The following is a 272,004-nucleotide window of genomic DNA, read 5'->3' as shown; positions in this document are numbered from 1 at the left end:
AACCACCTCGCTCGCTGGGCTCCTCTCCTTCTTGTTCCTACCGGATTCGATGCGAACACCATCTTTGCAGGGCTGCTGTCCGGCAATCTTGCAACATGCCCTGCCCATCGCACTCGTCCAGCCTTGGCGACTTTCTGAATGCTGGGTTCGCCGTAGAGTTGCGCCAGTTCGTGGTTCATTCTCCTTCTCCATACTCCGCTTTCCTGTACACCACCGTATATTGTTCTGACCACTCGGCGTTCGAAAACTCCAAGCGCTTGTGAGTCCTCTTCAAGCATCGTCCATGCTTCGTGCCCATAGAGAACAACCGGTCGAATTAGGGATTTGTACATGGGGTCGGAGTTTGTTGGACCTCAAGGATTTGCGGAGCCCATAGTAGGCACGACATCCATTGACAATGCGTCTTCGAATTTCATGGCTGTTGTTGTTGTCAGTTGTTATCAACGAGCCAAGGTAGACAAATTCCTCTACTACCTCGAGCTCGTCGCCGTCGATCACAACACTACTACCAAGAAGAACTCTTTTGCGATCAGTCCCTCCAGCTAGCATGTATTTAGTCTTAGACGCATTGATCCCAAGCCCAATCAGCCCTGCTTCGTGTTTCAGTCGGGTATACAAGTCGGCTACCGTCGCATGTGTTCTTCCGATTATGTCCACGTCGTCGGCGAAGCAGATAAACTGACTAGACTTGTTGAAAATCGTGCCCCGCATGTTGAAGCCCGCTCTCCGCATAACACCTTCCAGCGCCACGTTGAAGAGCAGACAGGAGATTCCATCGCCTTGTCGAAGTCCCGTGTGAGTCTCAAATGATTCCGACAGCTCACCTGAGATCCGCACACCGTTCATCGTTGCCTGAATCAGTCTTGTCAGCTTTGGGGGAAAGCCGTGTTCGTCCATGATCCTCCATAGCTGTCGTAGGTCGATTGTATCATATGCGGCCTTGAAGTCGACGAAGATGTGGTGTGTAGGGACCTGATACTCGCGGCACTTTTGGAGGATCTGCCGCAGTGTAAAAATCTGGTCCGTCGTCAAGCAACCGGGCATGAATCCGGTCTGATAACTTCCCACAAATCTACTTACTATTGGCGATAGGCGGCGGAAGAGGATCTGAGACAAAATTTTGTAGGCACCATTCAGGATTGTGATGGCACGATAGTTCCCACAATCCAACTTGTCGCCTTTTTTATAGATGGGGCAGATTACCCCGTCCTTTCACTCCTCCGGTAGCTGTTCTGTGTCCCAAATCCTGACTATCAACCGGTGCACACACTCTACAAGTTTTCTCGGACCTCCCTTGAAGAGCTCCGCTACGAGGTCATCCTTACCGGCTGCTTTGTGGTTCTTGAGCTGATTAATGGTCTCCTTAACTTCACCCATCGTTGGGGGTGGTACGTCGTCGTTGTTCATTGCACCGGTGTAGTCCTCCTCAACGCCGTCTAGGTCTCCTGTCTGCGCGCTGTTCAGGTGTTCATCGTAGTGCTGCCTCCACCTTTCGATCACCTCGCGTTCGTTCGTCAAGATGCCTCCTTCCTTGTTTCTGCACATTTCGGCCCGCGGCGCAAAGCTTTGTGCGAGGCGTTTAGTATCTTGAAGAACTTCCGCGATTCTCGAGATCGATAAAGCAGCTCCATCTCCTCACACTCTTTCTCTTCCAGGCGGCGCTTTTTTTTTGATGATATCCGAGAAGTGCCGACCGTCGATCAAAACGTGGTCAATTTGTGTTTCTGTTTGCTGTGGTGATCTCCAGGTGTAACGGTATTAGAGGCTGTGCTGGAAGAAGGAGCTACGTATGGCCATGTTCTTGGAGGCAGCGAATTCGATAAGTCTTAGGCCGTTTTCGTTGGTTCGCTGATGGGCGCTGAACCTACCAATTACCGGTCTGAATTCCTCCTTCTGGCCGACCTGAGCGTTCAAATCACCGATGACGATTTTGATATCGTGTTTTGGGCAGCGATCGTATTCACGCTCTACCTGCGCGTAGAATTCTTCTTTATCGTCATCGGTGCTAGCTAGATGGGGGCTGTGGATGTTGATAATGCTGATATTGAAGAAGTGGCCTCTCATCCTCAATCTGCACATTCTCTCATTGATCGGCCACCAACCAATCACCCGTTTTTGCCTCTCCCCCATCACGATGAAAGCTGTACCCAGCTCGTGTGTGTTGCCGCAGCTCTGATAGATGGTATATCCACCATGGAACGATCGCACCATCGAACCTTTCCAGCACACCTCCTGCAGCGCTACGATGTTGAAATTGCGGGCTCTCAATATTTCCGAAAGAATTCGGGTATTCGCAAAAAAATTGAGAGACTTGCAGTTCCATGTTCCGAGTTTCCAATCTCTAGTCCGTGTTCTTTGCGTGGGTCTAGTCCGATTGTCCTGTCTCGAATTTCTTTGTGAATTTTCCTGTGCGTTTTATTTTTACGGATGGCTTGCAGGGCCTGCACCAATCCCCTGTCTCGCTGGAGGACCGTCGTGCACAGCTCTTTTTAGAGTCCCCGCTGGCACGAAGACAGTGATCAGACGCCCCTAACATGGGGATCAGACGCTGTTTTGAGCCGCACCTCCATGGTGAACAGACGCTCGGATAGACCCCCTTCCCTGTCAGCATACGACCAAGATCCCACCGGGGTTGGTTACCCGATCTTCATTATGGTTACTCGTACCCCAGCCGGCACCACTGGGAGGTAGGGATAGGAGTTACTGGACAGGAAGCTAAGGACCACGAATGGGGTCTATTTTATGCCTGCAGGTACGCGAAGTACCGATGGTACGCTTAGTCCAGTCATTTACCAACCATTTACCAATGTACCGGTTCATACATAAACGGGTCCACTGGCTTCGGCATCTTCAATGAAAATTCCAGTGCCTCTTTCAAACTCAAAGATCCTTGATCCGTGCATATCGCTGAACTGGGTGCGATATACTATGCTCTAGGGATCATTGAAAAACTGCCCATCGACCATTATTTTTTTTTTTCAGACAGTCTCAGCTCAATAGAGGCAATCCGCTCAATTAAAGTTGATAAACGCTCATCTTATTTCCTAACAAGAATAAGACATCTATTGAGTATTTTGGTCGAAAAATTATTCAAGATTACCTTAGCATGGGATCCCTCTCATTGCGCGATTCCGGGGAATGCGGACTCGCTAGCTAAGGTGGGCGCTTTAGAAGGCACACTTTTTGAAAGGCAAATTGCTTATAATGAATTTTTCCACATTCCTCGTCAGCACACGCTCGTAAGTTGGCAGCGCATGTGGAGTGAAGATGAGTTCGGTCATTGGTTACACACGATCATCCCTAAGGTCTCGACGAGTGCATTCAAGGGATTGAATGTAGGTCGTGATTTCATTCGCGTGATATCTCGGCTTATGTCCAATCACTACAACCTAAACGCGCATCTTTATCGCATTGGGCTCGCAACAAGCAATCTGTGTGATTGTGGCGATGGCTACCACGACATCGAGCATGTTGTCTGGTCGTGTATCCGGTTCCATGCTGCCCGCTCTCAGCTCTCCAGAGCATTGAGGGCACAAGGCAGACAATCGGATATCCCCGTCCGGGATATCTTAGGTAGCCGTGATCCTGATCTTCTGCTCCATCTATACCTGTTCCTCAGAAACGCCGATGTCAACGTTTAATGATGTTTCCTTCGTTGTGTCCCCGTTTCGTATCCCTCCTATCCGATCGATAAACTTTTACTTAGTCGCGGCAATACATACACAAACTCTTTACAGATACACGGGCCGAAGGTTGTGCAGTCCACTGATGATTCAACAAGAGCCAAAGGTTGTACCGCTCATGACAACTCTACACGAGCTGATGATTGCGCCGGCTAGTGATCATTCTATCCTGGATTCCTCGAGTCGAGAAAGACGCACCACGCTAGATATGGGATGCAGACTAGGGGGGCGTTGCTGATTAACGGTCAGCTGCATCCCAATAGGAAGTATCCCATGTCGGGCACACGTACAGAGCACTGAAGACTGCAACATCCCAATTATGAGAACACTTGTAATACTAACCTCGAGCAAACCGCGAGTAATCGGTTACATATTACTAACATAGTTGTAAGCAAACATTGTCAAAATATTGAACTCCTGGCCCCGTTAGGCTGACGCCATATGAGCCTTAATAAAAATATATATTTTGGATTAAAAAAAAATATATAATTTAATTTTATATTCATAGTCCTGTTTCACAATTTTTCGCCATCTTTCACACAGCTTAAATATTCTATCCTCCCAGAACACGTATTTTTCCTCGTCGAAAACTGCTGCGAGCCATACATGTGATAAACAGGTAGTAACTCGTTATACGGAATCCATTCCAAATCTCACCAGAAACAGAGTATATCTCCCTTCGGGAGAAGACCGGATAAGTAAAACAATTAATAAGCATGGAATAAATCCTCGCATAAGCGGAAATGTTAGTATTTCGCCTGACTTTTTGATCGTTTATATTTTTTCCGAAAAACCTATAGCATCACTACAGTCAATGCAGAGAAATCAATATTCAAATTTTCACTGAATTCATCACCCATGCTTTGGAATGAATCTTTAATCAACAAATATGGAAAGCATATCAACAGTGGAAGACTTGTTGAATTTTTCCTTATTTTTATTAAATTTAGTACGGTTATAGATATATTTACCATAGTCCCATCATTATTCAAAAAATTTCTCTTGAGTAATTTTACACTCTGAAACGTATTCCTACATTAATAACTCTGGGATACATCTACATACAAATTATCCTCAATAAAGCAATGTTGCTCCTCAAACTTAATCTCGTTGTAAATTCATAAATTCGTCAGACAATTTGGTTTCATAAAATTTTCTAGCACTGTTATGGAAACAATTGAGGGTAGAGGTAAAAAAAGCTGTGTCTAGATAATTTAACCTCATGTAGGATACATACAAGTGTGAACCGGAGAACTATCATGACAGAAAACTTTGGCATGAAAACCAGTATATTTATAACGGATAATGTAAAGAGTACAAAAATCAGGAAAAATCAGGATCATTTCTGAAATTGAAGTGTTCGTCAGGATATCAGGGAGCGTTTAAAAAAGTCTGGGAAATCCTGAAAAATCAGGAAGGTTGGCATCTCTGGTCACGAGTTCAATTCTCACTCCAAAAATGGAAGTAAAGGTGACGAACCAGCCAAAATGTGTTGAAAGTCACCATAATAGAGAAAAAAAAACCATTTCGTTTGTTTACGTATGCATTCGTCCAGAAATGAGCTTCATCACTGAGCATAATTAAATGGTATTTGCGTTCACGAACATATTTATCAAAGAGCTCGACTTTCGGTAATAAAGTGCTCGGATGTGAGTCTTTCTATGATGAAATGGTAGTTCAAACTGAGTTTCTCTTTCTTGTGGCATGTTGCAAATAAAGCGTGACTGTCAGGAATAAAGGTTTGAACTTCTAAAAAGATTACCCTGTCATATACAATTACAAAATGCATTTGTTTCCCAAGTAGAATATTAATCTAATTTGATATATGATTAGCATCACACCTATTCTGAGCACAAATGAAAAATGATAGTGCCCAACACGATTAAATGAGGAATTACAAATCTCCCGTGAACGTCACGGGTGAGATTTTCGCCTCCAACAAGTCACGATTGACCATGAGATTCTCGACGTCGACTATAATCAAGCAATTATCCTATGATTGTCAATTAGTAGTTGCACTTAACAACTACGCCAATGATTAAACGCTGATCATCGATTAGCACCTATGCACATGAGCGACTGAACAGAATATCACTTTTCATTCAGAGATTGTTCCGCGTAACGTAACGCTTTCCATCGAATTCTCAGACAAACACGAAAGCTACTCATTATCGATTTGTGGCAGATACAACAACATTGTTGCGTACGCGTCAGTAATCACAAATTCTAATGCATCATCAATACGACTGACCGTACGGAACGGACGTTCGAACAGGTTCGTTCATCGTAGAATCCCCACCAAAGGTAGAAGTGGAAAAATTCCAGCATTTGATTATGGTGGCAATTAAATCCATAGGTAACAATTGTTTCAGGTTCGCAAGTTTGGTGCGGAAAATCTGAGAACAATATCGAACCTCGTTAGGCGCATGGTTGCTCGCAAAAAAACCCAACTGACACTCACAGAATGATCATCTCGTTCGGATGCTTCAACTGATAACGTCCTTTGTGTGCATTAATTGCCGGCTGTCAGGAAAACAAACGGGTAATTTTCACTCATGGTTACTAAAAGCTTTTGGGTCAATATTCTCGCTAAATCATTCTGACTTAATCGCGGCGAAATCCGCATCTTCGTTACCTAATATGCCGCTCTTTGTTTGTTTACTGTCAGCGTCTTTATTCTTCGCGTGTCATGCGCGACTCGGGTAAACTCAATGACAGCATCCGAAAGAAAGATAATTTGGTTGTGATCGTGATTTTTCTAGCATAGAGAAAAACACAAACCGTAGAATAACGGAATCTTTGTAGACGCAAAATGCGGAAGAGATGTCGAGAACGTGATTGTGATGTTTATGATTTTTTTTTCCGATTCGCGCGCGCTCCGCGCACTCATTTTCCACACATCCGGATGAGGGATGAGTCAATGGGAATTCGCTACGCGTTGCACTTTGAACCTTTTTTTATTATTTTCCTTCCAAACGTTGTCATATTTATACACCAGTTATGAATTTGAAGTCAAATCAACACAAGCTAAGTGGGTGTTATTTACCGCTTGGAATCGATGAAAATCATAACAATGTACGGGAGCTGAAGCAACTTATGATCGTATCACACAGTCCTTAGCTTGGCACTTGTTTTGCGCTGATTTATTTGTTCAACGCAGCAAAATAATTACTATCAGTGTTACGGCCAGTGGTTGCAAAACGATTCAGTTCATACGTCATTCCGGTTGTACATCAGGATGACAGCGTGAACATTTCAAATGTCATCGGATGCACATGGCGATAACTGCAAACTGATTGACGTGTTCTTCACTGTTGATTGGTTCTATTGTTTCGCCAACGCTTCATCCTTTCCTCTGTGAGGTCATTGGAAAAAAAGTGTTTTTGCCCTTCGCACGACATGTTTTGTAAACTATGATGGGAATTTTCTCTCCGCTTTTGCATCGATTATAATTAGTGGCATACTGGTGAAGTCTTTATTTGTGGAATTATCAGCTTCCAGCAGACGGATGTGAACCGCTAACACGTGAATTCGGTTATCTCTTGCGTTGTTTTGTTTACAGTTTAGGTGCAATTGTAGTACGCATCTGTTTTGAGCACGGGCTCGATGTTGATCTCGTTTTTTTAAAGCTCGTAAAATAAACATTGAATTTATTGTCTATTTTTTTTTACAGATGATAACGTCCCACGAATTTTGTAATATTTCACCACCCAGTTTCTTGGCTTACTAGAACAGTTGTGACCATGGATTTCAAAAAATCACGGCAGAATACAACAGGAAAATAAGGTGAAAATAAACTGGGCTTGCACCTTCTTGAATGCATGTCCCCTTCACTTACAATTCAAAATCAGCTTGTTTTGAGAGTGTTTCTCTTTAAGCGGGCAAAATTTCATCACGATACGTTTTGTTCTTCAAAAGTTACACATGATGTTGTAAAATCGAGAGAAGAACATTCAAAACTCTGGGCCCTCATTAACCATCTTTGTGTTGTTACAGAATAACTACGTCCACGCAACAATCATCATATCAACTGTTTCAATGATCATATCAACTGATCATATCAATTGTTTCCGCTGTCCGCTGGTCTATCTGGATAATGGAAGAACAGAAGGAATACTCTTACGCCTAAATGGCTTCTGTGTAAATATACCATTTGTAATGGTATTGAAGGGAATACTCTTACGTCGAAAAATGGCAACTGTATAATGTGCTAATTATAGATATGATAAATATGTGACATGTACACGATTAAAATTCGGCTAAAATGCTAATGATCCTAAAATAAACAAATAAGATAAAAAAAGGAAAAAAAAATAAATTTTGTTGCGCTCATACACTAATAGCCTCCGCAGACTGAAAACTTTTCATCGGCCGATAGGCTAGTGCAAACACCGAACGAACTGAATCGATGCATTGTGCGCGTATGCATACCTCTCTGTATTGATCAACAGGCCGATCAAACTATTGGACGATAAAAAGTCTGCAGACTGCGGAAACTTCAAGGCTACTGTTCCGCGTATATCATATCAAGTATATCATCAGAAACAACCATTAATATTTTAGTAGAAAGTAAATTTTAATTTGTATTAATAACTAGCTGACTCGACAAACGTTTTTCTTACATAAAAATTATTTGAAGTGAATATGTTGATTGTTAAATGGTAAATAACTAATGCATTGTAAGTGTGTTTAAATGTTTTAACGATCTACACATACGTGAAATGTTCGTGACTCTTGTGTTTGACATACCGAGGAATAAAGTGATTATTACTGATAAAAGTTTAAAAAAAAACAAACCATTCCTTTCGTTAATTTGATGTCCCAAACTTCCTTCATAATTTATGTTTTAAAAGCGTGTTTATTTCACTCGAAAATTCATAACCATTTAAGCTTCACAGAAATGAAACACGAAGCTCAATGACGTCTATATGGCATTGCGTTTCAAGTGGAAGTCGAACGGATGACAGAATTTGCAATCGATTCGGGTAATTTTGACACTCGATCGGATTTCAGAATACGGGTGAATAGTTGATCAATGGACGTATCTGAAATTTTTGAAGAAAATACACTATCGATTTCCTCAGGGCGTATTTTGTCGACTACCCAAAATAAAAATGTGCATATGAGGTAATCCTCGCTTTTGCCATCCAATCGAATACACCCAGCAAGGTCTGGTACCGAATACGTCTAATGTTGCAATGAAGTTAATTCTTCATTTCATTCATTTTTTGTGTATTTACTCACGTGCTGTAATATCATGGCAATGCATGCGTTAAGGCCTGGCAATAGAAAAGGCTGTGTCGGCGTTGTTCATGATAGCGTCTCGCAAATGAATGTATTTTTCCTCACACCACTTCTGATTGTTTAGAATCGCAGTCGTTTGCTCTTTACCTTTTTATCGTTCGCATATAATTCTACGTTGAAATGGTGAACGTTAGGAACATTAGGAACGATAGTACCATTGAAGAAGAAGATGGAGAGAGCGGTCTGAACGGTTTATATCAATAATGAACTCCAGATTATTGTTTCTTCTGTTTCTCCTTCGGATCATAGTTTCTCGCGTCGCTGTGCATTCGCCTACCATGACTCCAGCCATGTTTTCAACAACATAAGCATTGAATGTATACATGTGTTCTCCAGTCGGTGTTTCATTAATGATAATAACGTGGTTGTCACCTTGCAATCCGAGCACGTATGATATGTAGAACTTCAATAATTCATTATGTTTATTCATAAAGTCTTCTAGTTCGCCGGGAACACGCATAGCTTTCGCTGAATTAAGGTTATTGGCGCATGTGTGCTTGAAAGTTCGATGAAGTGCCATCTGTCATTTAACAACGTAAATAAATTCGTGCTCTTCGAAAAACTAATGACGGATTGATTATTTGTATATTATTTATGCCAAAATTCTAAAATATAAAATTCAAAAACGCGAATCGCATATCAGTGTGAAAAGCATCGTATATCCTTTTATACGGCTCTATATGCGTATAGAATACATATAACCAGTGGCGTCGAGTGCTTTCGTACCCGGGGCGGAAGTGATTGCTACACCCTCTCCTTCGCTATCTGTATATGGTGTGTGCCGAATGGTGAGATATTTGTTAATGTAGGGGTGTTCCTGCACCGCAAAAATCGTGTACCCGGGGGCGGTCCGCACCCCCTGCATACCCCAGTCGACACTACCGTATATAACAGATATCGTCTCCACGTTTGCGTATATGTGCCAGTAATTTGCATTACCATCATTCCGACCCATCATTCAATTATCACGAGTTCGTGTATTCTTTCCGGATTAAAAGTGGCTTAAACCACAACACATTGCAAACCGGATAGGAAGAAGAAATTGTCCAATAGTTTTGATCTGTGTTCATCGCTTGAAAACCGAAGGTGAGAATCCGTTCCACTGCGAATGCTATAGTGCCCTGAACGGATTTTCTGTTGCCGTTCTGCGAAAGGTGCGCTCTGTTTTTGGGGATGTTGGAGATGTAACTTTGCAAAGAGATACAGAAAAACTACTTAGATATTCGATATTTTATTCCAATTGACAGCCCTTAGTGTAGTCCTACGCCTCTACGGTTATGTTCCCGTCATCAAATATACGTCGACCCATTATTCGGTAAAGTGCTATGCTGCAAGTGTATATCCCATTGAAGCAATAATCTGGCGGGATCAGATCTGGAGAATACGGTGGATACGTTTGCGTTTGCCATAACGTTTCAATTGTTTTTATTGGGTCTCTCATGGCTTGGGCGGTGTTCTGGCCCATTCAGGTCATCTTGTAGCGGACCGGGTTTTCAGAGGAACCTTCGGCCAGCTCGAAGAAGGCTAAAGGTTTAGCCTCCCCACCCGTCCTTTCTCGAGCGATTTGCTTAAGCGCCACCTCTTTCGTGGACCAATTGCCGTGTTCGATTGCCCAGCTAGAGGCCTGACACGCAGACCTAAATTGTGTCCTTTTATAAGGATCGGAGAACGGTCGAGCTGTATAAATTCCAGTCAGCGAATGCTGACAGAAGACGCCCGCAGGAAGCTCCAAAAATATCACCAAACACTTGAGAATCACCCTAAGATCGACGGAAAACCTCTACAGGGTTTTCTCATGACAGGCAACGTAACTCATTCCTTTTCCTGAGAAAATGTCACCCTTTTAATCTCGAGTCCACCACGAGTAATCGGTTTCCCACATTACTAACCATAGATTTAAGAAAATTGTTCATATATATAGTTTTAAAAATATATTTAAGATTTCGGCTCCTTTAAACTTATGTAACTGAGCCTGTAAAAATAAACGAATTTATAAAAAAAAAGTAACTCTAACAAATTACCAGACTGGCACGGCCCTCTGGGAAACATAGGCGAAACACAAAAAACTCCGAACATCAACTACGAATCATAGATAACGTGAAACCTTAATAAAAAATAAATTGAATGTTTGAAGGATCACATGTACGACTTTTACTCCTAGACAGTACAGTACAGTTATCGGCATTCTCGTTTCAACTGGTCTGGCATGTTAAACGTCAAATAAAATCGAGGGGAACTTCAATGAATTGTTTGATTCGCGTTGATCATGAAATTAGATAAACAAATGGATTCCAAAGGAAGTTTCGCATTGAGAAAATATAATTTGAGGAAATTATTTTTCTGTAATTTAATCAATGTTTTTGTCATGCGAAAATAATGTCAATTTTCATAACATTTCAAATTACATTCGAATGTCCCTCACAGCAAATCTTCCATTTGAATATGGCGTCGATTGTTTACGAAATTCTGCTTTTTAACTGGTCCAAGGACCAGTTAACGTTCGCCCAGTTAAAAAGCAGACCAGTTAAACCAGTTGGCGAACGATTACTGTACTACATTTCGGCATATGGGTAGACTACGGTTTACATTTATACAATTTATTTGTACATTTACTTTTCTTAAACTAAGGGGACATCACATGTGCACATGGACAATTAACTACACACTACATGGTACCTGGGGAGAGCGGTGAGGACACAAATTTCCACACCGACTCCTTCTGCTTCTTCTCAGCGGATTCTCCGCCGGTTGGTAGCTTCCAGCGAGTCCGTTGAAGGCGCAATGGTAACGGTGCAGCCTTTTCGCCGTGTTCGATTGCCTCAGACGCGTTTTGGTTAGCAGGGTTTCGCCAAGAGGAATTTCCCAATTTTTGCAATTTTTTAACATTTAGAAAAATGTCCCTGAATCATACAATATTCGTACCTGTAGTAGTCGCTTAGTTGCTCGTTATTGACGTAGGACTACGTCTTTCATTTCTATACCGGGGTGTAAAATCAATGTTTCGAAAACGAAAGCGTTACGCCGGAGACCGAGATTTTGAGCGTTAATAGCTCTTAAACAACTGAACGAAATGGTATGATAAATACTTCATTCGAAAGATAAAATGTCTACGCGTTATATACTTGTTACTTTTTCATCCAAAAACTTGTTTCAATAGCCTTAAAATTGCTTTCAAAACAGGCTATTGAAGTCACTAATCGGTATATAAACGAGCGCCGCTCGTAAACCTACTCAGTTATAATTGAACAGCGATTGGAGCATGTTGTGGCTGTTGTGATGAAGCTAACTTCGTTTATCATGAAAGCGCTGATGAACGGTGTACCAAGAGCCTGTTTGTGCACCTTAGGACAGAAGGGAATCCATCAGGAGGAGAGTGATGCCACGGTTCCGCTTAAAACATCGGAGCAGCCGCCACACACACATACACGCTTTCTATCCATACAACACTGCAACCAAATACATTTGGTTTTGTGATTTTTCAATCAATCTCAATTAACAGGAAAGCTTCTGAATATTATTTCTCCCCATTAGTAGAAAATTGTCATATCCAATATTGGATGCATAACATGAAAAACGGAAAACGTTTTCACATCGCGAAAATCATGTAATTTTCGAGCGATTATTTGCTTCCTACTCATATAATGATGCGACCGAATACATTTCGTTTTGGATTTTTCAATCAAGTGCGATCAACGTAAGACCAAGTCTTCCGGCAATTTATTAGAGGTGCAATGAATCTTTAGGAATTCCCGCTCTACGCGCACTGGCAAACATCGTTTACTCAACAATTTCTCAAACGAGAAATGGGTGTTGTGAGAAAGGATTAGCGAACGCAAAATCGACAAACGGGAGAAAAAGATGTTTGGAGGTTGAAGGAAATTGGCAGAAAACATCTTCATTTCATCTTTCGAATAATGTGATTCATACCACTTCGTTTTGCCAGAAAAAGATTATTAATGCTCAAAGGAGGAATCGATTCCTCCGAGGAAATTACCCAGCACAAATTAGAGTCGACTATCGATTGCGGCATTCGTACACAAATAATTTTATAATGTAGTTTCATCAAAGTGATTTCTTCGATATGGGGAAATATTCACTACATCATGTCATGTATTTCATATTCTTCACTATCAAATCCATATTCATGGCACCTATCAGTATCGAATTATCATCGACACCACGATTTTCGCTAAATGCTCCTTTCAGTTCGGCCTGTAAAAAACGTTTCTGAACTCTAATCCATCAAATTTGGAGCCCTGAAAAGGGCCGTTGATTATATGCTAAGCTAATATAGCACGCTCTCCTCGGATACGATGGGCCAGCTGAATGTCCTTGGGCATGATGTGACGCGTTTTGCGTGGATAGCACACAATTTGGGATCTTCGAATAGGCCTCCTGCAGCGTCATAACCACGGAACTTTGGAAGCTCAAGTCGGTTTTGAATTCATGAGCAATTCCACGAACCAAATGCTGCAAAGGTAGCTTGCGGATCAGCAATTCGGTCGATTTCTGATAGCGAGGAATTTCACGCAAAGTTCCCGGTAGATAGCGATGTGGCTTCTTCACACTTCCTGCAGCTGGTGCGAAGGAGAAGAGAAGGTGATCAAGAGAGTATCAGCATCGAAAAACGGTTCCCCGGGAAGACATCGAAGCTGCCGCCACACACACACACACACACACGCGCGCGCGCGCAGCTCTTTTCATTTGCTGGTTATCGAGAAGAAACCTGGAAAGAAGTGATCGTTGCTGAAAAATAATCTGCCAGTGCCCCTTGGAATTGAAAATTACATTCAAGCGAGTTTATTTTAATGTTTTCTATCCATATAATACTGTGACCACATACATTTGGTTTTGTGATTTGTCAATCAAGTGCAGTTAGCAGGAAAGCTTCTGAAGATTATTCTTCAGAACAAGGTTTTTTGTATCCAATATTGGATGCATAAAACCTTGAGTCTCCAACGTAACGTTCTCGTTTTCGAAGAATGGATTTAGATTCAACTTTGAACAAATAATCTCTAAATCAACGATAGTCCTACGTCACCCTTGCGTTTATACTATAGATATAACCCACTTCCTGTTTTTTTACTGTGCGTTTCTTTGCTTACTAGGAACAATGATCACACTGAAACAATTCGAATTTAGTATCGTAAAGACTCCACGTTATACAAAAAAATTTTTTTTTATAATTAACGATCGCGAACAAAACGCACAATGGTTCCGCGATGTTGGACAGTTCTGAGTAAAATGGTCGAAGAACATTGTAGTCCTCAGATAACACGCAGGGTATCTCGCGATTCAGAACTCAAGCTCAGCCGAAGACAATTTCCCCAAAGCATCCCCTTGTATGCATCTTGCTTCGACCGACCATCCTTAACACGTTTGTCGCCCAAAGCGACTTTTCTGACCCCAACTTGGGTAGAAATTATTTAATGAAAATCAAACTTAGTTTGTAGACTACTTTTACATGATCTAGCAATACTTTATTTATTTTGAAGATGAATTGACAACAATAACACATGCCAAAGTCATATTATATGGGTTTCGCAAAAAGCTGCACTACAAACCATCCGCTCTATAAATTAATAAAAAGTATAGTATAAACATTTTACCGATATGGTTTTTTTTTATTTAAACTCAAAGCCACGAAAGTAAGTGCTGCGCGAACAGACACTCATTGGCCGAACAATTTTGGCGATTGAGCTTTCGCCCTGCTCCAGGGAGGTGGGATTTCTTCGCGCTTTGGTCTCTCGAAATAGCATAATGCCAAGCAGATGATACCGAGCGCTTGAATGAAAAAAAAATATAAATAGCGCAAATGCTTTTTATTTGGAATAAAACTCGACATTTTTGTACGCTTAACAACGCTTAACGTTTTATTTCAGAATATTTCATTGTCCCTCTAGACAGCGAGCCATCAACAGTACATATTAATGCAGAGAGCCAGAGGTTATTTCGAAATTTTATTGCCTCGCTGCTTTGAGAACGGTGAGCGCCGCAGGTTGAGACGGCGATGTTCCTTTAAGAACGTTAGTGCCATTTAAGAAATACAAAGCAAAACAAGTCCATTGAAGTTCAGGAGGTATTAAATTTCGATAGGAAATCGCAATCAGTTTAAAAATTCATTCTACTCCATAAGTGAAGAAATGTTAATCTGTTTCGGCGATGCGCACTTTTGTCCATTTCGAAACAATCTTGTACTCTTGCACCATCAAGCGAGATGAGACGAATTAAAAAACCATCACCGCCACCATTATCATCGTGAGAATGTCCGTACTGAGGATTCTCTTCCTAGAGTCGAAAAAGCTCACTCGCTACACTCGTACTTTGGAACTGTTTACTTTTTGTGCGAATCCCAAAACATGACCCACTTGGTCGTTGAAGTCTGTGCAGAGTCCGCAGCCAGTGGTGCAAAAATTCTTCGAATGATTAATCGGCAGCGTAAAGCAGCCCTCCCTGTGGAGTGACCGTTTATCGCTCCCCAGCACTTGACCAGTACCCACGACCACGATTGAAACAATGCTCGAATCGAGTTGAAGCAGTGCTGTTCCCATTAAAATAAAAACACTCATCAAAACGCAGTTTGAAATGACACGCTCGGCTTGCCAATGATAAGAGCCCCCCTTCTTTCGCCACAGTCGAAGTCGAAGTGGGTAGTCATCAACGTTCGGACGGAATCGGGTGAAACAATAAACAAACAAGAGTTCAGTGCGGTCAAAGTACACCCACAGGCAGCGCTGACGTAAATCAGAACGCGATTAAAACCGCGCTCCGCACGATGATAACAGCCCGAAAGGTGGCAGAACACGCGCGCGCTCGGGAATAATCAGGTTGGCCCTCGCTGCACACGTGAATGCGAAGGGCTCCAATGCCCGTGGCGGTTGGTTTTAAAATTTGAAATCTATGTGTGCAAGGATTATTTCCCAATTTGCTAACGGATTATCGGTTGAACAGAAGCGCTGTTAATCGTTACCCCAAAGTCATACGCGATAAGATATTCGATTTGCCCATGAGGGAGGACTGATTTCCAGTGATAACGTCCACAAATTGACATGCAGAGCGCGAATCCACACGATATCAATGGAAAATACAAACTGGAAACTAACGCTGTACTTTGAACCTGACTTGTTGTTCTGTGGCTTAGTGTTTTCCTTTGCGGAAGAACAACAAACTGGAGGTAATACAAATCTGTAAATAAATCAAAAGTAGAAAATAGAAAATAAATCGGTGGTTTGTTTATTAAATAGCCACATGTCGCTGTTCTTCTGAGTTTTGTGTCCTGGTGCAAGGTCCATCAGTTATTTCGCCATCATTGTAGGCGATTTGACCATAAGCAAACGTCGCATAATTTTCAGATAATCCCCTTTATTCCGCGCGGCGAATGACGTGAGATGACTCAAGTTACGGTGTCCCCGAGGGCGAATGACGTGACTATAGTTTGACACTAGGTGAGATTTGAAGTCGAGTTCTCATATGTTACCGACTCGGGTATCAAAAAAGAGTCGAAACGTAAGGTGGCTTCCAGAATAAAGTGAAATACTCTGCTATCTAACGTAATTCGGAAATACTAAATACGGAGAAGGCACTAGCGGTTCATGAATGAATTGGAACCAAATAAAAAGTAGACAACTCTGTGCCTAGAGACACGGACACGGACGGGAACTTGACGTAGGGCTTTGAAACAATTGCTTTTGAAATAAATTTTGTAACTGTACAGAAATCCGTAAATTTAACTCATTCAAAACTCCAAACTTCAAACGGGCTTGAAGAGTTGTAGTGATAGCAAAAATCTGAAACAATTCATTTATTTATTTATTTATTTTATTTATTTATTTTATTTTATTTAATCCATCTGACATCAAATTTTCCTAATGGACCTAATCAAGTCTGTATCAAATACAAGCATTGCGAGTGTCAACTTATTCTAAAATAATCATTTAATCTAATCCGAAGCGCATTGCTAGCGAGATTAAAGTCGAAGATGTGAAAAATCCTATTGAACGTAGCAGACATAAACTCCAACGGATCATGCCATACAAACTATTCCGGAAATCGAGCCTAAGGAAATCACGATGACGTAGGGTACGTTCTGGAACATAAATATTTAGATTAGCTAGCAAGAAAGGGGAGTCAATCTCGTTCCTCAGCAGCTTCGCAACAAACATGGCTTGTGCTGCAGATCGCCTGTTTTCCAGAGTATCAATTCGCAGCAGGTTACAGCGTTCCTCGTAAGGAGGCAATTCCCTTGGGTTCAGCCATGGAAGATTCCTCAAAGCACGACGTACGAACTGTCTTTGTACAGATTCAATGCGCGCTTTCCAAATGCTGGGGAGCACCATACAACAGAAGCAAATTCCAGGATAGAACGAACCAGCGCACAGTATAGAGATTTCAAGCTAAGCGGGTCCTTAAATCCATTGGTGACCTTCAAAACAAAACCGAGCTGCTTGTTTGCCCTTGAGATGATGTCGTTGTAGTGGCAGATGAAAGTGAACTCCTTGACAAGCATTACACCCAAGTCGCGAACTCGTTGAACCCGCTCGATGGCTTTGCCGGATAACATGTAGGAGAAATTGATGGGATTCCGCTTTCTGGTGAACGATATAACTTGGCATTTCTCGACGCTCAACGTCATACAATTTCGTACACACCACGTCTCAAAAATGTTCAGCAAGCCTTGAAGATGATGACAATCATTTATGTCTTCGACAATAACGTAGACCTTAGAATCATCAGCATAGAAGAGTCTCGTTCCACGTGGCAGGATAAATGGCACGTCGTTCATAAACAATTCGAAAAGTAAGGGACCTAAATTGCTCCCCTGAGGCACTCCAGATATGTTTGTGAACGACTCGTACTCATGTGACCCTATTCTCACACACAAAGCTCGATTCTTCAGGTATGACTCGAACCACTCGACAAAACAACCCAAAACGCCACATTTCGCTAGTTTTTCGAGAAGGATTTGATGATCAACCCGGTCAAAAGCTGCCTTCAAGTCCAAGTAGACAGCATCCACTTGGTTACCAGCATCCATGGTGCGAATACAACGCGATGAGAACTCAACTAGATTGGTGCCCACGGATCTTTGTGGGTAGAAACCATGCTGATTCGTTGAGATGTACTGCTTGCAACTGGCAAAAAGCGATTCATTTATAATGATCTCAAACAGTTTCGAGCAGGCGCAAAGAGAAGTAATGCCGCGATAATTTTTAGCATCTCGTGTATCTCCTTTCTTGTGGATGGGGTATAGGTACGATTTTTTCCAGCTCGAGGGAAACACACGTTGCTGCAGTGATCGATTAAAAAGTTTGGTCAACGGAGAGGCCAGTACAGAACTGCATTTTTTCAACACTGCAGGTGATATTCCATCCGGGCCTGGAGCATACGAGAATTTAAGCCTTTGAATTGCTTTGACTACATTCTGTTCAGATATTTCGAACATTTCAACGCTATATACATCCCGAGGAGCATTCTGGACAGCTAATCTCACCTGTTCAGGTTGAGCTGTAGAACCGTTGAAAGCGCGTTTGAGCTGTCGTGCAAATAGTTTGCATTTTCCACTGATCGAGTCAGCAGAAAGTTCCGTAGACCGGAGACCGGAGACCGTTTTCATTTAGCTTCGAGTTGACGAACGACGAACGAAAAAATGCTTCCAATTTTCAATTGTAAATCCACGGAGAAAACATCAAACATATATTCCAGCATTAGGGTAAAGTCGGGAAAGACAGGGTGGGGAAGATGGACACCTATGTATGATTGATAAATTACATTTTTATTTAAAATTTTAATGATGTACAAACCTGCAATACAGTGCAATACAATACCTTTGACATTTACTGTGTACACCTAGCTGGCCTTCTGTTAAAGTTGTAAATAAAAACAGAAAAGCAATCTACAGAGAGCTACTTGATGCAAATTTTCGTCTACAGAAAATAAGGTTCTCATTATCGTTGTCGAGTAATTTTTTGGGGTATTTTTCACTACGTGACATCTCTTCTCTTTCAGTTTGTCGAATCAGCGGTGAAATTTTCTCATTTTTACTCCAAAACTATTGACGAAAAAAAAATATACTAATCATGTCAGGTATACTGAGAGGAAAATTTAGTATATATGACCAATGTTTTGGTAAATATTACCAATTCGCTAGTCATTTTCTACCCTACTAATAATTGATACATCCTACGAAAAAAAAAATTGGTAGACACAAATGTCAAACAAAACTGTGGTTTGTAAGTCCAGTGTTGGCACAATTTCGCTTTTAGTAATGGCTGATTGATTGGCCCTCCATTGGTTCAATATAATTTTTATTTCAAATATTTTATTCTTATTAATATTCTTATTCTATTTTTATTTTTATAAAATATTGAAAAGCTCTTCGCGCAGGCTTTTAGCGAGCGAGTTGGGTATCACAGTACTCAAAAGTGTGCTTTTTCGGACACTTGCGAAATTTTGCTGGATCGCAAATTGCATTAATTCGTTCTCGCCTTCGAAGATGATTTGACGCCGGAAATCAGCACCACGTCGTACGTATTCGAACGGGACATCTAAACAATGACCCTCGATAATGCATCTCGTACGCTCTTCGATTTCTTTGATGTGGCTCACACTGGTCACGGGTGTCTCTTATTCGAATACGTTACCAAGTATGATAACCGCGTTCAACACATGGAACAGCGTTATTTCTACAAATTAGAACGAATTGCGTAACACAGTGCCAAATATTTTGAGAATGATGGAGCATTTACCTATTTTTTCTGGAATTCCCTTTGGCACATTGCACATTGGATGTGATTATTTTCGATTTTCCAATAAATCTCCCTCAGAGTTCGATATCGGAAAAATACTTCTTCGCGGTGGAATGTGTCACGGAAAATGCCTTCGACGAGATCGCAGTCTTCTGCAGTGGGCTGTTGTTTTCCAACCTATGTTGATGTTGTTGTCCGAGGGGAACATGCCAGTAGGGGCAATTGACTCGATTTGGCGCTAGGCTTTAGACGATTTTTTTCTGCCGTGTCGACGATGGATTTGCATCTCTGTGTCGAAGTTGTTACTCCCGTACGCCAAGCCGGAAGTCAGCAGCACCTGCTCGTCGTTTTGATCTTGTGACAGCGGAACATCAAATCTGCCGGAAGAAAACCCTTGTTATTAATAATATTCCGAACATCTTTCACATATCTAACTACGAAATTTATCTAAAATAGCCAAGATTCGTAGCGCTGTCGACCGGTTTCAAAACCGGCACCAAATCGTCTTCATTATTGCCACTATTGACCGCCTTCACCAATGGATCTTTACCTTTGTCTACTTCTTTCCTTTGGCGGATTGCTTGATTGCCGATCGAATGCTCCAGTCGCGCTTCTAATGATTGCCTCCGCGCTGACAATACGACCAGAATTAAAGATGTTACTGCTTGATGTGACGCTCCAAATCCCGGCGGAGGCAACATGTACCGATCCACCAACGAAGCGCCTTGAAGCAAATTTACCACGCAAACTGACTCTACCCATCATCCTCAGACGCGGATTTTCTGTTGTTGAGCTCCGTGAAGTCGTGATTTGTGGAGGAAATTGTGTCGTCAATAGAACACATATCGTTTTCCCTCCGATCCTTCGATGGAAGGATTAGTGGGCTGCTGTCGCTGGTAGTGATGGTGATGGTTTTCGCTGGGTTGTTGTTTCTTTGTTTTTAAGAGGCTTTAAACTTTGCAGTTCATTCGCCTCCACTCGCTGGGTGCCGTCGCCAAGTACTGCTGTCGAACTTATGTTGTCGTGACGATGTGTTTGAAATTGTTAAACTTTCGCCGTAGCATATCGTTCATCAGTTAGTGGAGTTTTTGCTGCAGACTGCTACTGCTACTGCTAGTTATGTTACTTGTCATCCGAGTCGATGTTGTCCGAATCGGTGCTGGTAGTCTTTTTAGCTGTTGATTGCTCAGTGTGAAACGGTTGTTGTTGGTTTCCTCGCTGCTGACGGTACGATTGGCTCAACTAATATCCATCGTTTCCTGGAAAAACGAATCGATCAAGAGGCGGTCCATTGCTGCTGTGGTTGCGATCTGCGGATAATAGAATAAGGGGAACAATCAAACAATAATCGGATCATCAATCAATTGTGCACGGCGACATTCGCCGTTGTTGGCCTCTGATGTTTAGTTTATCTAAACGCTTACGGCTGCATGAAACCTTTGCTATGGATTTCTACGATTTAAAAAAACCGAATGTTTACCCCCGAATCGCTTCGCTTCCATTAGAGAAATGGCTGTTGCACACACACAGTTGCTAGAAATCAAAATACTCAAGGTTACGCATGCTATGATGTAAAATGTACGAATCATTGGTAGGGATCATTGCATCTGACATCAGTTTAACCAAGTATTGGTAATATTTACAAAAAACAGGAAGTGGGTTATATCTATGGTATAACCGCAAGGGTGACGTAGGACTATCGTTCATTTAGAGATCATTTGTTTGAAGTTGAATCTAAATCCATTCTGAATGAATGAATAAATTAATATTTGGGGGACTTCGAAAACGAGAATGTTACGTTGGAGACACAAGGTTTTATGCATCCAATATAGGATACGAAAAAACCTTGATCTGAAGAATAATCTTCAGAAGCTATCCTGCTAACTGCATTTGATTGACAAATCACAAACCCAAATGTATTATATGGATATTTTATGGATAGAAAATATTAAATTAAACTCTTTCGCTTGAATGTAATTTTCAATTCCAAGGGGAACTGGCAGATTATTTTCCAGCAACGATTAGATATTTCCACATTTTCCTCGATACTGGAAGCCCACCAGTGGTTAATACTAACTCGATAACCACCTGTTAATAGCACTTGATTGAAAAATAGTTGGTCACAGTGTTACATGGATCGAAAATATTAAAATAAACACTTTCACATGGATGTATTTTTAAATTCCCAGAGGAACTGGTAGATTATTTTCAGTAACGATTGGATATTTCCACATTTTCCTCGATACTGAAAGCCAACCAGTGGTTAATGCTAACTCGATAACCATCTGTTAATAGCACTTGATTGAAACATATTTGGTCACAGTGTTACATGGATAGAAAACATTCAAATAAACTCTTTCACATGAATGTATTTTTAAATTCCCAGAGGAACTGGCCGATTATTTTCCGGATCTTTCTCGATGCTGAATGGCATCCAAACGGAAAGAATTCCGTGCATGTATGTGTGTGTGTAGCGGCTGCTTCGATGGTCACCTTCTCTTCTCCTGAAGGATCGGCTTGTCTGTGCTCCCTCACAGTTTCAAACAAACTGCTTGCGTTTCAGGGCAGATCTCGATCCTTCCAGCACCCTCAGCAACAATGTTGTCTTGTCGATGTCCTCACGGAAAATGAATGCGTCTCAACACCAGAATATCGCTTAAGTATGTTTATTGTGCGTGATTGAATCGAGAGAAGGCGTGGTTTACGATGGCAATTTGGAAGGCAAACTAGAGAGGAATGAACTCTCTGAGCTCGGAACTTTCGGCGACTGAGCAATAATCTATTGCGGGCGCATACTACATTTGATACGGAAATATCCTACTGATGGGGAAGAATAATCTTCAGAACCTATCCTGTTAATTGCGATTGATTGAAAAATCACAAAACCAAATGTATTTGGTCACAGTGTTACATGGATAGAAAACATTCAAATAAACTCTTTCACATGAATGTATTTTTGGATTCCCAGAGGAACTGGCGGATTATTTTCAGTAACGATTATATATTTCCACATTTTCCTCGATACTGGAAGCCCACCAGTGGTTAATGCTAATTCGATAACCACCTGTTAATAGCACTTGATTGAAAAATATTTGGTCACAGTGTTACATGGATACAAAACATTCAAATAAACTCTTTCACATGAATGTATTTTTAAATTCCCAGAGGAACGGGCAGATAATTTTCCGGATCTTTCTCGATGCTGAATGGCATCCAAACGGAAAGAATTCCGCGCATGTATGTGTGTGTGTGTGTGTGTAGCGGCTGCTTCGAGATCTTCCCGGGGAACCGTTTGTGGCATCACTCTCCTCCTGATGGATTCCCTTCTGGCCTAAGGTGCACAAACAGGCTCTTGCTGACACCGTTCATCCGCGCTTTCATGATAAACAAAGAGCTTCACCACAACAGCGACAACATGCTCCAATCACTGTTCAATTAGAACTCAGTGGATTTCCGAGCGGCGCTCGCTTATATACCGATTGGTGATTTCAATAGCTTGTTTTGAAAGCAATTTTAAGACTATTGAAACAAGTTTTTGGATCAAAAAGTAACAAGTATAGAACGCGTAGACATTTTATCTTTCGAATGAAGTGTTTATCATACCATTTCGTTCAGTTGTTTAGGAGCTATCAACGCTCAAAATCTCGGTCTCCGGCGTAACGCTTTCGTTTTCGAAACTTTGATTTTACACCCCGGTATAGAAATGAAAGACGTAGTCCTACGTCAAAATGTGTACATTTTACAAATGTTACGACTACTAAAGATTTGGTAGCTGCATTTACTAAAGTTTTTCTCCAGTGTAGGATGGAAGGGAAAAGAATTTTGTTTTGAAAACAATTTGATTTTCTTCTCCTTCTTTTTCTAACCTATGTCCACTTACTATGTTCGCAAGTGCAACCAGATAGCATGGGTGAATAAGCAGGGCGGTTTTTAAAACGTAATCCGAATTTGTCATTCCGAATGCCGGAAGCTATTTAAGACATGAAAAAATGAGAAAAATTACAAGCTTATCTAGGTGAAGACTTCCAAAACTTATAGAGTATATTAAGTAGAATTTTCAGTTAGTGTCCATCTTACCCACCCCAGTTGTCCATCTTTCCCGCCAAGTGTCTGTCTTTCCCGGCTCAATCTTATTTTTTCAAAGATACCGAACACATTCATATTGCAATATTTCAGCCTCAAAGAGACATTTTATTATAAAAAGAGACCTAGAATATCAATTTGTAGCGAGATAGCTATATTTTTTTTGTGAAATTCACGAAAAAATCAACGCCTACTTAAGGTGTTCGCCTCTACCACCATTCCCCTTATACGAACAACTCGACATCCTCTGGTTTTCTTCTATCGGTGTTCTTAAAAATCCTTATTGATAAACCGTCTCCACAGAAAGATTGATCGATCGATCGCCTTTGTTCCTTTCCTTTACTAAATTTAGCTAAACATCGTAATTCAAAATCCAGTTGTCTCATAGAAATATGGTTTTCAGAAGATTGTTGGAAAGCCAATTACCTCTCTAGCAAAAATAACATAATAACATAACAAAACCATTAAAATACTTGCTCGAAAAAATAAACTAATATTAATTGAGGGGCTCAAAATGACCCACAATCCAATCGACGAAAAAACATCGATCTAACGTGGACCAAAACGCTGTGACATCACCGTCATTGGTCGAAAATGCGGAATAATTAAAAAACCAATTGGCATCACTGGTAATTCTTTTTTTTTCTTCATCGCTAAACTGTCATCTCAAACAAAAACAAATGTATCATACAATTGGTGAGTAAAGAAACTATTATAATTTTTATTCATTAATTATTTTATTTTGTTTTAAGGGCTGTCCACATAACACGTGGACAGAGAAATCATGTTTTGAACACCCACCGTGGACAAACGTGGACTTTTCCTATACCCCTCCCCCTTTTGTCCACGTGGACATAACACCAATTATTTCTAAAAAGATAAAAATAAAATTGAACTCCGCTTAAATTTCATTTTGGAATTGCTTCTATTTTCTAGTTTTATAGTTTTATGGATAAAAATGTTAGCTTAATTAATAATAACGGTTCGTTTAAAATTCATTTATTTGTGTTCCAACATTCCCCGGAAAGTTTTTTGTATCGCTATTTAGTTTCTTCCCAATTCTACTTATGTTGTCAGATTGTTTTCACCGCTAAAATCCACATACAAAATTTACTTGTGAATCTATTCTCGAGAATTCTTTATTTCAATACTCCATTAATACCCGCCGTAAGTTAATTGAGCTGTATATGTTTTCAAAAAAATTCAGACAAAGAAATCTAGGGCTTTATTACAAAATGGTTATTGGAATCACGGAACAAAGTAGCATTGATATAGAAAAAATCGGTATCGGTCATGCTATTCAAGTTATAAGAATGTCGCGTTAAATTATGTAGATGTTTAACACACAAATGGCAGCTCAAATAAACAATGAACCCACATCTTGATCGCTGGCTTCATGTACCAATAATCTCTCTGTTCAACCTCGTATGTCTTGGAAAGTTCTAGGTTGTTTTTCAATACAAAAACAACTAAAAACATTGAAAAATTTGGTGGCATTCTGCCCGTCTAGCGGTAAACACTTGATGGTAAAAATGTTTTTCTCATATTTGAATTTTTGATGTTAGTTTCAACAAAAAAACTAATCTGATCATGAAGACTCAGTAGGTCCTTCTTCTTCTTCTTCTTCTTCAATGGCACTAAGGTTCCTAGAGGAACTTCGCCGTCTCAACGTAGTATTACTTGCGTCATTTTTATTAGTACTTAGTTGAGATTTCTATGCCAAATAACACGCCTTGAATGCATTCTGAGTGTCAAGCTCTGCAGTTTCTCGTCGGCATTATCCTGGATGGCTATCATGTCGGCTTCTACTACTGAAGAGAGTTCACCACGCGTTAGCCACAGATTAGATGCGGCCTTGTCGACGTGTGGCCGGTCCAGTTGATGGGGGTGGGCACCATGCACTGCCTTCTGCTTCCAAGCTGCAATCTTCTCCTCCACTGTCTGCAGATTGCAGTTGAGTTGGTACTCCGCTTGTGCCAAGTGCAGAGCACTGTATCCTCTGTCGGCGGCGCAGACAGCCCGGTACAGCGCGTTTTGGTTGGCGCGTTCTGCGAAGTACTCGCGCAGTTGTCGTACCTGAGCAACACACAGTGCAGATATGTCGACTATTCCAAGTCCCCCTTCTTTGCGTGGCAGTGAAACTCTCTCCAGTGCCGATTGAGGATGGTGCATTCCGGCCTCTTTAAATGCTTTCCTCATCCTCCTCTCAAGGTCCTCTAGGTCAGTTTTGCTCCATTTGACTACACCAAAACTGAAGGTCAGCAGGGGAACCGCGAATGTGTTGATCGCGCGAACCTTGTTCCCCGCGTTGAGGAAAGTCCTCAGGACACAGTTCACTCGACTCAAGAACTTGTCTCGCAGCTCCGTCTTGATGTCGGAGTGGCGAATCCCGGTGAGCTGTCGGAATCCAAGATATTTATAGGATTCGCCACGAACCATGTCTCTTATAAACTCGCCGTCATAGACCTCGTAACCTCCGGATTCGGTAAGCTGCCCTTTCAGCAGATGGACACAGCGGCACTTGTCGAGGCCGAACTCCATGCAGATGTCCCTGCTTATGTCTTCGACAACCCGGATAGCTACACCTAGACGCTGACGTGAATCAGCGTAGACCTTGAGATCATCCATGTAGAAGGTATGGGTCACTTCTTCGTGGGCGCCGTCGCCATACCTTATTTTATAGCCATGACCGTTTCTATTGAGCGTCCTACTGAGGGGGTTCAGTGCCAGACAAAACCAAAGCGGGCTGAAAGAGTCGCCTTGGAATATCCCCCTCTTTATCTGCAGCGTTCTAGACTGCAACACATTTTCCCCATCACTGAGGTGCAGAGACGTACTCCACTGCCTCATCGCATGCTGCAGGAACCCAACGACGACGGGATCAATTTTGTAGAGCTCCAATACCCGGACGAGAAACGAGTGAGGTATGGAGTCATAAGCCTTCCTGTAATCGATGTAGGCCATACTTAGGTTCCGCTGGTTATATACCGCCTGGCCGACTATGGCTGCGTCGATGATGGCCTGGTCTTTGCAGCCATACGTATTATTCCTGCATCCTTTCTGCTCTTCTGCGATGATGTGATGCTGTTCGCAGTGAGCAGAAACTTTGGCGGTAATTATGCTGCTCAGTATTTTGTACAGACTCGATAGGCACGTTATCGGTCTGTACTTTGATGGGTTCAATGTGTTGCTGTCTTTCGGGAGGAGGAAGGTGACGCCACGGGTGGCGAATTCAGGAAGGTTGTGTGGGTCACGTAGCACCATGTTGAAGCACTCAGCTATCTTTGGATGTGCGACGGTCAGCTTCTTGTGCCAAAAGTTCTGGACACCATCGGGGCCCGGTGCTGCCCAGTTCCTCAGGTACCGCGAGGCTTCGCGGACATCGTTCTCTCCGACGATGATAGCTGGCATCTCTCCAATTTCACCACAACTCTCCTCCTCCCGTCTTAACCACATTTGCCCGTCGCGATATTCTACTGGGGTCTCCCAAATACCAGCCCAGAAGTTCGTCACATCGCTAATATCTGGCAAACCTTCGCGGTAGTCGGGCTTCTCGTCGCTAATGTGGTCGTAGAACGCTTTCTCGTTATCTCTGAACATCCGATTTTGTTCCTGGCGCTTTGCAGAGTCAGAGTAACGTTTCAGCCGTTTTGTAAGGACGCTCAATTGCTGTACCAGTGTGTCGAGTTTTTCCGTCAGCTGGTGAGCTCCCAGCTGGCGAAGTTCAGTAGGCCGCACGATCACAGCAACTTGGCGACATAATTTCACCGATCTGCTGCCTCTTTTGTGCGCCATCAGTCTTCCAATTGCGGCGCGCTTGTTTAGGATCCGTTGCTCCAATCTCCTTCGCCATGGAGGCTCACGCATTTCACGGAGATGTTGGAGCAGTCCGCCTCTTGGCCTAATACGGTATCCTAAACTTTTGGCGGTCGCCACAGCAGCACAGTAAACTTTCAGTTGCAGCTCCTCCATGTTCTCAGCATCAACCAAGTGCAGCGGAAGAACGTGCTCGTTCATGAGCTTTACTGCACTTTTTTTTATTTTTTTTTTAACTGTATTATAGTGACTTTCAACTCATTTGGCTGGTTCGTCACTTTAACTTCCATTTATGGAAGAATGTCGGGAGTGAGAATTGAACTCGTGACCTTTAGCGTGAGAGGCATGGATGTTACCACTACGCCAGATCGCCTCATTCATTTTTTTTTTCTCAAAATATATTTTTTATTAAGGCACATGTGGCGTTAGCCTGACGGGGCCGGGAGTCCAATATTTTGACAATTTTTGTCTTACAACTATGTTAGTAATATGTAACCGATTACTCGCGGTTGGCTCGAGGTTAGTATTACAAGTGTTCTCATAATTGGTATGTTGCAGTCTTCGATGCTCTGTACGTGTGCCTGATACGGGATACTTCCTATTGGGATGCAGCTGACCATTAATCAGCAACGCCCCCCTAGTCTGTACCCCATATCTAGCGTGGTGCGTCTTTCTCGACTCGAGGAATCCAAGATAGAATAGTCACTAGCCGGCGCAATCATCATCTCGTGTAGAGTTGTCATGAGCGGTACAACCTTTGGCTCTTGTTGAATGATCAGTGGACTGCACAACCTTCGGCCCGTGCATCTGTAAAGAGTGTGTGTATGTGTTGCCGCGACTAAGTAAAAATTTATCGATCGGATAGGAGGGATATGAAACGTGGACACAACGAAGGAAACATCATTAAACGTTGACATCGGCGTTTCTGAGGAACAGGTATAGATGAAGTAGAAGATCAGGATCCCGGCTACCTAAGATATCCCGGACGGGGATATCCGATTGTCTACCTTGTGCTCTCAGTGCTCTAGAGAGCTGAGAGCGAGCAGCATGGAACCGGATACACGACCAGACAACATGCTCGATGTCGTGGTAGCCATCGCCACAATCACAAAGATTGTTTGCTGCGAGCCCAATGCGATAGAGATGCGCGTTTAGGTTGTAGTGATTGGACATAAGCCGAGATATCACGCGAATGAAATCACGACCTACATTGAATCCCTTGAACCATGCACTCGTCGAGACCTTAGGGATAATCGTGTGTAACCAACGACCGAACTCATCTTCACTCCACATGCCAACTAACGAGTGTGTCCTGACGAGGAATGTGAAAAAATTCATTATAGGCAATTTGCCTTTCAAAAAGTGTGCCTTCTGAAGCGCCCACCTTAGCTAGCGAGTCCGCTTTCTCATTCCCCGGAATCGAGCAATGAGAGGGAACCCATGCTAAGGTAATCTTGAATAATTTTTCGACCAAAACACTCAATGGCGAATTATTCTTGTTAGGAAATAAGATGAGCGTTTATCAACTTTCATTGAGCGGATTGCCTCTATTGAGCTGAGACTGTCTGAAAAAATAAAATAATGGTCGATGGGCAGTGTTTCAATGATCCCTAGAGCATAGTATATCGCACCCATTTCTGCAACATACACGGAACAAGGATCTTTGAGTTTAAAAGAGGCACTGGAATTTTCATTGAAGATGCCGAAGCCAGTGGACCCGTTTATGAATGAACCGTCAGTAAAGAACATTTTATCAGATCCAACTTTCCCATATTCTGCCGAAAATATCGGCGGAATAGAATCGGAGCGTAGGTAATCTGGTAATCCATGGATTTTTTGTCGCATGGACAGATCAAAAGTGACAGAGGAATTGCAGAAGTATGGGAAGCAAACTTGGTTGGAGATGCCTGGTGAAGGGTGCACGTCGTGGGTAAGGTACTCATGGTATAAAGACATAAAACTTGACTGAGGAGTCAGTTGGAGTAGATTTTCGAAGTTATCAATCACCAATGGATTCATGATCTTGCAACGGATGAGAAATCTGTAGGATAATTCTGTGAACCGAAGAGTAAGCGGGGGTACTCCTGCCAAAACTTCGAGACTCATCGTATGTGTCAAATGCAAACACCCCATGGCTATACGTAAGCAACGATATTGTATTCTCTCCAGCTTGAGAATATGAATCCTGGCAGCTGATCGGAAGCAAAAACTGCCATATTCTAACACTGATAATATCGTTGTTTTGTACAACTAAATGAGGTCTCCTGGATGGGCACCCCACCATGTTCCGGTTATTGTTTGGAGAAAATTGATTCTTTGCTGGCATTTCTGTTTCAAATACGCAATGTGTCTTCCCCAGGTCATTCATTTTTGATTATATTGTATTTTCAGAAATATTCATTTTATATGTCCACGTGGACATTATCTAAACCTCCTCCTCCCTCCATTGGCAGGCAAAACTGAATGTGGGGAACATCATCATTTCATCATCGATTTCTCTACATCGACTCTCTCTTTTGGACATAATTCAACTGCAAACACATTCCCAGCTGTATTTGACAATGTGAAAGATAGGTCAAAGCCACATCTATCGGATTCTATAGCAAACTCAAATTGGAACGTCTTTGCAGTTGAGTTATTAACTAAAGAGAAAGTTGATGAAGAGAAATCGATCAAATCACGTACACCCCTTTCATTCTGAGCCCCTCAATTATCAATATAACATTCCTCAATACAATTCCAATACTGTTTTCAATTGATTTCACGTTTTTGTTAATTTTATAAACATCGATTTAATAAAACATGAGAATGTCTTGTTTCTCGAATTCATGTTGGAATTAAAATAGACAGCTTTATGCAAATGATTCGATATTCATTTTAACACTTTTCATTCTTTGTTTTTGAGAGGCTTTAAATTTTACAGTTCATTCGCCTCTAGAATTCTAACACTTCAACGTTTACAACTGTTATGAAGAATACGAACAAGCAGTATTTGTAGAATTACTTCGTTCCTTGTTTGTATAAGAGAGACTTTAAACTTTGCAGTTCATTCGCCTCTTTTGTAAAATTCGATTTACGGATTTCCAAACAACGGAATGGACAAAATTCAAAACCAGTCGTAAAAGAACGAGCTTTCGCTAACCGTCAATTTGAACTATCATGAATTGCGTTTACTGCACTCACCCCTCAACGCAAAATTATGTGTGCTCCTCCAACCGTCACTCAATCGTCACGCTCTTTCGCTCGGGGAAATGTTGACAGCCTATTTCTGTTCCAATTGGAACTGCCAGTGGGAACTGTCAAGCACTGTGCGTGCATCGGTCAAATAATTCGCACTGCTGCTCCGTTTTGTGTGTTGTCATTCTCTGTGTGTGCAATTTTCGGACAAGGAAGAAAAGAAGGGAAATTGATGTTTTCTGCGTGATTATTTCGTGTGACGGTGAAACCAGCAAAGACTGAGTTTGTGCTACTTGTAATCTATCGATCGTCTGGCCGCTGTGTTGTGATCTCGGAACTCGATAAACTGTGAAAAGTTTGATTGTTATTTGTGAAAAAAGTGTTCCGTTTGTGTGTTATATTGTGAAACAGTTTTGTAGACAGTCTGTGTGTCAGTGTGGAACTAGGAACTACGGCAGAATTCTGGTAAGCTTTAGTGATTTTCCTCCCTTCCGGTAGAGGGATGGGATTTTTCATGTCTTCGGATCGAAGAACCCCAATGAGGAAGCAATGGCGTCGTCGTCGCTTCCTTTGATGTGGACGAGGTTCCGCATTGATAACAATGACCGACGGGGACTATCGCGTAGCTTTGATAACGCGCACTGGCAAAGAGTGTTACCTCCTCATTTGCTTCCTTTAGCGAATTTTCCCATATCGATTTTCTGTCAATATATCACTCACCCACTTTTTCTAGTTGGACATGATAAACAAGTCTCCAGTTGGAATCACTTCCTCTGAAATTGCAAGCACTCTTATCAGTACACCTTGTCTGCTCGCAGCTGGTCAGAATGTAGCCGCGTCTTCGGCTAATCGATAGCGCAGTGGGCTTAAAATAGAATTTGTCGCAAAAATGTACGGCACGGAATTTTGTCTACTAGTGGGACACTTTGGGACTGCGGCTGTTATGTATGTTGCTTTTATCGATTTAAGGTTATGTCAACGCCATCTTTATTCCTGCGGACAACCCTCAGTGAAAGTCCGAGCCGCATGAAAACAAAACGAACATTTTGGTCAGTTTTGTAATCAGTGCAGCAAATTTGTGTATTTTTATTTATGTTTTTTGACTTTCTGCATTGCTTTTGAACCGCGTTGATGTTAATACTTTTTTTTTGTTCTCAATGTGGAATCATGGAATCCAGCGGAATATGTTCGTGTTCGGTGATCCAATTTAATCAGACGGTGTGTTGTTTTTTTTCGTTACCTTTTTTTTTGCTCATTTCGCTGTTTTCTGACGTCCGGATGAGACGTTTGCGAAAAGAACAGGGCGAGAACGAGCGGAGGAGACGACGAAATAATCGCTGCTGGTGGTTGTTTTATTTTGACGTTTTGTCTCACTCTCTGTCTCGCGCGGTTCGACCTTAGCACCAGATATAAATATGGCACGTAGACGACGGCGCAGCGGAAATTCCGGACATTCCAGATCGAGAGGTTCTCGATCTTTTGGAGCGTCGTTCTTTGTATGTTGCAATGCGTATTTTGAACTCCTATTTGTACGATTTCGTACAGAGAACGCGATTCTATGATAGAAAGGTAGGGCGGAACTAGTTGGTCATAGGAGTAAGTTGGTCAGTGACGATATCTTGAAATCTGTAAGTAGGCTAAAAAACACGAATATGGTGTCGATTTTGCCAAAATCATTCACTGTTTGCGCATTATAATAAAATTTGTCCTAAAATAAAAGACGGGTGGGTAATGTCGGGGACATAACCGGAGTGACGTAGGACTATACAAAGGAGACAGCTTTTGTTAAATATATATTTTAAATATATTGTTTTATTTTCTTCTCCTACCTGAAAAATGGATTAGTTTACTGTTTACTCTTTATGAAAACGTTGCGGGTTCTGAAAAGAACCTTTGGTGTTGTGTTTTTGTTATCACTCGATATTCCCATCTTGTTCGGCTAAACCTTCCTGTTTAGCTATTGCGTTTGCCACTCGCCACAGCTTTCACAGTTGGAAAATTTCTTCCCATTCAGCTTGTGACATGTTGTTCAGTAAATTACATTTAATGCGACGTGCCGGAGAAACACTTTGCCACTCACTGAAACTAATTGTTGCCTTGATGAGCGCCGAACCGAAGCTGCTCTGTTCTTGATGCGGGTTTTCTGATTGTCGTGAGCAGCTTTGCAAGCCAACTCGAGCACTCCGACGGCCGAAACTTTATAATCGCTGTTAGGTATACTGGTGCTCCGGCACCAATCCGTTCGGCCTAGTTACCCTTGCGGAGCAATCAGTGAATGCGACCAACAGGGAACTGGAGACCTGCACGGTTCGAGTGAGACATCCTTTCCCTTAACTTGTCCTCCTTTGTTACGTCCACGATGCCGATGCCGTACAACCACACGGGTTTACGGTTTGAATGAAAATAAGATATTTATTTGGGGTCCGCGTGTTTTATACTCTAGCGGTACACACTAACAGGATAGAGACAAATCGGCAGACTCAGCCAGAGGGGCGAGTCCAACGAGACGAACGAATGAGCGTTAAAAGGGAGCGATGGCAAAAAAATACATTCATTACGATTTGTTCGCTCGTTGGATTCACATGCAGGCTAAAAAGGGTCCTTTTCAGGATCACAAAATTATCTTCAATCCAAAGAGTTTATTGTTTTGTTATCACTCGATATCCCCATTTTGTTCGGCTAAACCTTCCTGTTTAGCGATTTGTTGCCACTCGCCACAGCTTTCACAGTTGGAAAATTTCTTCCTATCCAGCTTTGTGACATGTTGTACAGTAAATTACATTCAATGCGACGTGCCGAAGCGCCACTCAGTGCCGCATTGGAGGCGATTTTAACCTGTAATTGAACATTTGCGATGACAGTGGTACAGTGTCGACTTTCAATGTGGGGTCATAATTTGGACCCCGAACTCTATGTTTACAAAAATGTCCAACTAAATATGTCGCATTACATGTCCGTCCAATTAGCTAAATGTCGAGATAAGTGTAAATTACTGTACTTTCAATCTGGAAACAATTTAAGAATTGATGAAAATTGTATAATCAGGAAAGTCCCCAACTATCAATAAGCTCAGAACAACTGCCAAATTCACATACTCATCATATCCTGGCAAACAAATTATGAAAAAATCAATTTGTGTTTTATTATTATTTTGGATAATGTTTTAGAAAGCATTGAACTGTATTTCCTAAACTCTTTCTTGGAAGGTTTAATGGCCCTGAAAAGCGCCTTGCTTTATGGAATGGTTCCAATTTAGAAAACTTAGTACTCGTGGTTTTGAAAAAAGCCATTTCGAACGCCCTCGATGCCGCCTTGTTCTGGATTTGCCACCAAAGCAGTTTGTATAAAGATCAAACTTTTTTCTTCTGCTACCAGCTGCCGTTTTGCGATTGCGTTTGCCACTCGCCACTCGTTGCAACTGCCTGTTGTTGTCATGATGTCCACCGAACCGAATGTGTTCTGTTCCGAATGCGTTTTCTTATCGTCGCGAGCAGCTTTGCCAGCTAACTCGATCACTTCGGCGGCCGAAACTATATAACCCCGGCTAGGTGGACTGGTGCACTGGTACTAACGCGCTCGTCCTAGCTACCCTTGCGGGGAACTCCAGATCAACATGGTTCGAGCGGGATTTTGCCTTTCCCTTTACTTTTCCTCCTTTACCATGTCCAGACATGGCTGCTTGGGTTGGTTTGTTGATGTGTTGTGATGCGAACCGATGTGGTGTACGGTTTGAATGAGAATGATCGTTACGGCAGCGGAGCGGGGATTTTTAAGCTAACTGGCTGGCTCGAGAATTACGCATGTGTGAGACTGCGACCAATGTTTCGTTCATTTTTTTCTTTTTCCTTTCCAATCGTGCTTCATTCTATTTCGCTGCTGCTCTGGTTGCCCGTTTTGGTCGGTACGATTTGAGGAGCACAAAATGGACTAATCAAAAATGGGCACATAGTGCATTTTGACAATGCTTGATATTTCACAATTATTCAATTATTTATCTCATGAAAAATGAAATGTTATTCGTTATGATAGATACGTAGATATATTTCCTATCAATTGATGCAAAAACCTTTGCGATCTATCGAGAAATGCTAGAGTTATAAGCGTTCCAAATCTTGCATTTTTTCCTACTTGTTCAGTGCCTAGATTTCCATTTCACCCCCTATATCTTCCGGTTAGACGTAGTCCTACGTCAAAATGTTAATGATCATGAAAAAATCGGCTCGAACGTAAAACAAAGGTTTATTGCATGTATTAGTTTTAAATGCTAAGGATTTTTTTTTTATCTGTATTTTAGTGATTTTCAACTCATTTGGCTGGTTCGTCACTTTTTACTTCCATTTTTGGAAGAATGTCGGGAGTGAGAATTGAACTCGTGACCTTTAGCGTGAGAGGCATGGATGTTACCACTACGCCAGATCGCCTCCACTGCTAATGGAAATCGATTTTAAAATTATTTTTATTGAATTTTCACGAATATTCTTTTTCATATATAGAGGCGCTAGTTGCTCACACAACAGCGGGATTAATTGACGATTTTACGTTGGATTTACAACCAGATGGCACAGAGAGTAAAATGAGGATATTTTGACGTGGGACTACGTCTAACCGGAATATATGGAGGGTAAAATGAAAACCTAAACACGGAACATGCAGGAAAAAATGAAAGATTTCGAATGCTTATAGCTCGAACATTTCGTACTGGATAGGAGAGATGTTTGCATCACTTGATAGGGAATATTTCTACGCATCTATCGCAACTAACAAAATGTTGTTTTTCATTAGATAAACAATTGAATAACTGTAAAATATTAGGCGTTATCTAAACGCCCTAACTGCATCGTTTTGATTGGCCCGATTTACGGTTTCCCTAACACAGCCATCAAAACCAAGCAGCCTTGGGGAAATCGGCATTGCAAATTCATACAAATCGGGGGTATTTTTGTTCCGATTGAAATGTGTTTCCCTAACACTGACTTCAAAACCGAGGTTTCTGGGGAAATCGGCTCTGCAAATAAATGCAAACTGCGAGTACTTTTGTCCTCGCTTGCCTTTATGCAGAGTGGAATATGTCTGTCCTAACATGATCTTCTAACCTTAGGAACCTGGGAAAATCGTGCAGCCACTAGAAGCGAATGAACTTCCCAGTTTCAAGCAAATTCGAGATTCGAGAAGTATGTACACTTTTGGGATGTAAACTTCAGAGGGAAATGTAAAATAAAATAATCGTTTGATAATTTTTTTTGTCTTTATTGGAAAGATTTTCAGCCTTAGGCTGGTTCATCAAACGTTTGATAATTCTTCCGTACATATATTTTGTTCTAGTCATCATACCAAACGTAAAAGGTCCGTCATTAAATTTACTTGTAACGAAGAACAATCAATCACAATAAATGAATTGACTTTACACGGCATTTGTTAATTTTTTTCACTCACAGAGCAAATATATTGAACTCAATTGAATTTGGAAACTGTTTCATTCAATCAAGAATTTAATCAATACAAACGAATGATTGCTAAGCTAAGGTAGTTCCACGTGAACCTTGCGGTTATATCATAGATATAACCCACTCATTTTTTTATTGAATTTTCACGAATATTCTTTTTCATATATAGAGGCGCTAGTTGCTCACACAACAGCGGGGTTAATTGACGATTTTACGTTGGATTTACAACCAGATGGCGCAGAGAGTAAAATGAGGATATTTTGTTTTTTTTTTGGTATGAAATTCGTTCAAATTTTCTAGAAAAATCAGAATATATCTTCAAATTACCCGGTTTCATGTATTCTTTCCACGCTGAAAAGGTTAGAAAATCATCATTTTACAATGTGTTATGTACATTACGAGGAATGGCTTGTTATAAGTATTGTAACTTTAATTTTTTTCAACTAAGTGAACGATGAATAGGGTGTTTTGCGCTAAAAATACTACAAATCCTTCTCGTATCGGCCCCTACATAATCAATGATATAAGCCAATTTGATATGATATCGATTTCATCGCTATTATCCATAATATCAATAATCGGTATGCATTATCAAACTTAAAATTTTCGAAGATTATCTATGACTTTGCTCAAATCGCGTGTTTAAACCATCGTAAATATACAAAACTCCAACTTTCTTACCATATACTGACGACATTCAATGGCTGAAATTAATCTAAATTGAAAAAATAAAAAAATTATAGGAGGTTGTGTCCAAGACACGACCGCATTGTTCACGTAGATCTACGCTGTAGTTTAATTCAAGTCGCTTGTTTATAACTGCGAATATTATTTTATAATGTTACGAAATTTTAGAAATAACCATTCTACCAGTTTGGTCGCACTGAAATATTTTTGACGTAGGACTACGTCTTTCATTTCTATACCGGGGTGTAAAATCAAAGTTTCGAAAACGAAAGCGTTACGCCGGAGACCGAGATTTTGAGCGTTAATAGCTCCTAAACAACTGAACGAAATGGTATGATAAACAATTCATTCGAAAGATGAAATGTAAATGGCGTTATATACTTGTTACTTTTTGATCCAAAAACTTGTTTCAATAGCCTTGAAATTGCTTTCAAAACAGGCTATTGAAATCATCAATCGGTATATAAGCGAGCGCCGCTCGGAAATCCACTCAGTTATAATTGAACAGTGATTGGAGCATGTTGTCGCTGTTGTGGTGAAGCTCTTCATTTATCATGAAGGCGCGGATGAACGCTGTCACAAAGAGCCTGTTTGTGCACCTTAGGCCAGAAGGGAATCCATCAGGAGGAGAGTGATGCCACAAACGGTTCCCCGGGAAGACATCGGAGCAGCCGCCACACACACACACATACACGCGCGGAACTCTTCGTTTGGATGCCATTCATCGATGCATCGGATGCATCGAGAAAATTCCGGAAAGATCTAATCGTTGCTGAAAAATAATCTGCCAGTTCCCCTGGGAATTGGAAAATACATTCATGCGAAAGAGTTTATTTTAATGTTTTCTATCCATGTAACACTGTGACTAAATATTTTTCAATCAAGTGCTATTAACAGATAGTTATCGAGTTAGCATTAACCACTGGTGGGCTTCGAGTATCGAGGAAAATCTTGAAAAAATTAATCGTTGCTGAAAAATAATCTGCCAGTTCCCCTGGGAATTGAAAAATACATTCATGTGAAAGAGTTTATTTTAATGTTCTCTAACCATATAACACATCGACCAAATACATTTGGTTTTGTAATTTTTCAATCAAGTGTAATTAGCAGGAAAGCTTCTTAAGATTATTCTTCCCCTTCAGTAGGATATTTTCGTATCCAATATTATATGCGCGCGCAACGGAAAATTATATGATTTTCAATCGATTATTGCTCAGTCGCCGAAAGTTTCAAACTCAGAGAGTTCATTCCCCTCTAATTTGCCTTCCAAATTGCTATCGTAAACCACACCTTCTCTCGATTCAATCACGGACAAAAAGCATACTTAAGTGATATTCTGGTGGTAAAACTCATTCATTATTCGTGAGGACATCGACAAGACAACATCGTTACTGAACGAGCTGAACGTGCTGGACCAGCTGGACGACGAGGGATCGAGGGATTCATTACCTGACCTGACCTGACCTGAAACGCAATCAGTTTGTTTTAACTGTGAGGGAGCACAGGAAAGACAATCGATCAGAAGGAGAAGAGAAGGTGACCAAGAGAGTATCAGCATCGAAAAACCAAAACCACGAAAAACCGCCACACACACATACGCGCGCAACTCTTTTCGTTTGCTGGTTATCGAGAAGAAACCTGGAAAGAAGTGTTCGTTGCTGCAACATAATCTGCCAGTTCCCCTTGGAATTGAAAATTACATTCAAGCGAAAGAGTTTATTTTAATGTTTTCTATCCATGTAATACTGCGACCACATACATTTGGTTTGGTGATTTATCAATCAAGTGCAGTTAGCAGGAAAGCTTCTGAAGATTATTCTTCAGAACAAGGTTTTTTGTATCCAATATTGGATGCATAAAATCTTGTGCCTCCAACGTAACGCTCTCGTTCTCGAAGTCCCCCAAATATTCATTTATTCATTCATTCAGATTGGATTTAGATTCATCTTCAAACAAATGATCCCTAAATCAACGATAGTCCTACGTCACCCTTGCGGTTATACCATAGATATAACCCACTTCCTGTTTTTCTTGTAGAATCATTTGACGATTATTGTTTGATGATTCATTTTTGTCCTCGCAGAACAATACATGCACGAGATAAGCGCAGTTATAATCCTTAGTGGAGAAAGTTTTGCTACTGGCAAGCGAAACCAAATCACATACAAAATTCCAGAACGACATTTACTTTCTTGATGAGTAAATAAACGGAATAAACTCTTTCTGTTAATCTCAGCAACCTCGAAAAGAGTAGCACTGCTTCATTATGATCAAGATTAGCGGAAATTCAATCCTAGTTGAAGGGAACCCAAATAAATTAATAACTTATTATAACTCATTGGATAACTTGGTATTCCCAAATAATTTTTTGGTGCACAACCTTAACACATGCTTCATTATAGCGTCAGTTCAATGCATTGATGCAATGTCAAAGGTACCAACGAAGCCTTTATGATGACAAAAAACAAACAATATCAACTACTTGGAAAAAGGCTGAAAATTTGCCTCAGCAGAAATTCATTACTAATACCCTAGTGCAAATATTTCCCTCCCGCTATCTCCCCTCCTTGTCGCCACGTTCGGATCGAACGTGGATGTTCACCCGCAACAGCGCAATACATTGAAACGCACGCACGTACACACTCAAATATCCATATACCGATGCCTTGAAGCAATTAAAAATGCACACACTTATCTCCGTTTTGCGTTCTTCTCAACAGAAGCCCTTTTTGTTAATATTGCCAGTCTTGATCACCTTAGCTGTCTTCCTTTGTGGAGAGAGTTTTGCTACCGTTATACGAAACCAAATCACAGACAAAATTCCAGAACATTTATTTTCTTGGTGAGCCGACGTCAAGCTAGGCTGATGATTCCCCACACAATTGTGTAGCTCAGAATCCTAATGCAATGGCGTCAGTTTGATGAAATTATTGCAATGCTAGAGTAATCAGCAAGTGAGTAATTTGGTCGCGTGCACAGCTCAATCCGATACTAAGGCATGTGAGACTTTAAACTTATTTAGTTCGTTCGTCTCTAACCTCCAAAAAGGCTCTTGGAAAACTTTACTTTTTCTTCGTATTACTTCTCCACTTCTCACCGTCCAGCTCGCCCAGCAACGATGTTGTTCAGTCGGTGTCCTCGCGAAGAATGAAAGTTTGCCTCAGCGAGATTCACTGTTTATACTCTAGGGGGTGCTCCCTTGGCCGAGTGGTTAGCGTCATAACTAACATGCCGGATGTTCGGGTTCGATTCCCGTTCTGGTCGGGGGAATTTTTCGTCAAAGAAATTTCCTCCGACTTGCACTGTGATCACGCGTATTCTAGAGCTTGCCACTCAGAATGCATTCAAGGCGTGTTATTTGGCATAGAAATCTCAACTAAGTACTAATAATAATGACGCAAGTAATACTACGTTGAGACGGCGAAGTTCCTCTAGGAACGTTTGTGCCATTGAAGAAGAAGAAGAAGACTCTAGGCAAATATACCCCTTTGTTCTTCTTCTTTTCCTTTGTTCACGGAGACTTTAGGTCTTACGATTTACCCTTCGTTGCTCGTTATTGACAGCTCTGTTCGGGAAAGCACACAAATGGACAAAACAAATGTATGGGAAAATGAAAACGCTTATAGTTTTCATGAATTTTAATCATTTACACACCATGGGATTGTAATGTAAAGCATATCAAACAAATCTTAGGGAATTTCCGATTCGTTTGGTATGTAAGTCGCCAAAATCCGTTCGCGGCAAAAATAGTTATTAACGTTAACTTTATTTCATAAAAACATGACCTGTTTTCTGATTTGGCACCCTTAATGAAAGACGTAGTTCTACTTCAAAAAAAAAAAATGAAAAATCACAACCGAATCTTGCTTTTTAGTGCGTAAAATAAACAAACACCCTCACTTTTGTGGTTCTGAGCTCTAATGTAGATGTCGCATGAGCTGATTCAGCTTTGCGTAAATTCGTCAATTGACGAATTTACGTTGGATTTACTACCAGATGGCGCAGCGAGTGAAATGAGGATATTTTGTTTTTCTGGTATGAAAGAAAAATCAGAATTTATCTTCCAATTTCCCGGTTTCACGTATTCTTTCTACGCTAAAAAGGTTTGAAAATCGCCATTTTACAATGTGGTGTGTGTATTTTGAAGAATTACTTGGTATAAATGTTGTAACTTTTATTTTTTCTCAACTAGATAAACGATGAGTAGCATGTGTTGCGCTAAAAATACTGCAAATCCTTCTCGTATCGACCCTTACATTATCAATGATATCATCTAACTTAATTTGATATCGATTTCATCACCATTATCCACAATACGCATGACCTGTATGCGTTATACAACTCGAAATTTTCGAAGATTATCAATGACACTGGTTCAATGGATTATCAAATTCAAATTCCATAAAATACATAAAATGTTATTATCATAAAAGATTATTTGATCGCGATGAGTTTAGAAGAAATTGATTTCTGCGTAATTTTATATATAACATGTTATTTTCTAACTTATTTCAGTAGTGAAAACTGTATAAATGTTAACAATGGTTGAATAATAAAGGAAATTCGACAGCACAGTCAAAAACAAGTTGAAAAAATGCATGGTTCCTACCTTGGAAAGTCCAGAAGTAAAATATACGTGATTTGTTTTTGAGTTTTAGGTTACATTAGTTCAAAAACTAAATCCAGATGTCTCACCGATCGTTTACGTTTTGCGTTAGATCGCCAATAGCACCGTTGCAGAAATTGCTCGTTTGAGAGCATCTATCTATATATATAAAAATGGAGTGATGTCTGTCTGTCTGTCTGATTCTTATAGACTCGGAAACTACTGAACCGATCGACATGAAAATTGGTATGTAGGGGATTTTGGGGCCGGGGAAGGTTTTCGTGATATTTTGAGACCCCTCCCCCCTCTCTAAGGGGGGGGCTGCCATACAAATGAAACACAAATTTCTGCATTACTCGGAAATTAACCAAGCAAACGAAACCAAAGTTGGCATGTGAAAGTTTTAGGGTGCAATAAATGTTTCTATGATGGTTAGACAGTCCTTCCCCCACTCAAAGGGGGGGGGGGCTGCCATACAAATGAAACACAAATTTCCGCATTACTTGAAAATTAATCAAGCAAATGAAACCAAATTTGGCATGTGGAGGTTTTAGGATGCAATAAATGTTTCTATGGTGTTAAGATACTCCTTCCCCCTCTCTTAGAGGGGGCTGCCGTACAAATGAAACACAAATTTTTGCATTACCCGAGAATTAATCAAGCAAATTAAACCAAATTAGGCATATGGAAACTTTAGGGTGCAATGAATGTTTCTATGGTGGTTAGATACCCCTCCCCCCTCTCTTAGGGGTGGCTGCCATACAAATAAAACACAAATTTCTGCATTACTCGAGAATTAATCAAGTAAATGGGCGGGACGAAGTTTGCCGGGTTAGCTAGTTGCATATAAAATTCTCAGGTATGCCGCGTTTCATTAGGCAAGCAATAAACAAATATAGATAGCATAGGTTTTACTGGTAAACCCTGTGTATTTGAAACGAGCCAACCTGATACTAACCACCGCATAGACCACTTGCAATAAAATTTCCATATTTGTATTTTGTGTTGTAAAATTTTCATTAAATATAATAAACGCTAACATTGAATACCACAACTCACAATAGTGCATCGAGAAATGTAGCATACCTGGAGGTTATTTCAATATACTTTGGGGTGAACGAAACAAATGTCAAAATAAATACAAACAAGAAAGGGGCTGTCCACATACCACGTGGACAACTTTAGGGGGGTAGGGGTTACGAAAATGTCCACGCTTGTCCACGGTGAGGGGGAGTGGGGGTTCAGATAATGTCCACGTGGACACGTTAAGTATTTTTTAAAGTAAATCATTCAAGTTAATGGTCAAAATTGAATGAGATCTATTTTGTATTTACACGATTGTTTGAACTTCACGCCCGGCCTGAGTACTCAGTATTCGTCAATAAAAATACTGAACTGCCTGAGAGGGCTGCTCGGTGAAACATCCATATTTTTTCATATGACTGAACCTCTTTCCTGAAATGTATATTCTGAAGGTAACGCAAATGAACTAGGATCCATCAATTTATTTCAATCGGTAATAGAAGGCCGTTAAATCCGTCAGGATAAAGACTCCCAATAACACAAAAAATGTTTGAATTTTTTTTTGTAGTTCTGAAAATCACGACTTAAGTGCGGGTTGAATTCAGCTTTTGCTCTTGATGACAAAACTGTTTGTTTTTTTTCGAGAACTCTCAAGGATTTCTGAACATTGAAACGGAATACAAATTCTTCCAAGAGTGTACGGGCCGTATCTCTGGAGATCCATTTCTTGCAATGATGTTGTTCTTCATTGATGTTAGGTAATTTTTGTAATACGCTTCTTTTGGGTTGTCTGGAAAGTTCATGCTGCTACTGCTGATTAATTAAAAGATAAGATTAATCCTTGATGCACATGAATTAGCAGATTCGCTACAGATGTCGAAAATCATCGTTCATGAGAAACGAAACATCACGAAAAATATGCATGCAACATGCAACAATGTATGGACTACATATTAACCCATATTACGGAACCCGGAAATCAACTTTTGCATTCTGCATTTCAAGGTTGCAACATTTACACAATCCGATAGGATTCGACACGATCCGATTCAGGGAGATAGAAACACGAATTTCGGACGTTTCATCGAAAAAGTAAAGCATTTGACTCGATCAGATTCAGGAGGATAGAGGCATGAATTTCGGACGTTTCTCCGAAAAAGTAAAACAAAGAATATTTTTACCATCCATTATACCACTATTTGTTTATCTATTTTTCAACAATAAAACAAAAATTGAATGGAAAAGAATATATACACAATAAGAAGCTGATCAAGTGAGGGGATTAAAAAAAAGTTGTACCATGGCGTACACGATTCCAGTTCTTCTGGTTATTTGAAACAAACAAATCGAACAGATTCTGAATCAGTAAAGATGTCACTATCACATGAATTTCGGACAAGTCAAAAACGCGTTTTTTGACAAAATGGCGGAAATTTGAAGAAAAGACGGGTGGGTAATGTCGGGGACATAACCGGAGTGACGTAGGACTATACAAAGGAGACAGCTTTTGTTAAATATATATTTTAAATATATTGTTTTATTTTCTTCTCCTACGTGAATACCTACCTATCTACCTGAAAAATGGATTAGTTTACTGTTTACTCTTTATGAACATGTTGATGGTTCTGAAAAGAACCTTTGGTGTTGTGTTTTTGTTATCACTCGATATTCCCAACTTATTCGGTTAAACCTTCCTGTTTAGCTATTGCGTTTGCCACTCGCCACAGCTTTCACAGTTGGAAAATTTCTTCCTATCCAGCTTGTACATGTTGTTCAGTAAATTACATTTAATGCGACGTGCCGGAGAAACACTTTGCCACTCACTGAAACTAATTGTTGCCTTGATGAGCGCCGAACCGAAGCTGCTCTGTTCTTGATACGGGTTTTCTGATTGTCGTGAGCAGCTTTGCAAGCCAACTTGAGCACTCCGACGGCCGAAGCTCTATAATCGCTGTTAGGTATACTGGTGTTCCGGCACCAATCCGTTCGGCCTAGTTACCCTTGCGGAGCAATCAGTGAATGCGACCAACAGGGAACTGGAGACTTGCACGGTTCGAGTGAGACTTTGCCTTTCCCTTAACTTGTCCTCCTTTGTTACGTCCACGATGCTGATGCCGTACAACCACACGGGTTTACGGTTTGAAAGAAAATAAGATATTTTTTGGGGTCCGCGTGTTTTATACTCTAGCGGTACATACTCACAGGATAGAACCAAAACGGCAGACTCAGCCAGAGGGCCGAGTCCAACGAGACGAACGAATGAGCGTTAAAAGGGAGCGATGGCAAAAAAAAATACATTCATTACGATTTGTTCGCTCGTTGGATTCACATGCAGGCTAAAAAGGGTCCTTTTCAGGATCACAAAATTATCTTCAATCTAAAGAGTTTATTGTTTTGTTATCACTCGATATCCCCATCTTGTTCGGCTAAACCTTTCTGTTTAGCGATTGCATTTGCCACTCGCCACAGCTTTCACAGTTGGAAAATTTCTTCCCATCCAGCTTGTGACATATTTTACAGTAAATTACATTCAATGGCACGTCGCATTACCACCACTCAGTGTCGGATTGGAGGTAATTTTAACCTGTAATTGAACATTTGTGATGACAGTGGTACAGTGTCGACTTTCAATGTGGGGTCATAAGTTGGACCCCGAACTCTATGTTTACAAAAATGTCCAACTAAATATGTCGCATTACAGGTCCGTCCAATTAGCTAAATGTCGAGATAAGTGTAAATTACTGTACTTTCAATCTAGAAGCAATTCAAGAATTGGTGAAAATTAATAAGCTCAGAACAACTGCCAAATTCACATACTCATCATATCCTGGCAAACAAATTATGAAAAAATCAATTTGTGTTTTATTATTATTTTGGATATTGTTTTAGAAAGCATTGAACTGTATTTCCTAAACTTTTTTTTGGAAGGTTTAATGGCCCTGAAGAGCGCCTTGTTTTATGGAATAGTTCCAATTTAGAAAACTTAGTACTCGTGGTTTTGAAAAAAACCATTTCGAACGCCCTCGATGCCGCCTTGTTCTGGATTTAAGCAGCAGCTTTGCCAGCTAACTCGATCATTTCGGCGGCCGAAACTATATAACCCCGGCTAGGTGGACTGGTGCACTGGTACTAACGCGCTCGGCCTAGCTACTCTTGCGGGGAACTTCAGATCAACACGGTTCGAGCGGGATTTTGCCTTTCCCTTCACTTTTCCTCCTTTACCATGTCCAGACATGACTGCTTGGGTTGGTTTGTTGATGTGTTGTGATGCGAACCGATGTGGTGTACGGTTTGAATGAGAATGATCGTTACGGCAGCGGAGCGGGGATTTTTAAGCTGACTGGCTGGCTCGAGAATTACGCATGTGTGAGACTGCGACCAATGTTTCATTCATTTTTTTTCTTTTTCCTTTCCAATCGTGCTTCATTCTATTTCGCTGCTGCTCTGGTTGCCCTTTTTGGTCGGTACGATTTGAGGAGCACAAAAAGAATGATCGTTACGGAAGGAAGGAAGGAAGGTATTGTATTATAGAGACTTTAAACTTTTGCAGTTCATTCGTCTCTAGCCTTGAGAAAGGCCCTTTGAAAACTCTACTCTACTTTACTCCAGCGTTACCACCTCCGCCCTCTTGCCTTGAGAAAGGCACTCGATCCCTCGCCGTCCAGCCCGTCCAGCAACGATGTTGTCCAGTCGGTGTCCACACAAATAATGAAGTGAGTGATCGTTACGGTAGCGGAGCGGGGATTTTTAAGCTGACTGGCTGGCTCGAGAATTACGCATGTGTGAGACTGCGACCAATGTTTCGTTCATTTTTTTCTTTTTCCTTTCCAATCGTGCTTCATTCTATTTCGCTGCTGCTCTGGTTGCCCTTTTTGGTCGGTACGATTTGAGGAGCACAAAAAGAATGATCGTTACGGAAGGAAGGAAGGAAGGTATTGTATTATAGAGACTTTAAACTTTTGCAGTTCATTCGTCTCTAGCCTTGAGAAAGGCCCTTTGAAAACTCTACTCTACTTTACTCCAGCGTTACCACCTCCGCCCTCTTGCCTTGAGAAAGGCACTCGATCCCTCGCCGTCCAGCCCGTCCAGCAACGATGTTGTCCAGTCGGTGTCCACACAAATAATGAAGTGAGTGATCGTTACGGTAGCGGAGCGGGGATTTTTAAGCTGACTGGCTGGCTCGAGAATTACGCATGTGTGAGACTGCGACCAATGTTTCATTCATTTTTTTTCTTTTTCCTTTCCAATCGTGCTTCATTCTATTTCGTTGCTGCTCTGGTTGCCCGTTTTGGTCGGTACAATTTGAGGAGCACAAAATGGACCAATCAAAAATGGACACATAGTGCATTTTGACAATGCTTGATATTTCACAATTATTCAATTATTTATCTCAAGAAAAATGAAATGTTATTCGTTATGATAGATGCGTAGATATATTTCTTATCAATTGATGCAAAAACCTTTGCGATCTATTGAGAAATGCTTGAGTTATAAGCGTTCCAAATCTTGCATTTTTTCCTACTTGTTCAGTGTCTAGATTTCCATTTCACCCCCTATATCTTCCGGTTAGACGTAGTCCTACGTCAAAAAAAACATTTTTTTTAGTTTCTTGATTTTTTTTAAATAGTAAAGTTACCAAATTAGGTTCTAGGTTCATGCGATAGAGAAATACATACAGATTGTATTGATGTAAACATAGATCGGATAAGTAGAACTTGAAATATCGTGTAATCCAGTTTGAAAAAACATGTTTCGAGAAAAACGCGTTTGAAGTTAAATGTTATGGCCGTACTAGATAAGATATCGCATCACTAAAATAGCTATATTTTGGTAAATAATGAGATTTTCGAAAAGTCTCTTCTATGGTAAATTCTTAAATGTCTGAATTAGAGAAATATGAAGAAAAATTCCAGAATAAGACCGAATTCCGGAATAAGGGTTTATTTGACCGAAGAACACTTGAAGGGACTTATCTCAATCTGTGATTCATTTCATAAACGCGTCGAAAATACATATTTGTAGCGAATTGTAAAGGGCAAATCATTCACAAGAATGTTGAGTTAAAAAAAGTCTTAGCAAGTGAACCCCGAAGCAGGTTTTCGCTTGAAGAAAGTTTTGGCTAGGTCTGGTAGGACTGGAAGAGAATCTGTATCATGAGCTTCTACCAAGCAACTAGTTTCGATGAATTCCAGCAAGTACTGCTAGCAGCTGAATGAACATCAACGATCCAGAACGCTTCTAGGGCACTTTTAAAAATCCACCCGCCTTACACACCAGATATTGCACCTTCAAATTATTAACTGTTAAGATTCTTGTAAGAACTTCAACCTACTGCATAGCATGAGTTCTGAGAGGATGGAATTCTCAAGTTGCATGAAGGATGCTGAAATATTCAAGAAAAAATGGTGCATCTATGATTGAAAAGATGTATGTTTACAAAAATATTCGCGACAGCGAGTTCCATAGAAAATCTATAGGCCTTCCCGGAACTTGTCAGTGAATGATAGGCTCATGCATTTTGTTTTGGTCATGGGTTTCACATTATCTGACCACTGCTGTATACGATCTTGTAGATGGATAGTTTAATGATCCCTGTATTGATAAAACATAGTTTTCATGCTGACATGTGTGTTTTTCGTGTTTGGGAGTCATTTTCAGTCCTTTATTGTTTTATCCGCGTTTTTCGTTATTCGCGGTGAGCTAGCCAGACTATTCCTCGGATAATCGGGGTTCTACTGTATTTCTATAGACCTACCCAAAATTTGGATATTTACTATTAATTCGTGTTATTGGAATCAAATCCATCAATTAATTGAGGAGGTATTAACGTTCAAATACTGAACACTTTTTCACATCGAAATATTTAAATGGGCCTCTATATTGAAAGGTTAGACGTAGTCCTACATCAAAATTTAGACATCTCTATGTGTAAGTAAAGAACTTGAACAGAAAGCCTTAGTTTAAATGGCTGTGTTAGGGAACACATTTCGATGGAAACAACAGTTCCCCCAACTTCCATGTATTTGCAATGCTAATTTCTAGAGGGACCTTGGTTTGATGGCTGTGTTAGGGAACAAATTTCGATGAGAATAAAAGTTTCTCCATTTGCATGTATCTGCAATACCAATTTCCCCAGGCACCTGGCTTTTGAAGTCTGCGTTGGGAAAACCGTAAATCGGGCCAATCAAAACTTGGCAGTTAGGGAGTTTAGATAGCGCATGACATTTTATAGTTATTCAATTGCTTATCTCAAGAAAAACAACATTTTATTAATTGTGATAAATGCGTAGAAATATTTCCTATCAATTGATGCAAACATCTTCCCGATTTATTAAGAAATGTTCGAGTCATAAGGCTTCGAAATCTTCAAATTTTCCCGCGTGTTCTGTGTTTAGATTTTTATTTTACCTCCCATATATTCCGGTTAGACGTAGTCCCACATCAGAAATGTGTAGGTTATATCTACGATATGACCGCAAGGTTGACGTAAGACTTTAGCTTAGTTTCATTTGTTTGTGTTGATTAAATTATTGATTGAATTAAACCATTTTCGAGTTCAATTGAATTCAACATATTTGCTTTGTAAGTAAAGAGTTCGAACAGATGCCATATAAGATCAATTCATGCATTGTAATAGATTATGTTTTTACATTGGGTATGATGCCATGGTGATGAAGTCTGTTAGGGAAACACATTTCAATGGGAACAAAAATACATGCAAGTATTTGCCATGCCGATTCCTCCAGGCTCCTTGGTTTTGAAATCTGTGTTGGGGAAACCGTAAATCTGGTCAATCAAAATGTGACAGTTAGAGCGTTTAGTTATTGCTTGAGATTTCACAATTTTTCAATTGTTTATCTCACGAAAAATTACATTTTATTCATTGTGATAGATGCGTAGAAATATTTCCTATCCTAATTGATGCAAACCTTCTCCCGGTTTACTATAAAAAGTTCAAGTCATTTGCATCCGAAATCTCTCATTTTTTCCTGCATGTTCTGTGTTTCGAAAATCATTTAGCCCTCCATTAGGGTGCCAATGAAAATGGTCATCTCGAATTTCAAAAATTTAACCCATAAAAAATGTGTACCACCTCGAAAAACCAACCTATGCAACATATCAGCTTAATCGAACTTAAGGAAGAATGGCACAATGTGGTCAAAGTTTGTGTTTTTCGGGATTTTCAAAAAAAAATTTTTTGGTGCCAAAAGTCTTTAAATTGCATGAAACGTCGAGATCTACTGTCACATCGAAAAAAAATTTCGTCAAAAATTCACTCTGAGACTATATGCTTAATGAGTTTTTCAAAAACCGAAAAATCATCAGAAATCAAAGCTTTCAAAAAAAAAATGCCAAAAGTCTCAAAATTGCAAGAAAAGTCGAGATCTACTGTCTTCCAGAAAAAAAATTGCCAAAAGCTCACACTCTGGGACTTAGTTTTTTTTCGGAATGCAAGGTATGGTTTTGGGTGCCAATATTAATAGTTATCTCATTTTTTCATTCGGAACTAAAATTTGAGTTTTTGACGTGGGACTACGTCTAACTGGAATATATGGGGGGTAAAATGAAAACCTAAACACAGAACATGCAGGAAAAAATGAAAGATTTCAAATGCTCATAACTCGAACATTTCTTACTGGATCGTAAATATGTTTGCATCAATTGATAAGAAATGTTTCTACGCATCTATCGCAATTAATAAAACGTTATTTTTCATTAGATAAACAATTGAATAAATGTAAAATGTTAAGCGTTATCTAAACGCCCTAACCGCCTCGTTTTGATTGGTCCGATTTCCGTTTTCTTCAACACAGCCATCAAAACCAATCAGCCTTGGGGAAATTGGCATTGCAAACACGTGAAAGTAAGGGGACTTTTGTTCTCACCGAAATGTGTTCCCTAACACAGACTTCAAAACCATGCAGCGTTGAAGAAATCAGCATTGCAAATACATGCAAGTCGGTAGCATTTTTGTCTTCAGTTTAAATCCATGAAGCGTGGGGAAATTGGCAAATTAAGTATTTTTTGTTCCGACTGAAATGTGTTCCCCCAAAACAGACTTCAAAACCAAGGTGTCTGGGGAAATTGGCATTATAAATTCATGCAAATCGGGGGTATTTTTGTTCCGACTGAAATGTGTTTCCCTAACACAGATTTTAAATCCAAGAAGCGGGAATCGACTTTGCAAATAAATCCAAACTTTTTTTTTGTATTCGCTTGCTGTTGTGCGGATAGGAATATGTTTCCCTAACACGGTCTTCTAAACATAGGAACCTGGGGAAAAAGTGCAGACACTAGAGGCAAATGAACCTTCAAGTTTAAAGCCTCTATAGTATGAAAAGTAGAAGTTGAAGTTGTTGATTCATGCAAGCCGAGGGTACTTCAGCACACGCATGTTTTTCTTGCACTCCGAAAAGTGTTTTACAAAAGCGGGTACGAACACAACGCTTTGGTTTGGTTCGGTCATTCAAGATTGCATTGAAGGATATGCCCTCATATCTTTTGCTCACGCCTAGTGATTGATATGCGTTCGACATACATGGCAAAATCGAAACTGAGTGCCTGAAGTTCATCAAATCAAGCAAATCTGCGGTTCGAGAAGTACGTACACTTGAGAGATGCAAACTTCAGAGGGAAAGGTAAAATAAAATAATCGTTTGATCATTCTTCCGTTCACGTATTTTGCCCTAGGCATCATACCAAACATAAAAGGACTGCTATTAAATTTACTTGTTACGAAGAAAATAATCTATTACAATGCATGAATTGACCTTACATGGCATTTGTGCAATTTTTTTACTCACAAAGCAAATATATTTACTTCAATTGAATTCGAGAGCTGTTTCATTCAATCAAAAATTTAATCAATACAAACAAATACAAACCCCATTTTTTTTTTCGAGGTAGGGCTACGTTTTTCAGGAAGGGTGCCAAATCAGAAAACAGGTCACTTTTTTATGGAATAAAGTTAACGTTAATAACTTTTTTCACGTGTGAACGAATCCTCATGATTTGCATACCAGTCGAATCGGAAACTCTCTAAGATTTGTTTGATATGCTATACATTACAATCCGCTAATTCCTAAACGGTTTAATTTCATGAAAACTGGAAGAACTTCTTTTTTGCTTATGCATTTGTTCTGCCGCTTTGTGTGCTAACCCTACCCGTATTTCGAATGCTTATAACTCGAACATTTATTATCAGATCGGAAAGATGTTTGCATCAATTGATAGGAAATTTTTCTGCGCATCTATCACAATTAATCAAATGTAATTTTTCATGAGATGAACAATTGAATAACTATAAAATGTCAAGCGTTATCTAAACGCCCTAACTGCAAAGTTTTGATTGACCCGATTTACGATTCCCCTAACACAGACTTCAAAATCGATGTACCTATGGAAATCCGCATCGCAAATCTACATGCAAGTCGGGGATATTTTTCCCACTGAGCTGTGTTTCCCTAACACGGACTTCAAAATCAATGTGCCTGGGGGAATCCGCTTTGTTAAAACATGCAAGTCGGTGGTATTTTTTCCCACTGAGCTGTGTTTCCCTAACACGGACTTCATAACTAATGTGCCTGGGGGAATCCGCTTTGCAAATACATGCAAGTCAGGGGTAGTTTTTGGTGTTGAGTACTTTTGTACTCGCTTTGTACTGAGAAGCCTGGGAAAGTCGTCATTTCAGATACCAGAGGTGAATGAACTTTCGCGGTTCGAGAACCACGTAAACATGAGATATGCAATAATTTCGGAGGGAAATGTAAAATACAATGATCGTTTCCCAATTTTTCCGTTCAAATATTTTGGTCCTAGGCATCATATCAAACGTAAAAGGACGTTCATCAAATTTATTTGTGACGAAGAACATAACTTATTACAAAAATTTCGATGCATTCTGAAATAATATTCGAAGTGGATTCCATAATATAATTTCGTAGTTCTACCTCGAAAATATGCGGTCGTGTCCTAGATACAACCCCTTACAATTTTTTTCAAAACCAAAAAATCACCGGAAATCAGGGTTTTTATAAAAAAAATTTGCGCTCGGTCGTTTTTCCATCTGAGAAGTCGACAAAAAATTTGTTTTTTGTAAATCTGTAAATCTCGACATATTGTGTAATTTTAAGACATCTGGCATCAATTTTGACGTAGGACTACGTCTTTCATTTCTATACCGGGGTGTAAAATCAAAGTTTCGAAAACGAAAGCGTTACGCCGGAGACCGAGATTTTGAGCGTTAATAGCTCCTAAACAACTGAACGAAATGGTAGGATAAACACTTCATTCGAAAGATAAAATGTCTACGCGTTCTATACTTGTTACTTTCTGATCCAAAAACTTGTTTCAATAGTCTTAAATTTGCTTTCAAAACAGGCTATTGAAATCAATCAATTCAAATTGAACAGCGATTGGAGCATGTTGTCGCTGTTGTGGTGAATCTCTTCGCTTATCATGAAAGCGCGAATGAACGGTGTCACCAAGAGCCTCTTTGTGCACCTTAGGCCAGAAGGGAATCCATCAGGAAATGTGGAAATATCTAATCGTTACTGAAAATAATCTGCCAGTTCCTCTGGGAATTTAAAAATACATTCATGTGAAAGAGTTTATTTGAATGTTTTTTATTCATGTAACACTGTGACCAAATACATTTGGTTTTGTGATTTTTCAATCAATCGCAATTAACAGGATAGCTTCTGAAGATTATTCTTCCCCATCAGTAGGATATTTCCGTATCCAATATTGGATGCATAAAACCTTGTGCCTCCAACGTAACGCTCTCGTTTTCGAAGTCCCCTAAATATTCATTCATTCAGAATTAATTCAGATTCAACTTCAAACAAATGATCTCTAAATCAACGATAGTCCTACGTCACCCTTGCGGTTATACCATAGATATAACCCACTTCCTGTTTTGACGTAGGACTACGTCTTTCATTTCTATACCGGGGTGTAAAATCAAAGTTTCGAAAACGAAAGCGTTACGCCGGAGACCGAGATTTTGAGGGTTAATAGCCCCTAAACAACTGAACGAAATTGTATGATAGACACTTCATTCGAAAGATTAAATGTCTACGCGTTCTATAGTTGTTACTTTTTGATCCAAAAACTTGTTTCAATAGTCTTAAAATTGCTTTCAAAACAGGCTATTGAAATCACCAATCGGTATATAAGCGAGCGGCGCTCGGAAATCCACTCAGTTCTAATTGAACAGCGATTGGAGCATGTTGTCGCTGTTGTGGTGAAGCTCTTCGTTTATCATGAAAGCGCGGATGAACGGTGTCACCAAGAGCCTGTTCGTGCACCTTAGGCCAGAAGAGAATCCATCAGGAGGAGAGTGATGCCACAAACGGTTCCCCGGGAAGATCTCGAAGCAGCCGCTACACACACACACACACACACACACATACACGCGCGGAATTCTTTCCGTTTGGATGCCATTCAGCATCGAGAAAGATCCGGAAAATAATCGGCCAGTTCCTCTGGGAATTTAAAAATACATTCATGTGAAAGAGTTTATTTGAATGTTTTCTATCCATGTAACACTGTGACCAAATATGTTTCAATCAAGTGATATTAACAGGTGGTTATCGAGTTAGCATAAACCACTGGTGGGCTTCCAGTATCGAGGAAAATGTGGAAATATCTAATCGTTGCTGGAAAATGATCTGCCAGTTCCCCTTGGAATTGAAAATTACATTCAAGCGAAAGAGTTTATTTTAATGTTTTCTGTCCATAAAATATCCATATAATACATTTGGGTTTGTGATTTGTCAATCAAGTGCAGTTTAGCAGGAAAGTTTCTGAAGATTATTCTTCAGAACAAGGTTTTTCGTATCCTATATTGGATGCATAAAACGTTGTGCCTCCAACGTAACGCTCTCGTTTTCGAAGTCCCCCAAATATTCATTTATTCATTCATTCAGAATGGATTTAGATTCAACTTCAAACAAATGATCTCTAAATCAACGATAGTCCTACGACACCCTTGCGGTTGTACCTTAGATATAACCCACTTCCTGTTTTTTTTTTTTTGAAAACCCTGATTTCCGGTGATTTTTCGGTTTTTAAAAAACTCAAATTTTAACGCCTGCGAAACTAGTAAATGAAGTCCGTATTGAGCTACTGCATTGGGTATATATTCCCATAGTGAATTTTTGACGAAATTTTTTTTCGATATGACGACTCATGCAATTTTAAGACCTTCGATTTCACTTCCGAGATAACTCACCATCCGAAAACGTATTTGATCGAGCAGCTATTTTTTCTTCAGCAATATAACTTCTCTTTATGCACAACACGTTTCCCTTTTTCTGTATCTCAAAAACAAGAACACTGACTACTCAAATACAGAAAAACATACAAACAGGTCGAGGTAAATAAAACCTTTGAAAATAAAAACAAAAGTACATTTAGGACCTTTTTTCCTGGAAAACACGTTTTACGTCATCTACTTTTCTTGAGCAAAATTATGCGGCTTTCAGTACATACTGGAATAATGAAGTGTGAGCAGAACAGAACCAAAAGCGTGAGAAAATCCTTTGATAACTGCTGGAAGGCTGATTTAGCATGGCAAATGAAAAATGATCAACTTTGATATAAGCGCCTAACAAGAATTAATCATAAAGTTATTTTTATTGGGTTGTATGGAGGAATTTTGAATTATTTTCTCATACCATAAAATAATTTTGACGTAATACCCTTTTACCTCTTTAAATTTGGACGTTAATACCTCTTTTCCGACTGAACGGAGTGGTATGATAAGCACTTCATTCGAAAGACAAAATGTCTAAGAGTTATATGAAATCGCACAAATACATGATGCATAACAGTAAAGTGAATACGTGTTATGATACATATCAGTGACAGTAAACACCGTAGCTGTTGTAATATGGAGCAACAATGTTACGGATAAACTGCATTGCAACACAATTCGTGTGAAGCAACTTAAAGTGTCAAACTACCCACCAATCTGCAATCTGGTCCCATCATGAATTTCACCCAATTCCAACCACGTTCTGCAGATGAATTGCGAAAACCAACTTCCATTTCGTGCCATCAATAATAACCAGATTCCGACAACTGTTGGAAGGCAAAAACACGACACGGCAACCGCATAGGACATCAATCATTCATCTCCAAACATACGCGGAGCGTGTCGAAACCCACCTGGGACCACTTTCCCAGCATCCTTCATCTGGATGGTAATGAACCAGATGGCCCGATTACAGATTGACGCGAATCAGTGAGCAAACAACACAATCATTCTTCTTTTGTGGGTTACATCGCAGAGATCTTCTCACAACCGTCCGAAGAAGATAAATGTATATTTCCTTAAAATTACGACCCACATCCAGTGGGGACCAGCTGGGACGGGTGAGTTCCAACAAACTTCGCGACAAAAGGAATGGTAGGCGCCAGGGAGTCACACAATCATATTGTTACAAACACTGCACACACAGTGACATCAAAAAACGATCGCCGCGAAAAATAACTCCTGCGGGGGGCGGCGGCATTGTGGTTGTTGTAAGGCCGGCATTCTGGAAAGAAAATGTGGCTCCTAAATCATGTGTTGAAACGTGACGTCAACGAGCGGAGCGAATGCCGGAGAAAAGAAAACTGCTGATTTTATGTTATGTCTTATTTCCCATTTCGTCGGCATCGTCGTCGTCATCCACAACATGCCGCTGCTGAGAATGTGTTTGTTTGTATGTGCGCTGTGCGGAAAAAGGGGGAAATCGATTTTCCGAGAACATAAAAAAAGCTCTCTAGGACGACGAGGAGTTTGGCCATTGTCGAGCGCTACGCCGCGCGATTTGTTCTTCGGCGGAATCGAGATTACGTTAGGAAATGTATGTAAGGATTGGAGGATTCGACAGGGAATGGGATTTTCGGGTGTTTTTTGAACGTCATTAGCGAACCGGAGGAGGAGAGCACAGATGCATTTGGGTTAGAATTGGGTATGTCAGATTGACAGTGTTAGAAGAACATGAAATTAGTTTAAACTAAGAAATGCATAAAATTTAGAAAATACATAATGTACAGAAGTATACAGAAACATCCTAGACTTATAATGTTTCTTTTCAATGTAATGATGCAATCATGAATATGTGTCTCTTTTTCTAATTTGTCATGTCGTTCAGAATATGAAATGTTTGATATGGGGTAATTCCACGCCGATACTTTCATCCGTAGCCCTGCTCCATACGATTATGTTACAATTTTCTGTTTATCTTGAGAACTATCCTGAACGGCATTCTTCATAATCCCATAACCAATTTGTGTTAAAACAAATTTTGTTTGTGCGTAGTCCAAATCAAAAATCTTTCGTTATAGAACTAAAAAAAGCTGATAATATCTATCTCGAGTTTTCTCCTGTTGATTTTAATAAAGACCTATTTTTCCGTTGCTTTTCCAATTCATGTATATACCATTTGTCAGACACTGTTCTATGAAGGAATCAATATACAGTGACTCAAGCTCAAATTCATACACCACCATGCAGATGTCTTTTCCCTTCTTCTAAAAGTCGAAAACAAGCTTTCGAAACATTATCTTTAGATAATGCGATGTACATTGCTTTCAGAGGCGACGCGTTACCAAGCAAGCTACCTGTTCAATCAACAATGGTTTGTGTGTTTTCTATCCATTTCGTTCAGCAGAAAACTTTCAACCTCAAATGTCATTTTTACGCAACAGGGCTCATTAGTAGTAGTGATTGCTTTATACATAGCTAGCTGCGTTTGCTCTGTCACGCTTTGAAGATGCAAAAAAGTGGTTGAATGACGGATGAAATGGTGTCAACCCGGTAGTCAATACTGCTTATTTCGTAGTGTTGCGTTGTGTTGCGTGTGGGATGTGTGGCGTAATCAAATGTAACCATTAGATTATATTCTTCACGGTGGAGAAGTTTCACCCAAACAGATAAGAAAACTAAAATATTCGTGATAATATACAAATCTATCTATCTATCTATCTATATATATATATATATATATATATATATATATATATATATATATATATATATATATATATATATATATATATATATATATATATATATATATATATATATATATATATATATATATATATATATATATATATATATATATATATATATATATATATATATATATATATATATATCGATGGTAGAATTCTCAATTGCCCTTCTCTCATGTAACAATTCAGCTCCGGGGTCGGACAAGATTAAATTCAACTTGTTGAAGAATCTTCCCGACTTGGCAAAACAGCGTTTGCTGAACTTGTTCAACAAGTTTCTGGAGCTGAATATTGTCCCGCATGACTGGAGACAAGTGAGAGTGATAGCCATACGGAAACCCAACAAGCCGGCTAGCGATCACAACTCGTATAGGCCGATTTCAATGTTATCCTGTATTCGTAAATTGTTAGAGAAAATGATTCTACTTCGTTTGGACAAGTGGGTCGAAACAAACAATTTGCTGTCAAATACGCAGTTTGGCTTCCGCCGAGGTAGAGGGACAAATGATTGTCTCGCTCTGCTATCTTCTGAAATCCAAATCGCATTTGCTCGCAAAGAACAAATGGCTTCCGTTTTTCTCGATATCAAAGGGGCATTTGATTCAGTTTCCATGGAAATTCTCTCAGAGAAGCTTCATAATCGTGGACTTTCACCAATTCTTAACAATTTCCTGTACAATTTACTGTCAGAAAAGCACATGATTTTCTCTCATGGCAGCTCGAAATCTTCTCGTTACAGTTTTATGGGCCTACCACAAGGCTCCTGCCTAAGCCCCCTCTTGTACAGTTTTTACGTCAATGATATGGATGATTGTCTAACTAGAGACTGCACGCTGAGACAACTTGCAGACGATGGAGTTATTTCCATCACGGGTACTAATCCCGTCGTTCTGCAAAAGTCGTTGCAAGATACCCTGAACAATCTGTTCACGTGGGCCCTCAAGCTGGGTATCGAATTCTCTACGGAGAAAACTGAAATGGTCGTTTTTTCTAGGAAGCACGAACCCGCCCAATTCCAGCTTCACCTATCCGGCAAAACGATCCAACACTCTATGTTTTTCAAATACCTGGGTGTATATTTTGATTCTAAGTGTACCTGGGGGAGACACATTGCGTATTTGAAACAGAAATGCCAGCAAAGAATCAATTTTCTCCAAACAATTACCGGAACATGGTGGGGTGCCCATCCAGGAGACCTCATTCAGTTGTACAAAACAACGATATTATCAGTGTTAGAATATGGCAGTTTTTGCTTCCGATCAGCTGCCAGGATTCATATTCTCAAGCTGGAGAGAATACAATATCGTTGCTTGCGTATAGCCATGGGGTGTTTGCATTCGACACATACGACGAGTCTCGAAGTTTTGGCAGGAGTGCCCCCGCTTACTCTTCGGTTCACAGAATTATCCTACAGATTTCTCATCCGTTGCAAGATCATGAATCCATTGGTGATTGATAACTTCGAAAATCTACTCCAACTGACTCCTCAGTCAAGTTTTATGTCTATATACCATGAGTACCTTACCCACGACGTGCACCCTTCACCAGGCATCTCCAACCAAGTTTGCTTCCCATACTTCTGCAATTCCTCTGTCATTTTTGATCTGTCCATGCGACAAAAAATCCATGGAATACCAGATCACCTATGCTCCAATGTTATTCCGTCGATATTTTCGGAAAAATATGGGAAAGTTGGATCTGATAAAATGTTCTTTACTGACGGTTCATTCATAAACGAGTCCACTGGCTTCGGCATCTTCAATGAAAATTCCAGTGCCTCTTTCAAACTCAAAGATCCTTGTTCCGTGTATGTCGCTGAACTGGGTGCGATATATTATGCATTAGGGATCATTGAAACATTGCCCATCGACCACTATTTTATTTTTTCAGACAGTCTCAGCTCAATAGAGGCAATCCGCTCGATGAAGGTTGATAAACGCTCATCTTATTTCCTAACTAGAATAAGACAACTATTGAGTGTTTTGGTCGAAAAATTATTCAAGATTACCTTAGTATGGGTTCCCTCTCATTGCTCGATTCCGGGGAATGAGAAAGCGGACTCGCTAGCTAAGGTGGGCGCTTCAGAAGGCACACTTTTTGAAAGGCAAATTGCTTATAATGAATTTTTCCACATTCCTCGTCAGTATACGCTCGTAAGTTGGCAGCGCATGTGGAGTGGTGATGAGTTCGGTCGTTGGTTACACACGATTATCCCTAAGGTCTCGACGAGTGCATGGTTCAAGGGATTGAATGTAGGTCGTGATTTCATTCGCGTGATATCTCGGCTTATGTCCAATCACTACAACCTAAACGCGCATCTCTATCGCATTGGGCTCGCAGCAAACAATCTTTGTGATTGTGGCGATGGCTACCACGACATCGAGCATGTTGTCTGGTCGTGTATCCGGTTCCATGCTGCTCGCTCTCAGCTCTCTAGAGCACTGAGAGCACAAGGCAGACAATCGGATATCCCCGTCCGGGATATCTTAGGTAGCCGGGATCCTGATCTTCTGCTTCATCTATACCTGTTCCTCAGAAACGCCGATGTCAACGTTTAATGATGTTTCCTTCGTTGTGTCCCCGTTTCATATCCCTCCTATCCGATCGATAAACTTTTACTTAGTCGCGGCAATACATACACACACTCTTTACAGATGCACGGGCCGAAGGTTGTGCAGTCCACTGATTATTCAACAAGAGCCAAAGATTGTACCGCTCATGACAACTCTACACGAGCTGATGATTGCGCCGCCATTCTATCCTGGATTCCTTGAGTCGAGAAAGACGCACCACGCTAGATATGGGGTACAGACTAGGGGGGCGTTGCTGATTAATGGTCAGCTGCATCCCAATAGGAAGTATCCCGTGTCGGGCACACGTACAGAGCATCGAAGACTGCGACATACCAATTATGAGAACACTTGTAATACTAACCTCGAGTCAACCGCGAGTAATCGGTTACATATTACTAACATAGTCTAAGCAAACATTGTCAAAATATTGAACTCCCGGCCCCGTTAGGCTGACGCCATATGAGCCTTAATAAAATATATATTTTGGATAAAAAAATATATATATATATATATATATATATATATATATATATATATATGAATGGATTTCTGTCTGTCTGTCTGATTCTTATGGACTCGGAAACTACTGAACCGATCGACATGAAAATTGGTATGTAGGGGTTTTTGGGGTCGGGGAAGGTTCTTATATTATTTCAAGACCCCTCCCTCCCTCTCTAGGTGGGGGGGGGGTCTGTCATACAAATGAAACACAAATTTCTTCATTACTCGAGAGTTAAACAAGCAAACGAAACCAAATTTGACGTATGGAGGTTTTAGGGTGCAATAAATGTTTTTACGGTGGTTAGACACTCCACCCCTCTCTCTAAGGGGGAGCTTCCATACAAATGAAAGACAATTTCTGCATAATTTGAAAACTAATCAAGCAAATGGAGTCATGCGAATGTTCTAGGGGACACAAAACGTTTCCATGGTGAATAGACACTCCTCCCCTCTCTCTGAGGGGGGATTGCCATACAAATGAAGCATACATTGCTGAATAATTCAAGAACTAATCAAGCAAACTGAACCAAATTTATCGTGTGGAGGTTTTAGGGGACAAGAAACATTTCTAAAGTGGTTCAACACTCCTCCCACCTTTCTGAGGGGAAAAAAATGTCCGATTTAGGGCTGTCTTTATTCTATCATATTTTCTGTATCAATCATTTATTCCATGTAACGGAGAAACATGTTATTTTTAAGTGGTTGAAAAATCTTGAACGAGAATAGTGTCTGTAAATAATTTGATATTATAATGATGAGTTTTGTTAGAAATACTAGTAACTTTATAGCAAAAGGTAAATTCAACGGGGTCGATTACAAAATCAATCAATGAACATTCTTGCGATTGGACCCATAAACTTGCTCATAGTAAGAAAACGTGAATGTTAACAAGGTATTGATAACAAAAAACAAATTTTGGGCGGGACGAAGTTTGCCGGGTCAGCTAGGTTTAAATAAATTATATGCGATAATTCCTCATCCAAGCTTTGAAGTTTTTTTTGAATTTCTGAGATTGTTTACCTGTCCTATGAACAGTTTGAACAGGCAGACGAGACGCCACTGATCGCTTTAAAGCTAAAGCCTCCAGCTTTTGGACTATCTTTCGAACATATTTTTGTTTCGATGTGTGTAGATGTAGTGGATGTGGTATTGGTAGTGGTACCGCAAATTGAATGGCAGCTTTGAAAACTCCAATTAATTCTGTACAAGGCTGAACTGTTTCTTTTATGAAAGCCTGGTCACCTGGTCTTTTTTGAAAAAAATATTATACCTACAGAAAATTCGAATGCTGCCCTTGTTATTATTGATTGTATTCGTTTTTTATTGTTTTCATAGTCTCGGGACCAAAGACGCTATATCTTTTTATATTTTTTCTGGAAAGCTGAGAATTTTTCACATAACATATCTCGAAACCAGGGAGGTGTTTTTTTTTCGTTTTTGAGTTATGGGGTTTCAAAGTTAACCGATGGTCCGAAAAATCATTTTTTTCCCAACGTTTTGCAAACGTAGCATACCAAGAATGACTAGCTAATTAACTTTAATTTGATGTGTCGACCATCTAAATTGGTTAAGTAGTTCACAAGTTATTAATTTTTGAAAAATGTCATTTTTGGATAAAAGGATCATCTTAACATGAAAATTGACACCCTAACAAAACAAATAAAAAATACGGGTCTAATAGTTTGCGAACTAAACTATCACTTTTCACGAGAATCTGAGAGCTACTATATTGGTTTGACATGGAATGGCTGTCTATGCAACTAGAATCCAGTTTTTACGCAGGTGTGGTGAAGAAGACCAACTCATTGGCTTCAAATTGATATATTGATCATCTGAATCGGCCCAGTAATTCAATGATTATGAATTTTTGAAAAAAGTCATTTTTGAAAAAAATATTTTTTATTTAAATTTTATTTTAATATTGATTTTTTGGGCCATCGGTTTATTTTGAAAAATCATAACTCAAGAACAAAAAATAACGCCTGCCTGATTTTTGGATATGTTATGTAAAAATTCGCAGCTTTCAAGAACAAATATGAAAAAACATAGTGTCCTTGGTCCCGAGACCATGTAAACCATAAAAAACAAATACAATTAATAATTATGAAAACAAAAGCAAGTGTAATATTTTTTCAAATAAGACTGGTTCATTGCCTTTAATTAAATAAGTTTATCATTGGAATCGGTCCAGTACTTCAAAAATTCAAATTTTTGAAAAAAATCATTTTTGTAAAAAAGGGGAAAAAGTGATTTTTCGGACCACCCTAAAATGGAAATGATCACTCTAATGAAAAAATAGAAAAATGAGGGTCTAATGTTTTGCGTCAAAGAACATTTATATAACTTTGCACAGAAATCCGAGAACCACTATGTCGGATTGGCATGGATTGGCTGTATATATATTAGTGATGAAACGGATAGTGGTTTGGCCGGATACCGGATACCGAATATCCGGCCAGCTCCGAGGCCGGATATTCGGCTCTATATTCGCAGATGCAAAACTAAGAGATACGGCATGTGACATGATGAAAATGAAGCGTTGATTATGAGAAAGAAATAAACACATTTCAAAATAAAATTTTTGGACGATTTTTAAATTTTTCGTCTATAATAAATATCCTAGGCTTTACCTGTCCACGTTGTATTTCGGACACTGAAATCCTCCTCTTTATTTCGACGTCCAACATGTTTACATTCTTCTTCAGTTTGGTAAAATGGTTTGCGTAAACGGCAGCAAAATCCAACACTGTCGGAACGCGATCTCGCCAAAAAGTTAGAACTGCCGAAGAGTACCGTGTTTAGTGTGTGTAAATCGTTTGACCAGAGCTTAACTGTGGATCGGAAGGTTGGAAGGGGAACAAACAAACTCAGCGCTGCTTGAGTTTAATTTTCATCATCGCGCGCTCAAAGAAAACTTTTATTCTATCTTGGTGCGGAGAGCACGAAATTCATAAGCACGACAGCGCAAAATGTACCCGGCGCAGAACTCAGTTACTAAACATTTCTTCACACTTGTGTGATTCTATACACACACACACATACACATAAATTTTTCTAAGCAAAGCATAAAAACAACAGCGCGTCCCCATACGCACCGCCTCAACAGAGAAAACAATGCAGACAAACAAGTTTCGTTTTTATCTATCTATTATTCGGTGGGTCAATTATGCCCGCTCTTGCCAATCCCGCTTTTATCTTGCTATCATGTTGAACGGATGTGCATAACTTCTCACGTCAGATTGCATACACCAAAAATACTATGCTTGCACCTACTTGGAATTCAGATTTCATGCCAAATCATCGTATAAAAATGGAAGGCACCAACTAAAATTGCAGTGAAACTTTTGAGGTGTAAAAACATTGACCATTTAAGCCTCTTTTCTAAACAGAAAATACACTCGACAAAAAAATTAGAGGAACAGAATGCGAAGTCGGAAATTTCAAGTGATTTTTGACATGCTGTAACTTCGGGAAAAATAAACGCATACCGATGGGAGATGCATCATTTTGAAGCTACAAGTTTCAGTTATTAGAATATTTCTCGTACATATTTTTATCTTGGTGTGTGTAGGAGTAGTGGGTAACAATATCGGGAAGAAATGAAAAATCGATTTTTCTTAATTTTTTTCAGGAATATTCGGGACTAACACAATTTTTTGCCAACCAACTCAACAGCAAATCCAATTAACCTCATCCACCAGATTTTTTTTGGTTTCAAGAACGTTCCTGTAGGACCTTCCCACACAGAGATATTTCAGTTTGAATGAAAAATCACCCCTTCGTCTTTGATGATGAATAATTCAATAAGCAATCAGAATCGGAAGGCAGTTTTAAATAATTCTGTACAAGGATAATTTATTACTTTGACGAAAAAAAAATATTTAAATTTTTTGCATCAATTTCAAAAAAAAAAAAAAGCAAAAACTAGAATTTTATAGTGCTTTACAAAATTCACTGTAGTTGTGCAAATATCGTAGTAAGTTCTATTGTTTGCAGGCAAATTTTTAGCCTAGTGTATTCCCTAAACATCTGTGAACGTTTCATATTGATACGTTCAGCCGATTCTTCAAAGTTTGGAATAAATTAGGGGAGCATTTAATCGCAATTCGTACCAGAAGTATAAAATCCTACGCGACTCTCAGAATGAATGAATTTTTCACGAAGATACAGTATGTCAAATATCACTTGAAATTTACGACTTCGCACTCTGTTCCTCTAATTTTTTTTGTCGAGTGTAATTTGCAGAAAAAGTAAATCGCAAGAATTTACATACAAAAATATTACGAATAAAACATTAGTAGTAATTTGAAAAAAATGTTTTTGAATTTTTTTTTTTCCTGTGGCAGTGTCATTTTCACGATGCATGAATGACTTGTTGGTTGTTGGTTGTTGTATTGTACAAAGTAGTTTTTGAGAAAAAATAATATTAATTCTTAAAATAATTTCGCTCAGCGTAATTTTTTTCAAAATTTGTTTAGTATTTTAATGAAAATTTAAGTAATTATCAACATTCGACTCCTTAACCAGAATTTTAAATGATTAGTTTTGAAAGGTTAGTTTTTATTTTATTTTTATAAATTAAAAAAAAAAACTCTCGTGAAATGAAATTTTGGGAATTGACTAAATTTTCATTAAAAAAGACGGGTGGGTAATGTCGGGGACATAACCGGAGTGACGTAGGACTATACAAAGGGGACAGCTTTTGTTAAATATATATTTTAAATATATTGTGTTATTTTCTTCTACTACGTGAATACCTACCTATCTATCTGAAAAATGGATTAGTTTACTGTTTACTCTTTATGAATATGTTGATGGTTCTGAAAAGAACCTTGGGTGTTGTATTTTTGTTATCACTCGATATTCCCATCTTGTTCGGTTAAACCTTCCTGTTTAGCTATTGCGTTTGCCACTCGCCACAGCTTTCACAGTTGGAAAATTTCTTCCCATCCAGCTTGTGACATGTTGTTCAGTAAATTACATTTAATGCGACGTGCCGGAGAAACACTTTGCCACTCACTGAAACTAATTGTTGCCTTGATGAGCGCCGAACCGAAGCTGCTCTGTTCTTGATGCGGGTTTTCTGATTGTCGTGAGCAGCTTTGCAAGCCAACTCGAGCACTCCGACGGCCGAAACTCTATAATCGCTGTTAGGTATACTGGTGCTCCGGCACCAATCCGTTCGGCCTAGTTACCCTTGCGGAGCAATCAGTGAATGCGACCAACAGGGAACTGGAGACCTGCACGGTTCGAGTGAGACATCCTTTCCCTTAACTTGTCCTCCTTTGTTACGTCCACGATGCCGATGCCGTACAACCACACGGGTTTACGGTTTGAAAGAAAATAAGATATTTTTTTTGGGGTCCGCGTGTTTTATACTCTAGCGGTACATACTCACCGGATAGAGACAAATCGGCAGACTCAGCCAGAGGGGCGAGTCCAACGAGACGAACGAATGAGCGTTAAAAGGGAGCGATGGCAAAAAAATACATTCATTACGATTTGTTCGCTCGTTGGATTCACATGCAGGCTAAAAAGGGTTCTTTTCAGGATCACAAAATTATCTTCAATCTAAAGAGTTTATTGTTTTGTTATCACTCGATATCCCCATCTTGTTCGGCTAAACCTTCCTGTTTAGCGATTTGTTGCCACTCGCCTCAGCTTTCACAGTTGGAAAATTTCTTCCCATCCAGCTTTGTGACATGTTGTACAGTAAATTACATTCAATGCGACGTGCCGAAGCGCCACTCAGTGCCGCATTGGAGGCGATTTTAACCTGTAATTGAACATTTGCGATGACAGTTTTACAGTGTCGACATTCAATGTGGGGTCATAATTTGTATCTCTATGTTTACAAAAATGTCCAACTAAATAAGTCGCATTACAGGTCCGTCCAATTAGCTAAATGTCGAACTAATTGTAAATTACTGTACTTTCAATCTGGAAACAATTTAAGAATTGGTGAAAATTGAATAATCAGGAAAGTCCCCAACTATCAATATACTCAGAACAACTGCCAAATTCACATACTCATCAGATCCTGGCAAACAAATTATGAAAAAATCAATTTGTGTTTTATTATTATTTTGGATAATGTTTAAGAAAGCATTGAACTGTATTTCCTAAACTCTTTTTTGGAAGGTTTAATGGCCCTGAAAAGCGCCTTGTTTTATGGAATGGTTCCAATTTAGAAAACTTAGTACTCGTGGTTTTGAAAAAAACTATTTCGAACGCCCTCGATGCCGCCTTGTTCTGGATTTGCCACTAAAGCAGTTTGTATAATGAACAAACTTTTTTGTTCTGCTACCTGATGCCGTTTTGCGATTGCGTTTGCCACTCGCCACTCGCTGCAACTGCCTGTTGTCTTGATGTCCCGAACCGAACCGAATGTGTTCTGTTCCGAATGCGGGTTTTCTTATCGTCGCGAGCAGCTTTGCCAGCTAACTCGATCACTTCGGCGGCCGAAACTATATAACGCCGGCTAGGTGGACTGGTGCACTGGTACTAACGCGCTCGGCCTAGCTACCCTTGCGGGGAACTCCAGATCAACACGGTTCGAGCGGGATTTTGCCTTTCCCTTCACTTTTCCTCCTTTACCATGTCCAGCCCATGACATGGCTGCTTGGGTTGGTTTGTTGATGTGTTGTGATGCGAACCGATGTGGTGTACGGTTTGAATGAGAATGATCGTTACGGCAGCGGAGCGGGGATTTTTAAGCTGACTGGCTGGCTCGAGAATTGCGCATGTGTGAGACTGCGACCAATGTTTCGTTCATTTTTTTTTCTTTTTCCTTTCCAATCGTGCTTCATTCTATTTCGCTGCTGCTCTGGTTGCCCGTTTTGGTCGGTACGATTTGAGGAGCACAAAATGGACCAATAAAAAATGGGCACATAGTGCATTTTGACAATGCTTGATATTTCACAATTATTCAATTATATAACTCATGAAAAATGAAATGTTATTCGTTATGATAGATGCGTAGATATATTTCCTATCAATTGATGCAAAAACCTTTGCGATCTATTGAGAAATGCTCGAGTTATAAGCGTTCCAAATCTTGCATTTTTTCCTACTTGTTCAGTGCCTAGATTTCCATTTCACCCCCTATATCTTCTGGTTAGACGTAGTCCTACGTCAAAAAAATCAAATCTATATCTATAAAAATGGAGGGATGTCTGTCTGTCTTTCTGTATGTCTGATTCTTATGGACTCGAAAACTACTGAACCGATCGACATGAAAATTGGTATGTACGGGTTTTTGGGACCGGGGAAGGTTTTCATGACAGTTTGAGACCCCTCCCCCCCTCTCTAAAGGGGGGCTGCCATACAAATGAAACACAAATTTCTAAATTTCTCGAGAATTAATCATGCAAATGCATCCAAATTAAGCATCTGGAGGTTTTAGGGCGCAATAAATGATTCTATGGTGGTTAGATACCCCTTTCCCCTCTCTTAGGGGGGCTGCCATACAAATGAAACACAAATTGTTGCATTACTCGAGAATTAATCAAGCAAATTAAACCAAATTAGGCATATGGAAACTTAAGGGTGCAATAAATGATTCTATGGTGGTTAGATACCCCTCCTCCCTCTCTTAGGGGGGGGGGGGGGGTATCTGAAACATGTTATTTGCAAGTGGTTTAAAAATCTTGAACGAAAATTGTGTCTGAAAATAATATGATATTATAATGTCGAAAGGACCGAAAAAAAATATTTCAAGTCATTTTTCTTAAAAACATATTTCTTTCAAATTGAAAAAAAATATATATGATTAGTCCAAACAACATTCAAAAAGTCATTTAAACATCGTAAGAAGGGTAATTCTACAGCGAAAGCGTTTTTCTTAAACAGGCAATTTCTGAAGCTTTTCCATGTCTTTTTTTTTGTAAAATTACTACAAACCATGTAAAATTCAACGATCAGAAGGAATTATTTTTCAGATGACCATGCCATGCGTTGGAAATGCGCTTCCTTTATATAATAATATTCATTCCCTGTTTACCAAAATCTACCCATCTGATAAAGGATGGGCGAAATTACTCCGCATTTATTACCTCATTTCTGGCAACTGTCTCGAAACTCCCGGCGGATGTGTGATGTGTTGTGTCTCTCGGTACACATCCACAAGAACACTTACACCCAGCCTGAAGAGGCGATAATAACCGTAAAACCGTGCCGCAAAAAAAGGACATCGCTTTTTTTTCTCCAACACACGTGTGCAAACCAGGAGCAGTGCACATACACACGTGGGCCGGGGCATGTCTTGCGTTCCCGCCGGCGAATGCAAAATGGAACAAAACCACACAATTAAAATTTAGTAGCACCCATTATCGTAAAGTTTTATAACTTCTTCCCGGCATGCATTCGCCGAGTGTGATGCGGGACAGACGGCGGCATTCGTTGAACACAATCTACCCCTCATGGTTGCTGGTTTGCCACTGACGGGCTGACGTCGTCTCCGCCGGGGCGTCACTCCCAAACATGGGGTCTCTCTGTTCTGGTCTTTGTAATAGCCTTCTCGTCGTGTTTGTGAGAGTCTAGTCGAATGTGCGTGTGTATGTGTGTGTTCGCGCGAATGGGGTGGTGAAGCCGCCTCGGAAAACAACAAGATCCCTGTAGATCATCGATGAGGACGACTAACCACGCCTGTGCTTACAAAGATGGGTAAACAGGGCCACAACTTTTCCGGTGGATTTTTTGGATTGGAATGTCGATTTAATTGAGAGATTGGCGCTAACCACATTTACATGTGTGCGCCTAAAAGTGGACGAGGGAAGACGCCCAAAGTAATTAATAGTTTTGTCGTCCCCTTCCATAGCTCTGACCTCAGAATGATGAATGTTCGTTTAAATCGGAAAGAAGCCGACCGCCGTGATTGAAAGAAGTTAATGAACTGGTAGGGGGATTTAGGTTGGCTTGCTACATCCGCCTCTGTTCCGAAGGCCGGGTAGAATAATGTGGGTTTATCGTACAATAGAGAGGGCTTGACCTAGTTGCTGAGGAGTGATGGCTAGCGGAAACTCAACGTGGAAAAATAATGATATTCTTCACTTCGGTTGGTCAGATTGGCTCGGGGAAAAAAGGTCTATGTTTAGCACCATTCTAATTGGATGAATCGTCATTGCTTTTGAACACAATAATTACTGTTTTCTCATTTTGGCTTTTTTGCAGAAAAAACACCACCGGGAAAGGAAGCAAAAAATCTCAAATAGGTAAGCAAAAAATAGCGGATCCTGTTTAATTATTGCAACTTTCCTGTCGCACATCAGTGCGGAGTGCTTTTTCCGCAGTTCAACTGTGGCCTACGGCATAAAACATCCGCTCGAGAGCCGAAACGGGGCCGTCCCTTAAGGAAAACAAACAGCCACGAATCGGAACGGCGCCGTCGAAAGCAGTTGAAGAATAGAACCCTTTTTCCCTAGCGGAAAGGAATCGACAAATGGAAACACTTGACTCGCTCTCTCACTCGCAATCGTTCCTCCGCTCATTTGTTTTTCGAGAACAGTTATATCTCTTCGAAATGGTGTTTACACGGTTTCAGAAATGCACGTCAGCCTAATTATGTAAGGAGGCGATTGCTTGGGGGGAACCATGAAAAAGTTGTTTCATTCACCCCATTGCTTTCTGAGGACGAAGGGGGAAGGGGCGATGTGCCTACATTAATGCGGGACACACACACAGCATTATGCCCGTTATATTGTTTATGACTTTATCCTCCGAGCTCTCGCCGCGTGTTAATCGACACCCCAAACGTCCCACTTTTTCGCGGAGGAGATGTGGAATAAAGGTACTTTTTCGCCTCAAAAACGGCACACAGACCATTAGTGGCTGTAACTTGACTGTAATGTGTGGATTCAAGGGGGATGCGTTTTTGACAAATGTAATAAATTTTTTTTGTTGGGTAAAAAAGTGTTGCCAAAAAATTATTCGGAATGTAATTAGGTTTTTTTTGTTCGTGAAAACGAAAAGTGATTTGCATATAGAACAATTCCGCGCCTTGCCCAAATATGCATGGTTGACGTAATCACTCAGTGATGGAAAACGCGTTTTTTGTAGTGTAATTTTTTGTGGTTTTCATTCAATAGAGTATTCACATCGATATTCTGAATTTAAAGTACAGATATATTTCATCCATATTCACGGACATGCAAATGTATTTAATATTATACATCGAATTGCAGAACTCAACATTAATATGAACATTGAGTGTTTTGCTCAGCTGAAGCGAATATGGTACTACCCAACGATTGCCAGATTCAATGTCTGCATTGTTGATTTCTGTAGATATCTTGTCAGTATTCTGTGATTGTCAGTATTTTTTCGTTGATATATTGAACATCAGTATACGCTTGTGATCGTGTCGTTGGAGCAATCTTTAGGTAAACGCCTTGTACTTATTACATCCGCCATGCAAAGCGTTAAAAGTTTCAGATCCACGCATAAACCATGTTCGTGGTAATAATATCAAATAGTCACCCATACCCCAGAATCCGATTGGTTTGAAACTCGACTTCACGATTCGATCGAAATCATATTTTGCATTCTCAAATCCGTTTCTCTCAAATGCAAACGTCCTATATAAATGTGCCAAGCTTGCCTTGTCGCAAAACAAACGTCAAAATGATTTATCCTTATTTGTGGAGCATTTTCAAGCTATCAGATCCGGAAACAAATTCAAATTGATTTTAACTATGATTGATTGAAAATGATTACTCGATGTCGTTTGAATACATAGAAGACACAGTTCTAACCCTCACTCAGCTTTTTTTTTTCTATGAATTTCCTTGCATTTCCACCAAAACTTTATCTATAACACAAAGTCATCACCAGACACGATTTTCGTTCAAGATTTTGTCCGTCCTGTCCTGATCATATAGAATCAGCTTATGATATAATTCAAAATGAGAAATGATGTTCATAATGAATGAATTACCTTTAGCTGGGTCTCGTTGTTTAATGTTTATGCAATATCCGTCTTGTCTCTTCAGAACCTACTCTAGAAGGTCGAAAAACAACGGATTTTCGTGATTTTCATTTCCGAATGTAGAAATTAAGCTGACTGGTTGAGGTACATTTGAAGATGTATTTTTTATGCCAGCGCATATTATCCTGACTGGTGGTACGCTTTTCTCAGAATCTAACGGACCAATCTGGCTGATTTATTTTCAATATGTAAAAATGAATTATCTTAATTGTGCCTCAATCGTATAAGAGTAAAAAGAACCTCGCATCCGCTAGCGAACAGCCAACAATCTTTTTCAATGCTTGTATTACACACAATGGTTTTACTCGATTCAATGGAATATATCGCACACTGTGCAGTTTCTGAAGAGAAGCGAAAAATTGCATCGCAAGTCTCACCCAGTCCCATCAGTTCTCTTCAAAACTATTTTTTCCAAAGGACTTCCGCAGTGGATTTGTTCGGTAGAGCCATTGCGACGATTTCCATGCGCTTTGGTGGAGAGTGTTTCTGTATGTTTGGAATAATGGTGCCGGTGGAACAAAATTATCGTCTCATTTACGAGTCTTTGATTTTTTTTTCAACTGACATTGATTTTTATTCATTCATGCATTCTCAGAATATGCAAAAAACCAAGAATGGTGCAAAGCTAGAACTGACGCGTAGAAGTAGAACAAAAGATAATTATTGTAAACTGCATTTGCAAAAAAAAATGGTTTGTGTTGCAATTCTGATTTTTTTGAATTTTGATACTTAAATGCCACCATTCAAGACTCGATGAAAACATACTTCGTGACGGCTCTCAAGAGAACAAGAATGAATCATACATCAATCATCTTCAGCTGCTTTCGTAGCACACGCAAACTATCGAACAGAAATCGAACCTGAACCCCCGGCATGATAAATGTGACGGTCACCACTCGGCCTCGAAAGCACCAACCCATTTCAGAGCCATCAAAACTTTCACGAAAGAGTTATTTCAAGAAGTTCGATGCGTTTAAAACAATATCCGGGATAATAAAAAGGAACATTGATTCTCATGTTTTCTTGCTGAGAGAGAGCTTGTGTGAATTTAGGATTGTTTTTAGGTTTATGGAAGACATTCCGATCGATCATTTCACGAATTCGTGCGTTGTTTCCGGGTTAAAGGGTGGCACCAAGGTATTCTTCGTGGTTGATCTGAGCCAGCGAAATTCCACAAAAATATGAATGTTACACTGAATGGCGCTCGGCAATTCAGCAATTCTTTCTATGTGTTCCGGTGATTCGAGCCTTTATTAATCAATATGGACACCGGTCTGGTTCTTATGGTCTCCAGAGAGAAGAGACGGAAGGTTAGTATGATACATAGTTTATGCGCAATGAATTATAGCATATATCGTCGGTATGATTAATAATAGAGAAGATATTTCGGTTGCCCTTTCATAACATCCGCTGCCACGTTATAAAAATATACAATAGATAAACAAATTAGAGTATATTTGAATACACGGCGACAGAGAGTAACTCCTCGGTAAAACTCCTCTATAATAAGTCCAACTGGCGATATCATGAAGCCATCGCGCGTAATACTATGGTATTTTTAGAAACGCGGCGGCGGAGATTATTAAGCGTAAACCTGAGAAGCCAATTGAAAGGATTTGCGAAGACGAACAACAACCAATGTTGATCAGTGGCGCATTCTATTTTATGGTCCATTACGTTTTAATGGTTTGCCATCTGAAATCCGAATGATCACATTTTCTGATCATTTTGAAAATAAATAAAAACTATATCTCAAATCAATGATAAATATTTTCATGATATAGAAACCGATCAACCATTTCTGTGTTTGGATGCTGTTTTTATATGATTTCAGTACTCTCATAATTTTGTGATCTCAATCTCTCGTTTTCTTGAAGAAAAAATATCAACATTCCAAACTCTAGTTGACTGCAAGTAATCGGTTTCCTACCTTATTAACACGTTTATTAACAGTGACTGACACCGAGTTTTCGCACATTCTGCATCAGTCACCGATGACTAACAGTATAACATATGACAATAAAGTAACTGATATAAGCATATAGGCTTATAAGCATTCCCTTTCGACCGAAAATACCTTCCACTACTATAAGAAACGATGGTCCTAATTCATCTAAAAATGTCCATAGAGTCGCTATAAAAGCATGGCACTCAACTTGTTAATTATAAAATTAAGGAAACACGTTCATGTATACTATTAAATATATATAGCTGAGCGTTTGGCTCCTTAAAATCTACGTAACTGAGCCTATAAAAATGAACAAAGTATTAAAAAAATCGAATAACTCCAGTGGACCAGTGATATAGTTCATGATTTATCGCGCACTATCTCTGTTGTTTACTTATAGAAATCATCAAATGGCAACCTTAAAACGGAACCGAAAGAACTTTTCTACAATAAACTGAATTCATCAAAGATCCCAACATTGAATAGGAACACTGAAATTTGGGAAACAATTTTTCAAATCTTATTTTACTGTCTGAATCATTTTCAACACTGAACGTACCTGGAGCTGAATATACTTTCTAAGACTTAAATAACAAATCTAAATCTATAAGCAAATAGAGTCTAATCACAAAATTATACGATGGAGTGAGAAGAAGATAAGTAAATGTCCTAATTATCCTGCTGCTGATATTGTTGTGTCGTCTTCAATCACGATGATAATATCACTCTGTGTGCTTCAGCTGTTCCTGTTTGGCACAAAACTTGACTTGTTCACCATTATCGAGAAAAGTTGTTTACACTTTAGCGAAATTACATATTCTGAATTTTAAGCGGTAAATTCATACGCTCCGCGTATTACAATGAGGTGCACCCGTGGCCGAGTGGTTAGCGTCTCACATTATCATGCCGGGCGTTCGGGTTCGATCCCCGTTCTGGCCGGGGGATTTTTTCGTCAATGAAATTTCCTTCGACTTGCACTGTGATCACGCGTATTCTAGAGCTTGCCCCTCGGAATACATTCAAGGCGTGTTGTTATACCCAAATTTTCGGACCTCTTTTAGCCAAACTCCTTTTTTCTAGGATTTGCTCAAAGCTGTAAATTTTATTTAATTAGTTTCAAATTATAATTTTCTTCTGTCTTTTACTTACAAATTTTAGTCCTTTACTTTTATAACAATTAAATTTTTTTATCTTTTCAAGCACAACGATTTTCTTAGAATCCTTTCTTTCCTACTAACCAATTCATCTTTTTTTATTCTTCTTCGTATATCGAGGAAATCGCCGTACAGGCGAAATTACAACCACAAATTCCTCCACCAGTGGCGAAAACACGCCCTAGAACGCCGCCACAAATGCCGCAGCCAGAATTCAGTGTTGCTGCTGATGATGCGAACATTCCCCGACCCGTATAGCTGGGAATCTGTCCTAAGCTGTACTAGAACCTTCGACAACCAGCAAAGCCAACTTAACAACCGGCCTCTGGTACACTCCTGTCGAAGTCTGCAGTTCTACCTTCCGAACTCTTCCATCTTTACCTGGGAATACCTTCAAGACCCGTCCTCTCACCCATTTATTTCTTACTTGATCATCCACTACTACTACCAAGTCTCCCACCTTAATTGACCTAGTATCAGAAAACCACTTAGTTCTTCGTGAAATTATTGGCAAATACTCTTTAACCCAACGATTCCAAAAACGATCCAAAACATTCTGAATAAGGTTCCAGCTACTCCTCAGTACAATACCATCTTGTACTGGTGTCTTCATCGGCTGACAAGTTCCCTTCGAATTAAGCAGAAGGAAATGATTCGGGGTTAGCGATTCTTCCTCTGAATTTTTCAATGGTATGTAGGTCAATGGCCTGGAATTGATCATCGATTCCGCTTCAGTCAACAGCGTATGAAATGACTCTTCGTCCAACTTTCTGGCTTCTGGAACACAATTTATAGCTGCTTTAACTGCACGAACCATTCGCTCCCAGCAACCTCCCATGTGTGGCGATGCTGGAGGGTTGAAATGCCACTGCGTATAAGTATCTGTGAACGTGCTCGCCAATCCATTATTCAATGCCTCCACTTCGGCCCTCAATTCTCTGCTCGCTCCGATGAAATTTGTCCCCTGATCACTAAAAATCTCTTGTGGTGCACCCCGACGCGCGATGAATCTCCGTATCGCCTTCTTACATGAATCTGTCGTTAAACCCGTTACAGGCTCCAAATGTACTGCTCTTATGGTGAGGCAGGTGAATAGTACCACCCACCTTTTCACGCAACTTCTTCCTATTTTAATAAGATAGGGACCAAAATAGTCGATTCCGGTGCATGTGAACGGTCGAATGAATGGCATGAGCCTGGCGGGAGGAAGAGCAGCCATTCGTGGTGCATTTGGCACCGCCTTGAAGACTCGGCACCATTGACAGCGTTTAGCTGCCTTCCGCACTTCAATTCTCAATCGTGCAATGGAAAATCTCTGGCGTATTTCGTTGACGATTATTTCTCCGTTCTCGTGTCTATACTTACGATGATACCAATCTAATAAAAGATTTGTTGCGTGATGTCCCTTCGGGAGGATTATCGGGAACCTGGCATCGTACTGAATGAAGTTGGCAGATTCCAAACGACTCTCGCTGCGCATCACCCCAAACTCGTCAAGACAGGGTGATACGTTAATTATTCGACTGCATTTAGGCAGCTGCAGATGCTGCTCTCTACTCACTAGTTCCAGGTTACGTTTGAGGATCACCATTTCATCGTGAAATTCTTCGCTTTGTACCTGCTTCCACACAATTCTCTCTGCTCTTGTTGATATATTCTCGCTATCGACCCTTTTAGATCTCCAGAGGAAACGATACACGTATCTCAATGCTCCTAAAAGCCTTTTCCATCTGGAGAAACGACTAAAGTCAACTAATGGTTCAGTAATTAGATGTTTGTGAACATGAACAACTCGTAAATCTTCTGTTGTTTCTGACAGGTGTTGATTTTGTTGCGGCCAGAATGCTTCTTCCTTGTAAAGGAACTCCGATCCTTTAAACCAGCGACCATGCTGTGAAAGATCTGGAATCTTGGTCCACTTAGTGCCTTCATCGGCCACATTTAATCGGGTAGGAACCCAGTGCCATTCTTTTTCATCTGACTCTGTTAAGATTTCGTTAATTCTGAACGCTACAAACGGACGATATCGTCTTTGATCGGATCCAATCCACGAAAGTACCGTACTGGAGTCACTTCAAAATATACGACGTTGTACCGGTATGCTGTGATGTTCCACTACCGTTTTGGCCAGTCTGACACCCAGTACGGCTGCCTGAAGTTCAAGTCGGGTTATCGATAGAGCTTGGAGTGGGGCAACCTTAGATTTCGCTGCGACTAGAGCAACACGGACAATCCCACGGTCAATTATACGAAAATAGCTGAGTGCTGTATAAGCTAATTCGCTAGCATCTACGAAGACGTGCATCTCAAGGCTATCGTAACTGCATGGATCATAACCTGGGAAGTAGCACCGTGACACGTTGATTTCTTGAAGACCTTTGAGCGATTCTATCCATCGCTTCCACTTGCCCCATATATTTTCCGGAATACAATCGTCCCAGCCTATTTTTTGTCGCCACAACTCCTGAACTAGTATCATTCCGTGAATAGTTACAGACGCGATCAATCCAAGTGGATCAAAAATGCTCATCACTGCTCTCAACACTTGCCGTTTAGTAGGAACATCATCACTCTCTACGATGTCTTGTACGTCTGAACGGAAAACTATGGTGAAGCGAAACATATCGTCACGGGGAATCCACACAATCCCGAGAACACGTTCCATTCCTTCTTCTTTGCCAACCACAAAGTTCTTCGATAAAGTCGGGATGGAATCCCCGACCCGTCTCAAGACGTCTTTCGAATTCGACAACCAATTTCTTATTTCGAAACCAGCTCTTTGGTGAACCTTTTTCACTTGTAGCAGTGGCCGAATCACTTCTTCTGGAGTGTCTTGACTATCTAGGTAGTCATCCACGTAATGGTTTTTGATTATAGCATCTGCTGCGTTCGGGTACTCCTCTCTATGTTCTTCAGCATTTCGGTTTTTGATGTATTGTGCAGAACACGGTGAACAAGTAGACCCAAATGTTGCGACATCCATCACATACGTTTCGATAGGTTTTGTCGGCTCATCTCTCCACAAGAACAACTGGGATTGCCGATCTTGTTGACGAATGTACAGCTGGTGGAACATTTCCTTTATGTCGCCTGTTATCGCCACTTGCCTTTGACGAAATAGAAACAAAACTGCCGTGAATGAAGCTGTTAGATTCGAACCTTTCATCAACTTCGAATTTAGAGACACTCCGTTGACTTTTGCCGCTGCATCCCAGACCACTCGCACTTTCTCTGGCTTCCTTGGATTCAGAGCCACACCAAGCGGAAGAAACCACGTGCGCCGAGGATCAAACCGCTTCAATTCGTCTATCGTTGCTCTATGCGCGTATCCCTTGATTTCATACTGACAAATTTGCTCACGAACCTTTTCGTACAAATTAATATTTTTACTCAACTTATGTTCGAGGCAAACTAATCTTTTAACTGCTGCTGGTCGACTATCCGGAAACTCCACGTAGTCATGCCGCCATAACAATCCGGTTTCAAACTTCCCAGATCTAGTACGCACTGTCGTGTCTTCCAAAATGATTCGAGCACGTCTATCTTCACTCCCCTCAGCTACTGGAACTACGGCCACACCAAAGCTCTCAACAGAAAAATATTGCTTCACGAGCTCATTCAGCTCTTCATCTGGTGATTTTGTAGAGATATGCAACGTTCGATGCATGTACTGCGCTGAACGTGAGCTATTTGAACCATATACAGTCCAACCAAGTCTAGTGCTTGCTTGCGACTGGTTCTCCTTGGCGACTCTCGCGTGTTTTTAACGATGTAAGTAATTTAACATTGCTCAGTCCGATCAGGACCCTTGGAGTCGCTTGCCGATAACTTCCTACAGGTATGCCTTGGAGATGTGGATGTTTCTTTGCCATATCCTCATGACAAAATGATTGAACAGGCAAATCCAGATTGTCAACGGTGTAAACGTCATTCAATGTGTATTGCTTTTGCACATCGCGTCCAGAAATCTTTAACGTCATCACCTGCGCATCATTAATCCTTTTTGTAACACCACCAGTCCATTGCAAACACAGCTGATTTGGTTTTCCTCGTTCGGCTAGTTGATCAGCTAGCTCTTGCTCCATCATCGTAATCGATGATCCATCGTCAAGGAACGCGAACGTCTCCACTGAACGACTCTTCCCATACAACGTGATTGGAATCACACGAAACAGTGTTGATTCGTGCGACAGATGATGCAATGACACTGTATTACTGCTAACTGTCGACCTCTCTGAAGGGTTCTGCTTCGGCGAGTGAAGCAGACGATGGTGATTCTCCGAACATCGCTCCACTCCGCATACATCCGCTTTACATGGCCAACGCCCATGAGAGCCGAGGCAGCGACGGCAGAGCTGATGCTGCCGTACGGCCTTCCAACGATCTTCTACACACATGTTCTTGAATCTAAAACACTCCCGTATATTATGACCAGCTTTTTCACACACTATGCACTGTTTGCCTGCCCCCTTCTTCATGAAACTTGTTTGATGAATCTGCTCATCGTTTTTCGCTGGGGATGAATGCGTTTGTACGTATACCTTATCCTTCGGTTTGCCTTCCTCCTTCCAACGGTACTTTTTATCACACGCCGTCGTCGATGTGACACTGCTTGCTGCTGCTACAATGGTAGCCATGAAATTCCCAAACACGTGTTATTTGGCTTAGAAAATCTCAACTAAGTATTAATAAATGACGCTAGTTAATGCATACGTTGAGACGGCAAAAGTTCCACAGGGAACGTTAACGCCATTCAAGAAGTATTACAATGAGACCCGGGGCGGGTCACTAGGGTGTCACCCCTCCAAGCTTAAAATAAATCTTATCAAATAAATATCTTTGGGAGCTGAGACAGACACTGATATTGTACAAGTGCTTCCCGTTAAGTGCGGTTTCACTCTCTTGTTACGAGCTCAATAAATGCGTAGCAATAACGATACGGGGCTCAACATGTTAAACATATCTGCCCCATCGTTGACAGCAAATTTTTAATTATCCAATGCAATCTCATTGATGACATCGTTAGAGTTAACTGCAGCGGTTCTGGTTCTGGTATTTCTAACAAAAGCTGCTTTTCCGAAACTTTGTAGTTGTCAGTTTGTCAAATCTCGCGTAACTTTTGAAAAGGTCCAATGTAACATTTTCGTCAACTCGAGAAAAATGAAGTTGAAGACCCGAACATTATTCCGCGAATTGTCTTAAAAGGTATCGATCTTTATCACTACTGTTACCACTAGCAGTCAATAATAACTCTGAAAAACCAATCGTAACAGTTGTTCCGTGATTTGAGCTTAAATTTGAAGCCTCGGAGCGAAAAATGTTACATTGGACGTTTGGACTGCCCCTGTTTGCACATTGGACATATTGCGTTTCACGATAAGAATATGAATCTAACTACTGAAGAACAATCGAAACATCAGCATTTCGTTCTAAAGACAGATTATTATTGTTATCACTCGTTGAATTGCACTGACATAGATAACAACACCTGAAAGAAACAAAAACTCAAAACGATCGAAGTACGACTTCGTGTTGTTTAGATTGCTTTGTTACTTCGGACGTTTCGAGCGTCGGAGGAAAGAGGCGTCTGAAGTAACAGCCGAGTGCTTAAAATCTGAATCTGTACATTGGATATTTTTTGCATCGGCGATTAAAAAATGAAGAAGATATATATACAAGAACGATTGTTTTTGTAATGCATTCAATGATTGAAAACTAATAGACGGACCACTTCTAGTTTTATACGAAATCCTCAGTATTTTGCAAATATACTACGCAAGAAGCATTAATAGCATATTTTTGTCATTTCGAAACACCTTGCAACACTTGAGCGCACGAAATATGAAAATTGTGAACAAAACAAAGTTTTCGTCCATTGCGGTTGCAAGCGATTTAATTTTCAAGGTAACCAACATAAAGATTTCTCCAGTAAAAACTGTATATTCCGTTGGTTGCCACTATCCCAGTCCATCAGTAGATTGTTACGGTTCTGCCTGCGTGAAAAGGTATGTAGAATCTATCTATATATATAAAAATGGAGTGATGTCTGTCTGTCTGTCTGATTCTTATAGACTCGGAAACTACTGAACCGATCGACATGAAAATTGGTATGTAGGGGTTTTTGGGGCCGGGGAAGGTTTTCGTGATAATTTGAGACCCCTCCCCCCTCTCTAAGGGGGGGCTGCCATACAAATGAAACACAATTTTTTGCATTACTCGGAAATTAATCAATCAAACGAAACCAAAGTTGGCATGTGAAAGTTTTAGGGTGCAATAAATGTTTCTATGATGGTTAGACAGTCCTTCCCCCTCTCAAAGGGGGGGGGGGCTGCCATACAAATAAAACACAAATTTCTGCATTACTCGAGAATTAATCAAGTAAATGGGCGGGACGAAGTTTGCCGGGTTAGCTAGTATAATATAAAATGCGTGTAAAGTACAAAATAATGCAAAAGGTGCTCTGGGGACCATTTTCGACGGTGTAAAAGCGCCACAAGTTGTGATATTGAATGGTTTTCATATCAAATAAAATATAATCTTTTTTGCTCGTCTCTTCACACACAATTGCCTCGAAAGTACATAAAGAGGTCGTCGCGGACGAAATAGACGTTGGATAAGCTGAAAATGGCTAAAGCGGCAGTGGATAACGGCATGTCCATCAGGACAGCATCAGTTAGTTTTGGAATTCCTAGAACCACCAGCAAATCAAAGGCAATAAATCACCGACGATGAGACTCGAATTCATTGATCCAGTTTTTACCACTACTCAGGAACAAGAACTGGTGGAGCATTTGTTGTAGCTGGAGAATCGATTCTACGCCATCACAATGTGAGATGTCAAAAACTCGAGCTGGCTGAACGAAACAACATATCGAATCGCAACTAGAAATACCTAGTTCGGAGTCATTCAGACTTCACGTGAACATATTTTGAGAGATTTTAGGCCCACTATCTATCGTCATTACAGATTCCGAAAATTTGGTAAGTTTTTCACGAATACTTTTAAAACTCTGCAAGTGGAATATGGATGGCCTTTTCAGAAGCTTGTGTGTAGTTTATGAACTAAACATGTAGCACCTTAGACAACACTGTTCCTGTTATTTCTACTAGGCTAAACTGTTTGAAAATAGCATCGCTCCGTCTTACCCCGTCATGGTTCGTATTACCTCGCGGGTAGTATTTTTTTATCATTTCAAAAATTAATTAAAGTTATACAATCAACAGTTATACATTTTTTAGTAGTAGATTATTATATACTCAATGATATGCAGCACAACAAATAGTGCTGATTCTAAAGGACGTTTAAATGAAAATTGGTTTTCTTAGGGTGTGTCGAACTGGAATTACTTCAAAAATGTCGGCTTCTTCTTTAGGCGATTTTGACCATTCTTGAAATCCCGATAAAAATGACCAATGTACTCCAAGATTCCCTCTTCCATCGTTGGACCGGGTCCGAAAGATCCTCCGCCTGGTTTGCTCATTTTATCTTATCTAGCTATCAAGAAGTATCTTAGGAATTCTACTTTCAGTAGCAAATTTTTAATCAACGGATTTAATAAAGCTTTTTTAATGACCATTTCGATTAGACTGTTCCTTTCAACAGCGAGAAAAATTACCAGTGCATTGAGTCACAACGTTACTCAGAGATGGTCCTTTGGTTTGAAATTATTCTGCGCTTGATCTACTTCATGCGGTACAACGCATCAGAAGTGCAGATAACACAGAAATATTAAATCATAAACTTCTGATAGTCCCTCCTATGTGATCCAACTTGATCCAACTGATCCAACTTGATCCAGTGTTTGAGTCGCACAATACTCTAGTGGTTGTGATCAGCCCAAAAATCACAGCAGTATAAAGAGCACTCCATCGAGTTTGCGACAATCTTTTAACAAACGCCTGTGTGGCTCAGAAACATTTCTCATCGATCAGTTGAAGCTGCGAAGAACGAGTAAACAGATTAAACAGCTCTAATAATGTCACACTGTAGATTCTTAGCGATTATGTTGTCCTCATAAGCCCAAAGAGTTGTCTACAAACCCTATGGACACGGCTTTTTTGTTTTGCTTTCTCAACAAAAAACTGAACTCCTTGATTTGATCCTGATATGGTTGTGCTCCCGTGGCCGAGTGGTTAGCGTCATAACTAACATGCCGGGTGTTCGGGTTCGATTCCCGTTCTGGTCGGGGGAATTTTTCGTCAAAGAAATTTCCTCCGACTTGCACTGTGATCACGCGTATTCTAGAGCTTACCATTCAGAATGCATTCAAGGCGTGTTATTTGGCATAGAAATCTCAACTAAGTACTAATAAAAAATGACGCAAGTAATACTACGCTGAGACGGCGAAGTTCCTCTAGGAACGTTAGTGCCATTGAAGAAGAAAGAAGATGGTTGGTGCGGTCGATAGCCTGCGAACGGGACTTCATGAAAACTTAACCCTGACCTTTCAGTTGTTGAAGGAGGCTGTTTTCTCACCCAAAACTTAAAAAAAATAGAAGTGGGTTATAACTGTGATATAACCGCAAGGTTAACTTGGGACTACCATTGGCATACTAATGATTCGTTTGAAGTTGCATCAAAATTCTCTATAAATGGATAAATGGATATTTTGTTTCCCTTTGGAATTGTCTTGCGTTCTGTTCAAATATGTGCGAAATAATATTCTTTCGTTTCAGGTCTCTTTTTGATGTTCGACACTCAAATAATCAAGACAAGCTTATTCAATCCTCTGTACATTCGAAATATCTTTTCCCATATCACGGAAAAATCATCACGAGAACACCTAGTTAACTGTCCAAATGTGTGCGAAATCATATTCTACACCTTGGGTGCATTAACAAGCAAACGATTTTGCATGTCCGTTTATCACGGCAGCAAAAGAAAACGAACAGAGGTAGGCCAGCCGACGCATCATGTATCATGCATCAACCGCACACCAATCGAGACTGAAATGAAATTTCAAGAAGCTATCGCTATTGAAAATGATTTAAATAGCTTGCATTCGAAGCAGTTTTGACCTATTGAAACAAATTTTATTTGGGCAATAAGTATGAACAACGAAGACAACGGAACGAATGGTTCAACGACGAGTGCCGAGCGCTTCTGAATGAGAAGGATGCAGCACGCGCAGCCATGTTGCAACGAGCGACTCGACAAAACGTGGAACGATACAAACTGAAGCGAAGGCAGCAAAGACATCTCTTTCGGGAAAAAAGCGCCACCTGGAAGAGAAAGAGTGTGAAAAAATGGAGCTGCTTTATCGTTCTCGAGAATCGCGGAAGTTCTTCAAGAAACTAAACGCCTCGCATAAAGGCTTTATGCCGCGGGTCGAAATGTGCAGAAACAAGGAAGGAGGCATCTTGACGAACGAACGCGAGGTGATCGAAAGGTGGAGGCAGCACTACGATGAACACCTGAACAGCGCGCAGACAGGAGACCAAGACGGCGTTGAGGCGTTTATTGCTACACCGGTGCAATAAACAACGACGACGTACCACCCCCGACGATGGGTGAAGTTAAGGAGGCCATTAATCAGCTCAAGAACCACAAAGTGAATAAGTAAGAATGGCCTCGTAGCGGAGCTCTTCAAGAGAGGTCCGAGAAAACTTGTAGAGTGTATGCACCGGTTGATAGTCAGGATCTGGGACACAGAACAGCCAGCGGAAGAGTGGAAAACGGAATAATCTGCCCCATCTATGAAAAAGACGACAAGTTGGATTGTGGGAACTATAGTGCCATCACATAGTGCCGTCTATCGCCAATAGTAAGTAGATTTGTGGGAAGTTATCAGGTCGGATTCATGCCCGGTTGCTCGACGACGGACCAGATTTTTACACTGCAGCAGATCCTCTAAAAATGCCGCGAGTATCAGGTCCCTACACACCACATTTTCGTCGCCTTCAAGGCCGAATATGATACAATCGACCGACGACAGCTTTGGAGGATCATGGACGAACACGGCTTTCCCGGAAAACTGACAAGACTGATTCAGGCAACGATGAACGGTGTGCGGATCTCAGATGAGCTGTCGGAATCATTTGAGACTCACAGGGGACTTCGACAAGGCGATGAACTCTCCGGTCTGCTCTTCAACGTGGCGCTGGAAGGTGTTATGCGGAGAGCGGGCTTCAACATGTGGAACACGATTTTCAACAAGTCTAGTCAGTATATCTGCTTTGCCGACGACGTGGACATAATCGGAAGAACACATGCGACGGTAGCCGACTTGTATACCCGACTGAAACACGAAGCAGGGTTGATTGGGCTTGGGATCAATGCGTCTAAGACTAAATACATGCTAGCTGGAGGGACTGATCGCAACAGAGTTCTTCTTGGTAGTAGTGTTGTGATTGACGGCAACGAGCTCGAGGTGGTGGAGAAATTTGTCTACCAGGTTGAGCAGGACTTGGCAAGAATCGGTGCAGCCGAAAGTTGGAGAACTGCAGCCATGGACCGGGTTTATTGGAGAAGACTAGTGAATCAGATCTAATCTCAATGGGATGTAGAGTCGTAGTAAATAAATAAAAAGTGAAAAAACATCTCTCGTGGATCTTTTTTCTTTCGAATAATATTATTTTCATACCACTTCGTAAATCCGGTAGAGAGATATTGACGTTCAAAACATTGTGTTCCGAACGTAACCCCCTCGTTCTCGAGACTTTGAATTTACATCCCAGAACAGAAATGAAAGATGTAGTATGACGAAATAATGAACATAAAAAACCTAAGAAAGATTCTACAACATGGACTTTTCCGTAGTGACTTGTTTTGTTAGATAAAACCAAAAGTAATAACCGGTTACCTTCATTCAAAACCATGATTTTTTTTAATTAAAATAATATACTTGTCATGGTCATGGGTGTCACCCCTCTGAGGGGGTTTGCAAAAACTTTATTAAAGTTTGAAAGGATACAGTCAATGAACTTCTTAACCTGTTCGTCTCATCCCCAGTTCTAGCATAAATTATCATAAAAAAGGTTGGAATGATTAAACGTCTGCAATAATATTTTTGGAAGTATAAACAATTCATTTATACAAAAAAGAACAGTTTTTGGAAATAGTGAACTGATAACACTGCATCTGATTACACACAAAATTCAAATCATTCGCGCACCCATACACCGTCGCGATTTTGCGTGCCTCATCGGACCGCTTCGTAGCTTTTTTGTTGTCATACGATACGGCGTCATCGTCGTCGTTGTCCCTTCGCACGGTGCGATATTCCTTCTTGGCGTCCAATGTGTTGGAGTTAGCAGCAGTACAGTTGAGCCGGTACGCATGCGCCACCTTTTTTATCCTATCCATCTGTCTGTATCCTTTCACCGTTCCCGTTATCGTTGTGCCACCAACCACCAACCTCCCCCATACCGTGTCCTTATCTCCACGCGCGGAACTGCCTTCCGAGTGTGTGTGTGTGTGTGTGTTAATGTGCCATTCGGTGGAACAGTTTCTTTTTTATCTGGAGGGGGGGATGGGGAGGAAACACGATCCACTCGCCGAGTTTGCACGACACCCGAGCTCCCGAGCTCAATGGAAGGAGCCGGACCGTGTGGTGCGGAGTGACGACTTCGGTGGCCTCAGTCGAGGAGAAGATTTGGTCCATTTTGGGTTGTGTTCGCTGGTGAAAATTTTCTTCAGACGTTTGGAAAAACAGCAGGCAAAAAACAGGAGTTTCGGAATTTTCAAACGCAAGTCTTTCGTGGAGTTTTGGGGTTTATATCCCCCGGGGTGATTTATGGGACTTTTTCACGAGTCTGGTCGTTAGTGGAATGAGCACACAAGGTCCGCAGGAGCCGGTCTCCATTAGCACCACGTCCAACGCATTTGGTGGAAATTGAAGTTAGTGAGCGAAGTTTGTCCGTCAGGAGGATTAGCATTCCATCAACGTGTGCTCGACACGAAGGAGAGAACCCCGTAAGAGTTAGTGTTATGTATGTGCTGTTGGGCGAGTTTTCGGGTGGAAAAGTTCTGAAGTGATGTAACTCTTGACACTCGTATGCTATATTTTCTTTCCTCTCGTCCGCGAGTGGTCTGTGTTCGAGCTTTTTTTTTCCGTTTCTTCCTGCTTGATCTCAAGTGGCAATCAGTGAGTTTTATGTAATCGTTACCAATAGCGAAGTGGAGTGGTGGCATAGGAAGATAGGGAAACAAACTCAGGAAGAGCTATCCCGAGGCTCAGTGCACGACCGCAAGTGATGAACCACTGAAAGGATCAACGCATTTCTGCTCTTTCATATTCGCTCTTCATAAGACGAATCCGGAATCCGTGTCATTTGCTTCATTTCCACTTAATCTCCAAACACACACACAAAAAATCAATTCTTCGTGTATAACTCGTGAACCCCTAGTGTGCCTCGAACAGAGGAAAAACGTGCCTAACAATCGGTGTTGTATTAGCTGGTAATCGCTTCAATACGTGGCTGATCCTACATTCGTCGGTGGTGAGCAGGTGGTGGATGAGCTGTGTAAACTTTTCGGTGTGAAATCGTACCAAAGCGGAAAGTGTTTTTAAAGGAACGTGAAAATTCCCGAATTGTGCCAATATTTGCATGCTATTAACGATTCCTACGAATGGGAAAGTTGAGTTAAGAAAACAATAGCTTTTCCCGCAGCCACAGATTCGAACCCGAAAGAAAGGAGCAAGTGCAGGAGAAGTTCCGGATCAAAGTGAGTGGAACCAAAAGTTTGTTGTTCCCGGGCTGTGTGTTTATCTGGTGAGTTTGAGTTGTTCAGCGACCGAGAATGGCTGGTGGTAGTAATTGAAGGATGAAGGTTTTTTTTGTTCGGAAAAATGTAATTACTATTACATCAAATTGGATCAGTCTGGTTCAACTGTTGTCGGTTGGTGTATGAATATTTAGTATAGAATCTATTATCGTCCAAAACCGGACGAAACCAAACATAAACCACTAATTAGATTTTAATGGTATTTCACGAGGTGGTACAGACGAACTTTGTCGTGTTAAAGTAGTATTACGTGCGTCATATTTACTAGCACTTAGTTGAGATTTATGTATCCGCTCTAAGTTGTATTTAAAATGGCATGTTACGTGTGGACTAGTGCATGTCCTAAGAAATTTTGTATGACGAAAAATACCCCGGCTTCAGCGGGAAATGGTTCCCATCTCCTAGCATTTATACCCAAACTTTCATTTACTTCACAATATTATTTATTTCGGACAATGTGTGTTATTCGTAAAAATGTGGGTTTTTCTTGATTGATGCGAATTCCACAGACCCATCGCTAATAGTTTTGATTGAAACGCGTTCTTCTGTAACTCATTCTTGCAGCAAGTTATATTTAAAATTCAATTCTAAAACGCTATTATTGATACTCACTAATGCTACCACAAACATGGAATCACAAAATATCCGATGATATCGACTGTGGGAAAATCTTGCTACTGGTGATCTCCGTAGTTAAGTGGTTATTGACGTGATTAGCTAATCGAGGTGAACACCTAATGTTCAATTCAAATTCAGATCAGATGAAAAAGAACGTTTTCACGATGTTCAACTTCTGAAATGCTAACAATACCGGATAATAAAAATATTTGGAAAAAATCACACATCGAAAAACACGTACGAATCCATTTAAATAAAATATAGAGCGAGGTCTCAGAATTCTAAATTCGAGAAAAGAAATAATTTTTGGTATACAAAAGAATTTGAATATTTTGAAAAAATGCAACACTCAATGCTCTTAAGAGAGTATTCTAGTCTAGAAATTTGAAAAAAATCAAATTTTTCTTCATATTTCTGTAGTTTAGGCATTCAAGAATATACCCTAGAAAGGACTTATTGAAAATCCCATTATTTACCGAGTTAGAGCCATTTTAGTGATGCGGTCTCTAACCTGGAACAGCCTTAACAATGAGCTTCAAACGCGTTTTTCTCGAACCTAGTTTTTTCAAACCGACGTGAACAATATCTCAAGTTCTACTGAACCGATTAATGTCGAAATTGTATGGATACAACCTGCAGGCATCTCTCTATCGCATGAACCTCTATAAAGTAATATTTTTTATTTTTCACTATTTTTAAAAAATTGGGAAACGTAAGAAAAAACATTTTAAACCGCCATTTTGCCGAAAAAAAAACATGTTTTAAACTTGTCCAAGGTTCATGCGATAGCGACATCTTTACTGATTCAGAATCTGTTCGATTTTTTTGTTCCAGATAACCAGAAGGGCTGGAATCGTGTACGCCATGGTACAACTTCTTTTGAACCCTCTCACTTCATCAGCTCTTGACTATTCTAGTTATGAATATTTTTCCTCCGTTCAATTTTTGTTTTATTGTCTAAAGATAGATGAACAAATAATGATATAATGTATAGTAAAAATATTCTTTGTTGTATTTTTACGGAGCTCAAAAAAACGTCCGAAATTCGTGTTTCTACACTGGAATACCCCCTTAAAATTCGGAAATAAAAATCTCAAATATTAAAAAACCACGTAGGGGAAGTGGGAGTACAACGGATATTTTAAGAAGAGCTTCAATTATATCTTTGGAAACTCATATTTCCCAAAACTTTAATGCAGTTTCTTACAATTCAATATACTGTTTATTCAAACCAAAAAAAATAAAATACCAATAAATTTTTGGATGGAAATTTTTGAACGGCATTTCACGATACACCAAGATGTAACTTTGTGAGTGTAAAAACATTGGTCACTTGAGCAACTTTGCTTGTCTAAAAAAAAACTGGAAGATTTTTCGAAAAGCGCCTTAGCCTTTTTTATTCTTATTTTTTTACAAAAAAATTAAATCACAACTACAAAGTTATCGTCAAAAAATGAAATGTAACTATATCTTTCTGTAAGGGTGCCAAATCATAAAACAGGTCACGGTTTTATGAAATAAAATTGACATTAGGAGGGGAAATGCAAGTACAATGAACAGGGGTAGTAAAATGAACCAGTGCTTAAATTTCAATAATTTAATTAGAAACCAATTGATACTTCTTGACCACCCTATTCGTAGAACATATGAAACTCTTCCGGGCACCCTGTTATGCAGAATTGGTCAAGTGTTGAAAATAATAAATAAAAAAGTAGAAGAGTCGAAGCTTAGGGGCACGGACGGAAGTTTAACGTAGGACTGTGATTGTTCGGAACAGTTGTTTTTTAAGTGTAATTTTGTTCATTGTTCAGAAATCTGTTATTTTAACTTTTTAATAAATGGTGACCCTGAAAAGGGTCTTCTGTTATATGTACTCATAACCGACGAACGGTAGAAAACGAAATTAGATTCTGGTAGGAGGTTGAACTGTCTGTCGGAAAATGATTAATGAATATCAGTGTAACACATAATAGGGTGGAATGGTAGACGAAATATATGTGAACATATAGAAATATAGGGCGGACTCGATTATATACAGTCTCCGATTTCTTTTCACTGTACAGGCAAACCTTTTTTTGTACGTGGGACAGGGACCGTGTTCGGTGCACATTTTGAAAAAAACTTTTTTTGTGCGGTAGATAGGGACCGCATAAAAAAAGTTTCCCCCAAGAAAATAACTAAAATCCACGCCGTTCACTGTTCAATTTCCTTTTGTTTCCCTGCGTTGCGATGGGACACTTTGCCTTTTCGGTTGCACGTGGCTGTTTTGTGCTTTTAGTTGCATGTCGAAACGTGTTGCTGTTAGAAATCATGTCATGCAAAAACTTAGAAAAATTTAGAGGGGAATGATTTCAGAAGTGGATCATTGAAACGCAAATATGCTTTTTTCGCACTGAAATGCATATAAACCATCGAAAAAAAATTAATGGATGATAACTTCGTCAAATATGCTTTTTTTATATATCGCACAAGAACAGAAAATCGCACAAAATAAACGCACAAAAACAGGTTTTACTGTATATAACCGAATAAAAAATTCTTTATTAGTTGTTTATATATATATTTTTCGTTTTTTTTAAATATAAAATAAAAATTAAATTTTTGATTCATCCCCTTAAAGTCAGAAAACATCTTTCTCACATGAAAAATCCGAATTTCAACAAAGACAGAGTTATAGAACTTTTTCTCTGTTTCGAGCTTTGTTTGTCTTAATCTGGCTTCATAAATAACGCTACGTAGGACAATTCTGTTGCTTCCATTTGAAAAATGTTGAATTTTCTCATCCGGATACTGTTGTGAAACTTCCAAATTTGTGGATTTCATTGATATTTTAGAAGTAAAAACCTTCAAAATTTCAACGTGTTATTCAACTGCTCTGCTCTGCAAGAAACATCGGACTGTTCTATTAATAACACATCAATGATCATATCCACTGTCTGCGCTGTCCGGTGGTCTAACTAAACAATGGAAGGTACAAAAAGAATACTCTTACGCCTAAATGGCTACTGTGTAATGTACCATATGCAATGGTATAGAAGAAATACTCTTACGCCTAAAATGGCAACTGTGTGACCTGGTATTTATAGATACGACAAAAAAAATGTGTACACGATTAAAATCCGGCTCTGTTATAGCTAATTTAAATGCTAATGAGCCTAAATAAATAAACAAATGGGATGAAAAAGGTGTTATTTTCAATTTTATACAAAAAATGCATAATAAACTTGAATGTTTCCATCAATCAAATTAAAGCTCTCTAATCGCTCTACAATACGCTCGTTCTTTGACACCCAATTCCTACCTTTTTTAAATTTCGCTGCGATATCATTTTAAACAGTTCCTAGTGAATCGTCAACTAGAATCTAACAAAATCATGTATTTTACTCATTAACTTTAACGTTAAAATATTAGGCTGTCAAAAAAGTCCTGCGGTATTTTTTTTAAATTTTCATTTGTTCATAAAATTAGTTACAATCATCTGTTTTAAGTCAAATATGCGCCGTTTTGTTCGATTACTTGTTCTCAACGAGATGCCAACTTCATAATACCCCTGTTATAGAAGCTCGCTTCCTTATTGGCAAAAAACTCGGATAGCCAATTTTCACAGGCCTCTTTTGTGGCTAACTTCTGACTACCTAGCTCGTTCGCCATGGACAAAAACAGGTGGTAGTCACTTGGTGCAAGGTCCGGACTATACGGCGGATGCAAAAGAACCTCCCATCCGAGCTTCCGGAGCTTCTGGTGCGTCACCAAAGAAGTGTGTGGCCTGGCGTTGTCCTGATGGAAGACAATGCGGCCTCTGTTTATCAAAGATGGCCTCTTCTTCATGAGTGCTACCTTCAAGCGGTCCAGTTGTTTGCAGTACAGGTCCGAATTAAGCGTTTGGTCATAGGGAAGCAGCTCATAATAGATTATTCCTTGACAATCCCACCAAACACACAGCAGAACCTTTCTGGCCGTTAATGAGGGCTTGGCCACCGTCTGAGCCGCTTCAGCGGGATTCGACCACGACCGTTTGTGCTTCACGTTGTTGTAAGTGACCCACTTTTCATCGCCAGTCACCATCCGCTTCAGAAACGGGTCGATTTTGTTGCGATTCAGCAGCGATTCACATGCGTCGATACGGTCAAAGATGTTTTTTTGCGTCAACGTGTGTGGCACCCATACATCGAGCTTCTTTGTGAATCCAAGCTACTTCAAATGGTCAATAACGGTTTGATGACTTATCCCCAGCTCTTGGCCGATGCTACGGCTGATACTATGCCGGTCTTTCGGCTAATTCAGCGATTTTGTCGCAATTTTCGACGACAGGCCTTCCGGAGCGTGGCGCATCTTCGACGATCTCTACACCAGAACGAAAACGTTGAAACCATCGTTGTGCGGTGGAAATGGAAACTGTATCGGGTCCATAAACTGCACAAATTTTATTGGCAGCTTGAGATGCATTTTTGCTTTTGTCATAGTAGTACTGTAAAATATGTCGGATTTTATCTTTATTTTGCTCCATATTTGCGACACTATAACTCACGAACGACTTAACCAAACAAAACACTGTCAAGGACTATATTATAGCGCGCAAAAATACCTTTCCAACAAGCTATAGTATGACTCGATACAATGAATACAACTAGAACTACGCGCTTACAACGACACCTCGCGGAAATACCGCAGGACTTTTTTGACAGCCTAATATTTCATTTTAGCTTGAATTAAGTCATATTTGAATAATATAAAAAAATATTTTTTTCGGACTGTATATAATCAAGTCTAAAATTGTATATAATTTGATCAGTACAAAATCGAGTCCGACCTGTATATATGGTGAACAAAAAAATATTTGTCGTCATTTTTTTTATCCCATTTATTTATTTTAGGTTCATTAGCATTTTAGCTGTAACAGGGCCGAATTTTATTCGTGTACATGTCACATGGTTATCATATCTATAATCAGCACATTACACAGTTGCCATTTGCCAACATTCCTTCTATACCATTGCATATGGTACATTTACACAGTAGCCATTTAGGCGTAAGAGTATTCTTTCTGTTCTTCCATTATCCAGTTAGACCACCGGACAGCGGGGACAGTTGATTGATCATTGTTGAGTTATTTATAGAACAGCAGCCCGATGTGTCTTGCAGAGCAGAGCAGTTGCATGGATGAATCGATCTTACTTCGACCGTGGATCGATCTCCATCGCTGATGATTGTTGCGTGGACGTAGTTATTCTGTAACAACACAAAGGTGGTCAATGAGAGCCCTGAGTTTTGAACTCACGATCGATTACTTACTAAGCGAACGCGCAACCAATGTCCCCCATTTGTCGTCATTGAATGCATTGAATATGAGGTTTATGGGGAAGAAAGAAAGAAACGTTGAAAATACTTACGATTTCGTGACATTTTGAAGCATAAGTCATGAATATTTTTTATAGCTAGCTACGGTATTGTGATTTCTTTCCATTGTATTATTCTTATTATTAATCTTATTCTAAGTCATCGAGAGTTGTAGCTTTTTCGGTGAAAGAATGTTCGTTTGCAGACTATATTTTACGCCACACGCACTGACACTGTGGGCCATGACAATATCGTTGAAATGATTTTCTATGGAATTACACCCAGTACTACCAATGCTACCGTTGGTTAAGCAATCAATAAGTAACAAGCATATAGCTCTTGGACATTTCATTTTTCGAATAAAGTGCTTATCATACTGAATCTGAATATCGACCCCTATTAAATAACACAAGTTCTTATTTGAAATATTTAAGATGCTTCAGCAGTGCTCCCTTGGCCGAGTGGTTAGCGTCATAACTAACATGCCGGGTGTTCGGGTTCGATTCCCGTTCTGGTCGGGGGAATTTTTCGTCAAAGAAATTTCCTCCGACTTGCACTGTGATCACGCGTATTCTAGAGCTTGCCACTCAGAATGCATTCACGGCGTGTTATTTGGCATAGAAATCTCAACTAATTACTAATAAAAAATGACGCAAGTAATACTACGTTAAGACGGCGAAGTTCCTCTAGGAACGTTAGTGCCATTGAAGAAGAAGATGCTTCATAAGTTGTGTTACGTGAACCACCCTGTTATAAGAATGACCACGGTGGTCTTCGTAGCCACTTGGTTACGCGTTCGCTTACCAAGCGATCGATCGTTAGTTCAAACTCAGGGCCCTCAATTGACCATCTTTGTGTTGTTACAGAATAACTACGTCCACGTAACCATCATCAGCGATGGAAATCGATCCACGGTCGAAATAAGATCGATTCATCCATACAACTGCTCTGCTCTGCAAGAAACATCGGGCTGCTGTTCTATAAATAACCCAACAATGATCAATATTAACTGTCTCCGCTGTCCGGTCTGCTGAACAATGGATGAACAGAAAGAATACCGTTACGCCTAAATGGCTACTACTGTGTAATTTACCATAATGTAATGGAACAGAAAAAAACTTAACGCCTATATGGCTACTAATAACGACTGTGTAATTTACAATTTATAGAAACATAAACATATGTACATGTACACGATTAAAATCCGGCTCTGTTACAGCTAAAATGCTAATGAGCCTAATAAATAAATAAATGAGATAAAAAAAAAAGAATGACCAGGGTTGCCACATTTGATCCTGTAAAATTTTCTGAAAAAAATCTGTATATCTGTATTTTTAGCAAAAAAATCTGTATCAAAAAACAAACGGAAAAAATAGAAAGAAAGAGATTAATTTTCAATTTATTGTTCTTATTTATATTTTGCTTAAGTCGTATCAATACAACAAAATAAATCACAAAAAAAGTTTTCTCATAATTTGATTGATGTCTATACATCGTTTTGTTGATCTTTGCTTTTTTATTTTAAATTTTCCGTCAATTTTATCCTTGACGCTCCTCCTCGAGCCGACACATAGTTCCTTGCATTCAAAATAGAGTCCATCATTGTGGAAGCCAACCGATTTCAAAACTTTGTTTTGTTGGCATTGTGAAGCAAGAATATTCACTAAACACACGCTGATGAATGTGGAATTATCAAAAAGTGTCCCAAAAACATCCATAGTAGGAATGGGGAAGTGAGGTGACACAAAAAAAACAAATTTTATTAATAATAGTTTATAGTTTATTAGTTTATTAGAAAAAATAAAGTGTAATTAATTTAACATTTAAATTTGAATTTGAAAAAATATCTTTAAATTCTGTATCTTTGCATAAAATCTGTAATTCTGTATATACAGATTCTGTATCTGAAATTTGGCGAAAAATCGGCAAAATACAGAATATTCTGTGTATGTGGCAACCCTGAGAATGACTAATATTTTAGTAGAAAATATTATTGCTGTATATTTTGAAAACTCAACAAGACTATGAGTGTGCACAAGATGAAAATAAAAAAGTACAAAAAATACAAGATGAAAAATTCGCCAAGTAAAAAAACAAGAACAGGATAATGTGTTTGAGCGTACGATTTGCGATTAAATACTCCTCTAATTTACTTCAAACTTTGTAAAATCCACTAGAAAAAACGGCTGAACGTATCAATATGAAACGTTCACAGATATTTAGGGAATACACTAGGCTAAAATTTTGCCTGCACTCTAAAAACCCTGTTTTTGACATTTTTTTGAAATCGATGCAAAAATTTTTTTTTGTCAAAGTAACAAATTATTCTTGTGCAGAATTTATTGGAGTTTTCAAAACTGCCTTTCGGTTTGCGGTGCGATGATCGTTTATTGAATAATTCATCATCAAAGACGAGCGGGTAATTTTTCATTCGAACTGAAATATCGCTGTTTGGAAAGGTCCTACAGGAACGCTCTAGGAACCAAATAAAAGCTGGTTGATAAGATTAATTGGTTAGCAAAAAATTGTGTTAGCCCAGACAATCTTTGAAAAAACAGAGAAAAATCGATTTTTCATTTTTTTTCCGATATTGCTCACTACGCCTATACACACCAAGATAAAAATATGTACGTAAAACAACTAATACCTTGTTGTAGCCTCAAAATGGTGTACATACAATCGATATACCTTGATTTTTCACGAAGTTACAGCTTGTCAAAAATCACTTAAAATTTCCGACTTCGCACGCTGCTCCTCTATTTTTTTGTCGAGTGTTGACCAACAGATTTTATCTCCAGCTGGACGAGTCTACATTACCAAGCAATGAAGCTCTGTTGTTAGGATATGTTCGATATTTTAAAGATGAAAATATGTGCCAAGAAATGATTTTTGCTACATATGTAAAGACTGAAGAATCGTCGGTTTTTTTTACCGAAAAAGTTATTCCATGGAAGAACATTGAGACTGATGGTTCACCATCAATGGTTGGTCGTCATCGTGGTTTTACAGCTCACTCAAAGTTACAACTGTGTAAGGTACTGGCCATTCATTGCGTGATTCACAGACAGCATTTAGTAGCAAAAATTTTTAGGCTGTGAGTAATTTGTATTACGAGGGTCACTATTTATATTTCGGGAATTGGCAACACTGATGTCATGTGAGTCCATCTGACGGTTCCATCGTAAAGTTTGACATTTTTAACGATATACGTACTCAGAACATTTTGTCATACGGACGCTATTTGTTTATTTTATATTTAGCTGAAAGTTTGGTCTCGGCAAAAAAATGGAACTGAATCGTGAACATTTTCGTGCGATGATTTCTTACGACTTTCGACGTGGATTATCACAACAGGAGTGCGTCAATCAACTTAATTTGACTTTTGGCGATGAAGCTTCATCAAAAGCCACTGTGTATCGCTGGTATAGTGAATTCAATCGTGGTCGTAGTTCGCTGTCCGACGAGTTTCGTGAAGGTCGTCCAAAATCGACTGTAGTGCCAGAAAACATCGATGCTGTGCACGAAATGATTAAGCAAGATCGTCATGTAACCTATTGTGAGATTGAGGCATCCCTAAGCATTAGTTCCACCAGCATATATGCGATTTTACATGAACACTTAGGTGTGCGAAAATTATGTTCACGTTGGATCCCACATAATTTGACAATCGCTCAAAAAAAAGCTCGTGTCGATTGGAATAAATGCTTTGAAAATTGGTTTAAGCGCATGCAAAAGTGTATCGATCATCGTGGCGAGTACTTTGAAAAACAATAAAAATATATTCGCAGCTTAACTATTTGTTTTTGTTCCTATTCCCGAAATATAAATAGTGACCCTCGTAATAATTATTTATTACACTTGATATTTACTAAATTTTAACTCTAGTTGAATATGATGAGAAAATATGTTTTCTTCTGTATTATAGCGACTTTCAATACTTTTGGCTGGTTTTTCACATTACTTCCATTTTTTAGAAGAATATTGGGAGTGTGATTTGAACTCGTGACCTTTTGCGTGAGAGGTGCGGATGTTACCACTACGCCAGATCGTCTCCATGCCAAGTTTATTCAATTAACCAACTGCAATGTTTTCAAATTGATAATTATTCAGAAAGAAAAAAAAACTAAAGATAGGGTTTTCAAAGAAATTTGGTTATGGGGGTCTAAGGTATGACCTAATTCTGGAAAAGGGGTCTCAACCCGAATAATACCCCCTCTTCAACCCCCTCTTATCAAAAAAATGCAGCTCCGTTCAGTTCGGCGGCAGAAAATAAATGGGATTGGGAGAGAAGAGCATAATGCTTGACGAGCTAACAAGACCATTCTCATGTCACTTGGCAATCACAACTAAATAGATTTCTCCCTTTTTTTCTTCTTCTTGTTGAGACTTTAAACGTTTGCAGTTCATTCGTCTCTAACCCTATGAAGGGCTCTTGGGAACAACTCAATCCAAACTTCTTCTCCACCTGCCTTGACAAAGACACTTCATTGTCATTAGAAGTTTCTCAACAAACTGTGTCCGTTTCAGTAAACATCAAACGACTTTCCCGCAATTCCAAGCGGGTACCTATTCATATACAGATTTGTGATTTCATTAGCCTGTTTTCAAAGCATTTTTTAATTTATTGAAAAAAGTTTTCTGGTCAATAATTGAGGGGCTAAGAATGCAAGGGGTGTATGTTCCATGATGTATTAACGTGGTGCCAAAGCGTCCAAAGTTTGTGTCACTTAAAGGGTGTGTCACATCAAATTGCATCACGGAAAAAACGCTGTAGAAATTTAATTTTTAGGAATTATATCTTCGTCTTTCGCTTATAATCAGATAAGAGTGTATAGATCACGTTGGGCATGCTTCACTGTCAATTTTTCGTAAATTTGGAAAAATGTCGTCGAACGAAAAAGAGCGTCGTGAATTAATCCTGTGCACTCATTTCGAGAATCCGGAGTTGTCACATCGGGACATCGGTAAGATGCTGGGAATCGTCCAATCCACGGTCAGCAGAGTACTAAAACGATACTTCGAGAACCTAACCATCGACCGGAATGTGAAGAACGACAAAAATCGATGCTCCGTCAGTGAAAAAGGTCACAAGCGCGTAGTTAAGCAGTTTAGACGTGATCCGAGAAGTTCGGTCCGGGATGTTGGCCATAAGCTGAATTTGTCAAGTTCATTCGTCCAGCGGACCAAGCAGCGGGAGGGCCTGCGTACATACAAGGTTCAGAAGGTTTCTAACCGCGACGAAAGGCAAAACATGGTGGGGAAGACGCGAGCCCGGAAGCTGTATACCGAAATGCTGACGAAGCCGCATTGCCTGGTAATGGACGACGAAACCTACGTCAAAGCGGACTTTCGTCAGCTGCCGGGCCTCTTGTTCTTCTCCGCAGAGGACAAATTCAGCGTTCCGGAGGAGATTCGCAAGCAGAAACTATCCAAGTTTGCCAAAAAGTACATGGTGTGGCAAGCGATCTGCTCTAGCGGAAAGCGGAGCGCCCCCTTCGTGATGACCGGCACGGTAAACGGGCAGGTTTACCTTAAGGAGTGCCTACAGAAGCGCTTACTACCACTATTGAAGCAGTACGAGGGCCCGACCATCTTCTGGCCGGATCTCGCTTCGTGCCACTATTCAAAGGACGTGTTGGAGTGGTACGAAGCCAACGGGGTCACTTTCGTGCCAAAGGAAATGAACCCGCCCAACGCGCCGGAGCTTCACCTAATAGAGAAATATTGGGCGATTATGAAGCAGGCCCTCCGGAAGAACCCAAAAGTTGTCAAATCGGAGGCGGACTTCAAGAGAAAATGGATTTCTGTTCAAAAACAGGAAGTGGGTTATATCTATGGTATAACCGCAAGGGTGACGTAGGACTATCGTTGATTTAGAGATCATTTGTTTGAAGTTGAATCTAAATCCATCCTGAATGAATGAATAAATAAATATTTGGGTGACATCAAACGAGAGTGTTACGTTGGAGCATCAAGGTTTTATGCATCCAATATTGGATACAAAAAACCTTGTTCTGAAGAATAATCTTCAGAAGCTTTCCTGCTAACTGCACTTGATTGACAAATCACAAAACCAAATGTATGTGGTGGCAGTATTATATGGATCTTCTTCTTGAATGGCGTTAACGTTCCCTGTGGAACTTTTGCCGTCTCAACGGCAAAACAACGCCTTGAATGTACTCTAAAGTGGCAAGCTCTAGAATACGCGTGACCACAGTGCAAGCCGGAAGAATTTTCTTTGACGAAAAATCCCCCAACCAGAACGGGAATCGAACCCGAACACCCGGCATGATAGTGTGGGACGCTAACCACTCGTCCACGGCTGCACATATTATATGGATAGAAAACATTAAAATAAACTCGCTTGAATGTAATTTTCAATTCCAAGGGGAACTGGCAGATTATTTTTCAGCACCGATCATTTCTTTCCAGGTTTCCTCTCGATAACCAGCAAACGAAAAGAGTTGCGCGCGTGTATGTGTGTGTGGCGGCTGCTTCTATGTCTTCCCGAGGAACCGTATTTCGATGCTGATACTCTCTTGGTCACGAGAGTATCAGCATCGGCTTTTCTGCGCTCCCTCACAGTTAAAACAAACTGATTGCATTTCAGGTCAGTTCAGGCCAGGTAATGAATCCCTCGATCCCTCGCCGTTCAGCTCGTTCAGTAACGATGTTGTCTTGTCGATGTCCTCAGGCATCGTGCACAAATTACGTAACGCTAAAAATCCGAATTCTGAACCACCTCTCCCCCCCCCTTTCGTAACGCAATTTCCTATCTCTAATAAGCAGAAAGTAACGCAACATCTACCCCCTCCCCCCTTATCGCGTTACGTAATTTGTGCACGACGCCTCACGAAAAATGAATCGGTTTCACCACCACAATATCATTTCAGTATGCTTTTCGTGCGTGATTGAATCGAGAGAAGGTGTGGTTTACGATGGCAATTTGGAAGGCAAACTAGAGGAGAATGAACTCTCTGAGTATGAAAATTTCGGCGACTGAGCAATAATCGATTGAAAATTATATAATTTTCGCGATACGAAACATTTTCCGTTTTTCATGTTATGCATCCAATATTGGATACGAAAATATCCTACTGATGGGAAAGAATAATCTTCAGAAGCTTTCCAGCTAATTACACTTGATTGAAAAATTACGAAATCAAATGTATTTGGTCGCTGTGTTCTCCATATAATTAGAAAACATTAAAATAAACTCTTTCGCATGGATGTATTCTTCAATTCCCAGGGAACTGGCAGATTATTTTTCAGCAACGATTAGATCTTTCCGGAATTTTCTCGATGCTGTGTGGCACCACACGAAAATTCTCGTTTCAGTTTGGCCTGTAAAAACTTTTCTAAACTCTAATCCATCAAATTTGGAGCCCTGAAAAGGGCCGTTGATTATATGCTAAGCTAATATAGCACTCCTCCTTGGATTCGATGGGCCAGCTGAATGTCCTTGGGCATGATGTGACGCGTTTTGCGTGGATAGCACACAAATTGGTATCTTCGAATAAGCCTCCTGCAGCGTCATAACAGCGGAACTTTGGAAGCGCAAGTCGGTTTTGAAGTCCTGAGCAATTCCACGATCCAAAAGCTGCAAAGGTAGCTTGCGGATTAGCAATTCGGTCGACTTCCGATAGCGATGAATTTCACGCAAAGTTCCCGGTCGATAGCGATGTGGCTTCTTCACCTATCCTGCGGCTGGTGCGCTTATCCGAGCTGCTTTCATGTGCCTTACCACTGAAAGACTAACTAGCTATCTGCTTGGTCCCAAACAAACGAGTCGTTACGGTGCGAGAGTAGAGTAAGAAATGAACGAAAGCAAAGGAAGCGTCATTTTATAAACCATAAAAGTATAGAATCTAAACCCCACCCTTATTATATTCGTTGCTTACCCTGAGAGAGAAACGAATAACATCGAAGTAAGTATACAGTAATGTATTTGAATCCGGACACTTTGCGTTACATTTAATACCATACCGCAGCCACAACATTTTCTGCATGTTGAATTAATGCGATTGATTAGTAACTATCAAGAAACTATCAGTAACTATATTAGCAACTATTAATCGCATAAATTCAACATGAAAAAAATGTTATGGCTGTGGTATGATATTGAATGTAATGCAAAGTGTCCGGATTCAAAAGCATTACTGTAAAAAAGAGTTAACTCGACTGAAATTTTTTCGGTTCGGCCTGCAAAAACGAAATTAAGAGCCCCCGCCGACTGCAAACTGACTTGTCGACCGATAGTTCGGTCGGCTTCTTAATCAGTACGGAGAAAAAAAGTCTGTAGTGTACAGCATAATGCATAGACGTAAGTATGAGCTTCCCCATCTCACATTCCAATAAGATTAATGGGTTTCCAAGTGGGCGCGCTACATACGGATACGAATGATTTCAATAACCTGTTTTCGAAGCTATCATTAAGCTATTGAAACAATTTTTCGACTCAATAAATAGCAATCATATAACTCTTGGACATTTTATCTTTTGTATGAAATGATTATCATACTGTTCCGTTGATCCGAGGCAGAATGAATCACGCTTAAAGAAGGAATGGATTTTTTTCTTGGAATTTAGTCAGCAGAAATAATGCCCTTTCCCAACAATTAAAAACGACAAACGGTAAACAGTTTCATCAAAGTGATTTCTTCGATATGGGGATATATTCACTACAACATGTCATATATTTCATATTCTTCATTATCAAATCCATATCCATGGCACCTATCGGTATCGAATTATCATCGACACCACGATTTTCGCTAAATGCTCCTTTCAGTTCGGCCTGTAAAAAACTTTTCTGTACTCTAATCCATCAAATTTGGAGCCCTGAAAAGGGCCGTTGATTATATGCTAAGCTAATATAGCACGCTCTCCTCGGATACGATGGGCCAGTTGGATGTACTTGGGCATGATGTGACGTGTTTTGCATGGATAGCACACAAATTGGTATCTTCAAATAAGCCTCCTGCAGCGTCATAACCGCGGAACTTTGGAAGCGCAAGTCGGTTTTGAAGTCCTGAGCAATTCCACGAACCAAATGCTGCAAAGGTAGCTTGCGGATCAGCCATTCGGTCGACTTCTGATAGCGACGAATTTCATGCGAAGTTCCCGGTCGATAGCGATGTGGCTTCTTCACGCTTCCTGCGGCTGATGCGCTTATCCAAGCTGCTTTCGTGGTGCCTTGCCACCGAAAGACTAACGAGCTGTCTGCTTAGTCCCGATGAAACGAGTCCTCACGGTGCGAGAGTAGAGTAAGAAATGAACGAAAGCAAGGGAAGTGTCATTTTATAAAACATAAAAGAATCGAATGTAAACCCCACCCTCTTTATTGTATAAGCTTACTGTATACTCACGAATATAATAAGGGTGGGATTTAGATTCTATACTTTTATGGTTTATAAAATGACGCTTCCTTTGCTTTCGTTCATTTCTTACTCTACTCTCGCACCGTGAGGACTCGATCTCGTTAGTCATTCGGTGGTAAGGCACACGAAGTCAGCTCGGATAAGCGCACCAGTAGCAGGATAGGTGGAGAAGCCACATCGCTATCGACCGGGAACTTTGCGTGAAATTCATCGCTATCGGAAGTCGACCGAATTGCTGATCCGCAAGCTACCTTTGCAGCATTTGGTTCGTGGAATTGCTCAGGACTTCAAAACCGACTTGCGCTTCCAAAGTTCCGCGGCTATGACGCTGAAGGAGGCTTATTCGAAGATACCAATTTGTGTGCTATCCATGCAAAACACGTCACATCATGCCCAAGGACATCCAGCTGGCCCATTGTATCCGAGGAGAGCGTGCTATATTAGCTTAGCATATAATCAACGGCCCTTTTCAGGGCTCCAAATTTGATGGATTAGAGTACAGAAAAGTTTTTTACAGGCCGAACTGAAAGGAGCATTTATCGAAAATCGTGGTTTCGATAATAATTCGTTACCGGTAGGTGCCATGGATATGGATTTCTTAATGAAGAATATGAAATACATGACATGATGTAGTGAATATATCCGAAGAAATAACTTTGGTGAAAATGCATTATAAAATTATTTGTGTACGAATGCTGCAATCGATAGTCGACTCTAATTTGCGCTGGGTAATTTCCTCGGAGGACTCGATTCCTCCTTTGAGCATTAATAATCTCTTTCTGGCAAAACGATGTGGTATTAATCACATTATTTGAATGATAGAATGAAGAAGTTTTCTGCCAATTTCCTTCAACCTCCAAACGTATCTTTCTCCCGTTTGTCGTTTTCGCGTTCGCTAATCCTTTCTCACAACACCCATTTCTAGTTTGAGAAATTGTTGAGTAAACTTTGTTTGTCAGTGCGCGTAGAGCGGGAATTCCTAAAGATTCATTGCACCTCTAATAAATTTCCGAAAGACGTGGTCTTACGTTGATCGCACTTGATTGAAAAAATCCAAAACGAAATGTATTTGGTCGCAGCATTATATGAGTAGAAAGCAAATAATCGCTCGAAAATGACTTGATTTTCGCGATGTGAAACATTTTCCGTTTTTCATGTTATGCAATATTGGATATGAAAATTTCCACTGATGGGGAAAAAAATATTCAGAAGCTTTCCTGTTAATTGCGATTGATTGAAAAATAACAAAACCAAATGTATTTGGTTGCAGTGTTATATGGATAGAAAACATTAAAATAAACTATTTCGCATGAATGTATTTTTCAATTCCCAGGGGAACTGGCAGATTATTTTTCAGCAACGAGAATTCCGCGCGTGTATGTGTGTGTGTGTGTGGCGGCTGCTCCGATGTTTCAAGCGGAACCGTGGCATCACTCTCCTCCTAATGGATTCCCTTTTGGCCTTAGGTGCACAAACAGGCTCTTGGTGACACCGTTCATCAGCGCTTTCATGATAAACGAAATTAGCTTCACAACAACAGCGACAACATGCTCCAATCGCTGTTCAATCATAACTGAGTGGGTTTACGAGCGGCGCTTGCTTATATACCGATTGGTGATTTCAATAGCCTGTTTTGAAAGCAATTTTAAGACTATTGAAACAAGTTTTTGGATGAAAAAGTAACAAGTATATGACGCGTAGACATTTTATCTTTCAAATGAAGTGTTTATCATACCATTTCGTTCAGTTGTTTAAGAGCTATTAACGCTCAAAATCTCGGTCTCCGGCGTAACGCTTTCGTTCTCTAAAGTTTGGTTTTACACCCCGGTATAGAAATGAAAGACGTAGTCCTACGTCAAAAAAACTACAACCTGACGTTGTACAGAACCTTATGGACGGGGTAAAGAGGAAGGTGCGAGCATACGGGCTTGGGCTCGAAGTATGAATAAAAATAAAATGCCAAAAGTTGTTTTATAGTTTTTATTTTACTGTCTAAAATTTTCAAAAGGATCGGTCTACTGGGCGAATTTCTACAGCGTTTTTTCCGTGATGCAATTTGATGTGACACACCCTTTATTTCAGCCTTCAGACAAATTCAGCTTGCCAGGACATCATTCAATCGCCGTCAGAATGTCCACCGTGTGCAGCATCTTATCGCCAACAATTTCGGCAATGCAGTTTAGAGGGAAACTTTTACGACCCGCATCCGATCTCACACTACTGTATTCAGCCCCATCTCCGCACTCAACCGTTACCGACTGACCTTTTCCGCTGGACCGGCACTGAATGCCAATACCGAGAGGCCCGAAACTGATTGCGAATTTGCCAAAGCTAAAGAAAAGCTGAAAATGAAAATCAAGCCAATGAAAACACAGTTTCCCACAAGAATAAAAGAACCGAAAAGGTCGACCGCTCGTGGCGATTCGTCCTGTGTGTCTATTCATCCATCCATCCATCCATCCCTTCCATCGTCGCTCTCTTCCTGTGTCTTTCCCTCTCGGTTGATTTTGTGGATTTTTTTCCCTCTCATCGAAGGCAGCACACGCCATTCATTGGTTTCAAATGAAGCATACAAAATGATGAGAGAGAGAGAGAGAGAGTAGAAAAAAAGCTGAACCAATGAAAATCAGTATCTGCAGTATTTTACATCAGTTGGCGAGTCTTGCTTTGTGTCATCACACATTTGCCGTTAGCAATCAGTTGATGGCAACATCCGCAGCATCAGTCGACTACCTTGGCACTGGAAAAAGGATGAAAGGGAGGTTGTGGTCACGGCGTGGTGCACTCTACGGTATTCGGGAAGGACATTTGAGTGCTAAAAATAGAACCAAAGGTCGTAGAGCTAGCAGAGAAATGCATGACACTTCATGAAGCAGTAATGAAAACAACGCCTACAATGAAACATAAAAAAGCACGATTCAATGCTAAAGGCATTCATTTTCGTGTGGGCAATTTCCCGTCCAAGACATGGAGAGCATTCGAAAAAAAAATCTAAGCACAAAGATGGAGCAGCATCCGGCAAGGACTAAGAATAGTGTACGAAACGTACGAATGTTGAAGTGATTAAGCTTGTAAAGTAGTCCTTTCTGATGCTCGATCCCAGCTGTAAACGAACGCTGCTATCCATTACAATAACATCGGCAATGGGGAATGGCAATATCGTCTCGCAGCAGAGCACACATTCCTAGAGTGAAAGGAAGAAAGCGAATGCGTGCTCTTCCCTCGAGGCACTGCTTGATGTTGTTTTGTTGTGCGAATTAATCGAATGTCCTGCGCATGCTTTCTCCCATGATGTTGTGAGTGCTGTCAGAAACGGCGATAGTGTTGTAGGGTTTTGAAAATGTACCACTGTTTCTTCTCGTGAAATAATTACGATGTAAATCGATACCCAAAATATCCTTTGTGTGTATAGCACGACTCGAAATTCATTCCCCGATTAATGGCCGTATGGAGACACTCACCAGTAATTGACATTTGGCAACGGATGTTAGGCCAATTATGTTCTCTCCCATCCACTGGAATTCCACTCCCACCGCCTAACGTTTCGAACGCCGAAAGGAAATTAAAGCATATTTAATACTACTCCTCTCCGAAAAAACGAAGTTGATATAATTTAGCGCCGTGGGATGAGAAGCCTGCCGGTCTCGGTGCCGAAGGCGTTTCTTATGTTAAAAGCAAACAGCAAAATAACTAAGACTAACAAACATAAAGTAATCACGAGAGGGGGAGCGGGACATTTATAATTTATTTCTTGGTATTTTGCGTAAGATATTAGCAAGTCTGTCTGCAATAGGGAGCGCGGTGTGGATTTGATAGCAAAACTGTCAAAGCCAAAAAATATGTGGCACCACAATGGCCTATGGGACGTATAGCGAGGGGAAGCCGTTATAATTGGGCACACCAGTCGGAATAGTATCGCTTAATTACATTGTACATGGAAGATTATGGGTCCGGGAATTGAGCTGTGGATGAATTTTTAAATCTTCCGGAGATGTTTCTACGAGACTTGTAGACTACCACTTTTCAATTGCGAGGAGTAGCAAGCAGTTGACAATTATGTTGTCATGAAATATTGGATATGACAGCAAAAATAGAACATTAATTTGTATTTTTTCGTGGACTCCTTAATTAACCTTCGAGTTTAACAATGATACAATACAGGGTGGAACGGAATTCAGTTGTTACTCTGTTGCCATGCGGATCAATCGCGTCCAATTCGCTCAGAAATGCATGTTCATAACAATTAACAGTATGGCTGAAAAGATCATAAGGTTGACGTCTAGATGGCGCCTCTTGCAAAAATGTACTTGACTATCACAAAGCACCATCTTTCAATAGATACGTGTCAAAATTTGACAGCAATCGGTCTATTGGTTCGTGAGTTACAGCATTGAGAGTGAAGCAACTTTTGTTATTATTAAAAAAATGGAAAAATCCGAATATCGTGTGTAATTGCATGAATTTGGCTCCGAATTGCTTCCGCATTCACCGTATTCTTCAGATACTTTGGAAACGTTTGTTAGTGAAGCTTCGCTTTTGCACAAAAGTTGCACCGGGCGGGGGTATAAGAGGGGTTCTATGTGAGATTCTAGTTTCGTTTTAGGCAGCAAGCAGACAATGGCCTTTCTTGAAGACGCTCAAATTGCCTTCTGAACGGCTACGTGGGTGTTGGTTTTGATTTTCTAATTGTGCCAGTGTAGTTCTTTTAGAGCTAAAAGTTCTCCTTAATTACAAATGGCATTTTTCAAGGCCTCAAATAATATTGAGAGAGATAATTCAATTGGCATTCCACAACAAGTGAGAATGAGTGAATGTTTGATTATAGAGACTTTATACTTTAGCAGTTCATTCGTCTCAATTTCTTTAAATTATCAAATTTCAACAAAAGAATTAACATTTAAGTTTGAATCCTATGTAACGCATGAGAAAAGCAGAATTTACATACCAATCGTGTGTCATTATATTCAAGTGAAAAAAGAATACACCGGAGAACTACAGGGTAACTCCGATACAACGTACATTTTACTTTCAAAATTGTACGTTGTATCGAATTGTACGTTATATCGAAGCATAATAAAGAACTCTGAAACGTAGCTTATATTACCTTATTGTGTTGCTGTTTGAGTAAGGTTGATGAATAAATTAAATTAGAGGACGAAAACAACTTTTCTCATGATGTTTTCCTTCGTTCTGTTGACTGAAGTTTGATTCATTTAGAATCCGAAATCACAAAACAGTCGTATCTCGGGATTGGTTGAAGGTACAACACAATCTTTAGTATCAAAATCCATATAATTCATTGTTTTATCAGGAAAAAAATATTCAAAAAATTATTCCTTTGGACTTTGATAATGTGTACGTTATATCGAGTGATGTTATATCGAGGGTACGTTATATCGAAGTTTCCCTGTATGCGTTTCTCGTCATTATGTTGATATATTTGTTGATATATAGTTGATTTTGGTTTACAATAAAGAGTAAGGGGGTTTTAAAAAATATGCACTAAACAGTAAATTATCAGATTCTTAATTAATCTAAAATAATATCGGAAGTAATAAACAAGCGAATTAGATGAATGTTTTTAGTGGTCCTACGTCAACAATGTGGTCGTGTCTTGGACACAATCCCCTATATATTTTTTTCCTTTCTTGTCTCATCGTCACCTACCCTTTTTTAAAGAGGTCCGTGGTCCGAGAGTGCTCAATTCAGTTCTTCTTTTCTTTTTATTTGTATACTACAGGAAACGGAATCTGAAGAAATCTCGTGGGTCTAATTCAAACAAAATCAAAAATGAATAAAAGTAAATTATTCAGAAAAATAGGAATAATCAATGCAAGACGATATACAAGTACGAATCGAATACAAAAATGAAAACGACAAAGAGCGGCAGAAAAGACAAACGAAAAATGGAAGAGAAAATCAACAAATTAATGTTCAGATAAGGGTACGAACGAAAAATAAAAGAAATAAATATCTGAAAAAGGATTTTTAACCCCCTTCGCCAAAACGATCCATATTCTTACTTCGTTTGAAATTTTCATATTTTCGTTTGTTGTATAGCACTTCAATAATAATATCCTTGCTAATTTTCGTTCTGATTCCTTTTCTATTCTTATTCATGTTTTCCTTTTTTTACGTTCCCTTTTTTCTTTTCTAGTTGCATTCTCATCTAAATGTTTTGTCTTCATTCCTATTAACTGTTTGTTTTCTGTTGCTTTCATTTACAATTTTTCGACATTCTCGTTTCTATTTTCTTCTTTTATATATATTTTTTGTTTTTTTTTGTATTTTTCTCTTATTTTATTTATCCAACATCTTTGTAAAAGGATAGCTATCTTGTTACCCCTTCCATTTATTTTAATTTTTTTTCATTTTACATTTATTTCTTTAGGTCACAATTCTTCATTTCCTCCTGCGATTGATTTTTTGCATCCCAACTTTGATATCCTTCTTCTTCTCGAGTAACTCCTGTAAGGCCATATCTGCATATTTACGACAAAACGAATATGAAAATAAAAACTTAAATATAATTTACATTGGTATCAAGAAAAAGTGGGGGCAAAACTGCAAGAAATAGTAATTCCTTTGCCGAAAAACGTGTAAAGGAAATGAGAGGAAAAAAAGGGAGGAAATAAACATAAAATAAATGAAACCAAAAGATATAGATTGAAAATGGAAATGTAAACAAAAACAAATAGAATGTGGGAGTCAAAATGAAAAAAGGAACATTAAAACGAAAGAAAGGAGAATATAATCAGAAAAATAAATGAAAAAAGAAAAGAGAGAACCTAACAATGAAGGACATCAAAATTGAGGTCCCAAAAATTAAATTCAAATGGTAGAACGAATAGCAATGTTTTTTTGCAAAAAAATATGAATTTTATTAGAGGAAAAACAAACAAAAACAAAACAATAAAATAAAAAGATGAAAAAAATTTAAATGTGAATATCAGGAATGAAATTATATACGCGCTGAATACATGAATGAAACGAAAAGAACAGAAAGAATGGGAGTAATAAATTGTAAAAAGCGGAGGCGATCTGGCCTAGTGGTAACATCCATACCTCTCACGCAGAGATCGCGAGTTCAATTCTCACTCCCGATATTCTTCCAAAAATGGAAGTAAAAGTGACGAACCAGCCGAAATGTGTTGAAAGTCACTATAAAAGAGAAAAAAATATTGTAAAAAGTAAAAGAAAATCTATAGTGAAAAAATAAGATACAAAAAAGAAAATCTTAAAACCGGAAAGAAATTAGAAAATGGCAACGTGGGAAATAAAATGGAAATGGGAAAAAAGAAAAAACGAAACGAGAGACAAGAAATAAAAAAAACAAATACGGAACTTAAAAGTAGAGGAAATTGAAATGTATAAAAAAAGAAATGTATAAACAAATAGAAATGCAAGAAATAAAAGGAAAATGGAAATGAAAACAGAAAAAAATAAAATGAATAAATAGAAATTAAAATTATAGAATGAAAACAAGAGAGAAGAAATAAAATAAGAACAAAACAAGAAAATTAAAATAAAACATGTATTTGTGGAACGAAAACAGCAGAAAAATAACAGTTATAATTTATAGAAGATATGAGGTGTTTAATAGTAAAAAATAAGGTACAAAAAATGAAAATCGTAAAAGAGAGAAAAGATTTAGCTAACGTAAGAAATAAAATGAAAACGAAAAAAGCGAAAATTAGAGAAAACTAGCTGCGATATAGCAAAAAATTATTTGGGAAAATAAAAATTCAAAGGTAGAGAAAATGGGAGTGAAAATGTAGAAAAAAAGAAAATGAAGGAAATAAGTGAAAAATAGAAATGAAAATAAAAAACTAAAATGAAATTAAAAAAATAAAAATAATTAAATGAATGAATTAAATGAACGACGAAGAACTATATTAAAATCAAGATAAGAAAATTCGACTAATGCAATCGAGCATTTAAACTATTTGAAAAAAGTAATAAAGGAAAAAGGTAGTTGAAATACATGAGGAAAGCAAAATTGAATACAGAGAATGATAATAGTAAAATCTTCTACAATTTATGTTGTTTAGTGACAAATCAAAGCTAAAATGTATGACAATTCGTTTTGTAACAATTAGAAAATATATAATGAAATTTACGATTATAGGTTCGTTCTATAGACCCCGTGAAGATGACCTAATAGCAATGAATTATTTCTCAAACCTAATTTTAGTTCTATTTTAATGTGATTATAATAGTACAATCTCTCACCTTAAGCGTCATAATATTCGACTTGAATATTTGATTCTGCTGGTATCCTGACTTGTTCACCGTAATTTAAGTTTGATTCTCATAAAAATTTCAGAATGATTATTTATTACTTTTAGAAATAATCATTACGTACAGTGTCGGACAATAAAATAGGACCACAGCTCAATCCAAAACAAAAAGTGACAAAACTTTGAGAAAAAAATTTCCATTTAAGTGCATCAAACCATTTACAAAATGGTAAATTCCATTTTAGGGGCATCTCCCACTCGGCGTGTGGCAGCATTACTTCCCGAAGTATCTGGACGTAGAGATGCTGGTCCGGTCGATCCAGTACAAGGGACCCACCCCGTACCAAGAAAAGCACCCCCACACCATGATGTTACCTCCTCCATGTTTGAATGTTTTATTTGTATACTGGGGCATATACGCACAGCCGAGTGGGCGATGGACCCGGAAAAGGAGAAACTATGGAGAAATGTGCTGTGGTCGGATGAGACCAAAGTGAACCTCATCGGCTGGAGTTGGGTCCATCGCCCACTCTAAAGAATAAAAAACAAAAAGCACATAAAAAATACAAAATAGACAAAAGTCATCAAAATTTGCTTGAATATCAAAATATTTGCCAAGAATTAAATTTTGCAATTAAAAGTTCACACGAAGAGTACAGTAGAAAGGTCGAAACTGAAGTCAAATCATGCCCGAAAAAATTCTTTAATTACGTAAAGTCTAAGCTCAAAAGCAATAACTTCCCATCGCAGATGCATCTCGATGAGGATGTGAGGAATTCTTCGAACGAAATTTGTAATCTCTTTGCAAATTTCTTTCAGGAAGTATATACCACATTTTCCGAAGAAAATCGCGATCGGAACTACTTTTCATTTTTACCGGATTATCCAAATGACATATCGGTGAACTATCTTTCACAACAGGAAATATGCCATGCACTAAAAAAATTAGACGGAACAAAAGGACCAGGACCTGACGAAATAGCACCTATATTCCTAAAGAACCTGGCTGAGGAACTCACCCTTCCCTTACATTGCATTTTCAATATGTCACTGCAAACTGGAATATTCCCAGAAAAATGGAAACAATCTTTTTTGGTACCTATCTTTAAATCAGGCGCTAAATCTGACGTACGTTATTATCGTGGAATTGCCATTATCTCTTACATTCCTACACTATTCGAAGCAATAGTCAACGAAAAGGTCTTCCAACAAGTAAAGAATAGAATTACGTGTATGAAACATGGCTTCTTCAAAGGCCGTTCAACTGCAACTAATCTATTGGCTTTTGTGACTTTTATTTTGAATGCAATGGAAAATGGCAAACACGTAGAAACTCTTTACACTGACTTCAGTAAAGCATTTGACCGCATCGACATTCCATTACTACTCTTCAAATTGCAGAAAATAGGAATGAAACAAAGACTCTTAAACTGGCTCAATTCTTATCTAACAAACCGTGAACAAATTGTTCATTTTCAAAATTCTCTTTCAAATCCAGTAAAAGTCACTTCGGGAGTCCCACAAGGCTCTCATCTTGGTCCTCTTCTTTTCATTCTGTACGTTAATGACATCTCCTTCGTTCTCAAGCGTATCAATGTACTTGTGTATGCCGACGACATGAAGCTTTTCGCGGAAATTGGAAATGAAAACGACATCGAAGCATTTCGAAACGAAATACATGTATTCCATACTTGGTGTGATAAAAATCTACTAACACTGAATGTGAATAAGTGCAACTCTATAACATTTAGCAGAAAAAAACATGTACCAAATATTGTAATATGTCTTGGAAATCAAAATGTAGAAAAATGTGAAATAGTTAGAGATCTAGGCGTCGTCCTGGACTGTAAACTCACATTCATAGAACACTACAACTCTGTAATAAATAAGGCGAATAGTGTGTTAAGTTTTGTCAAACGCTTCTCACATAACTTCCAGGACCCATACACAATAAAGCTTTTATATATTACATATGTGAGGCCTATTCTGGAATACTGTAACATCGTTTGGAACCCGTATATGGTCGTACATGAAGAACGCATTGAGTCAGTCCAGAAACAGTTTCTTCTATTTGCACTTCGTAAACTCAACTGGACCTCATTTCCACTTCCTTCATATGAAGCACGTTGCATGCTCATAAACATCCAAACACTAAAAGAACGCCGTGAATTTGCAATGCTTTCTTTTGTTAATGACCTAATTTCGCAACGAGTACAGTCAGCTGAATTACTAGAAAAACTAAATTTCTATGTACCTGGGCGTCAACTAAGAACGCGAAATTTGTTTCTAACCAAAACATCCAGAACAAATTATGCAAATAACGCCCCTATCAATCGCATGATGCGAATATACAATCAGCACTGCGAAATAATTGACACAACAATGAATAAAAAACAGCTAAAAAGAAACATGTACCGCAAAAATAATATTTAACCTAAGAAAACATTGTAACATTAGTGTATAAGTTTGTAGTCTACATTTGTTTGACGAAATGAATAAATAAAATAAAATAAAATGGAAATTTTTTTCTCAAAGTTTTGTCACTTTCTGTTTTGGATTGAGCTGTGGTCCTATTCTATTGTCCGACACTGTATGTTTATTACGTTATTTTGACTGAAATCACAACTAAACCTTCGATTTCGTTTAAAAGATCTTATCACTTTGATTTTCAAGTGGAAAGGGGAATATATGGAAATGAAAGAAACAAAAATGATAATGAAAATAAAAACCCAAAAATATGAAAATGAAATCGAAAAGAGCAATGTTTTTTTCAGAAAGTGTCACAAATAAAATTAAAGTCAGATAGAGATTCAAGGAGGGAATTGAAAAAAATGAAAATGACAGAAAATGGCATTCATTCAATCACCGAGATAAGATAATAAAAATATTGTAAAGTGTGAAAAAATGGCATTCATTCAATCACCGAAATAAGATAATAAAAATATTGTAAAGTGTGAGAACAAGAATATTGAAGAACAAATCAGAAAAATGGACAGCTTGGCTCCATCCAGGGATATTTTGAATCTATCCAGTTTTAGACGATTATAGAAAACATATATTTAATTCGAATAATCTGATACGTATATTTATTTAATTTGCTCACTCAAGCATCATCAATGACCTTCTTTTTCTTCTCTTCTTCCAGGTAAATATCCCAAGACGTTGAGCAATAACTTCCACAACAACATCTTGACAGATAATGAAATCACTCCATTCGATCGAATGATTGATTTCCCTAATTAATGTTGGCTCATCTGTCTCCTCCGGTAAGCAGTTTGCCATCGATAAAAATATAAACAGAATTCTCGCGTAACTTTTGAAAAAGTCCTATGTAACAAATGTAAACAAATCGAGTTAATGGATGCACGCTATTAGTTTTCAATCATTGAATGTATTACAAAAATAATCGTTCATGTATCTATCTTCTTCATCTTTTTATCGCCGATACAAAAAATATCCAATGTACAGATTCGGATTTCATGCGCCCGGCTGTTACTTCGGACGCCTCTTTTCTCCAACGCCCGAAACGTCCGAAGTAACAAAGCAGTCAAAACAATACGAAGTCGTACTTCGGTCGTTTTGAGTTTTTGTTTCTTACATGTGTTGTTACCGATTTTAGTGCAATTCGACGAGTGATAACAATAATAATCTGCCTTTAGAATGAAAAGCTGTTATTTGGATTGTTGTTTAGTAATTAGTTTCAAATTCTTATCGTGCAACGTAATATGTCCAATGTGCAAATGCGGGCAGTCAAAAGGTCCAATGTAACATTTTTCGCTCCTAGTCTTCAACTTTAATCTCAAATCACGGAACAACAGATACGATTGGTTTTTCAGAGTTATTCTTGACTGCTAGTGGTGAAAGTAGCGATAAAGATCGAAAGCTTTTAAGACAATTCGCGTGATAATGTATAGGTATTCAACTTCGTTTTTCTCGAGTTGACGAAAATGTTACATTGGACCTTTTCAAAAGTTACGCGAGAATTCCTGTGCATAACAACAGTCTTTTGCTGCACCTGGGTGAAAAATAAAAAATCGACTCGACTTGGGAGTAGAAATAATGGAAAACGGGCGGTGAAACTTTTATTGTAAGTAAGTAAAAGCGTTGCACAGAAATTGGTTGCGATTGGAGGGGGTGGTGGTAAGTTTTGCAATTCGAATTATTGCAAACCGGTAGGGTGGAACCAGGGAAATGAAACATTGCGGTGATAAACTTTCTAATTAGTTTTCCGAAAGTTTCCATGTCTAGATTGGCTGCTTTGAGATTCCAGCCACTTAAAAGCCGTGCACACGGGAAAAGATTATTTTTAAAATGAGTTAACATATTGTACCTTTTCCTGGGCGAAAAGATAGTGTGCTCATTTTATATCTCGTTTTTCTGTAAACGAGGGAGAAAAGTTGTTAAATTTCCACATCCCGAGGCAAAACGTTTGGAATCCTGGGAAATCTCGAGTCGAGAAACGAACCATCAGACAACTGCGTATATACCCGTCTGCCGTCTGCGTCACGTCCTCGTGCGAGTGCGAGGGATTGGGAAGGGCTTACAAATGCATTAGCATTAAAATTCTACTCGCTAAGAGTGCTTCCATTTCAGGTTCGAACAAAGGCACCTTGCGCCATGTTCGAGCCCCCCTCCTTCTATGGGCAATAACGCTTCTCGAAATCTGCATCCAACACAGAACCGCTCGGAGGGTTTTTTTTTTGCATGCGAGAACAATAAAAGCACAAAAGTTATGTTAATCGACTCGAAACGGCCCAATCCGGTGTTAGAAAGAGGGTCCCTCCAACGCAGCGGCAGATATATTGGATAACTTTGGATTATGAGTTGGGAAAACAATCATTTTTGTTTCCACATGCTGAGAGAAGAACACGTACGAGTCGAGGCTGGCTGAATTAATTTTTCAGTGTCTATGTGTGAGGGAACATATAGACTTCGGATTGCTCAATATCGTTTAGGTGAGATCTGAATGATTCATTTTAATCTGAGTCGTTCCTGTCAAAACACTGAGATCATCCTATATTAAACCTTCCGTTATCTGAACTTCTCGATATCCTTCATCATATCATACTCTACGATGTGAGTGAGAGCAAGATTGTATATACAAACAAACCATCTTTCCATCCATCGGGTCGTAAGGGCAAATACCCGCAGCTTAACGCTTCGTTGATTCGAACTTTACGCAAACAGGATTTATAACAATCTGTTATTCAATTCGTCAACAAGTAGTGCTAATTTACGCCTTCGACCTCAGCTCGAGGGGAAACGTTCCATTAACCATTCGGGCGTTCGTTCCAAACCTACTTCCGGTCCCGATTTCGGACGACGGAAATTGGAAATTGAATTTGCTAATTTATTCATAAATTCAATCGCACGCACACGACGTCCAACGTGTCCACCAATGTCTAGGACAGCTGTGTACGGAGACTTGTTTACGCCTCGCGAAGCCAAACGATGGAAACATATTTGCATCCGGTGAATTCTCCCTCCCGCTGTCAGGTTGGATCAGCGATTGTGAAAATTGGTTCCCTCCTCCACCACCAATTATTATGCAAAAGCACATATGTCCCGTACCATTGAAATCCTATCATCGTTTTACATCCCACAATCACTAACCATCGCATCACGAAATGTCAGTCAGCTATTTTCGCTTGTGTGTTTCCGTTATTTCCCTGACCGGAAGAACGCGCCCCAAAAAGGGTTGCTGCACCAACGTAAGCGATCGGCAGTCGAGCAAAGGATGGACGGACACGCAAGGACCGTTTCGGGGTTACACATCGTCGCGTTTATCGCATGCCAAGGCGGTCAAAACACGACGAACACCGCTATATGCTGAGAGCAGCAGCAATCCAATGCGGGCAAAAATTGGTCATCCGCTGGCTGAATACCTAACCGATGGCCTGCTCGCAACATTCCAAAATGAATGAAAGGATGAATTTCGCTCATAGCATCGACCGAAACAAACAAAAACACAGGCGAATTGATGTGTGATATCTAAACGTGGTGATCATTCGCATGTGGTGGTCATCATAAATTAGTTGTTTCTAAGCAATGTGAGCAATTCCAAGCCAATTCAACGAGGAATTGAAATAAAAAATGATAACACGAGATATAAAATGAAAATTATGAAAGGGGAATAAAGTTAATAAGAACATTGTAGAACGATTATTTCTGAAAAACAGTAAAGGGAATAAAATAAGAAATAGAGAAAAAGTAAATTCAAAAGTGAAGGAAATGTAAATAAAATTGTGGAATATATGAAAACGAAAGAAATAAATACGAAATTAAAAATAAAACTAAAAATGCGGACATCAAACTGAAAAATTCAACAACTGAACAATGAAAAAAGATATTAAAATTGAGATGAGAAAATGAGGCCAATGCAATCAAGCAAATAAACTAATTGAAAAAAGGTAGAAACATATTTCTGAATGTTAAAATACGAATGGAAAAGAATTTTTTCATGAACATGATACAATCTTCTAAAACAATAAAATAATAAATGAACATTTCAAAAGAAGAAAACAACTGAAATATGTTTACGTGGTAATACAAATAAAAAAAGGAAAACGATGAAAATGATAGATTTGTTGAACAAAAAATTGGACGAGGAGCGCTATGCATTTCCAAAAAGTAAGAAAGAAATTGAAAGAAAACAAATGAAATGAAGAAAATAAACATTGAAAAAAAGGAAAGAATATATAAAAATACATAGCTACACAAAAATGGAAATGGAAAAATAATGTCTGAATCAAAATGAAAATAGGAAAAACATGAAAAAGAAAAGCTACAAAAAATCTAAAGCCGAACGATACGTTTTGTGATATTTTTTTTTTCAAGCTTACAATAATCGCTCCTCGGATGTACCTCATTGGTTACGATATCTCCACTGCACAAAGCTTAGAGATTCATTAGCATTGTGTTACAATGCATACGTTGAGACGGCAAAAGTTTCACAGGGACGATGAACTTTCTGGAAAAATAGATATTGAATACAATTTCAAAATAAACGTGCACAAATATTTAATTTGATATTGAAGATTTCATAAATTGAAATATCTCGAGAGCGGATAAAATGCATTGTATAATTTTTCATGTAGATTCGTGTCTTTACATTTCTTTTTTTTTATCCTATTTATTTATTTATTAGGCTCATTAGCATTTTAGCTGTAACAGAGCCGGGTTTAATCGTGTACATGTACATATATTTACGTTTCTATAAATTGTAAATTACACAGTAGTTAGTAGTAGCCATTTAGGTGTTAAGTTTTCTGTTCCATTACATTATGGTAAATTACACAGTAGTAGCCATTTGGGCGAAAGGGTATTCTTTCTGTTCTTCCATTGTTCAGCAGACCGGACAGCGGAGACAGCTGATATTGATCATTGTTGGGTTATTTATAGAACAGCAGCCCGATGTTTCTTGCAGAGCAGAGCAGTTGTATGGATGAATCGATCTTTGTTCCACCGTGGATCGATTTCCATCGCTGATGATGGTTGCGTGGACGTAGTTATTCTATAACAACACAAAGATGGTCAATTGAGGGCCCTGAGTTTGAACTCACGATCGATCGCTTGGTAAGCGAACGCGTAACCAAGTGGCTACGAAGACCCCCTCTTTACATTTCTTAGAAAGTAACGATTTTACTAAATGTTGAAATTCAATTAGCGAGTCCGACATGACTCTACTAAATTGGAACAGTTGGATTCTAATGAGGGCTGTTTTGAGATTTAAAAAACAGGAAGTGGGTTATATCTATGGTATAACCGCAAGGGTGACGTAGGACTATCGTTGATTTAGAGATCATTTGTTTGAAGTTGAATCTAAATCCATCCTGAATGAATGAATAAATAAATATTTGGGTGACTTCAAAAACGAGAGTGTTACGTTGGAGACTCAAGGTTTTATGCATCCAATATTGGATACAAAAAACCTTGTTCTGAAGAATAATCTTCAGAAGCTTTCCTGCTAACTGCACTTGATTGACAAATCACAAAACCAAATGTGTGTGGTCGCAGTATTATATGGATAGAAAACATTAAAATAAACTCGCTTGAATGTAATTTTCAATTCCAAGGGGAACTGGCAGATTATTTTTCAGCAACGATCATTTCTTTCCAGGTTTCCTCTCGATAACCAGCAAACGAAAAGAGTTGCGCGCGTGTATGTGTGTGTGTGGCGGCTGATTCTATGTCTTCCCGAGGAACCGTATTTCGATGCTGATACTCTCTTGGTCACGAGAGTATCAGCATCGGCTTTTCTGCGCTCCCTCACAGTTAAAACAAACTGATTGCATTTCAGGTCAGGTCAGGCCAGGTAATGAATCCCTCGATCCCTCGCCGTTCAGCTTGTTCAGTAACGATGTTGTCTTGTCGATGTCCTCAGGCGTCGTGCACAAATTACGTAACGCTAAAAATCCGAATTTTGAACCACCTCTCCCCCCCCCCTTTCGTAACGCAATTTCCTATCTCTAATAAACAGAAAGTAACGCAACATCTACCCCCTTATCGCGTTACGTAATTTGTGCACGACGCCTCACGAAAAATGAGTCGGTTTCACCACCAGAATATCATTTCAGTATGCTTTTCGTGCGTGATTGAATCGAGAGAAGGTGTGGTTTACGATGGCAATTTGGAAGGCAAACTAGAGAAGAATGAACTCTCTGAGTATGAAAATTTCGGCGACTGAGCAATAATCGATTGAAAATTATATAATGTTCGCGATACGAAACATTTTCCGTTTTTCATATTATGCATCCAATATTGGATACGAAAATATCCTACTGATGGGAAAGAATAATCTTCAGAAGCTTTCCAGCTAATTACACTTGATTGAAAAATTACGAAATCAAATGTATTTGGTCGCTGTGTTCGCCATATAATTAGAAAACATTAAAATAAACTCTTTCGCATGGATGTATTCTTCAATTCCCAGGGAACTGGCAGATTATTTTTCAGCAACGATTAGATCTTTCCGGAATTTTCTCGATGCTGTATGGCATCCAAACGAAAATTCTCGTTTCAGTTTGACCTGCAAAAAACTTTTCTAAACTCTAATCCATCAAATTTGGAGCCCTGAAAAGGGCCCATGATTATATGCTAAGCTAATATAGCACCCTCTCCTTGGATTCGATGGGCCAGCCTAATGTCCTTGGGCATGATGTGACGCGTTTTGCGTGGATAGCACACAAATTTGTATCTTCGAATAAGCCTCCTGCAGCGTCATAACCGCGGAACATTGGAAGCGCAAGTCGGTTTTGAAGTCCTGAGCAATTCCACATTCCAAAAGCTGCAAAGGTAGCTTGCGGATCAGCAATTCGGTCGACTTCCGATAGCGATGAATTTCACGCAAAGTTCCCGGTCGATAGCGATGTGGCTTCTTCACCTATCCTGCGGCTGGTGCGCTTATCCGAGCTGCTTTCGTGTGCCTTACCACTGAAAGACTAACTATCTATCTGCTTGGTCCCAAACAAACGAGTCGTCACGGTGCGAGAGTAGAGTAAGAAATGAACGAAAGCAAAGGAAGCGTCATTTTATAAACCATAAAAGTGTAGAATCTAAACCCCACCCTTATTATATTCGTTGCTTACCCTGAGAGAGAAACGAATAACATCGAAGTAAGTATACAGTAATGTATTTGAATCCGGACACTTTGCGTTACATTTAATACCATACCGCAGCCACAACATTTTCTGCATGTTGAATTAATGCGATTGATTAGTAACTATCAAGAAACTATCAGTAACTATATTAGTAGCTATTATTCGCATAAATTCAACATGAAAAAAATGTTATGGCTGTGGTATGATATTGAATGTAATGCAAAGTGTCCGGATTCAAAAGCATTACTGTAAAAAAGAGTTAACTCGACTGAAATTTTTTCGGTTCGGCCTGCAAAAACGAAATTAAGAGCCCCCGCCGACTGCAGACTGACTTGTCGACCGATAGTTCGGTCGGCTTCTTAATCAGTACGGAAAAAAAAGTCTGTAGTGTACAGCATAATGCATAGACGTAAGTATGAGCTTCCCCATCTCACATTCCAATAAGAATTATGGGTTTCCAAGTGGGCGCGCTACATACGGATACGAATGATTTCAATAACCTGTTTTCGAAGCTATCATTAAGCTATTGAAACAATTTTTCGACTCAATAAATAGCAATCATATAACTCTTGGACATTTTATCTTTTGTATGAAATGATTATCATACTGTTCCGTTGATCCGAAGCAGAATGAATCACGCTTAAAGAGGGAATGGATTTTTTCTTGGAATTTAGTCAGCAGAAATAATGCCCTTTCCCAACAATTGAAAACGACAAACGGTAAACAGTTTCATCAAAGTGATTTCTTCGATATGGGGATATATTCACTACATCATGTCATATATTTCATATTTTTCATTATGAAATCCATATCCATGGCACCTATCGGTATCGAATTATCATCGACACCACGATTTTCGCTAAATGCTCCTTTCAGTTCGGCCTGTAAAAAACTTTTCTGAACTCTAATCCATCAAATTGGGAGCCCTGAAAAGGGCCGTTGATTATATGCTAAGCTAATATAACACGCTCTCCTCGGATACGATGGGCCAGCTGGATGTCCTTGGGCATGATGTGACGCGTTTTGCATGGATAGCACACAAATTGGTATCTTCGAATAAGCCTCCTGCAGCGTCATAACCGCGGAACATTGGAAGCGCAAGTCGGTTTTGAGGTCCTGAGCAATTCCACGAACCAAATGCTGCAAAGGTAGCTTGCGGATCAGCAATTCGGTCGACTTCTGATAGCGACGAATTTCATGCGAAGTTCCCGGTCGATAGCGATGTGGCTTCTTCACGCTTCCTGCGGCTGATGCGCTTATCCGAGCTGCTTTCGTGGTGCCTTACCACCGAAAGACTAACGAGCTGTCTGCTTAGTCCCGATGGAACGAGTCCTCACGGTGCGAGAGTAGAGTAAGAAATGAACGAAAGCAAGGGAAGTGTCATTTTATAAAACATAAAAGAATCGAATGTAAACCCCACCCTCTTTATTGTATAAGCTTACTGTATACTCACGAATATAATAAGGGTGGGATTTAGATTCTATACTTTTATGGTTTATAAAATGACGCTTCCTTTGCTTTCGTTCATTTCTTACTCTACTCTCGCACCGTGAGGACTCGAGCTCGTTAGTCTTTCGCAGACAGCTCGTTAGTCATTCGGTGGTAAGGCACACGAAGTCAGCTCGGATAAGCGCACCAGTAGCAGGATAGGTGGAGAAGCCACATCGCTATCGACCGGGAACTTTGCGTGAAATTCGTCGCTATCAGAAGTCGACCGAATTGGTGATCCGCAGCTACCTTTGCAGCATTTGGTTCGTGGAATTGCTCAGGACTTCACAACCGACTTGCGCTTCCAAAGTTCCGCGGTTATGACGCTGCAGGAGGCTTATTCGAAGATACCAATTTGTGTGCTATCCATGCAAAACGCGTCACATCATGCCCAAGGACATCCAGCTGGCCCATCGTATCCGAGGAGAGCGTGTTATATTAGCTTAGCATATAATCTACGGCCCTTTTCAGGGCTCCAAGTTTGATGGATTAGAGTACAGAAAAGTTTTTTACAGGCCGAACTGAAAGGAGCATTTAGCGAAAATCGTGGTTTCGATAATAATTCGTTACCGATAGGTGCCATGGATATGGATTTCCTTATGAAGAATATGAAATACATGACATGATGTAGTGAATATATCCGAAGAAATTACTTTGGTGAAACTGCATTATAAAATTATTTGTGTACGAATGCCGCAATCGATAGTCGACTCTAATTTGCGCTGGGTAATTTCCTCGGAGGACTCGATTCCTCCTTTGAGCATTAATAATCTCTTTCTGGCAAAACGATGTGCTATGAATCACATTATTTGAATGATAGAATGAAGAAGTTTTCTGCCAATTTCCTTCAACCTCCAAACGTATCTTTCTCCCGTTTGTCGTTTTCGCGTTCGCTAATCTTTTCTCACAACACCCATTTCTAGTTTGAGAAATTGTTGAGTAAACATTGTTTGCCAGTGCGCGTAGAGGGGGAATTCCTAAAGATTCATTGCACCTCTAATAAATTGCCGAAAGACGTGGTCTTACGTTGATCGCACTTGATTGAAAAAATCCAAAACGAAATGTATTTGGTCGAAGCATTATATGAGTAGAAAGCAAATAATCGCTCGAAAATGACTTGATTTTCGCGATGTGAAACATTTTCCGTTTTTCATGTTATGCATCCAATATTGGATACGAAAATTTCCACTGATGGGGAAAAAAATATTCAGAAGCTTTCCTGTTAATTGCGATTGATTGAAAAATAACAAAACCAAATGTATTTGGTTGCAGTGTTATATGGATAGAAAACATTAAAATAAACTATTTCGCATGAATGTATTTTACAATTCCCAGGGGAACTGGCAGATTATTTTTCAGCAACGATGATAGCAACGAGAATTCCGCGCGTGTATGTGTGTGTGTGTATGTGTGGCGGCTGCTCCGATGTTTCAAGCGGAACCGTGGCATCACTCTCCTCCTGATGGATTCCCTTTTGGCCTTAGGTGCACAAACAGACTCTTGGTTACACCGTTCATCAGCGCATTCATGATAAACGAAATTAGCTTCACAACAACAGCGACAACATGCTCCAATCGCTGTTCAATCATAACTGAGTGGGTTTACGAGCGGCGCTCGCTTATATACCGATTTTTGATTTCAATAGCCTGTTTTGAAAGCAATTTTAAGACTATTGAAACAAGTTTTTGGATGAAAAAGTAACAAGTATATGACGCGTAGACATTTTATCTTTCAAATGAAGTGTTTATCATACCATTTCGTTCAGTTGTTTAAGAGCTATTAACGCTCAAAATCTCGGTCTCCAGCGTAACGCTTTCGTTCTCGAAACTTTGGTTTTACACCCCGGTATAGAAATGAAAGACGTAGTCCTACGTCAAAAAGACGGCTGGGTAATGTCGGGGACATAACCGGAGAGACGTAGGACTACACCAAGGGGTGTCCTTTATTCGAATATCATGGAGCACAGATCTTAGAATGATCAACTTTTCGAGTACAAAATTAATCCGCCATTTTGTAGTGGCGACCATTTTGGATTTGCATTTTTCATAAATAACTGTGATCTACTAGTCAGTCCCTTTCATTTGATACCCATATTGATGCCATTTTGTAGCGGTCGCCATCTTGGATTTTCAATATCATGAAATATGCAGTTTTATAATGACTGCAGAGATAAAGGTGTGTTCTAAATTTCAGATCAACCGGTCAACAGGAAAGGGGTCAAATTTCAATTAATGTGGTAAAGCGCCATAGACAAACATGTTAAATACAAACATACAAATATGTCACAGCTAAATAAAACCGTTTAAAAACTCCAGCATTCTATCAAATCGAGCGCGATTAGCCACTCATTCACCTGGCGCGACACTTCCTTCGCTTTTAACACACTTCGATTGCTCTCCTGCTCCACATTCCATTGAAACTCCTGTCTCTCACTCTTGCGGTATCGCACCGCATACATCCCCGGCAAATGCAGCAATCTCTCATGCTGAAAATCAATTTCAAGATAGTGTCTTTCCTGCTTGGCGTCCGATGATAGAATGTGGCCGAGCCCCACCATCGCTCACTCATTCATTCATTGAGGAGGTATTAGCGTTCAAAAACTGAACACTTTTTCACACCGAAATATTGAAATGGGACCCTATATTGAAAGGTTAGACGTAGTCCTACGTCAAAAGACCTAGTTTAGCAACAACGCATTCATTATGCAAACTAATTTTTCAACAACGTTGACGAACACCATATTTCAATCGAGCTACCTAGATTTTGAGCAAGGATTTTTCGAAAAAAGGTGAATGATTTTTAATACACCATTCAATATATTCTAAGAAAATTCATCGCAATTAAAATTGGTCATTTGATAATAAAATTACAATTTTGATCAGTTGTACAAAATTTCAAAACAGTAGGAAAGCGTCGGGCCAAAATCAGCTGTTTTAATTTTGTTAATTTTGCATGAAATTCTTCATATCCGATTGATCCACATTAAGGTGCCAATGAATGTATGTGAAAAAATCGATCCTAAAATTTCAAAAAGTTGTCCTATACAAAATGTTCAAATTTCTCCTCCTTTTCGTCCTCCGCGAGCTATCGGTTCCCTTCCTACACTACATTGATTTTTAGCTCATGTTTTGTCATCCTGATTTATTACATTTGTTTGATTTTTTGACTAACACTACGCGGTGAAACTGGGGTTTGAAACGGTTACTTTTGAACCTTTTATTGCTCGCCTGTTAATTTACAAGACTAACACGGTTGATGCGATCTATTAGGATTTGTATTTTCGACCAACTCGATCTGGTTCTGACTGTGGTATATATATATATATATATGGGTCTACCAACAATACAGAGAGCGTGTAGATTATGCGAAGATAACGAATCAATAGGTCTTTTTGGTTCCTCTGGTGTACCTACTCTGATAACCGAGATAAACTATTTTACGAGACAATTTTATTCTCGCGATACGATCGCAATAGGGTTCAATATGAATCTAAATCCTTAACAACATTAAATGAGACATAACATAACATTAAATGTCAATACTGGTAAGCATTTGTATAACATACATGGTACAGCAATATAAGATTGATACGAGCGCGCGAAACAAAAGACAAATTAGCTTTCCGCATATTTTGCCACATGCACGGCCAAGACCGAGATAGATTATTGCTCTCCTTCATGCGCTCCTTTTTTACTCTTAGAAAACACTTTCCAACTTCATTTTATAATCAGGTGCAATATTATCACGCATTTGCTTAACAGCATCATTAGTTATGTGGATAGCGTGGTCGTGTAAAAATGCCTTGCGTTCTAGCCGGCCTTGGTTCGATCCCCGTTGTCGTCGTTTGGACTTTTTTTTTTGGTGCAATCCCAAACAAGATGAAAAAGAAGAAATAAAGAGATGTCTGCTTCCATACATATAAACATTTTAAAGCGTTGGGGGACAGATGACACTATTTGCCTATTTGACGCTCCAAGGCACGAAATGGCTTGTTTTCTGTCGAAACTGAAAGGCTTTCTGACAACGATAGTTTGAGTGCACTAACATTAGGAAAAGTTAAATTGTAAATACATATTAAATGTAAGGATAGTTTCAAGAATTGAGTGTGAAGTGTGAGTGTGAATAATAATGAGAATGTGAGTGTGAGTGTGAAGATTGTTACAATCTCCTTACATCCCATCCTTTTCCTAATGAACATGTGTCACCCTCCTAACTCGAGTCGACCGCGAGTAACCGATTTCCTACTTTATAAACCATATAACTGAGGAAGCATGTTAATATATTCTAGTGAAAATATAGTTAAGAGTTTGGCTCCTTTAAAAGTATGTAACTGAGCCTGTAAAATAAACGAATCAATAAAAAAAAAGTTCAGCACCTCGAAAACACCTTATGCTAAATTTTAACTTAAGAGTGGCGCAAAGCGCTCAAAATTTGAGTTTTTTGAAAATCGAAAAATCACCCAAAATCGGGATTTGAAAAAAAGAACTTTTGCCATGCCAAGTGTCTTAAAATTGCATTAAACATCTCTACTGTAACCTGGAGAAAAAAATTTTCTGTCAAAAATCGACACTTTGAGACTTAGTTTTTTTTCGGAATACGAGGCAAGACGTATGGTTTTGGGTGTCAATAAAAATAGTTATTTCGATTCGGAATTTGCTGCAAAATGTTGATTTTGCACGATAAAATACCCTCTGCAAAATATTAGCTCAATCGGACTTCATTTACTAGTGTCGCAGTTGTAAAATTTTAGGTTTTTCAAAAACCGAAAAATCACCGAAAATCAAAGAAAAAATTGTACGGGGTTGTATCTAGGACACGACCGCATATTTTCGACGTAGAACTGCGCAATTATATTAATCAATCAACTTTTGTTTACCACTTCGAATATTATTTTAGAATGCATCGAATTTTTTGTAAAAAATTATGTTCTTCGTTACAAATAAACTTGATGAACATCCTTTTATGTTTGATATGATGCCTAGGACTACAAAATTATGTGAACGGAAGGATTTCAAACGATCATTGTATTTTACATTTCCCTCTGAAATTATTACACATCTCATGTTTACGTAGTTCTCAAACCGCAAAAGTTCATTCACCTCTAGTATCTAAAATGACGATTTTCCCAGGCTTCTCAGTTTAAAAGTACGTTTTAGGGAAACATATTCCCGGTCTGCACAACGACGAGCGAGTACAAATGTACTGAACACCACAAAATACCCCCGACTTGCATGTATTTGCAAAGCGGATTCCCCCAGGCACATTGATTTTGAAGTCCGTGTTAGGGAAACACTGCTCGGTGGGAACAAAAATACCCCCGACTCGCATGTATATTTGCAAAGCGTAAAGCATGTATATTTCCACAGGTACATCGATTTAGAAGTCTGTATTGGGGAAATCGTAAATCGGGCCTATCAAAACTTGGCTGTCATGGCATTTACATAACGCTTGACATTTTACAGTTCTTCCAGTTTTCATTAATTTAAACCATTTAGAGATAAGCGAATTGTAATGTATATCACATCAAGCAAATCAAAACTTAATGTTAAATGTCTTAAAATTGCATAACATGTCGAGATTTACAGTTATTAAAAAAAAAGTTTTGTCAAAAATCTACTTTTCAAATGGGAACGTTCGGCGCAAAAAATTTTTTTTTCGAGATAACAGTAAATATCGACGTTTCGTACAATTATAAGACATTTGACATAACAAAAAAAAGTCCGATTTCCGGTGATTTTCCGGTTTTCAAAAAACTAAAATTTGAACGTTTTTTTTGAAATTTTAAGACATTTGGCACCCTAATCCACATCCATGTAGCATTTCAAACTTACTTAGCTCAATGCCACGCATACTAAATGCACCAAAATAAATTTCACTAAAATATCTTTTCCGTTTTTTATTCACAAATATTTAGTACCAGTTGTTCTTCGTTCGAATAGCTGCAATCTGGCTCCATCATCGCGTGTTGAGTTAAATGAAAATTCTGCACACGATTTCTAACGAAACATAATGTCGGTGCTATTTATTGTAGATTTATTTTACTTGAGAAAATAAAATGTTATTCATTGTGATACACCCAGGCTAGCGTTGTCAGAAAGCATTTCATTTTCGGCAGAAACCATGCCATTTCGTGCCTTGAAGCGCCAATGGGCAAATAAAATCATCTGTCCCCCAACCCTTTAAAATGTTTGTATGTATGGAAACAGACATCTCTTTCTTTCTTTTCTTTTCATTCTTTTTGAGGATTGCACCCAAAAAAAAGGTCCAAACAACGTCAACGGGAATCGAACCAAGACCGGCTGGAATGCAAGGCTGTTTTACACGATCACGCTATCCACATAGCTAATGATGCTGTTGAGTAAATGCGTGATAATATTGCACCTGAATATAAAATGAAGTTGGCAAGTGTTTTCTAAGAGTAAAAAGCAGAGCATGAAAGAGAGCAATATCTATCTCGGTCTGGGCCGTGTATGTGGCAAGGTAGCTCGCTCGTATTAATCTTATATTGCTGTACCGTATATATTATACAAATGCTTACCAGTATTTGAGGGTCATGACATTTTCTGTTACATTTACGCTCATTGAATGTAATAAATCGGGATGACAAAACATGAGCTAAAATCAATTTTGAGTGTAGATGCTTAGAAATATTTCATATAAATTGATATAAAGATCTTAGCGATCTATTAGGAAATACTCGAGTTATAAGTGTTCGAAATATTTCATTTTTTCTCACATGTTCGGTGCCTAGATTTTCATTTTAACCCCTTTATCTTCCGGTTATACGTAGTCCTACACCAAAAAAAATAGAAGGGTGGTGTCCAAACACGACCGCATTATTAGCTACGAAATTATTACCGGCGACAGTAACTAGTTTAGAAATTTTCCGAAGAAATAACCCACATATTGTGTTATGCAATAATTTTTGCAGAACAGCAACAGAAATTCGAACCGAATCAGTTCTATGACGACGACAGCAACCTCCATTTTTCCATTGAAGAACACAGCTCTCAACATTGGAAAATACCTTCATCACGCCTGGCTTGTTATGCGCTAAACTTTGACGTCACTTTTAACCCGAAAAAAAACTCGCATTCACGACAATTAAATGTTACGAATAAGACTGAACACACTCTTAAATTCATATAAGCTCTCTTTCAGCAATAAATATTAAGATCAATTCGCTCTTCATTACTTCGGATATTACTATAAAATACATCGAAATTTTTAAAGAAATTTAAAAACTTCAACACCCCTGAGGACCGTTCTATGGAAGCTGTTGAAGATGGTGAATTCGTTCTTGTTCTCACTAAAACAATAAACAAACTGTCGTACAATAAACAATAAACGAGGGGGTCTCCGTAGCCACATTGGTTGCGCGTTCGCTTAGTAAGCGATCGATCGTGAGTTCAAAACTCAGGGCGCTCATTGACCATCTTTGTGTTGTTACAGAATAGCTACGTCCACGCAACAATCATCAGCGATGGAGATCGATCCACGGTCGAAACAAGATCGATTCATCCATACAACTGCTCTGCTCTGCAAGACACATCGGGCTGCTGTTCTATAAATAACTCAACAATGATCAATCAACTGTCTCCGCTGTCCGGTGGTCCAACTAGATAATGGAAGAACAGAAAGAATACTCTTACGCCTGAATGGCTACTGTGTGAATGTACCATATGTAATGGTATAGAAGGAATACTGGCGAATGACAACTGTGTAATGTGCTAATTATAGATATGATAACCATGTGACATGTACACGATTAAAATTCGGCTCTGTTACATCTAAAATAAAATGCTAATGAGCCTTAAATAAATAAATGGGATAAAAAAAAACAATAAACAAATTCGCGTCCCCATGTCAATGTACTCATTGCATCGATTATATATCGCGAAATCTGTCGCGGTGGTCTCGAAATCTATCGCGATAGTCTTTTTCGTTCACAGGGAAGTATATTTCATTCCATGAGCACCATTGTTTACATTTCTTCACCTCCTCAATATACCTTTGGCGACTCATCAAACAAGAATATGTACGTGCGATGCAAATATATAGAACACTCTTCACCAGACGACATGAAAACCAACGTGGTGCTTCCAGCGAACAAAATTGCGCTGCTTTGACGTAGGACCGAGCCCAAAAAATTGTTTCAACAGCTCAAAAACTGCTTTGAAGGCAAACTATGTAAATCACAAAAATCTAAAAATATGAGAAACTGTTTGTATTTTCATTCCAGTCGTAATTGGGTTGATTCTAGTCTAGTCGATTGGCAGCGAAGTTTATACAGACGTCGTAAAATGTTCACATTTGAAGATTCGGAAAACTGTTCAATAGAGGTTACTGATAACTGCATTTCAATGGAGAACCTTATGAAAGTTGTCGATGAAAATGAAGATTTTTTCTCTTTCTATAAAGGGTTCAAGCTACATAGTTAAGTTGTCTATGTACGTTGTAGTCGCTCAGTACGTTCCATTTCGACTTCGATTGGCGAAATTTTAACATAATTCCATAATTCTATCGTCATCCGACAAAAGCGGTCAACGATTACTATAGATTACGATCTATAGAAAGCGAGTTCGGTTAATTTGAATACGGTGGATATCGAAAGTCTGGGAAAAAAACTAATTTTAAACTTCTTCATCGGAACGTGGTCAATTGCCCTTCTTGTTTGAAAAGCAATCCTGAGCCATCGATCGACTCGTATACGTCGCAAATCCTCTATTCAGCTGTATATGTTCGCTGCAGCATGTGCCCAGCGATTTTTTTTCTTCACTTTCACGCTTGACATCGCTACCCCCATAACTTTTCGAGTCCTTCAGTGTGGTAAAAAGCCAGCATTGCTACCAAATCCCTTAAAGCACGAAGCACAAAGTCATAAGCTGTAAGGTCGAAAAACTTGTAAATGTCCAACACGGAGCTCTGTTTGCATTGCCCTTAAAAATGTGGATGGATGGATGGAGGGAAAAAGCACCGAACCGCGGCGTGAAAAAATCCGCAGTAGCGTCTCATTTGTTTGAACAGCAAGAAGGCGAGAGGGTGGCACACAAACACACATACACACACCTTCACAGCAAGTCAGTGAGAGAAACGGTTTGTTTGCAGGTTTGCAATGGTATCGTCGTCAAACTTTGCCCTGCGGGACACATTGATGCCGGCTTCCGTTGGCGGAGGGATATTATCAGCGCTTCACGCGCGAAAACGGTGAAGCAGGGAGAACGAAATGGAAGGGTGGGGGGAGGCGTGAGTCTGTGTAAAAAGTCACGGAAACTGGCGGTTTCTTCCTGATATCCTGAGACAACCGGAGGGATATCGAGTGTCGTAATTTTCTGCATATTTAAACAAATTGGAATTACGCGATCGCGAATGGTGCGCTGCTGCTGCTGCTACGGTATTTATGTGAAGTTGGTATCTGCTGTCAGTGGCGTCCTGAGCTTGGATGGGAAAAAGTTTTTGTATCCAAGAAACAACAAATGGTGGGGAGCTTAAGTGCTTGAATAGTACGAAGTGTAAATGCAGACTTAAAGTTTGATATCAAATTTAGGGAAACTGTATACATGGCAATTGTCCCCCAGTAAACTACCGTTCATTAGCTCTCGCATTGTGTTGTTCATTCGAGTGTTCGACGACTAATTGCATTTTGTTCTATGAATTGCCAATTACACTGCAACCGAAATGCAGTCCTCGTCCCTCGCACAAATTCCACTTGCAGCAGCAGCCGGCCAGTCATCAAAATTTGATTCTACCCGCTGATTAAACAGTAATTTCGTCCGCGTTATTAGAGCCAGCCAATTAGCATCGGGGTGAGACATGACGACCGTTCGTTGGCTTCAGCAGGAAGGGGAATGGAAAAAAAATCATTTGGTACAACATACAGGGAATTCTGCGAAAATTAATATCGCCGTGTTGAAGTGATCAAACTACAAAAAGTGGAGAAAAAAAAGTACGGCAATATAGAAAGTGACACAGGAAGCAACCCAATGACGATACAGTGCTGCGGAGTGCAACCGAGCCAAGCGCTGCTTGCTGTTGGAAGGGGCGGTAGCGAAAACGTATACCATAAATCTACCCGAGAGCTGCTCGGAGGCTGAACCTGGTCTGATGAGTTTTTCAGGTTCAGCGATAAGTGGAATGAGCTTGTTTAACTCGATCTTGGATAGTAATCTAATTCGAAATGTGATTAAATGTTTACGACTCCATTATGGGAGCGAGCGGATTGGAGCTGGAAATCATTTTCGTCCCAGCAGCGCGTGGTATAAAGTGGGCCTTCTCCTTTGCCGATATTGGGCTGGGAGTGAAGCGTCAGCGATATCGAGCTAATTAAGCCATGCTATACTCTGGAAAATGACACGTTTCGGCGATGTCACAAATGTCCCCCGTAGCTTTTAACGTTTTTCGAAAATTACATTTGTTAATTCCGAGCATCAACAGATTTTATATGGAGAATGCGTATTTGATACAACGATTCTTTTTCTTCACGTAATATAATTTAGGTGATTTGGCACACCGGGAAACATCTTATCGGAAAATGCGAAACTGAATAGTGAGAGATCAAAATGAGCTCCCGGTATAGTTTTTGTGGTTATCCATCTTTTACCCGAAACGCAATGACCAAAATTTAATACCGACAGACTGGTCAAAGAATTCGTCCGCAAACGATAAGATATAACCTGGAAATTGGCATCCGTGCACGATATCAAGATGTTTGACAGAGATTAACTGCGTAGTTGTTAGGCGTGGTACACAAATTACGTGACGCTATAAATGCGGTTTTCGGACCCCCTCCCTTTGTTAAGCTACGTAACGCTAACGTAATTTGTGCAAAAAGTCAAGGTCGTTTGAAAAAATGTCATATTTTAACTTTTATTAAGAAATGAAATTATAATCGTAAAAAATCAGACATCTCATGTCGGAATTCAATGTTCATAAGAAGCTCCTTATAGAGTGATGCTTCTGAATCCGGAAACTTTTTCATTACATTCAATATCATGTCTAAAACCATGACATTTTTTGCATGTTTAATTAATGTGACTGATAGTTATTATTGTGTCAATTTAGTTGTCAAAAAATGTCAAAAATCAAAAATCAATGTGAATTTCACAAACCCATATCCGAAAAAAAAAATTCAGAAAGTAATTTTAAATCCGGACGGTCAAAAGTTGACGATTAAATTTCTCATTGAAGGAGTTGCATAAGGGTATGTTAGAAGACTTAGTATGGAGTATGGAATGTGGAGCAAATTTTTCGACCCGGGAAACCGCAAAACTCTTCGGTATACAGCACGGGGTCGATTCTATGACCCGTTTGTATGTAAGTGGATAATTCTGTAACTTTGTCTGTGGCGCTGTCCCACATTAATAGAAATTTAACCCCCTTCCTGTTGACCGATTGATCTGAATTTTGGACACACTTTTATCTCTGCAGTCATTATAAAACTGCGTATTTCTTTATCTTGAAAATCCAAAATGGCGGTCGCTATAAAATGGCGGATTTCATATTTTCTCTAAACCCCAACAATATGGGTATCAAACGAAAGGGCTTGACTAGTAGAACACAGTTATTTATGAAAAATTCAAATCAAAAATGGCCGCCAGCACAAAATTGCGCCATATACATTTTTTCCAAAGGGCGTCAAATGGACTCGGGATACTACAGACATGAAGAGATCGTGAATTGAAATGCCGCAGAGGTTGACCTATAGAGAACCCAGTACCACTTGTACCACATTTCAACAAAAGGTTTTCAATAGCAATATCTATGAAATATAATGATCGCTGTGTGTTGAAAATTTAAAACTCATTTTATTTATATAATAAAGTTTATAACCACACATCACTCGAGAACTGTTCGTCTGATTCGAGCTGTTTATCCATTCCATTCCAAACCGATATAGTGGTTCGCAGATTTTCGTGAAAAGTGGTAGATTCGTTCTTTATCAACTAGATCAGCAATTATTTATTTATGTCATTGGAAAATACTTGTAGATTAAGGACTACTCCTTTTCAATTTCTACAATCAGTTGCATGTTGTAACGAGAGCCAGTCGCGACCGGGGCTTTGTGCGTAGGTGGCCGGCTTATGCGCCACTCCCCTAGAGGAGACCAACCACCGCGGTTTAATTTTGCCCAGCTTCTGAGACCCAACCTTAGGGCGGGTTTATCTTTCTTGCCAAATTCCCGGCTCGAGAAACGACCCAAGTACCTGGAAAGCAATTAGCCAACACCAAAGGGAAAACCTTCCGCAATGACCCGATCACAGGCTACAAAAGAACTCCAGCGACACTCAAGAACAGTGACAGGTTGTAAGTATCATCACTGGATCAAACTATCGAATTCCCACAACACTTCCAAATCGCTTCGGAGGTGAAAGCGGGGGCTGAAAAAAAAGGACTCAACCCGACTCGTGACCGAAACTACAAAATCCAATAATAACACCTTTTTGCACTAGCTGTTCGCGAAACGTAGCATTCAGGGAGTTCTTCTATATAAGGGGATCACTAGAATTATGCTTCAATAGGCATCTCTTCTCTCTGGATGCAGAAATCATCAGAACATAACAAGCTTGTGGTTGTGGTGTTTTAATTCAAAATTCGCATGTTATTTCTCTAAATTTTCCTAAATTCAATTTACAATTCCATTTCACAAACAATCCATATTAGCTATTTGTTATAATTAATCCCCAACAACATCAAATTATTTCATTACTTCATATTGCACCTATATACTACAAATTTTTATTTACATATGCACATTGATTTTTGGGATTCGATCCCATGATCATTCGATCATTCGCTCAAGTCCTGGTTGCTGATCTACCTACTCCATCCCAGATTTCTCTAGCTAGCTTATTATAATCCTGTTAAGAGTGCGTTCACAAAGTCGGTATACCGCTCGTCAGCGGGAGATTTATTTTTGGGCACTGCTTGAGTCACCAAAATAGCTTAGGTCGATATCTCCGGAATGCGATGAAGAATCGCAAATCTGTTGCTGCTTCGGCCGAGTGGATATTGGCCAATCCTCCGGTTCGCTTCGCAGGGCTAGAAGTGGTTCCTTCCTTCATTTCGATTTAATAAAAACGTGATGCCATCATTATAGACAACCAAAGCCACTTGTGAAAAAAAACGCACATTTACCTCTTAATAATTAATTTCGCACTCTAGAGGTAATTTCGGTGATCGGTGGTTATTTTCCTATCACTACTTTTTCGCTACACGGGGATAAAAAAAAACACTTTATTCCACGCAACTAACTCAATAAAATGTATTACTGGATACCTTTCGAAATATATAAAAAAATGAAATAATTTAAACTCCACTCTTGCCTCCTTCACGGTCACGAACGGGAGTTATTTGACGAAAGCTTGGAATCCTCAGATAAGCGGTTAATCTTTTTTGTTTCCTACTATTTAAAAAAAAATAGATGTACCGAAGTCATTATTTACATGCTTTCGGAATTGTTTCCAGAATTCCCTATGACATCAACCTATCACCCTCCGAGTCCCGGTCAAGCCGAATCTCGAGTTTAGGTAAAAAGAAAACTCTTAAGATTGTCTCTCCGTCGCTGGGAGAAAGTCTCGTCAGCGGAAAGTCCAGTCTCGAGAGCTTTGCAGCAGCATCCAGTTAGCACAAGCTATCGGCGCCGACACTCATTCGAAGTATAAATTTAAAAAAGGGGGAAACCGGCACTCGCTTTGCCGGGCATCTCATACACAATCACAAGCACATGCTACAATGTTTTTGCGAAAAAGAAACTAACTTACACTATCAATTCAATATAACTAAATTCTATAATCTATAATTTCAAGTGAACTAATTTCTTGCATTTAGCCAACCAAGACACTCAAGATAGAACCTTCTTCGAGACTGAATATTTTTAATAGCGACGGGAAGTTGGTTCCATAAAATAGTTGCTCGTACAATGAAGGCACTGCGATAATTAGATGTACAGACTAAAATTTCTGGATCTTGTATTTCTAAAAGGCTCAAATTTTTCTAATAGATACCGAGGGCCTTTGAGAATAATATTATAGGTTGTCAAACAATAACGGAGTTTAATCTATAAACATAAAAATGGATTTCTGTCTGATTCTTATGGACTCGGAAACTACTGAACCGATCAACGTGAAAGTTGGTATGTAGGGGTTTTTGGGGCCGGGGAAAGTTTTCGTGATAATTTGAAAAACCTCCCCCACTCTAAGGGGGGGCTGTCATACAAATGAAACACAAATTTCTGCATTACACGAGAATTAATCAATCAAATGAAACCAAATTAGGCATATTGAGGTTTTAGGGTGCAATAAATGTTTCTATGATGGTAAGACTCTCCACCAGGAGAGTCTTACCATCATATGCTCCATATGCCTAATTTGGTTTCGTTTGCTTGATTAATTCTCGAATAATGCAGAAATTTGTGTTTCATTTGTATGGGAGCTCCCCCTTAGAGAGGGGGCTCTAAGGGGGAGCTCCCATACAAATGAAACACAAATTTCTGCATTATTCGAGAATTAATCAAGCAAACGAAACCAAATTAGGCATATGGAGGCTTTAGGGATTGCAATAAATGGTTCTATGGTGGTTAAACTCTCAACCCCCCCTCTCTAAGGGGGGCTGCCATACAAATGAAACATAAATTTTTTGCATTACTTTTGCATTACCAAATTTGGCATGTGGAGGTTTTAAGGTGCAATAAATGTTTTTACGGTGGTTAGACACTCCACTCCCCTCTCTGATGAGTTTTGTTAGAAATACTAGGAATTTTATAGTAAAAGGTAAATTCGACGGGGTCGATTAGAAGATCAATCAATTAACAGTTCTGCGATTAGACCCATGAACTTGCTCATAGTAAGAAAACGTGAATGTTTGAAGGTATTGATAACAAAAATCAAATGTTGGGCGGGATGAAGTTTGCCGGGTCAGCTAGTAAAATAATAAAATGTGCAACCAAGAAGTTTGCTCCGAAATATAGTGATTCTTGAGAACCTCGATAAATTAAATACCCATCGAACACAGCAGTTCTAATGTTGCTATTGATACATTAGAAGTCAATTCCATGCCGTATCGAATATGGGGGAGGAGCAGCGATTTGAAAAGCATTATTTTTACTGGAATTTTCAACATTTCAGCCGTGAGCCTCAAGTGGCGTAAACTAGCGTATATTTTCGAACATAGGCAATTGATTTGTTTATCCCATCCTAAATTATTTTAAAATATTACTCCAAGATAGGTAGCATTATCAACGTAGTCTAAAACATCATTTTCCAGAGTAATATTCGGCAAACTTGAAGGCCTCTGCTGTCGAGTTATGAACCTTACTTTAGTTTTAGACGTGTTGATGAGGAGATGATTACACTTTGACCAAATGAAAACTTGTTTTAGGTCAGCATTGATAAGTTGAGACATCTCAACTACAGATAAATTGAGAGCGTTCAAGTATAGCTGTACGTCGTCAGCAAACGTGTATCATGCACACTCTTAGCACGGCCGGTAAGTCATTAATGAATAATGAAAATCAGGGATGGTAAAAAATCACATTCAACGATCAATGAATAAGTATATCCCTCTAGTCGGATGTTTTTAAATCACCCCCAGCAGGCGAGGCTCTTTTATTCTTCATATGTACACAGAGAGAATACTTGGAACGGTGAGCTACCAAGATCTCAAAAAAGCAATATGAGAGCGGAATCCCCACTGCTTGCACTCTCGAAGCATTACTTCTACTACTCAAGTTTTATCGTGAGTGCAAGCCACAAACGATTAATCCCATTCCATAGAGCGGATGATGAGTTCTTGATCGGAAAGTGTAACAAGAGACGATCAACTGAAATCTTACGACACTCATCGAGGGATTTTTAATTCTCTAGCAGATTTGGGCGAATCCCATCCCGCCCAAAATCGTTTTTAGATTCCAATAATTCTGAACATTCACATTTCTCTCCAAATAATTTTTCCAATGGTAATTCAATTAGTGACTTCACGAAACACCTTTCGAATTCGATATTTGATTAATTCAATCCTGTGTGGTTACGTTCTTCGTTGCGAATAAATGTAATGAAATAGTATGGACGTATGATATTCATGTGTCGTGGACTTCCGACATATGTGGCAGTAGATTTATCGAACGACTAATGTTTTTTTATATCCCTTAAAACTTGTTGCATCTCTCAAGTGTACATACTGCTTTGACCGCAGATTGGCATGGTTGAATCTGGTTAATTTCAGGTATTCAGTCTTCATATTGTCGAATGAATACTGTTGGAACAATAGGTATCGCAGCAAATGATTATCAACATCCTACCTTATCATCAAACGGTATGCGAATAATTTCAGTGAACTGACGGCATTGGAATATATGCTTTGTGAGGACCACACAATTACTATCAGAGCGAATAAACGTCCGACTGGAAGTCATGAACATCAATTCAATGTGCCCAAAATAAATTTATCCTTTGAAGGTCATTAACCTTTCTAAAGATGATCAGATGGAATATATTCCAATGTCGTCTGGAATAACCTGTCCAACACCTTATGATCGTAATATTGTTTTTGCTATTATTCTGATGTTTCATAACACGGCACTCTATTGATTATTCGCCGAAAATGAATAAAAAATATCCTTGAAGTTAGCCTACGGTTTTAGTAGCAGTGCAATATGGTGAGCCAGTCTCAGGATAAAAAAAACATTTAAAAATAAAGCTTTTTTTTTTTTGAATGAATCAATAGTGAAACAAAACGTCAAAAAATTTCTCAGCTTTGTGATAGCAGATAATCATTATCCATTTGAGGTGTATGAGTATTCCATCCCCCCACAAACTGTGGATAGTCTATCTGCATACACATTATGTAGAGTGCCACAATTCAAAAAAATTATGAGCAAATATTTACGTGCTTAAACAAAAAAACACATGTTGACATATTTGCGCTAATTTATGTTTTTTGATTAATTCAAGGTAATCAAGGTCTTTTCTAGACACCAGTTTACTCGGCCCCGAAAAAAGTGGTCTGTATTTGGGCAGGCGGAAAAATATATCTCGCAATAACGCATTTACATTAACTCACAAAATTAGTGATTTAAGGGGGAATATTGTTTGTAGTCTCTTGATTAATTTAAACACCATCTGAGAAATCCACTGTGAAACATGAAACATTAAAGTCGTCCTATCTGCTGTAGCGCATTTTTTATTTTACCCAGTTTCATCGAAGTAAACGCGCTCGGAAAGGAAAATTGAACGCCCGGACGAGAGAGCGAGAATCGTAAAGCGTACGTCATAGAGACACTCATTCCCATGGAGCAAATTCTTGTTAGGAGTTGAAAACAAAACGAGGAAGGAGAGTAACTCAATTATTCGAACTAGTTTCAGTCTAGCAATGCTTTGGTCAACTCAGAGTTACCAAGAGAAAATCATTTGGTTATGACGGGTGAGGATTAATAGTTAGTCACAGTTTGCACAGATTGCGATCTGTGCAGTTTGCGATTAATCGTAAATCACATCATGCTCCCTTGTTTTCCATCCTTGATGAAAATAATAATGGTCCAAGGACCGATCCTTGGGCAACAACTGATAGAATGTTGGTTTGACTTGAAAGCTTACTGTCGCTTTCTACGACTTGAGTCCTTCGAGACAGGTATGTTTCTATGAGAGACACGGCAGCACTAGAAAATCCAAATTGACTGGACAATTTTTTTAGAAGTTTTACTTGAGAAACCCTATCAAATGCTTGGAGAAATCAATAAGTATCAGGAATGCTGTACCTTTCTTATCGATGATGGTTCGATGAATGTTATCATGAACCTTTAGAAGTGCTATGATTTGAACGGAAACTCGATTGGTAAGCACTGATCAAATCAAAGCGATTAATGAATGGTTGAATTTGGCTATTAACAATTTTCTCAAATGCTTTCGATAGGGAGCAAAGAATACTTATCGGACGAAGGTTATTTAAATCGGAACCTCTGGGGTGTTTACGAATTGGTATAACTTTCGAAGATTTCCATATACGAAGGTATTTCGAAGTTGAAATAATCAGGTTGAAAACGTAAGTAATAGGAGAAATGACATATGGCAAGATTAGCTTTACAAAGGTAACCCATCTAGCCCGACAGCATTAGAAGATATGGAAAAAATTGCAGAAGACACATCTAACTCATCACACATGTTGAATTTTAACCCATTGTCATTCATCGGAAGAATTGGCAAGAGCTCATCATCACGCGTGAAATTTTCGCTAAAATGTTCATTGATCTCCTCACACGTGCTGGAGAGTTGTTCACTATTGATGGCAGAGTAGGAAACATTCATCTCTTTCATTTTTTTCCAAAGCACTTTGTTAGAATCAGTAGTCCTAAATACCGAAGAGAGATAATCCGACTTGGCTTGATTGATCAGATGGGTAACACGATTGCGAAGTCTTTTATAGTGTGAGTGGTCAGAAGCATTTCTAGTAGTTAACCATTGTCTATATGCTATATTCCTGGAAATCATTGTATTAAGTATTTCATCATTCATCTGAAAAGTCGTACGTCTTTGTCTTAAAACACGTACAGGGACGAACCAATCAAAAATGTCTAATAGACGTTAATTTAAGAAGTCAGTTGCTACACCCAAACTAGCGTTGGCAGAAAACATGCCATCTTTGACCGAAAAGATGCCATTTCCTGGTCATGATAGTCAAATGCGCAAATAATGAGCTAATTTGAAGCTTAAAAATGGTTTGTATGTATGCGAGCAGACATCTCATTCTGTTTTCTTTTCTCTTTTCATTTGGGATTGTGCAAAAAAATACCCATACGACATCAATGGGGATTGACCCAAGGCCGGCTGGAATGCAAAGTTACTTTACACGACCATGCTATCCATACAGCTGCCAGCGCTATTAAAGGGTGTGTCACATCAAATTACATCACGGAAAAAACGCTGTAGAAATTTAATTTTTAGGAATTATATCTTCAGCTTTTGCTTATAATCAGATAAGAGTGTATAGATCACGTTGGCCATGCTTCACTGTCAATTTTTCGTAAATTTGGAAAAATGTCGTCGAACGAAAAAGAGCGTCGTGAATTAATCCTGTGCACTCATTTCGAGAATCCGGAGTTGTCACATCGGGACATCGGTAAGATGCTGGGAATCGTCCAATCCACGGTCAGCAGAGTACTAATGCGATACTTCGAGAACCTAACCATCTACCGGAAGGCGAAGAACGGCAAAAATGGATGCTCCGTCAGTGAAAAAGATCACAAGCGCGTAGTTAAGCAGTTTAGACGTGATCCGAGAAGTTCGGTCCGGGATGTCGCCAATAAGCTGAATTTGTCAAGTTCATTAGTCCAGCGGACCAAGCAGCGGGAGGGCCTGCGTACATACAAGGTTCAGAAGGCTCCTAACCGCGACGAAAGGCAAAACATGGTGGGGAAGACGCGAGCCCGGAAGCTGTACACCGAAATGCTGACGAAGCCGCATTGCCTGGTAATGGACGACGAAACCTACGTCAAAGCGGACTTTCGTCAGCTGCCGGGCCTGTTGTTTCTCTCCGCAGAGGACAAATTCAGCGTTCCGGAGGAGATTCGCAAGCAGAAACTATCCAAGTTTGCCAAAAAGTACATGGTGTGGCAAGCGATCTGCTCTTGCGGAAAGCGGAGCGCCCCCTTCGTGATGACCGGCACGGTAAACGGGCAGGTTTACCTTAAGGAGTGCCTACAGAAGCGCTTACTACCACTATTGAAGCAGCACGAGGGCCCGACCAACTTCTGGCCGGATCTCGCTTCGTGCCACTATTCAAAGGACGTGTTGGAGTGGTACGAAGCCAACGGGGTCACCTTCGTGCCAAAGGAAATGAACCCGCCCAACGCGCCGGAGCTTCGCCCAATAGAGAAATATTGGGCGATTATGAAGCAGGCCCTCCGGAAGAACCCAAAAGTTGTCAAATCGGAGGCGGACTTCAAGAGAAAATGGATTTCTGTTCAAAAAAAACTACAACCTAACGTTGTACAGAACCTTATGGACGGGGTAAAGAGGAAGGTGCGAGCATACGGGCTTGGGCTCGAAGTATGAATAAAAAGAAAATGCCAAAAGTTGTTTAATAGATTTTATTTTACTGTCTAAAATTTTCAAAAGGATCGGTCTACTGGGCGAATTTCTACAGCGTTTTTTCCGTGATGCAATTTGATGTGACACACCCTTTATAAAGGAGCGTGATAATATTACACCTCATCATTAAATGAAGTTGGAAGGTGTTTTCCAAACCGATAAAGAAGAACATGAACGAGAATATATCTTTCTCTGTCTGGGCCGTGTATTTGGCAAACTATACGAAAAGCTTTCATTTAAATGTGTCTCCTGTTTCGCTCCCTCATATTGGCTCTAGCATATATATTATACAAATGATATACATGTATTGGGGAGTAGAACATTTTATGTCATCTTTCAGCTCATTTAATGTAATAAATCGGGATGGCAGAAAATGTGCTAAAAATTAACTTTAGGTGTAGATCTGAATCGTTCATGCTGTATAGTGAGCTCCAATCCAATGAGTTCATGCCATTTTGCAAGGAATCGAAATTAATACGTCCATAATCACGGAAAAATGAAGGTTCAATTGAAGTTTCACGAGAAATGTTTATTGATGAAAAAAGTACATCACGCTTCGAAAATCCAGGTGCAGAAACTTGATTGAAATTGAGAATAAGATCACTGTTATTAGTAATCAGCAAATCAATTAACGAACATCCACCAGGATAAAAATGAGTTGGTTCCTGGTTAACGCAACTAAGGCCGAGGTTTTCAAACGCGGATTGTTTTGACACATGTTTTTCTTAGATCCGTGTTAAAATCTCTCAATTAAATAATGTTCGAGTAACGAAGCGATAACTCAACAAGTACACGTTCCAGAATTTCAGCACAATCAAATCTTCTGTACTTCTACGAAGATATATTCTACGCGATTGGTGTCACCTACCGCACCCAAAAAGTTCGAAAAAGACATAACCCTGCATTTGAAATCAAATTTAAAATATACACAAATTCCACCGATGACTACGATCATGTCTAAGAAGGCTGTATCCTTCGAGAGCTATCAAGCCGTCAGAAATTGATTCATTTAGCCAAGTTTCTGTTAGATAAATGATGTCGATATTGCTATCAATAAAGCATAGTTTAAATTCAAAAAATTGACTCATTTGCCTGGCACACAAGCTTTGTATATTCATGTGGCATACATTTATTTTATCATTTCTAAGTGCCGCACTCATAAAAGCTCGAGGGATGTTCGCAATACCTACATTCATACTAGCAACATCATCAATCAGATTAACCGACATCGAAAGACAGAAGAGAGAACAATCGTGAGGTCTGGCTATCGAATTGGAAGAAAATATAATAATAAAATAATAAATAAACTAAACTAAACTAAACTAAATAATTTAATGAGAAGATATACAAATTCGTTGTCAATTGAAGATTGAGCCTAAACGCAACAGCAGCACACCGAGCCAGTCAACAGCTTTCCATGGCCAATTCCTACAGCGACAACAGCAGCAGCATCATTAGCAACAGCAGCAGTGATTCATCCGCTCAACAAGATTTTTTAACTTTTAGGAGGGAAGATAACATGGATTTATAAGAATGTGAAACATGGATACGTTGTGGAAGGAAGAGGAGAAATTTATAGGAAAGGTTATAGACTAAATAACTTCCAGGCGATGATGAAAACATGAAAATCTGTGGGAAAGGATGCATAGATTTATACGGTAGGAAAGAGAAAAAAAAAGCAAGGAAAGGTTAATTCGGCTTGGCTTCAAAAACTCGTAACTGGTCGACATCGTGGCAAACAATTAGATCGGTTTTTTTTAAAAAAATTTCGTTAGGTCCGAAAAATAACTTTTTTATTTGTTTCCTAAAATGATTTTTTTTTAAATTAAACTTTTGAACTACTGGACCGATTCCAATGATCGATATATCAAATTAAAACCAATCATCTCGTCTTTTTAGAAAAATTACTTCAGTTGAAGAAAATTTAAATTTTGTTTTTCGTTATAATTCACTGTATTTGTTTTTATGGTTTCATGGTCTCGGGACCAAGAGAGCTATATTTTTTAATTTTTTTCAGAAAGCTGAGGATATTCTACATAAAATATCTCAAAATCAGAGATGTGTTCTTTTTCGTTTTTAAGTTACGATTTTTCAAATTTAACCGATGGTTCAATAAAATCATTTTTCACCTTTATCCCAAACATGAATTTTTTCGAAAATTCATAAATTTTGAACTAATGTACCGATTCAATGATCTGTTATCGAATTCTCATTTTTCAAATGAAGGCAACAGAATTGGCTTACGCAGCGTACTTTTTAATATAGAGCCAATTTGAGGCAACAAAATCCGAAACAAAAAAAACTTCTATAACTCTGTCATTGTTGAAATTCGAACATATGCGTAGAAGGATTTTTTCATCAAATATGATCATCTATCACCTTCTGAGAGATTCTGGAAAAAAACTTTTTTTTTATGCGAGAAATGTGTCTTCTGACTCTAAGCAAATGCTAAGATGTATCAAAAATCAAATACTCTTTTAGTTTCAAAAAAACGAAAAATACATGCAAAAAAATAAATAAAAAAAATTTTTTTTGACTTGATTATATAAAGGATTCGATTATATACAGTGAGAAGAAATCAAAAACTGTATATAATCGAGTCCGCGCTGCACATAGTAAACTGCATTTTTTTTAATCCCATTTATTTATTAGGCTCATTAGCATTTAGCTGTAACAGAGCCGGGTTTAATCGTGTACATGTACATATGTTTATGTTTCTATGAATTGTTAATTACACAGTAGTTAGTAGTAGCCATTTAGGCGTTAAGTTTTCTGTTCCATTACATTATGGTAAATTACACAGTAGTAGCCATTTAGGCGTAAGGGTATTCTTTCTGTTCATCCATTGTTCAGCAGACCGGACAGCGGAGACAGTTGATATTGATCATTGTTGAGTTATTTATAGAACAGCAGCCCGATGTTTCTTGCAGAGCAGAGCAGTTGTATGGATGAATCGATCTTTGTTCCACCGTGGATCGATTTCCATCGCTGATGATGGTTGCGTGGACGTAGTTATTCTATAACAACACAAAGATGGTCAATTGAGGGCCCTGAGTTTGAACTCACGATCGATCGCTTGGTAAGCGAACGCGTAACCAAGTGGCTACGAAGACCCCCTAGTAAACTGCATTAAAAACAGTTTTTTTTTTGTTTTTCATAAACCTATTACAAGTTTCAGACTTACACAGTAGTATGCTGCCGTTCTACGCATAGTTGTCCCATGTTACTTTTTGACAATTTTACCTTTTTTTCATAAAACCATGTTTATGCCTAATCCTCCGAAAAAACACAAAAAAAAAGTTATTGTTTGTTCCCAGACTTTAAACAAAACAACATCAAACTCATGTCTCATGTTGATATTCCAAGCATTACTGTACCACCATGTACAGTTTGTAGATCCATAATAAATGAATCGGTTCAAGTACAACAATTTTATGTCACGCTTCCAGCTGTGCTAATACGCTTATTTCTGGTTTGGAAGAACGAACGAAGAACAATTCTCAAACAGATAAAAAATAGTTTGACAGAACACGTGTACACCTTGTTAGCGAATGCCTAATAAAAAAGAGATTTATATTCTGCTAAGGTGTTGCAGATCACTGCCTTCTCCATAAAACGATGTAATCTTTGAAAAAATGGTTGTTTGTTCTCAGTATTCCAAAAAACAACACCAAGTTCAATTGCCCATTCTAGGCATAACTGTCCCACCTTGAATTTTCGAACCTGTAATCAAGCATGAGTGATTCAGTTAGGGAAAATTTTCACATTTCATCAAACAATACAGTAAAACCTATTTTTGTGCGGTGTATGAAAAGAAGCATATTTGACGAAGTTCTCGTCCATTTAGTTTTTTTTTTTCGATGGTTTCTATGCTTTTCAGTGCGAAAAAAGCATATTTGCGTCTCAATTATCCACTTCTGAAATCATTCCCCTCCTCCCATCAAATGCATGGGAGGCAAGTTTTTGCATGACATGATTTCTAACAGCAACACGTTTCGACATGCAACAAAAAGCACAAAACAGCCACGCGCAACCGAAAAGGCAAACTGTCCCATCGCAGAGCAGGGAATCAAAAAGAAATTGAACAGTGAACGGCGTGGATTTGAGTTATTTTCTTGGGGGAAACTTTTTTTATGCGGTCCCTATCTATCGCACAAAAAAGGTTTTTTTCAAAATGTGTACCGAACGATTGCGATTTTTTAAAGCTACTAATGAAGTTCTGCATGATTTTTTTATGCGGTTCCTACCCCCGCACAAAAAAAGGTTTGCATGTAGTTTACTGATTATAAAAAACCCCGGTGTATTGCTAAAATGAAACCAATATCTTCATTCCAAGCAGACCATAATTATTTCGTATAATCATATGCAACGAATGTTATTTTTCCTGCGGGGATTTTTCAGAAAAGATCAAAGCATATAATATGAAACCAAGAATCTAAGAACACACAAAGTTGGATGTTTATCTTGGTAAATATAGAACAAGGAAAAATCCATTTTCCGTTCACTGTACATACTGCTGAAGAAATACTTCATATCATAATGCTCTCTGGCACACAGTGTTCCACACCACCCTGGTAACAAGAATCCATCACACACAAACGCAAAAGCAAAGGCAAAGAGAACGAGAACGAGAAACCCATAAACGAGAGAGTCTAATTCCATTAAAAGTGTTTTTCCTCTGTCTGCCGTCGTTTCAACCAACTCAATTGCAATCAATTTCATCTGTGTGCCTGTGTGGAATTCGCAATGAGTCGTCGTATTTTATGGCAAAGCGAGCGCACTCCGTGAATTGTGTCCATATCGCTTTAAAAAAAATAGACATGCAAATGGTGGAGACGCACGGTTACAATCCACCACGCGTTTCCATGCAAATACATTAAATGTTGCTCTCGCTGTGATTTTGTCTCACCCGATTGTCGCTGTTCCCCTCGTTTAGTCTATTTTGAATGTTGTTGTTTCTAAATCCATTTTAAAATGGCTCCTCCATCTACCCTGAAATCTTTCCGCTTTCCACTTTATTTTGGGAAGAAAAGAATCTGCGAAGTATGATAATATTTGGCTGGCTGTTCCCACTACCGTTGTTTAGGGGTAAACCTCACAAGGCAATTCTGTACTTTTTTCTGCACGCTACGCGTGATTGGCGCCCAGAACAGCAAAGGGAGAAATACAAAAAAAATAACAAAATGAAATAAACTCCTTTCTTCCCGCAGTCGACAAGATTGGAAGAAGAGTAGCATTCGAGGAGTGCATAAAATCACAATAAAACTGCCCCCTTCGTCATCTCTCCTCCCACATTGGTCAGGAAATTGCGAACAGCAGGAAGACGGGGGGAGCGACACAATAATTTCGTTTACCACAGATATTTCCCTTGCTTCCTTCTGCTCCGCGTCGCACTCCCATTGCCCCTGGGGAAATGAAGTGAGGGAGGTAACCCTCCGCATACTCGAAAGAATGCATTTTTCAGCGATGGTTATTGCTTTGTGTCACAATAAATTCTCCGGCAGCTCTTCTGCTTGTCGGAAGTGTATTATCGTTTGGGAATAAATGCATTGCACAAATATTTATTTTTACGGGGTGGGGGGACGAAATACTTTCGACTCGTCGGTAATTCACAATAATTCTCCGTGAACGAAGTGCTGCTTCATAACCAAAATGGTTTCAACGGATTTTATAGTAGCAATTTCCGATGTTACGTAACAGAAAATCGCTCTTTCGTGGCACGAACGGACGTAATCATGGCTCTCGAGTTGCTGGTTGAAAATTATTCGTAGCTTAGGAGAAGCAACTCACAAAGCTTTTCGCATGTTGTGCAAGGAGCTGTAACCGGACTGGGGTTGTGGTTGTAGGAACTGAAACATTACACCATACAAAACAACAAGTAACTTTGTCCAACGGCAAGCAGCACCACATTTCGCCACACTCGAACATGAAAGAATTTTCTGGATCGTAATGAAAAAATGATTTTTTTTTCTGCTGCGAAATGGGACATGTAAGGAATTAAACTCGTTTCTCGCATATTGTGTAACAACAGCTGAGATTGGGATCACTTCCAAACAACACCACAAAAAGATTTCCCATAAATAACGGGATTGACAATGGTAGGGAGAGAGGAATATAGGTGGGGAGAAAGTGGAGTTGCCGAGTAATGTTTGTTGCGTTTAATGCTGGTTAATTGCTTGTATTTCACTGTGCCTTGTTCTGATTGGGGACGACTGGGATACATGAGCCTGAGCTTTTTTTTCAAATAAAGAATCTTCGTGGACGAGAGAAGCTTATTTTTGAACTTGACAATCGAAATACAATCAAGACGTAGAAATTTGTTTTGTATGCTTGAATAGATATAAATGAAAATGACGCGATAGTACTTTGAGAAGGCTTTCTTAGGAAGGCGTTTCTTGAAAAAGTTAATGATCTGATCCAACGTGCCGTGACAACTTTTAAACTCACTATGAACTTATTTTTGCACATTTTCGTTTCAAAAATGTAAAATTTTTCGATTCTTCTTATTCCTTTTCCTTTTCTTTTTCCTTTTCCTTTTCCTTTTCCTTTTCCTTTTCCTTTTCCTTTTCCTTTTCCTTTTCCTTTTCCTTTTCCTTTTCCTTTCCCCCTTTTCTCTTTTTCCCCTTTTCCCCTTTTCCTGTTTTCCCCTTTTTCTTTTTTTCCCCTTTTCCCATTTTCCTCTTTTCCCTGTTCCCTATTTATTTTTCCCTTCTTCCTTTCCCCTTTTTCCTCTTTTCGTATTGCTCTTTTCGTTTTCCCTGTTCCTCTTCCCATTTTCTTTTTTCTTTCCTCATTTTCCTTTTCATTGTTTACGTAGAACAACGTCTAACATGAAGATATGGAGATATTTTTTAAATTATTCATTTGAGAGGCTTTTACCTTCCAGGGTTTGTTGGTCTAAAAGGGTGGGGGGGAGAGTTGGTTGAATAAATATGTTTCATCTAAAAACTGAACATGTACGAGATGATGAAAAATTTCGACCTATCAACCGTGCATATAATTTCATCCAACGCGAAAACGTCAAGTCATCAATCGTTGGTGTTACGTGTGGGGAAAACGGAGTTTCCCTTCGATATTGGGGACCTGGAACGGAGCTATCGGGGATCGGAATTTGAAAGTCAAGGCTCCCAAACAGTTTCCGTTCTCTTTTCCTTTTCCCCTTTTATTTTTCTCCTTTTCCTTTTCTCTTTTTCCTTTTTCCCCTTTTCTTTTTCTCTTTTTCCTTTTTCCCCTTTTTCTTTTCTCCTTTTCCTTTTTCCCCTTTTACTATTCGCCTTTTCCTTTTCCCCTTTTCATTTTCCCATTTTATTTTTCCTCTTTTATTTTTCCTCTTTTCCTTTTCCCCTTTTTTCTCCTCTTCCTTTTTTCCCTTTCACTATTCCTCTTTTCATCTCCTTTTCTCTTTTCATTTTCTCCTTTTCCTTTCTCCCTTTTCTTTTCCCCCTTTTCTTTTCCCCCTTTTCTTTTTTCTCTTCTCCTTTTTCTCTTTTATTATTTTAGTTTTCTACTTTACTTTTTCTTTTTTCTCCTTTTCTTTTTCCCCTTTTCCTTTTCCCCTTTTCCTTTTCCCCTTTTTCTTTTCCCCTTTCCCCCTATTTCCTCTCCCCCATTCAATTTCCCCATTTCCTCTTTTTCTTTTGTTCTTTTGTTTTTCAGCTTTCTGGGTTTATTCGTCTAAAAAGGGGGGAGGAATTGAAAAAGCTTCATCGAAAAACTGAACATGTAGAAAATAATGAAAAATTTCGATCGCATAGACTCGATCATTTCGCGCGCGAAAACGACAAATCATTGATCATTGGTGTTTCGTGTGGGGGAAAAGGAGTTTCCCTTCGATGTTGAAGACCTGGAACGGAGCTATCGGAGATAGGAATTTGGAAGGTTATGCGCCCCAACAGCCACAATGGTATTACTAAATATAATGGAAACCAGGAGATGAGTGAAAAACTTTGTCGTAAGCCTCACCCCTGTGTGGTTCTACGGCCAGTCAATTCGAATAAACCTCAGTGCTCCGTTCCGTTGCATTTCCCACGTCGCCCACACCGGTAGCAATAACATTTCGTTTTGTTTTCGTTTTCGTTTTCGTTTTCGTTTTCGTTTTCGTTTTCGTTTTCGTTTTCGTTTTCGTTTTCGTTTTCGTTTTCGTTTTCGTTTTCGTTTTCGTTTTCGTTTTCGTTTTCGTTTTCGTTTTCGTTTTCGTTTTCGTTTTCGTTTTCGTTTTCGTTTTCGTTTTCGTTTTCGTTTTCGTTTTTGTTTTCGTTGAAATTTTACAGTTATTCTATTGTTTATCTCATGAAAAATAACGTTTTATTTATTGTGATACATACGTAGAAATATTTCCGGTGCATTGAAAACATCTTTCCGATCTATTGAGAAATGTTCAAGTTATAACTATTCCAAACCTTTCTTTTTTTTCCTGCATGTTCTGTGTTTAAAATAAACAATTTTTTCCCATATATTCCGATTAGAAGTAGTCCCATGTCAAAACAAAAGAACGTTGGTGACCAAGACATAATCGTATTGTTTGCGTAGGACTATGAAATCAAAGCCGACGTGAACAAACAAAATAGAAATTTTAAAATTAAACTCTTCAATACAAATATTTGGTAGCGCTAACAAGGGTCGATGAATGAAGACTTTTACTGAGTGAGAGCACGAAAGTTCCGCGAAGAAATAAAACGTGAATTTGAGCAGACTTAAATTGAAAAAAAAAAATAAAACGCGGTACATGGCAACATCATTGAGAAAGACTGCTATGTTCTTGATGGAGTGAAAATGTGACTTGATCAATGATGATCGTGCTTTGCATTGTACGGGCTTTAACATTTTCAGTTAATTCGCCTCTATCCTTGAAAAAAACTAATTTGTAAAACTAACATAAATTCTCGTCCTTTTTTATGCGCCGTTCAAGCGACATTGTTTGACTGTCACTTATTAATGTTTCACAAACTACTGTTGCGACGGTTACGAGCACATACGTTAGACCCCTCGTTGCCACAGTTGACCCCAACGATACCGTTGCTGGCGAGATAGATAGGATCTGATCGGCCATCATTCATAAACCAAATTGAACACAAGGTACACCAGTTTCCAGTTTCTATTATATTTATGCGCAATTGTTGAAGTTTATAGTTTCGTAACAATTTCTTGAAGTCGTAAGTGGCACTGAATTTAAAAATGAATTCGATTACATTATGCCTTATTGAATTGATAGGTTCTAGGAACATCTACGATTACACATTTGTTGGATAGGAGAAAAATTGGAGGTTAAACTAGATGTAAGTAATCATTGTGATTAATGATAGTTAAATATCGGCTGAATAAATGCTTTCAGCTTTTAGCTTTTTCCATCTCGAACAAAGGTGGATTCGCTCAGGAGAAATCCGAAATTTACTCTTCCAACAAACTACCTAAAAATCTATTTTCTAGAAATGTTTTTGAATCTGAATGCAGAAAATTAACGCGAAATGATGAATCAGTAAGGACACAATTTAACTGCTCAATTCGCGACCACGAAGTGTCCTTGTATACAATGGTGTGAATCAATTAACTCTATCAGAATAGCAGACCCGAAGGCAGATTAAATTTTCAATTATCGAATGAAAATTATTACTGGAAAAAGCTACTGTGAGCACAACTCGTTAAATAATGCCGACCATTTGCTATTCGCAGAACCATCATAAAACAACTGATTCCTCGTGTTTCGCACAATAACCCACTCAATCTAACTCTGCAAACTATTAGATGAATTCCTGAGTGTATTGTTGTTATTTGCACCGCAACTAAACACATGCATATAAATTCTCCACCACGTTAATAACCAGCCTCACGTCAATCGCAGACAGACTAGAGAGAACTTTTCCCTCCATTCAACCGCTCATTTAAACTTTCACTACAATGCAAATCCGGTTTCCTGCCGGTGGTCGGCTTCTGCCTGCTTTTGATGCATTCAAAGCGAAGCGATTTCGTCCCGGCATCGGCATAGAGATCGGTTCATGCTCATTTTTTGCGAAAGTTTGTCGGGATTCCTGGAAGCAGCATGGTAAGCGCCAGCACCACGAATCGACTGGCAGTATCAGCGCGGTGAGCTCCTGGTAAAATATTGTAATTATTATGCCGTCAGCCGCTCAGGTTTGAAAACGCCGGGCAAGAGAAAGGAGGCGTTTGGTGGAGACGCGCGATTATTTGCCACATGTTTCGCTATGGAATACGTTAGGGAAACCAGCCGGTGTCGTAAAATGTTGCCCATTTCTCAACGTCTGCCTCAGGACCGGGGCAAAGCCGAGGTTTTGATGCAGTCAATGCTGCGGGTTCAATAAACATATGGTGGGTTGCGTGTCACATGCGCATTCCCCGCCATTCGGCGGAAAAACCTCACGCGATCGTTCACTTTTTCCTTTCTTTCTCAGTAATATCCCGGCTAATCACCCGACTGGTTTGACTTTCGTCCGGCTATCCATCATCAACAAAAAAAAAATCGGTTGAACGAATGTAATTTGAGTGAATCTGCTTCCACGAAAATTTCAATATTGAAAACGATATTGGATGCAGCGTTGTCTGGTCTCGGTGGCAACCCCATCGAACCCTGAATCACATCCCCGACCAGCATTATAAAGTTTGTTTACGATATTAATTCCCGGTTTAGACCTGCCACAAACATCTTCTCCCACCTGAGGGGGGGAGGGAGATCGAAACACGTTCATAGACACGTGAGAACATATGCAAGTGTTGTATTACGTTTGTTTTTCGCTTGACATAACACATTTCCATTCGTCACGTGGATCTGAACGGATGATGAAAAAAGATGGAAGGGTCGAACACTGTGTGTATCACATCTTTAAACTTTCGAATCGATTAAATTTTCCTACACTTACATGGTGTTGATATAGGTGAACACTGATCCGTTTGATGTGCTCTTGGCGCTTCTAAGACGGCTCATATCAAACTTCTATTTTCTCCATCATGGGAGGGAAAAGTTTCCATCCAAAGATAGAAGTGGGCGACTGCTATTAGATATGGCGTTCGCCCGTTGAATAATAAATGAGGAACGACAATTGCGGATGACATCCGGTGGTTGTCAGCTCAGTCGCCGGAGCACTCAACGTCAACTAACTTTACCCAGACTCCCCCGGATGGCGGCAGTTGGCGAAACTCTAACCCTCCCTCTCGCTCCAACTTAATTTGTTTCGTAGTAAAATATTAACGTCTGCATTTGTTATTCTTCTCCTTCCATTTCAGATTGTCAGCTTCCATCTGGAGATTGTTTTTTTGTATTTAAAGGTAAGAAGCGCTGAACACAATACCGTTCGATTATGTGAATTCCATGAAATAGAGGCGGAGTACAGATCGGAATTTCTTTGGTGAGAACGCTCTGTCTCGCCTTTCTCGAGTTTCTCTCTTATCAACACATTCATTGATCCACATTTATTTATATAGATAGAAGAAGACATAGGAGTGCTTTTTATCGCATTGAAATCCATTTCGACTTTCGAACAAAGATCAATTTCGTTTGCGCATCAAATGGACTAACAACGCTTGTCACTATGTAATTGTAGAACGAATTGAATTTTACAAAGTTTCCCCTTTTTCCTTCAGAGTTTTCCGAAAAATTTCAATTGTCATGTTTGGTTGGAATATGTTTGGATGAAATATGTGCATTATTTTTACGAGACCTTCCCTCCATTTCAGAGGAGGGAGGAGTGCCATCAAAGAAACCTTTTTCGTACCCAAAAAACCTCACATACCAAAGTTGGCTCGATTTGCTTGAATAGTTCTCGAATTATGCAGAAATTTGTGTTTCGTTTGTATGATAGGCTCTCCCTAGAGAGAGGGGAGGAGTGTCGAACTACCATTGAAACGTTTATCGATCCCTAAAACCTTTATACGTCAAGTTTGATTCCATTTGCTTGATTAGTTCTTGAGTTATTTAACCCCCCCCCCCCACCTTTTTTTGAGAGGGGGAGAAGTATCAAACCACCATAGAAAGATTTATTGCCCCCGTAAATCACTACCTGCCAAATTTGGCTCGATTTGTTTGATTAATTCTCGGGCTACGCAGAAATTTGTGTTTCATTTGTATGGCAGCCCCCTCTTAGAGAAGGGGGAAGAGTATCTAGCCACCATAAAAACATTAATTGCATCCTAAAACCTCCACCGCAAAATTTGGTTTCATTTGCTTGAATAGTTTTCGAATAATGCAGAAATGTGTGTTTCATTTGTATGGAAGAACTCAAATTGGAATTTTTAATTGATGGAAGGCTTCATTGTTTACCCACCGTGAACTCAAACCAACGAACAGTTATTAGGCCCTCGCATTAGTATTAGTAAATAGTGTGCAAATAGCGTGCAGTTTGGGAGGAATTCTAGTTCCTAAAAGGAATTTTAGTTCACTTTGTCTTCGACTTCAATTCTGTGAAAAACACATACTGAAAAACGGGTTTGCATCAACAAAATTCACAAACTTGTGACACACAAACACTGCACGCTAATTTATGAGAGCGAGTAATTTTCGTGTCCAATACAAAAAAATTAGCTCACCTGTAGTGTATGTCAAACCATGTTGAACACAATCATCGATACATGCATACGTGATACATGAGAGAGTGCAACGAATTCATTTTGGGGGAGAGTCACTTCAATATGCAATGAAGTCCATTTTACGGAGAAAAATTAAATGAGATAGTCGAACCGTAGAGCGAGATAGTAACTAAACGCCCAAATGAATGTCGAGTCATGTTGACGGTTTTCTTCAAAGTTCCCTGACTATCCTGAGTTGAATATGACTTTGCCGAGCACTGCTCATGAGCATCGATAGATATATGCAGCTGGACAGCATTCATTCGATAGCCTCTGATAAAGGAGATATTCAACGATACTCCATGCGCTTTGACGGTGTCGTCTCAAACGATTCTAAGCTTGTTGGGTTCGTTAGAATCTGTTGCAGAGAAAATTGGTAAATACCAACTCGTAACTGTTCTTCTGTCATTGGCATTTTTGAATAAATCCACTTTGAGGTAATGTTCAATCTTTTCTCGAAGGCAGTACTTGGAAATCTACACCCAAAATATTTTTTTGCAAATGTTTTGGCATCCAGATTTATTACATTAACCTTCCTATACTCGCGCATAGGTCTGACAGACCGAGCGTCAATGAGGTGGCTGAATTAAATGACTTAATAGAATGACGTCATTAACTGAATGAAGTAAAACAAAAATATTTTCTGGAGTTTTTTCATTCAATTATATCTTTTTTTCTTTGAATAAATACAATACAAATAACGCCTAAAAGTACACAATAACAATATCACAGAGACGCGCATAGTCTGTGAGTACACAAGTTACGATTTTTCACACGAGTACAGGAATGTTAAATGAGCTAAAAATAAACGAAAATGCGCTACTCCCCAATTCTTGTATATCATTTGTATAATATATATGCTATAGCAATATAAGATCAATATGAGCGGGCGAAACAGGAGACACATTGCAAATAAACACGTATTAAAGCTTTCCATATAGTTTGCCAAATACACGGCCAAGATCGAGAAAGATGTTCGTTTATGTTCTTCTCTTTACTCTTGGAAAACACTTCTCAACATCATTTTATAATGAGGTTAAATATTATCATGCATTTATGCAACAGCACCAGTAGCTATGTGGATAGCGTGGCCGTGTTAAACAGCCTTGCATTCCATCTGGCCTTCGTTCGATCCCCGTCGACATCGTACGGACTTTTTTTTGGACAATCCCAAAAGAGATGAAAAAAGAAAAAAAAAGAAAGATGTCTGCTCCCTTACATACACACATTTTAAAGCTTTTAAAACAGCTCATTATTTGCTCATTTGACCCTTCAGCACACGAAAAAGCATTATTTCTGTCGAAGATGAAATGTTTTCTGCCAACGCTAGTTTGGGTTTATCAATATCCAATGAACCAAAATGTGTCATGCCACTTAACATTAACGAATATATTACCGAAAATAAGTGGACGATTCAAATATTTGAACAGAATGAGAGTTCACGAGTTCAATTCTCACTGTCAACATTCTTCCAAAACTGGAAGTAAAGTGACGAAGCAGCCCAGTGTTGCAAGTCACTGTAATACAGAGAGAAAAGATTCACTTTTATTGCGTCAAGCGAGGAACGAAACCAGTGATTGCATATTCGAGCTGAGCCTAACAACGGACTGCTTAACGATTGTATACAGCTTCCAACCGCACACATCATCTCTGTCTAACCATCGTGTATAATTGCTGCATGTAGAGACAAATGATACACAAAGAATTTCAAACGTCATCATTCGATCATCCTCAGTGGCGAGTGACGAATGGGGGAAGAACTGAAACGAGAAAGGTTTTGTTTTTCACTGGATCGGTTTTGCCAGTAACACTTCGAGGTCTACATGAGTGTAAATTATGTCGCAAGTGGGATATCGTTGTCGGTGGTTCTGTTACCTGACGCACGAAAATCAAGCTTGTTTGCAACATTCAAACGTGCGTAAAATTTATTTTTATTGCGAATAACAGCTATCAGCACACTGTTGTTGACACTAATGGAGCTATTATATTGTTTTCGTTCGCATTTATTTAACTTAAACACTTTTCCGGGGCCAGTAGAATATAAGTGATTCCGCTCTGAACAATATTGGGGAGGTGAGACGAGTTAAAAAGTAAATACAGTAAAAAAGACGGGTGGGTAATGTCGGGGACATAACCGGAGTGACGTAGGACTATACAAAAGGACCAGCTTTTGTTAAATATATATTTTAAATATATTGTTTTATTTTCTTCTCCTACGTGAATACCTATCTATCCATCTGAAAAATGGATTAGTTTACTGTTTACTCTTTATGAACATGTTGATGGTTCTGAAAAGAACCTTTGGTGTTGTGTTTTTGTTATCACTCGATATTCCCATCTTGTTCGGTTAAACCTTCCTGTTTAGCTATTGCGTTTGCCACTCGCTACAGCTTTCACAGTTGGAAAATTTCTTCCCATCCAGCTTGTGACATGTTGTTCAGTAAATTACATTTGAGGCGACGTGCCGGAGAAACACTTTGCCACTCACTGAAACTAATTGTTGCCTTGATGAGCGCCGAACCGAAGCTGCTCTGTTCTTGATGCGGGTTTTCTGATTGTCGTGAGCAGCTTTGCAAGCCAACTCGAGCACTCCGACGGCCGAAACTCTATAATCGCTGTTAAGTATACTGGTGCCTTGTTTTATGGAATGGTTCCAATTTAGAAAACTTAGTACACGTGGTTTTGAAAAAAACCATTTCGAACGCCCTCGATGCCGCCTTGTTCTGGATTTGCCACCAAAGCAGTTTGTATAAAGAACAAACTTTTTTTCTTCTGCTACCTGATACCGTTTTGCGATTGCGTTTGCCACTCGCCACTCGCTGCAACTGCCTGTTGCCTTGATGTCCACCGAACCGAATGTGTTCTGTTCCGAATGCGGGTTTTCTTATCGTCGCGAGCAGCTTTGCCAGCTAACTCGATCACTTCGGCGGCCGAAACTATATAACGCCGGCTAGGTGGACTGGTGCACTGGTACTAACGCGCTCGGCCTAGCTACCCTTGCGGGGAACTCCAGATCAACACGGTTCGAGCGGGATTTTGCCTTTCCCATCACTTTTCCTCCTTTACCATGTCCAGACATGGCTGCTTGGGTTGGTTTGTTGATGTGTTGTGATGCGAACCGATGTGGTGTACGGTTTAGATGAGAATGATCGTTACGGAAGGAAGGAAGGTATTGTATTATAGAGACTTTAAACTTTTGCAGTTCATTCGTCTCTAGCCTTGAGAAAGGCCCTTTGAAAACTCTACTCTATTCTACTCCAGCGCTACCACCTCCGCCCTCTTGCCTTGAGAAAGGCACTCGATCCCTCGCCGTCCAGCCCGTCCAGCAACGATATTGTCCAGTCGGTGTCCACACAAATAATGAAGTGAGTGATCGTTACGGCAGCGGAGCGGGGATTTTTAAGCTGACTGGCTGGCTCGAGAATTACGCATGTGTGAGACTGCGACCAATGTTTCGTTCATTTTTTTCTTTTTCCTTTCCAATCGTGCTTCATTTTATTTCGCTGCTGCTCTGGTTGCCCGTTTTGGTCGGTACGATTTGAGGAGCACAAAATGGACCAATCAAAAATGGGCACATAGTGCATTTTGACAATGCTTGATATTTCACAATTATTCAATTATTTATCTCAAGAAAAATGAAATGTTATTCGTTATGATAGATGCGTAGATATATTTCCTATCAATTGATGCAAAAACCTTTGCGATCTATTGAGAAATGCTCGAGTTATAAGCGTTCCAAATCTTGCATTTTTTCCTACTTGTTCAGTGCCTAGATTTCCATATCACCCCCTATATCTTCCGGTTAGACGTAGTCCTACGTCAAAAAAACGTAAGGGATATCAGCGTTAAAAATAGAAATATAATCTGACTACCCTTTGCTGAGTCCCTAGCTGTTCGTTCACCTCATGTTACACTTTGTGGTACATGGATGGGTTCGATATCTAGCGAATGAGAAGCGAAGAAGAATATTGACTTTCAGCACTGGATGATTTTTGACGTAGGACTAGGACTGTCAGTAAGGGTATCATATCAGAAATCAGGTCACATTTCCAAGAAATGATTTTACGAACAGATCTTTATGACCTGCATACCAATTGAATCGAAATTTCTTTAAAATTATCATGATATAATGTGATTAATTTATGAAAATGGGAAGCTCTTTATTTTCCTATACATTTGATATGGCATTTTTGTGCTAATCTACCCGCGACATTCTTAATGAGCAACTAATGCTGCTTGAACCAGTTTGTATATACCACTCTCATTGCGAAGCCTGCTGTGCAAATCATTCGCGTATAAATTGCTCGTTCGCACATTGTAGGAGAAAGGGAAACATAAAATAATGCAACGTTAATTCCGCCTTTGCACCAGGTGAAATATTAAAGGGAATTTTAGTTGTGTTTTCATTCTATTTTCGCTTCTACTAGCGAGCCACTGACTGCTTCATACGAAAGACATCAATTACAATTTTTATCTTTTTTCAAAAAAAATTGTTCTCAGCTTCTAGGCTCGATTGAAAAATGAACCGCATCGGTTCTCATACAGATGCAGATGCAGAGTGTTTGTGTATGATTGAATCACACGTACTCATTGTTTATTTCATGCTTTGTCAATGATTGATAATAGTGATGGTCAAATATCACAAAAACTATTGACTTTATTTCTAAAAACTATATAACTTATAAAACTATATTTTGAATCAAATTTTGTAGTGATTAAAAATATTTTTTTTTAAATATAAAAATTGAAATTGGATTGATTTTTTTTCATGTTGCAATGAAAAGGATCATGTATATATTTATTCATAATCGATATAGTTGTGTTTTTGTAGCTTGAAGATTTCGAGGGTTGTTCGAAATTGAAAAACGAAGACCGCTATTTTTATAAAACCTACAAGACTGCACTATACGCCATAGTTCAAGAAACATAGTCAGTATATCTGTATTAAAAATAAAAAATCGACGAGTTGTATCCGAGACACGACCGCTTAAGAAGTAGGACTACGCAATCTTTTTTTTTAATTTGTTGGTTTATCATTTCAGATATTATTTGCGAATTCGTCGAAATTTCATAAATAACTCTTTAGTAAAAAGTTCCGGGGACCCTGAAAAGGTTTAATGGTTGCGTGGGTTTATAGAATCATTTCGAGAAGCAACGATTCTTTCTTGCCTTTGCGAGAACAATGCACTAATTGGTCATATGTCGCAATTTGTTTCTTTATATCAATGCACGCATTGCAGTGTTTAACGAGAGGCATCTTCCGTGCATCGCCATTCAACAAGCATCAGATACGCGTCTAACAGATGTACATAGTTGCAGCGATAAAAAAGAAACATCGCGAGACGGTCATTTATGAAAATTCGGTTCTCGACTCTCGGTCAAAACCGTCAACAAAGCTACTAGAAGCTTGTTGCATCAAAATAGAGCCGGTGCGCACGAGAGCAAATACAAATGACAACTAAAAGTATCGAAGGTGTGCTATTCACATGTACAGGAAATGAACAAGTTCTATGTTTCGCGCAACGAAAACAAGCAACACACACAAAGCCGAACACTGATGGCTAGAAACGACCTATAATAATTTGCACTATTCTCTTTTTTCGCCTACTTTGTCGCCTGCTGGGATGGTTGTGTTAATTGCAATGCCAGAGGCACTTCAAATGAAATATTTGCTAGAAACATAAAATATCGCTTAACACGAGCAGAATAAGCGACCTTTGTTGTTTTGGGCATAGAAAGATTCTGAGAATTTTATACTTATACGCTAGCGACAGCTTACTCACTATGCAAGGGTGAAGTTCACTTCGCAAATATTCCCATTTCGCTATCCCCCTTCGTTGTTTATATTCTAGCGGCTGCATAAGTTGCCAGTTCTGTTCGGGATAGCGCACAAATGGACAGAACAAATGGTTGGAAATAGGAATGCCTCTAATTTTCATCAATTTAAACCATATACAGACTATGGGCTGTGATGTATAGCATATAAAACAAATCTTAGAAAATGTCCGATTCGATGGGTATGCAAATCGTTAAAATCCGTTCGCTACAAAAATAGTTATGACCTTTAACTTTATTTCATAAAAACGTGACCTGTTTTCTGATTTGGCTCCCTTAATGGTAGACGTAGTCCTACGTCAAAAAAAAAATCCTTAGTAGGATGGAAATCAAATCGTAAACAGTCCAGCAGCTGATCGCAACCAGAAGCGGAATAGCTGAGGGTATGTCCATTAATACTAATTATTATTAATTTGATTTTTCAACATAATACGGCCTGAGACGAACCAGCCCAGGAGGCTGAAAGTCTCAAAAATAAAGAATAAAAAAAACATAATACGGACATTCGGAATCATTTCATACCCTAGTTGAATTGTACAGTACATTGAACTGCAAGACACTGCATTTAAATTTTGGAAAACATATGTTTTCAAAGATATCATCGGAATTCTCCTAAGCGTCTTATCCCACACTTTTTCTAATGTTATTGTCAATGAGCGTGTTAGGGCCGGTATATCATTGTGTATTTATAATCTTTGAACATCATCTGCCAAATGATTTGGAACAATGTACTGTATTGGTACTATCTACGCTCAAAAATCGGTAAAATGTACTCAAGTGATCCGTTTGCTTCTCGCGTACAAAAATCCAACGCAAATGCGACAATTGCCAGGATGCTATCTGGATACAGTTGACTGCGTGGAGTGTTTTTTTTTTGTTGGACCATGTCCACGGAAACCGGGTTGAGTACACACTGCAAAAGTGCGAATATCTCGGAAATCTCCATGCATCGATTGGTCACAGTTGACATAAACCCATCGTCCAGGGCTAGGCTGAAGCATCCAATGAAGGGACGGATCAAAGCACTGGGGTTCGTGCGCTCGCAATGATTGCAATGATTACAACGATTCCCAATTAAAAATGAAGCAATCGATCATCATGTTCTTAGATGAGAAACTTGTTCTCGATTGGTATAGGGTTCTCGAACGGATGCTTATAAACCAACCCTGAAGACTGAGGATGTTCCAGAAATGTGCCATTTAAGTTTATTACCAGGGGTGCATGACGTCATGGTATTTAGAGAGGTTCCGTCGAAGGGATTGAAGATGCCTCTTTTTCTGAAGGAATAATGTGTAAAAGTGAACACTGAAATCTACGTGGACATTGTGCAGAATCGTTTGTTTCCGTTGATTTCCAACAAGATGGAACACCATGTCAACCCTCGTAGCAGACCCAAATCTGGTCGAAGGAGAAGGATCCTCTCACTCAAGTGTCGATTCCTTGAAAGCTTCCATCGCCAAGGCGTGGGGTCAATATCAGAGCCCTATGTTTTAAAGGTATGTTTCAAACAATGTTTTTAAGGTTTGCTCTCGATTTCGCAATCGCCTGGAGAGTGTAATTGAGAATGAAGCTAGACATATCTGAATTGGCTAAAATACATGCCTGAACCAATTGGAAGGCTTTGCAATCATAAAAATAATAAGTAAAATGTTGTAAAATGTGAACCTTGAGGCAGGATTTTCAACGAGAACGAATGATAGGAGGGTAGTTTGAGAAACATTGGTAGATAGTAATATCCTCGGCTTGAGGTAAATTTTCTTTTTGTTGCGAAAGATTATCTATTTCACATTAAATATGCATTAATTAAATTTTTCTCAAGAGTCGAATTCTATGACTGACGGGAAACATCTGTTCCCCAACAACACATTCTGAAGACAGGAAAGAACTTCAAAGCGCATAGCATGGCATAACGAATGAGATTTCATCTCAATAGAATCATCCCATCCCCCGTTAGTCAGTAATTGATATTGAAAGAGCGTTACTGCACTTCCTTCTCTTCGGTTCTTGGCTCTTGTGGATGCCCGATAACCGGATAAAGGAACTTCTTGATTACATGCCACTGTGCATCGAGCCGTTCATCCTGTGCTGCTAACTCGAGCGAAATTCAATTTTCCCCCGATCGAGATTAGAGCGCCATTCATTGGGAATTCGGTTCTTTGATAGACGTGTTCGCTGCCATCATCTATCAACGCGAACTTTGAGCATCGTGACTGTTTGCGTTCCGGAAAAAAAAACAGAAGACAGAAACACTCACGAAACAACGTAAGTTTTTTCCCTCCAAAAATTAGCCTTTCGTTCCACACGAAGCGGCGGTGGGATTAAAGTCGGAGGAAGCAATTAATTGAATTGCCGCGTTTTGGGTTTTATTCGATTGGGAAAGGTCGTTCCGAAGGCGGCAGCGGAAAATCCGGCAACCGGCAAAGCATGATGATAGTCCCCAACAGTAGTAGCGTCTGCTGCACCTTGTCCTATTTGTGTCGAAGCCGGGGGCAAACTAATCGGCGTATAACCTTCGATTGACAGCCATTGTTTTCCGGTGAAGGGGTGGGCGGATTTGAAGGGGACGGGGTGGTCTAGAAATGTTATTCCATTAGTCACGACAGTATCGACCTTTGAGGGTCTTTCCACGAATCGTTGCTGGCTGGCTGGTGGCACTAGCAGCTGCGGTGGCGTTGATATTTCATTTTGAAGGTCGCGTCGTTGTCCAGGTGATTTCGATTTCATCGAACGGAGGTAGCAAAGCATTGCGGCAGTGGAAAGCGAGCTACAGTGTGAAATTTGACACTGAAACGATGTGTATCGATGTGGTTAATGGCACTGTCGAGACCATTTATAATAGAGGTATTAATAGATTTACCAATGATAACCCACCCAAAAAGGTGAATGACAAAAATCCATCATGACCGCTTCGGTCGAATCGGGCAAATGAGTGTGTGGTAAACGGTAACCATCGAGTGGGACGTTATGGGAACACACGTTCCAAATCAAAATTGGTGAAATTCAGGCATTGGTAGTTTCACCCGAGTGGGTTTTGGGTGGATAATAACGTCAGCAGCTGGAGCTGATTATTTTCGCCATAATTAACTGTGTTCCAGCTGATTGCCACGCTCCGGTTGATAATGCATAAAGTATGTGTATTATCTCCAAAAAAAAAAAATCCTATATTTGCATGAAATACTAGCTGACCCGGCAATACCTTCAAATATTCACGTTTTCATGGGTTCCATCGCAGATCACAGGTGCTTTTAGCAACTAATATTAGGCTGTCAAAAAAGTCCTGCGGTATTTCCGCGAGGTGTCGTTGTAAGCGCGTAATTCTAGTTGTATTCATTGTATCGAGTCATACTATAGCTTGTTGGAAAGGTATTTTGCGCGCTATAATATAGTCCTTGACAGTGGTTTGTTTGGTTAAGTCGTTCGTGAGTTATAGTGTCGCAAATATGGAGCAAAATAAAGAGAAAATCCGACATATTTTACAGTACTACTATGACAAAGGCAAAAATGCATCTCAAGCTGCCAATAAAATTTGTGCAGTTTATGGACCCGATACAGTTTCCATTTCCACCGCACAACGATGGTTTCAACGTTTTCGTTCTGGTGTAGAGGTCGTCGAAGATGCGCCACGCTCCGGAAGGCATGTCGTCGAAAATTACGACAAAATCGCTGAATTTGCCGAGAAAGACCGGCATAGTATCAGCCGAAGTATCGGCCAAGAGCTGGGGATAAGCCATCAGACCGTTATTAACCATTTAAAGAAGCTTGGATTCACAAAGAAGCTCGATGTATGGGTGCCACACGCGTTGACGCAAAAAAACATCTTTGACCGTATCGACGCATGTGAATCGCTGGTGAATCGCAACAAAATCGACCCGTTTCTGAAGCGGATGGTGACTGGCGATGAAAAGTGGGTCACTTACGACAACGTGAAGCGCAAACGGTCGTGGTCGAAGCCCGCTGAAGCGGCTCAGACGGTGGCCAAGCCCTCATTAACGGCCAGGAAGGTTCTGCTGTGTGTTTGGTGGGATTGTCAAGGAATAATCTATTATGAGCTGCTTTCCTATGGCCAAACGCTCAATTCGGACCTGTACTGCCAACAACTGGACCGCTTGAAGGTAGCACTCATGAAGAAGAGGCCATCTTTGATAAACAGAGGCCGCATTGTCTTCCATCAGGACAACGCCAGGCCACACACTTCTTTCGCGCCAGAAGCTCCGGGAGCTCGGATGGGAGGTTCTTTTGCATCCGCCGTATAGTCCGGACCTTGCACCAAGTGACTACCACCTGTTTTTGTCCATGGCGAACGAGCTAGGTAGTTAGAAGTTAGCCACAAAAGAGGCCTGTGAAAATTGGCTATCCGAGTTTTTTGCCAATAAGGAAGCGAGCTTCTATAACAGGGGTATTATGAAGTTTGGCATCTCGTTGGGAACAAGTCATCGAACAAAACGGCGCATATTTGACTTAAAACAGATGATTGTAACTAATTTTATGAACAAATGAAAATTTAAAAAAAAATACCGCAGGACTTTTTTGACAGCCTAATATATCAGCGAGGTACAATATTTATATACAATTGCGAATTAGGTGCGTGTAAACCGGTCGCTCGAAATGCAATTAACGTTTGTTCTACGACCAATGTTGATAGGAAAAACTTAGCCAGCTAAGCTTCACCGTATTCAATTTATTGAGTTTAAATGAGACATTCGTGGTTTCAAATCACAGTATCCACAATTCATCAGCCATCAGTCATCCAGATAGCAAACAAACAGCAACGAGGTTTTCAAAAGGTCTTTCTCAAGACGGAGTGTAGAGTTTTGTTCTTCAAATTGGGCTTTTTCAAGACTAGAGTATGAGAAGAATGAGTAGAGAAATTTCTGACCACTTATAGACCAAAACCTTATTTCAACAGCTCAAAAACTGCATTTTTTTATATATTAAAGAGAACGTACATCGTTGTTTCATCCCGTTAGGTCGTGATTTTTTTGCATGATTGAATCACTCGAATTGTTGATTTTATGCGTTATCGGATGCATAACGCTGGTGGGGGAACAAATATAGCTGCCTGGGGCCACGCAAACCCGTCGGTCTTTTTAGGGCCACCAAAACTTTTCACAAAACAGGTATTTATAAATTTTTGATGTTTAAAAATAATATCCTAAGTAATGAAATGCGAATTAATTTTTTTTTAATATTTTTTTCTGAAAGAGAACTTGTGTGAATTTAGGAGTATGTTCGGGCTTGTTGGTAATAATGATGACAAGCTTTGAATTATAGAGAAATAAAGCTCTATGAAAAAAAGCCCAATATTAAACTAAACTTAACACTAGGCCTTCAAAAAGGCCTTCAAAAAGGCCAAATCCTCATTGCCGTCTGGTCATTCGTGGGATGACTAATGAATCGTGAATACCATTATTCCGATTGAACATTCAATTTACATGTATCTGAGCATTGTATCCGGGTTGAAAGAAATTATTTTTCAGCATTAAGAGCTATGTTCTTCGGTGGAAAACTGAATATTTGTTTCGATGTTGATGCTTTAGCTTCCATTGCCACCACACGATAGATTTCCGTAGTCCTACGTCAATACTGTGGTCGTGTCGTGGACACCATCCATTTTTTTTTGCGGCCCATGATACAATGACTAACACGTGTTTGTGGCCCTTCTGAAAAAAAAGTTGAGTATCGCTGTTCTAATCAAAACTCGACATAATAATAGTCAACTCTCCCTTACTCGATGTTCTGTAACTCGATATTTTCCCTAACTCGATGAATTCCTTGGCACCTTTGATTTTTTTGCAAGAATTCTTCTCTCCATAACTCGATATCTCCCTAATTCGGTGGTACCTTGGATATCGAGTTAGGGAGAGTTGACTGTCGTGTTGACTCGTTCAAGATTTTTCAATCACATGTAAATAACATGTTCCTCCGTTACATGGAATACATGTTTGATACTGAAAATATAGTCAAATGAAGGTACCTGAAATCGGACGATTCATTCCTCGAGTTTTGCTCTTACACATTTTTACACATTTTCTGCGATCCGTTTTTTTTTGTAAGAGGGAGGAGTGTCGAACCACCATAGAAATATATATTGGACCCTAAAACCTTCACATGCCAAATTTGGTTCCATTTGTTTCATTAGTTCTAGAATTATGTAGAAATTTGAGTTTGTTTTTCAAACTACCATAAAAACATTTCTTGCCCCTCAAAGCCTTTACATGCCAAATTTGGTTCCATTTGCTTGATTAGTTTTCGAGTTATGCAGAAACTTGTATCACATTTGTATGGTATCCCCTTCTTGAGAGGGGGAAGAGTGTCAAATCATCATAGAAAAATATCTTGCCCCCTAACACCTCCACTTGCCAAATTTGGCTCCATTTCCTTGATTAGTTCTCGAGTTATGCAGAAATTTGTGTTTCAATAATGCAAAAAAAAAGACAGATAAGACGTTGGAAGGAGATAAAAGTAGTATAACACAGCGAGTTTCTAGAGCATTTGCGAGAAACAAGGTCACACGAATAACTTTTATCTGCATAGACAATTTACCCGAATGGTAAATAATCCTGAACGAGAATGAAAGAAATATTTAATAAAAGGATTCAAATTTTCTGTTAGTAAATAAGAATCAGTTGATCGCAAACCGACAGAGAAGCTTCTTTATAAATGTTTGTATTGAAATATGAATGATACATTTCAAAGCAACTATTAACACTTTGCGGACCGCTCATGGTATTTCTCGTGTTTCGCGTCCCATCCGTTGCGGATCGCTCACGAGATTTCTCGTTTTTGCGTTCCTTTTTTACGGACTTGTGTGAAATAAGCGGATAAAAGTGTTTGTTGCATGCAAGTTTCTGTTCACCGTCTTGCTGGATTTAATGAATAAAGAATTATTCCAATTGAAATACATTGTTGTTTATCAAGTAACAACCTTCAAAATCATGCTCAGAATCATTCCACATGATTCATTTTTTTCTTGTTCGTGACAGAAAAAAGTTTTAGACTGAAACGTGAGCATGGGTCAATATAGGATAATTTACAGAATTTTGAAAATCAAAAAAACTTGTTCGAATAGAGTTATCGAAGTTATTTTACCTATCTTCCAGCCACAATTTTATAAATCTAAAAAGGGTATGACAAAAGATATAAGCCAAGTTGTATGGAAGAAATAATTATGTAAAAGAAAATTGAAAAAAGTTATTTGAAAGGACCCAAAACACATTCTCTAGATAGTACTTATTCGATATAGAATATTATCATCTATCTTTATCAAAATTTCCATTGGTCGGAAAAAGGTCTAAGAAAAGTTATAGTTCAAAACCTATACAACTTGTATGGGGGAAATAAATTAATTTAGAGAAAATCGAAAAAAGTTATTTGAAAGGACCCAACACATTACATAGGCCTCAGAATAAATTTCATTACGAAAAAATTAATTTATAATAAACTGCGGTGGTGTTTATACGTAAGAACCATTTTTGACGTAGGACTACGTCTTTCATTAAGGGAGCCAAATCAGAAAACAGGTCACGTTTTTATGAAATAAAGTTGACGTTAATAACTATTTTTTCTGCGAACGGATATGGACGATTTACATACCAATCGAATCGAAAATTCTCTAAGATTTGTTCGATAAGCTACACATTACAATCCCTTAGTGTGTAAAGCGTTTAAATTGGCTGAAACTAGATGCACTCCCATATTATCGTACATTTGTTCTCTCCATTTGTATTCTTACCTAACAGTGTTGTCAATAACGGGCAACTTATGTAGCCACGAGAATAGAAACAACGAAGGGGGATAACGAGAAGAGGATATCTGCGACTTGAATTCCACCCTCGCACAATAAGCACGATGTCGCTAGCGTAGAAATATTGCATATCCTCTGAAGAGAATTTTCCCTTCTCGTTTGTTGGCCATCGAAGCAACATAGTTGCCTCGACACTCGCCGAGAATGAAATGTCTTTCTCGATCGGCTCATTCTATGTTATCTTCGTTTACCCTACAACCTGTGGAAACGAGCGATTATTTCATTCGCTGTGGATATGGCATTGCAATCAACACATCGAGCCGAGCCATTGCAAATACGTAATTTTAATGTTTTTCCCATATGTGTAGGGAAAAATCAAGCTGGGCTCTCATGCTATGTGTAATTTAGTTTCGCGTTCCAGGCTGTCTCCACCAAGGATCTATGCAAATCAACTGCAACTGCACCTCAATTGTCTCATCGAGGCCAATACTACTCGGCCGCCTTTCCGATGCAACATTCTCCTAGCTTTGACGGTTGGAGAAACGATCATTCTCGCGATGTTTCACTTTTGTCGTTGCATTTGGGTGTGGTGACAGCGGTGGGATGCTGTCCGATTGGGGACAGCGGCGCCCATCCATTAAGTGATTAGGTACTTTTTAATATTTTTTCATTCATTTATAAAGTTAACAAAAAATCGTTATCACTATCGTCATTTTTATTCGAACATGAAAGCTTCACTCTTAACAACGAATCTAAAATCGGAAACTACGCAGTACTTTTTACTGCGGTTAACTAGATGCCCCTCGCCGTACTTCCTTGAGAGAATACGAAAAATTTTGAGTGCTTTATCCAGACGCTGTTATGTCATTACCTTTGTGTGGGTCCCTTCTCATTGCTCAATTCCGGGTAATGAGAGGGCTGACTCATTAGCAAAGGTAGGTGCGATTGAAGGCGATATTTATCAGCGTCAAATCGCCTTCAATGAATTTTACTCTTTAGTCCGTAAAAATACCATCGCTAACTGGCAACGCAAATGGAACGAAGGCCGGTGGCTTCACTCGATTATCCCTAAGGTTAGCCTCAAACCATGGTTCAAAAGTATGGACTTGAGTCGGGACTTTATTCGCACCTTCTCCCGACTCATGTCCAATCACTGTTCGTTAGACGCGCTACTCTTTCGTTTCAATCTGGCCGGCAGCAATATCTGCGTTTGTGGCCGAGGTTACCACGACATCGAACACGTTGTTTGGTCGTGTGAGGTGTATCTTGTTGCCAGATCGAATTTAGAGAACTCCCTTCGGGCTAGAGGAAGGCAGCCCAATGTGCCGGTGAGAGATGTGTTGGCTCGGTTAGACCTTGATTACATGTCCCAAATATATGTTTTCCTTAAATCTATCGATGTTCGTGTGTGATTATCCTTATATCCTTATACCCTCCATTTCTTCCTTTGTGAGTAATTGGTCCGCTTGCTATAAACAGAAGAATAAAATGTAAATTCACAACTGATGTACGAATAGATTTAAGAATTAAGTGTGTGTGATTATCAACATTGTAATAATTTCCTTATACCCCATCCTTTTCCTGAGAAAATGTCACCCTTTTAATCTCGAGTCCACCACGAGTAATCGGTTTCCCACATTACTAACCATAGATTTAAGAAAATTGTTCATATATATAGTTTTAAAAATATATTTAAGATTTCGGCTCCTTTAAACTTATGTAACTGAGCCTGTAAAAATAAACGAATATATATAAAAAAAAAAAAACTAGATGCCCAATTATCATCAGTGGTTTTTTATTTGGAAGACTATGGCTTCAATCTTATAATTTTTATTAACCTGCGTTATGTAGAATTTTTCTGAATCTTTGTTTTTGTTTATATTATCAATATTATAATTAAACGTTAAATAGAGAGTATGCATTTCAATCCTGCAATGTGCTTCGGGTAAACGTGTTTCGGGAGAATGATATTCGGGTAAATGTTACACAACCAACATCAGCATCGCGTTTTTGGGCCAAATAAATATATCCGCCAAAGTGTATGAAACCAACTCACAGTTGGAAAAGTAATAAAAGTTTTCTCTGAAGGCACGAAAATGGCTCTCTACTTGCATCATACAAACATGCTTCTACTGATCTGAATATGCCGTGCAGAGCGCACTAGAAACCCTGCATAGGGGTGGGGCATTTGACATAATGAAGAGTCACTCCGAACGACCTGCGGCATGGAATCACAGAAAGCAGAAACTACGACGTCACATTTGAACCACCGTTTCCAAAAAGAACATTTTTATCACATGAGCGGCCGTAAATTGGATTTCTCAATCGATTCTAGTTACGTCAGTGCTCTGACAGAAATATTTATCACGCCCAAGGCATTTTCGAGGTGACCAATGTGGGATGGAATTATTCGTGGGTGGGGGTGGGTGACCCTTTCCCGCGGGGGGAAAACATTTGTTATCCTCCTACAGATTTTTATCAACGGTCAAGGAGCGCATCCCACAACCACCATCACCGGCTTCCCCGAGTGAACAACATATTGGTGTTTTCAATTTTGCCAATCCTTCGTGCGGGAGCGGCAGCAGATTCGAAAAGGAAAGAAAAAAAATTACCTCGGTTGATCCGTTTTGCGTCGTTGGCTATCCAATTTTCGTCGGCGTAATCCGATTTGGAGGAGGTTCGCTACCAACAACATCCATCGTGTGCACACAGTTACATTTGTCACTCGGATTGGGTTGGATATACGGAGAAATGTTATAAGAGAAATGTCAAAGAGAAAGTTCGCACTTAAAAAAAGGAAAAAAGAACGATATTCAAGCTACCCAAAGTTGCTCTATTGCTGCCGCCATCATATCGCTGTGGAACAACTTTCGCGGACCAAAAACATGTTTTCCTTTCGAAATGCATAATTTGAAGTTTCTACATTCATCACTGTGTGAAATGAGTGCGCCCTCTGGGAGGAGGAGAAGGAGGAGGAGGTGGCAAAGGGAAAACTTATGTATGGCGCATAATCAGGAGAGTAATTTTCCAGCTAATTTTCCCCTAACTGAGGCACATTACACGGAACAGCTCAGTGTATAAATAATTCTATTCACTGACGCAGTTCCACAACCGGTTTATTTTGGGTGTGCGAGTTTTTGGGAAAGTTTTCGGGTGAACTTCTAGAAGAAAAACGTGGAAAATAATGTTATAATGTAAGCTTTAAAAGCACACTGAAACTATTCAATGTAGTGACTATTATGTTTTATGATTAAATATTTCTCAGTACTCAGACCTTCCCTAAACTACGATGATAAAAATAATTTGCCTGTTTTACTCGGAGTGTGTCATTTCCAAAATAAGGAAATGAAATTGATTTTTACTTGCACCTTCTACTTCGGCCAGATTCATTTGATAATTCTGTTTCACCCATTTCTGCTGCCGCTCACTCACAATTTCGAAGGCAGAGGCATTTATGGACAAATGAAGCAACTCGAATGGTATCATTCATTTTCATCGTCGAATTTATGGATTGACCCTAATCGTCCACCAAAAATTACAATAAATTACAAGAACCTAAAGAAAGCATAGCAGTCACGCTTACCACGCCATCGTCGCCGACAAATAATTACTCATTGCACAACCTTCCACTTCGCCGATTGCATTGGTTACAATGAGTACTTTAAACTGCTCGAGTAAATTGATGTTTCAAATCGCTTTGAAAATGACGATTGAATACTTCACCTCGGTGTGAAGAATGAAAAGAATGAAACCGTGAAGCGAAAGAGCGCACACGAAGGGGAATAGATTCGTTTTGTCTCATATTCCGAACAGTCTCAAACTTCATTTTTAATAGTAAATTTACTACACTTTAATGTTATAAATAATTGAATAATGAAAGCCCTGACATTCTTTAAGGTATAAGCTACATTTCAACATCATTTACAGGCATTGGTTTAGCCTATAATTTAAAATATTAAACATTTGCAAAAAAGTGACAGTCAAAACCAAAGATAAAATGCTTGCGTTAGCAAATTGCGTAAAAAACAAGCATCGTTAATTTTTTAGTTTTTGTAGTTCTTTCAATTTCTGTGTCTGCTTTTTTCATGTTAAGTGCCAGAAAAGGTGAGAATCTACAACAAATGGATGAAAAAATGATATTTTATGCAGAAATATTCATTAAAATTGGTATTGAAGTAGTGTTCGGACACTACGTTGTTGGGCGAAATGCAAAAATTTTTATTTTTAACATGTTTTTTTTCAGCGTAGGTTTCTACCTAATTTGTTCAATATTTTTCATTGAAAATCAAACAGTAAAACCCTTTTCAAAATATGGTCTATTTTAATTTTAAGATTTCAAGTATGCTAAGTATAGTATAGTAAATATAAAAAGTTATACACCCATAAAGATTCACTGCAATCTGAGATGGTACTGCCAACTCATACAACGAGATGGGCTGAAATTCGACAAAAACAAAATTCTCGTTTTCTTCAAAACAATCTTCGATCCATGGGAATTTGAGTTCTTCAAGTAGTCCTTACCTTTAATAAAAATAAACTGTATATATTTTCAATCCGTTGGATGGAAGCGCTCCATATAGCACGACTGTAGCTAACTTGTCTTGCTCCTACCAGTAGGTGATCCCGCAAACTGCGTAAACGAACCGAGCTATCGCGTTGTGATATTTCCACTAAATTGACGATATGAGGCGAAGACAAACGAAATATTTTGTACGGTACAATTTGGTTTCAAGACAAAATAATGTTAACCCACTATTGTAACCATTACATTATTGTTAGCTTTTATGCGTTGTCAAATGTAGATTGAAATGGTTCCAATTAAGTGGTTTCAATGTTTTGTTAATTAGAAATGGAACATACAAATAATCGCCTTTAGACGTGTATACGTCAACAGGAAATAGACCGCCACTACAACCATAATTTTCAAAAATTAGGACGAATAATAATAAAAATCAGGAAGAAATCAGAATTGTTCATGTTGGATTGTCTAGAGAGTTCGTGTCGATTTTTTGGAAAAAAAAGCATAATATCCGAAATTTTAGAATCAACTATCCGGAGTATGTTATTTTTGATTTTCGGATAATTTGTATAATAATTCCATGTTGAATAGCTGATATGGGTATCAAACGAAAGGGCTTGGCTAGTAGAATGCAGTTATTTATGAAAAATACAAATCCAAGATGGCGGCCACTACAGAATGGCGGATTTCATATTTTCTCAGAACCCCATCAATATGGGTATCAAATGAAAGTACTCGACTGGTAGAACACAGTAGATCATGAAAAATCCAAATCCAAGATGACCGCAGTTCCCAAATAAACCATTACTATTTAATGGTTCCATTCAGCTTTACCGGTTTGTATGTATGTTTGAGTGTTTGTAGGGTTGTCCTAAATTAATAGAAAATTGACCCCGTTCCTATTGACGGATTGACCTTAAATTTGGAACATATCTTTAATTCTAATGTCATAATAAAACTGTGTATTTCATTATATTGAAAAATTCAATTTGACCGCCGCTAAAAAATGCCTGAATGGCTTGACTTGGACTTCACACTATGAACAACATAAATTCGAATAAAAATTTAAAAAAATCATTTTTTGAATGGTTTTAATGTAGAGAAGTATACTAATGATACATATAATTTACTAAAAACTTGAAAAAAATAAGTAAAAAAAACTTGAAGTTAATCGGTTTAATGTACTAGAGTACTAGAAGCTACAAAATAATTAAACAAGTAGTAGTTAGTTAGTAACACATCCGTTCCTCCATTAATCTAGGGCAATGATAAGACTAAAATAAAATCGTGGGGTATATGTTGGAACAACTAACAACTAACTATGGATAATATAAATCCAACGTTTATTTCTTACCTAATTTTCTTCGGAATATTTTCATGTATACTGTATTCTATTTGTCAAATCATATCATTTGTTACCGATATTGAGGGGATTGCAAAAAATACATAGTCGACCATTTAGTGGCGGCCAGCTTTTTAAATTTATGTTGTTTATTGTGTTTCGTGTTCTCCAAATCAAGTCATTCAGCCATTTTTTAGCGACGGCCAAATTGAATTTTTCGAGATCATGGAATACGCAGTTTTATAATGACAGTAGAATTAAAGGTGTCTTCCAAATTTCATGTCAACAGGAATGGGGTCAATTATCTTTTAATGTGGGACAACCCTACAAACATTCAAACATACACACAAACTGGTCAAGCTGGCGGCCATTTTGGATTTGCATTTTTCATAATTAACTGCATTCTACTAGTCAATCGCTTTCATTCGATATACATATTGATGGGGTTCTGAAAAATGTGTATTCCGCCATTTTGTAGCGGTTGCCATCTTGGATTTACATTTTTCTTAAATAACTCTATTAGTCAAGCCCTTTCATTTGATACCCTCATTGAAGTGGTTCTGAGAAAATATGTTATCCGCCATTTTGTAGCGGTCACCATATTTGATTTACATTTTCCATAAATAATTGTGTTCTACTGGTCAAGCCCTTTCATTGGATACCCATGTTGATGGGGTTTTGGGAAAACCCATATTGATGAGATTTTGAAAAAATATGTACACCAGAGATAAAGATGTGTTCCAAATTTCCGATCAATCGGTCAACAGGAAGGGGGTTGAATTTCTATTAATGTGGTACAGCGCTACAGGCAAAGTTACAAAGTTAAAAAATTACAAAGTCAAAAACATACATATATATAAACGTTTAATAAATAAATGCAAATCATAATTATATTACGTTTACCGAGAGAAAATTCGTTTTTTATGACTCGATTATCCGGAGGATTCGATTATCCGGAGTGAAAAAAAAATCAATACTCCGGATAATTGAGTCCGACCTGTATAACTATTGACTATACATGCCGTATTGATAGTCACCTTATGCTTGAAGGATTTAATGACCTCCGAGTCACCCTGTACTTCAGTAGAGCTGTCACATGTCAATATACAAATAAAAACAGAAATTGCTCTCTCGATAGCCATTCGGCCATAGTTCTGTGAGCCTGGTATCTAGGGAATTTCTCCTGAAATTTAGTTTATTCAATCTGATATGTTGGACAAGTCATCAGTTTGGACGACTGTTCGCATATTGTAGGAGAGGTGAATACATTTTTTTTTATTCTAAGCGATTATTTAGCATAGAAATTACTTTGATGTTTGGGGCAAAAGTGGTCATAGGTGAATAACAACTTACAATGTTCTGTTTACTAAAGTTGATATACCGCATCACATTCTGCTCTTGAAGAAGATTCTTTTGTGGCTTTGACCCTGGATAAATATGTCACTCGAACTGAATCAAGTTTCATTATGCGGAATGTTATGTGTTTCTTACTACGTTTTTGTATGCAAGAGAAAATTCAAATTGAGACTCTAGGTGAATAGGCCAATCTTATTTCATACATGTATCTACTATATCAAATGAGGGGCTTAGAATGAAAGGGGTGTATGTGATTTGATCGATTTCTCTACATCGACTCTCTCTTTTGGTCATAACTTAGCTGCAAATACCTTCCCAGCTATATTTGACAATGTGGAAGATAGGTCAGAACCTCATCTATCGGATTGTATAGCAAACTTAAATTGGAACGTTTTTACAGTTGAGTTATTAACTAAATAAAAAGTTGATGAAGAGAAATCAATCAAGTCACTTACAACCCTTGCATTCTGAGCACCTCAAATATGATTTGAACAAATTTGAACGAAAAAAACGCATAAATCTATCCCATTTAGCTTGCTATGTGCTGGTGCGCGTGGTCACTTTGTCCCACCTTACCTCCAAGCAAAAAAATGTTCCATTTTTCTCCTTTTTTTCTAATGATGCACTATTTTGAATTTTTATAGTAAAAGCCGTTTGCTATCTTGAAGAACAATGAGTTGAACTATAATATTCTTCGAGAAACGGGAATTGAATCGGTATGTGGGCGCTGGAAATGGGCATGTTCTTTAGGGTGACGACTATGCCCCCACTTCCCCTATTCGATAAGCCATAGTTTCAAATGAAAAAAAAAGTTGTATGTATGTAAAACTATTTGATCAGAATCGGTCGATCCGTTTTGTTTTCTGTAGTGAAATTGTTTTTAAATGTTCTACGCTGTTACTATGAAACCCATTATGTTCTATTCTTGTTATTTGTGTTCCAGGCTATGAACATATTCGATATGACTGAAAATCTGTTTGTGCCAAGTTGTTCGTTCCTTTCGTTTTTGCTCTATATAGGGCAATTTACAGGAACGTTCTCAACTTCACCGCAAATATGTTTACTCTCAGCCACAAATGCACTTTCCGCTCTGACTCACAAATTGAGCTTTATTTAGTTTCTGTAGGTTCAGTCTTCCGATCATCGTCTAACATAGCATACAATATGAAGCTCCAGTGGCCTCGAATTTCCACCCGCTTGAATTTAACTCACTTTTCGTTCAGACTCGCAGCCACCGAAGATCGGCAAAGTCAGTTGGGAAATAGCAACCAACCAACAGCACCACGAGCTCGAGGAAACAAAGCAGCATCCATCTCTCCAAACCGAAATGAGTTTGGGGTGTGGAATGCTATTAAAAACCAACCCCTTTTCCACTCGTTCCGACGCACATCACCAACAAACGAGTTGGAGATGCGTAGAGTTTTCCATCAAGCCACAAATCCCACCCTCATCCCACACCGACATTGATGCGGCTGATGCTGTTCTGAACGTCAAGTACTTTGTTCCCGCTCACGAAGGCATCGGAATTTTAGCACCATAATTCCCGGATCCAAATGAGGAAAGCATTTCGGTGTAGTTTCGTGTGCTCTGTGCACGGAGCTGTCAGTCTTCCGTTTCTGGGGAAACGTATTTCACAGTTATGGTAGACGTTGTCGGTGGCTGAAGGCGATTCCATCATGCGTAACTCGATTATGGGTACGGCTTTGAACCCATTTTGATCATGATGCAAAAATTCTGACGAATTGCCGCTTTTGGCCATTGGAAACTCCGTCATTCAAAGTGAGCGATATCACAATGGAATCGAATCATTCTCATGATGAAATTCGAACGTTTTGAGATCCAAAGCCCTTACCAAGTACCACCAAACTTTCAAGCGAGCCCCAGTTTGGCCACCCCATTCCTGAAACTGTATTCAAAGTACGCAAAAAATGAAAAACTGGGAGAAATTTTCGCTACCAAAGTATAATTTCGCAATCCCCTGATTTATTTGTTCTTACTCGTCGAGGAGGAAAGCCGCCAAATTCATAACTTTTACAGCTGCTAACTTCTCGACTCGTATTTGAAGTCCAGAGAAAAAAAAAACAATCTACTTTTAATCTTTGCCTCGCGAAGCGTGTTACTTCACCGATTAATCGCAATTCAATAAATTCAAGTGTCACGGGTGGGCAAAAAATAACATGACGATTGCAGGTTTTTTTTCGCTGTGTTCCCACATAAATACCAAAGTTCTGGAATGAATTGTTGGAATTCATAATGAAACGTCGAAACGACGGAAAATGAGCAGTTGCAAAATTAAAGACATCAATAGCAGATCGCGTCAATTACGTAAATTAACATAACAGTGATTGCAATGAATTTGTTGTTCTGCTTGTGATGTTTTTCGCATGCATTTTAATTAAATGTGCCCATTTTTGTGAATCCAATTATGTGAACTGTATGAACTGGAATGTTCCTGAAATGATATGTAGGAAGCAAAAAATAAAAATAAATCATATTGGTTTGACCAGATATCATTCATCAAATTATTTCTGTAAGTATTATGACATCGTTAGATCTATGATATAGTTATCAACGATTTAATTTTTTTTTGTCTATTTTGCTACCATGATACAAAAGAATGTCGTAAATTTATTCGTCAAATGGATTCCACATGTTCAATGGTAAAGGGTGTGTCACATCAAATTGCATCACGGAAAAAACGCTGTAGAAATTCGCCCAGTAGACCGATCCTTTTGAAAATTTTAGACAGTAAAATAAAAACTATTAAACAACTTTTGGCATTTTCTTTTTATTCATACTTCGAGCCCAAGCCCGTATGCTCGCACCTTCCTCTTTACCCCGTCCATAAGGTTCTGTACAACGTCAGGTTGTAGTTTTTTTTGAACAGAAATCCATTTTCTCTTGAAGTCCGCCTCCGATTTGACAACTTTTGGGTTCTTTCGGAGGGCCTGCTTCATAATCGCCCAATATTTCTCTATTGGGCGAAGCTCCGGCGCGTTGGGCGGGTTCATTTCCTTTGGCACGAAGGTGACCCCGTTGGCTTCGTACCACTCCAACACGTCCTTTGAATAGTGGCACGAAGCGAGATCCGGCCAGAAGATGGTCGGGCCCTCGTGCTGCTTCAATAGTGGTAGTAAGCGCTTCTGTAGGCACTCCTTAAGGTAAACCTGCCCGTTTACCGTGCCGGTCATCACGAAGGGGGCGCTCCGCTTTCCGCAAGAGCAGATCGCTTGCCACACCATGTACTTTTTGGCAAACTTGGATAGTTTCTGCTTGCGAATCTCCTCCGGAACGCTGAATTTCTCCTCTGCGGAGAAGAACAACAGGCCCGGCAGCTGACGAAAGTCCGTTTTGACGTAGGTTTCGTCGTCCATTACCAGGCAATGCGGCTTCGTCAGCATTTCGGTGAATAACTTCCGGGCTCGCGTCTTCCCCACCATGTTTTGCCTTTCGTCGCGGTTAGGAGCCTTCTGAACCTTGTATGTACGCAGGCCGTCCCGCTGCTTGGGCCGCTGGACTAATGAACTTCACAAATTCAGCTTATTGGCGACATCCCGGACCGAACTTCTCGGATCACGTCTAAACTGCTTAACTACGCGCTTGTGATCTTTTTCACTGACGGAGCATCCATTTTTGCCGTTCTTCACCTTTCGGTCGATGGTTAGGTTCTCGAAGTATCGTTTTAGTACTCTGCTGACCGTGGATTGGACGATTCCCAGCATCTTACCGATGTCCCGATGTGACAACTCCGGATTCTCGAAATGAGTGCGCAGGATTAATTCACGACACTCTTTTTCGTTCGACGACATTTTTCCAAATTTACGAAAAATTTACAGTGAAGCATGGCCAACGTGATCTATACACTCTTATCTGATTATAAGCGAAAGCTGAAGATATAATTCCTAAAAATTAAATTTCTACAGCGTTTTTTCCGTGATGCAATTTGATGTGACACACCCTTTAGTAATGCAGTCAACTTTCCCTAACTCGATGGATTTCATGGCACATTCGATTGATTTTACAAACATTTTTTCTCCATAACTCGATACTTCCCTAACTCGACGGTCCCTCGGATATCGAGTTAGAGAGAGTTGACTGTAGTAATAGTCATAATTAATATTAATAGTAAGAGTAATTATAATTGTATTAGTAATAGAAGATTGATAATACATTTAGAAGGAGATTGATAATAACCTTTTTTGTTTTAAATCACATCAGGATTCATAATTTGTGGCTAAAAATGATTGTTAACATACAAAAATTCGAAGTTTCGAAAACTCCTAAAAATTCGATGTTCCACAAAGTTTGTCAAAAATAGTTTTACCATCTTGGGCCCATTTTTTAAATTTTCTGCATGACTTCTATTTTGTAAGAAAAAATAAAAAAAATAAAAAATATGTATTTTGGATATTGCAAATTGAATTTTTATTTTGTAAATAAATAAAAACAATTTTTTTTTCTCAGTGTACATATTTTTTATATTCAACCATCAATACTCTGTAACTCTTTCTAAGACACTATTTCGGTACGACTCATAGTTTTTGAGATATAAATTATCAAAGATTTCTCTTACCAAAATCGATACGCCCTTTTCAAAAGTTACGCTTGAGTCAAAAAATTCCCAATTGCTGTGGAAAACTCATATTTCCTCTAACCCAAACGGAATACACACTTTCATTCGAATCAAAAATACTCATGTTTTGTCATTTCTCGCGTAACTTTTGAAAAGGTCCTATGTAACATTCACATCAACTCGAGAAAAACGGAGTTGAAGATCGGAATATTGTTCCGCGAATTGTTTCAAAAGGAATCGATCTTTATCACTACTTTTACCACTAGCAGTCAATAATAACTCTGAAAAACCAATCGTAACTGTTGTCATGTGATTTTAGTTAGAAATTCAAGCCTTCGAGCGAAAAATGTTACATTGGACGTTTTGACTGCCCGCTTTGTACATTGGACAAATAACGTTGCACGATGAGAATCTGAAAATAACTACTAAACAACGATCCAAATATTTGCACTTCGTGCTAAAAGCAGATCATTATTGTTATAACTCGTTGAATTGAACTAAAAACGATATCAACACCCGAAAATAACAAAAACTCAAAATGACCGAAGTGCGATTTCGTGTTGTATTGGTTGCTTTGTTACTTCGGATGTATCGAGCGTCAGAGGAAAGTGGTGTCCGAAGTAACAGTCGAGTGCTTAAAATTCGAATCTGTACATTGGTCATTTTTTGTATCGGCGATAAAAAGGTGAAAAGGATAGATACTTGAACGATTGTTTTCTCAATGCATTAAATGATTGATAACTAATAGTGTGAATCCATTAACTCGATTTGTTTACATTTGTTACTTAGGACGTTATTCTTGACAGCTAGTGGTGAAAACAGTGATAAAGATTGATAGCTTTTAAGACAATTCGCGAAATAATGTTCGGGTCTTCAACTACGTTTTTCTCGAGTTGGCGAAAATGTTACATTGGACCTTTTCAAAAGTTACGCGAGATTTGTCGATTTCATTTGGAATTACTCAAATGTAAAATTAAATATATCGCTTTTTTAGTTTTTTTTTTTCAGGAAGCTTCCCCTCTTAATCATGGTTTTCGATGCTTAAGATTCTTATATTAATGGACTACATCAAACGTTTGATGTGATCGCAAGAAAATAAGGAAAATTATGTATTTTTAAAGGAACTACTTTGTCAAAAAAGCAATCTATGAATTACACAACTAAGCTGATATGCCATATTTATCCTAATTAATGTTTGATGAGCAACCTTTTTTCAAGTAACATTAGGCTCTAAGAGGTCTTTGTAACCACATTGGTTGGACGTTCGCTTACTAAGCGATCGATCGTGAGTTCATAGTGAGTGAATTCAGAATCCTCAATTGATCATTTTTGTGTTGTTATAGAATAATCACGTCCCCGGAACAATCATCAGTAATGGAGATCGATTCACGAACGGAGTCTTGGTCCTTGTTCATTTCAAGCTCTGCTTACAACAAGAAACATCCTACTGTTGTACTATTAAGAACACAACAAAGATCATATATACATTTTGCTGGGTATTATCGCAACATTCCGGTACAGTAACGTAACTTTGTATATCGTTAAAAAAATCCCTAGAAAAACAATACGCTACCACATCTTGATGTGTACTGAGCGTAGGAATCTTTTGACACCAATATGTAGGCTCTAGCCCCGTCCACTACTGCGCTAGTCAAAAATGTCTGTTAGTTTCTGGATTGCCTTGTATTTCTTTTTTTTCAGATTCTACCAAACAATTATGAAAAAGTAAATATTAATTCCACTAACAGTAAAATCTCTCTTTCTTTCCTTTCAGGTTTGTTGTGATCTATCTCTGATTTCAAGTAATCAAAACGAAACTACTCACGTCTAGTCCTTTGTTTTCCAAACTATCCAGACTAGACCTTTTATGTTTAACAATGTGTCTGAGTAATTAATTAAAGACGAAATTTAGCGTCTTCAGATCGAACGGATAGCAGATGGTGTGGAGAAAACCAAGATCCGGGTTCCGAGTTCGGTATTCGGTCTCATCGCAAAAATACAGAGGTGCCAGATGTGCTTTATCATTTAATCAAGTACTGTCTGAAAAAAAAAAAGCCAAGGAACAAAGCGAGGCTCAAGAAGATAAGGTCCGATGGAACCCTCGTTTAATCTATGTTGCGACGCTTGCCGGGCAATGCCGGCGGGAATATCAATTACGAAATTGTTCGTTTTTTATGGTTTGTGAATTGTTTATGAACTGAATTCAATAATTTTATAAGAAAAACTTGAACATTTTGCTATATTTTGCCATTTCAGAAGTAATTTTTTTTCGTGTAAAATTAAAATGTAACCGTTTCGATTTTTTATTTTTCAAGAAGAAAATAAAAAAAGTTTATTATGACCGTGACACGACCGCCTAGTTGATGTAGGATTACTTTACGATATTTGTTACGTGTTGATTTTGAGTATTTTTTAGATAAAGAAAAACCGCGGTTATAGCTAACCTCTTGCTGCAACGACATTACCGCTACTGGCCCACCCATAGCGGACTTTGTTAATATTCTCTCGCTCGGGATTGATTGTTTTCCTCTATCCCTACAAAAATACAAATTTAATCTACAATGTTCATCCGCCTCTATCGTTTGAGAGACGAATTTTTCAAGTTGCTCGATTTTGTATGCTGGGAAACGTTTTGTGGTCTGCACAAATGTATGGGAAATCGAAGCTTTCATTTCAACGCTATTTAAAAATGGAAAAAAAAATTTCTTATTTGCCAAAGATTTATAGGGAGGGTAGTCTCAAAATCGATTGGTGCTAAAAACTCGCAAATTCATCAATAAATTACTGGTCAAAGAGCGCATAAAATTGGACGTTTTTCATAACGCGACCGATATTTGGAAAAACGTAATCTAGAGTCAATAGTAAGAAATTTACAAAGAATAAAAGTTATTCTAATCGCGATAGACTCAAAAACAACAAATTTCACGATTGACTTACATTCAAATGTTTGTTTTATTATCCTCTCGTGAATAATGTTTGTATCGACAATTCTGGCTGTCGCTTAAATTCAATACGTTCGATAATTTCTCACAAATATGCAATGAAAGAGTAATTGTATTCCTCGACACATGGAGTTAATGTTGGACGGAAGACTTCGCTTCACACTGAGCGCATTCATGCTATATTACACAATCAGAGCTTTTTCAATTGAATTCAATACAAAATAAGGCAAACTGATGGGTAGGATCAAAATAATAAAATCCCCACTCTACAGAACCCAATTTTATCCGCTCAATAAGGACGAATGTAGTGGCATGATAAAACATTTTCGGTTTCTTAAATATATACCCTGGTTTAAAGAATATTAGTTTCTGTCCAAGTTGTATCCCGCGTTCCAACTCACATAAAAATGGTATCATAGAATTTCATGTGTTTTCCTCGAAATTTGAAAGCTCTCATCCTTGTGGTAGATTATTCTGCGTTGAATAAATGAGTAAACCCGTATAGATATCACATCTCACAATCTGGCAAAACAAGCCAAACCAACTCTGCAAATGCCACGTGAAGCATTCATGCATGCATGTGAAGCCTCATGAAAGTCATACACCAATTCCCAAACACATTGCACTGCTGCGGAGCTGCAAACATCGTATCGGAACGGAAGCGAAACCCAAGGCAACCCATCGGCAGAGCACTCACTGTGGCGTTAGCTGTGGTTCCCTTCGAACTTTAATCAACTAATTCACATTTGGCGCGTCCCAAAAGCGAACCATTCTGTTCCTCTTTTTTTAGTTTTGACTTTGCTCACCGACTCGTTAAGGATCATGTGCGCTGAAATTTATATGTATGGGTGCAGGCACTCTCGGTGCACAAATAGACGAACAGCATGCAGCTCGTGAACCTTGCGTTTACCTCTGACGGACTTTCGCTCGTGCAAAAAAAAAGGAAGGGGGCACAGAAAAACACGTGCAAAAGTGGATCATTTTTTTTTTGCCTTCTCAGCGCGACTCCAGCCAGTTAGTGGTGGCCGGAAGCGAATATGGATGGCGCGGAGAGAAGGAAACTGAAAAACCAGGTCGATTAAGGGAAGCATACGTCTATATTACATATCACATGACAACTAACACATGGTTCAATGGTACGGGAAGTCTCCATGGAGAGAAATAGGGAAGCCGAACCAGTAGGTGTTGATGGGCTATTACGCTCATTTGTCGACGCTCTATAAGTGATCCATGAGCCGAAAACTGGGCTTGTGTGGTTGATTGGCATTTTCTGACCTAGCCGTCATTTACGCCTGTAGCATCCGTAATGATTCTATTACAGTTTTCACACCAGAACTTCGGAACCAATATGTTGCCCAACATCCGAAACTGACAGTCACACCTTTTTTCGTCATTGTGAAAAATGATCTAGATCGTTCATTTTTTTTTCGCGCCACCCAGGTACCATCCATAAATCATACCCTATTTGTCCGCCTGCAGCATCAGCATCAGCTCACCTCATCATATTGTGATTAATCGTTGTGTACTCCCACGCGGCTCACGAGGCTTTGTGTTGAGCTTTACGATTCCCCCGCAGCTTCGAGCTGTAGCGGGTGAAACCCACCAACTGTTAGGCAGCACCATTGTTATCCCGATCCGAGAAGCCCCTCGTCGAGAGGTGAAAAAGGTGCTTAATGCACTCTCGGCTTTTCTCTTCGCACCGCATTTTCCCGCTTTTCCTACGGAACGATTACCCGGCTCAACCATACAGAAGAGCGGTAGGATTCTGCCGGGTCGAGTAAACGGAAAATTGGCGCACACTCACACACATGAATGGATGTGGGTTAGTGGGAGAATAATGTGATGATACCTTCATCATGAAGAAATTTCCTAGTGGCGGTGGCGATAAAGCAGAAACTTATGAATAGCTCCTAAATATTTCTTTGTTCCAAACCCTGAGTGTGGTGAGTTATGGTACCTTCCGATTCAATTCATAAATTGTTTGCGGCGATCCCTTTTCTCCCATCCACCACTTTACTTGAGTTTATGAGAGTTTGTGAAAAACATCATTAAACGTGTGAATTGTATTGCCCAGCAGGCAATTTCCCTCGGATCGGATTTGAAACATGTTTATATCTGATTTAACCTGAAACTCTCAAAAACCCTTCTTGGTAATTCAAAGTGGAAAATGTGAAGCATAGAAACATACATAAGCTTCGATATAAAACTTCCGGAGCGATATTGTTTTCAATTCAGATTTTATTTCCAGCCATCGCACAACAGGAATTTTGCTTCTAGAGATTGTGATCCTTCTGCCGTGAAATTTTCTCCGCTATTAAAGATTATTGCACTTCCAGGAAATTACTTTGCCAGTCCAACGAATCATTCATCGCACGTCGGTTTTTTCAGTTACACGAAACGTGAAGAGAAAATCTCCATCTCCATGTACTTGCGGAGATAATTCATTTCGTTAACTTTTAAGAATCTAAAAATATATGGCCAATAATTAGAAATACCATTCCTAACCTAATATTATACTTGATATTAGATTAATTTTTTACGAAAACTTCAAGGCTTTATTGAGCATAATTAGAATGATACCATTTGGGACGCGAATATGCAACGTTTTGTCCTATAATTTGTTGCCATTTTGAAGGCAATTCAATTATGTCTCTCTTATAGAATTCCTTGCTCTATGAAAACTGCTGAGACTGTCGACTTCTCTTGAGGCATTTTTCACCAGCAACACCTTTTGCGCAATCAATTGATGTCTGACCCGGACTATAATACGGGATTGCCAAAACCAAAATTGAACGTAATTTTATCTTCAATGCAGAAAACATAGACTTTATTTCCGTCTACAGCCGACTAAACGTTTTAAACTTAATCGAAGTAAGGTAAGAAAAACTGGCATATTTTTTGCCTGCGTTCGTCATCAACTCGCACTAAATCGAACCTGAGTAGAATAATCACAAAATTGCATGAGAGAAGTGTTTAGTGTGGAATCTGAGTTTTCATAACGCCATGCCGATTTTGAAATTTTGTAAGATACTGTTCACTGTAGGAAACTAATGTATAATTTTCCCCAGAAATATATAAATCATTCGAAGCTACTGTTTTTTGTTAAAATAATGCAACACACTATTAAAACTACCAGATCCACTGAATCTATCAAATTATTCAGATGAACCAAAACTGCGAAATCTACCAAGTCTTCTAATATCTAAAAAAAAAATCTCTGAATTTCAGGAAATAGAAAAAAAACTGGAAAATCTACTTAATCTACAAATCTACAAAACCTGCAAATCTACATATTTTCAAATGTACAAATTATAAACCTATGAGACTCAAAATCTGCATATCTGCGTATATACAAATCTACAAAACTACAAATTTACAAACCTATAAACCTGCAAATCTACAAATCTGCAAATTCTGCATATGCGCATATCTACAAAAGTACGAATCTGCAAATCTATAAATCTACAAATCTACAAATCTGCTAATCTGCATATCCAAAAAACTACGAATCTACAAACCTATAAATCTATGAATCTACAAATCTTCAAATCTATAAATCTAGAAACCAACAAACCTATAATTCCACAAATATGTATATCTGTAAATTTATAAATCGACAAATTTACGAACCTGCAAATCAATAAATCTACAAACATACAAATCTGCATATGTTTAAATCTACAAATCTGCAAATTCACAAATCAACAAAGAAAAAGTTGAAACTGATTTTTTTTGCAAAATTTTTGAGAAAAATTGAGAAATTAAAATTTTAATAAATTCATAAATTCAAATAATCTACAAATTAATTTAATTAATTTTCAGAAATTTTAGAAATCAAAATTGAGATTTGAAATTCGAAAATTCGAAAATTAATTTATTTAAGAAAAAAAAATGATATTAGAAAATTGAAAAAATTTAAATAAATTTAAGAAGTATTCAATTTTCAATTTATAATTTTCTTTTATTTCCTTATTTTTCAATTCTTTTTTTTTTGTTTTTCAGTGTTTCAATTTTTTTTTCAGAAATGTTTTCAGTTTTATTTTAACTTCAACATTTCAATTTTTCAATTTTAAAATTTTAAATTTTTTTAATTTGTTTTTATTTATTTCTTTGAATTTATGAATTTTTGATTTTTTTTGTATTGTATAGTTTTGAAGTTTTTGAATTTTTGCATTTTTGAAATTTAGAGTTTTTTAATTTGCTATTTTTCTGATTTCTCAATTTCTTTCAATTTCAGTGGAATTTCTAAATTTTTATACTTTGATTCTTCGTTTCAATTTTTTTTACAAAATTTAATTTAAAAATTTAGTTATTCTTGAATTTTTAAATTTTTGTTTAGTTTTTCTTTTTTAATTTTCTAATGTTTCAATGTTAAAATTTTCAAATTTAAAAATGTAAAAAAATAAATTCATATTATTTTGATTTCTCAATTATTTCAGTGGAATTTCAAAATGTTTATACTGTAATTCTTCGTCTTAATTTGTTTTTCAAAATTTAATTTAATTCTAATTTAATTTAATTTTTCTTGAATTTTAAGATTTTTGTTTTTTTAATTATCTAATGTTTCAAAAAAAATTTTAATTTAGAATTCTTTTTAATTTAGAAATTAAAAAAAAATATATTCATGTTCTTTTAATTTCTCAATCATTTTAGTGGAATTTCAGAATTTGTTTCTTCGTTTCAATTTTTTTCCAAATTTTAATTTCAAAATTCAGAAAATCTTGATTTTTTTTGTTTTTCAATTCGATTTCAATGTTGAACAAACATGTTTTATATTTGAAAATTACATACATTGAAACATTAGAAAATTTAAAAACTATAAAATTTAAAATTTCAAGAATTTTTAAATTTTTAAGTTAAAATTTGAAAAAAAAAATTACTTTGAAACGAAGCATTAAAGTTTATTTTTCAAATTTTTGTATTTTATTTTTGATACTCTCTCGATAGCCATTCGGCCGTAGTTCTGCCCGCATGGTATCTAAGGTATTTATCGTGAAATTTGGTTTATTCAATCTGATATGTTGGACAATTCATCAGTTTGGTCGACTGTTCACATATTCTAGGAGAGGTGAACAGAAATTTTGTTCAATCTCAGCGATTATTTAGCATAGACATCATTTTCATGTTTGGGGGCAAAGTGGTCATAGGTGAATAACAACTTACAATGTTCTGTTTACTAAAGCTGATATACCTCATCACATTCTGCTCTTGAAGAAGATCCTTTTGTGGCTTTGACACTGGATAAATATGCCACTCCAACTAAACCGAGCCTCATTATGCGGAACGTTATGTATTTCTTACTACGCTTTTGTATGCAAGAGAAAATTAAAATTTGGGGTTCTAGGTGAATAGGCCAAGCTTATTTCATGCATGTACCTAGTATAACAAATATGATTTGAACAAATTTGGACGAAAAAAACGCATAAATCTATCCCATTTAGCTTGATATGGGCGTGTGACCACTTTGCCCCCACTAGGTGACCACTTTACCTCCAGGCAAAAAAAAAAGTTTGATTTTTCACCTTTTTTTCTAATGATGAAAAGTGTACTATTTTGAATTTTTATAGTAAAAGCCCATTGCTATCTTGAAGAACAATGAGTTGAACTATAATATTCTTCGAGAAACGGTAATTAAATCAGTATGTGGGCGCTAGAAATGGGCATATTACTTAGGGTGACCACTATGCCCCCACTTCCCCTACTCCAAAAAAAGTTAAAAAAATTATTTAAAAGTTTAAAAATTCAAAAATTAAATAAATTCATTGTTTCTTAATTTCTCAATTATTTCATTGAAATTTCAGAATTTTTATAAACTTTATTTCTTTGTTTCATTTTTTTTCCAAATTTGAATTTAAAAATTGAGAAATTATTAAATTTTTTAATTTGTTTTTTTTTGTTATTCAATACTCTTATGTTTTAATGTTTAAATTTTCAAATTTGAAAATAACATACATTGAAACACAAAAAAAAATTTTTTTTAAATTCAAGAATCTAAATTTTTAATAAAAATAAATAAATTTTGAAACGAAGGATGAAAGTAAACAAATTGTAAAATTTAAATTTTCTGAAATTAGAAATTCAGAAATTAGGAAATTGAAAGATAGAGAAATTTTCAAATGCTGAAATGAGAAAAAAAGTGAAAGATTCACAATAATTGAAAAATCAAAAATAACAGAACTTCAAAATTTAAATATTTTAAATAAAATCAGCATGTGGTTGAGCTGTTGACGTGAACATTGAAGAGGTTTTTTTTCTCATCGGGTAATCACAGAAACCGAATTTTTAGACCCCAATCATAGTGCGATTAAAATATCCAGATTAGTGTTCATTTTTGAAGGGCCAAACGAACGTCGTTTTAGCTGTCAGTATTAATTTTTCTCAGTACTGGATTCTTACCTCGACTTCTTAAGTGCAATGGAATCTACAAGCTGTCTATGAAGATGACACGCATTAGACATTCATATTGAACTTACTTTGATGATTTTTTATGTGGGAAAAGGTGCATTTTTGAAGTTTTCAAAAAATCACTTTCGGATATTAATTGAGAATGAAATGCAATTTGACGATCAATGCAATGAGACGGGCACGACGAATTTTTAGCTATGTAAAAAAAATCGCATGGTTACAAAAAACACTGAGAAACATTTATAAGATCAAAATTAACCTCTCATAGTCTTGAAAAAGGCAGTTCGAAATAATGTTTAATCTTTTAAAACCCATTTACGCTCTGTGGTTAGTTGACCTGACAGTTAAACAGGAAACGAAAAATTATAGTGACGAAAAAGACCCCGTTTGCATGCAATTTTCCAACCGATTCGCATTCGAACTGACTAGACCGCCTCGGATGCCAAATTGCACTATATCTGCCCTAAGAAATGCTATTGCACCGGCTTCTGAAGCAAACGATTTTCGCATCCGATCCGCACGGTATCAGAGCAGCATTTGACGGTTGGGCGCAACAGAGGCATACTTTTTCGCCTTACTCCATATCCTCCTTGCTACGTATAACATATCAAAGCAAAAAGGGATATTGACGTTAAAACCATTTTGTGAACAAGCATTCCTTGATCCATTCTGCGCGGAGGCATACACCGTTATTGCAAAAGACACTACGGTTCATGAGCATGACACTGGATCAAAAGCCAAGAATGTCGAATGAGAATGCACTTCTGTTTTCAATTCCAATGGATTTGACCCAATAAATTTGTGTCATATTGGTCAATAAAGAATGTTATCCAAACGTTATCTAACGTTTTCACATTAAGCGACCCAACTAAAATGAATCAATGTGGCGGATTTAAATTTATACAAAAGTTACCCCAACAAAGGGCCAAAACACACATTACTGGCGGTTCGTGAACGCAAAAGGAGAAATCCATTATGTTGTATGCTGTATTCACCGTATTCGCCCAACATGGTCCTCTGTGACTTGGTTTTATCCCGAATTTGGAGAGAACAGTGATAAGTAAGCCGTTCTGGAAACATTTATGATCAAGGCAAAATGAAATTATATCTCGAAAAAAAATCACTTTGATTGTTGGAATTGGTGCAGAATTGTATCTCACTGAGGACGACCAGGTAGGCGATCTGGCGTAGTGGTAACATCCATGCCTCTCACGCTAAAGGTCACAAGTTCAATTCTCACTCCCGACATTCTTCCAAAAATTGAAGTAAAAGTGTCGAACCAGCCAAATGAGTTGAAAGTCACTATAATACAGATAAAAAAACTGAGGACGACCTAAACATACGAAAAGGAATTCCAGCTGTTTTCTGAACTAAACATACATAATTTGGAAGAAATTCCACCCGGTAAATTATTCCAATTTCGAACTCCATCTCCATTGAAATTCTGTCTCAAACACAATGGAGTATAATTGTTCGCTGCTGTCTGGAATACAAATTAATTCGTGAGCTTTATGACTTTTTCCCCCGGTGCTCGGTTGGCACGTAGCAGACGCTCTACGATGTCCATGTACCCTCTGGCTCTGAATACTTCATGAAACTATTGATTTTTCATAATCTCGTCGTGCCCCAGCGAACTAGTCTTGAGCAAACAAAACTTTGAAGAGGAAAGCTCGAAATGCGAACATTTTTTTCTTGGTTTGAATTGAGACGAAAGATGTTCGCCTGCTGTTGATTACCAATGGAGACGAAGCATAATAAACATATAACCTCTTTAGAAGTCTGGTCAATGCCTCGTCAAGTATGCCGATGGGGGAAGGGAAGTGAAGCCCCTCACCATCGTGAGCGCCACTTAAAATAGATTCCATTCAGCTGGAAATATGCTTCCGCTGTTGCTGCCAATCGTCATTCCACCCAAGAAGAAAAGGCTTTGTAGCTGATCTACGGAAAAAGGTACATTGTTTAGGGTTTATCCTTCTCGTCCCACTCTCTTCTCACCGTCCGTCAGAGGGAATTATCGTTCGAATCAGCTATGCTTTTAATATATCTCCCCCAATTTTGTTCACCTTATCATATCCGTTCTCGTGTCCCACCACCCTCCTCTTCCCACGCGACGGACCGAACGCAATTTAGGCCACACAAAATTGTTGAAGAAACACCCGACCTCAGGTACAAATATAGAAGTCGTCTTCCGTTGAAACAATACGAGGAGGAAAAATGCACCCAACATCGTGGGCCGCCACATTTTTTCTCCTTCCAACGAGCGAAGAAAATTTCACCCGAGGGAGACGGCGCACATAATTTTGGTCCGGTCGTTCTTATCCCACCCTTCTTCGTATTCGCTCGTTTCGGGCATACTGTTTTGCTTCCATGTGAGCCCAAAATTTTTGAGAGATGTAGATGAGTATGGGCTTTGTTACAGGGGTTCCAGAATGTTCGTTTTGTGTGATGTTAATTCGTCAATAACTTTCGACATTATCAAAACCATAAAAAACAATATTTTCCCATTTTACTATAATTTTCGCCTAAAATCAGCCATTTGGCCGCATTTTACATGTCTTCCTAAAAATCTTATCTTGAATCATTTCATTTATTGTAAAAAAACTCGAAAATCTGTCAAGCGGTTAGCAGGATACAAATTACGATAATTTTACAGCATGACAACGCCAGGCCACGTGCTCATGGATCTGTCAAGAAATACCTAGAAAGAGTAAAAGAAGAATCTTTCTCACCCGCCATATTTCTCAGACATTGCTCCTTCAGATTACTATTTGTTCCGGTTCATGTCGTCGGCCGCTCCTGCAAAAATACTTCTAAAAATGTATACAGTGGAACCTCGATTATCCGCGAGCGCACATTCCTATTGATCATTTTTGGCCGCTTCTGGTCAATCGCCTGCTTCAAAAGGTCAAGATGCTCACAGTAGAGAACCGAGTTGTGGGTCTGGCCATAGTTGAGCAGCTCATAGTAGATGATTCCCGTCCAATCCCACCAAACACACAGCAAAACCTTCCTGGCCGTCAATCCGGGCTTGGCGATGGTTTGGGCTGGCTCACCGCGCTTCGACCACGTCTTTTTTCGCTTTAGGTTGTCGTACGTGTCCACTTTTCATCACCAGTCACCATCTTCTTCAAAAATGGGTCGAGTTCGTTCCGTTTCAGCAGTGCATCACAGGGGTTGATTCGGTCTAAAAGATTTTTTTGCGACAACTCGTGTGGCACCCATACATCCAGCTTTTTGACGTGGTACTACGTCTAACCGGAGTATGTGGGGGGTAAAATGAAAACCTTAACACAGAACAAGCAGGAAAAAATGAAAGATTCCGAATGCTTATAACTCGAACATTTCTTACTGGATCGGAAAGATGTTTGCATAATTTTATAGGGAATATTTCTACGCTTCTATCGCAATCAATAAAATGTTATTTTTCATTAGATAAACAATAGAATAACTGTAAAATGTTAAGCATTATCTAAACGCCCTAACTGCCTGGTTTTGATTGGCCCGATTCACGGTTTCCCTAACACAGCCATCAAAACCAAGCAGCCTTGGGGATATCGGCATTGCAAACACATGAAAGTTGAGGGTATTTTTGTTCCGACTGAAATATGTTTCCCCAACACAGACTTCGGAACCAAGATGTTTGGGGAAATCGGCTTTGCACACAAATGCAAATTGCGAGTACTTTTGTACTCGCTTGCCTTTGTGCAAACTAGAAAATGTTTCCTTAACACGGTCTCCTGAACTTAGGAATCTGGGAAAATCGTGCAGACACTAGAGGCGAATTAACATTCAAGTTTAAATCCTCTATAAAAAAAGAAGTTGAAGTTGTTGATTCATGCAAGCCGGGGGTACTTTTTTTGCACTCCGAAAAGTGTTTTCCCAACACGAAATACAAAAGCGGGTACGAACACAACGCTTTGGCTCGGTTATTCAAGATTGCATTGAAGGATATACCTTCATATCTTCTGCTTACTGAATGTCTACGCATACCATTTGATGATTAAGCAAAATGTAGATAGTCATTTGTTGCGAAAACGCCTTTGAATTGAACAATATGCGTTCGACGCACATGTTAAAATCGAAACTGAGTGCCTGAAGTATATCAAATCAAGCAAATTCGCTGTTCGAGAAGTACGTACACTTGATAGATGCAAACTTCAGAAGAAAACGTAAAATAAAATAATCGTTTGATAATTCTTCCGTTCACATATTTTGTCCTAGGCATCAGACTAAACGTAGAAGGACTGTCATTAAATTTATTTGTAACATTATATATCACAATGCATGAATTGACCTTACATGGCATTATACAATCTTTTTACTCACAAAGCAAATATATTGAAGTCAATTGTTTCATTCAATCAAAAATTTAATCGATACGAACAAATGATTGTTGGGCTAGGGTAGTCCCACGTCAACCTTGCGGTTATATAATAGATATAACCCACCTATTTTTTGGAATCCAATCTTCTGCAAATGGTTCCAAACGGTTTTATGGTCTATACCCAGTTCCTGGCCAATCGAGGGAGTGCTCATATGCTGGTCTACTTGGTTGATTTCAACGATTTTATCGGTTTCCACGACGGCCTACCAGTACGGGGTGTTTCTTCGACAGCCACTACACCAGAACGAAATCGATCAAACCAACGCTGTGCTGTGCGAATCGTTACAGTATCGGGTCCATAAACTACACTATTTTTTTCGGTCGCCTTCGTTGCAGTTTTACCTCGGTAGTAAAAACGTAAAATGTGGCAAATTTCTTGCTTGGTGGACTCCATCTTTGACGAGCTATAACTTGAGACTGAAAAGGACAATCACAACAATGTCAAAACGACACTTGTAGCACAGTTTGTCGTCTTTAAATAGCCGTATAGTATGACCCGATGCGATAAGTACAACACAAGATATGTTTAAGTGTTGCCATATTTTGACAATATACGACATTTCTTTTTCCCCAACCCAATATATGGATTCTAAAGACTGATCAGAGATTTAGAGAATCAGTTCTCGGATTTAGATTTCTTATGACCGAGTCCGGATTCAGATTCAAATCCAAGTTACAAATGCAAATTCCGTAGGCACACCTCATATCCAAATTTAACATTTTTATTCTTTTGACTTCTTCATTTGGGACTTAGGATTAGCATTTGAATTTGAAATCGGATTTGAACGTGTATTTGAATTTAGTTTCAGATTCTCATTCAGACTCAGATTCAGATTTGGCAGTTTTAAATTCAGATTTGGATTTAGATTTTGGGATTCAGATTTTGATTCGGATTTAGATTTGGATGTGGATACGGATTTCAGATTCAGATTAAGATTACGGTTTCCAAAACAAGGATGTGATTTCGAATTCAATACAGATACAGATTCAGATTTGGATTTCGGATTCGACTGAATTTGGATTTGGTTATGAATGCGAATTAAAATTCAGATTCGGATTCAGATTTAAATTCAAGTTCAAAATCAGGATAGGATTAAGACTAGGATTCTGATTTGGACGTTTATTTGGATTTCAGATTCAGATTCAAATTCTTATTTGGATTTGGATTCGAATTCAGTTTTAGATTAAGACTTAGATGCAGGTGATACAGATTAGGATTCATGTTTAGTGTTATTCGTGTTTTTGGATTAGGATTTCTGATTCAGATTTGGATTTCGATTTTGTTTTAGAAGTGAATTCGGATCTATTTCGATTTCGATTCGAATTCAGTTTCAGATTCAAACTAAAATAAAGATTGGTTTCGGATTTGGATTTGTATCTGAACTAAGGTGCACATTAGGATTCAGATTTGATTTTGATTAGAATTTGAATAAATATTCAGATTGATATTCAGATTCCGAATATATTCAGTTTCCGAACTCAAATTCAGTTTCACTATCAGAATCAGATTATGTAGATTCAGATTCAAATATAGATGTATTCGAATTTGGATTCGAATTCTGTTTTAGATTTAGACTAGGATGCAGATTAGAATTAGGATTACAATTTCAGAATCAGATTTAGATTTGAATTCGGATTTAGATTTAGATTCGAATTCGAATTCAGTTGCAGATTAAGACTAGGATTCGGATTTGAAGTTGGATTTAAATTCTGATTCGTATTTGGATGTGGATTCGGATTTGGGCCTAAATTCAAGTTCAGATTTAGATTAGGATTCGGATTTGGATTCAAATTTAGAATCAGATTTTGATTCGAATTTGGATTCAGATTTTGATTCAAATTTGGATTCATATTTTGATTCAAATTTGGATTCATATTTTGATTCGGATTTGAATTTGGATTCAGATTCAGATTCGGGTTTGGATTTGAATCGGAATTAAGATTCAGATTAGAATTCAGAATCACACTTTGATTTTGGTGGGATTAGTGAATTCTTCAAAAACTGAAATCCGTAAAAGTTCATGCTTCTTCACAAATCCTCGCAAGTCTGGCATCCCTACTCTGCGAGCGCACATTTTTTCTCTCTTTCATATTTTTCTCTCGGGCACAGACTTTCAGGCTTGGGTATTTGGGCGAGAACGAATATTTTTGCACCTTTTGGCGTTCTGTTCCGACTTTCCATCCTTCTCGGGTAATGTTGGTTGGCAATTTGCGCCTTCGCAATGTATCGATTTAAATACGGTGGAAAATTGGGCATTATTAGCTTTTTTTTCCTCGTCCCCTACAAAACATAGTCCGAGCCAGCAATAAAGATGGATGGAGAGAAGAGTTTCGACTTTTTGTCACTGGTGGAGTTGTCTGATGGTCGGACGTAGAAAATGAAAAAAGAAAACTCGAAAACGCGCGGGCGAAGGCAAAGTTTATGCGTTGGCGAAGGAAAAATATTGCAGATGTGAGATATTGGCTACGGTCGAACGGTAATGTTAGCTCTTCCTATTGAATCTTGTAGAATATTCATCGTGGGTTTTTGATCTGGTCACAGGGGAAAACACACGCCAAACAACCTTCAACAAAACAAGGCCGATGTTTTCTTTCCCCGAAAATGAACAAAACAAACCAAACCACACATGCACAAGATTTCGCCAACTAACGAAAGCAAATTACCATAATTGTGTTATCACCAGGCGAATGAAAAACCAAAAACGTTCATCAAATTAGGGAGGAAAATTCAGAACGTCGGCTGGCCACTGCTTGTTGTATACATTATCCTCATGTAGGCATCCAACCAGGACTTTGTTTCGCGGGGAAAAAAGTCGTTAACTAAACTCTGAGCATCATTTCTTTTGTAAATATATTTGATTGTACGCCTCGGTAAATATTTATGATTTTGCTGCCAACAAATCATCGCTCGCACTTTTTCAGCCTCAGCCTGGAATGCTTGACGAGAGTAATACACGCTCTCTTGGAAGCGCTATTTATCCTGCATTTTTTGCGGAAGGGAAACTATTTTTCCATCGCCAACAAACGGGATAAGGAAATTCATCTGATGGAGATGGAGACGACGACGCAAATCTCCGACTGCTTTTTTCTGCTCTTTTTGTGTATATCACACGCCGAAGTCAGTATACCAACGCTTCGGATCTTGGCTGACTGTGTGCAAATGTTCAGATCCTTCCGACGGGAAATCTAATCTGGGATTTGTTTTTCTTACAATTTCTTGCCCGAGTGGTCGTGAAAATTTGCGGATATGAGGGTGACGGTGAGGAGGATGGATTCCTGCTCCCTGACTATTGAATAATAAACCACACCCCGGATATGCAGGGGTGGAATATCATCCGTTCCCGATGCACACCATCCCCTCTGAGTTGGATTTTTTGTTTTTCATACTCTAAAGGTGTAACACTCATAGCGCTCACCTTGAATTTATTGTGCAGAATGATTTCGATATTCAATTCCCGAGAGATGGTAAGGTGCAACGGAAGGAAAGCTAACAACCTTCTATTTGATGCCATTTTTGACGTCGAGAAAAGTAGATGATAACCATCATTAGTAAAACTGTCGTGAACGTAGAGTGATGTGCAAAGAGAACGGTTTACGGGCCGGTTCCGCATTCCAGCATGGTTCTGCTGAGGGCAGAAATTGCTTTCAATAAATATCCCAAAACAGAAGATTTATTCGGGGCACACTACCTTATCCGGGATAATCCCAGCGGAAAGCTATTAGCTAGAGCTATTCTCTCGCAGTCGGTAAATTTCTCTTGGTCTGGATTGTTGAGTTCAACACACAAAACCGACAGTTCCGATGAACCTAGTTACTTTAGTGTGGATTTGAATTCCGGAGGCAATTTTGCTGATACTCAGGGACACTTTATGTGCTAGCGCGTCCCAAATGAAACTAGAATATATAATTTCTTTCTTTGAATCATTATCTTAGGATAACCGATATGATTATGGAGTGCTGTCAACGTTTTTCGATTGTGATTGAGGAATTGATCCTTGAGTTGGAAAATTATAAACCTAATAAAAAACCTTGTAAAGAAATTCAAAAATCGATAAAAAATAAAAAAAATTAACCAAAATGTTTAAACCAAAACATTCAACATTCAACACATTCAAAAATTCAAAATTCCAAAAATTTTTAAATTGAAACTGAAAATAAAAAACACAAAAATTCGAAACTCTGAAGATTGAGTAATTCTAAAAATTCAAATGAGCCAGAAAACCCAAAAATTTCTAAAACCCAAAAACTAAAGAATAAAAGGTCTAAAAATTCAAATTCAAAAAATTTTAAAGTTTAAAAATTTAAAAAAAATCAAAGAACTCCAGAAATTTAAAAATCTAAAAGTAGTAAACCAAACAAAAAATATTAAATTACAAAAAGAAAATTGAAATTCAAAAAATTTCAAGATCTAAAACATTCAAAATAAATAAAATAAAAAAATCCATAAATTTGGAAAAATAGAAAATAATAAACGAAGATCCAAAAATCTAGAAATTATAAAATTTTAACATACAAAAATACTAAAATTTCAAGCATCCGGAAATTCCGATACAGGTCGGACTCGATTATATATAATCGACCTTTTTTATCAACAATTATTTTCAAATCCTATACATAATCGAATCTCAAGAAAACAATGTTTTCATTATTGTATGAATGTCAAACATTAATAGAAAAATACCTTTTTTGTGATTCGATTATGTATTGGATTCGAAAATTAACGTTGAAAGTGAAATTGCGATTATAAATAATCGAGTCCGACCTGTAATACAAAAATAAAAAAATCTGAAAATCCAAATAACACTTTTAGAGGCCTACTAACAGTTGATTAGAGAATTGTAATAGTAACACAAAAAAAACACAAAATTCCGTCAATCCAAAAATATAGAAGAAAGACAAATTTGAGAATCCAAGAGTCGAAAATTAAAAAAAAACTTGCCCCTCGTAATACATTCAAGGCGTGTTATTTGGCTAAAGAAATCTCAACTAAGTATTACTAAATGACGCTAGTTAATGCATACGTTGAGACGGCAAAAGTTCCACAGGTAACGTGAACGCCATTCAAGAAGAAGAATTCAATAAGTTAAAAAAAAATCGAAAGAAATCTAAGAAATGAATCCAAAAATCCAAAAATTGAAAATTCCGAAAAGCTAAAAGTAAAAGAAAAAAAAATTAAAATTAACGAAAATCTCAAAATCTGTATGTAGAAAATAAAAAAAACAACAACAAAGAACCCGAAAATGGCTAAAATCTAAAATGCGCCGCATATAAGTCCAACTGTGTCCAAAAAATCCCAAAAATTTAAAATCTAAAATTTTAAAAAAATCAGAAATCCGAAAATCTAAAAGTTGAAAAAGCCTAGGTACTCCGGAAATCTCAAAATTTAAATGGGGAAAATCGAATAATCTTAAAATCCAGAAATCCAAATCTGTAACTAATTCTCGTAAAACGCTTAAAGTCAAAAATATAAAAATTTGAACTCCAAAAAAAACTAAAATTATTTGATAAATCAGAAAAACTCCGAAAATCTAAGAGTCGAAAATCTAAGAGCCAAAAATCCAAGAACAGAAAATGGCAAAAATTCAAAAAGCTGTAGATCCAAAAATTGAAAAAAAAACCAAAAGTCTAAAATTTATTGAAAGGTCCTAAAATCTACATTTAGAAAATCAAAAAATCAAAAAAAATTGTTCTGATTCAAAAATTTAAAATTCCAAAAATCTAAAAATCTATTTCTATAAATTGTTGCTCTCCGTGATTGACCTGCTGAACCAGCAAAAATGCACTAAGAACACACTGGATGACGCTTGGGGGTAGCATACCATTCTCATTGCGCAAGTTTCGGTGACTCGAACTTAAAATGGTCAATAACGACGTACGGTCACGCGCGAAATACGAAAATAGAAAACTTCAAAAATCTGAAATAAAAATCAAAAAATAAAAAAAAAATCTAAAAAACAAAACATCCAAAACCCAAAATATAAATATCCAATAAATTAAACAAAAATTCAAAAATTCTCCATAAATTTAATAGTATGAAAATCCAAATAAATAAAAAAAAACACAAAACAACAAGAAATCTGAAATTTCAACGATTCAAATATTCAAAACTCAAAAAATACTAAAAATCAGCGGTAAATCTAAATTTTTTTTTTAGAAAATCCAAAATTTAAATGTGAAAAACTCCAAAAATCTAAAAAAATTGTAAATAGAGCAATTCTACGCTAAATCCCGCTACGACCCTCCCCGATTTTTTAAACTTAGTGCACATGGTGGCAGCTACCCGAATTAATATAATTAATAAAATTTATATATTATAAAAGTACTAAAATACTAAAATACTAAAATACTAAAATTCTAAAATACTAAAATACTAAAATTCTAAAATACTAAAATACTAAAATACTAAAATACTAAAATACTAAAATACTAAAATACTAAAATACTAAAATACTAAAATACTAAAATACTAAAATACTAAAATACTAAAATACTAGAATAATAAAATACTACAATACTAAAATACTAAAATACTACAATCATACTGAAATCAAACCATACAAAGCTCATAGAATCGGGATCTGTGACTCAGTTGCAGTTGCAGTTGATTCATGATTCATCTCGGATTCATATTCACAGTAAATCTAGTTATGGCTTGAAGGGTTTTGGACACTGTTTGTATGTTCATTTAGTTAACACCATTTGTTGAACCTGAGTCAATTTGAAGATTGGTACTGTGCAGATCGCTCACGTTGCTCAGAGGAAAATTTCTGGGAATGAAATATGCGTTAGAATAAAATTGGTTCTATATTATTGGAACACGAAACGTGCCGGAAGCGTCACGTTTTATACATGATAAATATTATTGCAAATGTTTCAATGTGTATGGGTATTTATAACGGGTCCAACCAGCCCAACCAGACTCAACGAAATTCTCGAAGAACCTTTCTTACTAAGCGATCGTTGTAATCTGAAAATTCTGCAATTTAATTTTTACGACGAATGTAAAGTTTTGACATCTAAGGTGGTATGGAGCTCATAGCGCTTTCAGATCGGTGAGCCCAAAAAAAGTTTCAAATTATTAAAAATGAAATGAAAATTCTGACGTGATGTTATTTGAATGCGTAGAACACGTAGTCTTTCAATAATTTTTCTAAGCTTCTACCGGAAAGTGACCTATTATTATAAAATCAATATAATAATATTATTATTAATAACAAAAGCTCGTTCAAGATTCTTTCAACACAAAGTCAACACAAAGATCAATTTCCTCAATGGAAATTTTAATAGGACTAACAATGCCTAGCACGATGTCTTTGTTGTACAAATGAGAATTAAATTTTTCCACTTTCCTGCAAAGTTTTCCAAAAATTTCACCCATTTTTTTTCTCGTCGTAAGATTGACCTACGGGTAGAGACGAACACATTATAATAAAGACGATCCCTTCCTCGATTTTTGCGCTTAGCAACACATTTGACGTTCTGTTTTTATTTATATAGATTCATTATTTATTTATTTTTCGAGAAAGCTTGTACGAACTTGTACGGTGTGTTTTGGGAATCATTGATGATTTTTTTTCTGATCGATCATCCAATTTTCGCAAATTCAAGCATTATTTCCTGGTTAAAAGTAGCATCAAAGAGCAGCAGGTTAGGTTTTGAGCCGTACATGAAGAAGATATTTAACGACGTTGTGTTCTACGGTTGAAAACTGATGCTATTCCAGCGACCATAATACCGATTCGGTTTGCATTTTTTGTTGCTGTTCTGCGAAAAGTGCTGCATAGTACTAGATTGGGGAAAAAGTAATCCATTATTTTCTCGGTAGCTGGCTGTAGTGATCGATATTTCGCGTAATATTATCGTTCATACAATTTCAAGTTCAGGATACTTTAACAATACTTTAAAAAAACAAAAATTATAATAGAAGAATGAAATTGCGCGTATTTTACTGTTAATTTTTAATTTTTTTTTTTATTTTTTAAGCGCAACACACTAAACACACTCCGGTTCTCTACTGTCAACATATGGACCGTTTGAAGCTAGCGATTAACCAGAAACGTCCAGAATTGACCAACAGAAGAGGTGTTGTGTTCCATCAGGACAACGCAAGGCCACACAACTTCGAGAGCTTGATTGGGATGTTTTAATGCATTCACCATATATTTCGGACCTGGCACCAAGCGATTACCACCTTTTTCTCGCATTGCAAAACTTCCAAAGTGATAAAAAATTGGAATCAAGAGAAGATTGTAAAAATCAATTAATAGAGTTTTTCGTCAAAAAGGACCTAGAATTCTATGGGAGAGGCATTATGAAGCTACCTTTGAAATGGCCTTTGAATTTACAACAAAACGGTGCTTATTTGCCCCAAACCGGATAATATTGAGTTTTGAATTCCACGCAATAACAATGGAATATTCTTTCCCCAACTATTATCCTGGCTGTGAGTGACGATTGAATCGAGTCTATGATGAGAGCATGAATTGCATTAATGAGCAAAATTAATAAGCCACCCTCCGTTAATAAACCCATATATTTTTTTTTTTATATAAATCGTTTATTTTTACAGGCTCAGTTACATTAGTTTAAAGGAGCCGAATTCTTAAATATATGTTTTAAAACTATACATAAATAATTTTCCTAACACTATGGTTAGTAAGGTGGAAAACCGATTACTCGCGGTTTACTCGAGTTTAGAGGGTGACATATTCTTTCAGGAAAGGGATGGGATATAAGGGAATTGTTACAATGTTGATGATCACACTCGATTCTTAAATCTATTCGTATATCTATTGTATATTTACATTTCAACTTATTTTGCTGTTTATACCAAGGGGGCCAATCGCTCGCAATGGATGAAAAGGAGGGTATAAGGACATAGGTACAATCACACACGAAGATCGATAGCTTTAAGGAAAACATATATTTGGGTCATGTAATCAAGGTCTAACCGAGCCAACACATCTCTCACCGGCACATTGGGCTGTCTTCCTCGGGCCCGAAGGGAGTTTTCTAAATTCGATCTGGCGACAAGATACACCTCGCACGACCAAACAACATGCTCGATGTCGTGATAACCTTGACCACAGACGCAGAGATTGTTGCTGGCAAGATTGAAACGAAAGAGAAGCGCATCTAACGAACAGTGATTGGACATGAGTCGGGAGAAGGTGCGAATAAAGTCCCGACTCAAGTCCAGACTTTTGAACCACGGTTTGAGGCTAACCTTAGGGATAATCGAGTGAAACCTAAGAAAACGTTCCATTTGCGTTGCCAGTTAACTATGGTATTTTTGCGGACTAAAGAATAAAATTCATTGAAGGCGATTTGACGCTGATAAATATCGCCTTCAATTGCACCTACCTTTGCTAATGAGTCAGCCCTCTCATTACCCGGAATTGAGCAATGAGAAGGGACCCAGACAAAGGTAATGACATAACAGCGTCTGGATAAAGCACTCAAAATTTCTCGTATTCTCTCAAGGAAGTACGGCGAGTGCTTTTCCGGCCTCACTGAACGGATAGCTTCGACAGAGCTAAGACTATCCGTTACAATGTAATAGTGTTCAACAGGTCGTGAGGCGACGCTGCCCAGCGCCCAGTATATCGCTGCCAATTCAGCAATATACACTGAGCAAGGATTCTGAAGACTGTGTGAGGTGCTAAAAATTTCGTTGAACACTCCAAATCCTGCGGACTCAATCATAGAGGACCCATCAGTAAAGTACATATTATCACAATTGATACCCCCATACTTTGAATCGAAGATCGTTGGTGCGATCCTCGATCGTTGATAATCTGAATATCCATGGATATCTTGCTTCATGGACAGATCAAAATGCACAGAGGAATTGATGTAGTCAGGGAAACAAACACGGTTGGGAATATACGAAGAAGGATCAACCTGCATGGAGATGAATTCATGATATGAACTCATGAATCCGGAGTGAAAATTTAGCTCGATCAGCTGCTCAAAATTTCCGATCACCAATGGGTTCATGACCTTACACCGGATGAAGAACCGAAGAGATAATAAATTGAAGCGATCTTTTAGTGGGAGTAGGCCTGCCAAAACCTCGAGACTCATGGTATGCGTTGAGGGCATACATCCCAACGCAATACGGAAACAAAGATACTGAATTCGTTCGAGTTTAATGAGGTGTGTTTTGGCAGCTGATTGAAAACAGAAACTGCCATACTCCATCACTGAGAGAATAGTTGTTCGATACAACATTATAAGATCTTCGGGATGGGCTCCCCACCAGGTGCCGGTAAATGTACGGAGAAAGTTTATTCTTTGTTGACATTTTTTACTAAGATACCTAATATGGGCCCCCCAAGTACATTTGGAGTCTATGTGTATGTAGAAAATAAAAAAAAACAACAACAAAGAACCCGAAAATGGCTAAAATCTAAAATGCGCCGCATTAATAAGTCCAACTGTGTCCAAAAAATCCCAAAAATTTAAAATCTAAAATTTTAAAAAAATCAGAAATCCGAAAATCTAAAAGTTGAAAAAGCCTAGGTACTCCGGAAATCTCAAAATTTAAATGGGGAAAATCGAATAATCTTAAAATCCAGAAATCCAAATCTGTGTAAATCTAAGAGCCAAAAATCCAAGAACAGAAAATGGCAAAAATTCAAAAAGCTGTAGATCCAAAAATTGAAAAAAAAACCAAAAGTCTAAAATTTATTGAAAGGTCCTAAAATCTACATTTAGAAAATCAAAAAATCAAAAAAAATTGTTCTGATTCAAAAATTTAAAATTCCAAAAATCTAAAAATCTATTTCTATAAATTGTTGCTCTCCGTGATTGACCTGCTGAACCAGCAAAAATGCACTAAGAACACACTGGATGACGCTTGGGGGTAGCATACCATTCTCATTGCGCAAGTTTCGGTGACTCGAACTTAAAATGGTCAATAACGACGTACGGTCACGCGCGAAATACGAAAATAGAAAACTTCAAAAATCTGAAATAAAAATCAAAAAATAAAAAAAAAATCTAAAAATCAAAACATCCAAAACCCAAAATATAAATATCCAATAAATTAAACAAAAATTCAAAAATTCTCCATAAATTTAATAGTATGAAAATCCAAATAAATAAAAAAAAACACAAAACAACAAGAAATCTGAAATTTCAACGATTCAAATATTCAAAACTCAAAAAATACTAAAAATCAGCGGTAAATCTAAATTTTTTTTTTAGAAAATCCAAAATTTAAATGTGAAAAACTCCAAAAATCTAAAAAAATTGTAAATAGAGCAATTCTACGCTAAATCCCGCTACGACCCTCCCCGATTTTTTAAACTTAGTGCACATGGTGGCAGCTACCCGAATTAATATAATTAATAAAATTTATATATTATAAAAGTACTAAAATACTAAAATACTAAAATACTAAAATTCTAAAATACTAAAATACTAAAATTCTAAAATACTAAAATACTAAAATACTAAAATACTAAAATACTAAAATACTAAAATACTAAAATACTAAAATACTAAAATACTAAAATACTAAAATACTAAAATACTAAAATACTAGAATAATAAAATACTACAATACTAAAATACTAGAATAATAAAATACTACAATACTAAAATACTAAAATACTACAATCATACTGAAATCAAACCATACAAAGCTCATAGAATCGGGATCTGTGACTCAGTTGCAGTTGCAGTTGATTCATGATTCATCTCGGATTCATATTCACAGTAAATCTAGTTATGGCTTGAAGGGTTTTGGACACTGTTTGTATGTTCATTTAGTTAACACCATTTGTTGAACCTGAGTCAATTTGAAGATTGGTACTGTGCAGATCGCTCACGTTGCTCAGAGGAAAATTTCTGGGAATGAAATATGCGTTAGAATAAAATTGGTTCTATATTATTGGAACACGAAACGTGCCGGAAGCGTCACGTTTTATACATGATAAATATTATTGCAAATGTTTCAATGTGTATGGGTATTTATAACGGGTCCAACCAGCCCAACCAGACTCAACGAAATTCTCGAAGAACCTTTCTTACTAAGCGATCGTTGTAATCTGAAAATTCTGCAATTTAATTTTTACGACGAATGTAAAGTTTTGACATCTAAGGTGGTATGGAGCTCATAGCGCTTTCAGATCGGTGAGCCCAAAAAAAGTTTCAAATTATTAAAAATGAAATGAAAATTCTGACGTGATGTTATTTGAATGCGTAGAACACGTAGTCTTTCAATAATTTTTCTAAGCTTCTACCGGAAAGTGACCTATTATTATAAAATCAATATAATAATATTATTATTAATAACACAAGCTCGTTCAAGATTCTTTCAACACAAAGTCAACACAAAGATCAATTTCCTCAATGGAAATTTTAATAGGACTAACAATGCCTAGCACGATGTCTTTGTTGTACAAATGAGAATTAAATTTTTCCACTTTCCTGCAAAGTTTTCCAAAAATTTCACCCATTTTTTTTCTCGTCGTAAGATTGACCTACGGGTAGAGACGAACACATTATAATAAAGACGATCCCTTCCTCGATTTTTGCGCTTAGCAACACATTTGACGTTCTGTTTTTATTTATATAGATTCATTATTTATTTATTTTTCGAGAAAGCTTGTACGAACTTGTACGGTGTGTTTTGGGAATCATTGATGATTTTTTTTCTGATCGATCATCCAATTTTCGCAAATTCAAGCATTATTTCCTGGTTAAAAGTAGCATCAAAGAGCAGCAGGTTAGGTTTTGAGCCGTACATGAAGAAGATATTTAACGACGTTGTGTTCTACGGTTGAAAACTGATGCTATTCCAGCGACCATAATACCGATTCGGTTTGCATTTTTTGTTGCTGTTCTGCGAAAAGTGCTGCATAGTACTAGATTGGGGAAAAAGTAATCCATTATTTTCTCGGTAGCTGGCTGTAGTGATCGATATTTCGCGTAATATTATCGTTCATACAATTTCAAGTTCAGGATACTTTAACAATACTTTAAAAAAACAAAAATTATAATAGAAGAATGAAATTGCGCGTATTTTACTGTTAATTTTTAATTTTTTTTTTTATTTTTTAAGCGCAACACACTAAACACACTCCGGTTCTTTACTGTCAACATATGGACCGTTTGAAGCTAGCGATTAACCAGAAACGTCCAGAATTGACCAACAGAAGAGGTGTTGTGTTCCATCAGGACAACGCAAGGCCACACAACTTCGAGAGCTTGATTGGGATGTTTTAATGCATTCACCATATATTTCGGACCTGGCACCAAGCGATTACCACCTTTTTCTCGCATTGCAAAACTTCCAAAGTGATAAAAAATTGGAATCAAGAGAAGATTGTAAAAATCAATTAATAGAGTTTTTCGTCAAAAAGGACCTAGAATTCTATGGGAGAGGCATTATGAAGCTACCTTTGAAATGGCCTTTGAATTTACAACAAAACGGTGCTTATTTGCCCCAAACCGGATAATATTGAGTTTTGAATTCCACGCAATAACAATGGAATATTCTTTCCCCAACTATTATCCTGGCTGTGAGTGACGATTGAATCGAGTCTATGATGAGAGCATGAATTGCATTAATGAGCAAAATTAATAAGCCACCCTCCGTTAATAAACCCATATATTTTTTTTTTTTTATATAAATCGTTTATTTTTACAGGCTCAGTTACATTAGTTTAAAGGAGCCGAATTCTTAAATATATGTTTTAAAACTATACATAAATAATTTTCCTAACACTATGGTTAGTAAGGTGGAAAACCGATTACTCGCGGTTTACTCGAGTTTAGAGGGTGACATATTCTTTCAGGAAAGGGATGGGATATAAGGGAATTGTTACAATGTTGATGATCACACTCGATTCTTAAATCTATTCGTATATCTATTGTATATTTACATTTCAACTTATTTTGCTGTTTATACCAAGGGGGCCAATCGCTCGCAATGGATGAAAAGGAGGGTATAAGGACATAGGTACAATCACACACGAAGATCGATAGCTTTAAGGAAAACATATATTTGGGTCATGTAATCAAGGTCTAACCGAGCCAACACATCTCTCACCGGCACATTGGGCTGTCTTCCTCGGGCCCGAAGGGAGTTTTCTAAATTCGATCTGGCGACAAGATACACCTCGCACGACCAAACAACATGCTCGATGTCGTGATAACCTTGACCACAGACGCAGAGATTGTTGCTGGCAAGATTGAAACGAAAGAGAAGCGCATCTAACGAACAGTGATTGGACATGAGTCGGGAGAAGGTGCGAATAAAGTCCCGACTCAAGTCCAGACTTTTGAACCACGGTTTGAGGCTAACCTTAGGGATAATCGAGTGAAACCTAAGAAAACGTTCCATTTGCGTTGCCAGTTAACTATGGTATTTTTGCGGACTAAAGAATAAAATTCATTGAAGGCGATTTGACGCTGATAAATATCGCCTTCAATTGCACCTACCTTTGCTAATGAGTCAGCCCTCTCATTACCCGGAATTGAGCAATGAGAAGGGACCCAGACAAAGGTAATGACATAACAGCGTCTGGATAAAGCACTCAAAATTTCTCGTATTCTCTCAAGGAAGTACGGCGAGTGCTTTTCCGGCCTCACTGAACGGATAGCTTCGACAGAGCTAAGACTATCCGTTACAATGTAATAGTGTTCAACAGGTCGTGAGGCGACGCTGCCCAGCGCCCAGTATATCGCTGCCAATTCAGCAATATACACTGAGCAAGGATTCTGAAGACTGTGTGAGGTGCTAAAAATTTCGTTGAACACTCCAAATCCTGCGGACTCAATCATAGAGGACCCATCAGTAAAGTACATATTATCACAATTGATACCCCCATACTTTGAATCGAAGATCGTTGGTGCGATCCTCGATCGTTGATAATCTGAATATCCATGGATATCTTGCTTCATGGACAGATCAAAATGCACAGAGGAATTGATGTAGTCAGGGAAACAAACACGGTTGGGAATATACGAAGAAGGATCAACCTGCATGGAGATGAATTCATGATATGAACTCATGAATCCGGAGTGAAAATTTAGCTCGATCAGCTGCTCAAAATTTCCGATCACCAATGGGTTCATGACCTTACACCGGATGAAGAACCGAAGAGATAATAAATTGAAGCGATCTTTTAGTGGGAGTAGGCCTGCCAAAACCTCGAGACTCATGGTATGCGTTGAGGGCATACATCCCAACGCAATACGGAAACAAAGATACTGAATTCGTTCGAGTTTAATGAGGTGTGTTTTGGCAGCTGATTGAAAACAGAAACTGCCATACTCCATCACTGAGAGAATAGTTGTTCGATACAACATTATAAGATCTTCGGGATGGGCTCCCCACCAGGTGCCGGTAAATGTACGGAGAAAGTTTATTCTTTGTTGACATTTTTTACTAAGATACCTAATATGGGCCCCCCAAGTACATTTGGAGTCGAACCAGTCCCAAGATACTTTAATGACATAGCATGAGTGATCGGTTTACCCAAAAGTTGAAGCTTTGGTTTTGCTGGCTTATGCTTCCTAGAAAAAACCACCATCTCTGTTTTCTCCGTGGAGAATTCGATCCCTAGCCCAATGGCCCAGGTTGAAAAATTATTCAAAGTATCTTGTAAGGGTCCTTGCAGGTCGGATTCGTTTGATCCTACGACAGACACCACTCCATCATCTGCAAGTTGTCTTAGGCTGCAATTTTGTGTAAGGCAATTGTCGATGTCGCTTACATAGAAGTTGTACAAAAGGGGGCTTAAACATGAGCCCTGGGGGAGTCCCATGTAGGAGACCCGACTTACTGTCGAATCCCCGTGAGAAAAATTCAAATGTTTCTCACAAAGCAAGTTATATAACATATTATTCAATAGAGGCGGCAGACCCCGAGAGTGTAATTTGTCTGACAGGACCTCTATTGAAACTGAATCAAAGGCCCCCTTTATGTCCAAGAATACTGAAGCCATTTGTTTTTTTCCGGCGTAAGCCATTTGAATTTCTGAAGAAAGCAACGCAAGATTCGTCCCCTTGCCCCTGCGGAACCCATATTGTGTATCTAAGAGTAGGCCATTCGTTTCAACCCATCGATCAAGGCGAAACAAGATCATTTTCTCCAACAATTTCCGTATACAAGACAGCATTGCTATTGGGCGGTACGAATTGAAGTCGGACGCGGGTTTTCCGGGTTTTTGAATAGCTATAACTCGTACTCGCGGAGGCGATCTGGCGTAGCGGTAACATCCATACCTCTCACGCTAAGGGTCACGAGTTCAATTCTCACTCCCGACATTCTTCCGAAATGGAAGGTAAAAGTGACGAACCAGCCAAATGTGTTGAAAGTCACTATAATACAGAAATGAAAAAAAAAAAAAAAAAAAAAGCTATAACTCGTACTTGTCTCCAATCATCTGGAACAATATTATGTTCCAGAAACCGATTGAATAAATTCAACAAGCGATGTTTCGCCACATCAGGGAGGTTTTTCAACAAGTTGAACTTAATTCTATCCGTTCCTGGAGCCGAATTGTTACAAGAAAGGAGAGCAAGAGAGCGAAAACCCGGAATCAAGATCGCACCTATCTTGTGGTATATCTCGAACAATTCTTTGCACGGGAGCGAAATCGGGACAAACCTTTCGCGCAAAATTAAAAATCCATCGATGTGAATGTTCCTCGCTTTCATTCGATGAAGAGCGATTTCTCATGTTTCGAGCCACTTTCCATAATTTTTTCATTGACGTTTCTCGTGACAAACCTCCCACGAAATTTCGCCAATAAGCACGTTTTTTACCTTTGATCAAGTTTTTAAATTGATTTTCAAGGTCTAAATACGTTTGAAAATTGTCAATGGTTCCTCGTTACCGAAAAGCTTTAAATGCATTCGATTTTTCTACATAAAGCTTTGAACATTGGCTATCCCACCATGGATTGGGAGGCCTTCGGTGAATGGTGGAACCTGGGATGGGTTTCGTTTGAGCGCGAATCGCGCCACATAAAACCCATATATAGCACAAATGTTTATCAAGGCACCCAGTTGCACTTTTCGCATCAAAAACGCTCGGCACGCAAAGCTCCCTCATTAGGGATGAATCCCCAATTATAGACGTAAATTACATCCATTCTGAGCGTACAATTTTTTTCATTATATTACATAATTCGTCTCGTTTGTGCGGATAAAATCGGGTTGTATGGGATGAAAAATGTTTTTATTCATTGTATTTTCCCGACAAATGGCTTAATTATTATATTGATAGAATATGAAATCAGTGGGGTTTTTGAATACGCCCATAGAATACACGTCCCCATCGTGTGGCACAAATCTACTAATGAACTCAAATTTAATGCGAGGTTTTCTGCCAAACATCAATTTTGTTCGACGAAGGATACTTTTACCTCTTCATTGCCAAGCTGGGCTAGAGAGCATACAAACAGGCAACGGTTTCGCTTGTTTGGGCGTGTTTCGAAAGCTCGATGCGGACATTATTCGCGTGAGCATAAAAGCTATCAAACATTGTTTGAATACTACTCGCTTGGATGAGGAATTTTCATCCCTCCGGAGCACACAGGAAAAAAACAACAGTTCGGTGAAGAATTTCATCCTGAGTAACCACTTGACGGTTAAAATTTTAATTAATTGCTTACTCGTAGAAGTTCGGGAAAATATTGGTTTTTTTTTGGTTACATAAAGCTGATTAACGTTGAAACAGCTTCCTTACTGACGAATGACGTCAATGTGCGCGCCCTTTCCAGCGAAACCTCATCGTCCTCCAGACACAGATTGAACACTTTTTGTGTCGTTTCACTTCCCTCCGTAATCGAAGGTATGAAAGAAATGTGACAGTCAAATGTCAATCCTCTTATCGGAAATCCATCCTTTTCCACTCTCTTTTATAAATGGATGCTATAAAAGGGATTCTTTCTTTTATTGGAACGCGTACCTCGACAACAACAAAAAAGAAATGTAGCGGCTTTAAATAGATCGCTCGTTAATTCTGTCCACCCACACCGGAAGTTCGTCGAGATGACCGAAAGAGAATGATGTTTATATCGCAAACGTGATTCTGCTTTTCATTGGTTCGGGTCTGACGTGTGACAAGAGAGGGATCTTGATTTTGGGAACACATTCTGTACGATTCAATTCCTTTACGGTTGTCACTGCCGCACATCTTAATATTATTTGTGTCGTCACATTCCATCCAAAGTACGACTTAATTTTTTATTTTTCCATAATTTTTATGAAAAATTAAACAATATTCTGAAAGTTACTCATAACACACATTTTTGTAGGAGTTACCATTTTTGAGGTATAAGTTTTATGAATTTTGAGAGGTTGCTGCCAATCCCATAGACAAGTCGTCGCGAAATCCCTCTATTACTTTGTGTGGACACTAACTACCCTGTGCTTCTCTCAGGAAAAAAAAAATGTCAACAATTTTCCTCCGCCGCCGGCGTCGTTGTTGTTCCAGTCTTCGAAATAAAGCTCGCGTTTAGGGCTTTATTAAAAATTAAAATATCGCTCACGCGGGTGCTTCTTGCACGTTACTTAGAAACGCAAAAGTTGTATTTGCGTTTCATTGAACGAGAACAGTGGCGACAAGAGTCTCACACTTGCAGTGCCTCAATGTCATCCCCCGCCGCCGACCCAGTTTTTGTATTCATCTTCGGGCTAGAATGGAAGTACGATCGGAGAAACGGAGCGGAGCGGGACACACGACACGTGTCCAGCGCTGATTTGCTTCTTGCACACAGTAATGAATGATTCTTGCAAAAAGAGATTCCATCGCCATTCCAAATCGCAGAGGCTGATTTTGATCAGAGCTTTTCATATTTATATCTCTTCTGTCGGTGAAGATGCATACACACACACACCCCATTGCAGCTAGTAGGTGTAACTTAAATGAATTTTAATCCTCTTAAGAGATCCAGTGGATGTTGAGTGAAGGGAGGAAACCACTCAGCAACAGTCAGCTAATGGGAAAACTTTAAGGTGTAAGCAAATATGTTAGCAAAGTTTTTATCCCATAGCTCATGGATTTTAGAAAGCAATCTGATCTAGGACAAATCATTCTATTACGTGGATGGGTGTGTGCCTTTAAAGCAAAACTGTTTTTTGATGTTTCAGTTCCAATGAATAGTTCACAGCTCAATTCTAATCCGTTCGCCAATTCGTAGGTTGTGCAAAACTACTTGGCTCATTTTCAAAGAAAGTTAATGTTTCAAGTTTTAACATATCCTCGTGAATTGTTAATGTTTTAATATTTGGCCTGAAGATTGTCTTCCCCCAGTCCTGGTATTTCAATCCGGAATCAAAATGTAAAAAAAAATCACACAGAAACAAACGAAATTAAAGAATGAACTCTTCAGTAGAAACTTTCGGTGCCTTTGGATTTATTGTAACTCTCTCGTAGTCTTCAAAAAAGGCAACATGAAATGACATTCTTTATACTCTCGCCCGGTGAACTGTTTCTTACCGATCCGTTACTTGGTGTACAATTCTGTGACACAGTTACGCTCCAGCCAGTGAGCAGACAGCAGTCTAGTCTTGTCTTCTTGATTTTTATATCATATATAGCGGGTTTTTTGATATCACTCACAGCGGTCGTTCATTCGAAATGCAAATGTAGTTTTCGCTCTACGGACACTGTGGAGAGACAAAATATTGCAACTTATGCTCCACCCGTTCGCAGCTTAGTGGGTACAAATAAAGGCAAACGCGATTTCTAGTACAAAGTTCCGCTGCAGCAAACGAGCAGGGTCCAACATCTTCGCCGTAAAACACGACTTGTTCATCAGTCATCCTCGCTCTCAACCCTTCCACTACGACAGTGTGCTCCGTCGGAGTGCTACCGCTGAACGGAGCACTGCGCCGGAAAGTATATATATCGCGCTGGTGTGATCGATGTACAGTATCATCCTGATGTCGTCTAAGGACGACGCTCGTAGCGAAAGCGTTAACGCTCGTCAATCCATTTCTAGTTGCAGCAAATGGTTGTTCTAATTGGCGTAGCTAATGATTACAAAACTTAATACTCTCTTAGAGGGTACTGATTCTAAACGGAAAATTTAATATTCAATACCGTGATACCGTGAAGTTCTTTTGACGGTGAAAATGAAATGAACACTGACCATCGTAAAGCAGAAAGCAACGAATGCGCCCGAGTGACTTTTGATTTATGTTGACGGAGAAACTGCAGGAAGAGGCAGAAACTCATTTCCAATTAAGTGCGAAGGCCGATGGATCCACAGTTCCCCGACGATTCTCAGTTGAATATGACTTTGCCGAGCCCTGCCAACGAGCAGTCAATAATCTTTCTCAATGTTGATATCACACACTGATAGAACATACTCATTTCTGAAGACATACGGCCCAAGAACATACTTATTTCTGAAGGCCGACAGTGTGTTGTAGATGAATGATGTCGCGTATAGTGGTGCGATTTTATTTGCAATTTCAAATCCGAGGTGGAGGTTCGATGAAATGATTCATACCGCCTGGTTGAGAGTTCTTGTTTATTTGTGCATCACACGCACACATTGTACACACGCATACCCTGCCTAACATTTGCTTTTGTGCGCATCATAGTTTAGTGCTTTGTTCATTCAAAATTCCACATTTAACACGTTGACTGCCACGTCAGTCACCGGTGACTGACAGCGAGTTTTCGCTCAGACTGCGTCAGTCACCGGTGACTGACGGTATATATTGAATCGCGTTAACGTTCCCATGGAACTTTTGCCGTCTCAACGTATGCATTAACTAGCGTCATTTATTAATACTAAGTTGAGATTTCTTAAGCCGAATAAAACGCCTTGAATGTATTCCGAGGGGCAAGCTCTAGAATACGCGTGACCACAGTGCAAGTCGAAGTAAATCTCCCGGTCAAAACGGGAATCGAACCCGAACACCCGGCATGATAATGTGAGACGCTAACCACTCGGCCACGGGTGCACGACTGACAGTATAACATATGATAATAAATGTAACTAATATAAGCATATAAGCTTATAAGCACTCCCTTTCGAACAAAAATACCTTCCACTACGATAAGAAACGATGGCTCTAATACGTTTGAAAATTTCCATAGAGGTGCTATAAAACCGTGGCACTCAACGTGTCAAATGAACAAAACATAATGGTAGAACTAAAATATATAATCGTATTTGACCGTGATACTACGCAGCGTTTCAAATGTTTAAGTTTGAAGAGATAAGAACAATTGGCAATAATATAAGTCATAAATTTCGACATTTGACCTATATTCCTAACTGTATCTTTTCCGCATTCTATTCAAAACTCATCCTCATATTGTATCCGTATTATATCCGAATATTATCCATAATGTATCCGAATCCTATTCCTCTTCGTATTCCTATTCCTCTTCGTATTCCTATTCCTCTTCGTATTCCTATTCCTATTCCTATTCCTCGCGAGGGCAAGAAATAATCATGAATTAACTATCTTTAACATAATCTCAAAGTTCTACGTCAACAGTGCGTTCTTTTCCTTGACACAACGCTGTTTATTGTTATCGTAAAAAAGAATCGAAATTATCAGTAAATTCGTAATAATTTAACAATCATTCTTATACCTGGTATAAAAAAACTTAATTTCATAGTCGAATTTTTAATCATTGATTTCCTGAAAAACAATCTAAAATTAATTTTAGTGCATTTTATAAATATAAGGTTGGAGAAAAAGTAATCCATTATTTTTGTTGCAAAATTTGTTATCTAAAAGTAGCTTAATTTTTTTGTATTCTAAAAGTAGCTTTTTTTATCTGTATTATAGTGTTTTTCAACTCATTTTGGCTGGTTCGTCACTTGTACTTCCATTTTTGGAAGAATGTCGGGAGTGAGAATTGAACTCGTGACCTTCAGCGTGAGAGGCATCGATGTTACCACTACGCCAGATCGCCTCCTCTACTAAAAGTAGCTTCATAATGCCTCTCTTCTAGAAGTCTTGGTTCTTATTGGCGAAAAACTCTAGCAATAGAGTTCTTGATCCCTTCTCTTGATCCCAATTTCTTATCACTCTTACAATTTTACAGTGCGAGAAAAATGTGATAATCGCTTGGTGCCAGGTCCGGACTATATGGTACATGCCTTACAATATCCCAATCAAGCTCTCGAAATTGTGTGGCCTTATGTTGTCCTGATGGAACACAACGCCTCTTCTGTTGACCAATTCTGGACGTTTCTGGTCAATCGCTAGCTTATAACGGTCCATTTGTTGACAGTAGAGATCTGAATTTAGTGTATTGCACTAAAAAAAAGTTTTAAAATAAATTAAATTGCACGTATTTTATTGTTGCAGTATCGGCACCATGAACACCATTTACAATTTCAGCGACCTGGCTTGCAATTTCGCTTTTATAAAAGAAAAAGTGTGAAATGTGCCGAATTTTCTCTTTGTTGACCTCCATTGTTAACACCCAGTAACTCGCAGCTGAATGGAACAAATATGGCAAAATATGGTTTTGGCTAGCTTATTACTACATTATTTATGATTCTAAATGACCTCCAAAACTATATCACATCATCGGAAACGTTTTTTTTTAAAAAAGATAATATTTAATATTTATATCTTTGAACTACGTTTAACCTTTCCATTTAGGGGCCCAGTTAAAGTGAAAGTGAAAGTTTTAAGCGTCAATATCTCTTTTTAATTCCAAACACACAAATTAAGAGAGAGATATGTAGAAATAGTCAATGTAACGAGTGAAGGAGGTCATATGGTTAACAACGCAACAAGCAGTTTCTTTCTCGAAGTCACGTTACAATGAATCAATAAGCTTATTGACAGTTCCGTCGAATGTTTTTTAAAGTATACCGTTTTGAGCTACAGTCAACTCTCCCTAACTCGATCCAAGGGACCATTGAGTTAGGGAGATATAGAGTTATGGAGAAAAGAATACTTGCAAAATAAATCAAAGGGAAATATAGATGTAGTAAAACAAATTCAGAATATTCGAAATCATGAGGAGGCGTAGATATTCAGTCGGTAGTATCATGACAAGATCACAACTACGAGCAATTCACTTGTGTGGAAACGAAAAGGGACCGACAATTCTAATACCCCAAGAGAGAGAGAGATAAAAATAGATAAAGAGAAACAGAGATAGAAGAAGGAGAGAGAAAAAAATAAAGATGAAAAGAGAGAGATGAAGAAAGCGAAAGATAGAAAGAGAAAAACACAGAATGAGAAAGAGAAAGAAAGAGAAAGAAAGGGAAAAAAGAAATAGAGACGAAGAAATAAAAAAATAAATAAATAAAAAGAAAGAAAAGAAAAAGAGAAGAAAAACGAAAGATGAAGGAGAGAGAGAAAAAAGAGAGTAACACAGAATGATAAAAAGAAAGAGAAAGAGAAAAAGAAAAAGAAAGAGAAAGACATGGAGATGAAGAGAAAGTGAGAAAGAAAGAAACAGATATAGAAATAGAAAGAGAAAGACATGGAGATGGAGAGAAGGTGAGAAAGAAAGAAACAGATATAGAAATAGAAAAAAGGAAAAAGAGAGAAAGAGGAAGAGAGAGAGAAAGATAGTAAAAAGTAATCACAAGGATGCAAGGTAGAAAACTTACTTTACAGATTTACAGTGGTGAACCAGCTACAAGATGTAATGAGTGCCTTGGTAGTCGCGTGCTCCACTGGCTGAGTGGTTAGTGTCCCACATTATCATTCCGGGTGGTTCGGGTTCGATTCCCGTTCTTGCCGGGGGATTTTTCGTCAAAATAATTTCCACCAACTTGCACTATGTTCACGCGTATTCTAGAGCTTGCCACTCTAGAATACATTCAAGGCTTGTTATTCGTCCTAGAAATCTCAACTAAGTACAGGGTGGGCCATTTAAAGTGGAAGGATTTGTTTTTGCAATAGCAAAGTAAAGAAGTGGAATTTAATTTTTTTTTTTTTGAAATTCATTTATTTTGGTCCAAGGAGATTTGTTCTAACTACTTTTTGATTATGATATCTCGTAAATGACCGCCTCTGGCCTTGACCGCAAAATGTGCCCTTTTTTCGGCATTTTCCATCACTTTGCCCAATGTTTCGGCCGATATGGCAGCAATTTCTTGTCGGATATTGTCTTTCAGCGCAGCCAGGGTCCTTGGTTTACCAGTGTATACCTTGGATTTTAAATATCTCCATAAAAAAAAGTCAGGAGACGTCAAATCAGGTGATCCCGGTGGCCAGTCATAATCGCCGTTTTTCGATATTAATCTTCCGGGGAACATTTCGCGCAATGATTTGGTCATGGCAGCCGCTGTATGGCATGTAGCGCCGTCCTGTTGGAACCAGTAATTGTCCAATTCATTTTCACGAACAAATGGCAATAAAAAGATGCCTAACTCTTGCGAAAGATGGCGACCTGATGTCGATGGAGTCTCTGCAACACTGGCTCGAACGACATCAATATTCTCGTCGAAACGTCTTGGTCGTTGTCTGGACAGATGACTGGCATTACCAACACTACCAGACGATATAAATTTGGCATATAATCGACGTATAGTGTTGTCTCCAGGCGATGTTTTAACTTTATTTTTATTTTTCCACGCACGTTTAGTTAACACAATTGAGAAGTTATTTTGAATGTACAGCTGAACAATTTCAGCGCGTTGTTTAGGTGTGTATTGTTCCATGGTTAAAATTGTACTGAAATGACGCTTCCAACGCGGTATGACATTTGTTAATCTGACATCTCTGTCAAAAGTTATGGGGTTGCCAGATGCTTCCACTTTAAATGGCCCACCCTGTACTACTAATAAAAATGACGCAAGTAATGCCTACATTGAGAAGGCAAAAGTTCCACCTGGAACGTGAATGCCATCGAAGATATACACCCAAAATTATTTTTTGGCACATGTTTTGGCATCCCGATTTATTACATTAAGTGAGCCCAAAAATAACAGAAAATGTGCTACTTCCCAATACTGGAACATCATTTTTAAAATATATATGCTATAGCAATATGAGCGAGCGAAACACACATTGCAAATAAGCACACATTAAAGCTTTTCGCATAGTTTGCCAAATACACGGCTCAGACCGAGAAGGAAATAGATTCTCGTTTATGTTCTCTTTTTTACAAAACACTTTCTATATTCATTTTGTAATGAGGTGTATTATTATCCCGCATTTATACAACAGCACCAATGACTATGTAGATAGCGTGGTCATATGAAACCGCATTTGCATTCCGGCCGTCCTTGGTTCGGTTGATATCGTTTGACCTTCTTTGGTTCAGTCTGCGAGAAAAAGATGTGTGCCCCCATACATACAAACGTTTTAAAGCTTTTGAAAAATACGCATTTATTTATATAATTTTATTTGTTCATTTCACCCTCCAGCAATCTACACAATGGCAAAATGATACCCTTTATAAAGTAAATATCCTGAAAAAATACAGAAAGACAAAATCTAATGTTTTATATATTTTTCTTTCTTTTGCAAATGAGCATATATGTTGTCCTCGTTGACAATTCATAATTTTATACTATAAAATTGACATTAACCAGTTATAACTGTGGCGTCTCCATTAAAATGTGCACTCTGTTTTGTGAAGCCAGAATCGAGCCATGACGAGTATATTCGTCAATCATAGAGTAAGTTGCGATGGTAAGATATTGGATGAAAAAGATGGGTTTATTTCATAAAATTGAAAATTTTATTACTAATATCTTCTTCTTTGGTTAACATAAGATTGTATTACATACATATTAAACTAAAAATGCAACGAATTCATTTGAATGTTATACATATAAAAGTAAGAATTCAAATCTTGCTGTGGAGTGATATTCAGCGAAACAGGGTATTATACACAAATCGAACACCAGTTACTGCGATTCCTTACTAATCTTAAGTTTTTCGCACTGCGAAAATCTTAAAAACATTATCATCGCACATGAATAAATTCATTATGCGAACTGATAAACTTTTTCAACCAGTGCATACGGGGACAGTTTATATTTTCTATTTGTTTTTTATATAGTTTATATTTTCTATTTGTTTGTTTTATTCTAAACATTTTGGAATTTGAGAATATGTTAAGTTTTTCTCAAAAATTGTAATTTAAATATCTAATGGTCACTTATTTATACTCATGACGAGTATACTCGTCAATTACAGCATATCAGGCATGTGATTTTCGTGATTTTTTTCAACGATAAAATAAAGTACCATGATTAATCTGATATCACAGTTTTATCAGGTATATATTACTCAACAAACAAAAAATATATTGATGTCAATTAGACTGTCCCCTGAATAGCTGCAACCGATTTGTTGAGCCCTTGCAGGCTGTTGTTCTAGGGGACCGATTTCAACCAATGATTATTTTACGTAATGCTGGATATATTTCATGTTATCGTACGTAGGATTTTTTATCAAAATATTGATTTTTGACGAAATGGCGACATTTTTTGTAAAAAAAAATACGTTTTGCCTAAAAAATCGAGACAAAAACATTCACCAAAATTTAAAAAAATCCTACGTACGATGACAGGAAATTTAGTGGAGAATATGGGAAAACTATTTCATCAAAATCGGATGGACCGTTACGGAGGTAGAACTCCCACCAGTTTGCAAAACTTAGTTTCGAAAGAAACGCGTTTTAAATTTTGGATCCGCGCTCCTTACGCAAAGACTTTTTGGCTTGTAACTTTGGAACGGAGCATCTGACAAACCTGGGACAAAAACTATAGTAAAGGGTGTGTCACATCAAATTGCATCACGGAAAAAACGCTGTAGAAATTCGCCCAGTAGACCGATCCTTTTGAAAATTTTAGACAGTAAAATAAAATCTATTAAACAACTTTTGGCATTTTCTTTTTATTCATACTTCGAGTCCAAGCCCGTATGCTCGCACCTTCCTCTTTACCCCGTCCATAAGGTTCTGTACAACGTCAGGTTGTAGTTTTTTTTTGAACAGAAATCCATTTTCTCTTGAAGTCCGCCTCCCATTTTTACAACTTTTGGGTTCTTCCGGAGGGCCTGCTTCATAATCGCCCAATATTTCTCTATTGGGCGAAGCTCCGGCGCGTTGGGCGGGTTCATTTCCTTTGGCACGAAGGTGACACCGTTCGCTTCGTACCACTCCAACACGTCCTTTGAATAGTGGCGCGAAGCGAGATCCGACCAGAAGATGGTCGGGCCCTCGTGCTGCTTCAATAGTGGTAGTAAGCGCTTCTGTAGGCACTCCTTAAGGTAAACCTGCCCGTTTACCGTGCTGGTCATCACGAAGGGGGCGCTCCGCTTTCCGCAAGAGCAGATCGCTTGCCACACCATGTACTTTTTGGTAAACTTGGATAGTTTCTGCTTGCGAATCTCCTCCGGAACGCTGAATTTGTCCCCTGCGGAGAAGAACAACAGGCCCGGCAGCTGACGAAAGTCCGCTTTGACGTAGGTTTCGTCGTCCATTACCAGACAATGCGGCTTCGTCAGCATTTCGGTGTACAGCTTCCGGGCTCGCGTCTTCCCCACCATGTTTTGCCTTTCGTCGCGGTTAGGAGCCTTCTGAACCTTGTATGTACGCAGGCCCTCCCGCTGCTTGGTCCGCTGGACGAATGAACTTGACAAATTCAGCCTATTGGCGACATCCCGGACCGAACTTCTCGGATCACGTCTAAACTGCTTAACTACGCGCTTGTGATCTTTTTCACCGGAGCATCCATTTTTGCCGTTCTTCACCTTCCGGTCGATGGTTAGGTTCTCGAAGTATCGTTTTAGTACTCTGCTGACCGTGGATTGGACGATTCCCAGCACCGATGTCCCGATGTGACAACTCCGGATTCTCGAAATGATTGCACAGGATTAATTCATGACGCTCTTTTTCGTTCGACGACATTTACGGAAAATTGACAGTGAAGCATGGCCAACGTGATCTATACACTCTTATCTGATTATAAGCGAAAGCTGAAGATATAATTCCTAAAAATAAAATTTCTACAGCGTTTTTTCCGTGATGCAATTTGATGTGACACACCCTTTAAAGTAGACATCCCAGTGAACATTTTAGGCTAGATTTTTTTTTATTTTTTCAATTTTCCATAGTGTACTACCCCTTAACTGGTTAAGTAATGAGACATGCTGTGCCTCTCATACGACTATTTGTTTTGCCACAACCTCAATACCGCTGTAGCGAATAAAACCACTAATCGGTGTCTTCTCTTATATATCGTTGCAGGTGTTGAAAAAATATATATCTCCACAATCATAGAGTATTCATTTCTTCCCAAGTAGAATGGAGTCTTCTACATTATGGTAAGTGTCATAAATCCTTGGCAAGAAAATGAAAATTAATGGAAGCCAAAGCTCGACGACGAGCTTTTGTTAGGCAAGTGAAACAGAAATAAACTTGTACGGCGTCGAAAATCGGGTGCAGATTTAAAGCACCAAAAACTCGGCTGCCTCCCAGTTTCTTCCCCCATGAAGATTTATCGTTATCCATTATTCATCGGGATCACATTCCCGGTTTTGTGCTGCCATCATAGTGCCTGTTATAGAAGCGCCCGACTGCTGAAATGAAACTTCCCATGGGATGTGTGCGTGTGTTTTTTTCCGAAGAAACATCAAGGTGACGAAAAATGCTCGGTTATGAGCACCGTAACGATGGTTTCCTTTCGACAAAGTGTCACATGTGGCGAGCCAATCCCAGATGGCAGGAAGCTGAAACGAGTCTTATCTTTCGTGTATTATGTTCGCAATTTTACAATGCGCTCTTTTATGGTTCTGTGTGTACAAGGTGTAAGTCGTTTCCAAAAACGCCCACTTTGAATCATAAACAGAGATTGGATTGCGATTATTCGTATTCTTTTTGTGTCGAATTCGATGGTATGCAAATCGGTTCGAATGAATCCTTTTGCCAACCGCCTACGCGCTTGGCTGACAGCCAACAAAAACAGAACTATCGGGGCCATGATGTCAAAGTCAGGGTTTTTTTTTTATTTTTTTAATTCTCCTGCATTTGATGCGACATTCATTCGGTAACAGACATCGGATGCGTCCTTGAAACTTCTCCAGCGTGAATCCCAGTCGGGGAGCTTTTCAAATTTATTTATAGCTCAATCAACAATCTACTGCGATGGTGCATTGCGAGATCCCATGAACAGAACTATCATAGGCTTTGTACGGGTTTCCTTTTTAATTGGGATGTACTGTTCGAATAAAAACTCATCCAAATTGACAGCGATAGCTTGGAAAAAGCTGCTGCTTCCAAAAAGTTCTGGCAGCACCCTGCTGCGTTGAGCTCTACCGCGCTACCGGATAGTAGTAACCCCGGGCGGCGAGTGCCTAGGCTCCCGTATCGAGCCTACTCTACTCTCGCTCATCGTCCGGCAAAGGCCGGGTGCAATCCAATTATCGATGGTGGTGCTTCAGGGTAGTTGAACTCTCTGTTCACTCTAGCCATCCGAAGGCAGTATCGTAAATGGTGAAACACGTACGTACTAGCAGATGTCAAAGATCTAGTAGGATAGGGACCCCGTGCTGTGATTACTGCATCATGTTTGAGTGTGACTCACAGCAGGGAATTTATGAACTGAAAGTATTCAACGACTTTTTTTCTCTTTTTTTTCACCCGGCAACATCGAATTTGCCAACCCGTCAAGTTGGCGATTTCAAATACTATTAGTTTACATTGGAAAATCGAACACTGATTCGACATGTAGCGTTGATTTGGTAGAGCATCGTTATGGTTAGACACAAAGTTCTTCTCCACCTAAACACCCCAATTTTAAAAGGGACAACTGTGCGGCTAAATTGAATCCTGTATCCCATGGTGGTATCATAATAGACCTATTTGATTACACAGAGAATATGTTGCGGTATCATTTTACTTTCAGGACACGCATTTCATAAATTCTCGCGGGGTTAGTGAGACAGTCTCAAATCACAACTAAGCTGAGTTGAATCCCAGCTGACGTGTTTAGGATTTCATCGGCGAAACATTTCTGATAATGGCTTTCTATGGAAATGATTTATGTTATGTTATTCCCCTGTTATTCCCCTAAATTTACACCGTCCACTCTTTTTAGCCAAGAGATCTTTGTCGTTTAACGAGATAGTTCTTATGTTGTATGTATGTGTATATATATATATATATATATATATATATATATATATATATATATATATATATATGTATTTTTTTTTTTTATTTAATTCGTTTATTTTTACAGGCTCAGTTACTAAAGTTTAAAGGAGCCGAATTCTTAAATATATTTTTAAAACTATATATATATATATATATAAACAATTTTCTTACATCTATGGTCAGTAAGGTGGAAAACCGATTACTCGCGGTGTACTCGAGTTTAGAAGGGTGACATATTTTTAGGAGAAGGATGGGATATAAGGAAATTGTAACAATGTTGATGAACACTCAATTCTTAAATCTATTCGTATATCTATAGTTTATTTACATGTCAACTTATTCTACTATTTATAGCAAGGGGACGAATTACCCGCAAAGGAAGGAAAGGAGGGTATAAGGATGTAGGGACAATCACACACGAAGATCTATAGCTTTAAGGAAAACATATATATGGGACATGTAATCAAGGTCTAACCGAGCCAACACATCTCTCACCGGCACATTGGGCTGTCTTCCTCGGGCCCGAAGGGAGTTTTCTAAATTCGATCTGGCGACCAGATACACCTCGCACGACCAAACAACGTGCTCGATGTCGTGATAACCCTGGCCACAAACGCAGAGATTGCTGCTGGCAAGATTGAAACGGAAGAGTAGTGCATCTAACGAACAGTGATTGGACATGAGTCGGTAGAAGGTGCGAATAAAGTCCCGACTCAAATCCAGACTTTTGAACCACGGTTTGAGGCTAACCTTTGGGATAATCGAGTGAAACCACCGGCCCAATTCATCTTCATTCCACTTGCGTTGCCAGTTAGCGATGGTATTTTTGCGAACTAAAGAATAAAATTCATTGAAGGCGATTTGACGCTGATATATATCGCCTTCAATTGCACCTACCTTTGCCAATGAGTCAGCCCTCTCATTACCCGGAATTGAGCAATGTGAAGGGACCCAGACAAAGGTAATGACATAACAGCGTCTGGATAAAGCACTCAAAATTTCTCGTATTCTCTCAAGGAAGTACGGCGAGTGCTTTTCCGGCCTCACTGAACGGATAGCTTCGACAGAGCTAAGACTATCCGTTACAATGTAATAGTGTTCAACAGGTCGTGAGGCGACGCTGTCCAGCGCCCAGTATATCGCTGCCAATTCAGCAATATATACCGAGCAAGGACTCTGAAGACTGTGTGAGGTGCTAAAAAATACGTTGAACACTCCAAATCCTGTGGACTCATTCATAGAGGACCCATCAGTAAAGTATATATTATCACAATTGATACGCCCATACTTTGCATTGAAGATTGTAGGAACAAACCCCAATCTAAGATAATCTGGATTTTCATGGATTTTCTCCTTCATGAACAGATCGAAATGTACAGAGGAATTGATGTAGTCAGGAAAACAAACACGGTTGGGAATATACGAAGAAGGAACAACCTGCATAGAGGTGAATTCATGAATCTAGAATGAAAATTTAGCTCGATCAATTGCTCAAAATTTCCGATCACCAATGGATTCATAACCTTACACCGGATGAGGAACCGAAGAGCTAATAAATTGAAGCGATCTTTTAGTGGGAGTACGCCTGCCAAAACCTCGAGACTCATGGTATGCGTTGAGGGCATACATCCCAACGCAATACGGAAACAAAGATACTGAATTCGTTCGAGTTTAATGAGGTGTGTTTTGGCAGCTGATTGAAAACAGAAACTGCCATACTCCATCACTGAGAGAATAGTTGTTCGATACAACATTATAAGATCTTCGGGATGGGCTCCCCACCAGGTGCCGGTAATTGTACGGAGAAAGTTTATTCTTTGTTGACATTTTTTACTCAGATACCTAATATGGGCCCCCCAAGTACATTTGGAGTCGAACCAGACCCCAAGATACTTGAATGACATAGCATGAGTGATCGGTTTACCCAAAAGTTGAAGCTTTGGTTTTGCTGGTCTATGCTTCCTAGAAAAAACCACCATCTCTGTTTTCTCCGTGGAGAATTCGATCCCTAGCCCAATGGCCCAGGTTGAAAAATTGTTCAAAGTATCTTGTAAGGGTCCTTGCAGGTCGGATTCGTTTGATCCTACGACAGACACCACTTCATCATCTGCAAGTTGTCTTAGGCTGCAATTTTTTGTAAGGCAATTGTCGATGTCGCTTACATAGCAGTTGTACAAAAGGGGGCTTAAACATGAGCCCTGGGGGAGGCCCATGTAAGAGACCCGACTTACTGCCGAATCTCCGTGAGAAAAGTTCGAATGTTTCTCACAAAGCAAGTTATATAACATATTATTCAATAGAGGCAGCAGACCCCGAGAGTGTAATTTGTCTGACAAAACCTCTATTGAAACAGAATCAAAGGCCCCCTTTATGTCCAAGAATACTGAAACCATTTGTTTTTTTTCGGCGTAAGCCATTTGAATTTCTGAAGAAAGCAACGCAAGACAATCATTCGTCCCCTTGCCCCTGCGGAACCCATATTGTGTATCTGAGAGTAGGCCATTCGTTTCAACCCATCGATCAAGGCGAAACAATATCATTTTCTCCAACAATTTCCGTATACAAGACAGCATTGCTATTGGGCGGTACGAATTGAAGTCGGACGCGGGTTTTCCGGGTTTTTGAATAGCTATAATTCGCACTTGTCTCCAATCATCTGGAACAATATTATTCTCCAGAAACCGATTGAATAAATTCAACAAGCGATGTTTCGCCACATCAGGGAGGTTTTTCAGCAAGTTGAACTTAATTCTATCCGATCCCGGAGCAGAATTGTTACATGAAAGGAGAGCAAGAGAGAATTCTACCATCGAAAACTCGGAATCAAGATCGCACCTATCTTGTGGTATATCTCGAACAATTTTCTGCACGGGAGCGGAATCGGGACAAACCATCCGTGCAAAATTAAAAATCCATCGATGTGAATATTCTTCGCTTTCATTCGTTGAAGAGCGATTTCTCATGTTTCGAGCCACTTTCCATAATTTTTTCATTGACGTTTCTCGTGACAAACCTCCCACGAAATTTCGCCAATAAGCACGATTTTTCCCTTTGATCAAATTTTTGAACTGATTCTCAAGGGCTAAATACGTTTGAAAATTTTCAGGAGTTCCACGTTTCCGAAAAGCTTTGAATACATTCGATTTTTCTATATAAAGCTTGGAACATTGGCTATCCCACCATAGATTGGGAGGCCTTCGGCAAATGGTGGAACCTGGGATGGGTTTCGTTTGAGCGCGAACTGCGCTGTCATAGATCAAACGAGAAAGGAAGTTATACTCCTCCAATGGAGGTAAACCATCTCTGGAATTGATGGCTAGAGCAATCGCGTCCGCATATTTTTTCCAGTCAATGTGTCTTGTGAGGTCATATGCCATGTTTATAGATTCAGAAGAATTCGACCCAATGGTGATGGAAATTTTGATTGGCAAGTGATCACTACCGTTGGGGTCCTGGATTACATTCCACTTACAATCTAACGATAGTGAATTCGAGCAAAGCGAGAGGTCAAGAGCACTTGGGTTAGCAGGAGGTTTAGGTACACGTGTTGTTTCCCCAGTGTTCAAAACGGTCATATTGAAGTTGTTACAAAGGTCATATATCAACAATGAACGATTGTCGTCGTACTGTTCCCCCCAGGCGGTTCCGTGAGAATTGAAGTCTCCCAAGATCAACCGTGGCTCAGGAAAGAGTGAGCACGTGTCAGCAAGTTGCTTGCGGCTAACCGTAGCTCTTGGAGGCCAATACAAGCTGACAATACAGAGGTCTTTGCCTCTGATGTTTGCATGACAAGCAACAGCTTCGATCCCACCAATAGGTGGAAGATCAATTCGGAAAAATGAGTGGCACTTATTGATCCCCAATCGCACCCCTCCGTATCTGTCATATCGGTCCAAGCGTATAATATTAAAATCGTGGAAAGAGATATCATCTCGCGAAGAAAGCCAAGTTTCGGACAGAGCAAAAACATCACAATTGAAGTTATGAATTAAAAATTTGAATGTATCCAATTTAGGGATAAGACTACGACAATTCCACTGAAAAACAGTGATATCTCCGACCTCTCTATCTAAATTAGACATCATTGCAAGGAGGGGCCATGTTTGCATCAATTGCTGTAAAATTGTCTTTAATACTGGAAGCATTGAGATGACAATGGTTCTGATGGAGTCGGAAACATTAAAACACTTGAAGATTTGATCCAAAAGGTCAGACAACTTTATAAATCCCGATTGGGAAGTTGAGCTGGACGGAAAAATAGGGACATTTGGGGTTTTTGATGTCCCCTCGAGTGCTGGGTCGTTCGAAGGTGAACTATTCCCACGGAAGCCAGGAGGAACCTGATTTTGCTTGTCCGCTGCACTCGATTTTTAAGGCAAGCTAACTGGGGGTATCACCGGGGGGACTTGAACTTTGGGAGTGGTCACATTTTTGCGCCGGGGATTCCCTTTGAAAATAAACGGTGTGCCCCCGCTAGCTGTGTCCGCTTCCATTTCATCAACTGGCAACGTGGAAAAGATATTGTGTGTTGAGATTGGTTGTTGTTGTTGTTGGGCCAGTGAAGAAGCGCCCTTTAAAATTTCCGCAAAAGTGCGCTTCGAGCGTTCCTTTAAAGAGCGCTTCTGTTTCTCCCAGCGACTCTTGTAAGTTTCACAAGCTGAGAGCGCGTGTGGGGATCCTCCGCAATATGGACACTTATGCTCAGTCGCACTGCAGGATTTCCCCTCATGTTGCTCTCCGCAAGTGGCACAGCGCTCCTTGTTGGCACAATAATCTGAAGTGTGACCAACTGACTTGCATTTGTTGCAAGTCATGGGCTTTGGCACGAAGAGTCGCACAGGTAGTCTCAATATGTCCACCATAACGTAGTCAGGGAGGGCGGCACCAGCAAAGGTGACTCGAAACGAGTCTGACGGCGTAAATTTAGTTTGGTCCCCATCATGGGAGAGTTTCCCGAGTTGGCGACAGTCCAAGATCTTTACTTCCATTGAGGGAAGCTTCTTGAACTTGCATTTTCCTTCTTTTTTTATTTGTTCGCTCGTCAGACCCGTTTCAGTTATCACCCCCTCAATTTCTACGTTATGGGAGGGTATAAATGTTCTATATTCGAGAGTGAAGTGTTGGTCAGCAACAATCTCGTTTGCGTGTTTCCGTTCATTCACGACAATCCGCAATTTGTTCGGTCTAACCCTGCGAATTTAAGATACAGAAGTGTATCTGGCCAGATCTTTCATGATCTGCATCACGTTAAGGCTTTTTCCTTTTGGTTTCGGCCGGAGGAAAACAACCCACGGGCCAGTTCTAGGTGCATCTTCTGGATAAACACTGACACGTGGAGCGGAGACAACAGAGGGAGAAGACGAGGACGAGGATTGGGTTGGATCGGAAACATCAGAAGGGGGAAGCGAAATCGATGATGTGAGAGGGGGAGTGGAAGTAACAGTGGGTTCAGAAGGGAGGCTTGCTATTTTCTTAGAGGGGGGCTTGGAAGGATGAGCAGATTCGTCCCCAGAAGAATTATCTTCTTTTTGAGGGACTCGTTTATGTTTTTTCCCAGATCTTGAATGGGATTCATTATCGGAGATCTCCATCTCTGGAGATCCTCCACTATTCTCCATTTTACAAAAATTTGTGTCTTATTTCTATTATTGATTTTAACAATAATCTTAATATAAAAGTTGTTCCGATACTGCGCTCTACTGCCCAAACCAGGGAGAGACAGAGGCTACGCGCTATGGATCAACACAATAGCGCAAGAATAGCTCACACGGTCACGTGATGATAATTCCCGTTAACGACAGCCACACGATGGCGATCCCGTTATGCCAATGTTCAACAGCCGCCAAGGGCTGCAAGCTGCAAGAGCGCTGCTTCCTTTGTTCCACTTCACAAAAGGTCAATTCGAAAGCGGACAGCAATGACCTTCACTCGTACACTATACCAATCGCACAATAGTAAAAGTGGCAACGCACAATAACGACACTGAACTTTACTCGTCAAGAGTTGGATAGCGAGAGTGAGCATTAGCACCTTGTCTCTTATCATTGTATCGGTTGTAAAGACAACTTTGCGGAAGAAATGGAGATAGAAGAGAGCACAAAAGAGAAGTTTTGAAAAGGTCGAGAGCATTATTTGTTTCGCGGAATGAAAAATTGTATTATCCTTTCCTAAAGAAAGGGGGAAATTAACTTTTTATGGAGAATTGGTACGAACGATTGAAGTTGAACTCTCTGTGAAATATTGAGAACAGATTCATCCAAAAAGCGAGAAATTATTCTCCTCTGCAAATTGAGAAAAAAATACGTACAACGTAGAGAAAATTAATCCATGAAAATCGGTGATGAGTAATCCTATGAGTAAATGCCATCTTCCTCGCAAATTACCTAAAAGGATCGATGATACAGAAATCATTTTTGTTAGATAGCTAATCTTAATCATACAGTGAAAGTTCTCTGATTTGCTCATACTTATCTCAGTGCGGAACGTCATTCACATCCAATAACAAAATACTTCAAGATAACACGGGCTAGAAATCGCACACAGCTTCATTCTCTCGCTTTCTTCAAAAACTAAATTCCTCCAGCAGGAAAGCGCAAAAGTTCACGACAGCAAATATTTCCAATCTGATTATTCACTACCGCCTACGTGTTCACGCCAAGAAACTAGCGCATCGGTAATGAGGATTGACGGAAAAGTTTCCATCGCCGTCGACAGCCCCAAGCGTTTGCAAGCAATCAATAACAGCCGATGGGATTTTCCGCTGCTTCTACTTTCCATTTGCCCCATCAATCAATTTTAACAGAGGAGCCCAAAACAAATCGTTGTTTGTTTACTCCGAAAGCGAATTGTTAGAAACATCTTTTACCCTCAATCTTCACTCCTATAAGTTTGTGTATTCGAAAAAAAATAAGGTTGTGGGTAAGCGTAGCAACTGATTGAATCCGTTCGGCAGAATCGATTAAGACGCCTTCATACATTGGCGAGGAAAGCGAGAGCACCCTCGAGGTTCCGCGAACAGCGGAACGATGAGATGCGTTTAAATTAATTCGATCAAAGGTAAACAACAACAAAAACGAGCGCGAGAGTAAATATTGTCACACTCTGCGCTCAATCGTGACGATAAATAATCCATGGCAGTAAATTTACGAAACTCATTTGGTGCGCTGCTGGTTGTGTTTATCTTCCGATAGGTGGGAAAATTTCCATCGATTGTGGATGAAGGAGTTGAAAAAAATAAGAAATGGTTGACAGCAGACGATAAATTAGGCTACCTGTTCTGTTCTTCTCCCCTTTTGCTGCGCTCCATCGGTTGCCGAACAGAGTACTTGCTGAGCGTGCTTTTTTTTCGAGTGATGGGTGAAAAAGGGTACCGCTGGCCATCAAGAGGCAAATCAGTTTGATTTGTTTTTGTTGACAGACGAAAAACGGTGAATTTGCATCCCCCCAATAATTTATTACGGTCTCGCGCAATGATATATTACGTTGGGAAATTGATCGTTCGGCCCCTTTAATGGTGACGCATGGTTGATTGAAATCGGGGTGAAACAGCGTGCGTCTCCATCAATACCATTCAAGTTCGTCGCTTGATTCCATTGAATCCAAACCAATGATCATTCAGCAGTGATGAAATTGTAACAGGGGAGCTAATATTATCGCAATTCGATATCTTGGTTGATGCGAGGAAAATTGAATTACCTGTTCGAAAACAGCTCCGAACATTCCGAAGACCAGCATTAAATCTCAATTTATAATCCACAAGAAATAATTGGATTCCCTGTCGTTATTCTTCTTTCATTCTCCGCGAAAGATTGACTTGAATTCTGTTATTTACAGCAGCTTTGTAAGTGGAGGAAATAGTTTGAACAGAAACATCTAAAGGCAAAACGGCTATCATTTATTCAACTCATAAATATCCCAATGAATAGAAAATTTACGCAACTCAAACCATACAACCAATTCATTTTCATCATCTGAAAGTGAAAAGTCAATATTTTGGGTAATTTCCCGGAAAAATTGCAAACCAGTACTATAACAAAAAATGCACAGAATTCCAAATCAAAACTCACAATGCCGCCATTTCATTCACGGTTGATTGGCTTTCAGGCAGCGAGACTCCTGCTAAGATTTATTCTCGGGTGATTAATTACCCATTTTTTCCAGCGGAAAATTCCGCGAAAGATAACAACAGTAGCGGAGAAAATATTACAAAGAAAGCGGATTTTTTGTTCCGCCGAAATGGAGCTCAATGCGATGCCGTTCCGTCTCGTGCAACAAAAACAAATTTTTCACCGAACCCCCCTGGGAGGGTTCGGTTCCGTTTCACATGTTGGGTTTCTACAACAAACACGCGCACACGCCAAATGCTCCCCCGAATTATTCAGCATATTTAACGATAACATTCCCCCGCCTCAATCTGTTTCTCTTCTCATTTGCAGACAATACGAGCGGCAAGAGCGATAGCAGCAACTACAGCAGCAACTTTTGGAGGACGTGCGTCGAGAGGGTAACCCAAGTCGGTGGCTGCATCATGAGCTCACGTCACGCCTTCTACACCGTTGAGGTGGGCGACACCAAGTTTACCATTCTGAAGCGATATCAAAACCTGAAACCGATCGGATCCGGTGCCCAGGGCATCGTGTGGTAAGTTGCTTTTACTCAATGGTGGAAACATTGATCGTTAGTTGTGCTGTACAAGATTGGGAATTTGATATTCTATCGAACCCGTGGGATTACCTATAGTGATCTTTGAAACTCAGCATACTCTGCATTATTCAATGGTTGGATATCGATGACGCACACCGTTCAGAATAATTTATTTCCCAGAAGGCATTGCTCATAATGTAGCAGCGCAATTAACTCGTCTGCATCATAAACGGCCATTGATTCGACTGGATGATGGTAATTAATGGCAAACAGGAGAGCAATCAAGGGGTTATTGCACCTCACTGAGCGCCAACTAACCGTACACCGGCCCACCGGGTGGCGACATCATCCTTTTTGTGATTTATTTTTGGTTCGTTTGGGTGCTGATGCAAGAGCATGATGACCATGTATATGTGTTCTAGTATCTTGAAAGAAAGCCTCAAATTACGATTTTGTCGTACCAAAATATATATTATTATCATGGAAATGTATTCTTATTTGGATGCGAAGTCAGGATATTCTGAGAAACACAGGGTGATTTTTTTGTAAGTTCGTTTTCCAAACCTTTCAATTCTGACCTAATTGACACACATCAAAGTGAAAAAATACCCCAATTGTATTTCCATTTCATCATGGATAGACCAGACTAGGACTACTTCGGCATTCGCTGTCCACAAAATTTTATTTGACTAGAAAATGAATTGACGAGCGTTGAGAGTTAGGATGACTGATGAACTATTCTAGTTAATGATTATTCTAATTGACGTGACTAATGAATACAAATCTGCCTCTTCATTCAACTGAGTTCAATCCACACTTCTACTACCTCCTGACACGAATCTCTCGCCCCGCGTACGAAATCTTTTTTTACGTCTATATAAATGAAACGAAAACTTGATTCCTGATGCAAAAAAGTAGTTACACCATTAATGGACGGTTTATTGTCTATCCATCGTGAACTCAAACCAACGAACTTAAACACTGTATGCTATAAAGGTCCCTCGCGTTAGTATTAGTAAAGTTTGGAACCAAATTTTAATTCACTTTGTGTCCGAGTTCAATTTTGTGGAAAAAACATACTAAAAAACGGGTTTATATCAACAAAATTCACAAATTTATCAGTGGTTCTGAACACAACACTGCACGCTGTTTTACACGTGTGAGTAATTTTTGGTGTACGATACAAAAAAATCTAGCTCACCTGTAGTATATATCAAACCACGTTGACCACAAACATCGATACATGCATACGTGGTACATGAGAGAGAGAGAGAGAGAGAGAGAGAGGGAGAGAGAGAGAGGGAGAGAGAGAGAGAGAGAGAGAGAGATAGAGGGAGAGAGAGAGGGAGAGAGAGAGAGGAACGAATGCATTTTTGGGGGTTAATCAAATATGCAATGAAGTCCATTTGACGGGGAAGAATGGAATGAGATATTCGAGTCGTAGAGGAAGATAGCGACTAAACACCCGACTGTCTGTTGAGTCATGTTGATGGAGGAACTGCTGGAAGAAGCCAAAAGTCATTCCCAATTGTATATGAATTTTTTCTTAGTCCCCTGACTATCCTGAGTTGAATATGACTATGCTGAGCCCTGTCTACAGGCAATAAATGAATCGTCAATGCATCCAAAAAATACACTCTTTAGTGCGGTTTATGATTTGTCGAAATTATAGCTCTGTTTTTTTTTCAAAACTGAAGATGCCCGTTACGTAAAATAATCTGCTATCGGGAGTTGATTACGAACTATTTTTTTGTACAAAATGCTTTGGATTTTGCTAATATATAGTTTCAAAAAAATGTGCCGTATTTAGATGATGATGATGGCCCGCCTCATACCCCTACAAAGGTTTGAGCAGGACGATTTATCTTATAGATAATTTATTTTCAAACATATCAAGAAGCCAGTATTATAAAAACAAAAACAAAGCGAACTGGCTCTGTTGCCGGCATAAATATATATCAATAGAACATTAAAAATAGGCATAAACTGCGAAAAAACAAACAATGTTCCTATCCGTATTGACATTGACATAGTCATAGTCTCAACTTCAGGCCCAAAGTTTTTTCCAATGCATGTCAACAAAATTTCCAACCCGGGAAGATCCTTGACTGATTGGGAATTGAACCCAATATCCAAAAGTTTCAACTTAGAACATAAAAGAGATCTGCTACAATCAGAAATAATCGATACCACCATCTGGTGAAAGATAGTTTACGATAATTCTGAATGAGCTATCCCAATTCCAGTTTCCACTTCAGACCCTACATAAAATTTCATTGTGTGTCAGTTTACTGCCATTGTTCATTATTAACATTAGTCCAGGCCCACCAAACGCGCGCGAGGCTCAAACTTTCGTAGACAACGCTCGTTTTTCTTTTTTTTTTAATAATCTACAATACAATAAAAAAAAAACATCATCATCATCAGTAATTTTTTTTTTAAATTTCAATCTATCTATCTATCTATATATATAAAAATGGAGTGATGTCTGTCTGTCTGTCTGATTCTTATAGATTCGGAAACTACTGAACCGATCGACATGAAAATTGGTATGTAGGGGTTTTTGGGGCCGGGGAAGGTTTTCGTGATATTTTGAGACCCCTCCCCCCTCTCTAAGGGGGGGGCTGCCATACAAATGAAACACAAATTTCTGCATTACTCGGAAATTAACCAAGCAAACGAAACCAAAGTTGGCATGTGAAAGTTTTAGGGTGCAATAAATGTTTCTATGATGGTTAGACAGTCCTTCCCCCACTCAAAGGGGGGGCTGCCATACAAATGAAACACAAATTTCTGCATTACTCGAGAATTAATCAAGCAAATGAAACCAAATTTGGCATGTGGAGGTTTTAGGATGCAATATACGTTTCTATGGTGTTAAGATACTCCTTCCCCCTCTCTTAGAGGGGGCTGCCGTACAAATGAAACACAAATTTTTGCATTACCCGAGAATTAATCAAGCAAATTAAACCAAATTAGGCATATGGAAACTTTAGGGTGCAATGAATGTTTCTATGGGGGTTAGATACCCCTCCCCCCTCTCTTAGGGGTGGCTGCCATACAAATAAAACACACATTTCTGCATTACTCGAGAATTAATCAAGTAAATGGGCGGGACGAAGTTTGCCGGGTTAGCTAGTAATTAATAAACGTAAAAATTAATTTACAAAAATTTCTCGAAGCCCTGTTCATAAAACAGATTTAACGTGGGAAATACACATTCGCTTAAACTCTGCCATTGTTGCCGCTCGTTTTATTTCCCTGGGCATCGAATTGAAAAAATGTATTCCTTTGTATAGCAACGAGTTCTGCGACCTACTGAATATAAAGTTAGGTGTTCTTGCATCATCCGCGTTTCTAGTATTGTATCTATGAACATCACTTCCTCTTTCAATTCGATCACACAAATATCGAGGCAGAATACCGTTTAAAATTTTAAAGATGAACACCATTGTCAAATAGTAAATTCTTTGCTTCACAGATAGCCACTGTAGCGCGTCCAACATCAAATTGGAGGAAGTGTATCTACTACATCTTAAAATCAAACGCATAATTTATTTTGTAAATTACGAGTCTTTTGAGTCCTGTCGCACAAATAGCTCTCGAACCATTTGTACGACATTCCTACAATTCCATTGCGCTCCAATGTTTGTAACAATAAGGGCCTAGAAATTGTTTCAAAAGCGCGTTTAAGATCCAGAAATACCGCAAATATAGTCTCTTTCGCCTCGATATTCTCTTTCCATTTTGCTAACACCAGATTCAGAGCGGTTTCACAAGAGTGTCCCTCTCTATATCCCGACTGTTCCGGTATTAGCAAATTGTTGTTATCTACAAAATCTGGCATCAGCTGGCCTTTCACAACAAGTTCTAACATTGTTTCTAATATGTGCAACATGTTAATAGGGCGGTACTCTTCGGCTTTATCCGTTCCTTTAACTTTGGGGATCGGAATCACAAGGGATTCCTTCCAAACCGTTGGCACGTGCCCAGTTCGTAGAGATTCATTTATTAGGTCCAGTAGATCGTGTCCAATGACATGAAAGCAATCTTGTATCACTTTTGCGTTGACATTATCGATACCAGCCGATTTTTGCAATGAAAAACAAATATCTCTTAATTCGGCAAAAGTGATGGGTGAAAAACAATCTAGTCTACAATTGATATCAATCGGCTGTATTATTTCGTCAGGTTCACTGACCAAGTCAATTCTTTGGTTGATCAGCAGAATACTATTGACGAAATAACTGTTGAATTTATCGGCAATAGTTTGGTCTAACTGCTCTTCTGACCCTTCGAAAACTATGGATCGCGGTACACTATTTTTAGAATTTAATAATTTTTTCAATAATTTCTATAGTTCTTTGCTATTACTTTGATGTTCATCGATTTTCCTCTGTATATATTCACTTCTAGTCTTTTTCAAGGCCTGTGAATATATGTTTCGCGCGAAGGTGTACCTACTCCAATCATTTTCTAAATTAGTCCTTATAAACTTTCTGCACTTTCTATCTCTTTTGCGTTTGAGACGCAGCAGATCAAAAGAGTACCAGCTGTTGGAATTTTTTAATTCAATATGTTTTTCAACCACTAATTTATTGGTACACTCTCTCAGAATATCAGTCAGAACAGCTGCTTTATCATTTAGATGTCCCGTCATTGCTGCAAAATCCAGACTTGTCGAAACAAGCTGAGACATGACTCCTTTGGAATATCTATTCCAGTTTTTAATTTTTATTCTATTTCCATCACGGTCATCCTGTCCATTCTCAATGTAAACAAAAATTGTCGCATGATCAGTTACTTTGAATTTGGCCTCTGTAACAGAATGGACATTAACAAAATTTGAATACACGTAATCTATTAGAGTTCTACTATATTTAGATATTCTAGTAGCTTCGTTAACAGATTGTTTTAAATTAAAGTAATGTGATAATTGCTTCAATTGATTCGAATTTCGCACATTAAGCCAGTCAATGTTAAAGTCACCAGCAATTATATTTAACTTACCGCAATCAACAATGCTTTCCCACCAGTTTTCTAAAATTTCTAGAAAGCGTTGGTCACTAGAACTGGGGGAATGATATAAAATTCCATAATTTCCCATCTGCATGCCTCTTTCAACTGCCATACCGCACGGATTCAACATCTCTAACGTTTAGCATTTAACATCTCTAGACTACTTTTGTGGTGTTGCGTAGAGTATCTAGTTTATACACAATGCCTACGTAGTTCTATAGGCATTTCCGGAATGTAAGGTTTCTATCTTTTTGCGTGTACTCTGAAAGTTCAATGAGTTAACAAAAGAAACTTATTTATCTGAGGAAGGGAGAAAATTCATTGTTACTTTTCTTATTTTTCTTTATTCAAACACATTTTCTGCAGGGCAAACATGTATGAAGTGATCACTACTATTAATGTGCAGCCTTGCGCAGACAGCGAAAATTGAGGTAATTTCGTGGTCGTTTTCAGACCCATTGTCACGATCCATTGAAGTGTTTCCCTGATATAAAGGCAGCTAGCCGAATTTGGCAAAATCTTCACAAGATCCTGTTGTTTTTCCATGCGTTTTAAGGGGCGCTCTTCCTTAAACTGCTGTGGATAGGGACCGCATAAAAAAATCAAATCCTGATGATTTTGATTCAAATCACATTTTGATTTTCTAATGTATGTTGGGTCATGTTGCCTTTACGGTTGCCCGACGGAACTTGTTGCTATTAGAAATTATACCATGCTCAACATATTGCATTTTATTACTAGATGGCAATGATTTGATGAGTAGAAATTTTGAATAATAATTTTTTCCAGTTTCGTACAAACTTTATATAACAAATATAATAATAAAATAATTGGTCCCGGAATATTTGGAAGACGTCAATTAAAATTAAATTCAATAATGAAACACACGTTATCTTCGGTTTTTACATTATTGAGCGGCTTTTGGCCATTTGCACAATTAAATCTTTGCTTCCTTCAGTGAGCTTCTACTTACACACCTAAACAAAGCATTAAACTATTCATACAATCTAAGATTCAAAATAAAATCGCCGATAACCTCGCCGATAATTTTATTCTTCTTGAGATAAACAATGAATAATTGTAAAGTGTCAAGCGTTATCCAAACGCGCTAAATCGCACGTTTTGATGGGGCCGACATGGGCTCCTCAAATTGTTTTCTTCTGTTGATTTTTTTCAACTGTTTCTCTTCTTCTTTTTCTTCTTTTTCTTCTTCTTCTTCTTCTTAACTGGCCCTTGTGTAATTTTATTAGTAACTAGCTGACCCGGCAAACATCGTCTCGTCCCTAAAATGGAATAAATGTTTGATACAAAAAATATGATAGAATAAAGACATTCGGCGATCCATTTTATTTATATAGATAGAAGACGATATAGGAGTGCGTTTTATCATATTAAAATCCATTTTCATTTTCGAACGGAGAATATATTTATATATTTGGTTGAAATATGTGTATTATTTCTATGGGACCCCCTCTCCATTCCAGAGGAGGGAAGGGTGTCATACCATCATAGAAAAATTTCTCGTACATAAAAGCCCCCACATCTCAAATTTGGCTCCATTTGCTTGATCGGTTCTCCAGTTATGCAGAAGTTAGTTTTCTTGCCCCCTAAAATCTTCATATGCTAAATTTGGCTCTATTTGTTTGATTAGTTCTTGAGTTATGCAGAAATGTATGCTTCATTTGTGTGGCAGCCCCCTTAGAGAGGGGGAGGAGTGTCTATTCACCATAGCAACGTTTCGTGTCCCCTAAAACCCCCACATGCCAGATTTGGCCTTATTTGTTCGATCAGATCTTAAGTTGTGCAGAAATTTGTGTTTCATTTGTATGCTAGTCCCCCTTAAAGAGAAGGAAGGAGTGTCTAACCACCATAAAAATATGTATTTCATCCTAAAACCTCTACATGCCAAATTTGGTTTCGTTTTCTTGATTAATTCTCGAGTAATGCAAAAATTTGTGTTCTTTTGTTTGGCAGCCCAATCAGACAATCAGCAGAATCAGATAGACAGACAGACAGAAAACCATTTTTATATGTATAGATTAGTTGAGATTTCTCTGCCAAATAACACGCCTTGAATGCATTCTGAGTGGCAAGCTCTAGAATACGCGCGACCACAGTGCAAGTCGGAGGAAATTTCTTTGAGGAAAAATTTCCCCGACCAGAACGGGAATCGAACCCGAACCCCAGGCATGTTAGGTGTGACGCCACGGGAGCACAATTACCTTCATTTAAAAATTCTTCTTCTGTTTCTCTATTTTCTCATTTACATTTTCTCTCTCATTTTACAATTTCTCTCTCATTATACAATTTTCATTCATTGCCATTCATTGCCATCTTTATTAGGTTTTTTTTTGTACTTTCATTTTTTAAGATTCCCTTTTTTGTATCTCAATTTAGGTATTCTACTTCGTTATTAATTCTCTTTCATTTCTTTTTCTCATTCCTATTGTTTTCGCTTATTACATTTTTATTTTATTTCTTTCATTTTGGTTTATGTTTTCATTCACACTCAATTTCCTTATTCCCAAATTTCTCCTACATTTTTATTCCTATTTTCTTCCTATTTTTCATTTCTAATGTTTTCTATGTTTTTCTTTTTTGTTTCAAAAAAAAATTCTGAAACCAAATGTCTTAAAATTACACGAACGCCTTTCCCCCCTTGGGCACTCGAATAAAATACTCGAAGGGTATTCTATCGCGCAAATCAACATTTCGTAGGAAGTACCGTATGAAAAATCGAGATGAATACATTCATTGCCTAGTATTCTTGAAAAACAAAACGTTCCACAGAGTCGATTTTTGACAAAAATAATAGAGAAGACAGATGATTCGAAGACATTTGGCACCAAACTTTTTTTTCGAATCTCGATTTCATGTACAGTGTGATTTCTCGGGTTTCAAAAAACTAAAACTTTGACGGCTGTACGACTCTAGTAAATGAAGTCCGATTGAGTGGATATTTAGTATATGGTAGTTTTTCGTGGGAATCAACATTTTTAAGAATGTTCCGTTTGGGAATTCGAGATGATAATTTTCATTTGCACTTTAATGTTAAGTGTCTAGATCAGGGATTCTCAAACTATTTTGGGTAAAAGACCCCTTTCCCAGAATGAATCGATACTATCGACTCCTACAGCATTTATTTGATCCCTTCGCACACGACTTAATTTTCGGTCCAAACGCAAAAAAAAATTAAAATCGAGCCATCGAGTACGATTTCACTTCTCTGCTGAGCGTCTTAGCGCCTTGCAAGCGCCTCGTTGTTGAGACTCGATGTTGTACGTGAAAGTGTTAAAAAAAAAAGATAAAAATCTTAGTGAGGTGAATAAACTTGACATCATGTTCTCACCAAGAAATAGACATAACATTCAGTAAATATCAAGTAAGTCATTCAAGGTGGTTCACGTAACACAACTTCGAGAATCCCTGGTCTACATTTTCATTTTACTCGAAAAATAAATAAAATTAATTTTCGAGAGGGAAGAAAACATAAATGTGAAAAACAGGCAAACGAATAAAACACCAAGAAAGGTGATGGAATATTGTGAAGTAATAAGTAATAAAATAGATGATGAAAATTAAATAGATTTAGACAAAAAATGAGATTGAAAACAAAAAAACAAATGAGGAAATAAAAACTAAAATGAAATAAACATAAACGAAAGAAGCAGAAAAAATAATGAGAACGAGAATTATAAATGAAAACAGGAGGAACTGTCAAATTAACAATACAAAAGGATATGAGGTGCGAATACGATCTTATGTCACCGACAAAACGGTTTTCTTTAAATGACCATGCCTGCCGTACGCATAGTTGTCCCATGTTACTTTTTGACAATTTTCACTTTTCTACATAAAACGATGCTTTTAAGCACAATCTCCCAGAAAACCACAAAAAAATTATTGTTTCTTCCCAGTTTTTCAAAAAACAACATCAAGCTCAATTGTCCCATGTTGATATTCTAGGCATAAGTGTCCAACCATGTATTTTTTTGTAAAACCATAATGAATGGATCGATTCAAGTACAAAAAATTTATGTCACGCTTTCAGCAGGGCTAATGCACTCATTTCTGGTTTGAAAGAATGAACTAATTTTCAAACAAATAAAAAAGTTTAACAGAACACGTGTACACCTTGTCAACGAATGCCTACAAACAATGAGATTTGTATTCTGTAAAGGTGTCGCAGATCACTCCCTTCTTCATAAAACGATGTTTTATGCATAATCTTTCGGAAAAAAACACCAAAAAACTTATTGTTTGTTACCAGTATTTCAAAAAACAACATGGGACAGCTATGCGTAAAACGACAGATACGTACACTACTAAACAAAGCATCAGACTGTTTATACAATCTATGAATTGGAATTGGCCGATAACATTGTCAAACATGTTCCTTTTTATGTACCAATCGAATTCATCTGTATATTAACTCAAATGGCGAAGCAGGAAAACCAAAAAAAATCATGATTTTAGTGGAATGCTCTGAACGAGGGGAATTATTTAATATTCTTTCAAACAAAAACACGTAGTCCTGATTTTTACTTATGTGTCTGCTATAAATTCAACATTATTATACAAAATCATACCTAATCATATATTTACTAAATAATGTGATTCTCGTGTGAACACATAAAAGGATCGTCACGGTATTGACAAATAATTGCAACGCAGATCTGATTGACTTCTATCGAAAACTCTGTCCATCTGGATCAATATAGTTCAACGTATCGCTTTTAAGAAAGTTTCCTGCAGGGTTGGTTGTTTGTTTGACACTATGCGCCTAATAATATAAAAACCATCCTTTCCATAGCTAACGATACCATATTGAACCCTGTCGCAATCCTGCTCTCCAATGCAGGAATCGATTCTTCATTGTAAAAATATCCAGCGCAAATTATACCCCCAACTAATTCGACGCCCGATTGCGGCATTCGTGAACATTCTATATTGGCACTGTAGCTATCATCAAACAAGGCGGTTTCTTATATATTCTCCGCCCTAACTCGCGATGAAACAATTCGTATTGTCCGCATTGTCTAATGGTACAATTTGCAGTCTCGATAGGATAGCAACTTGTTTAAAATTATTATCGATAATCATTACGGCTAAAAGATAGTAGGATGACATATTTTCTTCTGGAAGTAGATGGGACATAATGAGAGTGAGGCAATCGAGGAAACTACAAACGAAGGTCGATACCTTATAAGGCAAAGATAGAATTGAGACATGTAATTAAGGTTTAACCTAATCGGCACATTGGGTTGATTCTATGAGCCCGAAATAATTTTCTATACCCGATCTAGCTGGTGATTGTCATTTGACATATAAATACTGTTTCTCATAGAGTAAGCCTTTTAATTTTATTTGTTGATGGATGGTTTTTAGTGTCAAGATGTACAATTTACAAGAACGTGTATTTTTAGTGAAATCGTATTACTTGAGCAACCGAAGCCTTAATGAAACTTTGTCCTCTTATGGTAAGAATTTCAACATTTCTCGTCGTCGATTACTTTCTCTTGGGGTACGTGAAAGACCGTTGCTATGTTAATAAGCCACAAAATTTGAAGGAACTTAAGGAATAAATAACTCGGATTTTCAACAACATCGAAGTCGTAATGTTAGAGTTGAGCATGAAGAAATTTGTTCACCGTTTGAAATGCCTTATCGAAGAAAGGGGTGGTCATCGAAATCTAAAATGTCCTAAAATAAACTTGATTTTCGTTTGTTAGAAATGGAAAAAAATAGAATTTTCAAACAAAATGGTTTCATTCAATGTGTATCTTTTTGTACATATCGACATAATATAATAATCCATAAAGAACATGCGCCCTACAAACGAGGGCGACTCTCGTACAGCGATCATTTCATCATTATATTTTTTGCTTCACAGTCAGCTGTCTTGCGTGAGTTTCACGCACAAGTAATTTCAAAATTCAAACCATCCAGGCAGACATCAATCGAGGTAACTAGAACTCCCGCCGGTGCATAATCGAGTCTGCTCACTTTTGTTTTACATTTTCCATCCAGTTCCCCACAAAACGTACTAAGCCTACCATGACACCAAGTTTCCGCCTCACTTCTCGCACGCCTCCGAATTCGGCTAATTATCTGCCAGCCAGCCTGCCAACCCTTTGATGATGACGAACAGCTGTCGAAATTTCGGCCCGAACCGATAGGGAAATTTTCCACTTGCTCCAAATATTTATCACCCCAGAGCCGCAAAACTTTTACGGTGATGATGAATAATGATTATCAACGAAACCGAACCGAACACACATAGTGTTGGATGGGGATTAATGCTTCATAATTAAACCAGTCCGCCGCCCAGAGAGAGAGAGTCACGTTCTCATAAATGCTAAAATAGATCTGTGTATGTGTGTGTGTTACAGAGATTAACCCGGTGCCGCCATAAAAGCCATCGAAGATTCCCAAGCTATTATCACTAAGTTTTGCGAATAATGGGGCTCACGATATCGCCCTCCGGTCTCCAATAACCGATAGCCTGTTTCCGACAAGAAGAAAGTATAGCATCGTCACCATCGGGCCCCAGGATGTGTCTGAGCACAGGCTTCGTTTGTCATTTTTTTTATTCTTTATAGAGGGATTAATTAACAAGTTTAAATTAAATAATTGTTTGCTGTTTCCAGGGAAAGCGAGACTTAAAATTTGGTTGAAATGAGTTCAAAGTGTAATTAATATTTCATTGGCGGCTAGGTTTACATCCTAATTAGATTGGACCGAGTGTTCGAATCGAATATGGATGGGATTAAAGTTCCGCCGAGTATGATTTTAAGCTTACGGTGGGTTTTGACTAGTGATATATTCGTGTGAAGAAATATGACGAGATTCATAGGAATCGCATCAACTGTTTACACTAACGTGAACTTATACAATGAATATATTCATATTTGCGGTGAATTTATTCACCTGAAGTAGACTGCATCCAACTTCAGTGATTTCTCATATATATTCTCACCCGTTCACATCTCTTTACGGGTGAATAAATCCATCTATAGCTATAGATCTCCTCAATGTAAACCCGTCATTAGAGTTATTTATTTATTAATTTTCGTCGAGCAATAATTATAGGAATTTCAATCAAGTATCAGTAAAAATTACGCAAGTAATTCTGCATTGAGACTGAGAAGTTTCGTTGAAAAAAACAAATGGGAACAATTGTATGTAACAGTCAAATCAGCACCAAATAAAACTAGTTTTTTTTACTCGGAATTGTATTTAGTATTTACAATTAATGGATACAGTTGCAAAATCATCTTATTAGTAAAATTAAATAACATTTTAAAAACAAAAACCTAAAAGTTTGAGTATTCTTTTTACCAAAAATTGATTGCTTCCATCATTCAAATTAAAGGTCTTTAACCGCTCTTCAATTCGTACTTTGACACCCAAATCCTATATTGAGAAAATTCACCCCAACTCAGCCGACCGCTGATCGATTTTTTTTAAACTTGGTACTCACTATTGAACCTACCTTCTTTCAAAAAATCGCATTTAAAATGCATTTAAAATGCATTTAAAAGCATTTAGAAACATTTAAAAATGTATGTTTTCTTTTTTAACAACGTTGTCAAACATCATATTTTTAAGTTACGATTTTTTGAAAGGAAGATCATTGAATTTTAATACTTCTTTCGAAAAAGTCGGTCGTAATTCAAATTGGTCATATGATAATGAAAATCGTGATTTTGGGTAGCTTCCATCATAAGTACCAAGTTTCAATAAGATCGGAGATGGTCGGGCCAAAACTTGTTAATTTTTAGCTAATTTAGGGTGGAATTTCTCTATTTTTAATTTTGCTGCAAAATCATTTTAAATAGCTCCTGACGAGCCTTCAATTACAATTATCAAAATACTCTGGAATCTTTTTTACGCGATTTTTTTCCGCGATCTTATTTTACGCGACTTGGCAATGCCTACCGTCGCTTCGTTGGGAAGAGAAAGAGGAGAAAAGAAATTCTGCGAGAGCGTGTGCGAGTGTGGTTGTGAAGAGCGCACTCCGGTGATGGGGCAATATTTTTTACGCGATTCTCTCGAAATCTTGCGATTTATTTTGCGCGCACACGCATCAGTCGCGTAAAAAAGAATTCAGTGTACCATGATGTTTACTTCACTGTGCCAAAAAAATCAGTTAATTCTCACCTTAACGTTGAAATATTTGATAAATGACATTAAACAGGAGGGAGGAAATGTAATTGAAAAAGGTGAAAAAAAGGCGAGGAATGTTAAAGGTGCCAAAAATAATTTCAAATAAACTAGACTATAAATAAGTAATGTAAAAAAAATGAAGGATAAATGAAAAGGGTAAAAAATAGAGAAATAAGAGGAATGTTATTACAAATATGGGTAACAAATTATAGGGGGTTATGTCCAAGACATGACCGCATGATTTACGTATGACCGCAAAATTAATTTATTCAATCCGAAATTATTCAATTTCATATTATTTCTAAATGCATCCAAACTTCATAAACAACTCTTTAGAGAAATTATTTTGTGACCCTGTAAATATAATGTAATATAATGTAATAAATTTCAAAATTTGTATATTTTCTAACTTCATATTTTAGACTAGACATTTCCTGTTTGGATTATAATAATAATCTCTCAACTGATGAGTTACTGTTTTCTTTCGAATGATAATAACTATTTTGCTTCATTCCTGGTTCTTCCTTCTTTTGGATGATGATATTAACTATTTCACGGTAACATTTTTGTGTGTATTTTTGTATTTACACACAAAAATGTTACGAGTAAAGCATTATTTTTTCAGGATGCCATATATACCAGAAACTGTAAAATGTTGACGTCTCCGGCAAAAGTTCATATCTTGATAAAATTTAAAACATTATCGAATACACCACATGAACACAAATTTCTGCATAACTCGAAAACCAATCGAGCAAATGGAGCCAAATTTGGCATGTGAATGTTTTAGGAGGCACGAAACGTTTCTACGATGAATAGACACTCCTCCCCTTCTCTGCCATATAAATGAAGCATAAATGTCTGCATAACTCAAAAACTAATCAAGCAAATAAACCAAATTTGACACGTGGAGGTCTTAGGAGGCAAAAAACGTTTCTATGCTGGTTTGACACTCCTCCTCCTCTCTACAGGGGGGGGGGGCTTGGCAGGATAGCTTGAGAACTAATCAAGTAAATGGAATCAAACTTGGCAAATAGAGGTTTCAGGGATCGATAAACTTTTCTATGGTTTCGACACCCCTCCCCCTCTTTAAGAGGAGGCTGCCATACAAATGAAACACAAATTTCTGCATAACTACGAGAAATATTTCTATGATGGTATAACACCCCTCCCACCTCTGAAAAGGAGAGGGGATCCCATTAAAATAATACACATATTTCAACCAAACATGTTCCAACGAAACATGACAATATAGAATTTTCGGAAAACTCTGGAGGAAAATGGAAAAATTCGAAAATTTTCGCATATGTTTTACAATTACATATTGACAAGCGTTGTTAGTTGTTATTTGACGTTTGCGCTAACGAAATTGATCTTCGTTCGAAAGTGGATTTTAATGTGATAAAACGCACTCCTATATCGTCTTCTATCTATATACATAAAAATGGATCGCCGAATGTGTTGATAAGAGCAAAACTCGAGAAAGGAATTGTGCGATTTAGGGCTGTCTTTATTCCATCATATTTTCTGTATCAAACATTTATTCCATGTAATGGAGAAACATGTTATTTGTATGTGGTTGAAAAATCTTGAACGAGAATTGTGTCTGAAAATAATCTGATAGTACTAAGAACATAATGGTAAAATGTGATTTTAAAGCGTAGATTAGAAGATCAATCAATGAAAAGTTCTGCGACTGGACCCATGAACGTGCGCTTAGTAATAAATCGTGGATCGTGGTAACAAAAAAGAAATTTTGTGCGGAACGAAGTTTGCTGGGTCACCTAGTCTAACAAAAAAGGAAAAAAAGGAATGAAATGAATGATATATAAAAATAGAAAAATAAAAAGAATGTTTTTGCAAAAAATGGGTAAAATAAAATAAAAGAAAAAAAGAACAATAAACATGGAAGGGATTAGGAATGAAAAAGAGAAAGGAAATAGAAATTAAAATGTAGGAGAAATTGGAATGATGGAAATTGAGAGAAAGTGTGAATGGAAACATAAAACCAAAATGAGAGAAATATTTAAAAAATGTAATAAGTTAAAATTAAAAAATAGGAATGAAACATAGAATGAAAGGGAAAATGATCAACGAATACTCAAATTAAGATGCAAAAAAAAAATTAAGAAGAAGAGAGGACATAAAACTGAACGTGATAAACAAGTAATAGAGGAAACGAACAAGAAAAACTCTTAAATTAAGGTAAAATCTCAACAGAAGAAAGGAAATTATGAAATATTGCGGAATAATGAGGAATAAAATAAGAGTGTAAACAAAAATGTATGTATTTGCATTGCCGACTTCCCAAGGCTCTTTGGTCCGTGGTAGGAAAACACATTCCAATCTACAGATGAAATCTGGGAATGATGAAAAATAAGAAAAAGTGTGAATGACATAAAACCAAAATGGAAGAAATAAAATAAAAATGTAATAAGTGAAAACGAAAAAATAGGAGTGAGAAAAGGAATGAAAGGGAAAATGATCACCGTTGTATACTTGAATTAACATACAAAAAAAGAAAATCTTTGAAGAAGAGACTTATGACAATGACAAAATAAGAGCAAAAATGTAAATAAGAAAGTAGAGAAAAAGAACAAGAAGAACTTTTAAATCAAGGGAAAAAAATAAAAATAAAAACTCAACAGAAACTAGGAAATATTGCGGAATAAAATAAGAGTGTAAATAAAAATGTATGTACAGCGCAATCCGTTTATAATGATATCGAAGGGAGGTCTCAATAGGCGGACGCCATACAAAGCATTTTGTAAAAAATACACCGCTTTTTATGTAAATATGTACTTATGCATGTAAAGAAGTCACTATATCCGACTTTTTTCACAAAGAATGTTATATGAAAACCAAACTTCGTTGTGTAATTACGTTATAACAGGCGGTAGGTCAATATAAGCGGAGTCATAACAAACGGATTTTACTGTATTTGCAATGCCGATTCCTCCAGGCTCCTTGGTTTTGAAGTCCGTACTGGTGTATTGGAAGTCCTATATTGGTAGCACCGAGGCCACGCTATTAAGTTACAAGTATTTAGTTGTTGTAAATGAAATAGCTGAAGTGATCTTTCATTTATCCCTCAGTCTTTTTCAAGACTAATTTAAATTTTAATCTTCCGATAGCAGTGAGTCACCAATGCATTATGAAATATCGATTTAAGGTTAAGATCAATACGAAACGTATTCATCGAAAATGGGTCCGCAAATCCATAAAGGCTTTTCTGGTTGAAACCGGAAGCAATCTGTTGTGCTTTTGACCTATAAAGTGAAAATCGAAAAAAGTTGAATGCACCTTCTAGATGGTGAAACTGGATATCATCATTATTTTGTTTTATTTTCTTTTCTTCCTAAACCAGCAATAAGATAAAGTACAGGGTCTTTCAGATTAAACGCTCATGCAACAAATTCTAATAACTTCTAAAAAGTTAACCGATTTTTATTTTCAAAAAATGAGAATAAAGGACCTTTTCGATAACGCGTTTCGACCACCCCTTTTTTCGATAACGCGTTTTAAACGGTGAACAAAATTCTTCATCAAGAAAAAGTTTCATCAAGTATTCGGTTGCTCGAGTAATACGATTTCCCTAAAAATACACGTTCTTGTAAATTGTATATCTCGACAATAAAAACCATCCGACCAGACTGAGCGAGTAGCCGAATATTATCGTCCCGAAGTGGGGAATGTAGTGTTACCATCGACGGAGCGAGAAATTTTTTTCAAAAGAAGCTATTCGATTTTTTTGCGTGAGCGTTTAATCTGAAAGACCCTGTAAAATGAGTTATATTTCTCAGTTATTTTTTATGCTTCGAAATTACGTACAATTCGATACAACGCACAGTTTTGAAACTAAAATGTAAGTTCTATCGAAGTTTGGCTGTAGATGAAATGAACATAGACAGTAAAAAGTAAAAAAAATTAAATAGATTTACACAAAAAGTGAGATTGAAATATAAACGAACAAACAAACAAAGCTGAGAATTATAAATGAGAAGAGGAACGATCAATAAAAAAAAATATACCAAAGGATATTACGCAAATACGATCTTAAGTCATCAACAAAACAGTTGTCTTTTAATGACCATTTAACTGATATTCTAAACAACATAAAACAACTTAAATTCCCTCGAGTGAACCTATGGTATCAGCCCCAACCCCTCACCAACAACAGAGCAAATTTATTCGAATTTATGAATTTTACCTTCAATCCTGCATTAAAACTATTGTCCAGTTTTTGGATATGGTTATTTCTGGCGGCAATAAAACGTGCAGCAACAGCACACATAGCCCGAAAATTAAATTTTATCCCCGTATAATAAAATTAGATCGGCAAGCTGGCATCGGTAAGGGACTAAAATAACACAGCGAGTGACAAAAGGCAGATAATCCTCTCTGCCTCCGAGACCGGTCATCTCCAAAGCGAAACTTGTATTGCATACCGAGAATAATGATACCAGCGTGGATAGGTGATAAGGCTAAATTGATGAGGGCATCCGTTCGACTGAAAGTGGTTATTTTGTTTCCAGTTTTATCCTTACCATCATATTTATTACTATTATTGTTATTATTTCTATATCTTATTTTTTTCTTCTTTTCGTTTTAGTTGACTCATTGTGTCCAAATCATTTCCCACCATCGCTTCGCAAATCATAGCGTTTATTTCTCGCATAAGTTAAAGCCAGTTGTTCCCAGAATAAATGAGAACACCAATCAATTCTAAGTAGCGGCTTCTAGGGAGAGTAGTGTAAAACACAATTTAGGTTCAAAGTGGTCCCAAAATGAGTAGCGATAAAAAAGCAAAATATGAAAAATACCAATTCGGTGATACCGAGTTCGAGGTGCCCGATCGGTACATTCGCTTGGAAGCGAAAGGCTTCGGTGCCCAGGGAATGGTCTGGTAAGTCCCGCCAAGAGAGAAAAAAAAACTTTCGCTTACGCAAGAACTGTGTGCGTGTTATTAAATTCTTCCATATGTGTCTAACAGCTTCCATAACGACTGCTACGAATACTTTTATTGATCACCAGCACTGAAAAACACACAGCTGACGGAAGCTGTTGCAGCTGTCGCTATTGGTGAATTATTGTGTGGTTTATGGCAGACATCCGAACGGGTGCTTAACCCCCAATCGTTGCCCCACTCACTCCAAACGAGCAATAAGATAAAAATGAACGATATGATGCTACCGAGACTCGTGGGAGCAAAGTGTGCCATAACATAACAAACGGTTTATTATGCTTTATTAACAACCTTTATTAACCAAAAGCAAACACACGTTCTTCCTAGCACTAACCCTAACATTCAATCTTGAAATGCTTATGCGTCCTTTCGTTCAAACCGAACCCTAAACTAATAATCGAAATGTGATGCGTCAATCAATAGCAGAGCAATTCCAAATGAAATCGACAGATGACAAAACATGAGTATTTTTGATTCGAACGAAAGTTTGTATTCCGTCTGGGTGGGTTAAATATGAGTTTTCCACAGCATTTGGGAATATTTTGACTCAAATGTAACTTTTTAAAAAGGCGTATCGATTTTAGTAAGAGAAATCTTTGATAAATTATATCTCGAAAACTATTAGTCCTACCGAAATAGTGTCTTAGAAAGAGTTATAGAGTATTAATGTCCAAACGTGGAAAAACTATACACTGAGAAAAAATAGTACCCTTTTTTATTTACAAAAAAAAACTTTAACTTGCAATATCTAAAATACATATTTTTTTATTTTTCCATATAAAATTCCATATGAATGAGTACAAGATGGTAAAACTATTTTTGACGAACTTTGTGGAACATCGAATTTTTATGAATTTTCGAAACTTAGAATTTTTGTATGTTAACAATCATTTTTAACCACGAATTCTGAATCCTGATGTGATTTAAAATAAAAACGCTTTTTATTAATCTCCTTTTAATGCAGCAACTTTTTTCGAGATATTCAAAAAAATATTTTTAATTTATTGTATTTTTTATAGTAAATAGGCTCTTTTAATATGTTTGTCGTGTTATTCCGCCATGTCCAAGACATTTTATGAATTTGCTTATAATTTCCAACAACTTTTCCAAATAGACCATTATGGTGAAAATATATGTTTAGGAGTTACATTGAAAAACATTCGAAGACATGTGTGTTAATACAAAACGTAGCGATAATGTTTTTCTACGTTACTCCTAAACATATAGTTTTACCATAATGATGTATTTGGAAAAGTTATGGAAAATTATAAGCAAATTAATAAAATTTCATGAACCATGACGGTATACCACGACAAACATATTAAAGGAGCCTATTTACTATAAAAAGACAATAAATTAGAAATACAGTGAAAGCACTTTATAGCGACATTGCAAGAGACCGTCGTTATAGAGAATTGTGGCTATAAAAAGAACTATCGTTCGATAGAGAAACAAAATCAACAAAACATTGAACACTAGATACAAAATACAGCTCTTCTGTTCTACAGAACATTTTTCTTTAAATTGAAAAAAAATGAAATGCTGTCCTTTGGTAAGTTTGTTTTAGTTGATAAATACGCATAAATAGTTTCATCTTCTAGCAGGATTTGTGAGAGTGGGCTTATAGTTCCGCTGTCAACTACTTCGTCAGGTACTGAGTTTTTTAATCAATGTTACCTATAGATAATTGCTCTTAACTGTTTTTATTTTTTTCATCGTCAGACAAAACTGCTCCTTCGGATAAGTTATCGTCAAAAGTCACGTAGTCTTCAGAATACAAATCCCGATTATACCTTCTATGATATTTGAGAATATTAACCATTTATAACCGAACCTTCAAAATAATCAGAACCGTATGCAGCGAGCGCTTCAAAATATGATCGGAATACATTTTCCTCATATGGGTCGTTATCAATGCTGTTTCCGTTGATGCAAATCAAATTGTCTGATTTCATAGTGCCAGTTTTGACGAAGCAATTAACAATAGTGGATTGTTTGACATGGTTTGCTACACATCAGCTGGCATACAAATACGCTGTACAAGATTGACATTCAACGATTCATTTTTTTTTCTACCGCATTCGGTTCATTCTTTACTAATTTGTTGCGGTAGTGCACTTTCAATGCTTTAATTATTCCAAGGTCAAGTGGTTGGACCACAGAGGTCATGTGTGGAGGAAAATATTGCAGTCTGCAATTTCTCAATTTTTGTTGAATATTTGGATGGCAAATATCGCTCTCACCATCTACGCATTTTTGTTGCTTTTATAAATCACTGGAAGGTTCTTAGTGTTTTTAAAATATCTAGGTTTGGTACTCTCACCTATGACCAGACCATGACCACCAATGTTTCCGATCCGTCCGTATTTTTTGCCACAACTGTGATTGCAATGTTTGCCCCCGTGATATTTACCGCTTTTGAAGTAATATGTCTTAATGGGTAAGCATTAGAAAAACGAACCCGTTTCATTCATATTAAACATATGTTGTGGGCCTCTAGTCAGCAATCAATAGCCGTAACGTATCGGATTTGAATTGCTCAGCAGCTCCGTCATCAATAGCTCAACTTTCGCCACTTGCGGTTTCAAACGACAGCTCATTCCTCTTAACGAATTTTGTAAAACATCCGTCGTTTGGTATATTGAACATCACCAGTTAAAACCATTATTCTTATCTTTCCACGAACTTGGTTCTTATTTTTGATTATGGGTTAAACCGTGTTGTGCGGCACATTAAATTCACTGGATAATGTTTTGTTTTCAATCTTTTTTTTTTCAAAATTTCAAAATTCTCAATTTTCTTGCCTTTGAATTTATCCCGGAATTCTTCCTGTCTTACAGATTTACAGATTTCTTACAGATTTCCTATGTGTGTGTTTTGAGAGCTGGGCTGAGTTTGTGTTAAATTCCACACATTCATTTTTTATCTCTCTCTAGCATTGTTTTTGCGGAATGGATTTTGTTTGCGCCAGAATCATTTTAAGTATCTTGTGAAAACGTGAAACATAAAAATTAAAATGTTTCTATTTTTGTGAAGTATTCGAAAAATCATATTAAAGGGTGTGTCACATCGAATTGCATCACGGAAAAAACGCTGTAAAAATTCGCCCAGTAGACCGATCCTTTTGAAAATTTTAGACAGTAAAATAAAAACTATTAAACAACTTTTGGCATTTTCTTTTTATTCATACTTCGAGCCCAAGCCCGTATGCTCGCACCTTCCTCTTTACCCCGTCCATAAGGTTCTGTACAACGTCAGGTTGTAGTTTTTTTTGAACAGAAATCCATTTTCTCTTGAAGTCCGCCTCCTATTTGACAACTTTTGGGTTATTCCGGAGGGCCTGCTTCATAATCGCCCAATATTTCTCTATTGGGCGAAGCTCCGGCGCGTTGGGCGGGTTCATTTCCTTTGGCACGAAGGTGACCCCGTTGGCTTCGTACCACTCCAACACGTCTTTTGAATAGTGGCACGAAGCGAGATCCGGCCAGAAGATGGTCGGGCCCTCGTGCTGCTTCAATAGTGGTAGTAAGCGCTTCTGTAGGCACTCCTTAAGGTAAACCTGCCCGTTTACCGTGCCGGTCATCACGAAGGGGGCGCTCCGCTTTCCACAAGAGCAGATCGCTTGCCACACCATGTACTTTTTGGCAAACTTGGATAGTTTCTGATTGCGAATCTCCTCCGCAACGCTGAATTTGTCCTCTGCGGAGAAGAACAACAGGCCCGGCAGCTGACGAAAGTCCGCTTTGACGTAGGTTTCGTCGTCCATTACCAGGCAATGCCTTTCGTCGCGGTTAGGAGCCTCCTGAACTTGTATGTACGCAGGCCCTCCCGCTGCTTGATCCGCTGAACGAATGAACTTGACAAATTCAGCTTATTGGCGACATCCCGGACCGAACTTCTCGGATCACGTCTAAACTGCTTAACTACGCGCTTGTGATCTTTTTCACTGACGGAGCATCCATTTTTGCCGTTCTTCACCTTCCGGTCGATGGTTAGGTTCTCGAAGTATCGTTTTAGTATTCTGCTGACCGTGGATTGGACGATTCCCAGCATCTTACCGATGTCCCGATGTGACAACTCCGGATTCTCGAAATGAGTGCGCAGGATTAATTCACGACGCTCTTTTTCGTTCGACGACATTTTTCCAAATTTACGAAAAATTGACAGTGAAGCATGGCGAACGTGATCTATACACTCTTATCTGATTATAAGCGAAAGCTGAAGATATAATTCCTGAAAATTAAATTTCTACAGCGTTTTTTCCGTGATGCAATTTGATGTGACACACCCTTTAGTTGCGCGCGAACAAATGAATTATGCTCAAAAAACATAACATAGATTATTTTAGTTCATAGTCATATACTAATTTCAATTAGAATAATTATTATATCACTGTGAATGGAGCGGCATTGGAAATTGTCGCTATAGAGAATGATATGTATGAGCGGTAATCTGTCGTTACGGGGAATGGTCGTTATAGTGAAATGTCGCAATAAAGAAACGAATTTCTATGCGATTTTGAAGGGACCTTTGGACATGTCGTTATAGAGAGATTTGTCGCTATAAAGATTGTCGCTATAGAGAGCTTTAACTGTTTTTTTTTAATATCTCGAGAATGGCTGCATTTAGAAGGAGATTGTTAAACAGCTTTCTTATTTTAAATCACATCAGGATTCATAATTTGTGACTAAAAATGATTGTCAACACACAAAAATTCCAAGTTTCGAAAATTCATAGAAATTCGATGTTCCACAAAGTTCGTCAAAAATAGTTTTACCATCTTATACTTAGTTTTTAATTTTTCTACATGACTTCTATTTTATATAAAAATTAAACAATGTGTATTTTAGATATTGCAATTTGAGGTTTTTTTTGTAAATAAAAAAAAGAGTACTAATTTCTTTCTCTGTTTATATTTTTTTCACGTTTCAACATCAATACTCTACAGCTTTTTCTAAGACACTATTTCGATACGTCTCATAATTTTTGAGATTTAAATTATCAAAGTTTTCTCTTACTAGAATTCATACGCCCTTTTCAAAAGTTACATTTAAGTTCCCAAATGCTGTGGAAAACTCATACTTACTCCAACCTAAACGGAATACAAACTTTCGTTCGAATCAAAAATACAAGTTTTTAAAATCGGCATTCTTAGTTCGATTTCATTTGGAATTGCACAGCAGGAATAGGACTCAACTAACTTTCCCCTTTTTCTTGCATTCTTCAATTTCAGTGCCGCATATGACACAATCACCCAGCAGAATGTCGCCATCAAGAAGTTATCTCGACCGTTCCAGAACGTCACACATGCCAAACGCGCGTACAGGGAGTTCAAACTTATGAAATTAGTCAATCACAAGAATGTAAGTATTCAAGTGTTGTCGCCATGAATAGAACAAATCCATGCGCAGAATGCTGTCGTTATCATGGTTATTATACTCAGCGAAATGCTATCATTGAATAAGTTCATTCATCATTCTCTCCAATAACTTTGCCAATTAAGGCGAAAGGCTCCAAAATAAGGCCGCGCCACGTTGTCTAGTTGATTAATGTTTCTACTTGTTCCTCCCCGTTCGCTTCGCTTTTTTTTCGAGAGCAGCGCAAGTTCGCGCTAGAGTAATCCATTAGACGAAACTTTCTTACTCCTTGCTGAGTTGTGCTTTTGGCGAGACACTATTTGCTATTAGTTGCCACCAGAAACGCAAAACTAATAAAATAATTGTTTGCCTCTTTGCAGATTATCGGACTGTTAAATGCATTCACACCGCAGCGCACGCTCGAAGAATTCCAGGATGTGTATCTGGTTATGGAGCTCATGGACGCCAACCTGTGCCAGGTCATCCAGATGGATCTGGACCACGAGCGGATGTCGTATCTGCTCTATCAGATGCTGTGCGGCATCAAGCATCTGCACTCGGCTGGCATCATTCACAGGGTATGAATGAATTATTTTTCCTGGGACCTCAAAATTAACATCTAACCCTTCCCAGGACTTGAAGCCCTCTAACATCGTAGTCAAATCGGACTGCACACTGAAAATCCTCGACTTTGGATTGGCTCGCACTGCCGGTACGACGTTCATGATGACGCCGTACGTGGTGACGCGGTACTATCGCGCCCCGGAGGTCATCCTCGGAATGGGATACAAGGAGAACGTCGATATCTGGTCCGTTGGGTGTATCATGGGGGAGATGATTCGCGGTGGTGTGCTGTTCCCCGGCACCGATCACATTGACCAGTGGAATAAGATTATAGGTATTGAAAACTGTCATTCTCACACCCATTTTAGCGTAATGACTATTATATTGATCTGAATTTTTTTGTAGAACAACTGGGCACACCGTCGCCCTCGTTCATGGCACGGCTACAGCCAACGGTGCGGAACTACGTCGAGAACCGTCCCCGTTACACCGGCTACCCGTTCGATCGGCTCTTCCCGGACGTGCTGTTCCCGACCGACTCGAACGAACACAACCGTCTCAAGGCTAGTCAGGCGAGGGATCTGCTGAGCAAGATGCTGGTGGTCGATCCCGAGCATCGCATCTCGGTCGATCAGGCCCTGGTGCACAGCTATATCAACGTGTGGTACGACGAGAGCGAAGTCAATGCGGTGAGTGTTTGCAGCTGGTGATCGATTGGTTTCGGGAAGTAGAAGTCGATCAAGATAAGATGTATTAGATCAATGTAGCATATTTGTACATTTTTTCATGCGTTCTCTCATGCCAAAAAGCTCGTCTGAAATGTTGTAATGTTATTGTGAAGTTGCAGCGAAAACACCAGCCTATACATGGTAACTAGGGCTGCTTTTCAGTGAAATAACATCTTATAAAACTAAAACAAAGACACTAAATTCCGTGAATTTCTTATTGTGGAGCACAAAACGATTCTTCAAATTATAGTCGATGTAGTAATTGGTGTTGTTTTTAACCCCGAATTCGATGGAAAAGTAGCGGAAGCTTTCGTTAAATTCCATCCCAAATCATAACTCTCGACATGTTTTTGAACCGCTACACTAACAGCTTATTATTTGGGATATCGACTAGTTTGACTGCGTATAATCGATCATTCTGTAGGATGTTGTGCGATTTTAGCCACCAAAAGTCCAGCCATTTCGGAGATGCTTTATTCTTTTGTCCGCGGAGCACACGTCTTGACCTCACCGCTAACAGAATGCCGAAACCCGAGATCTCGTGCTGCGTAATGTGTGATTCACATAGAACGTTACGGAAAAGAACGTCTACGTTCCGTGAACGTCACCACCAATTCACACATGCAGTCAATGCTTGCACCAGCACCGTCACGTCAAATATCAAACGAATGATCTCTTCAATGTTATTCATGGTGTCGCCATCTACAACAATTTTGAATTGCAACGTCCTCTTTCAAATCAGTATGCCTAGAATCAGTCCTAAATTTAGAAAAAATCAGTGAAAATCATTTTTTTTATCCCTTTTGTTTATTTTAGGCTCATTAGCTTTAGCTGTAACCGAGCCGAATTTCAATCGTGTACATGTCACATGTTTATCATATCTATAATTAGCACATTACACAGTTGCCATGTTTTCGGCGTTAGAGTATTCCCTTCTATATATGGTACATATGGTACACATTTACACAGTTGCCATATAGGCGTAAGAGTTTTCGTTCTGTTCTTCCATTATCCAGTTAGACCGGACAGCGGAGACAGTTGATTGATCATTGTTGAGTTATTTATAGAACACCAGCCCGATGTGTCTTGCAGAGCAGAGCAGTTGTATGGATGAATCGATCTTAATTCGACCGTGGATCGATCTCCATCACTGATGATTGTTGCGTGGACGTAGTTATTCTGTAACAACACAAAGATGGTCAATGAGGGCCCTGAGTTTTGAACTCACGATCGATCGCTTACTAAGCGAACGCGCAACCAATGTGGCTACGGAGACCCCCTAGTGAAAATCATTGAACTATATTATTTAAATGCCTAAGACCTATAGTCCCGATCCTTTTTTTACAATAATAATATATAGACTGTTTTTCTCAGCTAGTCGTGAATTGATTTTGACTGATAAATTTGAAACTGGGAGATATGTTGGCATAAAAAATGCAGCCAAAACCAAAACAAAAGCCGAGACACAAAGCCCAGACAAAAACCCAACGAGCCGTCCGTCTCCGTCAATTATTCCTTTCTACAAATCCTGCCGGTCGTTTTCGTTGAACGTATACTGACGGGTCGTTACGTTGCCGGTGTATGTGAATGTTTTCATATGAATTGCATGGTAGCATAACTGACGTAACGGAACGTGACGGGACGTGAACGTGATGTGGATGTTGTATGTGAATCGCATTTAATTCGGTTGGTCGATGCAGGGTTGGAGCAAACGGCAAAGCGGGCGAAGTATAGGCGGTGGGGCTGCGTCGCATAGGCACGGTATCTATAAAAGGGAAGACAACGCATTGCAAGCGAAATACATTGGATGTAATAGGAGGATCATATTCACCCTCCATACATCACCCCTCTTCCAAATTCAGGGAAATTCAGGGATAAATAGTTAATTATGTTGTCGAATACAGGATCAAATATGTGTGCCATGTCATTCCGTTCTTCCGTCACAGTATACTTACGAGGGTCGAATCGTGATCGCACAAGTCTGACGTTCAACAACGACTGTCTCGCCTGATTCAAAACGACATTGGGGAGCTCTCCGCCTTGCGTCTTTTCGAGCCTTTGCGTCGGTTTTTGGGTTCCGATCCCTCGGGTCGAGCGAGTTATCATCGAAAGTTATTTTTCCACAGCAAATCAGGGAATACTCATCTGAATTTCCGTTACCTCCCCTGGCGTATACTTTTAATGGAATGCTCAGCAACGTTATAATGCATGAACTGCCGCGTTCAATTCCTCACGGTAGTTTATTCCATTTGCAGACACTGTGCTCATGATTTTTTTTTCACCAGTTCATACAGTTCTCTGGTGATTGTGCAAAAGTGACAGACTTCATCTATTCCTCCGCATCTTTCGTCATACTGGTTAACCAAACTCGCTCTCTCAAAATATTTTCAAAATCCATTACGTTTTTCGCGTGATGATCTCGATCCACCTTCGTATATAATTTCCAAATCTATCAAACGCGGTCGTCTGAATCCGCTATAATAAGTTCTAACCATCGCGGTCCGCTAATTGGATAAAAACGCAGTCGTCTCGATCCACTAATAACACTCAAAGCGCGATCCGCTACAAATATTCAAAGCACGGTCGTCTAGATACGTTACAAACTGTGCGGTCGTCTCGATCCGCTACAAGCGCGGTCGTCACGATCCGCTTTTAATAACACCAAGTGCGGTCGTCACGATCCGCTTTTGATTATACCTAGTGCGGTCGTCGCGATCCGATTTTAATTACATCTAGCGCGGTCGTTACGATCCGCTTTTAATAACACCAAGCGCGGTCGTCACGATCCGCTTTTAATTATACCCAGCGCGGCCGTCGCGATCCGCTTTTATTTATACCTAACGCGGTCGTCGCGATCCGCTTTGAATAACACCTAGCGCGGTCGTCACGATCCGCTTTTTATTACACCTAGAGCGGCCGTCGCGATCCGCTTTTAATAATACCAAGCGCGGTCGTCGCAATCCGCTTTTAATTGAATCTAGCGCGGTCGTCGCGATCCGCTTTTAATCGAATATAGCGCGGTCGTCACGATCCGCTTCTTATAACGCCAGGCGCGATCGTCGCGATCCGCTGTTAATAAACACGATTACGATCCGTTCCATCAACAATGTACATCATTACACATTTCAAACAAAATGTCTGGCAGCTCATAGTAGATGATTCCATTCCAATCCCACCAAACACACAGCAAAACCTTCCTGGCCGTCAATCCGGGCTTGGCTATGGTTTGGGCCGGCTCACCGCGCTTCGACCACGACTTTTTTCGCTTTAGGTTGTCGTACGTGATCCACTTTTCATCACCAGTCACCATCTTCTTCAAAAATGGATCGAGTTCGTTCCGTTTCAGCAGTGCATCACAGGCGTTGATTCGGTCTAAAATATTGTTTTGTGTCAACTCGTGTGGCACCCATACATCCAGCTTTTTTTGGAATCCAATCTTCTGCAAATGGTTCCAAACGGTTTTATGGTCTATACCCAGTTCCTGGCCAATCGAGCGAGTGCTCTCATGCCGGTCTACTTGGATGATTTCAACGATTTTATCGGTTTCCACGACGGTTGGCCTTCCAGTACGGGGTGTATCTTCGACAGCCACTACACCAGAACGAAATCGATCAAACCAACGCTGTGCTGTGCGAATCGTTACAGTATCGGGTCCAAAAACTACACGATTTTTTTCGGTCGCCTTCGTTGCAGTTTTACCTCGGTAGTAAAAACGTAAAATATGGCGAATTTCTTGCTTGGTGGACTCCATCTTTGACGCGCTATAACTTGAGACTGAAAAGGACAATCACAACAATGTCAAAACGACACTTGTAGCACAGTTTGTCGTCTTTAAATAGCCGTATAGTATGACCCGATGCGATAAGTACAACACAAGATATGTTTAAGTGTTGCCATATATTGACAATATACATACGACATTTCTTTTTCCCCAACCCAATATTATAGCTTTTGGTGCCATACAGATGCCACAGGGAACTTGTCAAGCTACTGCCGGGAATGAAATCTGTAGGATACAATTGGATAAACTAGGACGAGTTAACAGGTGCAAAGCGCGATACAACCCAGGAGGAGGAGAAATTTTGGATTCGTTGACCAGAAAGTTTCAGTTGACAGTCTTAGGAGTCTGGGGATGTAAGATATCAAATCTCATTTCACATCGATCGGATGGCTGACAGATTCGGATTGGAGAGTTCTGAAGAATCGCACTTTCGAATGAACCAGGGCTACATTCAGCAGAAGGCGGTGATCGAAAGGCTACCGACTAATGAAAAGAATTAGATGCAATTGGATAGCGCCGTCCGGTTGCTGATGTCGCGTTGTCGGTTCTGAGGCTTCGTTTTGCTGTTCGTTCATTTTGCTGACCATGGTTGGTTTCGGTTTCCAGGTGCTTCGAGGTTCGACGTTCGGTGATTATGCATTTGTTGGTGGTTTATTTGTTTGCTCCATTGCAGCAGATGCTATTGCTAGTTGTTGGTGTTGAATTGCTCCTTATTGATTTAACGATTTCTGGAGGATGTCTGATGTGTTAAATTTGAGATAGGTGACGGTTGCTTCCGTAACTCATATCCATAGAAATACTTATCAATCTCTTCTTAATGATTAACGAATTCTAGAAATAAAGTGGTTCTACCTTGTTTTTTGTTACCCTTCGAGTTGATGGTGAAAAAGTTCATCCGTTTTTGATTCGCTCAGGTTCGGCCTTGAACCTCTGGTAGACTTTTCAACCCTTCTCGGGCAGTGGAAAGCGAACAGGAGGAGTTGCCTGTGCAATAAAGGACTGGCTTTGGGGATAGTGTGTAATTGAGAGATAAATTAGTGTTTTTTACTCGATGCGTGACCCACAGAAGCGTTTACGTTTGGTCTGCTTTATTGGATATTAATCCCTTAGTCCGATTTAATGTCCCAAATAGTGGACCTAACGAAAACGTGTCGATCAGTCACGCATCCAGTAATTTCACTACTATTCTGAGCGCCCTAGTGCCCTATGGTATTTAGCATATTTCCACTAGTTTTATACGGATTAGTAAAGGTATCGTATCGTTGGTGTCCGTAGAAGTCCTCGAAGCTCGTTGTTGTCTCGCTGGGGTTGCCGTCTGTCGAGAGATCTGGAACACTGGTTCGGTTTTGTTTTTGAATCTCACAGTAGATCATTCAGAGCCCAATACCTCATGAAAAGAATTGATTGGATTACAGAACTGCGTACGAGACATGGCTTTTAACAAATAGGTCGGTGCTCTCAAACAAACCACGACTCTCAAATAGTCGCGATTCTTAAATAGAATGTATGTAGGTTCTGCACTTCTCTGTAGTTCCATGTTGGATTGAGCCAGGAAATAAAATTAAACTACATGCAGACGAATTAATACTGTTGTTGGCAACCAACAATTCCAAAAAAAGAAATTGCCAAAACGATTTTTTTATCTTCTCAACAAATTTTTGACATGTTTTTTTTTATTTCGCACAATGCAACAATTCGCAAAGAATACGTGTCGAATACACAGAAATTGAACACCAATGACGCCATAAAAAACCATATTGAAACATTATTACATCTATTACATCCACAGCCCGCCCCGGGACCGTACGATCACAGCGTAGACGAGCGCGAGCACACCGTCGAACAGTGGAAGGAGCTCATCTACCAGGAGGTCATGGAGTATGAGGCACGCACCAACCTGGCCGATGGTGATGGTACTCCGCGGTAGAAATCGTCGGCAGAATAAAACGAATCAAGTCTGGTGTTCCTGAACTCGACGACGACAAAGACGACGACGAAGATGGAAACGGCCAGCAAAAGTATGTGCGAAGAGCGCCTAGTGTGATTTTGCCAGTTCATAGGCAAAGAAAGCAGATAAATAAATGGAGTAATTGGCAAATGGAAGCGGCAGCACATGGCGACGGTAATACGAAAGCAACGGAAGGATATCTTCTCTCTTACAAGCAACATCACCACCCGCATCACTTGTGATGTGGCATTTTTTTTTTGTATTATCACAATTGAAACAAAACACAACCCCCGGAGAGAAGAAAAGTTCTAAATACACGACGACATTGACGCGTAGATCCATAAGCGGGGAATGCACAACAATACGGTAGGAGAAAAACGTAAAGAAAATCAATCAATAATAACGATGGTGTCATCAAAAATGATTGGCAAAAAAAAACTGCTGAAAATGTGGTTTCGTTGCATTCTCTCGTTGTTTTTCATAGGATGTGGAGATGCGATCCAGTATTTGGTAGAAGAAGAAAAAATGAATAATCGTGCGCTGTGAAATTCATTACTAAAACTAAAAAAACTGATAAACCATTAATGCAGAACTTTATTCGGATTGGCGAAAGTCATGAGAAGAATGTGGTTTGTAAATATTTAATAAAACGGTGAAAGACTTGTGTAAGCAAATGCCGATAAATAGCATGACACATACCTAGTGTTTGTGAGTGGGAAACGATTGGAGTCTGTGAAATAAAGAATACCAAGCCACCCAAAATAGCACGCGATCTAACAGAACCCAAACAGCAGCTGGTCAAAATGTGCAATAAACTTTATCACCAGATTCAAAGAAAAAATTAAAACTACGCTTCCCTCGGGAATAGACCTTTATTTCTCGGATGTTCAGCTGACAAACAAATTCTTAGATCGCTTTTAATTGTTGATATTAGATACAAACTACAACAAACAGTCGGTAGACCTAAGATCCCGATAGGAAGAGTAATCAAGGGGACGTGAACAACAAAACAGCATTATCCTCACATTTCGTTCCGTGTGTTGGTCATATTATGTCCAAACAAGAGCTGAATTTATTGTGATAAGGTGAGTCAGGCTAATTTAAATTATTTAACTCCATTTCCAATAGAAAAAAAAACGCTCAGGTCAACTCATGGCAGACTAGATTGATTCAAATTGTCCTATTGTTTCATTTCTCTCTTACGTTGAAATCATCGGTCTCAAGAGACAAGACTACTTTGATCGCTAACCCTGGATCTATACACTAATTTAGATAACACACTGCCCTCTATACGAGTTAAGGTGAATCAAGTAAAAAAGCGAATCATTTGACACACTCACACATAAACACACATACACAAAGATTATCTTTAAAACAAAGTAAAGACACATGCACTTCTAGGTTTTTAAATTAATGGTTGAATTACGGTTTTTACAAAAATCGACGCGAAATCATTACGATTTTAAGTTCAATTTTGCTCAGTTGCCATTTCAATTGCCATATTCATCCCGAACGGAGAAAATAAAACACGCGTACATTCAAGTACTTAATTATCATGCAAACCAAACAAATAACAAAAAAAATACCAACAATTCTAAGGAAAAAAGTTTTTTAATCAATAAAAGGCATTAGGAAATTCGTAACAGGCAAATACAAACAAAATAATGGAACAATTCGTTGGGTGATTTGAATAATTATAAACACAAAAATACAGTATGTAAACATTGAATAAACAAACAATAAATAATGTAGAGCAAAAAAAATACAAGGTCGTGTAAATAAGTAATGGTATATGAAATTATTACAAAACACAATTAGATGAGAAATATAAGTGAAAGTCGTATAGGAATCAGTGCAGCCCAAAAATATGTTTAAGAAAACTAACAGCAAACACAAAAAAAAAAAGAATTAAAAGGTAACCTCTGATCATATTTTGATGATTAGCAGAAGCATTAGAACGTGGCTGGTAACTAATCCCCATCGCGATGAAGAGAACAAATATAAACGCTAGCCTTCGTTAGTGGAAGGTTTTATACGCGATGATATTTTTAGCAGAAGTTATTTCAATGATGCAAACAGATATCATGCACATAATACACCACACCTACTCTTGAGAGCAGACTTATTCTAGAAAAGATCACAAAACATACACACACACACACACTCACATAGGACTTCTTCTACTGAAGCTGAAATATTCCTACTAAAATATCCGGCAATGCGACGAATAGACTCAGATGTTAGCAGACATTTCTAAGCAAACAAACAAACACTTGCGCATGAGAGAAAGAGAAAAGCAAATGAGTAAAAGAACAGTTTTACGATTCCGCCCTTTTTATAGAAAGAAATAATAAGCAAAACATACAAACAAAAGAAGGATATTAGGAAAAAAATGGAAGCACTTCTGATCTTCACCGAGAACTAACCCACTTCGAGGAAGCGGGAAATCTGAGGACGATTTGTATTAATTTATGCGCAGTAGTGCGCTAACACCGCAAAATGTAAGAAGCAAACAAAACGTTTCAATGGAGAGAAAATTAGTGACAATCGCTTTCCTTTCGTTCTTCGATTCCGTTTGCTGTCCGATGGACGATAGTTTTGCCTGCCTTCTCCTTCTCCGCAGCAAAAAAGATGAAAAGAAAAAGAAATCAGAACAAAAGGAAGACACGTATGTTCTAAACAATTGATCATAAGGTAAAATTAACAACAACAAAAACACACACAAAAACAAAATAACGTCCAAACCTTAAAATAAAGCAAATATTAAAATTAGCAAGTTAAAACATTGCCAACTCTTCTCGCCTAGAATTCCAACAGCCAACATGTTGAACACGCTCGTAGTTTTGACCTCATAATAATAAAAAATAACAGTTCACCAATCACTTCTCAGATCGATTCGATTTCACCGCAGCAGTCGCAATCAGGTTTGCTCTTCATTTCGGTCATTTCGACAACATCATCCCTTCGTTCGTTTGCAAATCGAATCAATCAAACCATATGAAAGTGAATTTCACTAGTGAAGTAAAAAAGGAAAGATGAAACCTCTAAATCGAATTGATTTCCTAGTGTATAGTAGCCACAATATCACCTTGATATTTTCCTCTCTCTCTAATCAACTTAGTTTTCCTTGAGCCATGAAGTGTGTGAGAATCGCTAGAAACGGAGAGTCACCGGTGTGATAAATTACGATGATTAAAACTATGGCGGCAGAGAGGTGGAGAAGAACGGACAGGGGAGCCGACGAGAAAGAAAGAAAATATTCAAACCTAACATAAACTTACTATTGCTAAACAATTGCAAACAAACAAAAAAATATTACTTTTACGCGAGCATGGCAAAGTTCGATCTAGGGATTCCTGATAGAGAGAACATACCAAACTAAACAAGTTCACACAAACAAACACACACAGAGGAGAAAGCTGCTGCTGCGCGCCACCAGTACAGAATGAGTATAGGAGAAGAAGAAAAAACAAGTGTATTAATGCAGAAAGTAATATTATATAAATGAAACAAACAGAAAACAAAAGCGTGAAAGGTAAGCAAAACAAAACTGACAAGACAGACTAAGAATGGGTGAAGTAAAATTACTGAAAATTACTGATAATAAAACTTATTTATCACGAGTGGCAGTCGTTTCGCTTGCGATGACAGCCTGCTGGTATCATATCACCAAACGGACTATAATCTGCTCGTCACCGACACACAGTCTTCTGTCGAGAAGCAATGACGAGGTTCATTTGAAAAGTCAAGCCCTTGCCAGGTCAGAGGATGACACTACTGGTTTCATAGAGGCGAATGAACTGCAAAGTTTAAAGCCTCTTAAAAACAAAGAAAGAAGAAGACTACTGGTTTCAACATTTTCGAAGTGGTCATATGGGGACAAGTGACGCTGGACGTTCTGGACGCCCTGTTGAGGTTAGTACTCAAGAAATAGTTCATAAAATCTTTTATTTGGTGATGATCTTAAATCGGTGAGATTGCTAGGGGTACATAATATTTTACATCATCATTTGGACATGATAAAGCTATCCGCAAAATGAGTACCGTGACGCTTGACCGAAATGAAATGTGTGAAGTGTTGCTGGAACGGCTTTCAGCCATCCCAGAAGAATCCGTAGAACTTTGAGAGCCGTTTCGTCAATGTGAAAACGCAAGGACTAATCCTCATCGAGTATCTGGGAAAAGGTGAAACTATTACAGGGTGTATATTATTCTTCGTTATAGGACCGTTTGAAAACCGAGCTACAAGAAAAAACGCCCACAATCGGCCCACAGAAAAGTAATTTTCCATCAAGCAGACAGCTCACTCCGCAGCAATCGTGGTCGCGAAGGTTTCTTGTTCGTTTCACACCCCAAAAATTAGGTGGTTTTTAGTTCTGCACGGACTTTTGAAGCGACAGTCCTACTTTCAATAAATTATAGAGCAAGTGGTTTACATTGTATTCAATTACAAACAGCCGCGTTTCATGATGACTTCATACATTATTTATCTACAACGAATATTTTTTAATATATTGTTTTCTTTTTAATCATTTATTGCTATTAGCTTCAAGAAAACGATCTTACAAAACGTGGATTGTACTGTATTCTGGTAGAATTAATCTTCAATTAAAATTTCAAATAAAATAATTTGCTCACAAAAACTACGCCTTTTATCAGATTCTCTTGGAACTTTAAGGAAACGAACTGCCTATGTTTGTATAGGAGAGGTAAGTGACCAAATAAACAAAATCGACTTTTTTGCCGTTATGCCTGCTACGCAATGTAATGCGTTTGCTCAACATGCAAACAAACATTTTTTGTTTGAAAACATTTGAGCAATTTTGAAAAAACGTTTCCGAAAAATCACTGTTTGTCCGCATAACAGACCGCATGGTTCCATACAGTTTTCGAACATCGTTCGAAAATCGACAATTATCAGTGTTATGTTCTATAAGCTAAATCTACATTTGAATCACATTCTTTGTAAAGTCCAAAGATGCCTACAAGATGAATATCAGAAACCATTGAAACGCTGCTCATTTTCTGTACACTGCACTGCGATGAACAAAGAGAAGCAATTGTGTTTTTTTAATTGTATAATTACTTCTATTTCTGCATTTGAATCTTCAAGTTGATAATGAAACACACCTTTTCCAGACATTTCACTAAATTTCTTCCTAACCTATTTGATTTTATCCGATAACAAGTGAAATTACCGACGGAGACATTTTGACTATTATCGGAAATGTAAATACTAACGCTACAGACAGAGCAACCTGGTGATTACGTCTAGCTATGCGAACAAATGTTCATTGAAACGATTGATTGTCCGCATGAATAGACGTAAGCATTTTCCAAATGGAAAAAAATATATAAAAAATATCAATCCGCAAAATCAACTAGGCCCTCTTTTTGCCGATAATATCCTTCAATTGGACAGATTATTTCATTGGAAATTTACATGGTTACGTTTTTAGGCAAAAAAAAACAACAAAAATGCGTTTGCCCAACACTAATGATGTTGGTGATTACGTCTTCCATGCAAACATGGGCAGTGAGAGTCTTATACGTTTTCATTGAAAAACAATTTCAATTCAACAAATTTGAAATTTAGTTGTACGATGTCGGACTCTCCACCAAAATAGAGCTATGTGCCGAGCCTCAAAGGTAGTGTCTGCTCTCAGGAAAACAATCCTAAATAAACCGCCGTCGACGCAATCAGCATTTATGGTTCAAACAAAAGCTAAAATTTATTACCTTTCTGGAGCTCTATATCAAGGCACAAACACACAACGAAGTTCTACTAAATTTTTTTTTTGGCAGACTTATCTCACTTCTTAACTAGGCGAACCTAGCCAGAATTTTCACCTGCCCCCGGGCTTCTGAATGCCAAAGGGGGACTAGGCTCTGCGGAATGCACGTATCTCGTGCTGTTTCGCATGCTCGTGCTGTTTCAGTCCTGACCGAGAAATTGTCGGACAATCGCGCAGGTGCTAAGGATGACCGACTTTTGGATGCCGGCCAATTCCTTCTCCATATTCAACACCTTTAGCGCTTCCAGAAGTGTCTTCGGGACAATTCCAGTTCCAGAGATAACGACTGGAACAATTCTTGGGACCTCCCTTAGCCCCCACAGTTCCTTGAGCTCCACGGCCAATGGTCGGTACTTGCAGATTTTGCGACCGTGGGTCTCCTCCAGATTCTGGTTCAGTGGAATAGCGACATCGATGATGGTGACTTTGCGGTCGCTCTTGTCGTAAACCATTATATCTGGGCGGTTGTGGTGGATCGAGAGGTCGGTCAGAACAGTGCGATCCCAGTACAGCTTGAAACGGTCATTTTCCAGGACAGGTGCAGGCAGGTACCGGTAGTTTGGTACGTTGTCTTCCAGTAGAGCACATTGGAGCGCCAGTTGTCGATGAACAATACGGGCCACGTTGTTGTGGCGCTGCGTTGGCCAAAACGGGACAGCCTCCCATAATGTGCTCTATGTTTTCACCTGATTGATGACACACCCGGCAAATGTCATCAACGTCTTGATGCCAGACGTACCGCCTGCAGTTTCTCGTCGGCATTATCCTGTCCTGGATGGCTATCATGTCGGCTTCTACTACTGAAGAGAGTTCACCACGCGTTAGCCACAGATTAGATGCGGAAATGTCGACGATTCCAAGTCCCCCTTCTTTGCGTGGTAGTGAAACTCTCTCCAGTGCCGATTGAGGATGGTGCATTCCGGCCTCTTTGAATGCTTTCCTCATCCTCCTCTCAAGGTCCTCTAGGTCAGTTTTGCTCCATTTGACTACACCAAAACTGAAGGTCAGCAGGGGAACCGCGAATGTGTTGATCGCGCGTACCTTGTTCCCCGCGTTGAGGAAAGTCCTCAGGACACAGTTCACTCGACTCAAGAACTTGTCTCGCAGCTCTGTCTTGATGTCGGAGTGGCGAATCCCGGTGAGCTGTCGGAATCCAAGATATTTATAGGATTCGCCACGAACCATGTCTCTTATAAACTCGCCATCATAGACCTCGTAGCCCCCGGATTCGGTAAGTTGTCCTTTCAGCAGGTGGACACAGCGACACTTGTCGAGGCCGAACTCCATACAGATGTCCCTGCTTATTTCTTCGACAACCCGGATAGCTACACCTAGACGCTGACGTGAATCAGCGTAGACCTTGAGATCATCCATGTAGAAGGTGTTGGACGTGACAACTAGAGGAAAGTTTTCCGAAAGATTGAACCACCACAGGGATTTTTGATTGGTTAAAATTTCCTTTAATAAAGTAATATGTAAATTACAATCCAAGATGTTTCATTTCAATTAGGCTTACGTTTAGTGCTTCCTCTAATTATTTAAATTTTACTTCTAGCAAATATCTTTTTATACTAATTCCACGACTCAATTCAATTGATCACACACTTTTGTTTTAAGCAATAGGATGATTGTTTCCATTCGATCGCCAGCTCCAATTGTTCCATCTACCAATGTGTTGTGGATGATAGGTGCGCACCGTCCGAGGGACGTAACACTCCCCCCTGGTACGCTGATCACGTCTCATGATCTAGCTTACTCCGCCTCGCGCCGTACGTCCAACAACGCTAGCTTCACAGTAGGTCGCTCGTAGATTCCACTGCTCGTTTGTACTACCGCTTTGCGAGTTTGTCCTCCGCTGGGTACCGCACCAATGACTCGCCCTTTAGGCCAGCAGTTCCTGGGGTGCTCATGGTCCACGATGACTACTATGTCACCCACCTTGAGGGGTGTCACCTTTTTGTGCCACTTTGTTCGCCGTGTGATGTCGGGAAGATAGTCTCTAACCCACCGCTTCCAAAATAAGTTAGCCAACCATTGAGAAGTTGGCCAGCCACGTCGTAATGTCGCCGTGTCCGTCTCAATCATCGTCAACGGTTTGGATCCATCGGATGAACCCAATAAAAAGTGGTTGGGTGTTAATGCAGCCGCTGCCTCGTCCTCAATGGGCACATGAGTTAGAGGGCGCGAATTAAGTACACCTTCTATTACCGTTAATGCGTTCCTCAGCTCTTCATCAGTCGGTCGCTTCCGGCTTAGAACTTCTGATAGATTTCGTTTGATCGATCCTATGAGGCGTTCCCAACTGCCACCCATATGGGGTGACGCCGGTGGGTTAAAGTGCCAAGCTGTAGACGAGGTTACGAATTCTCGTGCTAGCTGATGTTGATCAAATTTCTGATATAGCTCCTGTAGCATACGTTTAGCACCCACAAAGTTAGTACCACAGTCGCTGTAGAAGCTTACAGGTGTACCTCTCCGAGCGATAAAGTTTTGAAGGGCCATTATGCAGGAACTTGTTGTCAGCGAGTTAGCCACTTCAACATGGACGGCTCTCGTTGTGAGACATGTTAGTATAACACCCCACCGCTTTTCGGCTCTTCGTCCTACAAGCACCTCAATTGGGCCAAAATAATCGACTCCCACGTGTGCAAACGGCCTGGTGTACGCAGAGAGCCTAGCCGCAGGGAGATCTGCCATTTCCGGCGGTTGAGGAAGGACGTCCCGATTTTTGCACCATTGACAGTTTCTGCGGATATTAGCAAGTGACTGTCTTAAGCGGAAAATACTATACTTTTGACGCACTTCATTCACCACGATTTCATGATTGCGATGCATGTATTTCTCATGATGATATACTAGAAGTAGTGATGTAACTGGATGATCTGGTGGTAAAATCACTGGATATTTTGCATCACTATGCAGATACGAACATACAGTGGTTCTGCCTCTCATTCGCAAGACGCCGAGTTTGTCTATAAACGGACTCAATTTGTACAGAGAACTCGTCTTCTGAACCGCCGCATTTGAAGTCTCCAACAGTGCGATTTCCTTTTGATATACATCTCGTTGCGCTTG

At 38.8% G+C, this 272,004-nt stretch overlaps 4 protein-coding genes and 1 pseudogene across 9 annotated transcripts in view; 1 reads left to right on the top strand and 4 right to left on the bottom strand.

The window, feature by feature from the left end:
* Positions 1-19,934: 19,934 nt before the first annotated feature.
* Positions 19,935-20,539, bottom strand: LOC129774868 (uncharacterized). Its single transcript, XM_055778903.1, has 2 exons — positions 20,283-20,539; positions 19,935-20,109 (listed from the first exon to the last, which is right to left on the bottom strand). The coding sequence occupies exons 1-2, from the start codon at positions 20,495-20,497 to the stop codon at positions 19,971-19,973; spliced, it is 354 nt and encodes a 117-aa protein (XP_055634878.1). The 5' UTR covers positions 20,498-20,539; the 3' UTR covers positions 19,935-19,970.
* A 10,395-nt stretch (positions 20,540-30,934) lies between these two features.
* On the top strand, positions 30,935-266,757 carry LOC129775135 (stress-activated protein kinase JNK). Of its 6 annotated transcripts, XM_055779449.1 has the most exons (10): positions 30,935-31,273; positions 69,826-69,866; positions 153,443-153,484; positions 222,052-222,128; positions 232,395-232,599; positions 255,990-256,119; positions 256,494-256,691; positions 256,747-257,011; positions 257,083-257,366; positions 262,976-266,757. In XM_055779449.1, the coding sequence occupies exons 5-10, from the start codon at positions 232,487-232,489 to the stop codon at positions 263,111-263,113; spliced, it is 1,128 nt and encodes a 375-aa protein (XP_055635424.1). In that variant the 5' UTR covers positions 30,935-31,273; positions 69,826-69,866; positions 153,443-153,484; positions 222,052-222,128; positions 232,395-232,486; the 3' UTR covers positions 263,114-266,757. The 6 variants fall into 6 exon arrangements, with proteins under 6 accessions (XP_055635424.1, XP_055635426.1, XP_055635427.1 ...); XM_055779451.1 differs by lacking the exon at positions 153,443-153,484; XM_055779452.1 differs by lacking the exon at positions 222,052-222,128.
* LOC129772909 (uncharacterized) lies at positions 75,012-78,407 on the bottom strand. The gene is made up of 2 exons (XM_055776439.1): positions 76,826-78,407; positions 75,012-76,750 (listed from the first exon to the last, which is right to left on the bottom strand). Exons 1-2 carry the CDS (start codon positions 78,405-78,407, stop codon positions 75,012-75,014), a joined length of 3,321 nt encoding a protein of 1,106 aa, XP_055632414.1.
* On the bottom strand, positions 117,818-117,940 carry LOC129780917 (U4 spliceosomal RNA; annotated as a pseudogene).
* A 3,924-nt stretch (positions 266,758-270,681) lies between the features above and the next one.
* LOC129772908 (uncharacterized) overlaps positions 270,682-272,004 on the bottom strand; it is a 2,256-nt gene continuing 933 nt past the window's right edge. Inside the window, exon 1 of the mRNA XM_055776437.1 lies at positions 270,682-272,004. This exon is cut by the window's right edge and continues 933 nt beyond it. Coding sequence (XP_055632412.1) covers positions 270,682-272,004 — 1,323 coding nt within the window.

This window comes from Toxorhynchites rutilus, chromosome 3, assembly GCF_029784135.1.
Source record: "Toxorhynchites rutilus septentrionalis strain SRP chromosome 3, ASM2978413v1, whole genome shotgun sequence".
NCBI lineage: Eukaryota > Metazoa > Arthropoda > Insecta > Diptera > Culicidae > Toxorhynchites > Toxorhynchites rutilus.
Note: the sequence above shows the minus strand (reverse complement) of the source record. Positions and strands in the feature narration are given on the sequence as shown.

Coding starts and splice junctions, on each gene's coding strand:
- LOC129774868 (XM_055778903.1), bottom strand. CDS start 20,497: ATGATGGGTAGAGTCAGTTTGCGTGGTAAATTTGCTTCAAGGCGCTTC. Junction 20,110..20,282: donor AAGGAAAGAAGTAGACAAAG/GTAAAGATCCAT, acceptor TTCTTCCGGCAG/ATTTGATGTTCCGCTGTCAC.
- LOC129772909 (XM_055776439.1), bottom strand. CDS start 78,407: ATGCATCGAACGTTGCATATCTCTACAAAATCACCAGATGAAGAGCTG. Junction 76,751..76,825: donor CAGCATACCGGTACAACGTC/GTATATTTTGAA, acceptor GTCCGTTTGTAG/CGTTCAGAATTAACGAAATC.
- LOC129775135 (XM_055779447.1), top strand. CDS start 250,578: ATGAGTAGCGATAAAAAAGCAAAATATGAAAAATACCAATTCGGTGAT. Junction 250,697..255,989: donor GGTGCCCAGGGAATGGTCTG/GTAAGTCCCGCC, acceptor CTTCAATTTCAG/TGCCGCATATGACACAATCA. Junction 257,367..262,975: donor ACGAGAGCGAAGTCAATGCG/GTGAGTGTTTGC, acceptor TTACATCCACAG/CCCGCCCCGGGACCGTACGA.